The 271,013-nt window shown below is 36.4% G+C and overlaps 9 protein-coding genes across 12 annotated transcripts; 2 read left to right on the forward strand and 7 right to left on the reverse strand.

The window, feature by feature from the left end:
* Positions 1-6,207: 6,207 nt before the first annotated feature.
* On the forward strand, positions 6,208-101,620 carry LOC306856999 (voltage-dependent L-type calcium channel subunit alpha-1D-like; the record flags this gene model as incomplete). Its single annotated transcript, XM_079396606.1, has 48 exons — positions 6,208-6,440; positions 9,193-9,298; positions 31,093-31,232; positions 38,736-38,905; positions 40,036-40,188; positions 42,796-42,989; positions 43,990-44,093; positions 48,195-48,361; positions 51,963-52,037; positions 53,795-53,882; positions 54,009-54,035; positions 56,678-56,838; positions 56,948-57,173; positions 57,262-57,469; positions 57,555-57,675; positions 58,523-58,613; positions 58,720-58,753; positions 58,845-58,875; positions 58,960-59,086; positions 60,128-60,257; positions 60,768-60,827; positions 63,287-63,393; positions 64,679-64,766; positions 64,918-65,025; positions 65,741-65,793; positions 66,736-66,882; positions 67,887-68,088; positions 69,143-69,301; positions 69,914-70,024; positions 72,570-72,653; positions 80,391-80,423; positions 81,274-81,402; positions 82,151-82,216; positions 82,972-83,063; positions 83,264-83,423; positions 83,879-84,006; positions 84,369-84,465; positions 84,567-84,669; positions 85,566-85,667; positions 87,824-87,957; positions 89,008-89,124; positions 90,105-90,499; positions 92,097-92,123; positions 94,423-94,551; positions 94,652-94,791; positions 94,885-94,991; positions 95,979-96,293; positions 97,494-101,620. 48 exons carry the CDS (start codon positions 6,208-6,210, stop codon positions 97,791-97,793), a joined length of 6,279 nt encoding a protein of 2,092 aa, XP_079252732.1. The 3' UTR covers positions 97,794-101,620.
* A 121-nt stretch (positions 101,621-101,741) lies between these two features.
* LOC306856962 (parapinopsin-like) lies at positions 101,742-107,101 on the reverse strand. Its single transcript, XM_079396545.1, has 4 exons — positions 106,516-107,101; positions 103,848-104,176; positions 102,586-102,819; positions 101,742-102,435 (listed from the first exon to the last, which is right to left on the reverse strand). The coding sequence occupies exons 1-4, from the start codon at positions 106,847-106,849 to the stop codon at positions 102,316-102,318; spliced, it is 1,017 nt and encodes a 338-aa protein (XP_079252671.1). The 5' UTR covers positions 106,850-107,101; the 3' UTR covers positions 101,742-102,315.
* A 3,503-nt stretch (positions 107,102-110,604) lies between these two features.
* On the forward strand, positions 110,605-151,487 carry LOC306856710 (voltage-dependent calcium channel subunit alpha-2/delta-3-like; the record flags this gene model as incomplete). The annotated part of the gene is made up of 38 exons (XM_079396123.1): positions 110,605-110,714; positions 111,708-111,789; positions 117,554-117,670; positions 119,989-120,048; positions 122,386-122,548; positions 124,191-124,322; positions 124,698-124,758; positions 124,954-125,104; positions 126,180-126,254; positions 126,375-126,464; positions 128,469-128,582; positions 130,252-130,330; positions 131,343-131,476; positions 132,019-132,036; positions 134,815-134,889; positions 136,171-136,251; positions 136,389-136,463; positions 138,960-139,043; positions 139,238-139,309; positions 139,435-139,496; positions 139,596-139,663; positions 140,787-140,832; positions 140,941-141,038; positions 141,398-141,491; positions 142,095-142,190; positions 142,316-142,437; positions 143,931-144,008; positions 144,140-144,201; positions 144,470-144,514; positions 144,841-144,903; positions 145,036-145,106; positions 148,632-148,707; positions 148,802-148,842; positions 148,933-148,988; positions 149,333-149,447; positions 150,731-150,863; positions 150,947-151,021; positions 151,395-151,487. 38 exons carry the CDS (start codon positions 110,605-110,607, stop codon positions 151,485-151,487), a joined length of 3,267 nt encoding a protein of 1,088 aa, XP_079252249.1.
* Positions 151,488-155,689: 4,202 nt separating this feature from the next.
* On the reverse strand, positions 155,690-161,069 carry LOC306857158 (uncharacterized protein). Its single transcript, XM_079396899.1, has 9 exons — positions 160,972-161,069; positions 160,339-160,635; positions 159,956-160,255; positions 158,533-158,832; positions 158,371-158,421; positions 157,403-157,456; positions 157,205-157,237; positions 156,567-156,625; positions 155,690-156,483 (listed from the first exon to the last, which is right to left on the reverse strand). Exons 1-8 carry the CDS (start codon positions 161,024-161,026, stop codon positions 156,594-156,596), a joined length of 1,122 nt encoding a protein of 373 aa, XP_079253025.1. The 5' UTR covers positions 161,027-161,069; the 3' UTR covers positions 155,690-156,483; positions 156,567-156,593.
* A 3,189-nt stretch (positions 161,070-164,258) lies between these two features.
* LOC306856834 (uncharacterized protein) lies at positions 164,259-172,614 on the reverse strand. Of its 2 annotated transcripts, XM_079396321.1 has the most exons (16): positions 172,496-172,614; positions 171,911-172,207; positions 171,537-171,833; positions 170,242-170,541; positions 169,963-170,016; positions 169,775-169,822; positions 169,622-169,669; positions 169,472-169,525; positions 168,684-168,770; positions 168,475-168,531; positions 168,142-168,213; positions 168,011-168,029; positions 167,812-167,863; positions 167,636-167,708; positions 164,650-164,699; positions 164,269-164,550 (listed from the first exon to the last, which is right to left on the reverse strand). In XM_079396321.1, exons 1-16 carry the CDS (start codon positions 172,548-172,550, stop codon positions 164,461-164,463), a joined length of 1,653 nt encoding a protein of 550 aa, XP_079252447.1. In that variant the 5' UTR covers positions 172,551-172,614; the 3' UTR covers positions 164,269-164,460. The 2 variants fall into 2 exon arrangements, with proteins under 2 accessions (XP_079252448.1, XP_079252447.1); XM_079396322.1 differs by lacking the exon at positions 170,242-170,541 and having other exon boundaries at positions 164,259-164,550.
* Positions 172,615-179,083: 6,469 nt separating this feature from the next.
* Positions 179,084-188,336, reverse strand: LOC306856814 (uncharacterized protein). Its single transcript, XM_079396294.1, has 10 exons — positions 188,121-188,336; positions 187,792-187,839; positions 187,409-187,708; positions 183,001-183,057; positions 182,678-182,753; positions 182,369-182,434; positions 182,209-182,281; positions 179,849-179,950; positions 179,443-179,492; positions 179,084-179,284 (listed from the first exon to the last, which is right to left on the reverse strand). Exons 1-6 carry the CDS (start codon positions 188,173-188,175, stop codon positions 182,428-182,430), a joined length of 543 nt encoding a protein of 180 aa, XP_079252420.1. The 5' UTR covers positions 188,176-188,336; the 3' UTR covers positions 179,084-179,284; positions 179,443-179,492; positions 179,849-179,950; positions 182,209-182,281; positions 182,369-182,427.
* A 4,098-nt stretch (positions 188,337-192,434) lies between these two features.
* On the reverse strand, positions 192,435-198,025 carry LOC306856536 (uncharacterized protein). The gene is made up of 11 exons (XM_079395881.1): positions 197,937-198,025; positions 196,349-196,645; positions 195,630-195,680; positions 195,448-195,495; positions 195,293-195,346; positions 194,202-194,292; positions 193,877-193,928; positions 193,683-193,755; positions 193,204-193,290; positions 192,784-192,833; positions 192,435-192,682 (listed from the first exon to the last, which is right to left on the reverse strand). The coding sequence occupies exons 1-11, from the start codon at positions 197,989-197,991 to the stop codon at positions 192,644-192,646; spliced, it is 897 nt and encodes a 298-aa protein (XP_079252007.1). The 5' UTR covers positions 197,992-198,025; the 3' UTR covers positions 192,435-192,643.
* Positions 198,026-210,809: 12,784 nt separating this feature from the next.
* On the reverse strand, positions 210,810-235,956 carry LOC306857159 (uncharacterized protein). 3 transcript variants are annotated; one of them, XM_079396901.1, is made up of 11 exons: positions 235,870-235,956; positions 235,288-235,578; positions 230,524-230,574; positions 230,333-230,380; positions 220,418-220,504; positions 219,872-219,890; positions 219,649-219,688; positions 218,256-218,325; positions 214,647-214,742; positions 214,245-214,294; positions 210,810-214,141 (listed from the first exon to the last, which is right to left on the reverse strand). In XM_079396901.1, exons 1-11 carry the CDS (start codon positions 235,922-235,924, stop codon positions 214,052-214,054), a joined length of 897 nt encoding a protein of 298 aa, XP_079253027.1. In that variant the 5' UTR covers positions 235,925-235,956; the 3' UTR covers positions 210,810-214,051. The 3 variants fall into 3 exon arrangements, with proteins under 3 accessions (XP_079253027.1, XP_079253026.1, XP_079253028.1); XM_079396900.1 differs by lacking the exons at positions 219,872-219,890; positions 230,333-230,380; positions 230,524-230,574; positions 235,288-235,578; positions 235,870-235,956 and adding exons at positions 221,797-221,847; positions 221,956-222,003; positions 227,503-227,799; positions 228,091-228,229 and having other exon boundaries at positions 220,399-220,504; XM_079396902.1 differs by lacking the exons at positions 219,872-219,890; positions 230,333-230,380; positions 230,524-230,574; positions 235,288-235,578; positions 235,870-235,956 and adding exons at positions 221,956-222,003; positions 227,503-227,799; positions 228,091-228,237 and having other exon boundaries at positions 220,399-220,504.
* Positions 235,957-244,675: 8,719 nt separating this feature from the next.
* On the reverse strand, positions 244,676-250,487 carry LOC306856508 (uncharacterized protein). Its single transcript, XM_079395847.1, has 13 exons — positions 250,389-250,487; positions 249,311-249,421; positions 248,878-249,180; positions 248,742-248,792; positions 248,618-248,665; positions 248,478-248,534; positions 247,830-247,880; positions 246,985-247,035; positions 246,811-246,894; positions 246,695-246,716; positions 246,575-246,615; positions 246,407-246,447; positions 244,676-246,279 (listed from the first exon to the last, which is right to left on the reverse strand). The coding sequence occupies exons 1-13, from the start codon at positions 250,441-250,443 to the stop codon at positions 246,178-246,180; spliced, it is 1,017 nt and encodes a 338-aa protein (XP_079251973.1). The 5' UTR covers positions 250,444-250,487; the 3' UTR covers positions 244,676-246,177.
* Positions 250,488-271,013: the final 20,526 nt, after the last annotated feature.

Here is a 271,013-nt window from a genome sequence, read left to right on the forward strand (position 1 = left end):
GCTAATATTCACATGCTCCAACACATACAAATGCGGCTCAGCACTTAATAGAGTGCAAACAGACCGAAAGCAAATATGCAGACTCATGAATGTTTTCATGTAAGTGCATTCAGAATCATATGGGAGATTCAGGAAAAACATGCTTACTCTTCACTTCAGTCCCAAAATCAACTGGAACACACACACACACACACACACACAATCATATGAGAAATAAAAGCTTTTAAGGGCAACAACTGTGCAAAACCATGTAAATAATACAACAAAGTCTCATGTCAACCCCATCAAATTATGTATTAGTTAACCAGCAGACAAAACTGTAAGAAAACGTCCTGTATGTTATTTATTAATGTCAATATTCTTGAGCATCAAATCAGTATATTAGAATGATTTCTGCAGGATCATGTGACTGTGAAGACTGGAGTAATGATGATGAAAATTCAGCTTTGCATCACAGGAATAAATTACATTTTAAATGACAAAAACGGCACTTTGTAATAATTTTTCACAATATTATATTTTTTACTGTATTTTTGATCAAATAAAGGCAGCCTTGGTGAGACTTTCAAAAAACATTAAAAATCTCCAAACTATTGAATGGTGTTGTAAGTTTCATCACTTTGAAAAGCAAAAGCACACCTCTCCTCAACAAACCCAAACTCAACAACTTTTAACATCGCTGACTATAAATAAGTGTTAATTGTTTGAAGAGAAACACAGCATGCTATTGGTAGTGATAGTGATAAAGAACACCATGACACAAGCATGACTCTCCCTGCTGCCAACAGATACCTCTGCTGCTACACGAGCTTCACTTCTCCAGTCAGCAAAGCAAACAGGGACCAAATGCAGGTAGAAAGAGAAGGAGAGAGAAACGGTGAGCCAACTTAAATCAAAACCAAAAAGTTGAGGCAACTTAAAATTTGAAGGCAACCAGCTTCAGCAGATTTTTTGAGTTCTCTCAACTTATTTTTGTAGGAGATATAAACTTAAAACAACAAGCTGAGAAAGCTCAAAAATCTGCTGAAGCTGGTTGCCTTCAAATTTGAAGTTGCCTCAACCTTTTTTTTGTTTACAGTGTAAGGCTTATTTCATACCTAGCATCTTATGTATTTGAAATAAAAATCGTATTTTTATTCTTTTTCCATCATTTGTCAAATGTATAGCTTAACCTTTGACAAAGGGGAACATATTTATGAAAATGATGCCAGATTTATTCATACTTTGTTAAAAAATAACTTAAAAAAAATTATATTCACATATTAATAATTAGTGCTGTCAAACGATTAATCGCATGCAAAATAAAAGTTTTTGTTTACGTAATATGTGTGTGTACTGTGTATATTTATGTATATATAAATACACACATACATGTATATATTTAAGAAAAATTTTACGTTTATGTATTAAATATGAATATAAATATATACATGCATATACATATAAATATTTTCAAAATATATGCTGTATGTGTGTGTCTTTATATATATACATAATAAATATACATGCATATATTATGTAAACAAACACTTATTTTGGATGTGATTAATCGCGATTAATCTTATGACAGCACTATTAATAATTATTATTAGAAATTATTATGTTATTTTTTTTTCTGTAGTTCACATTGATAATTATAGTCTTGATAATTAAGATTATAAAAGATTTTTGTAATAGATTATGCTGAAAAAAAACACTGTTTGAAATCTTTTGACGCAAACTATAAAACAAATAATTACAAAGAAACAGCTAAAGTAAAGGGAAAGTAACACATTGAATTAAACGAGGAATTTAGAAAGACTGAACGAAACAATCTAGGCTCAAAACGTATTTTAAAATGACAAAAATAAATAATGAAGCTTTTAAGAAAATACTTATGTAGCGCTAAACATAAATGAAATCTGTTAGTTTCTATAAAAATCATCCCTGGGATTTTTCTTTTTTTTTACATTTCTGTGTTCTTCACTGTACAATACAGGCCCATGTCATGTGACAATGACAGGAAACATTGTGACTGCTGAATGGCTGAAATACCTAATAAGGCATTTAATTATTAAAGTTGCCTCGGGGAGAAACCATTATATCTGTTAGACAGGTAAGTAGACACCGGCCGTAAATCTATCCCGGTCTCACATTGAGCCGAGTCCTGCCTGAGCCTTTCACTGGTCACATCAGAAAAACACATGGACTTTAATTCATCATGGGTTTTATGACGACAGTTTATCAGATTCATAAAAGCAACCTTCCCAAAGGTGAGCTAACATTGATTCATGCTGTAATCGATCAAATTTCTATAGTATTTATTGCTCAAAGTTTATGGATTACTAAATTTAAGAATTCACCATAAACAACAATTTGTACATGTACATGTTTTTTTTAAAGAATACAGCTAAGTTGTATAGCAATCACATATAGAACTATATGTAGTGGTAGTAATACACAATTTCTGTCATTTTCTATAGAATGGATGCTGAAAATGTCCAAATTTGAGCTCAGGAATGTTATTGAACGTTCAGTTGTTTGCATGTGAGTGCAGAGAATATTCCAGACATGACTGGTAATGTGAGAGATGGGATGAGTTTCTGAGTAGAGCAGGTGGTGAGCAGCTGTTGTCTTTTCTAAAGATGGCTGAGAGTTTGAACTGTTGCATGAAAAGAAACATTACAGGATCATCCTTCTTCATTTAAAGTATTAATAAACATGCCTGAATAAATGATTATTGACTGCAGTGGAGCAGAATATATCACTGTCCTATTCTTGCTGTTTGTGAAGTGATAGATTCACCTCTCAACATGTGAAATGCTGCAAAAAAATATATTTGTTTTTCTTCAGATTACAAATTTTCTTGAAAATAATTACTCGAAGGAAGTCTTTATTCTCTCTGAGCTCTAATTGCATGTTTTAAAGGCTTTCGGTTTAATTGACTTCTTGTTTTATTACTGTATGGACATATTCATTTTCCTGTTTTATAATGATTTTTGAATTTTTTTTGTGTCATATAATCTTACTATGTAAGTATTAAGAGCAAAGTGCAAAGCAAAGAAAACCCTGGATGTAAATATGTTCACTGAAAATAACATTTATATTATTATTATTATTAGCAACTACATGTTGCTGCGTACAAACACCTGCCAGCAGTTTGTTCATTCTTACTGATTGCACTGAGTCTGATGTCCGATTCAACCAATTCTTATTGAACCGATTCGTAAGGACTGACTTTATGATCACGTGTTAACAAAATTAAGAATATCGGATACTAATATATTAATAATTATTTTTATCGTTGGAAAAATAGCCTAAACGGTATTCGTATAGTGGGTGAATCGAGAGGAACATCCCATCTAACATCTACTCACCTGTGCACATTCACTAATTTGTTTTTAATTTATATTCTGGCTAATTATTTTTTTTTTTAATTGAACTTACAAATTCAACAGCAATTTCTTCATATATTTCTCATATTTACACATTTTGTAAGCACAAATTGAGACAAATTTAATACAAAAAATAAATAAATAAATACAGGTTTACTGAAGCACTCCTGTAATTGGAAGCTGATTGGCTTAAATGGTTATCTTTTATCGTGATTGGTTATTGACTTGGACAGCCTATGCATATTCATTTTAATATATTGTGAACAGCAACTTTTGTTAACATCATTTTTGCTACCAATATTGTAGCGATAAAGAGGATTTATAACAAAAAAAAAAAAGAAAAGTAAAATTCAGCATTGGGCATTGAGTGATGGCTCAAGTGATCCTACGAAATGATCCATTTAAACGAACCGATTCTCTAAATGATTCAGAGCGCTCTTCATTAAAGTAAGCTCGGTTTGTGCGTGCACAGCCAGAGGGGGAGTTCAGCTCATTTCACCGTTCACCGACGCCGCGTGACGCTTATAACACGGGCAGCGCGCGCCGAACGCGAGGAAGCTCTCGCGCTCTCTCACGAGCAAAATAAGGAATGCATACTGATGCATTTGAATTTACCGTGTCAGATCGGACCTGAGCGTTTTAATCGATGTCGGAGTTTTATCTCTGGATATAAGCCGTATCACCATCCTCCCCAGCTGAAAGGAAAGACCTCATCAAAGGTAGGATGTTCACGCAGCGGCCTGGCGCGTTTCGAGTTAAAATGGATCTTTTTAAACAAATGATGGAGTGCAATGGTTTTGCGTCCGAGTCCGAGCTGAAAAGATGCTGATGCTGATGCAGAGGATTTTGCGCTCGTTTTGGTCCCGTTAGGTTAGACCTTTGATGCTGTCACTGCTTGTCATAATCAGGTGTTTTTTAAAGAAATGAACAGCCGGCGACTATAAAGACGCATCACAGCTGTTGCAACTGAGCATCATCTAAAGAAAGACACAGATTCGGCTGCTATATCAATATGCATTATTTAATTTGTGAGGAGAAGCGCTACAGTTATTGTCTTGGAGTCACGAGCATCTTTATGTATACGCATTAAACATCTATATATGTAATCAAAAATATGCATTATGCATCTAAACGCATTATTGCCGTGCGATGTTACAATGACAATATGTGTCATTGTCCTACAAAATAGTTTAAACGTCAACATTTAGTATGCGTTCAAGCACTGTTCGAATGAAATCATTAAGGAGCTATATTTCGTTATCAATTTACATCATGTATGAGGTTAGAATGATAAATATATCTAATATATGAGCCAGTATTTGACAAGGATGTCCTATATCATTAGTGTGAAGATTAACATTTATTGTATAGCCCATCCAATCACAGCAGAGTATAGGCTTGAATTTGTGACATATTTGGATGCCATGTCTTAGGTTTTCACGATCCGATGGCAGACAAATGCTTGAAGGGAAATGTATACAGGCGATATGACCTTTCCATGCATGTCTTCATTTCTTCTGCAGGGCCTAGTGGGTCAAGGACTCGGAGTGACATTTGTGGATCCCACGAACCTGGATGTGTGCTTTTTAGCATGTTTTTCTTGCTGTTGTTTGCTGATAATGTCTGTTTTTATGTGGGGATGGTGGTAGTGTGATTCTCTGCCACAATGCATCTGTTTGCAGGCTGGTTTTCATTGGGTCACACTACACGCATTGATTTTTCCACAGGCTGTAACTTTTTTTTGTGACTATCCTAATAATACCTCTGTCATTTAAGCAGCATGTTATGCATTTTCTTTTTGCTGCCCCGGTTTGTTGAGAAATCGTAGTACGGCACGTTGTTTGTACACCTCATAGTCATGTTGCACTACCTCAGACATTTCAGTATTCGATAATCCTGGTTTCATGGTTTTGATTTTAGATTTAAAGGAATGCACATTATATATACATTATGGGACAAGTTTTATGCCAAATATGTTCTTTTTTTTTTTTGTCATGACATGATGTAGCAGTTCACATATCTAGAATAAAAGGTAACACTTTATAATGACTGTTGATAAACATGAACTAGCTATGAAAAATGCTTCTGAAGCAATTATTTATCCTAATATTCATTTCAACATTTACTAATGCAAAATCAAAAGTTGTATCTGTTAATATTATTATATTATTATTTAAATACTCTAACAAATGCATTGATCATTGTTAATGCATTAACGTTAAGTAACGGGACCTTATTGTAAAGTGTTACTGATAAAAAAAACAAGATTTAAGTGCCTTTAATAATCAAATAACAGCCTAAATTTATGTCTAATGAACGCTTTTTACATGGGTTCTCAAAAGCAGAGGCTAAATATAGCACATGAGTCATATGGGCTAGTTTTATAGTGTTTCTGACATGAAAGTAAGTAAATAAGGGCCGAATTTTCATGTTTATATTAACTATTCCTTTAAATATATAGAGGTTCTTTTGGTGCCCACGTCTTTTACGTGTTGGATTGCTTGCAAACTTTGGTTGAGACACTGGCCTTTTAGACCCAAACACATACTGTATCCATCTTTTTGTCCTACGCCCACATTGTTGCATAATATAATGTAGCAGTGAAGGAAGTCACTGCACAGCCTCCCACTATATTCTCTGCGCTTTCTCGTTTTCTCTCTAACTCTCCTCTCTGTCTTTCACAGAGGCAAATTATGCCAGCAGTACCAGAGTTCCTGTCTCTGGTGACGTGCCAGCCTGTTGGTGAGACCCTCCGCTCCAGCGCCCACCCCTGTGCCCTCTCCCCTGGCAGGCCCATGCTGGTGGACGCCTCGCTCAGGCCCACGCCCGCACCATGAGCGCCAACTGCCCTGCTCCGCCTGCTGCGACTCCTGCCGTGCCCCCCACAGCCTCCGTGCCTGTATCATCAGTGGTACCGGTCGGCTCGCTGGCCCAGAAAAAGCGGCAGCAGTATGCCAAGAGCAAAAAACAGGGCAGTTCGGCCAACACGCGGCCGCAGAGAGCTCTCTTCTGCCTCAACCTCAACAACCCCATCCGCCGGGCCTGCATCAGCCTCGTGGAATGGAAGTATCCTTTTCTGTTTGTAAAACATTGGGACTGATTAATATCAAGACCCTTTGGGTGTTTAAAATGTTCTCATATCCAAGTTTAAGGAGTTTTTCCCCCCAAAATGACAATTTTGTCATCATTTATTCACCTTTGTGTCATTCCAAACTTGTATGACTACTTTTTTCCCTCTTTTTCCACACAATGGAGGTCAAAATTGTTTAGACCCCAACTTTTTTAAAATGCTTTGTCTTTTGCAGAAGAAAAAATGCACAACTTGATGGTAATTAAGCCATTTTTAGGTAGAGTCCACTGAAAATTGTGAGCGGTTTGGCTTTGTGGTGCTATCAGAACATTGCTGTTTGACTATATCCACCCAGTGGTGGCCCTTGTGAAAAGTTAACTGTGGTTTTACTACAAATAAAACCAAAAAAGCATGGTTAGGTAAACCATGGTAACCACAAATTAACTGTGGCTTTGCTACACTAACCATAGTTTAACAAAGGTATTTGTAGTAAAACTGGTTATACAAATGGAAATGAATACGGCAAAAACTATGGTTAGCACACTTTTACTATAATAAAGCCATAGTTAATTTTGTTAAGAGTTGAGGTCTATCAGGTAGGTTAGGTCTATCAGGTTGAATGCAGCTTTGCAGCAGAATTGCAACAGTGATGCATTTTTGTAGGCCAACTCAGAAGTTTGCATCACCCTGGTTCCCTCGACAAAAACGCAACAGGATTTTTCCATTTGCTTTTGGATTATGGCAGAATACAAGACCCGCGACCAACAAAAGTTGATGATTCTTAGACCTTTGGTTCATTATGATAATCTTCACAAATGAATTTTGAAGTCTGAATACAATCGCCAGAAGACGTAAATGTAGGCTATAAAACAAACAGACTTCGACATCATCACCAGTAAGCTTCTGACAACTCTTTCATGATTCTTGATTTTAAAAATATTTTCCCTAAAAGTTTGAGTTAGAATGGTTTGCAAGTGTGTGGTTACAAACACAACGAGGCTGTAAAAATAGACTAGTGAAGAACAGTTGACTCATATGTTTGTTTCATGGAGAAAAATGGTGGCTTACAGGTTTTCAGTATATTAATTTGAACACATAGAAAAACTATGTGGTCTTCTCTTCAAGTCCAAGTTTGTTGTTTGTAAATACGCTTTGGTTTCTTCTGCCATTATTTCTCTACAAAACTAACATATGGTGCGGTTTTCTTGTGGCCTGTGCTGAAAATAGGTGAAGGTGGGATGAAGTAATTGAGCGAATCATCAAGAGAACAGGTAAACAAATGGAAGTAGTCCACCTTTGTGTCTCTAGCAGACATTCCAGCTCGTGAGCTCTAGTAGAAGCTTGTCAGGTGGTCTTTATTAAAGAGAAGCTGTGTTCCCTGCAGTGAGAAACACCTTAATCTCAAATGCAAGTCAGCGTGTGTAGCTGAGCTTTGAAAAGAACATCTGTTCCCCGGCCCTACGGGAAAATAAAGGAGCTATGGATTCCAGGTTGAGCTATGGATTTCAGATTCATCTTCTCCAGAGAGGATGTATAGCCTAGAATGCCTTCTTTTTATTTTAAGCTGCATATTGTTGTTAAACAATATAATGTACAGTGAAACAAGCATTGCAGGTGTTAACATTTGTGTAGAAATGTGTTAACCTAACGCTAGCAGACTTGTCTTTCCTCAAGGGAATCATGGGAAAGTCAGAGAGAACTTCCCCTGAATGGTGCATAATCTAACATTTTAGTGTCCTAGCTATGGCCTAATAAGAGTATTTAGCACAACGTAAAATTAGAGCATTGCATTGTACTGGATTAAAAAAACGCATAAGTGTAATGTGTAATCCTTGACCCACAAAATTAGGCATTTTTGTGAAAGCAGAGGAGAGATTTATATGATTGACTGTCAAATATTTAATGTAGACTGCAGCATTGTCCAGTCCTCTGACTCACAGCAGTTTTATTTACATTTTGTTCGTCTCACTAGCAGGAAAGCAGAGCGGCTGAGTCAGTTCTGTTGTGATGCAATTTTTACTGTTAAACCGCATGCAAGTAGCTACTCACTGCTATTTACGTCTGACCCTTTTGAGCTATCACACGATGATATTTAGCTCCGTTGAATAATAAAGATGTACAGATGAACAGGGTCCGGTGTGACCGTTTCAGGCCAGCTGATGAACATAGTCCACAATCATTGAATAATGAGATGATATATGTTTTTATGCCTTGTAAACACACACATTGTGTTTTGAATATTGTTTTATGAATTATGTTGAATTTAATTCTAATTAAATATCACTAAGGAAATATAGGTACTTATAGGTTTTGTTGAAATTTCAAAAAATAAAAGCAAATCAGCAATCTTGTGCCATAATTAAAAAAATAAATAGGGCTTATAAAAAAAACATAAATGTGTAAATGAAATAAAAATGCTAGCAAGCCAGGTAACAAATCTGAATTTATGGCAAGGAAAAAAAGGAAACTTTTGAATAATAGGTCTGGAGTAATTCCATTTTAATCGAGCCAACTTGAGGGAGTTGAAAGTTGATTTGTTAATCACATTTCAACCTTGAATAAAAAATTTTCCCCTTCCCATGATTTTAAATATGTCCAATATATGCTAGATTTTTTTTCTTGTTTGATTGAGTCCATTAGCAAATTAAACCTTCACAAGAATGACTGGATGTATATATTAATTGCCTCTGACTTGAATTATTAATAATGATTAATTCTCATTGTTCTACTCCTTAACTCTCATCTCAGGCCATTTGATATCTTTATATTGATAGCGATTTTCGCCAACTGCATGGCCTTAGCTGTATACATCCCCTTTCCCGAGGATGATTCCAACTCAACCAACCACGACCTGGTGAGTAAATAGCTGCAACCTTTTGACCTTTTTAGCTTGTTCCAGTCTGACCCCTGCCATCTCCCCAAACCCCACACTCACATTAACTGTTGTTTGCATCTGAAGATGGGTCTCCGGTCAGAGAGCGCCTCCTAAGGGATGGGTATTTCATTGTTTAATGGAGACCAAGCTCCGCCTTTTTACATTTTTAATGGTGTGCAGTTGTCATGTCTGTCTGCTGTTTTTAATATGCTTAAAGAAAAACCATGTGCAAATTCATCAGTCAACACCATTGCTGAGCATTTTCTCCTTGAAATCCAGTGTAGCAAAGACGGTTTGAAATAACCCATGTTTCCTATGTCACATACATGTAACCAATCTTGTCAATTTGTGGGGCAGGACTTTTCATATCATTAGCAAAGTGTTTCTACATATGAGTTTTAGAAGGTAGCTCTCTGAGGTGGTGAACAGGAACATGGTTTGTTTAACATTTGTAGCACATTACTAGCTGTTTGATAATGCATGATCAATTACCATTACGTGTGTCCGACGTTGTAGAGAGCGATACATAAAATATATTACCATTATGATACATTGACTTGTATACGACCCTGTATAATTCACTCTTCCTCTTCTTCTTCAGAATCCGTTTCTACAGTAGTTCAAACATATACGGATAGGTTGATAGAATATTGCCACTTGCCATTGTGTAGCGTTAACTACTTCAGTTAACCGAGTGAAAGTGGAGCAGTTTTGAGCTGGTGCATTGAGTGGAGGCAGGGACTAATTAGCATATTCATGCGCTGCTGCGTATACTTAAAGAGTTAAAGGTTTAGTTCACCCAAATATGAAAATTACCCCATGATTTACTCACCCTCATACCATCCTAGGTATATATGACTTTCTTCTTTCAGACGAATACAATACGAGTTATATTTAAAAATGTCCTGGCTCTTCCAATCTGTATAATGGCAGTGAATGGGGGGTTAAGATTTTGAAGGCCAAAAAACTGCATCCATACATCATAAAAAGTGCTCCACATGGCACTCAGGCTTCTGAGGTGAATTGATGTGTTTGTGTAAGAAAAATACCTATGTTTAAAACTTTCTAAACTGTAGCTAATCTTTAGTTTCCGTTAACTGTCATACGCATGTTCACTAGAAAGTGGCATTGCAGCAGATGACGAATGCAAATTAGAAGTACAAAATGAGGATTTGTAAAGAAAAAGGTTGAAGGTATAAGGCAATTTAAAAAGGATTTCGATATAAGGCAAGAGGAGACTTAGTTCTTACGAGAGCTTGCGTTACGCAAACGTCCTACGTCATCTGCTTGACGCCTCTCTCTCGTGAACGCGCGTACAACAGTTAGCTGAAGCTAGAGATTACAGTTGAAGGGATACAAAAATGAAAATTCTGTCATTAATTAACTCATGTCGTTCCAAACCCGTAAGACCTCCGTTCATCTTCGGAACACAAATGAAGATATTTTTGATGCATCTTGTGAGCTCTCTGACCCTCCCATAGACACCAAGCAACCTTACACGATCAAGGTCCAGAAACATAGCAAGGACAGAATTGTAATTTTTGGGTGAACTAACCCTTTAAGGGTATAAAGTGTACATTAAAGCTATTTTGAGGCATGAAGAAATAATTTTCACTGGGCGAAAACGTTATAATTTTATATATATGCTATTTTTAATATATCATTTTGATTGTCAAAGATGAGTTATAAATTGAGACTGCAGGGAGACTTTAAGAATATACACTATATTATTAGTTAAGTTATAGCAAATGAGGACTTTATTTGTCAAGAATTTGCATAATAAAGACCAAATATTGTTAGGAAATCAGGCCGGATTTCAGTGGTTTCATAAATTTTCTTTTCAAACTTGCTTCGCTTCCTTTCGACTAACTGCTTCGCTTGTACAGTTCAATTGATCTGATCTTGAACTCTTCAGATAAATGATTTATATTTAGACAAGCGGAGCATTTGGATCGGGTTCGGAGGGGGCGGATGTTCGTCTCTGTGCTTTGGACCGAGAGGACGATTGTGAGTTGAGATAAGACAGCTGTTCGATCTTGTGGCGGAGCACGGCTCAGCACGAGGGCTTCGTGATTTGTGAATAGCTCTCATGGCTACTGGCACAGTTTAATTGAGTGATTTCAGCAACTCAGATAGGAAAGAGAAACGGCAGGCAGTGATGGTGATGGGTGAAATTTGACAGAGTGTATTTTTTTTTTGTCTGTAGAAACCTAGAGTCTGTATTTATTTAAATATTATATTTTTGCTGGACTTAATTTGTTAACTTACCATGCGACCAGTTCAGATTACCGTAAACCTCACAAGCAGGGCATTGTTCTTTTAATGCACACTTGGAACAGCAATACACATCAAACAAACAACCTTATCGGTTGTTTTCCTGTTGCTTTATTATTTTTTCATGTGCTTGCTGTGTTATCTCATCCATCTGCACTCCCATGTGTGTGTTAAACAGCAGGAGGTAATCGCACAGCAAAATTTAATCAGAATCCCAGCAGGTAAGATAACATACAATCCCGGGTTGTCTCACACGGATGAGCAGAGGTCATGCTGGAGAGCCTATAGATACATTATATGGGCAGCTGGAACATCTTTGACCCTCTAAAGGATCGATGAGGCTTTTATATGGTATATATTTTACTAGATGTTGTGATGTTGTTGTGTAAAGAATCACCATTAGTTTTGGTCATATTGAGCAAACCCTTTACCTTTAAATTTTGATGATTTTCTTCTGGCTGGTGATAAAATTGGATGAAAAATTCATACTGATAAATGGACTTAAATCATACAGTATATAGGCACCAAGGGCCAGATTAATAAAACTTTCTTAATTCTTTTTATCTGCTATTTATTATCTTATATTGTTCTTCTCTCTTTTTTTCTAGATTTTTCTAAAGACAAGACTTAAGAACTTGAGAATTTAAATTCCTAAAAAAATCATTTTCTTTAATGATCATAACCTCTTAAAGTTAGCACAACCTTGTCTAAATCTCCATAGGTAAGATGTTTAAGGAATGTGTTGGATTGTTTCAAATATTAAGCATTACAGCATTACAGCATTACACTAGCTACACAGAATGCATTAATATTACTAGGGATGTGTAATTATAATATATAATTATTACATAGTTATTACGCATATGAGAGCACCATAGAGTCAGATAACACCAAACTTGTCTTTTTCTTTTTAAGACAAATAAATAAATACATAAATACAAATATTGTTCTTAAGAATATATTAGAAAATGTCTCAAGAATATTTCAAGAACTACCTATAGGAACTTTCTTACAATCTTTATATTTCACCTTAAGACAATTTGGTCACATTTTAGTTAACTCTCTCTATTATCTATTAATTACAACTTTTGCTTATTAATAGTTTGTAAGGCAGTATGGCTTTAGGTATGGGATAGGATTAAGGGATCTAGAATATGGTCTTGCAGAATATGGCATTAATATGTGCTTTATAGATACTAATAAACAGCCAAAATGCTAGTAATATGCATGCTAATAAGCAGCTAGTTAATATTGAGAATTGGTCCTTTAAATAAAATGTTACTTAATTTCTTTGTGAATCTGGCCCCAGAATATCATGGACACTTTATTGTGGGTGTTTTTCTTCAGCCAGTATCTCATTTTATAATGTCTGTTTTTTTCCCACTTGCCTGCAGTTGTAAATGGCTTGCGAAGGTTTAGAAAGCTGTGATATCTAATAGAAAGCGAGGAATAGAAATGGATTGGTGCAACCTAGTCTCAGCCTCAGACGGTCACGGCCACGGAACCTTGTCTAAACGTCTGATGCATATGGCACACTTTTCTGGAAACACTTCAGGAATGTCGAAGTCGTCATCTGACTGGTTGATTTAAACCGGATTTCCAGGAGACACGAGTGTCGCGTTTATTTTCGGTCCGCCGGGAAACAAAGATGGCGTGGCGCCAAACCCCCTCACGAAAGAAGAAAGCCGCCTTGTTTACAAATGTGACGACGAACGCTTATCAGGGTCAACTAAACGCTGGATTTTCAAAAGTATGTGAAGTATTTAAAGTTCGCGTCATAGAAACTTTAAAGTCCATCCGAGAGTTTGTTATTGTGACGACATTTCCACGCCCCGAAACGTGATGCTGAACGAAACGAACTGTGATTGGCTGTTTGACATGTCGGTCAAAAGGCCTGATGGGCGGGCCTTGGCCAATGAAAGCTACCATACATTCCAGACCTTCAGCCATCAGTCTGAGGTCTGGCTAAGCAAGACTAGGTGCAACCTAGCAGCACATTGCTTCCTCATATAATACTATGCAAATTAATACAGAGGCTGTCTATCGCTGATTTTAGCACCACAGAGAACACCTCACACAGGACTGCATGAGGTTGTGCTGCTTGCAGAGCTCAGAGATAGCGTCTGTGGCACAGATCAAGCATTGTTACTGACTAAAAAGCAGGTTGGTAATTCTTCATTTCCTCAGCTGAGCTTCAGTTTTAATTGTGGTTATAGATGCAGCTCATGGGAGTTTTGTGTCGATCACAGACTCCAATTAGGGGGTCCAGTTCAGGATCAAACGTCTCTTAGATCCAACTAAATTTTTTAAGTGTTTTTCAAAGCATAACTTTATCACAGAGCACACACAGACCCCACACTTCCTCATGTGAACAAAATTCCCAGCTGATATTTTTCCAGGGAACTTTTAATGCTGATCTGTACGGACTCATCATCATGCTTAAAAGTGATCGTAAAGACATTAAGAAAGTTTCAAAAGTTTTCAGTTTTAAATCTTTGCTGTTCTTTTGAGCTTTCTATTCTTCAAAGAACTCTGGAAAAAAGATGTATTGTGTTTTTCCAAACATAAAATCAATTATTTTTTATAATAATTAAGCATCAAATCATCATATTAGAATAATTTCTGAAGGATATGTGACACTGAAGACTGGAATAACAATGCTGAAAATTCAGCTTTGCATCACAGGAATAAATTACATTTTACAAAATGTAATAATATTTCACAATATTACCGTTTCCACTGTATTTTGATCACATAAATGCAGCCTTGGTGAGCATAAACATTTGAAAATCTTACCAACCACAAATTTTCATACTGTCATAATCATCGAATAGTACAGTATGTGAAATAGGACAGTCCTCCAGTGATTGGGTAGTAACCACCTGTTTAACGCCATGCAGTTATGAATAATGTAATGCCTTTTCAGTGTATATTACAGGACCTTTTCATTTGTCATTCTGCCACTACAGAACAACGGTAACGTCTGTGCTGTGTTATGAGGTGTTTCTGTGCCTCTTTTTATGCATGAGTTCCTTGTGTATTAGCCTAGGTGTCCTATTTCTAAGGGACTTCATTACCCGAAGGTATCAGCTTTCATTTTGGGCGTTCCAGGTGATAAAGGGTTGAGTATTGGAGTATAGAAAGTGAAAACTCTCAAAGGAGTGTTCTGGGTTCAAAACAAGTCAAGCAACGACAGCGTCTGTGATGCACAATACACAGACGATCACTTTGACCTTCTCTCAGTTTACACTAATGCACTTGGAATGAAAGTCAATAGAACACGATATTCAGGAAGGTTAAAAACAGTGATGTGAAGTTCAAATTTATTTTCTGTTTTAGGTGGATGCATCGCACCAAATTACAGTGGATTTGGGCGTACGCCATGACACTTGCTGTGAGAAATGCCACAAGTGGAGTGATACAAATGGTTGCAGTTACACTCTAAAAAATGCTGAGTTGAATACAACCCAGTGCTGGGTAAAGTATGGACAAACTCAGCGATTGGGTTGTTTTTGACCCAGCGTTTAGGTTACTGCACAGAAGGTTGGGTTAAACATTTAACCCAACTGTTGGTTGAAAACAACCCAATCGCTGGGGTTGTCCATATTTTACCCAGCGACGAGCTGTATTTAACTCAGCATTTTTTAGAGTGTATCATTAGAATATTGCACTTCTCTTGGCTAATCAGATTCGAGGACAAGGAAGAACTGTTGTATAAATATATTTTTATATCCGGAAAGTATTCACAGCGTTTCACTTTTTCCACATTTTGTTATGTTACAGCCTTATTCCAAAATGGATTAAATTCATTATTTTCCTCAAAATTCTGCAAACTACACCCCACAATGACAACGTGAAAGTAGTTTTTTGAAATCTTGGCAAACTTGAAAAAAAAAAAAAAAACATGGTTTCTAAGGTTCAAGAAATAATCACATTTGTTTTCTTTTCAATTTTGACAGTAAACCTCTGTGCAGCATTTTGTTTGACAAAAAAAATTAAAGGGTTTAATTTTCATTTGATTAGGATAAATTAATGTTTTATGGCTTCATTTTATTACCAAAAAAAAATTAAATTATTTATAGAGTCCTATTATTGATTAAAAAAATAGGAGCCTATTAAAAAAAGAGAGAATAGGTTTACAATACAGGCCTGTGACTCTTAATTTGTTAATTCACCACTTGTAATCTGATGTTTAGTAGTCATTTTTTAGAAATATCAATTGCATTTGTATTAAAACTATATCCAATGAATGTAATAAAAAACTGAGAATTGAATCAGATCAGATTGAGAGCTTGTGCATTGGAATTGTGATGTAGCGCTAAATTTTTCCAAATCTGTGACCTGAATTCCTGGAATGTTGGGACGTTTTTTAAATTTGAATAAAATGAAAACTAAAAGAATTTCAAATCACACGAGCCAATATTTCATTCAGAATAGCACATGGATAACATAAAAGTTTAAATGGAGAAAGTTTACAATTTTATGCACAAAATCAGCTCATTTCAAATTTGATGCCTGCTACAGGTCTCAAAATATTTGGGACGGGGGCAGGTTTACCATGGTGTAGCATCTCCTCTTCTTTTCAAAACAGTTTGAAGACATCTGGGCATCAAGGTTATGAGTTTCTGTTCCTCAAAAACTCCCATTAATAACTGAAGTTGCTTACATTGTGAAATTAATATCTTGCTTACATCTTATGCACATTTGCACTTTGTTGTTTCTGATGAAAGAAATCGGCAGAGAGCAGAATTAATTCAGGGAGCGCTCACACTGAATAAAACACAGCTGTTTCAGCCACTAGCGTAGCCAGAAATGTTTAAGTGGGTGGGCCTACATAAAACTGGGTGGGCCAAGTGTGTAGCATAACTGCATGTCAAATTGCCAACAAAAAATACAGCACCAAGGTTCATTACACAGTACTTCTAAAGCATGCACTAGTAATTTATGTTAATGTTCACTTCAAAATGTACTAATTGGACATTATTCAAATTAAAAGTTGTATCTGTTAACATTTGCCTGAGCTAAGGTTAACAAAGACGAATAAACACGGTAACAAATGTATTGCTAATCTTAGTTAATGCATTAACTAACGTTAACAAAAGGAAGTTTATTGTAAAGTATTACCTCAATCTGAAACAACGGGGCTTCGCAGATGATATCATAATCAAGAGTCTCTCAGTCAGGGACGTGCGCAGACATTTTGAGGGGCAGGGGCTCAAGTGGAAAAAAGGGCACTTCTCATTAATTATTTTCTAAACAAAATAAATATATTAGGGGTGTGCGATATTGACAAAAAATATATCAAATTTTTTTTTTTTTTTTTTTTTTTCGATAATGATAATTAGACAATATTTTGCTGAGTGTGTTATTGTGCTGATATCTTAAGGACTACCGTGGACAGCTGACTCCTAAAGTTTTTGATATTCTGCATATTCTGTGGTGATCAGTTCACAGCAGTGGTAGAAATGAATCTTTTCCAATAAGTTTAAATTGATTTTTTTTACCTTTTATGGGCATTTTTACCTTTATAAAGCCCTGCATGAGTGCGCATCATATTTTCAGTCAATTAGAATAAGTCATTTAAGCTGTTACCAAGCAAATGAAATCAGTATTGACAAAATCTTTGCAATGCAGAGAAAACACAGAAGCTGCATTAGAAGTGGCATTTAGATGCATTTACACACGGTTTAATGCAGCACATGAATGCATTTAACCTGCAGTTACAAATGCATTAATACTGTTTTGATATTTTAAACATTGAATACTGATAAAAAAAAATGAATAGATACTTTAAATGTGAAATTAAAACTGCCAGTAGGTGGCAGCAAGTCACTGTTAATAAGTGAGTCATTGCAACTGAACCGAATCATTTAAACAGTTGATTCATTCAGGAACAATACAGCTGTTGCTCAGAGACGCAAATTTAAATTCTATTTGTTGGCGAAATAGAGCAAAAACAGTCAATATTGTGTCTAAAACATAAGTGTGTTAATATTAAATTCTCGTTTATTTAACTGCTTTATAAAATCAATATTGCATTTGCAATCATGTTGCTTTTTGGTGGGGGAAAAAACAAACAAACAAAAAAAGTCAGTCTTCGCATGATACTGATTAACTATATGAAATGATATAAATATATGCATTTCTGCTCCCATATCTTGAATTTTGTGATCATTCTTAATCTAAATGCATTTTAATAAACTGAATCATGCAGTGAAAGAACGCGCACTGGTCTATGGTAGCTGATGATAGGAAGACCAATTAACTATATTTGCCTTTTGTCTTTTGGATAATTAGCTGTAAATTCGAGGCACAGGTAGCTAGTCTTTTGTTTATTACCACTCACCTCCACACCAAGATAAACACAAGTGGAGAGGGAGGGAGGGAGGGCTTCACTTCTGCAGTTCTCTGCCTGTCTGTGATGTGCATGTGCCGATCAATGTGTGCTACACTGCTGTGCTGCGCGTGCCTGCGCCGAGACGCGGAGGGGAGAAAGGCATCTGAACAGACAGTGTCTCAACATTTTCCAACCCGACCGTATATATTTGGATTTTTTTATTTATTTGACAGGGAAAGCTGTGTGCAAACAGAAACACACACACATACATAGGCCTATATTCATTTATTTAAAAAAATAAATAAAATCCGATCGAAGTTTCCGATCGATAAATCCATCACCCGCAGGTGGTCTGGCGGGTTTCATTTATAGAGATGGTCTGGACTTATTGCTAAGATTTTACTTTTTAAAGAATTGATCTGATCTATGTTTGCTTCACTAGGCTATTTTCAAATTTAACTTCACAAACGCGCGCATTTTACTCTTATATCCTTACGTCGTAAACATAACATTAATTGTGGGTGGGACTAACAGAAACAGACGAATCATCACTTTGACCAGCGTGAAGAGGGACAACTGAAACGACCTGCAACTGACCATGAACACAAGCTTTTAATATTTTTTATAAATATTTAAAGTTACAGTGAAATAAGACGTTTATTATTATCGTTTAATAAATTACATCCATTTGGAAAATTACCAACTTCTCATTGGGTGGGCCACAGATGAAAGGCCCACCCGTAGCTACGCGACGTTGTTTCAGCGACGACTCATCTGAATGCTTCTTATTGGCCATTGTACTCCATAAGAAGCTCAACAGAATCATGTGTGTTTGGTTATAATGCGCAGTGCTGTAAAGCTAAAAACGCGGCTGTCTCTGGCTCCGTGCCAGCCAGTGAAGGTGAGTGAGCGCAGATTTGAATTTAGCAGCTGGTGATGTGCCGCACTGAACGATCTAATCACACCGGTGGGATCGTTTATCAAATATTAAAAAAAAAAATGTATTCGTCTATTTTGTCTTTTGGAAGCTTCATTCAAAATTCACTTGTCTCAAAAATCTGAGGGGGCACGGTTGAAATCGCGTTACGGGAGTAGCGGTATTTAAGCTGGGCCCCCCTCTGGTCCAGTGCCCTGGGCACGTGCCCGGTAGGGCCGTGCGTTAATCCGTCCCTGCTTGATACTGTATATTATTCCAAGCCTATTGAAGGATTGCCCAAAGATGATTCACACTGGTTGGACACTTCTTACAGACATCACGGTCCAATTCCTCCCATAGTAGCTCAATTGGGTTGAGGTCGGGTGATTGGGGAGGCCATTCCATGACAGACATGATGCCAGCTGACTGTTTCCTCTCCAAATAGGATTTGTACAGCTTGGAAGTGTGCTTGGGGTCATTGTCTTGTTGGAAGGTTTAGAAAGGTTGTTGGGGTGTTTCCAAACTTTTGGAGGGCAGTGTAGATGAGATTTGCAAAGCCTTTGCAATTTGATGTTGAGGAACGTTGTTTTTAAAGTATTCCACGATCTTTTTACGCACTATTTCACAGATTGCAGAGCCTCTGCCCATCTTTACTTCTCAGAGACTCTGCCTCTCTAAGACATCCCTTTTATAGCTAATCATGTTGCAGACCTCATATCAATTAACTTAATTGGTTGCTAGATGTTCTCCCAGCTGAATCTTTTCAAAATGTCTTGCTTTTTAAGCCCTTTGTTGCCCCCGTGCCAACTTTTTTGAAACCTGCAGCAGGCATCAAATTTGAAATGAGCTCATTTAGTGGCTAAAAGTGTAAAATTTCTTTTATGCTTTATTGTGAATGAAATATTGGCTCATGTGATTTGAAAGTCTTTTAGTTTTCATTTTATTCAAATTTAAAAAATGTCCCAACATTTCCAGAATTCGGCTTGTATATAGACAGCGGGTAAAATAAGTATTCAACACGTCACCATTTTTCCCAGTAAATATATTTCCGGTGGTGCTGTTTACATGAAATTTTCACCAAATGTCGGTAACAACCCAAGTAAGCCATACATACAAATAAAACAAAACCAAAATAAATTCAGAAATTAAGTTATGTGTAATAAAATGAAATGAGACCGTTGAAAAGTATTGAAACAGCTGATAAAAACATCACAGTAATCGTAACCCATTCGACTCTAGTCCATCAGTTAATGTCTTGTGAAATGAAAAGCTGCTTGTTTGTAAGAAAAGAATCCATCATTAAGGCGTTTTAAATTTAAATTGCTAATAATATTGCTTTCTCCATTGAAAAAGTAGTCTCATCTGAATCAGGAATATGCACAGATCAAGCACTGTTTGCAAGTGAAAACAGTCCAGAACAGTTCTGAACAAATAAGTCAGTGAACTGTGATGTGAGAGGACAACAGAGGATGGAATTTTTTCACTGGTGGAAGCATTATTATGATTATGGACTTCTGCATATTTTGGAAATATTTAATCCTTTAAATGTAATATTTAGCAAATCTCAAAATAAAAATCTATTTTATACTGCATAATTTCGCTGATGACAACATCTGTGACATACTTAATTTATTTTACTTGACGTATTGAACCCGGAACATTCTTTTAAGACATTTAGTTTCATTACTGGTTATTTAGTAAATGCTTCAAGAGACTTATGTGTACATTTTACAATGTCATATACTGTAATGTGTTGTGGCAATTTTAACTGACTCTCATCAGCATAAGAGACAAACTCACTCTTCGTCTTTAAAATGGTTTTATTCCTTGCAAAGAAGGTCAGACAGTCATACAGAAACACTCGCTGCAGAGTGTGACAAAGAAGGGAGGGTGTGCCTCCACCTTATATCCACACTCTAGGCACTCAAGGTTACAAGCTTGCAGCTGTACTTTTCCATACTTGGTGAGAAAACAAATAACATTCCACTGTATCATGCAGTAAAAACCTATTCCCCTTAGATTTAGGGCCCAAATTACCTTTCAGGTCACGAACATGCATCTCCCCCGTCTCCAATGGTCTGGATCTCCCGCCCAATATTCCCTTATGGACCCCCCGTCATCCATACATCTTAGGCTAAATGCCCCAGACCCATTTCTTCCTACACAGCCATACCAAAAAAGGTTTTGCACCACCACATGTTCCCATAAGCATATGAAAATTAACATAAAATGAATTTTCTTCAACAAATGCAAGCAGCCTTCATTGCTGCATATTAAAGCTTATCTATCACTAACCATAAGATTTCTGCTTCAAATAGATCATGCGTCAGTTTGCCAAAAAAGGAACATCTTCAGTTGAGTATATGGAAAGCAGTCAAATATGCTGAAGCCCCAAGCTCTTGGTCCACTAATGATGTACCTGTCTGAGTCAAACATTCCCTAGTCAAGTATTCTCTACAATACTTGCAGTTTGCGGTTACCGTTCTTTACATACAATATGCAGCTCAGAAATGTGGCTTGCAGCATTATTTGGTACCTTTAAGATGCACAAGGTGACACAGACTCTTTAGACAATCACATTTCTTCATCAGACACAAGCACAGACTCGGTGTCTGGTATAAGGTTATTCCTGACGGTTTCTTGCAGTAGATTGAAGGCTCCAGGCAGCTCCTGCTGTGTACAAGCGTGCCCTTTTCATGCCCAATAATATTCACATTCGCCAACCTTTCCCACACACACACACACACACACACACACACACGTGTCGTGTTCTTAAATGACTTCTGCTGTTCTTAAATTAAGCTAATTATTATTACTACACCAGCATGTTACCTCTTGCAGTCATATTTTGGGAATTACTACATGTAAAATAACACAGTAACATGGTACAGTGATTGTAATGGATGGGTGGTATGACATTTCAAGCTGTGACTGCATTGTCCTGCAGTGTGACTGTTTTAAAATGCACTTTTCTAATTAATTTATAATTATACATGCTGCTTTTGTTATCTCATATTGACTTCATGGAATATTTAGACATTTATAAATGCATTTGTCACATCACAGGCCGTTTTAGTGAACTGCAAAAAAGCTGTTTAAAATACACACGACTATAAAGAAATTGAACATTTTAACTTAAAATCGTTTCATAATTAGCATTTTCAGAATTTATGGATTGCATTTGAATAATTTAGGATTATTTCATAATTTGCATATTTTAAGTATTCCAATATAATTCTCCGAATAAAGATCATGGTTCTAGTGTCGGGAAATTTAAGTTTTATTTTATTTTATTTTATTCCCATTGGAGTGGATTTCATGGAAAGTAAAATTTTATTTATATATTTTTCTAACCATCTGAATTTTCTAACCAACACTCTGTCTGCGCCCCATTTATGTCAAATAGTTCAACTCAATTCATTTAAATAAGTTTTCAAACTGAACAATTAGAATGAATAAACTGGTTAAACTGTCAATATAAAACTAAAAGCAGAAGTTTTTATTCCACACAAGTGGAATTTTTGTAAACCCATTCATTTGTTTTATCCTGCATTTTAAAAAAGCATTACTTTGGTACTCTTTGATAACAGATTAGTCCCTTTATAAAGCTTGTTTCCATGAGGTTGGCCACAGTGTAGATTTTTCAGGTTTGAACAATTTTAGAACAAATTTATCCCTATACGAGAAAGAACAAATTAGAGCACAGCACATTCTGGCCTACGAAAGCTTTACACCATCATTTCAACACAGTTGTCAGGTCTAACCTATATTAGAGTCACAGTGAGATAAGACAAGCTTAAAATAGAGCAAACTTGGAATCAGTCCCAAGCACAAAACTGCACCATAAGAAGTATGAGGAAAAGACTGATGTTAAGCATAAACCTGTTTAGAAGGAGAAGCCGCTGATTTCTCTGAGGGGAATGAGACGTGTGTGTGTGTGTCTGGCTGTGTCTCCGGACCCCAGCGGTGATGAAGGCTGAAGTGTATGTTTAATCACTTAGCTAACTGCTTATTTTCATCAGATGCGCTGACTTCCTCTTGCTCTTTATCTTAGCGTGTGTGGGTTTGACTACTTTGGAAAGCCACTGTCCGTTCGTGTGTATATGCATGTGTAATACTGCAAGGAGTGTTTGATTTTGTGTGCTACACTGTGTGTATTTTATATGCATTTCGATTAGTGGGATTCTGTGTAATGGTGTGTGTGAGAGGAGAGAGAGAGAGACATGGAGTTTGTTCTAGTTTACATGCTCTCAATGCATTTACTAACATTTCAAATTGTATCTTTAATTCTCTTAGTTATAGTTAAAGCCATTTCATTTCTGAACCCACATATTGCACATATACCATTAAGTCGTTTTAGATAAAAGCATCAGTTAAATGAATAAATGTAAATGACAGCATGAAATGCAGTAGCATTCATAATCTTAAACATTTCTGAGCAAGTAATTTTAGTGAGGAAAAACTATTACCAGGGATTTGATGTTATCTACTATCAATTCATAAATTTTCTGAACTATTAGATATTTTTTATTATGCATATTTAATATTTTCTTTATTTAGTTTATTTGTCTTTAAGATAACATGCATTTACAGCATGAGGGAACATTTATTTTTCTTAAAATATAAATAAAAATAATATTAAAAAATAATAGTCATTTATTTTTTTTATTAAAACTAATTAAAAAATTAAATATATTTAGCTTATTTTAACTTTAATGATGCAAACCGCAATTTTGATTGCTCGGTTCTGTGAATTCCTATGGAGATTTGTGAAGTGTTGAAAAGCTCTTATCTTTCTCAGTATTTGTGACCAATATAGAAAATTACAAGTTTTTTAGATTTCTGTCTTTTTCTCAACCACTCAGATTCAGTGTTCAGTGGCTTCAGGTGTTCACGTGTATGTGCAGAAGCTGGTGGTCCACTGTGTGTGTGTGTGTGTGTGTGTGAGTGAGTGTCTGGCATTAGCACTCCGTCCTGGCGTTTTCCTCAGGTGATCTTGTGTTCAGGCATAAATAAGCAATCTTGCTGATGGGCATGGAGTCAAGTCATATTTCAGAATCACACTTACTAACATGCAGAGTCACTCACAGGCAAAATAGATGCAGATACAGCCATAATATACAAGCTAATTTATTTTTTGGCAGTGCCTGAAATGGCAAACAGGCTGTATTTGTAAAGGTGGTTGTAAATAACTGGACTAGTGTTCTAGAAAAAAAGGATGGGTGTGTTGTGGATGGGGTCTTTAAAACAGGTCGATTCATTTATACTGTTATCAGCACGTTGAAGTAGATTCGTCTCTTGTCGTCTCTGAGAGAATATGCGCTGTTAATACAGCGTTTTTTCTTTTTTTACTTTCACTTTCTGTATAACAGAAGTTAAGACGTTCACCGGCATAACTATTGCGCAAAGTTTCCACGTTGCTTGTGTGATTTAAAGGCTCGCCTTTATGGTTTAAAACAGAAATATTTCCAGTATTGCGACGTAAACGCCAACCCCCATGCATATGTATCTTAAACGCAAGGATACATGAAAGAGGAAACAAATTGGAATGCCACGCTGTCTGAAACATGTCTCTATTCTTGTGAGCGCTGGTCCTTATATCACGGATCAACTGCGATCCGTTTAAGCCCTAATAGCCTATATGACAGATCAGAGCAAACTTTTTACTAATTTAACATGAAATCGTCAAATTGCAACTCCATATCAATAGCATACAACGAAAATACAGAATAATTAGAGCAATCATTTACGCACAATAAATAACAGAGCGTCATATCTATACACATTTTCCCCTGAACGTTCTCGCGACCCGGTAGGAATTCTTCCACGGCCCGGTAGTGGGTCGCGACCCGGTGGTTGGGGACCTCTGGCTTAAGAGATGGTGGAAAGCATTTGTCAATGTTTGGTTAAATGGTTTCATTTTCTATTAGCTTACTTACAGTTGTACTTTGTTTTCGACATTACTTCATTTGAAAGTAGACACTTCAGGCTTTCTATAGAGATAACTCTCATGTTTCTGTGTTGAGTATTTGCTGAGTTACACTTCATTTTAGTGACGCGTTTCTATAAACAGACCGCGGAGACGGAGAAGACAGAGAGCGCACCCTGTTGGCTTTCTTTTTTTCCCCAAAACCACAAAGTTTTGTTGTAATCGTGAGTGTACACAAAAAAATAGACACTTAACAGTTTCGATTGATGTAAAGAAAGAAAGGAATCTGATCAAATCGTTAATCGGTTTCAATCAGAGGCCACATTTTCAGGAGAAATTGCTTTGCTCCAGAGGTCAGCGTGTGATAAATGAATATCTGAATGGAATTTGAGGAGTGTTGAATTGCAGTATAATGGAAGATGATGATGTTTTGAGGGAGGTCTTTGGTGCAGGAGATTTATCTCCTCATTAGTATTCAGTCATTTTTTGCATGTGCCTGTGCTTTCCGCTGCCGCCCCTACACACTGCCCCTCAGTGGTTAGGGGTGGAACAGCGCTCCATAGACAGCCGGATTCAGAGCAGCACTGCATCATGTGAAAGGATGCGGTTTGTTGCTGGGTTACTGAGCATGAGTTTGACGTTCAGGATTGCACGGTTGAGAGAGAGAGAGAGAGGAGGTGGAATAGATGCTGCAAGGTCATTGGAAATACCATCATATTTCTATAGCATGTTTGTGATCAGGATCTTTTCTCTTTCCTTTCTTTCTGGAGAAAAGTACTTCCTGTGCCAGTATGCGGTTGTTTGTCACTCTTGTTCAACAACCCACACACACACAACACACACCGTAGGAGGTAGAGGGGCAACTCTATGAAGTGGTCTTCATTCCCTCCAGCTTTGTTGGTGCAGACTGACGGCTCTATACAGACAAGAGAGAGAAAGATGGAAGTAGAGGAGGTAGAGAGATGGATTTGTCCTGTCTCTCAGAAATACCAAGCTGCATCTGTGTATCTCAATGTTCTACTGCTTTGAAACCTTAAAATCACTAGTCATATGACATCAAGAACTTGTATGCAAATTTATGTATTAAAACTAGGGCTCTCACTACCTTTATTTAAAGTGATTCATTCTATTTACGATAACAAATACATTATTCAATAATAGATAGTACATTTATTTTATGTTTATATGTAGTATAACAGCTTAATATCCATTGTTTTTAAATGCAATGCTTAAAAATGTGTGCAAACGACCAGTTTTCGTGACCACGTAGTACAGCAATGTCACAAGAGCGTGTAACCGCGATAACCGGAAAATCTGCAAAATCTCCACCGGTTGATAAATTTGTACTGGTTAATCATGTCTACCGGCATATTTCCCTGCCCTATATTGTTGTATGCAATTATTTTGAATAATTAATAATAGGTAGGTAATAAATGAATTATTAAAATGTGTAATCCATTCAAAGCCCTAATTGAAACTAAATTTGGTAAACTTGGTTTTGCTCATAATTTGCTTTTGGAATTTCTGATCAAATCGTTAACCCTAAATGTTAATGTGAACTTTTCAATTGTAACACACACAAATATTTGTGCTGAGGATGATTTCTCAGATCATACGGCTTGTTGATGTGAGGTGTGTTTTGTAATGTATTTTTTTGGACTATAAAATCATGTATAATAAAAAGTGCATGTGTTTATATGCACTGTAGCAGTGCGCTAGAAACCACTCAGCTTAGCAACCACATATGCATTTGTGCTGGCAACATTCTAGCATCATTATAGTGAAATTTGCATGGACAAATCCCACTCGTAAAATATTTAAAAAAAATAGTTTATGCCTTTAATCTTGTAAGCTGTATGAAATATATTTTCAAATGACTGATACAAGTCATAGTCGATTTATTGACAGTTTGTTGCCAGATGAACGTAGTGCATTTGCTGGTATGTGCTGTATATTCTGTTACTTTGAACAGAGGACATTGTGATGTTTCCGTGACATGATGTCACTCTGACTCATGTCACGGCAGCTATTCGCCACATGCACACATTTGCTTGTGTGTGTGTGTGTGTGTGTGCGCATGTGTTTATATGCTTCATTTCAAACCAATGGTTATGCTAAGTGACATGCTGTATTTACCAATTATCAAAACACTAAAAAGAACCAAATCGGAATCAGATTAGCCTTCTTGATGGATTTAGCATTCATGTATTGCATTTCTCTGCTCACAATTTTTTGCGAATCAGTTTATTATTAATAATTTTATCAAGCACTTACGGGATTTCATGGATTCGTCCTGAAAGATTCCTCATACACTGATTTAGTTTTGTGTTTCCACTTATCGTATTGATTTTACTGTAATATAGGCTTGATGTGGATTATGGTTGTGTCTCAAATTAGTCATTTATACTTGCAGGAGCTTCAAGTTGAAATAAATACGTTCCCCTAAAATGAGTCATTTAGACCTGTCAGTAACGGTTATTTTGGTAATTGAGAAATTGTTCGATTATTCTGACGAGTAATCGGATCATTTTTGTGGTGATTAAAGAGACTTGAGCGAACAATTAATTCATCATAACACTATGCTTTATAATGATTTTTAAAGTGTTTTAATATTTCATGCAGCCTTAGAAAATGGTCTAATAGGCTTATGCGTTTCATGGATTCTTGTGCGCCACTGTCAGTATTTTGCCGGTTAATCGCCACGGGCAAAATGCAATTGAGGAATTTTTATAATCAAGGACTCGAATTGAATTGATGAATTGTGACAGCCCTAGAACCATTTATAGTTTCTTTCTTCTGCAGAACACAATATAAGATATTTCATGCTGCTCTTGTCCATAAAAGTCATATAGACCACTTTTATAGTGATCTTGCGTCCTTTTTAGAGGTTGACAACCCAAAAGTCCGTGTTAAAGTCCGTGTTAAAGTCCGCATGAACCGGACGTTTGCGAACGTTTTTACTTCCGTATTGTGACGTACTTCCGAGAGAAACAGAATATTGAATGAGGAAAATAGAGGGCATGGCTTGTTTTTGTTCTACTGTGAATTGATTGATAGTATTATGGTATATTTTTTGTCTGGATATTTGTTAAGAGCAAAATAAAATCTTAGCAAACAATTAAAACAGACTTCATTAACATAAAAGGGATGTAGAGCTTTTGATGATTGATTGAAGGTGAAATATGCACGTGTTGAACACTAGGGCATGTTTTTGTTTTAGTAAACTAGCTAATGATGGTTTGTGTGTGTGTGTGTGTGTGTGTATGTATGTGTGTGTGAGAGAGAGTATGTACAGTTAGTCTTTAGAGCATAAATAAGCCGAGATGAGTCAGAGATATTTCTGGATTTCCCCACAGGCCTCTGTTTTCCTCTCTCTCTCTCTCTTTCTCTCTATTCTCACACTCTGCTGATGGATGAATAAAGTAGAGGGGTAATGGATTGGGAATGCTGTATCACCTCAACCGCATATCGCTTAATGAAGCTCTTCTGCTCCTGTTTGTTTATTTAATATGTAAATTTGCTTCAGTGTTGTTTATTTGCACAATATGACAAGTTAAAGGCTGTTTTGTTAGTTAGCAAAGCTCATCATTTTAAGTGGCCATATTTAAAATATGAAATTGAATCAGTGTTTCCTTGCTCTTTCACTGAATCTCACCGAATATGCCCAGGCCATATTTTGCCTTAAAGTCAGAAGACAAAAAAACATATTTCGCATAACGGTACATTTTAGCACCATTGCAACATTTTCATGATGTCACCACATTGCCCTCCAAATGCTCATTAATATGATGCAGCTAAACATTTTTATACAAAACGTTGCATCACAAACCTTGTATAAAGTAAAAGTGTGTTTATTTATACTTGTATACACTTATCTTTTATATATCTTCTATATTTTCTATATATATTAAACATTATCCTATTACATTTTTATATTCTACTATTATCAAAGGTGATTTTTATTTTATTATTTTTTATTTTTTTATTCCAACCATAATTGATTTAATTTACTATTTAAATCTGTATCGTTATTTTTATTTGATTTTTAGGTGGATACACTGTAAAAAAATTACCGTGATTTTAACAGTAAAAAACTGTGAAAATGCTACATTTAAAAACATGTTAAATGGTTAACGGTAAGTTCCTGTAAAATTTACAGGGAAAAACCGTAAACTGTCATTCCCAGAGTTCCCTGCGTTCCATTTCAAATTTAGTTTGAATTTGATGTTTTTTCTTTGAGAGAACTGTTTCTTCTTATTTCTTTTCTTATCAGTTATGTTTATTAGGGTTGTATGTTACATCTAATGTTGTTAAATTAATGTTTATTGCATATTTCAGTTTAATGAGTCACACCATGATGGTGTTTAGTGCTTGTGTGAATAACACTGTGTACCTTCTATATATGTTGTTATTTAAAAGCTGCTTGTGATGGGCTGCATTTGGTGGTTATAAGTGTATTTCAGAGGTACAAAACAGATTTCAGTACATTAATAGGTTGGTATATTAACATTATATAAGTTAATGAAATTACGGTACTTAACTGTAGAGTTAAGTTAAAACCGTAAAACCTAAAATGTTGTCACCATATTCATGTTATCACAGCTGCTGTTTTTTTACCGTAAATTTTACGATTTTTTTTTTTACAGTGTAGATAAATGCTATACTGTACTACAAAGTTAGAATTTTGGCAAGTGCATCCATTTGTTTCTGTTGTGTTTTTCTGTCATCTGTTTTTGATCGCCTCTTTGATATCCTGTAAATATCTCATTTTCAGTGTTGCGAATTCTTCTCTCCGGTGCTGTCACTCATATCTCTCTCTCTCTCTCTCTCTCTCTCTCTCTCTCTGTCTGTAGTAGCAGGATCAGTGAGCAGGGGTTACTCTTTTCCCGCAGTAACAAAAGGCTCTTTCTCTGATACACAGAGCTAAGTGCTCCATTTCAGTCGTCTGTAAAATGTTGGCAAAACGAGGCCCACAGCGTATAAAAGCTTCCTAAATGTCCTTACACTTAAACGCACACGCACGCATGCACGCCAACTAACCTCTTTCATTGTGCAACCTTTGCACAGCTGTCACACACACATAAAGGAGAAAGCTTGAGTGTGTGTGTTTGTATAAAGAGATGCTATTTGACAAGTTAAATGGCTGTGTCTAACACCATCAATGCACAGAAAACAACCCACTAGCCACTGCCATGACTGAGCCGCATGCTTTAATGCTTCAAAAACACTACGCTTTTAGTTTTAGTAATGTACTGTAGCACTATTGTTGAGGTGTTGCGGAGTAACTAAAAGACAAATCACATGGAACGATATTTTCCCTCATAACACGTACTCGGTGACAATTTCAGCTGCCATTGATCTGTTTATGCTTGTACAGTTTCTAAGACACGGACTTAAAAGGGTGATGATATATAGGATCATTTATATTATGTTCTGGATGTGCTGTGGAGATTGTAGCGTATGAAGTTTTTAGCATCAAAAAAAGTGAAAAAAAAGATCTTTTTTTATGTCAAACACTTTTTTTTTTTTTACATTTTTTTATTTTATTATAGTCATGGGATAAAGATAATTGTGACTTGGTGTCTCACAATTCAGATTTCTTATATTTCAGGTTATAGTCTCAGATTCAGAGTTTATATCTCACTTTTTTATAGTGTAAGTTCACATATTGCAATTGTGTTCTTATGTTTCCGCCATTTAAAAAAAATAAAAAAATAATACATTTAAAAAATTCAGAATACTGACTTTATCTCACAGTTCAGATTTGATACATTTTATCAAATCTTAAAATTCTAAAATGTATATCTCACAATTCAGAGTTTTTGTCGTATTTATTTATTTATAATTGCCAGATATAAACACAGAATTGTAAGGAAAGAAGTCCGAATTGTGAAGTAAAAAGTTGCAATTACCTTCCATATTATAAGCTTTCTTAAATATGTGTAAATATCAAGGACATTTAAATTTTTCTATTTCGTGACCCCTTTAAACTTAAAAACCAGCATTTCGTCTAATTAATTCACATTTAAATAACTTTTCACGCTCAAATTATTCATTTTGTTGTCACCTCTGACTTGTGTCCACCTAGATTGGAAAGACCTACGCTGACAATATCAGCTGCACAAAGTCATTCAGATGTCTTGTGGTTATTATTGTGTGATCAAACAAATCCAAAAAGTTAATGTGTGTATGTGTTTGATGGAAGATTGCATAGTTTGGGCAGTGAGCTGTAATGTGTCTTTGAATTTATTGTACACTCTCTGCAGTTGTTCATCTTATTGATTGGTTTCTCTCTCTCCCTCTCCCGTCTCCCACAGGAAACAGTCGAATATGCCTTCCTTATCATTTTCACTATCGAAACCTTCCTGAAGATCATAGCGTACGGCTTGGTGATGCATCAGAACGCGTATGTCCGAAACGGATGGAACATGCTGGATTTCGTCATTGTCGTCATAGGGTATGTTTTATCTGCTTATATTCCAAAGCGTAGCTACTGTTCAGTGAACTTTTTGCACATCACCTTGATTACAAACAGCACATATTTTTATTTTTTTCTCCTTGATTTCTTGACCCCCGCTTACAATTTATATTTATATTGCTAAAACATCTGGTAAAATCATCAGTAAAGTAATAATAGCAAATAAAATATTGATACATTTCAATAATAATGCATAAATGAATTAATTATAGATTTATTGATATATTCAATATGCATATTTATATATGTACGCAAGGGTTCAAAAAATCTACAGTTCACTATGGTTCTCACCAAGGCTGCATTTATTTAAGGAAAATATTGTAATATTATTACAATAAAATTAAAAATAATGTTTTAAAAATTCAAATATATCAAAATGTATATATTTTAAAATGTAATTTATTCCTGTGACGCAAAACTCAATTTTCAGCACATTACTCTCACCGTCACATGATCCTTCAGAAATCATTCTAATATGCTGATTTGCTGCTCAAGAAACATTTCTTATGATTATCAATGTTGATTTTTCTGAAAACCGTGATTTTATTCCGTATTTTGATTTATTAGACATTTCTATTTAAAATAAACTTTTTGTAACATTGTTATTATTATTTTTTTTTATTTAATGCATCCTTGCGTACTAAAAGTAAAAAAAAAATCGTATTGACCCCAAACTTTTGAATAATAGTCGATATACAGCGGTTAAAAAAAAGTAGAAACACCTACTGTTTTTTTCTGTTTAATATTAATAGTGCAAGCTTTTATGAATTTTTATTGATTTGTTTTCTGAAAAAGACATCTTGCTGGCCCCAAACATCTGAACAGCAGTATATATATATAGAAGAAATGCATTTAGAAAGATAAGGTATTTTCTCTTTCTGTTTCCTCTTATTTCAGCATCTTCTGGAATGTCACTTTCACAAATTTTCCTCCTTTCAAGCTCTTCACCTTCTCCTCAACTCCCAACACATGCATGCACGCGCACACAGGCACGCACATGCTCCTCATGCGGCTATATGACCCAGAAAAGACCTGAGCTGCTGTCTTGCTCTATACTGTCTCATTATACCAGCCTCTGTGGAGCATTTCCTGATTTTAGATTAGAGTTCATCATGGACTGTATTACTCGCTCTTTATTCTCAGATGAAATATATTCAAAAACCATGTTTGCAGACCTACTTTTCCATGTGTCCTTTTGCCAGAATTTGTTGCTTTATATCAACTGGTTATTTTATTTTTTGAAGATTTGGTAGATGAGGTAGAATTCTCAACCTCCTCTGGCTGTTTTGTGTAAAAATGTGTTAATTTCATGTCACTTTCTACTGTATCAGCCTAAAAAAGATACAGAGGCCCAGAGATAAAATGTTGAAGAAAAAAAGCTGCTCCTCTTTTGTCCGTGCCTCAGGCCTGTTTCATAGCGCATGCATAAGCAGTGTGTAAGCAAAAGCAAAAGCAGCGTAACTGCACCATCAGGATCACATGCTTTCACACCGACAGCGCCTGTGCTGCATAACACAACTGTGTCTCTATACAGAAAATAAAGGGTTCTCTGGGTGATTACATTGAGCATTTCCTTTAATAATTTTTGACACTTCTTACACTTTGACAATATGTCTGTCTTCAAAGTTCCAGTGGCCAAAAAATACACCTTTTTCTGTCTCCTTCAGTTTTTTCCCCCAAAATTATATTTGGTAAATTTTACATTTCACATACAGTATATTGTCAAATAGTTTGCATCAAATTATTTAGTCAAGTAATATTATCAGATAAAATATTGATATGTTTAAAAATGGAGCAACACTCAGAAACTGCTAGTGAATTTCACAATTAATTACAAAGAAATGGTTAGTAACACATTCAATTAAACATGAAATTTAGAAGTATGAAGTCTGAAATAGCATTTTCTTGTAAAACGTACTGCAATAATTTTTCTGTTATTTACTGTACAATTTTTTTTTTTTTGCAGTGTATCATTCAATAATAAATAATTTAGAAATGATTGCTTTTATTCTGCAAGGCCACGTTTATAATCTAACAAAATATTTATATTTCAAATAAATGCTGTTCTTACGCACTTTCTATCAAAGAATCACAAAAAACAGTTTCCACAAAAATATTAAGCAGAACAACCATTTTCAGCAATGCTTGTTATAAGAAATGTTTCTTAAGCAAATCAGCATATTAGAATGATTTCTGAAAGATCATGTGACTCTGCTGCTGAAAATTTAGCTTTGCATCACAGGAATAAATGACATTTTAAAATCTATTCAAATAGAAAAGAGTTGTTTTAAATTGTAATATTTCACAATATTACTGTTTTTACAATGTATCTTGGTAAGCAAAAGAGACTCCTTTCAAGAAACATTAAGACGTTTTACTGACCCCAACATTTATTATTTTTTTTATTCTGTTGATTTGATCTTAACTTGGATTGAAACCAGAATTTTCCTTTTAATTTAAACCAAACACCACACTCTAGCCATAAACTACTTAAATCATCTAGATTCTGTCTGTCATTTTACTGAATTGAAAGTGTTTGTGAGTCTGTACTGTAAATTCCTTATGTGTGTGATTATATAAAAAAGCCGTAACTGCTCCGTCCACTTTTACGTCTGTATTAGGGATGTTGATTTCAGTTATTTCTCCTAACCGATAGCCAACGCTTGTTAACCGATTATTAACCGTTAACCGACAAGATTATTTTAAATTAGAATTTAATTAAATTACAAAGGATAAGTGTCTTGAAAGCTTGAAAGCTGAAGCTCGCAATTATGGTAAGGGGCGATACATTTCCGACACGTGTTTGTGGTGTTCGGCCAATCACAATGCACTGGGTCAGTTGGCCAATCAGAGCAGACTGTGCTTGTCGGAAGGAGGGGCTTTGTAGAAAACGACACGTTTGAGAGAGGCGGGGCATAGAGGAACTACAATAATGTACAGTATTTGAAAAATGTGTTTTTTGAACATTAAAGCATGTCAACATATTCTGTTACACCAAATACACCAAATAATGATCTTTAAAATAGCATTATATGGAGTAGTTGTTTCCACTGTTAGAAGGAACAAATTCAAGTGATTGCACTGGCGCCACATGCGCGCACACGGTTAAGCTTTGCTACCTTGACAATAATGCAGCCTGTTCATTAAAATAAAAAAATACAGTCAGTCAAACATATGAAGAAAATAAAAAAACGCACTGCTCAGTTTAAATATGTAGTAAAATCTGTGCCTTTAAGCGTTATCACCGTATCGTGATGTTATCCAAAACATTTTGTTTTACGTGGATATTGGAACGCCAGTGAAGTAGCTGCATAATAAATAATATTTTGCCATTCAAATGTCTGCTTAATGACAAAAGTAAAAAATAAAGAGTGTAAAGACCATCAACTCTACCGTGCGACTCCACCAAGGGATATAAGTATCGCTTTTTATTTTAGTTTTTTCATTTGTATGTTTATTATTGAAATGTTGTTATATGCCATATGTCAATTTTATTTAATTTCTTTATTTTCTTAAATATGAGTTGTAACTTTTAGTTTTAGTTACTTTTTCTTATTTGTAAGTCGCTTTGGACAAAATATGGAAATATTTGATTTTGTCGAATGAGAGACCCAACTTTGGTTTCAGTTTAGTTTTAGCCTAAATTAATTCGTTTTGGCTTGTCGTTTATAGGCTGTAGCTTCTTATATTTTTAATTCAAATTTTCTAAATACTGTTAAATTGAAAGGATTTGTTGTGGAGTGAGGGGAACTAAAATAGCCTAGCTATGTTTACAGTGTTTATTATAATGTTTGTAACATTTTGCATCAGCGTTAGGACTATTTCTGAAAGAAATAATACAATGCGACTTATGTTTTTTCTCTAAAAACGCATTTTTTTATATACGCGTAGCATATTTTAACCATGCAGCAAACCTTTTAAAGTATTTTGAGAAATTAGGCCTACTGAAAAAATAAAAAAAAAACTTTTTAAACCGTTTAACTGATTGTAATAATCGGTCAAAATTCTATTCGCTCGGTTAACGGTTAACCAGTTAAAATGGACATCCCTAATCTTTATCTCTCACCGCTGATGTTTTTTTAGCCCACTGTCCTGTTGGCTTCTCTGTAGATCACTTCAAACTGTGTACACTCTCCTCTTCTTCCTCTGTATTTCCTCATCAGCGTCTCTATCTCACTCATACACGCACAGTCCACTGGGTAGCTAGGTCACATTTCGATCAGTTCACCTCATGCAGAAGAGCTGTCTCCCTCTCTCTCTTCACCTACCCGTCTCTCTGTTCACGGGGCTGTCGCTCTTGATCTTTAGCTCCCGCGCAGCAGCCCCTCTGTAGATGAAGATTAACCAAGAATGCTCACAGATAGGTGATTCATAGGCGATACTCAGATAGATGAATTCAAAGTACAATTTTTGTTACAAACACATTTTTTATTAGTGTTTTATCTGCTGTTGTTGAGGTCCTGTAAAACATCATTATTCAGATGTGCACCATGGTCAGTTCAGGTCATCGCATGCTGCTTTTTTATCATGTGTACAGCAGATGATGCCGCCTGATGTTGTTCAGATTGAATGTCTTGCTGTTTGTGTTTTGGCAAATTCATAAAAGGTCATGCAGACATGTGATGCTGAAAGTGGTTTCTCTGTTATAATCCAAAGATGTTTTGATATTTTGGCTATAATCTTGCTACTTTGGATTACAAGTAATTTTTGAAAGCATTTTTTTGTATTATTTTCAAAGCAGGTAACAGTTTTTTTTTATATTAGCTATTGTAACTCATAAAATAGAAGTTATTATTTTATTTTCTTCTGATTTGAATATAGTGAAGAATAAAAATTATATACTTATATACCATGTAAGATTTTATATACTAACCCCCGGTTTCACAGACAAGGCTTAAGCCTAGTCCCAGACTAAAAAGTCTAAAGCCCGGTACACACCAAGCCGACGAACTAGTGTCAAACTAGTGACGACAAAAGCAGATTGCGGGGCCAGCTCACGTCGGCAGCGTCTGGGCCCAAAGTTGCCCTGACACACCAAGCCGACGCTCGACGGCCAAGTAGCACGTCCGTTCTGCGCCTTTCTCACGCACTGGTTCGCCAGCTGAACAGCCAATCAGAATGATCAGATGGCCCGACTGACCGACGAGCTCCGACGCCGATTCAACATGTCGAATCGGCCCAAAATAAGCCGACGAGGACCAACTTCAGCCGACGGCGCAGAACACACTGAGAAAACTTAGTCGGCCGACGAACAAAAACTGCCTATATATATATAATATATATATATTATATAATAATTTTTGTATATATATATATATATATATATATATATATATATATATATATATATATATATATATATATATATATATATATATATATATATATATATATATATATATATATATATATATATACAAAAATTAGAAATGCTGCCTTGGAAACTATAACTGGAGGAAAAATCAAACAAACAAAAGTAGTTGAAGTAAAGCTAAACTAGTAAAAATGACTGAAACTATGAATTGAAAACTGAGAATATAAAAATAAAACAAATTTAAAATTTGTTCGCGATTAATCGCATCCAAAGTAAAAGTTTTTGTTTACATATTATATGTATGTGTACTGTGTATATTTATTATGTATATATTAATACACACACAATAAATATTTAGACAATATTGACATGTATTTACATGTATATATTTATATTCTTATATTTTATATTATATATATATATATATATATATATATATATATATATTTATTTAATATATAAACAGCCTATTTTTCTTAAATATACATGCATGTGTTTGTATTTATATATACATAATCAATATACACACACATATATTATGTAAACAAAACCTTTTATTTTGGATGCGATTAATCACGATTAATCGTTTGACAATACTAAAATAAATATTGTAATACTAGAGTGCATCCGGAAAGTATTCACAGCGCTTCACTTTTTCAACATTTTATGTTACATGCCTGATTCCAAAAGGGTTTAAATTAATTATTTTCCTCAAAATTCTACAAATACCCCATAATGACAACAAAGTTTGTTTGAAATCTTTGCAAATGTATTAAAAATAAAAAATGAAAAAAAAAATCACATGCACATAAGTATTCACAGCCTTTGCTCAATACTTTGTTGAAGCACCTTTGGCACAAATTACTGCCTCAAGTCTTTTTGGGTATGATGCGACAAGCTATGATCACCATCATCTGGCAATTATCTGCCATCCGTCCTTGCTGCCTCTTCACCTCTCAAGCTCTGTCATGTTGGTTAGTAAACGGAGTAAACGTTAGTTTGATGCATTTATATAGTTGGTTGGGAGCAGATGCACATTTTCAGGTTTCTCCAGAAATATTTGATTGTGTTCAATCCTAGGCTGTGGCTGGGCCACTCAAGGACATTCACAGAGTTGTCTATAAGCCACTCTTACTGAGTGCTTAGGATCATTGTCCTGTTAGAAGTTGAACCTTCTGCCCAGTCTGAGGTTCTGAATGCTCTGGACTGGGTTCATTAAGGCTATCTCTATATTTTGGTGCATTGAGCTTTTTTTCTACTCTGATGTGTCCCTCAGTCCCTGCTGCTGAAAAACAAACCCACAGCATGAGGCTGCTACCAGCACACTTTACTCTTGGGACGGTACTCTGCAGGTGATGAGCAGAGCTTGTTTCCTTGAGGTTCATCAGACCAGAGAATGTTGTTTCTCACAGTCTGAGGGATTTTTAGGTGCTTATTTTTATTTTTTATTTTTTTTTGCAAATTCCAAGTGTGTTTTCATGTGTCTTCACTGAGGAGAGGATTGAGTTTGGCCACACCAGCATAAAGCACAGATCAGTGGAGTGTTGCAGTGATGTTTGTCCTTCTGTAGGTTTCCCCTATCTCCACATATGATCATGGAGCTCAGCTAGCGTGACAATCAGGTTCTTAGTCACAACACTAACCAAAGCACTTCTCCATCGATTGCTCAGTTTGGCCAGGAGGCCAGCTTTAGGAAGAGTCCAAGAAGGTTCAATGCAACAGAATTTTTTCTGTACCCTTCCCCAGATTTGTGCCTCGATATATATATATATATATATATATATATATATATATATATATATATATATATATATATATATATATACACATACATGCATACATACATACATACATACATACATACATACATACATACATACATACATACATACATATACGACAGGTGTAACCATAGCAAAAATTATGCCTTTTAAAATAAAATGCACTAGTGTAAACGTAGCCTGAAGTCTTTGAATTTGATCTATATTTGAATCAGTCTAAAACAAAGCATTTGGTTTGGTTTGCTTGAGGTTTGTAAGATAGAAACAATCAGTAAATACATTTATTGAAAGATACCAAACCGTATATATTTCTTTATTTATATTTTATTGATGTTTTGTGGTATGAACGAGTTATTTGTCTGGTTCATTGTTATTTTTTCTCTCTAGATTGTTTAGTGTTGTCTTGGAAATTCTGACCAAAGATGGGGAGAAGGAATCTGTTGGAAGCCAGCCGCCCCCCGTTCACGGCCATGGAGGGAAATCGGGAGGTTTCGATGTCAAAGCCCTCAGAGCCTTTCGAGTGCTGCGACCGCTTCGCCTGGTCTCAGGAGTGCCCAGTGAGTTAAAAAAAACCTTCGTCATTAGCTGTTACTAATAATACATAATGGTAGTCCGTATTTGTTACAGTCTTCAATTATAATGAGTACACTGAAAATGTATTTAATTTAACTGGTTTTCTAGAAGTCAAAAATATTATTTAACTTCACTTAACCTACTAATATACAATAATCTACACAAACATAATGTTATGGGTTAAATCAGGTGGAAATGACTCTTTAAGGTAACAGTTGTAGGTTGCCACTTTTTACAGTAAATATACTGTAATTTTGCTAATATTGTGACATTGTTATTTTAGTATCTTTGATAACTATTTTTTTAAATTTTGTATTTTTTTTGTTTTTACTTTAGTTTTAGTCATTTGTGTTTGTTGTCATCATTTATGTATATAGTTTTTATTAATACGTTTTTAATAATTAATATTTTTATTATTACTTTTAGTTAAACCTAACAAAAAGAGAAACTGGCCTTTGTCGGATTCCTTGTGCATACAAATATCTCACTGGATTATTACAGTTATTTAGTTTAGTTAACATTTATTTTATTTCAAGTAACAAAAATGTTTTTATGGTTTTAGTTTTAGTTAATGAAAATAACTAAGAGATATAGATTTAGTGATACAGGTTTAGCAAGGTAAAAACCATTTTGTAGGGAAAAAAGAAGTTCAATAAAGGTCAGGAGAAGCTGATTACATATTCAGGGCTTCTAATTAAGACTGAGTAGTCGACTAGTCGTTCAGACAGCCCACGACTATTCGTTTTCTAGAAATATGTACAGTAGTTTTGCACAACACTTATCATGAGGCACTTGACAGCATCCCCTTCTGAGTCCCCAGAGCGCCGGACTCCCGCTGAGGGGTGGATGTTTGGTGAGAGATGATGGCGCATGATGTGGCCATATGGCAGGAAAAGCGCAGCATTCCTTACTGCATCCCCTCAGGGACGTTCTCTCAGAACAAGCTGTCAAACTTAATGCCCTAAAGACACTAGTGTGTGTCTGTGTGTATGCACTCTGAGTTAGATGTGAAAGTTTGGACTTAAATGCACCCATGCAAACACTCGGTCGATGGGAATAAGTGTCAATTTGTGTGCGTTTACTTGCATTTTTATGTAGTTTTGCATATCCCTAGGTTTACAAGTGGTGCTGAACTCCATCATTAAAGCCATGGTTCCTCTCCTCCACATCGCCCTGCTGGTTCTGTTCGTCATCATCATCTACGCCATCATCGGTTTGGAGCTTTTCATTGGAAAAATGCACGCTACCTGTTATTTTAAAGGGACAGGTGTGTTTAACCTCTATGGCAACATAAATGCTGATACACTACAAAGGTTTGGGGTCGGTAAGATAAAAAAAAAAATGCTGCATTTACTTGATAAAAATGTAGTAAAAACAGTAAAATTGTTCAATATTTTTAGTGTCTAAAATATCTGTTTGATATTTTAATATATTTTAAAATGTAATTTATTCCTGTGATGCAAAGCTGAATTTTCTGCATCATTACTCCAGTCTTCAGAGTCACATGATTCTTCAGAAATCATTCTAAAATGCTGATTTGCTTCTCAAGAAATGTCTTATTATTACCAATGTTGAAAACAGTTGTTCTGCCACTTTTGATCAATATAATGCGTCCTCCTTGCTGAATAAAGGTATTAATTTAATCTTAATCAATATTACCGATCCCAGTATTTTGAACGCTTAGTGTATAAAAAATGTTTAATCTAAAGGTGACACATCATCACAGAATATTGCTGTGACACTAGATTAGCATACATGTTTGTAAAAGGGTTACATGTCTGTCAGTCTCTAAAAATAATACAAATGTATCAAAAATAGTACATGTGGCTTGTGCAACGAAATTGGAATAAAGTAGCAATGCTAGCATTAGTGTTTGTTAACAACTGGATCTAATCTCTAGTGTGTGCATCATATGAACACTTCATTATGTGGTAGAGGTTATTGATTTCTGCCATAGTTTTGTTATTTTCCGAGCTGATTATCTTAATGTAGGATACATACACGGAAGAAAAAAATGTAGAAATAATTTTCCCTCAGATAGCCCAATTAGATTTCAGAATTATTTACAAAAAGTAATACACTGAATTAAACATGATATTTTTGAAGTACAACATCCAATAATCTTTTGTTTACAACTTCAAAAAAATCATTTTTTTCAAAAAAAATCAAACATTTTTACAGTGTAGATATTATATACATATGTTTTCAACACATTGAGATTCATATGAATTGTTGGAAAGTGTTCCCTAGCAAAAAATCAATTATTTAAAATTATTTAAAATCATTTATTTCATACTAAATATAGTTTGGGCTGGGTGATATGGCCAAAAAAAATCACAATAATTTTTGTTCATATGAGTTGATATCGATAATTATCACAATACATTTCAAATCTTTATTTCTTTCAAGCTTAAAGTCAGATTTTTGCTCCAAAGTGAAAGTTGTAGAAACCAGACCATTCTGCATGTTTTGCATGTGATATTGTTTCAAATCAAGAAACAGGTTTATGTTGCCTCATAATATTAATGATAATATTACATTTTTGTTTCTTAGATAGAAATGCACATTTGACAGTAGTAGCTTGAGATAAGATGCAGATGTAAATTTGTTCATTATCAAAATCAGTTATATCTGTAAAAATTACAGCAACTAAATTTTTATATGGTGAAATGTAATTATTATGAGTTTTTTGTTTTTTTTATCATTGGTCTTCCATAGTAACATGCATTTTAAGTCAAGATAAACAGTTAAAACCACACATATAGCACACCTCAATACCATGGCAAAAATATATGCTTTTTAGGTATTTGTATGAAAAACAGTAGTCTAAAAACATTTAGTATAGGCTAAATGCACACGTTAGGGTTAGCTACTGTAATTATATTCCATTACTCCTTTAATACATTTAATTCATGTCTACATTAATAATATAATATTTGATACAAATACCCACATTTCTGACACAATACCATGGTGCAGTTGGTGTTATAATGTGTAATAATGTGACCTTGTATATTGAAAAACCTTCTGACGGTCTCGTTGCACACAGTGTTTCTGCTGTTTTTCTGTGCATTCATCTGGCAGTCATTTGTGTTCTTTGCTGAGTTCAAGCGCTTCACACTGGATCTCACAGCGCTGCTTTCGTGTCGCGTGTCCGAGTAAACGTATCTGCTCTAGTGAGCTCACACTGCGAACCGAGCAGATAAACGGTCCATGTGTCGCACGGCAAATGAGTCGTGTTGTTTTGTTTCCGCTTTTGGCGCATAAACATTATATCGAGCATTTATCAAACTCTTTATATCGTTTTATCGAGGAAAATTATTTTGCGATAATTATCGTTATCGATTTATTTCCCAGCCCTAGTTCAAATCTATTAACATACTTACTCACATATCACTCAAAAAATTTAATTTAACTTTATTTGGAGTACTATTTTGTGCACAATGCACATTTCCTAATATTAAGCCTAAAATGTGTTTTAATGTCATTATTGATGAGGACTGTATGACCTTTGAATAATAACAGTCTTTAAATGCAAGATATTTAAAGTGTACCTAAAGTATGCTTGCAATAGTTCTTCTTTAGCACAATCAAATATACTTCAGTATTCAGTATGTAGTTGATCTTTGGCACTACTTTGCACAGTTAAAGTGCATCAAGTACAAAAATTTGTTGTTTCAATTTAGCAGACTTTAAGCATACTAGTTTAGTATACTAAAAGTACCAATGCAGGGTGTTTTTATTAAGTACATAAATATGTATTTGTAGTATACTTAGCATGAAATAAATGTATTTCAAATACATTTTAGTATATTTTAACTAGGGTTTATAGCTATTATGTGTGTTTAGGTTTGACATTCTCCCCTTTCTGCAGATATAATAGAGGATGAACCTGCGCCGTGTGCCATTAACGGTCATGGCCGCACATGCTCCATTAACGGCACCGCGTGTAAGGAGGGCTGGCACGGCCCCAACGGAGGCATCACAAACTTTGACAACTTCTTGTTTGCCATGCTTACCGTGTTCCAGTGCATCACCATGGAGGGCTGGACGGATGTGCTCTACTGGGTTAGTATTAGCTTGCTACTTCCTCTCGCATCTTAACTAGCATGTCGTCTTGTTGGTGTACTGTATAATGAACGTTAGTCAATAATTATATTTGGGTAGAGAGGATGAAGGGCTCGTACAGTCATTACTGCTTTGAGGGGAGTGTGAGAAGCTCAAACTAGCAGCCCACACACTGAAGCAGGAACTCAAGGGTCTGTGACTGACCAGTGTGCTCTGATGAGATCCACCCACCTTTTTCATTTACAGCAGCATAAACTTTAGATTTTCAGCATAGATCCTGTGAATCACCCCCAAAATTGTTAGTAACTGCTTATTTCACATGCACAAATTGAATATGTAAATGTGCATAATGCAGCAAGGTAGTGCAACTTGCCTCCTGAAAAAGTTTTTTATTGATTTAATATAGAGATTTATTTATTTAGATAGGTAGATAGATAGGAAAAAGTTTATGAATGACATATTTTCCTTCTTAATTTATTAAATTATTTACTTAATATTTATTTATTAAAGAATAAAATTAATAAAAAATATATATGTATGTTTTAATACATATGAATGTGTGTATGTATTATATATGTATATCATTTTTCTCATTAATTAGATATTTTCTTAAAGAAAATGCTTTGAAAAGGTTTATACATAAATGTATTTATTTAAAGAAAATGCCTGAGAAAGGTCTTTAAAACCTAACTTGTTCAGTGCTATTCGTTTTGCAAGCTTATGGCCAGTGTGTGGGACTTCTCCTTTATCTATCCTTTATATCGACTTCATCCTACACTCCAATTTTTTATTCAAAGTTGTACTTGTGAAAGCCTTCTGGTATTTATTCAAACCATCGAAATGTGTTAAAACTGAAATCCTGTTTGATTTTGAGCAGAACGTCTTCTCGAGGCCTATTTTTAACCTTCTCCTTACAGTTTCTGTTTCATACTTAATCTTTCATCCGTCTCTCTCTTTCTCTCCACCTCGTTTCTCCTTCCTCATTCCTCTCCTCTCTCAGATGAATGATGCTATGGGGTTGGAGCTGCCCTGGGTGTACTTTGTGAGCTTGGTCATCTTCGGCTCTTTCTTCGTCTTGAACCTGGTTCTGGGTGTGTTGAGCGGGTGAGCAGCTCCTCTTTTCTCTTCACTACGGCCCCTGATCTCCAGTTTCTTGTTCTTTCTCTCTCCCGAGACTAAACTCCATCCCTGGAGTTTCTCACAGCTAAATGTAGCCTCTCTCTGTGGGTTAACCGTCCTGTTTGGGCCCCTGTAGGTGAATGACGCCATCGGCTGGGAGACGCCGTGGATCTACTTTGTTAGTCTGATCATTCTGGGCTCGTTTTTTGTGTTGAATCTTGTGCTGGGTGTCCTCAGTGGGTAAGAGATTGTGTGCTGTGAAGACTCCTGTGCTTTTCTTCTGTCTGCTGGTCATTTTTCTAAGCATCTTATCTGAGGTTTTTCCTGCATGGGGTTCAGCATGAAGTTTGATGATATACCTGATTATGGATTGATACAGTCATGGACAAAAATTGCAAACTTATCTTGTTATTTTTCATTAAAACTAGGGTGAATTTGGTTAAATGGGCAACTTTTTGTCATGTAATGGAGTAATGCTAATAATCAGTAATAATAAAAAATAATAAACCAAGTGTTACATTCATTATTAGGTAGCAGTTTATTATTAGTAATATTAATAATATGCATGATTGATTATTGAAATAAATAATTTAATAAATTTAATTTTTTAATTATTTTTATTATTATTATTCTGTATAATTTTAGACAGGTGCCAACACAAAATATTTAAAAATGAACCAATGGTACGGCAGCAAAGTTCCTTGATTATTACGCTGGAATGAGAGTATAGTTCCTAGCCATATCGGTCTAGAAAAACTAGCAACTTTTAATTTTCCGTCGGTCTTGGTGCACAATGTAACTACAGAAGAGTCACGTTTTAAATAGGAAAAATATCGAAACTCTTTGGTCATTTTTGAGCGAGATGCTAACGGTCTAATCAGATTCAATGATCTATGCTAAAAGTGCTATACCGCAAGACCCGGAGATCGGCTGAATGGATTCGAAAATGGTAAAACTCAACTGTTTAACTCTTGGGGAGTTGGAAAATGAGCCTGTTTTCAAAAAAAGTGGAGTGTTCCTTTAATCCCATGTTGTAGTGCAAAAAAAAATATATATATATATTAATAAAAAATATAATAAAGAGTGGCCTGTGGGAAGAATGAGACGGGATCCCTGTAACAGATTTAGATTCATTGTAAATTGGTGAAATTACAGATTCGTCTGCTTTGGATGTCTGCAATCCTTTTTCCATGACTGTGTCTTTCTAGAGCTTTTTTTCAGGTTGCAGGTGTTTCTGACGTGTTGTGTGCTGTGAAATGATCCTCGCGTCTGCTGGGTTGAATTGTTCTGAACTGATGATATTATGAAGTAAAACGGTGTGAAGGACAGAATGAAATTTTATGAGAGAGGAAGTGATACAGACTCATGAAAGTCATGGAGGAGAAATGAAATAGTTTAGGACTAGGGCAAGCGGGTGAATGATGCTAATTCAGCAGAAACGTGATTTAATTCAGCAAAAACGTTAAGATGTTTTAGCAATTCAGCGCTTAAAAACACCGATCAAAAGTTTGAGGTCATTAAGATATTTTAAGTAAGGTAATATTTTGAAAGAAGAATATTTATATTCTCGGCACGGCTGCATTTATTTGATCAAAATATATTGTGAAATGCTATTATTATATTTAAAATAACTTTTTTCTGTTTTACTATATTTGAACATCCAGTCTTCAGTGTCACATGATTCTTCAGAAATCATGCTAATATTCTGATTTGAAGAAAGATTTTTTATTATCAGGATTGAAAACAGTTGTGAGGTTTAATATGTCTCTATTCATTGATGAGCAGCATTTATTTGAAATAGAAATCTTTTATAACATTTATAAATATCTGTCACATTTGATCAACCTTGCTGAATAAAAGTATTCATTTTACTGACCTCAAACTTCGATATAGGTTAGGAAACATGCACAGGTTTATCATAACTTTTGCGTTTTTTGCACGAATCTTAAAGAGAATATTAAGATTAGTTAAGACAGAAAGAACTTGAGGAGAATAAGCCAGGAAGTGCAGATGGAGGAGAGGAAGGAGACTTGAGCCAATCAGGTGACTCAATTCAATTCCGTTGTTTTGTTTTTTACATCAGAAAGACAACCCATGACTCTCATATTCTTCCTCTTCTCCTTCATCTCCCTCAGAGGGGGGCACAAATTGTGTATCCCCCTCCGGAAGGGTGAAATTAATCTCCTTCCTGTGTCCATAAGTCCTAAAGCCATTTCTTAGAGCTGCAGGGTTATTAATATTCCACCACGAGAGACGCAGACGCTGTGCCCATGGTGCAACATATACAATTTGCAGATTGAGCAATCTTTCGAAATTAGGTTTAGGTTCCATTTTTGTGCTTCTGCCATTTTATTAAGGACGCCACACACACGTCGTGTGATCTTTCCGAGCGTGTTTTTGTGTGATGTTTCTCTAGGTCCTTTGTGGACAAGCATGCACCCTGCTGGCAGCACACTGAAGCGTTTACATTTAGGTTTAGCTGTATGTCAGTATGGTCAGCATGTGCATTAGTTTGTCATTTGATCAAACCCCTAGCCTCTGGCATTATATTTGAAGTGGAACTCTAACAGTTTGTGTTACACACGTGAATAATGCATCATTTTTGCACATTGTTTGGAAAAGGAGTGTTATTACTTTTCTGAGTGAATATTAAACATTGTGGCATTAAAACTTTAATTAAACGAGTGACCTGAGCCAACAACCTCCTAGCAAATCCCTGAATCAAACCATTGTACCTTTTAGTGTACATGTAATACGTTTTTAAATGTTTTTATATTATTATAATGTAAATATAAAATACTTATATATATTTTATACATCAATATAAATAGTAAGAAATCTTCTGAAATAATGCAGAATAATAAAATAAATATATATTAATTTATAATTGGTTCAAAGACATTAAGATTGTCATTGTGTAACACAATATTTATGTAAAAATTAAAACTTATTCTGACTTATATTACATATATTTTTACTATTATTTTTAATATATTTACATATATTAATTTTACTGATTAATATTACATATTAAAATATATAAAAGAATAAGGGAGCATATTACGTTTTATTGTGTTTTAAATGAGTAAAAAATTGACAAATGGGCAAAACTTAGGATAGTGGCAAATTTAAAAAATGTAAAATTACAACTAAGTAGTATTTGTGGTGAAAGTAATTAGTCTTTTAATGTCCTAAATTGATTTTTGTTGTAAATATGCTTGACAAGATTGTTACACTGAATGACATTTTAGTGGGTGCCTTCTGTAAATCAGGGAGAAATGTATGATAATTATTTTTTGCTCAGAAAAACAAAAACAAAATTGCAATTAAATTAAACAGAAAACTTTTTATTTATTTATTTGTGTGTGTGTGTGGGGGGGGGGGGGCAACAACAATTTAAAGCAGTATTACACTTGTTTCGTCTTTGACCCAATTATACTTAATTAGAATTCATAATAATTCATAATTTATTAATTTTAAATGAATATTAAATCAATTTCTATTAATTTAGAATTATTTCAATTAATTTAAAATGATTTATTATTAATGAATACAAATTAATTTTATTATTCTGCATTATTTTAGAAGATTTCTTATTTTCTTATATATTTAATGTTAATACTTATGCCTAAAACTGATCAGCATTGTCATATTTTTAAGCTTTAATAATGATAACTATCTTGTATTTTATGATGGTCAAAACTAGTTTGAACTAGTTTAGCAGTGTGAAAAATAGTCGTGTCCATCACAATGAAAATGGGTTCTGAACAATATCAATGCCTATAAAACTATACATATGAAGGGATCCATTTCAAGAGAACTTGCAAAACTAAATAACCTGTCTAAAAACCTCTGTTCAGTATATACCTGTTGTTTTATTTAAACCTAACAAACGTCTTTTTGTGAAATGTTATGCTTGAAAAGTGCCATCTTTCTGAAATCCAGTGTTGCTTGGTTTGATATTTTACTTTGTAATAGCATTCAGACATTTTTTAAAGTGTGGTTTAGGTTAAATGTTAAAAACAATTGTGTGCCATTTGTATATTTTGTAGACTTGAGAGTAAAACTGTGTTTCCCTGAACCCAGGGAGTTCTCTAAAGAGCGTGAGAAGGCGAAGGCTCGTGGAGATTTCCAGAAGCTACGGGAGAAACAGCAGCTGGAGGAAGATCTGAAAGGTTATCTGGACTGGATCACGCAAGCCGAAGACATCGACCCTGAGAATGAGGAGGAAGAGGAGGAAAGCAAACGCAACCGTGAGTACCTGAGTGCTGCTCTCACAGCGCTGTGGGATTCGTATTTCAGTCAACTAATATAGGTTACTCTCACAAACCATCTGATCTCACTTCATGCTGGCATGTGACTGTTTATTAGCACATTTCTACATGACAGGAAATAATTGTAACCGGCATATTCCTCTCAACTAACTTAGAATGTATATCATTTCAATGCATACTAATAACTTGACAATTACTGAGCGCTCATTCAGTCTATATTCAGGCAAATGCAGAAGGTTATTGCATGTAAGTATTCAGAATTGAACTGAGAATGCTTTTTAAATGCCAGATTAGTTCAGGAATTTCAATGAAATTTGAAGGAGCAAACAGGATCAAATTGGTAAATTTGAATGCACATTATGGAAGTAGAATTAAAAATGTATATTACTGTTGTAGGTATGGTACGCCGTTTATTAAATAATACTTTCACTTTAAATATTAATGTAAAATAAATTGTAATTTATATGGAAAATCTATTTGTATGAAATTTATATAGCTATGCACTACTGTTCAAAAGTTTGGGATTCCTGAGCTGCATTTATTTGATTAAAAATACAATAAAACAGTAATATTTTAAATATTATTACAATTTGAAATAACTGTATTCTGTTGAAATATTTATTCAAATATTACTTCAATATTCACTGTCACATGAGGTTTCAAAAATGATCATTTATCAATACTGAAAACAGTTATGCTGCTTAATTTTTGTGGAAACTGATATTTGATTTTTTTTTTTTTTTTTTCAGGGTTCTTTAAGTAAAAACTTTAAATGAACAATTTATTTGAAATATTTTTTTTTTCATAATTTATAAATATCTTCACTGTCAATTTTGAATAATTTCTGCATCTTTGCTGAATAAAAGTATTCAATTCTTTTTTTCTTTTTTTAAAAAAAAAAAAGCATAAGGTCTCCAAACATTTGAAAGGTAGTGTAAAAAAGGTATTTAATTTTTAACGTTTGATATTAGAATTTTACTTTATGCAACAGTCCATTTGGCAGAATGCAGGATTAAAGAAGGATCTGAAACAGTGAGATTGCGGTGCTTAATAGCTGTGTTCATTATTTTTGCAGTATTTGTTTAGTTAATAAAACTGCTGAAAATTTCTAAATATTAATAGACCTAATTAGTCAAAATTAATTATTTGTATTTTGTATTGAACCAATGAAATTTGCTCAGTGAGCGTTGCAGTTTTCTGACTTTTAATAGCTAAGAATGACATTACGACCAAAGCTTTGCAACATTTTGTAGCAGCCACAGAGCCATCTTTAATTGGCCCGTCATCCCCATCAAACTGCAGCGTGACACAGAACAGACGTCAGCAAACCCAAAACAGCTGCCTCTGGTGTATCTTTGATTAAATAGTTGAGGAGCAGTCAACATGCGCTGACGCCATGATTAGCCGTTTCTCCTGCCGAAGCGCAGATTTGTCAAAGTCAAACGTCTCCAGGTCAGAGGGTTCAGCAGGGGCTGATTCTGGAAACTGGAGAACTAGGGTTCATCATACTTCCATCCACATTCTATTGCCTCATTTTGCAAACATTGTTTATAACGTTGAGAGAACCTTGACAGAACATTCTGAGAAGGTTTCTTGTTAGCTGGCTATCTGCTGAGGGAGAGGAGTCTGCTCAGAAGGGCATGAAGTGGAGAAACTGAGCAAAATAAGGACTAATCCTAATCCCTTTTATATAAGCAGCATGCATGATTCTGAGCGGTTCGAGCCGCTGCTACAGCTTCCACTGTCACCGGAGCTCTTTGACTGACCTCGGTTCTGTGAGAGGACGGTCGGGTTAGGTTAGCAGGCTGCTTTCTGAAAGCGTTTTTTTGCTTTAATTGATTGATGCAGACCCACAAAAGTCGCATGTCTGGTAGGCTTAGCATTTATGCAGAACTTATTCTGCAAATGGAAAAGCTAGCTGAATTCTGTTCCCGCTCGCACAAGTTCTCAAAATCTCTTAGAGGAGAATATATTTCCATTCTTAATCGCTATCTTTGTCTTGTTTATCTGTAAAAGCTGTTGGAAACAATAGCAAGCATAAACTTGAAAGAATAAGGGTGAAAAAAACCCTTCGTAAATTCGCTTTTATATGCAGTTTTATGTTTGGTGATGAGTTTTTGGCTCAAGGTCTGCATTTAAAGTCATAGCAGAGGTGTTCAGCTGGGATCAGGACTTGGCTTTCTGCAGACCAGTCAAGTTCTTCCACACTGACTCAATCAATCATGTCTTTTTGAAGCGTGCCTTATATACAGAGGCACTGTCATGTTAGAAAAGGCTCCTGTCCAAACTGTTGCTATAAAATTAGAAGCACATAATTCCCTAGAATATCAGTATATGCTTTAACATTAAGATTTGTACTCATAGAAATGACTAAAGTAGTCAAACATGTTCATTAGAAGAGGGTGACCCAATACTTTTGCCAATATAGTGTACATAAATTGTAATGTTCTATGCAATTTTGTTTCTTAATTTATCTTCGCCGTAAGAAAAAACATGCCTAATTTTCTGCCAGGACATTATCTTTCAAGTTTACAACACAATTCAAAGCACATTTGAAGCTGAAAAAACTATTCAGAAAATTCCTTCATTAACATAGTACCTAGTTTCAACATTTAGTTTATTTGATGATGATTTAATCATCATATTTGCAGTTATTTTGTGATTTGAACTTCGTGTTAATTTAGAATCACTATTAGAGATATTGTTATAGTTTTTAATTAATATTTTGAATTTGTTTTTATTTTAAATGTTGTTAATTGTTAGTTATTTTTTTAAGTATGTTTGTAATTTTTATTATTTTTATTTCCGTTTTAGTTTTAGTACATCAACTTAAACTAAATAAAAATAAATGTTGCATTGGCAACTAGCTGAAATAAAATAAACATGTTCTAATTTAATTTAATTGCAGGTCAGGCTAATTTTATCAGGAAATGCCTAAAATCACATTGAAAATAATTTTTTGATTATTGACCGCATTTCATTTAATTAGCCTGCTGCGTACACATTATATTCCTGATCATTTTAGATGTCACATTTCCAATCAAATATCAAACCGGCGTTTTCGTCTCTATTGACTCAACAATTTTTATTTGATTAATTGTGTAGACTCGGTATGAGAAATCACATTAAGATCTTCCAAGAAGCCTTTTTTAAATTTAAGTTATACACTGATTAACTTACTATGAATGTATGTGGGGGCCATCGGGGTCAAAGGTCAGCTTCATATCGTACACACATCCACGCTGATCTCTATCATCTGCACCATTGAATCTCAACACTTGGTCCCTCACAATGTTCCTATATGTTTTCACTGAATTCATTGCACTGTGATCCTAATAACCTGCTCTCACTCACTGTTAACTAACTACCCATCATCCTTTGCTCCCATCCAGCTGACCAGCTGCCTCAACGTTGATGTTGTTGTTGTTTATTGTTGTTAATTGTTGTGTCGGTGCTGTTCTTGTTCCTTTGCTTTAACCTGTGTCGATGTGGCCACTCGTTCTCGCCCCCCCATGACCGTGCGGCGGCTGTGCTGTGCTGTGTAAATCATGCATGGGCTTTGGGTGCATGGGAAATGAAGGGGTTACACTGGCCAGCCTGATGGAGAAGAAGAAGAAAGGGTTTAGCTGGTTCAGCCAGTCCTCTGATACTCATGGTAAATCTCCCTCCCACCCTTCTGTCCCTTTATGTGTGATAACTTGATGATATTTATTAATATTACCTGTTAGAAGCCTTGTACAGTGTTTAACAGGCATTATAAAGTGACTGGTTCTGCATTTAAAATCTGATTGGAAACCATTATTAAGTACCAGGTTACAAAATTGACTGATATTTCTAGTGGGATGAAGAATTAATTAATTGATTTTATTATTTTGCTTAATATTTTTGTGGAAACAGTGATACATTTATCAGGATTCTTTGATGAATATAAAGTAAAAGAAAAAAAAAAGAACATCATGCAGATTTTATAAATAGATTTTTTTGTAACATTCTAAATGCTTTTACTGTAATTTTGTATTAATTTGATGCATTCTTGTTAAATAGAAGTACCAATTTCTTCTTTAGAAAATAAAAATCAGATAGTGACCCCAAAATTTTGAATGGCAATGAAAACATATTTGTAGTAATCATTGATTTATGCACAAATTGCCCATTTTGGTCTGTACGGAAGTATTTAAGCTAATAATGTTCATGTGTGTGATGTTTATGTGGACGCTGTAGTGTGTGAATGCACTGCTAATTCCTAAATCGTGCTACTTGTGCTTTGCAAGTGTGAGTTTTCCTTCTCTATGCCCATCAGCGCTTATGCTCTTTGTCCCCATCAGTTTTTCCACAACATTAGTGATATCAAACTCCTCGCTTGCCCGTTTCCTCCTTCCTGTACTAATTTAGTACTCTCATTCTCATTTTCTCAAAATCAGAGTGAGTCAGAGATCAGATCCGGCAGGAGTGGGAGTGTAGCGTCTCTCCAACTTAAAAATCCCACTATAAAACAGTGACAGCGAGCTTCTAACATGGAAATGAGGTTAAACCCAGATCACCAGGCTCATGGTCAGCAGTTTATAGAGCAGTCACAAAAAGTCCGATCACACTCGCATATTACTGTCTTTGGATGTGTCAGAATTAATCTGTATATCCTGAGGGAATGCGAGGGCTAAGAAGAACAGATTTGTACTTTTTGCCTTTGTTTTACCATTACTGAACTCATGATAAAACTTTTGATCTTTTAATTAGATTTCTGTAAATTTCTTCTCAGAACAGTGATGCAAGTAGACTGTAGTTTAGATATCATATAAAAAAAATAACTTTACATAATGATTCTATGAATTAGTGAGCGGAACTGAAATGCGAATAGTGTATGTGGATACAGTATATATATATAATTTATAAATATTTATTGCATATTTTTACATAATGCATGTTAGCATGTATTATATTTTTTGCATTTTTAAATATTGTAATATAGGTAGAAATTAATATTAACAAAATGAATAAATGCTGTAAAAGTGTTGTTTATTGTCTGGTCATGTTAACTATTGCATTAACTAATTATAATGGACACACAAGTGTTACCACTTACCACATATACCAAGAAGTGTTGTTAAGTTCAAGATCAAATTGCATCATGTCAGAGCTTAGAAATTACATTTATGCGGAGTTATATTCATGCATTTTCTTTTTTTGCACATGCAATGCTCACTCTTTTAAGCCTTTCTCTTTCAAAACAGTGCGCATTATATTTATAATTGGAGCTTTTGACTGGAATTGGGTTTCACCAAGAATGTGTCTCAATCTCATTATCTTGTTGAATGGTTTTTCAAGTTTTTGTCCACTAATACTTTCTTGGCAGAGTGTGTGTGAATTATGTGTTTTAATGTGTGTATGATGAAACTTGTGTTTGTGACACAATAGCGAGTGTGCCGGCGAGTGAGACAGAATCCATGAATACAGAAAATGAGAAAGTGGAAGATGAGAAGGCAACATGTTGTGGCCCGACATGGTGAGAAAACTCACAAATACACATGAATGTATATTTCATCAGTAATGAATACCAATTGTAATATGCTGTATCAAGAACAAATGTGAATTTTCTGTTTTAACTTTACAATTTTGTTTTCATTTACAGTCAAAAAATTTCAAAATCAAAGTTCAGGTCAGTAAAGTTGAGATTAGCTCACGCTAATGTTCATTTACAGTATATTTACAGCTGCACGTTATTGCATGTATTACTGTGAGCTTTCGCTATGTCGCTAGCTAGCTAGCAACAGTGAGATAGAATGCTAGACAGATAGATCAAATGTTAGCTAGCTTGATAGCATTCTAGCATCTCACTAGCTAGCCTTTTGTCTATCTATTCTATGTGTTGTGCATTCTGTCTGTTTAGCTTGCTAGAGAATATTCTAGCTAGCATTCTGTCATCTCAGTCTTTATATGTAACTCTTTCACCCTGCTGAAAAAAACAATAGACACCATCACAAATGTGTATGGTTTTACTGGTTATAATAGGACTTATTGGTTTTAACGGGAACTGTAATGGACCCTGTGGGTTTCTACTGTTAAATGGTTGCCTTCTATAGAAGTCCCTGAGGTCCAAGTCAAGTCTCAAGTCTTTGTTCTATTTTTAGCAACAGCTCTTTCAGCTGGTTATTGAGGCAAAATCGGTTTTGAAATACTGATTTCACAATATGATTGTCCTTTTATTATTTCTCAGACAAAATGCTGCACGTTTCTTTGTAAAACTGAAATATGTCAAATAACAAAACTTAATTTAAAATTTAAAACAAAATCCAATCAATCAAATGAATAACACAAATTAAAGAAATCTCATAAACAAACTAAGGCTTTGTCTGTGCTTTTTCCATTTAAAATTAGAGGCAACCACAGTATTTTAAACACAGATATACCTTACAGTCTACCAACGATCCAGTGGTCCATGGATATTGATATGCAGCCAGGAATCATGTTTCCTGACATTTATATACTGTATGCCTAATTTCAACGTCGGGGCAGATTTGCCAGTGATCGCATTTTGTAAATACAAAATAGGTTGGTCTTAATTATCAATGATATATATCAATGATATGATTGTATCAATTATATATATATATATATATATATATATATATATATATATATATATATATATATATATATAGTACAATATAACAATACAATATATAGGGTATGATTTTACCACAAAATTCAACATATTAACATGAAATGATAACTGCAAATCCGTGTTTCGCTGCCTGGAGTCCATTTGTTTCTCTGAATTGCAGGGATCCATTTGCTTTTCTTTTCTGTAGCTTTCGGCAGTCTGTTATAATACACCTCAGATTTCTTGTCAAATCTATTTGTACAGTCACTCGCAAAGTTCTTTCTGGTTTTAGATGTGTTTTGTGTGTTCTGTCGCAGCATTCATGCTGCCATTCAGCGATGTCACGTGCCATACCCTCTATTGGTGGCTTTTTAAAACCACTAAATCCTAATGGACTATGTCCCAAAACACGCTATAGGAAACCATTTTTTAATGGTTACAAGTTGATGGTTTGTAATGGTATTTGTAGTGGAAACCATTAATATTTCTGTGATTGTTTCTATTGTTTTGTTTTGTTTTTTCAGCAGGGATGAATGCTTTTCTATGGCCACGTTCACACAGCAGCAGAATACGGTTGTCCCGTATTTGAGTCCTTAATACGGTTACGTTCACACACAGTACGGTTATTTATGGGTGTGACAACCACATTCTGTAACCGAACTCACACCCGTAAATTTTCAGGACTCACAACCGCATTCTCGGAACACACTCACTGTGTGAACGGAACAGGACTGGACAAGTTGTCTGCTACGTCATACAGCGCAAGAGAGAGCCGCTCTGCCACACAAATGCGCGTCTACCGCGTGTTTCATGTTTTCATGTGTTATCGGTAACTTACATTAATGGAGAAATGAGCTGCGTGTCATCTGAATTTTTTTAGATCCCATCAGTTTTCCACCAGCGGTGCTCCCGTAAGTTTTGTGTTCTGCACGTGTCCGTGAAATTCAAATGTTCTGCTCTCCACCCAAATTTAAAAGCTACCGTCGGTTAATGAAGATTTGACAAATGAACTCGCAGCTCGTTTGGACTCTTGTCGTGTCAGAAAGTGATAAGACTTTCAGTTTTATGGACTTCTCCATCTTTGATTTTACTTTGGTCACTGTCGCTATGGTTACTGGTAAAGAATACAGGCTTGACTCCCGTTGCAGGTTCATACAGACCGCATTCTAAACACAACTGAAAGCTGCTGTGTGAACGAGACATTGAGACTCACACCTGTAAAGAAAATGCGGTTGTCAATCCCAAACACTGACAGTGTGGACGTAGCCTATTGTTCAAAAAGCATATGAATAAAAAAAATCTAGCATTCAGTCTGTATACAGTAGTTAGCCACTTTTCTGTCTAGCATGCTATCATGGTATGCTAATGTACTAACATTGTAGTATCCTATCTATTGAGTGTTCTAGCAATTGGTCTGTCTAGTGTGCTGTCTGTAATTCTATCTGGCTGTCTGCCTATCTACTGTATTATTCTAGTGTTCTGTTTAGCATTCTAGCATCCTGTCTATCTACAGTAGCATTCTGTTGTTATTTTTAGAGTTCTGCCTAGTCTTCTAGTGTTTTGTTTAGCATTCTGTCTTTCTAGCATGCTGTCTCTTGCGTTCTAGTGATCTGTCTAGCATTTTATTTTTATCTCCTCCTTTCAATGTATAATTCTGTTGTCATTTTTCTCTGTGTGTCTGTGTTGTCTGACTTCAGTCGGCGCTGGCGTCGCTGGAACCGGATGTGTCGGAGAAATTGTCGTTTGGCTGTGAAATCTGTGCCGTTCTATTGGCTGGTGATCATCCTGGTGTTCCTCAACACTTTGACCATCTCTTCAGAACATTACAACCAGCCCTTGTGGCTCACGCAAGTCCAGGGTGAGCCCTGCATGTGTTTGTGCTCTCGCAATAAATGTAAAAGATCAAGACTGCTTCACATTCTCACTATGTCCTTTCGTCTTTCAACACGATTGGTTTTCTCCTGTAGATGTGGCCAATAAAGTGCTGCTGGCCCTGTTCACGTGTGAGATGTTGGTGAAGATGTACAGTCTGGGCCTGCAGGCTTATTTTGTGTCTCTATTTAATCGCTTTGACTGCTTCGTGGTGTGTGGAGGCATCACAGAGACCATCCTAGTCGAGTGTGAGATCATGTCACCTCTAGGCATCTCAGTGTTTCGATGTGTGCGACTTCTCAGGATCTTTAAAGTCACACGGTAAGGAATGGAAATTATGTTAATGGAATATGACAAATATTTGTAAAGAGCACAGGACAATTTTATATGGTTTGTTTTTTGCCTTTAGTCATTGGGCGTCTCTTAGTAACTTGGTGGCGTCTCTGCTGAACTCCATGAAGTCCATCGCTTCTCTACTGCTGCTGCTCTTCCTCTTCATCATTATCTTCAGCCTCCTCGGCATGCAGGTGTTCGGTGGCAAGTTTAACTTCGACGAGACACAAACGAAGAGGAGCACCTTTGACAACTTCCCTCAGGCCTTGCTCACTGTGTTTCAGGTCTGTCTGTGTGCATCTGTTAAGTCTTTAGATTTGATTTCGATGGGATATGTGTTTACTCTGTCATGTGATGTGTTGTTTTCAGATCCTGACTGGTGAAGACTGGAATGCCGTCATGTACGATGGAATTATGGCGTATGGTGGCCCATCGTCGTCAGGAATGATTGTGTGCATCTACTTTATCATTCTCTTCATCTGTGGAAACTGTATCCTCTTACTGCTGCTGACGTACTAACTAAATTAATTTAATTAAGGAGTCAGTTCATCTACTGGTGGTGAGTTAGTTGTTAACCATCTTGTTTTTTTTTATTAATATTAATATAATAATAATTTAATTAATATAAGATAATTTAATTAATAATAATAATAAATTAATATAAGAAATTAACACATTTTATTCAGCAAAGAAATATTTTGACAGAAATATTTTGTAACCTTTTGTAGTCTTTCAAATAAATTGTTCTTTTTATTTTTATGTAAATGCATATAACGTTTTAGTCACCCTGAAAAAATACTCTGCATCACTGTTTCCCCACAAATAATATGCAGCTATGCCATCACAGGAATCATTTTAAAATATATTCAAAATAGAAAATATACATATTTTTTTACAATGTAATAATTTTTCACAAAATTACTGTTTTTACTGTATTTTTTAGCTAATAAATGCAGCCTGGGTGTGCATAAGAAATTTCTTTAAAAATATCCGTGGACAATGTGCAATTTAAATGAATTTGGGAAATTGTTTTGATATAATCTGCACACAGGTATACAGTTATTTGCTCCAAAAAAAAAAAAAAAAAAATCAATACATATATTATACACACACACACACACACACACATATTTTATGTGTGTGTGTGTGTGTGTTTCTATTTCAGAGCAAATACATAAATCTCAAGACATACAGAATATTTTAAAAAGACAAAGTATTGCATTTTCACATTTTGCACTCAGAATTGCAAGTATTTCATTGCATTTTATTCCAGATAGACTGTTGTTTGCTTATGAGCGTCATAATATTGTTGGTTTTCTGAACACATTGACACCTAGACATTCTTCTGAATGTGTTCTTGGCTATCGCTGTCGACAACCTTGCTGACGCAGAGTCTCTGAACACAGACAACGATGATAAGAAGAAAGGGTAAATGATAAAAGCTTGTAGAGGTCATCTGACGTTGAGGGCCTGGATCTGGTTTCCATGCTTGTGTGCTGCATTTTTCAGTGTGTTTGTTTTCTTTTTTTCCAAGTGATGAAAACGATGAAAATGAAGATGATGCAAAGGTAATTAGTTGTTTTTTGTTTGTGTGTGTTTGTATTTTATATTTTTCTGTATTAGTAGTAGCATATAATAATGTTGGCTTCTCTCCTTCAGGCTGGAGAGGAAGATGAGAAGGACAATGCAGGTAAAGAACTACGTCTGCATGTATTTGCACATTGAAGACTATTTTTTAAATATGCTTGTCTTGATCATCATGTCCATGTAACAGAGGAGGATGAAGACGAGCCGGACGTTCCTGCGGGGCCCCGCCCACAGATCTCAGAGCTCATTAAGAAAGAGAAAATCACGCCAATCCCAGAGGGCAGTGCATTCTTCATCTTTAGCAGCACAAACCCGTATGTGTCACATGGAAGTCTGCTCAAACTTACACAGAACCAGACAGGAGCAAAGAGACGTAGATATTTACATATACTATACATATATATAAAATGAGTCACTCTCAGTTTATGTTGAATTACATTTACATTTTTCCAAAACTACTTGCATTGCATTCTAGGTATTCATATCTGTTTATACTTTCCCTAAGAACTGAACCCATTGCCTTGGTGTTGCGAGCACCATTGTCTACTATTTGAGTCAATGTTATTTTAGTATTATTTATATAGCATTGTAGCATTTATCAATATTTAGAGTTTTTATATCTTGAATTATATATTTTATTTATATATTGAATTTTCAAAAAAATATTTGTATTTATATTTTTGGTTTTCATTTTAATTTTTAAATTTTATATATTAGTGTTGTCAAACGATTAATCGCGATTAATCGCATCCAAAATAAAGGTTTTTGTTTACATAATATATGTGTTATGTGTATAAATACACACGCATGCATGTGTATATATAAGAAAAATGTTATGTTTATACATTTAAAATATTTGTATATAATATCAATTATATAAATATATACATGGAAATATTTTCAAAATATATTCTGTATTTGTGTGTATTTATATATACATAATAAATATACACAGTATACACCTATATATTATGTAAACAAAAAGTTTAATTTTGGATGCGATTAATCCGTTTGACACCTCTATTTAGCTTTAATTTATTTATATTTCAGTTTTAGTCATTTTAGTTCTTATTTCATTAAGTTTAAGTTTTTTAATCTATTATCAATATTGTATTTTATTATATATTTTAATTACTTTTTAAAATTCCTTATTTACATTAAATCTACGTTTCTGATTACTATTTTCTAATTCTAGTTTCTGATGTCACAAGGCAACGGAATTTTTGGTTTTAAATACTTAGAATAGAATAGCCTTTAAAAAAAAAAACATTTAAAGCTTCTGAACCCTTCAACGCGCACATAATGTTCAAAGTGTGTCTCAGTGTGTCTTTTTCTCTTTCTCTCTCTGTCTGTAGAATTCGTGTCGCATGCCACAAGCTGATAAACCACCACATCTTCACCAATCTCATCCTCGTTTTCATTATGTTAAGCTCCGCCTCCTTGGCAGCTGAGGACCCAATCAGAAACTTCTCTGCCCGGAATATTGTGAGTACAAATTGCACACACACACACAGACATACACACAAACAGTTTGTTTTGGTTACTTAATGTCCAAGACCGAGTCACATGCTCGATCAATTCAACTAAAACAACATGGTAAGTGATATTTAATTGTTATCAAGTAAACTTTTTATTTTCACATACGAATATTGTAAAAATGGTTAAGAACGACTCAATGTACTCAGATTGTGAATATAAAAAAATGTATGATTAAATAAGTTTTCCAAAGCATTTACAGATAATAAGATATCAGTAGAGTTGTAAATGACTAGTTGCTTTGTGCGTCTGTTATTCCTTCATCTCTTCGTGTTTGCTAACTCTTTTCCTTCAAACTAAGGAAGCTACCTTCACTGAAAACGTAATGTTTTTGGGGTGTTACCGTTACAGACACACTGGTACACCCGGAATAATGAACTGAACTAAATCTATTTCTATTCTGATAAGAAATGATGATTGCTGAATGTCCTTGTTAAACATGTACGTTGCTCTTTGCAGATACTTGGTTACTTTGACTATGCTTTCACGGCTATCTTTACTGTAGAGATCGTGTTAAAGGTAAATGTCCTGCCCTGTGCTGGTGTTGTGTGTGGTGTATGTGCAGTAACGCTGTAACCATCTGGTTTATTCCAGGTCCTAGGCTATGCAGATTATGTCTTCACTAGTATGTTTACATTTGAGATCGTGTTGAAGGTAACCTCTCGGCACACAGGCCTGGCTGCATTATCTCCATGTGTGTCACCTGCTACTTCAGTACTACCTGGCTTGATCAATCTCTTTTCTTTCTCTTTTTTTTAAACCATGGCACCTCTTTTACTAAAAGACTAAAAGAAAAGAAATGTCTTAGAACATGATAGCACATCTTCATCAAACAAAGCACAAGAGTTGTCAGGTTTTAAGCTTTCTTTTGGGGAGAAACGACAGGGCTTGAACTCAACCCTGATTGCTCAAAGTGGGGTTAAGGAAGTTTGGAGAAATCACACAGGATGTGTCTGTGAAACTAAAATGCTTTTTGTTGAGGAAAGAAACTAATTTCAAAAAGACGAAACTATGCAACTCTTTGTGATATGAGAACAACACTTGCTCTCTCATGCCTTCATAACCGATTGGCCCGTATCCAGTCCATAAAAGAGGGGGCAAATACAACCATGCTTGGACAGAACATGGTTCAAACCCCTTGACTGAGTGCATATCAATGCAATGTGACCTCCAGCGCTGAACGGGGCAGCACAGTTATTTAATGAAGCTGCAGTAATTATCTCTGGCTGTTCAGAAAATCATAATACAGTTCTGTTCCTATTGGTAGTATATATTTTTTTTATATTTACCTTTAATTTATTTTTATGTTTCAGTCATTTAAAATGATTTAAGTTAACTTCCAGTATAGCATTTCCATACATTTTTAAGTTTACATTTTATTTTTAGTTGATTTGAGCTACAGTAATACAATTTGAGAAATTATTAGTTGTTTAGCCAGTAGAAGAGAAAAACATTTTTAATTTGTTACTGACATGATTGTTTTAGTTGCCAAAAATGTGTCACCACATGTTTTAAGAAAGAGAAAAACTTTATAGAATGTCATTCTTGCATTTGATTAAATCTACTGTGTATATATACACATGTATTTATTTAATAACTTAAAATACAATTTTTTTATGCTTTTGGACCCTGAACACACACATATAGTATTCAAAATACAGAAAACTGTACCCACAATTCAGCGTGCATGACTCGACCTTCTATTTCTAGTGTAATGTATTAACCCAGAAATAACTCATATTTTTTCTTAATTATGTTTAACCTATTTTTGATCAGATTGCCAAAATGTGACATTTTCATACAAAATTGACATCAAAATGACATCATTTTCAAGATGCTAACTGGGCACCACTCACCTGCAGTGCGTTACAACACTATTAGCATACTAATATTTGAAACGTTTATCATGTAACAGTTTTACATACTCATTAAATAGAAGTTTTATTGCCTTGGCTATTAGCTATTATCAATTGGAAACATCGACATGCTGTAGAAAACAAGAAAACTGCACTTAAATGATTTTAATTGGGTCTTTTAAAGAACAGTAGGCAGTATACAGTGTGTACTGTGCATTATTTAGTAAATAGTATTCTAATATAATATTCAGAACTTGGCCCTATTGTTTTGTGGAGAGATTATTACGAGTGCTGATCTTGGACCAGCAACTACTACTACAATAAACTGTACAAAATTTTCCTGAAACATTTTTATGTAGTTACCCAAAATTGGTCTCTGATCAGCGGCCTAATGTAACCGTGACCCAGTGCTTGCCCTTCTACTGTGTGGTTGCATCAGTATTCATATACATTCAGCGAATGACTCCTTTGCATTCATGATTTTGGAGCGACTTGCTTTGGTTTTGGCTGGTCATTTCTCTGCCTGCTGAATATGAAGTTGCAATAGGAGCTTTTCCCCCCTCTTGTTTTCTTTACCGAATCTTGTCGAGGAAACAGGGATGTTCTCAAGGATTTAAAAAAAAAAAACGGCTCACATGAATGTGACAGTAAGGGAAGTTCTCATTTCAGATCGCCTAATAGATAGGTTGTTCCCTTTCTTTCTGACTCTTTCTGTCTTTTCTTGCTCTTTTGTCTTCTCCTGTATTCTTTCTGTCAATCCTCATTTCTTCTGTCATAATTTAGGCCCCTTCAAAGCTTGGCAACAAACAGCATGTTTTATTGCCGGGCCCACTAGTGGCGGATTGTGAAACAGAGCTTACTACTACATTCATGTTGACTCAGGCCGTGAGGGTTTGGCGGAGTTAGTGCTAGGATCTCGCCTTTAGTCCAACTCCGAGCACGCCACCCTTAAAAAAGAGTGATATTAAGGAGTGTTTATGTGTGTGTGTGTTTCTGTCTATACGGGTGTGTGTGTGTGTATGGGAGTGTGTTCTCTGTCTGAGAGTGTGATTTGCTGTTCCATATGTCTATGTCTTTCATTGCAGTGGAGCAAGTTTTGACCATCTATGCTTGTTTTGTCAGATGACCACGTATGGCGCGTTTCTCCACAAGGGGGCTTTCTGCAGGAACTACTTTAATCTTCTCGATCTGCTGGTGGTCGGCGTGTCACTGGTGTCCTTCGGAATTCAGTGAGTGATCGTTATATTTTAGGGCTGCGTGGTAAATTGATAGAAAACCGGAATCACAATGTTGTGTGATTATTAAAAGGTTGAAATGTACTTCATTTTTTTTACAAATGCATTGTGTATATTATTATTATTATTATTATTATTATTAATATTAATAATAAAAATAATTTTGCTATGAAATATTACAAAGGTAATATTTCTTATTTTAATATTTTGATTTTAAATGTAATATCAATAATACTTTTTTTACAGTGAAATTACAATAGTTGAGATTAATAGTACACTTTTACTCACAAACACTCAATGGTGGTTTAAAGTGAGTTCTAATAACTTCCTTTTGCGATCACATGTACTTTGGGCGGCCGCAGTACATTATAAAAGTAGCCCAAAAAACCACAACCCATGCCTCTGTCATTTTTCCCGTGACTATATTTTCAAAATAGCCCAATTGTGCAGGAAACCGGCGACCCTGGCAACACTGGTTCACTGTACCCTTATCACATATCTCTCTCTCTCTCTCTCTCTCTCTTTTTTTTTTTTTGTATTTAGTAGTAATTATATGTTTTCTTAAGGGCTGTAATTTCTACTTAATAGCAAAGTATTACAATATTATTTTTTTAATTTTATATTTATTTTATAGTCATTTTATAAATAATTACAAAACTTTTTTGCCAAATAATGCCACACTACAGTCAAATCTTTTTTTAAATTACATTTTAAATCACAATTGCAGTTTTTATCAGAAAAATCAGTTAGATTCAGTTAGACTGTAATTTCTACTTAATAGCAAGGTATTACAGTATTAATATTTCTAATTTTGTTTTTATTTATTTTATAGTCATTTTGATATGTAATTACAAAACTTTTTTTGCCAAATAATGCCACACTACAGTTAATCTTTTCTTTTTTTAAATTACATTTTAAGTCACAACTGAAATTTTTATCAGAAAAATCACAGTATCAATTTTTCCTCAGAACTTTTTTGGCAAAATACAGAGTTGTAAGAATTGTGTCATGAATGTGTCTAGCATATCTTAGATAAATTGGCCTAGTTGAGATGGGACAAGTTGGCCTGGTTTTGTGCTGGTCTAGCTGTTGGACTTCAGTATTCGCAGAAAAAAAAACTTTTCATGGCTCCATGAAGCTAGATGACGAAGAAAATCTTGTTAGTTAAGCTAGTTTAGAAACCTGTCGAAGACACCAGCATCATAAGGACTTTACAGCATGGATTTCTTTCTCTGTTTTGTATGTTTTTCGGTAACGTGTATGCTCCTGTCTCCTACAGATCGTCGGCCATCTCAGTGGTGAAGATTCTGCGGGTTCTGAGGGTGCTGCGTCCACTCAGGGCCATAAACAGAGCTAAAGGCCTGAAGGTTCTGCCCACTGCTTTGCTTTGTCTTCAGGAAATATGAATGTTAATGTGATTAATTGGAATAGGGCTTATGTGCCCTGCCAGCTGTTTAAGCAACTATAAATTTTACATTTGTCTGACAGCCTCTGAGCTTTATCCTTTGTTTTCTGCAGCATGTGGTCCAGTGTGTGTTTGTGGCCATCAGAACTATTGGAAACATCATGATTGTCACCACACTGCTACAGTTCATGTTTGCCTGCATTGGTGTACAGCTCTTCAAGGTAAACTACTTCATGGCGTGGGTTTTTTAACATTTTTGTTTTTAGTATTTATGAAGTAAGTGCTCACCAGGCTGCATTTATTTGTTTGATTAAAAAATACAGTAAAACCACTAATATTGTGAAATATTACTGTAGCTTAAAATAAGTCTAACTCTATTTGAATAATTTTTTAATGTAATTTATTTCTGTGATGGTAAAGCTGAATTTTCAGCATCATTACTCCAGTCTTCAGTGTCACATGATCCTTCAGAAATGTGACCCTGGACCACAAAACCAGTCTTGAGTGTCAATTTGTTTAAATTGATATTTACACATCATCTGAAAGCTGAATAAATAAGCTTTCCATTGATGTATGGTAATTAAATTGCCTTTAAATTTGTCCAAATTAAGTTCTTAGCAATGCATATTACTAATGAAAAATTAAGTTTTGATATATTTACAGTAAGAAATTTACAAAATATCTTCATGGAACATGATCTTTACTTAATATCCTAATGATTTTTGGCATAAAATAAAAATGGATAATTTTGACCCATACAATGTATTTTTGGCTATTGCTACAAATATACCCCAGCAACTTAAGACTGGTTTTGTGCTCAAGGGGCACAAATCATTCTGATACGCTGATTTGCTGTTCAAAAAAACATTTCTCATTATTATCAATGTTGAAAACAGTTGGGCTGCTTAATATTTAATATTTCTTCTTTTTATTCAGGGGAAGTTTTATCGTTGTACCGATGAAACCAAGTCCAGCCCAGATGAGTGCAAGTGAGTCTAAACTAAAGTCTTAACATTTTAATCATTGCTGATATTAACTGCTTAACATCATGCACTTCTTAAAGGAACTCTCCACTTTTTTTGGAAATAGGCTTATTTTACAACTCCCCTGGAGTTAAACAGTAGAGATTTACCGTTTTTGAATCCATTCAGCCGATCTCCGGGTCTTGCGGTAGCACTTTTAGCTTAGCTTAGCATAGATCATTGAATCTGATTAGACCATTAGCATCTCGCTCAGAAATGACCAAAGAGTTTCGATATATTCCTATTTAAAGCTCGACTCTTCTGTAGTTACATCGTGTACTAAGACCGACGGAAAATGAAAAGTTGCGATTTTCTAGGCCGATATAGCTAGGAACTATACTCTCGTTCCGGCGTAATAATCAAGGAACGCTTCTGCCGTACCCAGCTAGGTAACTAGTTATGATATAGCCGGGGACTACTTTCAGGCGCTGCGTAATATCATTGCGCCTGCTGCACCTATGGTACGGCAGAAAAGTTCCTTGATTATTACGCCGGAACAAGAGTGTAGTTCCTAGCCATATCAGCCTATAAAATCGCAACTTTTCATTTTCCGTTGGTCTTAGTACACGATGTAACTACAGAAGAGTCGAGCTTTAAATAGGAATATATCGAAACTCTTTGGTCAATTTTGATGACTAAATGCTAATGGTCTAATCCGATTCAATGATCTATGCTAAGCTAAGATAAAAGTGCTACCGCCAGACCCGGAGATCGGCTGAATGGATTCAAAAACGGTAAAACTCAACTGTTTAACTCTTGAGGAGTTGTACAATGAGCCTATTTCCAAAAAAAGTGGAGTGTTCCTTTAAATAAGCCTTTCTAATAAGACTACTTGCTTTCACAGCATTTACAATTATTGTAATGACATTCACAAAAGGACATGAAAATAACATGCTTTCTCTCTCTCAGGGGAATATATATCCTATATAAGGAAGGAGACGTGAACCAGCCAATCCTTCAGAAGCGCCATTGGCACAACAGCGATTTCAACTTTGATAACGTGCTCATGGCCATGATGGCTCTATTCACAGTGTCCACGTTTGAAGGCTGGCCAGCGTAAGCTTTACAACAATACAACATAATATACATCAGATATAGAATATTACCTTTATTTCATTTTATTTAATTTTTATCTTATTTTGCTATTTTGTTGTTTTATTTTGTGCACCTTAATATACATCAGATACAGAATAGCACCTTTATTTTAGTTTATTTTACGATTTTAATTATTTTGCTTTACCTTCAGATATAGAACAGCACTGTTTATTTTATTTTTAGGCACCTTATAAATCAAACAGAATGGCATGTTTTATTTATTTTTTATGGTAATATAAATCAGATATAGAATAGCACTATTTTATTTTATATTATGTTATTTAATTTAATTCACCTAATAGATAAAATAGCTAATTTTATTCTATTTTTTATAGAATTACTTATTTTTTATTTTATTTTAGTATGTTATTTTATTGTTATATTATGCATTTTATTATAGATCAGATATAGAATAAGCGTTGTGTAATTGTATCTCTGTAGACAGTAAATACTAACCACATATAAAACCTTATATTTATTACTCTTTATGCATCCATTTAAAATGGAACAAAAATTCCCATTCAGTAATATAATTATTTTCCAACCTATAGTTCTGTTTTTTTTGTGTGTCTTAACATTAGTCTGATTTTATTAGTGATTTTGAAAATGGCTCTATGTAATTGGATACTGTGAAATAGCTAATACTGGTTCTTGTATTGCACAGTCGAGTTTCCATTTTCAAAACCACAGGGGAAATGAACGTGTATTGTGTTTTTTGTGATTGTATGGGCGCTGATGGTAAGTGCCACTGTGAACTCAATGCCAACAGTAGCATGCTGTCCCTGTAATTACAACACCACACTGCTTCAAAGGTTTAGTTAGTTTGACGCGCAGTTAGTTTCACACACACACACACGGTGACAGAATAACACAATATAGCTGTTCTGTAACTGTGGGTGATGAAGTACACTTTTTCCTCGGCTCTCATTTCTTTTAGTTTACTTCTACATTTTGTCTGAACTAAGGTTGTTGTACAAGGCCATAGACTCCAACCGGGAGAACTTAGGTCCCATCTACAACTACCGTGTGGAGATTTCCATCTTCTTCATCATCTACATTATCATCATCGCCTTCTTCATGATGAACATCTTCGTGGGTTTCGTCATTGTGACCTTTCAGGAACAGGGAGAGAAAGAGTACAAGAACTGTGAGCTGGACAAGAACCAGGTAAGAGAAGACACAATAAGAGTATGTGGAACATGGGATGTGTCACAAACCAGTGTGCTGCTTATTTAGACTGTATTTTTAGGCAACAAAATGATGCTGGCTTATAAGGATCCTTCATTTTTAAATCTAAGTTAGTGTTGCATATATCCTTAACAGATAATGCAGTCCCAGAATGCACAGCATTCATATATGTGACCCTGGACCACAAAGCCATGGTTTGTTAGGATAGGACAATATTTGGCCGAGATACAACTGTTTGAACATCTGGAATCTGAAAAATCAAAATACAGAGAAAATTACCTTTAAAGTTGTCCAAATTAAGTTCTTAGCAATGCATATTACTAATGAAAAATTAAGTTTTCATATATTTACAGTAGGAAATATCTTCATGGAACATGATCTTTACTTAATATCCCAATGATTTTTGGCATAAAAGAAAAATTTATAATTTTGACAATTTGACCCATGCAATGTATTTTTGGCTATTGCTACAAATAAACCCCAGCGACTTAAGACTGGTATATATATGTGTATATATGTATTTTATTCAGTTAATTGTCAATGCAGTATTTCTAATTCTAAAAATCTTAAGTTTTTTAACTTCAGCTAAAGCTTTATTCCAACATGAATTTTATTATTTAAAAAGATTCAAAATGTCAATTTAAGATGGTGGATCAAATATAAATTTCATTCAGAACTGAAAAGTAATGGTAAATGAATTATTTTAGTCAGTATTTCTGACAGTTTTTTGTGTGCTTGTTGGCATTTTATTGCTAAGCATCTGCTAATATCAGCTGTGAATGTTAGTTGAGTTTCTAGTGCTCTTGGGTTCAATTTCAGTGCCACCTATATAGACAACTATTGAACTTAAGGTTCAGAACCAAGTCATTGAGTTTCTGCAGGTTCTTTGTTCTGTATTCAGTTTTTTCTGCATTATAAATTAATATGCATATGTGCTGACGTCCACTTAATTTCAAATTTAAGATAAAATCCAAAACCCTGTATGATAATTGACAGAATGAAAAGCATGGTTTCATCTGTGTGTGTTCCTCAGCGTCAGTGTGTGGAGTATGCGTTAAAAGCGCGTCCTCTCAGGAGGTACATCCCAAAGAACCCGTATCAGTATAAGTTCTGGTATGTGGTGAACTCCACCGGCTTCGAGTACATCATGTTTGTCCTGATCTTACTCAACACCATCTGTCTCGCCGTTCAGGTAACTTTCTTTATTCTTACATATTTACAAGTAGAGTTGGAGTTTAATGTTTAAATAATAACTGTTTGGGTTGAAATATTCAAACCCGCTTCTCATGCTCATTGTGTAATTTTATTTGGTGAGATATAAATATGTATATTAAGGACCTCACATTAATGTTTACCTATATATTTGATATGAATTACCTCTATGAAGTCCCCATGAAATCAAAATGTCTGTTAGCATTGAGATATTTGAAAAAATATACAGTAATATATATTTTGCATGTTGTAGTTACTAACTGCATATCTAGAGTATATATTTACAAATAGATATTTTTTACATATTTTGTGTATTTATTTATACAAGTCAAGCATTATTTACAGACTATTATAGTGTTTATTGATATTTTGATAGTTTTTATTTTATCATTTTAATTTAAGTATTTTTATGTGCTTTTGCCTTATTAGTTTTAAATATTTGTATTAACTTTATTTTTATTTATTTGAATTAGTTAACACTGTGTATAGTCATTTTTGTCCAATAAATTGCTGTTTCACATTTCTACAATTTTTCTACAATACATTCTATTAGCATTTCTACAATTTTTCTATCACACATTTCTCTGTCCAGCACTACGGTCAGTCCGAGCTGTTCAATTATGTTATGGACATCCTGAATATGGTCTTCACTGCTGTCTTCACTGTGGAGATGGTACTCAAACTGATCGCCTTCAAACCCCGGGTGAGTAACTCAAACACACAGATACAGCCGTCACACATTGTCACATCATTTCCCGTTTGGACATTCATAACAGCTCAGTATAAATACGCTTCCCTTCTCAATATGTTCCACTTATATCATCCCAGTTTTCTCATGTTAACATCCCTCTGCCCCACTGTCCACTTTGACACATGCAGATTTGTGTTGAGAAGAAGAACAGAATGCTAGTAAGCAGCTCAGTGTGATTTGCAGTGCTGTCGTTTTCAGCTTTTCTGTGTGGCGTGACTAGCAGTGTTTCTTTAACTCATTCAGTCTTTAAACTGACAACAGTAGAAGACAAATGCATGAAGTTCTTATAGTATAAAATACTGCAGTAAACTTTCTATTTAATATTAATAGTTTGTGTTGATTGATGCTGTAATAAATAACCCAGCTAACAAGGAATGTTCTCAGAACTAACAGGCTAACATTCTGGCAAACTTATGAAAAAAATATGAAAAGTTTGCTCAGAATTTTCCGGTCATTAATAACATTATCGGCACAAAAATGTTATTTATAAATTTTTCATGGAACGCTGAAACATTTTAGACATTTGTCTAATGTATTTTTATTTCTTTTTAAACATTACTACTATTGATTTTTACCATCTGAACATTCAAAAGTAACATTTCCATTTTTGTTTGCAAAATGACAATTTAACATTCCTTTGTAGTTTTTCTAACATTCAGGAAAAAAAATTGTATCATTGAGATGCTATTAATTATTCTTTTTTTATTTTTATTTTTTTTTTTAAAGCTGGAGTCCGTAACGTTTTTGGGTCAAAAATTATCCGAAATCAATATTTGAGCAAGTACATAGCCAGCCAGTGAACAAAACTATCACCTTACTTTAGCACGATTCACAACGGTTAGCTTATAGTAATGTTTTCTAATTTGAGTGGTACGGGTAGGTTTTCGCGGGAAATTCGAGCATGGCACTGCGTCATTACGTCACGTCTGTAAACAAAGAAGTTGTCCCAGCTAGCAGGCTACAGCATGTGAGGATCCTGCAGGTGGCGGATAATTGATATCCTTTTCTAACAGCAGCTAGAATAATTAAATTTATCATTTTGATGGCGGATTGTGATCCAGAAAGGATTATGTTTATGAAACACATGTGAATGAAATTAAATTATATTCCAGTTTAAATGTACTTCTGATTACAGATAGCCTGGGTTTACACAAGATTTGTATTTTAAAGAAAACCAGTTAGAGGGCAGCATAATTTGCTTTTTGGGTTAAAATTATTTCTTAATATGAAATTCGAATGGCATGGCAATTAGATTAGACTGTACAGAAATTGAAATCTACACGCTATACTCATTGTCACGCAATGCTGATGTTGTTAACATTAATAATTTGAGAATAAATTATAACAATAATAATAATTTGCATGGTTAGATGTGATATGAGCCAACCAATCGTTAGAGTAAATCACTATTGGTAGCGCGATTTATGGTAATGCTTTTTTCCTCAGTTGGTCAGAACAAACGTGGCAGACTTGTTACTTGTTCAGATGGCAATATACGGTGAAAATTCTTATTTGGGTCATATATTCCAAGACATAGGCTAGAAATTTGTGATTCCTATGTACAGTATCCACACCGGTGCGGTGACTGACAGACTGACACACATACTCCTCAAAACATTAGATTCATCCGCGCTGGAGCAGTGCTGGAACACAACCCCACGCAAGGAAGATAATTCCACACAGAGCTGCAATTCCAGGTTTTCAAACAGTGATGGCGACAAAGAGGCAAAACTTACCGACTGCAGCTTTAATTTTAGGATTTATTAACGTTTTACTGATTTTGTTTTGCTTTGTCACTTTTATTTCTTTTGTCAGCTCATAATTTTTAATTTTAATAAATTAAATTAAAGGAAAATTAGAAATGTGAAATAGAATAAATCTTAAATATCTTTACAGATTATTATTATTATTTATTTAATTTATTTTATTTTTTATTATTTTTCAAATATCGGAATTTTGTTGTTGTATGGTTTAACTTTTAGTTTTTTAAACAAACAATAAATAATGTTTTTAGAAAAAAAATAAAAATTTGGTTTCCTTAATTGATTCTTAAAATGCATTTTTTGTTAGCTGGGAAGCTAATATCAGTTTTTTTAAAGAATTTCTGCATAATCAGATATGTACAGCAACTAATTGCTAATCACACATATTTTCTGGCCGTCCACCCCTTTGCGTTTCTCAGGGGTATTTTGGGGACGCCTGGAACGTCTTTGACGCTTTGGTTGTGATCGGCAGCATTGTAGACATAGTACTGAGTGAGATTGATGTAAGTACAGCACAGTTGTAGGCCCTGTCCCCTCTAATATCTGCTCACCCGTCTCAGCCCTTTACTTCAGACAGACTCGCTTTCAGCTCAGGATGAGCTACTTTTCAACTGACAGCTGATTTCTTTGACTGCTGAGATCTAACATCTGTATTTCTTTCTTTTCACCCTCATTCTTTCTCCAATCATTTATTTCCCCCTCCTCCTTGTGTGTGGTGTATCTTTTATTAACAGCATTATTTCACTGACGCATGGAACACGTTTGACGCCTTAATTGTTGTCGGTAGCGTCGTAGATATTGCTATCACTGAAGTCAACGTAAGTACAACCGTCTTTGCCTTTCTAAGTTCAGAAGCCTTGCAAGAAAACCATGTCTGGTGCCCAACACAAATTATATCCAGAAGAGTATATGTTAACTAGATTAATGAATGAATTTTAGTATTTTTTTTTTAGTGCTTTTGCCATAATTCTATTTAAATTTATTTTTATTTCATTTAGTTTGTCAACGTTTAAAAAACAACATTTATATTAATTATATTTTATTTTATGTAAAATAAATCTCTTATGCTCATCAAGGCTGCACTGTTTTGATCAGAAGTACAGAAGAAGATCAGAAAAAAAATATTACAATTCAAAGAACTGTTTTCAATTGTAATAAATTTTCAAATGTAATTTATTCTTGTGATGCAAAGCTGAATTTTCAGCATCATTACTCCAGTCTTCAGTGTCACATGATCCATCAGAAATCATTCTAATATACTGATTTGCTTCCCAGTAAACATTTCTTATCAGTTGAGATTTGTATTTTTGTGTAAACGACATCATTTTATTCAGGATTCTTTGAGCAGGAAGTTTAAAAAACAGCATTTATATAAAATAGTAATTTTGTAACATTATAAATGTCTTTAGTGTCACATTTGATCAATTTAATGCATCTTTTATGATTAAAATAATTAGTTTCGTTCCCAAAAAAAAATCTTACTGACATATATGATACGATTATGACATTTCAAATAAGATGAAATCTTGTATGAAATGTACAGTATTAATATCAGCTGCATATACCAGAAATAGACTAAATTATTAACATCACATGACAGGAAAATTTTGTGAAAGCATAACAGCTAAGTCAATATTTTCCCAGTCAGTTTCATTTCTTGTAATGGCACTGATATTTTTTTTGCAAGGTTTCACTATATGTTGTTTTTGATGTGAACTAAGGTCGAACATCTAACCTTAATAACATTAACAGTCACACTTTCTGTTTCCCCTGCTGATCTGAAATAAATCCCTGAGGACTCTGCTGCTGAGAAAACAACCTTTTTGTTGTGTGTTTGTGTTGACCATCAATTTGTGGATCAAATGTGTGTAAATGCAGTCAGAGCTGCAGAAATCCATCAGCTGGTTTGTCTAATGCTTGTTCTTCCATTCTGTCTCCATAGAAACTTGTAGAGGCAAGTATGGCAAGATGTGATCTCCTGTTTGCTTGTGTTCTGCTTCGTAATGACTTGATTCCTTGAAGTGCTGTGAGGGCAAAAAACGTCCTTGTCAAAAGTTTAAGAGTTTTCATCAAGATCAGTTCAGAAAAAAAGAGCATATTTGTGCTTTGCTGATTTTGTGTAATGAAGTAAAGCTCCCACCGCCTTGGCTTTACTGATTACACGCCAAATCGGCATTAATGATTAGTTTTTGTGGGCAGGGAGGTTGACGACTTGTTAAAGGAGCAGACCATCACTTTTTGGCATCACACTTCAAATGTTCAGTAACAAACTGCGTTGATGTGGGAACTTCAACAGCTTAATTGTCTGCTTGTACAAATAGAACAGATTCTAGAGTTTTGTTAATAATAATAGTGATAATAATTTTGATACAAATATTGTTAATATGAGAATAGTTTCAGTTTTCATTTTAGTTAACATCTTAGTAATTTTGTTATGTTATGTACTGTCCTTTTATTATTAGTCATTTGTATTTAGTTTTATTAATTAGAATTATTTTTTTAATTTAAGCACCATTGCTGTTTTTTTTAAGTTTAAGTTTTTCTTATTTTATTATATAGTATATACGATATATGTATTTACACAGTGTATATATTACACACATTTATGTTTTTGATACATTTAATGTTGGGCATGAAGAGGGTGGTGCTGGGAAGTGATGGTGTTCTTTTAAGAGCAATGGTTGAGTTTCAGTGTGTGTTCAGTGTCTTAGGTGGTGCTACTTTAAATCCTGTATCTCACAAATACTGTCCCGTTTCAGACATATAACAGGGAATACGCACACACATGTATATTATCTCACACGGCTGTCACTCTGCTGTCTGAGCTACAGTGCTATTTTTCTGGTGTTTTTCATGTCCCAGCGTCCATATATAAATGTATATATGTGTGCATTGTATATGTCCATGTAGGTGTTGTATTGTGGCCATTTTCATTAGATGTGCTGTATTTGTGTTTGTGGAGTCTTTGGTGTCCTTGTATCATTTGAATGTGGACGTGATATGAATTAATGAGAGATTGTGGATGTTTGTGTGTATGTGTGTGAGAGAGAGAGAATTAGAGAGTGACTGTCTCATCTTTGTATGTTTCTTTTTTGTCTGTTTTCCTCTATATCTTTATTTTCCGCTGTCTTTGTGCTTTTCAGTGGTGATAAAATTATCAAGAGGTTTCACAAGGTCTTCTGTCAAATTTATTAAACTAGATTATTGCCATCAGCTAGCTGTTTCAGAAGAATTTTAAAGGGATAGTCACCCAAAAATGAAAATCGTCATCATTTACTCATTTTAATGTTTTTCTAAACCTTTTTTTCTTCTGAAATTTTGAATGATATATTGGTCCCTATTTTTCCATACAATTACAATGAATGGAAAAGCTCCATAAAAATATCATAAAAGTGGTCTGTATGATTATTCGTTATTTTTTTATAGTTTTCTGGACATATTATAATAGCTTTGGGTGAGAAACGTATTTAAATGTAGGTAATTATTCCTTAAACATTACAATTAGATCTTCTAGGCAGTGAGTTGAGAACTGGATCACTCTGGTTTGTGAATGAATCATTCAGACTGGTTTTGTGAACTAGATTCATTAAAAAGATTCAATTCACATGAATCCAAGTTTTTCAGTGAATAACAGCTTAAAATTCACTGTTCATTATACAAAGTTATTATATGGTTAAGGCCCGTTGACTGCTTTTAGGACACATTTATGGTGCTTTTTAAGTCATTTTTGGAGTGTCACAGTCCTTGTCAATCCGTTTCATGAAAATTCTTCAAAACAATGAGGTGATAAAATAATGACAGAATTGTCATTTTTTTGGTGAATTATCCCTTAAAATGTTACTTTATTTGTCAAATAATCATTCCATCATTTTAAAAGCCTTGTGAAACTCATCTGATCACATTGTTTTTAGTGGCTTTCAGGCTTGTTAAATTCTGCAATTATAGATATAAAGCATTAGATCAAAGACAGCAGATATTCTACATATCTCTTATTGTCGGATCTATCATGCTCATATCTATACACATCACTCCCCACTCAGGGGTATGTGTGACTTTCACCCAATCTTGCGGTGGTTGGAGTGACTGGTTTGCTCATCCCCTGTTGCATGCTGGGATATGTAGCTGCTAACATTAGCTTCATTTTGTGCAGATGGCGCTCGGCCACCCACTCCATTCTCCTCCGGTCAGTGCCCAAGCGGTGTAGTCCGTTTGAAGTTTAAACTTCCTCTCTTTCAGTTCCTCCTGTTCCCCTCCAGACAGAATGGCCCTGGAGCTCAGAGCTGATTTAAAATTGCTTAGAAATCAAGATATCAAAATATCAAAGCTGAGCGTCCAATCACTAGCAAACAAAGCACTATCATTCTAGTATGCAGAGATGTTCACAGAGAACGAAATAACACATGTATAATCACTGAGCTCAACAGTGACCACCCACGTTGTCAGTAGTCTGGATTCTGGGAGTATAATTCAAAAATGAATTCTGTGTGAGCATAAAAAGTTTTATTATTATTAAAACAATTTAACAAAGGAAGAATCTAGATCTAGATAGATGTGAAGGCAGCACAGGCTCTTTATGAGCGGCTGTTCAGTGTTCTCTCTGTAGTCTGTGTGTCTGCTGAGTGACTGTGTGTCTCTCTGTTCTGTCTTCCTCAGAGGAGAGAGCTTGAGTAGAGCAGGTGTGTAGACGTCAGACAGGCTGCATGACCTCCATTACTGCTTACTGCTCACTTCCTTCCTTCCTCCTTTTTTTTCTTTATCATTTCCTTGTTTTTCTTTTCTCACATACCTTCTCTCCTTCCTTTTTTATTTCCTTCCTTTTTTTCTCTTTCCCTCCCTCTCTGTCTCCCTCCTTCCTTCCTTCCTTATTTCCTTTCTTCCTTTTTTATATATTTCAGAAATTTCATTTCTGCCTTCCTTCCTTCTTTTTTTACTTTTTCATCTCTGCCTTCATTCTTTCTTTTTCTACTTCCTCCCTTCCTTATTTCCTTCCTTCTATTTTTAGAAATTTCATTTCTGCTTTCATTCTTTTTCCTGCTTTCTTTTTCTTACCTTCCTCCCTTCTTTTTATTTCTCTCCTCCCTCCCTCCTTTCTTCCTCGATTCCTTCCATTCTTCTTTCCTTCCATTTTAGTTTATTTTATCTCTGCCTTCTTTCTTTCCTGCTTTTTCTTACCATATTTCCTTCATTTTTTTATTTTTCCTTATTTAATTTCTGCTTTCTTTTTCTACTTCTTTTCCTTATTTCCTTCCTTCCTCCTTTTTTAAATTTATTTCAATTCTGCCTTCATTCTTTCCTCCTTGCTTTCTTTCTCACTTTTCTCGCTTCCATCATCCTTCTCTGAATTCTTTCCTTCCTTTTACTTAATTTGTCTTTGCTGCCATCTCTCCTTCCTTCCTTCCTTTATTAATTTTTCCTTCCTTTCTGCCTTTCTTCTTTCCTTCCATCATTCCTGAATCATTTATTTTCTTTCTTTTGCCATTTCATTGTTTCGTACCATTTTACCTCTTTCTTTCTTTCTTTCTTTCTTTCTTTCTTTCTGTCCTCTCTTGCATTGGACTGTTAGAGCGCCCTCGGGTGGTGTCTCTTTTGCAGGGCACATGCATGGAGATGCTGCGGTGCTACTTGAACACTGAGCTCCTTCAAGTCTTGTGTTGCTGTTATGGCGAGAGTGCGTTCGAGAAAGACATTGATTGTTTGTAAGCGTGTGCACATATGCCTGACTGCTTAACGCATGCACCCTAAATGCTACAGCCAGAAACTGCATCTTATAATTTCTGCTTCTCATGCAAATGTATTGATTATTAGCTATAGACGAGGGATGTCAGACTGTGTGACTGAAGCCATATCTGTCTGGAGTTGTTCTGTACAGATGAAGGATTAATCTTTTTTTCTGATTATATGCTGAATTTTCTTCCCACTGTGTGTGTGAGTGCTTTAATGTTGATGAATGTGGTTTTTTTTTTTGTTTTTTTTTGTTCTTTCAGAGTCAAGAACTGATCTGTTCTCCAAACCAAATGTGTGGATGGGGTTTATTTTGTGTGCATGTGAAAACATATTAATGCTAAATTTAAAGCTGTTTGACTTAGCAAATAATAAATTACATCAGTAGTGGACATTGATGGACACATTTATCTAGTGAAATGATTATGACAGGACATTTCATAAGCATGTTCTGTGCATACATTTTTAATTGTTATAAAAACAGTCATGTTTTCAATGTTTGGTATTGATTTGTTAGTTAACTGTTAGTGTCACACTATATGGTTAATTCACTGAATTTTATAATATATATACACATTATCTCACAGAAGTGAGTACACCCCTCACACTTTTGTAAATATTTTATTATATCTTTTCATGTGACAACACTGAAGAAATGACACTTTGCTACAATGTAAAGTAGTGAGTGTACATCTTGTATAACAGTGTAAATTTGCTGTCCCCTCAAAATAACTCAACACACAGCCATTAACGTCTAAACCGCTGGCCACAAAAGTGAGTACACCCCTAAGTGAAAATGTCCAAATTGGCCCAATTAGCTATTTTCTCTCCCTGGTGTCATGTGACTCGTTAGTGTTACAAGGTATCAGGTGTGAATGGGGATCAGGTGTGTTAAATTTGGTGTTATCGCTCTCACTCTCTCATGCTGGTCACTGGAAGTTCAACATGGCACCTTGGCAAAGAACTCTCTGAGGTTCTGAAAAAGACAATTGTTGCTCTACATAAAGATGGCGTAGGCTATAAGAAGATTGCCAAGACCCTGAAACTGAGCTGCAGCACGGTGGCCAAGACCATACAGAGGTTTAACAGGATAGGTTCCACTCAAAACAGGCCTCGCCATGGTCAACCAAAGCAGTTGAGTGCACGTACTCAGCGTCATATCCAGAGGTTGTGTTTGGGAATAGACGTATGAGTGCTGCCAGCATTGCTGCAGAGGTTGAAGGGGTGGAGGGTCAGCCTGTCAGTGCTCAGACCATACGCTGCACACTGCATCAAATTGGCCTGCATGGCTGTCGTCCCAGAAGGAAGCCTCGTCTAAAGATAATGCACAAGAAAACCCGCAAACAGTTTGCTGAAGACCAGCAGACTAAGGACATGGATTACTGGAACCATGTCCTGTGGTCTGATGAGACCAAGATAAACTTATTTGGTTCAGATGGTGTCAAGCGTGTGTGGCGGCAACCAGGTGAGGAGTACAAAGACAAGTGTGTCTTGCCTACAGTCAACCATGGTGGTGGGAGTGTCATGGTCTGGGGCTGCATGAATGCTGCCGGCACTGGGGAGCTACAGTTCATTGAGGGAACCATGAATGCCAACATGTACTGTGACATACTAAAGCAGAGACTGGGCCGCAGGGCAGTATTCCAACATGATAACGACCCCAAACATACCTCCAAGACAACCACTGCCTTGCTAAAGAAGCTGAGGGTAAAGGTGATGGACTGGCCAAGCATGTCTTCAGACCTAAACCCTATTGAGCATCTGTGGGGCATCCTCAAATGGAAGGTGGAGGAGTGCAAGGTCTCTAACATCCACCAGCTCTGTGATGTCGTCCAGTGAACGGCAGCCTGTGAAGCTCTGGTGAACTCCATGCCCAAGAAGGTTAAGGCAGTGCTGGAAAATAATGGTGGCCACACAAAATATTGACACTTTGGGCCCAATTTGGACATTTTCACTTAGGGGTGTACTCACTTTTGTGGCCAGCGGTTTAGACATTAATGACTGTGTGTTGAGTTATTTTGAGGGAACAGCAAATTTACACTTTTATACAAGCTGTACACTCACTACTTTACATTTTAGCAAAGTGTCATTTCTTCAGTGTTGTCACATGAAAAGATATAATAAAATATTTACAAAAATGTGAGGGGTGTACTCACTTCTGTGAGATACTGTGTGTATATATATATATATATATATATATATATATATATATATATATATATATATATATATACAAAAACATTATAGCATTCATGTATTTATAATACATGTCATTTGAATCACAGGGTTGACACTGTTCGTCAATGCACATGAATGTAGAAGAATGTAAATTTCATAATATGGCATTGTAGGTTTGTTATACTTGTGTCTTTTGCTGTTGCTTAGAGTTTTTTTTTTTTTTTTTTTTTTGGATACGCTCTTGTTTACAAAGTTATAATCGTTGCATAAGTGTGCACTAGTCCCAGACTGTCCTGTTAATGTGTGTGTGCGCGCTGTACTGTACGTCGGATGCTGTCTGCAGCTGCTTATGTAATCCACGAGATAGAAATAAGGTCACATGATGGATCTTCGTGTTATATAAGCCCCTTATGTGAGTCTGTTTGTCTCTGGTCACTGATCATTTTTCAGCCCTTATAAGCAGTTTTAAATGGAAGATTGTCTAATCTTGAGGTTGTTTGAGCAGGTTTACTGTCCTGATATCTGTCGGTTAGAAATGCTATTATAGAGTTTGTGATATTATGAGTGCCTGTGTATGTTGTGAATGCGTTTTAAAGCGTAAGTGGCTGTGCAAACGTTATGTGTGAGTGATTAATTCAGGTCTTTGATTTTTAAAGCCCACAGAGGCACCTCAGGTGGATGAGTCGGGGGTAAGAAATTCTGCCCCTCTTGGGCTTTTTGCCCAGTTTTACAGTTTGCATTCTTTTTCAGGTTTCCGTTTGAGTTCTGAAATCTTGATTAAACATTGTTACCTTTCATCTTAACCCACCCTGACTTCAATTTGTTGAGTTTTGGCTTTATATTTATGTTTGGTTTCTCTTCGTTTGCTTTGTTTGTCAAGATTTTGCTTTGGTTTTTACATCCTTTGACTATTGTCAATTAGGGGAGTGTCACCCAAACGTGACGAACTGTGTGAGTGTGTATGTGTGTGGGTGGGGTCGTCGGCCCCTCACGTTTGTAGCGCTGACACTGCTGCATGGTTAAGTGGCCCCTGAAGTCAGGTCAGATTAGGTCGGATCGGGTCAGGTAAGGTTGTGACCTCAAACTGACCATTAACCTATGAGGTTTGGGGGCCCACTGTAAGTTGGCATGAAGTAACTCTGGGTCAAGAGTGCCATGCTTGTGCTGATGTGTGCAGTCAAGTATGGCAAGGTATTTTAATTTATTTATTTTTTCTTCACCTAGCATGCACCCCTCTACCCCCTTCCTTTTCTCTCTAGGATAAGCATGAAACGCAGAGTCTCTGGTAGTGTTTATGGATCAGTCAAACCAGTCTAAATACTCTTTTAAAAAGCACTTGTTAAATTTAATTTTTCATTTTTTTTTTCATTTACAATTTAAATTTATTTGTAAAATTTGGCTGCGAATTTATCAACTCACCACGTGCTTTGAAACTACACTGTGGTTCCCTCTGCTGGTCAGACTGCCATAATACAGCCTGATGCCCTGTGTTATATCTTTCTCCTGATTGGTTCACTAATGCTGACTCCGCCCCCACAGAACACTGAGGACAGCGCTCGCATTTCAATCACCTTCTTCCGTCTTTTTCGAGTGATGCGATTGGTCAAACTGCTGAGCAGGGGGGAGGGTATTCGAACCCTTCTCTGGACCTTCATCAAGTCCTTCCAGGTCAGATGTTATTCTAACCTAATGAATGCCAGATATTATTGAAACTTTCTACCTTTGTTTTTTATCACAAAGCAGTTACTGTAAAACAGTTAAAGATGTCCATTATTGTTTAGCTACAGAGTAATTAGAGTTAATTTATTTTTGGGGTTAATTGAACCCAGCATAGCAAGTTTTATATTATTTTATTTTATTTAGAATGGAATTTGAAACTTAAAGGGATAGTTCACCCAAAAATGAAAAGTATGCCATTAATTACTCCTCATGCCATTAACCCTCATGTCCTTCCAAATCTGTAAGACATTCTTTCATCTTTGGAACACAAATTAAGATATTGTTGATGAATTCCAAGAGCTCTCTGACCCTCCCATAGACAGTAAGACCCTCCCATGAACTACTGATGTCACATAGATCATTTTAACGATCTCCTTGCTACGTTTCTGAGCCTTGATCGTGTAAGGATCCTTGCTGTCTATGTCTATGAAGATATCAGAAAAATCTTAATATGTGTTCCGAAGATGAACGAAGGTCTTACGGGTTTGGAATGACATGAGGGTTAGTAATTAATGACAGAATTGTCATTTTTGAGTGAACTATCCCTTTAATGGTAAAATATTACTATTAATAACTGGGGTTCTCAACTCAAGGTCCACTTTCCTGCAGATTTTAGGTAACAAGCTAATCAGGGAATTCCTGATTTATAAAAATATTATATAATAGTAATATATATTTTTTTATGCTCTTTTCTCAGGCCCTGCCATATGTCGCTTTGCTGATAGCCATGCTGTTCTTCATCTACGCTGTCATTGGCATGCAGGTTAGTTTCATAATAAGTTGTACCACAGCCACCAAAAATCAGTCAAATGCAATTCGAAAACTATATGTAAAGCAGATCTATTAGGGTTATTTATTTTATTGGATTGTCACTTTTATGCTTTGTTTTTATGGTTGTCTTATCTGTAATTAAAAATGACAGTTTTGCTAAAAAAGTATTTAAGTACTGTAATCATAGCTGATATCTTGACTAAAATGCAAATCACCCACATTCAGTGCAAAAAAATACACACTTGGGGCCAGATTTACTAACAGCTTGCACCAGCACAAACCATCTTTTGGCATTAAAATAGTACTGTCAGGATTTACTAAAGACACACAGTGAAGAATTAGCACAGAAAATGTGTGGACAGTTATTTGTGCGCTTGACCTTATTGAAAATGCATTTGTAGGAGTTTCCCTTTTAGACACAAAATTTATGGGAGGAGAGTATTAAAATGAATCACACAATGTGATTTACTAATGTTTGCGCTCGACAAATTACTGGTATTCGGCCATTATTTAACGGCCAAAAAAATCATGTCTTAAGGCAGGCGGTAAATTGCGGTCATTATGGAAATGAACTGGCTGCGTCTGTGTTCTTCAATGTGTGCATTGTCAGTAAATCACACACAGAATTTTCCCCTCCCATCGGCGCTTTATATGGATTTGCGCTCTAACGTTATTTTTACCTGTTTAGTAAATCTGGCCCTTGAACTTTTAATACAGCACAGTGCAACTTAGTTTACCATCTTTCAGGTGTTTGGGAAAATTGCCATGGTGGACCACACACAAATCAACAGGAACAACAACTTTCAGACGTTCCCTCAGGCCGTGCTTCTGCTCTTCAGGTCAGTGAATGGCACAGTGAGGATGTTAAAGATAAAAGTGCAGGGTTTTAAACCTTTGCAAAATAGTTTTTGCCTTTTAGTTCTTATTCTTTTCCCCATTAAATGCTACCACTTTATCTGTGTGTTTAAAAGAGTGTTTAACGTAAGATACAGTCTGCTTTATAGGATTACATTTCAAATGAATTATTGCTTGGGTATAGATGTGCAACAGGTGAGGCTTGGCAGGATATCATGTTGGCATGCATGCCAGGGAAGCTTTGTGACCCGGAGTCAGATTATAATCCTGGAGAAGAGATGACCTGCGGGAGCAACTTTGCCATCATCTACTTCATCACCTTCTACATGCTCTGCGCCTTCCTGGTACATACACATTAACTACATAGAGACTTCCTTTTGATTTATTCTCATTTTTATAATTACCTATTATAATATTATTGTTTAGAATATTACTTTAAATCTCCAAAAATATTTTGAATTTAGCATTTTAAGAATTTATTAAAGACATTACTTAACCGTTTTGTCATTTAGGAATCCCAAAAGGATTTATTTTGTTTGTTTTTTAGAGTTATTTTTTAAATGATCAACAATGTTGTTCTCAAAAGTTGTACATGAAGACTTCAGATGCAAAAGCCTCTAAATACCCTCTGAAATATTCTTCTTTTGTTCAGTTATTTCACTTTAATTGCATATAAAAGGACCTATGCATTGTCATTAGAGCAACATTACTGAACCTACACATAGCAGCCTGATAAAAATGCTCATTTTAGATGATTTCAGATGGCACTTAGATTAAATTAAATAATGTCTTGTTTTAGATCATTAACCTGTTTGTGGCTGTCATCATGGACAACTTTGACTATCTGACCCGTGATTGGTCGATTCTGGGGCCACATCATCTTGATGAATTTAAGAGGATTTGGTCAGAGTATGATCCAGAGGCCAAGTAAGGATTTGAAAATGTGTTTGCCAAGTCATTTTTATTTCTATCGCACTTTATACAATACAGATTGTTTCAAAGCAGCTTATAAACAGGAAAATAACAGAATCAGTGATGCACACCTCTTCAGATATGAGATTAATTCAAATTCTGCTGCAAAGCAGACAAAAAACAACAGTTGTGCCATTATTCAGCTTAAGTAAGTTCAGCTTTGGTTCAGTTCAATAGCAGTGTAAAGTTCATATAAGATATAAGACGGGAAAAAAGGTCAATTATGAAACGCATTCAGTTCAGCTCAGTTCTCAATATGGCAGTTGCTTGTCAATGATGGCAATGAGACGAAGAGTAAATCTCTTATTTTATTGCAGAGGCAGAATAAAACATCTTGATGTAGTGACATTGTTGCGCCGTATTCAGCCTCCTCTTGGCTTTGGGAAACTCTGTCCTCATAGAGTCGCCTGCAAGGTAAGACACACATTTATAAATAATTAGTTTGAACATTAGCAAACACACTCGAGCCACCTTCTCACTCTTTCTTTCTATCTGTTGTTGTGTCTCTATTCCAGAGGCTGGTGGCTATGAACATGCCTCTGAACAGTGACGGCACTGTCATGTTTAATGCTACACTATTTGCTCTTGTGAGAACTGCACTGAAGATCAAAACGGAAGGTAAGTGCAAGTATTGGTTTGCAAATTACTTCATACATTTTATATAAATAAATTAATTCAAAACAATTAATTTGCATCGGTCGCAAAATATGTTTTGGTGAAATATTAATATAGGTAAACATTTAATTTATGTAGTAACACTGTTTGGGGTTTTGAGTAAAAATTTTAAAGATTTCTGAAAAGAAAAAAAACTCTCTTCTGCTAACCAGGGCTGCATTTATTTAATCTAAAATATATTAATATTTTAAAATATCATTGCAGTATCAAATAACTGTTTTCTATTTTATTGTATTTTAAAATGTATTTTTTTTCCTGTGATGCAAAGCTGATTTTTCAGCATCATTACTCCAGTCTTCAGTGTCACATGATCCTTCAGAAATAATTCTGATATGCTGATTTGGTGTATCTTATAATTAACAGTGTTGAAAATAGTTGTGCTGCTTAATATTTGTGTGGAAACCATGATACATTTTTCAGGATTTTATTAATAACTAAATATTCTAGTATTAAGTATAAATGTATTTACTGTCACTTTTGATCAATTAAATGCATCTTTGCTAAATAAAAGTATTAATTCCCTTCTTTAAAAAAAAAAGTCTTATTGATCCCTTTTGAACAGTAGTGTATATGAGAATATTTAGGTATAATATCACTAAATGTTATTGCTTTTTGCGTTCATTTAGTGAAAAACGGACAGTGGAAAAGATTTTACTATACTTTGTGAATTAAACATTATATTAAAATTGTGGCTCCTCTGAAATCACCCATAAATCACCCAGATTAAATGCATAACTATAGCCATAAAAATATTGAAAATGTGCCTTTTTTCAGTCCTAGTTGACGATAGTTAATATAAAATACATTGTGTTGATAACATGGTGTGTGTTTTGGCCCAGGTAACCTAGAGCAGGCGAATGAAGAGCTCCGAGCCGTGATTAAGAAGATCTGGAAGAGAACAAGCATGAAACTTCTGGATCAAGTGGTGCCCCCTGCTGGTGGTCAGTTATAAAGCTCAGAGTTTGTCGCCACTAATGAGAATACGCATTCACAACATAGACGTATAATACTTCTGTGGCAACCATTTAGACAAAATTTGTTTTAGAAAAAATATCATTTTTGAACACCATTCAGTTTCCCAAATGTAGCATATACACACATACTGTACATTTGTGTCATGCACACACACACACCAGCTGTTGCACTAGCTTTTTCGTGCTGTTGTACTCTTAGTTTCTCCTGGTCGGGTCTCTGCGATGTTTGTTCTGTTCCGTATGTGTCGCGAATGCTCTCCTCTCCTGCTCGGTTCCACACTGGAACCTCAATGGTGTGTGTGTGTGTGTGTGAGTATATGGTTGGAGGATTTGGAGAAGGTGTGTGTGCGTGTGTAGGTGTTGAGCTTTGGGCTTGCATGGCAACTCAGGCATGCTGTGTCCTTCTAAAGATGTGTCTCTTTCTCTCTGTTTCTCTCTCTTTTCTACGCTGTCGCCCTCTCCTGTATCTGCTTGAGCTTTTCCGCAGCTTCCGTTCCTCATTAATTGTCTTTCTGTTCATGTAAAAGTTCAAATCTTCAGAATATTCTGAAGCAATTCTGTTTTAGGGTGGTGGCATGGAACTAATGTTGCCTCTTCTTTCCTGATCCGTCCCCAACGTGCTTGTTTAAAAAAAGTGACACAGACCCCTGCTTCAGAATGATTCTCATGCACACAATTGCACATTACAGCACAGTACACAACATGCAGATGAACACTTTATACTGTATACACAGATGATTGAAATGCATAGTCAAAAACAGGATATTAGACATGCACAAATACACCCACAGAAATGCAACGCTTTGTTCATTGTTCAGTGCTGCTTGCTTGCATGTTTCCAGTAGAACTTAAACACATTTAGGACTAAATTTTAGTGAAGTTAGATGGCTTAGCTGATGCAGGTTTGTTTTTTGTTTTTTTTCAAACCCCCGCCCTCCCTTCAAACTTTCAGTTCTCTCTCTCACAGCTGCTATGCTAATGCTAGCATGCTAATACTAATGTTTACACATGTCTGGTGACTCAAATTAGATGGGTGCCAAACCGTGAAAAGGAAATATTCTACAACTAACATTTACATTAAGCTGGTAGCTATATTTTGGAACAAGATGGCTAGTTTCTAGCTGGTCATTAGCTGTTTGACTAGCTGGTAGCTGGTTTGTTGCTGGTCCAAGGTGGCCTACCAGCTAAAAGCCTGCAAATTACTAGTTTAAACCAGCTAGAATCGAGCTAATGTGTTTCCAAACACAACTAGCAGCTTAAGTTGAATTTTCCACATATTATTGTAATTTGTCTTAGATTTAGTTTTTTACCATTTTTACAATAGCAATTTTTTTTTTTTTTTTTTTTTTTTACAATAGCATTGTGAATAAAATTTTTAAACCTAACAACTATTAATTGTAATTATCTATATTTCTAGCATGAATGGCTAGGTAGAAAATATGTATTGCATTTTATATATGTACATCATTTACCATTATTTATATACAAATAATTGTTTTAATACTTTTATTACTATTATTTAGCATAGATTCATTCAAATGATTCAACATTGATAATAGTAATGTTTTTGTGCAGCAAATCAGCATATAAGAATGATTTCTGAAGGATCATGTGACACTGAAGACTGGAGTAATGATGCTGAAAATTCAGCTTGGCATCATGTGAATTAATTACATTTTAAAATATATTTAAAATAGAAATCTGTTATTTTACACTGTAATAATATTTCACAATATTGCCATTGTTACTACATTTTTATCAAATAAATAGAGCCTAGTGTAGAGTACTGTATATATATGTTCAAGGTCACTAAAACAGCAAAAGGTATCGGTGTCTTGTGATGTACAGCATATTTTGCCCATGTATGTGGTGTTTGTTAAGACCATTTGTGTTTATTATGTAGACATAGGTCCTATTTTACGAGCCATTTGTGTAGAAATCCAGATAATTCTAAATGGGTTAACATTTGATTCACAAAGCTGTTTTAATAGTGCATAGTTAGAGCATAAAGCATCTCATTGCGTCAGTTTCTGTCTCTCACCGTGCGTCACCGCAGAGGTGTGTATGCGTGCGTTGGAACTACTTGCTGACAGCGAAGCCGTGTGTGTGGTCTGTTCACTCAGATGATGAGGTAACGGTGGGGAAGTTCTATGCCACTTTCCTGATACAGGACTACTTTAGGAAATTCAAGAAACGCAAAGAGGAAGGCCTGGTGGGCGTTCACCCAGCACAGAACAACACCGCCGTCGCCCTGCAGGTAAGCAGAATGTACTTGGAGATAGATTCTTTAGTGTTAAGTTGTATGTTCTTTTATGGTCATCATGCTGTTGGTTTTGCACTTATTGAATTATTGCACAAATTTTTGTTCTTTAGCTTTATTTATTTAAAGAACCCCCTGAAATTAATATTTCAATTATTAACAAATGTTCGTGACATGTAAGTAAAGAAAATATTTTTAGTGTTTTATTTGATGTGTTTTTAAAATTTTATACATGATCCTAAATAGGTGAAATTGATCACTTTACATTTTGATCAAAAAAGTGTGTTTTTTTTTATGCCAGAATAAGCTCCAATGATATGTGATAGTCAAAAGCAAATCCATGTCAGTGTAAACACCCTGAATAATAAAAAAAAATGACAAACTGTATTTCCTTTGCATGAGACCTTTACCTCAACTGTGTCTCTCTGTTTCTGGATGCGCTAATGCTCTTTTAGCTTGAATATGGATCCCTCAATGTGATCATGGTGATCTGTAAATGTATTTTTGTCTGTTATACATGTAGTTTGAAGTGTTTGTATTCGTTTACCATCACTTCAGAGTTATAATTCATGTATTATTGTTTTGTTGGTCACCATCCTCATAAATCAAACACTACTAATGTGTTTGATTTCTCTGCGAACATAATCCTTGTTTAGAGGTTTTTAGTGTGATTTAGAAATAGAAATGTTTTACACTTTTGAAATGTTATACACAAAAGTTAATGTTTCTAAATAGCACATGTGGCTAATATAGTATTTTTTTAGAAAGTCACAGTAAAGGCTAGCATCTTAGTTAAAGTGTATTGGTTGTAGTGTACAGTTACCGGAACGTTTTCGTGTGTTTTTCCTCTTTGTCTACTGTGATTTGTTGTCATCTCTCATGAATTTGTCCTGTCTGGAACTGTCTTCGTCAAGCTTGTGTGTCAATGTGTAAACTGCCCCCTGGTGGCATGTGTGTGTGAGGGTCTCCGTTTTCAACATGTCGCTGCTGTTCAAGGGCTTTCCATTCAAGAGCGGGTCCTTAGCTATCTTGTCGTCACGGTTTCAGGCTGGCCTTCGTACGCTGCATGACATTGGGCCAGAAATCCGCCGTGCGATATCATGTGACCTGCAGGATGATGAGCTAGTAGACTTTATACCAGAGGAGGACGAAGAAATTTATAGGGTAAATTATTCACCTTTTATGACCACTTTCTCCTTATAAAATCGATCTGTACCTTATTGTCTCACTTTAACTGCCTGGTACAATTGAATACAGTTGTTTTTAATAGTAACGATGCCTTAAGGGAATTGCGATGAATGGTTCGCCATCCCTGGAGGTCATACACACCTAGATTAAGACCTTGAACAGGGATAAAGTAGCAAAGTTGACAATCTTTATTGAAAAAAGGTTGACTTTATTGAAGAGTATACAATTTGTATCGCAGGTTTGTATTAATAACGTTAGCCTTAGCATAGCATATCTAATTCAGTGTATCTGCATTTCTCTTGATATCAAATTCAGTTCAGATTTAATCAGTTCATGAAATTCACTCACACCATACGCCATTTTACCTCCTTTCCAACTTCTTTTTCCCATGAGATCATTAAAAATGGCAATCAAATTGACTTGGCATTGGATAAATGGTCAGAGATGCCATATTTCATTTTTTGCAAAGGTTGTGTGGGATACATTTTTTGACCGCAAAAAATTGTTTATTGCATCAGCGAAAGAACGATATTACAATTGCAGCTTGTATATCTATTTGTTAAGGGTCGTTTACACCAAGGATGATAACTACAACAATAACAATTGTTCCAATTTAAAAAAAAATATTGAAGTCCACATCATGGCTATAACGATAACAACACTGAGGGATGATCTTGTTGGGATCACTTTTAGAACTCTTTTTTTCCAGCTGATGAACAACTAAAACATTGACAGCCAATCAGAATCCGCATTCAGGCAGCAGGCGACAAAATTGCAACGCGCAAGTAAAATAAACAGAACATTATCGCCTTTGGTGTGAATATAGTTATAGTTATCTTTTTAGCTATTGTTCTTACGTTTTCGCTTCATTTGCGAAAATGTAAATATGGCGTCAACCCTGACTAAAGTCCATCGCGTATTTCTTTAAACTTACAAACACAAGTATATCTTCACAGCGAAATGGAGGACTCTTTGGCAACCACATCAGTCACACAAATGGAGACACCCGGAGCAGCTCCGGCCATCAGACAAATGCCACACAGCGCCCCCTGCAGGTGCAGCCGCCTCCACATTACGCCCACATGGAACATCCCGTGGGGCGTCTGGGCCGCGCCAATGCCATGGCGCAGCAAAACCATCATCGCCACCACCACCACCATCATCACCATCATCATCATCACAACTCCTACAACAAGTCTCCCAAGTCTACCAACATCAACCTCAACAACGCCAATGTGTCCAGCTTACCCAACGGAGGACACAATCGTTACTATGAGCACATGCCCGCTAATGGTTACCCAGGATCGTACTACGGAGAATACGACAAGCCCAGGACCCCACACGGACAAAGGTGAATGCTTGTTTTGTACATCCAACATTTTGATTTGACTATTTTGGAATATTTATTTTTGTGTATTCAATGATTTGTCAGTGCTAGTAGATTATATTGTAATCTCATGTATGACACTGATTTAAACCAATTCCTTAAATCTATTCGGATTGACTGGAATTGCTTTAGGAAGGGTGTTTTTCAAGGTCTTAAGTAATTGACTTCTTTAGTAGATTATTGAAGAAAGTGACTTTAAACTCTGCATTCATTTCAATTTATGCTTTTAGATGATTATTCATCTGCATTATCTCGGTCAAATTTACCATCGTTTGCCAAATTTTCACAGGCAACATCCATTCATTTCAATTGGAATGGGTGTGAGTGAAATTTCCCCATGCAGTTTTTGCAACATGTCCCACAAATTCACAACAGAAATCTGCTTTGTTTTAAAATGACTTCTGTTTGAGCTGGGCTTCATTCATCGCAATATTATTAACAATAGACAACTGATCTTTTTGCCCTCAAAATTTGGCCGAAATTTGCCTAATGTGACCGTACCTTTAGATCATTAAATTTCAATTATTTTACATTTTAGAATTTATCCACCTTTGAATCAAACCACCTGGCCCTCGTCCCGCCCACTGTCCTCCTCTGACCTACACTGGTCCATTATCTGACCATGTTTTCTTCAAGGTGTTTTCACAAACCCGATCTCATGAGTAAACGTAACTATTTCACAAGGTGCTGACTTCGTTTGAATTCATAAATTATTTTGTATGGAAACAGATAATTTTTAGAGAAAAATTTAGTATGAAGGTTCACACCTAACACCACTCCTAAAGGTAACATCAATGAAGCTTAAGCAGACTGTACAACGTACAAATGAAATCATACATGAATTTACCACTAATTTGCCAAAGCATAAAATAGTTACAAATTTGAATGTGTGTTGCTTTACTCTAGCACATTTGGTGCAGACCCAAGTCCATTTGAGATGTTTGCCAACCTTGATATTGGACACCAAGATACAGTCTTACTTTACTGTCTCATCACTGTAATGAGGCCATTTCTGGATGAATGGCTTTAGAAACCAGACAAGATTAATAAGGCTTGATATGGTCATCTGAGCAAAATTTAGCAAACATTAGACAATATGTGTATAATTCACAAATACTTTGTTAAAATCCTTGTTAGATTAACCCAAAGAATCGGAGAGGAAATAGAATTATGTTGTAAAACCAATTGGTTCATTTACCAGAAAAAGATTTATCAAAATGAATCAAATGTTTAGACCTTCGATAATCAGTTTCTACCAACTTCAAAAAGTGAAGCCAAAATTTTCACCTTTTTGGTGCTTATTTAGTTAGTCAAACCACATAATGCAAAGTAAAATCATAGGTGAGGGACGGAGGACATGTTTTTCAACTCGGGTTTGGACAAAGCAACCGTGTGAAAACAGCCTCACATATATTAAAATGCTGTATATATCATGAATATACTGTATGATATATGTGTCCATCCATTCCTTTTTCCTATTCCTCTGCTTTTCTCCACCTTTCTCTCTTTCCTTCCTAACCGAAATGCTTTCTCTTAACCATCTCTCTGCTTTCTGGAACAGAAGGCGCTACTATGAGACGTATATTAGGTATGTTACATTAGGTATTATATGTTCACATAGCAGGTACTAATGCTTGTAGAGAAACAGATGGTGAATGATAAGCAGAACTATGTTCAGTGAATAACAGCGTTGGGATTTCCACCTCTGCCCTGTCCCATATGGTGCTTTAAGTTGACTTTACATGTTTGCGAGACTGGTGCTCTTGAAGGACTGAGAGTGCTATTTGGGACAGGGCTTTACACACACACACACAGACACACAGAGACAGACAGACAGACTGACTTTCTACAAAACTGGAACAGGTTGATGGGAACATCTAGTAAAGCATTCCCAAATCAGGATGCGTCTGAGTCTCTGTGTGTTGTGATTGGGTGATGAAGGGAAAGAGGAGGGGCTTGTTGCATGTGTCTGCTGGATAACTGGTGCTAACAAAATGAAATGCTTGCCTTAAAGGATGACTCATCAGATTAATACTTCATAGAAATGAAATAACACTTAAACGCAATGTTTATTTATTTTTCTAAAACAAGAGTTGTCCTTTAAGTTCACCTCAGCAAGGATGTTGAGATGTCTTATTTAATGGGCCAGTGGGGCTGTAAGTCTGTCTAGACTTTAGAGTAGATGCCATATCTTTCTTCTACAAAAGCATGGCTGTGAGTCATAGAAGTATAGTTTGCTCAACATCTTATTTATTTTGACATATTCAAATTAATGGAAGAATATGTTCTTTCTTTCAAGGTACATGCAGTGGTGGAAAAACTATTTTGAAGCAGTAATTTCCCAAGCAACAATATGCATGTCTTTAAATACATATATTACAATAATGCTACTATTATTATTCGTTTTGAAGCAGCTCTTCTTATATATATATATATATATATATATATATATATATATATATATATATATATATATATATATATATATATATATATATATAAACTAACAACATATACACTGCTCTAGAGTGCAAGCTTTTTTGAATTATACTGATTATATTAAAATACACAATGTAAAAATAATTAATTTATTTAAAATGTATTTTTCCAATTAGAGCAGTATTTATCTAGCAATGAATATGTAAAAAAAAAAAATACTCCAGTTTGTATAAAATTTGTAATCCTGTTATAAGCAAATGCATTGTCACAGAAAAGCACGATGTGTTGCAAAGTGTTATTTTAGTAATATTTATATACTAATATTATTATTATTAATTATATATTAAATATATAAATAATGTAAGTTATTGTTTATTTTATGTTTTCATTTTATTTTTTGTTAAATTTTTAGTCATTTTGTAGTGCTTTTGTCTTATAATAATATTAATATTTAGGTTTAATTCATCTTTATTTTAGTTCAGTTTTATTTAAGTCTAGTTAGTCATTTTAGTGCTTCAACAAACGTATTTCAGTTATATTTCTAATTTTCTTACTTCTTTTCTTAATTTTGAATGGGGAAAAAAAAATTAAAATGCAAATAATACAGAATTGACCAAGCTTTGACTAATGATCTGAAAAATTCAAATATAGTTCAGTTAACTATTACAAAGAATAACTGAACATTAATTCACAAATAAAATATATTGTGTAAACTGTTACTGCTTTGACGTATTATTTTGGAATAAATGTAAAAATATTTAAAAACACAAAATTGATGGAATTCATACTTTGCTTTAATAAATAGAATATTGATTACATTGTTAATGTAAAAATATAAAAAGTGTTGTTTTTTTGTTTTGTTTTTCTTTCTGATTGTGTAATGTTTATTTAACCAAGTAAATGTGACTGGAACATGAATTTATATTTGATTACATTTGCCGCCTCATTTCAAAACACCACCGCACACCACTGATGCATATATATAAGAGCTATACTATTTTAAAAACGGCTACTGTCAAAATAGAGTGACGTTAGTAGCACTTTTGGTTAGTGAATCTTTAACACAGTAGTATATATCGACCAGACTGTACTTCTTTCACAGCCTCATTTTTTTATGTCAGTAAAATAGAGAATTCACTCTAAGGTCTATGCTTCAGTCACTGAAGATATCTAGACTCGGTGCACTGAAAACTTCAAGTAGAATATCTCTGAGCTGAGACTAGATTTCTTAAGACTGTACAGCTTGTTACTAAAGACTATATGCAAAAGCTAGAAGGGCTATGACACTGCTGACAGCTGTCTTGATAAGATTTTGCTTGTTTTCAAATGAGGTCTAACTCCGTCACTGCACTCTGGAGCCGTACGTCTGCATGGTAGTGCATGGTTATCCGCTGACTCGTTGACCGCAATCTAACCGGCCTCTCACTGACCTCTTGACCTTCACGCAGGTCGCAGGGCAGTGACAGAAGACGACCCACTATACGCCGCGAAGAGGAGTATGAGGAAGACCGTTACTCTGGAGAGTACTACAGCGGAGAGGAGTTTTACGAAGATGACCGCATGCTCTCGGCTGACAGGTAAAAAACTGTTGCAACTGCTGCACTTCCCTAATTCAAATAAATCACATTTACAGCAGTTCATCCGATGGTATTTACCGTATTACACGTCCTTGTGCAGGTACCCCAACAGTGACCAGGAATACGAGACGCCACGCGGTTACCATCATCCTGACAGTTACTATGAGGATGACGAGCAGCCCCTTTATCATGATTCACATAGGTCACCGAAGAGAAGGCTGCTTCCTCCAACACCGCAAGGCAAGTCTTGGGGTTCCTTACTTGGCCCTCTGCTTAATGGTTCAGCTTTGTTCAGCATCAGTGTTGGAAAATATTAATCGCTCTCGTTTATAGGTAATCGGAGACCGTCATTTAATTTTGAGTGTCTGCGCAGACAGAGCAGTCAAGACGATCTTCCTCACCAGCACACCGCTCTTCCATTACATCTCATGCAACACCAGGTGACATTAAATATGACACTATGTTCTGTGACATTGGAGTATATGACATTATTATGTAAAGGCTGAATATGGTAACATTCTAAGTCATAAACCATATTTATTAAAATAGTATTCAAATTAATTCCATATATATGAATGTATAAATAATTTATATTCAACAATAATTCAAATCTGATATAATAAAAAAAATACACATATACACATATATATATATATATATATATATATATATATATATATATATATATGTATGTGTATATATATGTATATGTGTGTATATATATGTATATATTATAAATAGTGATTATTTATATTTTAATAACTAAAATTATATAATAATAACTTAAATATAGAATTATAAATGTATAGAATTTTAAATATTTACATTATTATTATTATTATTATTATATATAGCTTATAGATACAGAACCAATTTAAAACATAACTGACAACAATAAATGTCTGTATATAAAAAACATGTCATTTTAATATACATACATACATATATATATATACACACATATATATATATATATATATATATATACATATATATATATATATATATATATATATATATATATATATATGAAGCTAAATGAATAAATGTAAATGTGTATATATATATACACACACACACACTGATATTCTTTTACAATATATTGACATATGTCTTATGTTTAAAGTTGGTTCTTTGTTACTTTGACTGTCTTGAATAATTTTTTTAATCCATGTTTACTTCATTTAGAAAACTTTTCGTGACAGTGTTTTCATTTTATTTTTTATTTTTAATATTTACAACTATAAATAAAGAAGAGTAAAAATTAGCATGCAAGAAATTGATTTTGGCATCAATTAATGAAATATTCAGTTTTATTACAACCCTATATTCCAGCATACTGTTATGTATAGTATATTTGCTGTATTTATATCACATTGTATATTAAAACAATACATTTCTATTGGCCACTGTACTTGTTGGTCCAGGTGATGGCGGTAGCGGGTCTGGACTCCAGCAGGGCTCACAGGCTTTCACCTACTCAATCTACCAGATCATGGGCATCACCTCCTCCCACTCCTGCGAGTAAAGACCAAACACCGTACTACACGCCGCTTATCCGCGTGGACCGTCCTCTGAGGGACAGCGCCCACAGCAGCCACTTATCCATCAGGAAGAGCTCGTGGTATACAGACGACCCCGAGTACCAGAGGAACTACTCACCCGTTCACCTACAGGTTCCACCCGAGTACAGAAACCAGTACCACCAGAAGAGAGGCAGCGCTACCAGCCTGGTAGAGGCGGTGAGTCTCAGACCTCTTTTGCCATTTATAAGATGTAGCCTGGCAAACATTATGAAAATCAGTATTTTTTTAGGTTAATTTGTTTTTTTGTCTTGACGACTTTAAAGAAATGTCTCAGTATTTATGTATTTGCTATGAAACCCTTTCAAAGTTTATTTAAAATTGTATTAATTTAAATAGAGCTAAGTAGATACAAATTGGAATGCTAAATAAATATACAAGAAAAATATGTGTTTATGTATATTTTAGTGCTGTCAAAATTAGTGTTAACTCAGGCAATTAATTTTTTCAGTTTAACGGGTTAAAAATATTTAACGCAGGGGCAGACCGAGGGTTGGCCACTCCACGTCTCTTTTTTTTCTTGACAAGAAGCACATTTATTTAGTCGCAGAACATCTTTATGAGCACATCAAATAGTAGACTTTTCAGACGCGGCGCTCCAACTTCACTTTGGCACCAGGCACGAGTCAAACGAGCGTGGAAACGGTACTGTGCTCACAATGCGTGTTCTTCAGTTGCACATGCAAAGGCGCCAGCGTGCACATAGCTTGTATAATTTCATATCAAAGCATGAATGAAACTAAACATATCAAAGCCAAAACCTCATCACCAAACACCAATGACTTGTACATAAGGGTACTGTCATTTTAGACGCGTCCAAAACTGTTGCAACAGTGATGGAAATACAATTTTTAAATACATGAATTATGTTTCCATCTTTGTTGTCAGTTTTGTTAGTGCCTTTTTCTGTTGTAAAGAAGGGGGTGTCCCAACACTTTTGTCCTTATAGTGTCTATACAAGTCATTGGTGTTTTTGGCTCAAGGTCTGCATTTAAAGTCACACCAGAGGTGTTCAGCTGGGATCAGGACTTGGTTTTCTGCAGACCAGTCAAGTTCTTCCACACTGACTGAATCAATCATGTCTTTTTGAACCGTGCCTTATACACAGAGGCACTGTCATGTTAGAATAGAAAAGGCTCCTGTCCAAACTGTTGCTATAAAATTAGAAGCACACAATTCCCTAGAATATCATTATATGCTTTAACATTAAGATTTGTACTCATAGAAATTACTAAAGTAGTCAAACATGTTCATTAGAAGAGGGTGACCCAATACTTTTGGCAATATAGTGTATGTGTCAGTGAAGACAGAATCTATGCTTACAGAGCAAAGCATAATTTTCTCCTCATGTTTGAGCAGGTCTTGATATCAGAAGGACTGGGTCGCTTCGCCAAGGATCCGAAGTTCGTGGCCGCCACAAAGCACGAGATCGCGGACGCGTGCGAGATGACCATCGACGAAATGGAGAGCGCCGCCAGCCATCTCCTGAATGGTGGCATTACGCCGGCAGTCAACGGTGTCAACGTCTTTCCCATAATGGGCCCCAGAGACTACGAGATGCAGGATGTCTCGGCTAGCTACAGCGACGAGGAACCCGAACCCAGACTGCAGTACGAGGAGGATCTGGCGGACGAAATGATATGCATTACCACTTTATAGCACCTGATTAGCGGTTGCTGCTCTTCCTCAGAAACTGATCAGTGAAAAAAACAAATCTAGAGTAGATTTACTGGCTTACTACCTAAAGAAGTGCCTTCACAGCAGAGCAGAAAGGCACCACAAAATGGACGCATCGGTGCCGCTCGCTCACTTCCTGTTCACGCAGGAACTTGGCAGTCATGGCGCCGAGGAGGAGTTCATTCGAACTTTGGAGGTGAACTTTAATTGGCTGCTTGTACCGTCACTGCAGGAAATGGACCAATGAGCAGCGAGGGGCGGGGATGGGGGGGGAGTCTGTTTCCACGGTGATGACAATCAAAACCAATGTCATTACCTCAGTCACTTTATTAAGGGTTTTGCATATCAAGCACGTTGCACGCTCAATGCTAGCTAAGTACGGCTTATCCCTCAACAAAGGCTTTAGTTTTGACTCGCCCCGTACGACTATTTTAGTACCGCGTAAGGTCAAGTGCATATTTTAGAGAACAAACGCTAAATCTACAGCACTGGTTTACAATTAGGATATCATGCAGGTTTGTGGATTTGGAGAGGATTTCAGCATTTGTGTTAAATGCACTAGCAGACAGGTTATTTTTAACTGTTTGATATTTCATAATATGCTGTAAATGACTTGTAATATATAAAGCAAAAGAAAACTTTGTAAAGAGACATTTATATTTTGTAATTATGTACTGTACAAAAAAGAAAATCAGCAATATTAATCCTAATTGATGTTATTGCATTACAAAAAAGGCTAAATTTGGTGTTATTTTAATAGGTACTGTACTTTATTATTAAATTCTTTGCCTTTATTCTTTGCTCATATGCATTCTTACTCGTTTGTGAAAAGTATAGAACAAAAAAGCCAATTTTCTATGAGGTTACGTCTGTGACACACCCGCACAAGATATGCAAGTTGTTTTCTCAGTGTCCGTTTCATAAGCGTAACCGACGTAGTGTTCCTTTAAAATCTACGGCATACAGTATGGGGCATGAGGGTCGACCCCCTTTGAGGACTTTAGTAGGGCTTACAAAATTGTGTCTTAATCATGCTCTTGTTTGTGTAGATTGAACGAGTGTCGAATAGGACTTCCCGTTTTAAGACTTCGTGTTTCGTTGCATATTTTGTGCCGGGGAGGTGCACAGGAAGGTGCAATGGTAAATGCTTTGTGCATTAACAATGCTGCTTAATTAGTCTGCAATTAAACTGTACGACCCTCACCAGGAACATGCTGCCACTTGGAAAAGCCTGCTGCCGCTGGCTGATCTATGAATAGCTGATCTAGGAACAGCGCACTACCGCAAGGGGTTTCGGATTAGCGAATCATTTCTACCACTAACGTATTTAGGTGTGCTTTGAATACTGAAATCTTCCTTTAGTTTTATAATGATGTTGATGTTACGATGACAAAATGTGATGACGGGAGTTTTGGGTTGCTTGAAGTGCATGTTTGCATCATGAATCCTTAACGGAACAGTTCAGGCAAAAACAAAAAAATTCTGTCTTTATTCACTGACTGTCAAATTGTTTCTTCCTCAGTGGAAAAAGTTGGGTTTTGGAAGTAAAATTTCAGTTTATTTTCTCCATAAGGGAAATAGATTTTTAATTATAACTGTGAGCTACAAGGTTGTTAATGTTTTGCTGAATTTGTGTTGAAAACTACATTACCCATGATTCTATACAGAAAATTCAACCAATTACAGAGTCACATCTCCCATGAAATATTCATATGCATTATTTAGTGATAAACTGAAACTTAAAAATCCAGTAACTACACATATGATCCATAACTTAATAGTTTTATATTTCTCCATTGTTTTAATTTGACTGTCATTTGCAGTGCTTCATGGGACTGTAGTTCTTTCCCTCTTTTAAGACTTCAAATACTTTTTCTTTAAATAAAAGGTTGTAATGTGATTCACGTTGTAGCTGCTTGATTTGATTCATGGCTTATAATGCTTTAATGAAGCCCTCAACGGAATTTCTACAGGAAAAAAAATACTTCCAGAACCAATGCCACTGGAAAAAGTGGGCAGCCGCTAATGCACTCCATACATAGAGAATATTTGAAGAATTTTGCTGCTCAAAAGTTATTATACAGCATTCCTATATTTAAAACAGTAGAGGAAAAAAATATAAAATGCACACCTTAAAAATGCAATGTAAGTCGCTTTACATCAATGCATCTGGCAGATGTTTTAATTCAATGTAAATGTAATCATATGCCAAATTTACACTGCAAAGGTGGCACAGAAGCACTTCTAAAGTGGTATTTGCATTTACACAGATACAAATACAACTGTGTGCTTTGATACTAGGGGCTGAGGTGGGTCAGAGCAGGCTTACTTTACTCTAGCTTTTATGTAACATTAAAAAAAACATTTGTAAAGTTTAGAAATGCAAAAATTTGAAAGTTAAAGGGGGGTAAATGACAGAATTTATTTTTGGGTGCACTGTTCCTTTAAGCAGGACAAGAAACAGGTTAAGCAATACCCCCCTTATTTGTTTTATTTTACTCTTTCTTTGTTTCTTCCCACCTTTCACTTAAGCTCTGGCTTCTGGAAATACCTCTTTTAATGCAGGGGAAACATATCAGCATTTAAAGCGTCCTTTTTGTGAGTGTTCTTGCCTTTAAGGTGTTGTAAATCTGTCCTTAGTCCTCAACTTGGGATACATCAATTCAATTGACCTTTTGTCATTTCTAACAGGCAATTTAAAGCCGATTAATGCATTATGGGCAAAAAAAAGAAGTTTGACTGCAAAGGCCACTGCCTTGAAGTGTAAAGCTTCAATACAGCTTAAATAAAGGGAAATGAGGGGGTTGTTGGAATTCTTGTTCTTGAGTGTTATTGATCTCTTGTGTTTTGGAAGAGTACTGTGCTTTTCAGTCAACCGAATACTGTCATGATACACTGCGTGTGCACATCTGAAAGGGCTCTCTGAAATGATCCGTGCAGGGGAAAAAAAAAAACAAAAACATGATGTTGTGTTCTGGTCTTCATGTCAATTATACTGTATCTTGTAAACGGACCAATGCACATTCTTGGCACATTGTACTATTCGTAGCAATTACTGGTAAGGACAATAAAATATGCATTATTTTTAATAAACAAAGAAAAAAACTTGTTAAACGAAAGATTTATCTTTTACCTCGTGTCAGGGACTCCTGAAAAAAATTTGGTTTCTTAATATACCAATGGGATTTTAGTATTAGCACATTGCTGTTCGTCTTTGCACAAATTACTGTAACGTGCAAATTGTTTTCTCTGTTTTCTATTCATATGTTGTGTATCAAGGTGGGCGAATTTTGTACTATTTTCTGTGACTGTGCGTATGGTTTAGTGAAATCTATATTTGTCATTTACATTTCACCTTTCAGTGCTGGAGGGGAAGAAGGTGCACTCCTCTGTATTGTTAACATTAATGTTAACAAAAAAAAGGAAAAAAGTATTATACAATTTTCAGAGCCACATCTGTTGATTATCACATTTTCATCTAGCGTTGTTGCTACTACTATTATATACTTTTTCTTATTAATGCTGTAAGGAAACATAAGATTATACTGTAACATATGTACAGAAGTAACGGAAAGCTGCGTGGTGATGTTCTCCATTTGAAAGTCTTTATCTTTGCTTTGTTATGGTTTTTATTCCATGTAGAAAAAGGAAAAAAAGGTTTTCTCTTCGTAGCAGATGACTTATATCCCTCTAGGTTTTGTATTGATACTTTTTTTTTGTAATTTTCCTATTTATTTTGGCCTGGACTTGATTTTAATCAATATTGAAATTTTATTTTCTAATGATTAATACAGAATAAACTTAATGAATAAACTAATGACTGTGTCACTTATTTGTGCAAGAACATGGAACTGCAATTCATTACATTACAATAACACTTCAGTACAGCTACGGCTTAAATGCTAAAAAAAAGAGTTCCTCAGTAGATCTATGGGTCAAGGTGTCTTTAATTGGAAAGAAATGTGAAAAATTAATCTGATTATATTGCAAGATTCATCTGGGGCTCTGGGAGTAGGTGATGTAGCATTTAAGAGTTTTAGAATCGAGATTTCACCAAATTTGATGTCTTTATTGTCACTTTATTGCACTGTTGCTGTATAAAAGTATTGGCTTTAAATGTTGGCCTATCTGTAGTACATAAGCTACAATCTAAAAGTTGACATGAGCATAAAATGCTGTTGTTTTTTGCTTGTGAGAAATACTGGCTTGCTTGTCTTTCATTCAGGAAGGTACTGTATGCATATTTTTTTCCATTTAAATGCTGTTTAGAATGAGAATGTCCCTCTCTCAAAACCAGTTAGTTCTGAACAGCTTTAGCAAGCAGTGAAACAGATGTGATGTGAATGAAAGGTTGTTGGCCTTAAAAAGGCCACTCTATATGTCCCATCTCAACTTCAACAGGAAACATACAGCAAAGACATTTGCATTCATCAAACCATATCACTTTTAGCAGAAAAGCACGTTCATCATGCTATAACATGACTGTATTGAAACATACAGTAAGTCACTCTGGGCTGATTTTGTTGTTCAATGGTGACACAACGGTCTGAACATCAGATACATCTTCCTCTGAAGGCCAGGGATCCCTTCCACACATCAGAAGTTGTATTGCATGCTTCTGGAACTAGAAAAACAGACAATTTTTACTACATTATATTAATTTATACACATGGTGAGATTTCAAATCTTGTGTATGTTTGGTGTGAAAGTCATTATTGTGTTAAACTATGCAGATTATACCGATCCTCGTGATTTATCTGCTTGTTTCACTCACCTGTTTGTTCATGTATATGTAGATCAGGGGGTTGTAAACAGTGCTGCTCTTGGCCATGTATATGGGTACCACCTTCACAAGCACGGCCAACTGTACATCAGGGTTGAAGACGACCGTTAGAGCCAGAGTGGCATACGGCAGCCAGCTCACGAGGAACGCCAACACCATCATCACTACCATCCACGCCACCTTAGACTCTGCCCTTGCAGCCACACATCCACCTACCTTAGCTACCTGTCAATGAAAATATTCCTTCAAACTATCAGGGGTGGACTAAGTACTCAAATCAAATACTTTAATAAAAGTACAGCTACCCTAATAAAATATTACTACAGTAAAGTACTAATTTTCAAATTTAATTTAGTAGATGTACTAAAGTACTTAATTTATAAAGTAATCGATGCACCATGTTTATTATTTATAACATCCACCACTAGTCTGCATATTGATATGCAAGTAAATAATTGTACCAAAATTTGCTATACACTATCAAAACTTCAATGTTCTAAAAAAAAAAATTTAAGCTACTGATCATTTGTGTGCAAACTAAAAAAAAAAAAAAAAAAAATGCAAAATCCCTTAAATGAATGGTTCATCCAAAATGTGTCTTTGTTTCTTCCACAGAACAGATTTGGAGAAATTTAGCATTGCATCACTTATTCAGTCCACTAAGGGATCCTCTGCAGTGAATGGGTGCCGTCACAATAAGAGTCCAAACAGCAGATAAAACTATTATGGATGAAGGACTCGTATTTTAGCCAGAAGCAAACTTTGAAAACATCTTGATGTATTGTTTTTCTTACAAACATTCAACCTTCCACATCACAAGACATTAATTGATGGACTGGAGTCCTGTGGAGTACTTGTGGATTATTGTGTTGGTTTTATCAGCTGTTTGGACTCTCATTCTGACGGCACCCATTTACTGCAGAGGATACATTGGTGAGCAAGTGATGTAAATAATGCTAAATTTCCCCAATTTGTTCTGATGACACAAACTCATTTACATCTTGGATGGCATGAGAGTCCGAAATTGTCAGCAACTTTTAATTTTTCAATGAACTTTTCCTGTAACATTTCAAGTTTGAATTGGACATCCCTCTTGGATTTCATGAGTGAGGTTTTTATATCATGTTATCTAGTAAAAGTAAACATTTTACAATATAAAAATACTCTGGCAAAGAACAGGTACTTAACTGCAACTAAATTTCACCAGCTCATAAGATAACTTCAAAAACATAAGTAAACTGGAACTGTCCTACTTGTCTTAGCGTGTAGAGCAGCCATGAATATGACACCACAATGATGATGAATGGCACAGCGAAACAGAGAGAGAAGTAGCAGATGATGTAAGACACATTCTTGAGATCTCGACTCTGCCAGTCGGGTCCGCAGGATGTGCCGGCTCCCTCCAGTTGGTAGCTCCCCCAACCAAAGAGAGGCGGGGTATTCCAGACCAGAGACCAGAGCCAGGATAACAACAGCCCTCCTGCGGCGTGCTTGGTCTGGAATGTGATGCTGCCCAGAGGCTTGCACACTACAAACAACCGTTCCACAGCAATCAGGGCCACTGTGCACAGAGCTGTTATACCTGTGCAGTCAACAGAGGAAACAGAAGAATTCACAGTTAAGTCAGAGTTCACTCAATTTGTATTTTAAGGTTTAACACAGTTGATCAAATGAATGATGTTTAATTCCCAGTCATACACAATAATGTCACAGTAAGATTATTGCCTTGTACAATATATAAAACATGTTTGCTTGAGAAACAACTAGTTTTTAGGCAATATTTTCTGGGAAACGAATAGACTGATTGATTCACGAACAGGTAAATTGTTTGAGCCAAAGTGTCCTGACATTTTATCCTACCCATCAGATTGTCCTGTCAGGGTATGAGTGATAGAGGACTCAGATGCAGAGTAGAGAACGGAGAAACTTTTATTCTCGCCACAAAACACAAAATAACATAAACAATATTTAACAGCTGCTTAGGGAAGCGGAGATTCCAGAGCTGGCCGGCAGCATCTGCAGACCATACAAGCTGCTGGATCTCCGTGCTACGAGTCCTGCAGCACAAGGGAACAGAGGGACAGATAAAGAAGCGTGAATCTCACACAGAACACCAGCAAGGACAAAACAATCTACTCACAATGAGGAACAGGAAAGTAGGGACGTATAAGGGAGTGGGGGAATGAGCGACAGGTGGGGGAGAGTCAGCTCGTGATCCGTGCACTACCGCTGCACCATCAGCACTGATTGCCCAGACCACGAGCTGCCGAACCTGACAGGACAACACAGACAGCAAGAGGAGCCGGGAAAGCACCCTGAACCGTGGCATGTCCTTCCAGGGCATACTGCGCATGCACACATTTTTCTCATGCCGAACAACATTTACTGTAAGGGTATGTTTAGGGTTGGGGTAGGTGTAGACATGAATAAAACACAATCTAATAAGTAGAAAAGTTTATTTATTGTTGGTTTCCGGCCGTATCTGTATCCCTATATCCACAACTGTGAATAACACAATTACTGTATTTTCATTACTGTAAGAGTAGGTTTAGGGTTGGGGTAGGTGTAGACATTAATAAACTATAGCATTTTTCGTTGTCGAATTGTACTACCTACTGTTTTAAAGGGAGGTTGTAAGATCTGGCAAGGTAGCACAATAGACAGAATACAGTCTTTTTAGTGAATAAAAATAAAGTGCAGTGCAGTCTGTTTTACTAACAAATAGGCTACGAGAACGAACGAAAGAAAGAAAGAACAGAAGAAAGAAAGAAAGAAAGAAAGAAAGAAAGAAAGAAAGAACGAACGAAATAAAGAAAGAAAAAGAAAGGGGACTGGATGTCTTAATGAATCATTATATGATCATGAGGGAACGTTGCTGTTTGACTCACTCATCTAATGAAATTTTGAAGGAATTCCATCAAAGTCAGGCGGCTATCAAACTTTTTTAAGGTAGGCTTATTACTTTCAATGATAAGCAGGTTTCGTGTACCGGACACTTTCACCTCTAAATGGTAATTTTCAATAAGCAGAACACGATTCGTTAACGAATAACCGGTACTCAGTGTCAATCGGTCAGATGGGTTTGCTAAACGCCGAATCGGTTTGCGATTCAGTCTGAACCATTCGGACAGTTCCTATGCACTGATATGTTTGGACCGGTTTATGCAGTAAAAGACTATTTGTGACAATGGACCACAAAACCAGTCTTAAGTGTCAATTTTTTGAAATCGAGATGTATGCATCATCTGAAAGCTGAATAAATAATATTTCCATTGATGTATGGTTTGTTAGAATAAGACAATGTTTGGCCGAGATACAACTATTTGAAAATCTGGAATCTGAGGGTGCAAAAAAAATCTAAATATTGAGAAAATCGCCTATAAAGTTGTCCAAATGATTTTCTTATCGATGCATGTTACAAATCAAAAATTAAGTTTTGATATATTTACGGTAAGAAATTTACTAAATATCTTCATGGAACATGATCTTTACTTAATATCCTAATGATTTTTGGCATAAAAGAAAAATTGACAATTTTGACTCATACAATGTATTTTTGGCTATTGCTACAAATATACCCCACCGACTTAAAACAGAAAGCGAAAAGAGCACTGAATGAAGTGAATTTCAAAACCCTGGAAATGTCTCCTTTAATCTGGCAGCCTATACGAAGAAGCTCTTTTTAAGGATCGCCTGTAGGACCAGCTTGTGAACCAGCAGGTTTGTTGTTCAACAGTAGCTACAAAAAGTAGGCTATTATGATATTTCCATGTTTTTGAACAAATGCCTTTGCATGTATTACACTGTATGGTCCCACCACAGTTACTGAACATTTAAATGTAATTTACAAAAGAATACAACTCTAAATTATACTGTCTAAAATCATTATTTAGTGTTGGAACCAAACCAAAATAAACTTACCAAATAATGCAACGCAAAATCCCTCCAATACACAGCCGACCCGTCCCATAATGTAATAGCCCAAGGCATTGGTCACCACAGATGGCACACTTCCTGTTAATGTGATGCCCAGGTCGGCCACGGCGAGGTTGACCAGGGCAAAATTCAGTGGTTGCCGCAGCTGTTTGTGCCGGAGGGTGACGACTATCACTGTAGCATTCAACACGACAGCTGTGATGGAGAACACGGCCATGAGGAGGGACAGTGTGATGAATCCTGCCCAAGGCAGGGGCACCTTTGCACCAGAGCCATCGTGGATAGACGAGTCATTCAAGAATTCTGGGAAAGAGCCCATCCCCTCAGGTATTAACTAAAAATACAGATGTATAAAAAAAATCAGTTCCTCTAAACCGTTTCGTGTTCTGTAGTTTTGGTAGTTTTCCAGTCAGTTTCAATCTATATTCTTCTCTGCTGTGTAACTCGAGTTCATCAGACATGCACCTTCAAGTCGGCGACACACAAAAAAGGGTTCTTATTTAGATTAGGTGCTGTAAGAAGAAAAGTCCCAAAGATCCAGACTTAAGACACAATAAGTCCTCCTGGGTGTGAGCTCTGATCCAGCTCTTTCCTTGATTGCAGAAGAATGACTTGTCGAGTTTAGAATAATTAAAAAAATGTTATATGTTTTTTGAAGAAATCTCTTATGTTCACCAAAACTGTGCTTATTTTATAAGAAAATACAATTTAAAAGAACTGTTCTTTACTTAAAAATATTGTAAAAATAAGATAATAGTGAATGCTTCTTGAACAGCAAATCAGCTTATTCAAATGATTTTTGAAGGATTATGTGACCCTGAAGACTGAGTAGTAATCACAGGAATAAATTCAAAATATATCATTTGACATTTTAATAATATTTCACAATATTACTGTTTTTACTAAATATTTGATCAAATAAATGCAGCCTTGGTGAACATTAAGGACATAAAATTATTAACAATTGATTTATGAAAATATATTTTTTTTCCAAACTTTTGACCCTGTATTGATTGATTTTAATGAATAAAACAAACAAACAGCTACTTAAGTTTTTCATTGCTAATTATGATGCATTAGATAAATAACAGCAATAAAGTAACTTTATTTACTTTTTACAAGTTTATTCCTCAAAGTAGCTAATACACAGTATAATACTCTTGGAATTTCTTTTTTTTTTTTTCAGAGGCTGTACACTTTTGTACATCTTTTGTACTCTGAAAGTGCACGCTACGTTGCTCAAAAATGTTTACTTTCTCTCAGCACCAAAAGTTAGCACTGAATTTTGATATTTTGGAGTCATGGCTTTGAAAAGAATGGCAAAAGTGACCTGATTTACATCATTTCACTTTGCATCAATGCATTAAAGTTTAATAATGTTATATTGCTGTTTAAAAGATGCTCCCAGGAATCTGTATCCATTCATAAAGGCGTGTGAGTGCATGTGTTTATGACAGATTTAGTAAGAGGTTCTGTGATTAACTGTGCAGAGTAACTCTCAGCACCTTCAATGCCAGATGTCACATATGTCCAGTACTATATTTGACCCGCTAAGAGTTTTAACTTCCATTAAGACGAGACAGAGATTACTGTGTGTTTGGTGCCCTGCATTAAAATAGATGAGAGTGAACTCCAGCACAGACTAACCGGATTTGCTTCAAGAGTTGTTAAAACTATTGCTTCTGTCCCCGAAAGACCCATAATTTCTTAATCTTATTGTTGTCTTTGTCATTCTGATTTAAGAAGGACCACCAGGTCACCAGTGAATAAAGACTTCTATTTCTGGATGTGCATCTATATAGCTCCACTGGAAAGACTGTAAGTTAAGGTAAGGTAGGATATTTTAGACAAAAGCTGTTCAAGTGAACAAAAGGTTCATTTGAACCATTTTAATTTACATAGTTAAAAATATAGGACAAATTGAAGATAAGATTTTTAAAAGTTTTTGAAAGTCTCATATCCTTTGCTCAATAAATTTACAAAATAAAAAAATTCAAAAACCCTAATTTTTCAATGTGTGTGTGTGTGTGTGTGTGTGTGTGAGGATAGATAGATAGATAGATAGATAGATAGATAGATAGATAGATAGATAGATAGATAGATAGATAGATAGATAGATAGATAGATAGATAGATAGATAGATAGATAGATAGATAGATAGATAGATAGATAGATAGATAGATAGATAGATAGATAGATAGATAGATAGATAGAGCATTGCAATAGTACTTTATGGCAAGTGTTCTTCAGCTCCAGTCACTGCTGTTTCTAGCTGAGTCTGTGATGTATGATGCATTTACCAGCTAATCATGACTACACAGAGACGCAGGCTGTGTTCAGACAGATCCATCAGACCCCTTACCACACACACTCACGCAGATGCACCTCATCAGTTATGTGCTCGTGGTAATTAGATGAACAAAAAAAGAGAATGAGAGAATAGCAATTAACTCCTGGATGCCATTGTTAAACATCAGGCTCAAGAGGTCAGTACTGTAGTAGTGACTGGTCATAAATCTTATTCACTTACTTTCTTTGAGTACTATCTGCTCTTTAATGGCATCTATTGATGAGGAGCATCTATGCTACTGATTTATTCTGTATAACGGTGTGCATTGTGCTGAAGGAATAGTTCACCCGAAAATGAGAATTTGCAGAACATGTACTCACCCTCAGGCCATTTAAGATGTAGATGAGTTTGTGTCTTCATAAGAACAGATTTGGAGAAATTTAGCATTACATCACTTGTTTACCAATGGATCCTCTGCAGTGAATGGGTGCCGTCAGAATGAGACTCCAAACAGAGTTGCTAATACGTAAAAGGCAACTTTGTTTCACATAACATTAATTGAAGGGATATACAGTAGTTATGTCTTACTTGTGATGTTTTTATCAGCTGTTTGGACTTTCATTCTGACGGCACCCATTCACTGCAGAGGAACCTTTCGTGAGCAAGTGATGTAATGCTAAATTTCTCCAAATCTGTTCCCATGAAGAAATAAACTCATCTGCTGTGCATCTTGGATGACCTGAGGGTACATTTTCAGCAAATTTTAATTTCTGGGTTAACTATTCCTTTCATGTGCATCTCAATGAAAACTATTTGAAATATGCAGAATCATACAGGTATGTTTACGTATGACAACTCAGATGAGATTGTTTGGAGGGGAGAAATCATGAATATTATTCTAATTTTGACAGTTTTGAACTAGGTTTTCCAAACAATTATACAAAAAGTCTGATATTTGAAACATAATTGGGCATAATCTTACAGATATAGCCGTTTGTGACAACTGTGACAACTGGTTAAATAAAAAGTGTGACCTAAACTGTTGTAACCTCCAATATGCAGAATCATCCACTGCTGTTAGGCTATGGAAATTATTCTTATCTCATGATGATTAATAATGTTATGATGTTAATGTTATATGAAACTGTAATATTATTTTTTGAATGACTAATGAATAAATGATTCATGTAAAAGTAAAATATGTAATCTCGAAGCATGTGCCCCATCACTGCTTGATATGAGAGCAAAAGCATCCCCAAACGGAGGAATGCGCGTGGCCGAGGGAAAGTTTCGCATCAGCTTCTCTCGTGTGCGCGCTCGCATGGGGAAACCGCACTGAATCTCCTTGCCTAGGTTTACACACGAGCCTCACTTTCCAATCGCCTTTCCTCTCCCCAAACTTCTGCCTTTAGTACACGCACTGACCCGAAAGTGTCGTTCATCATAATATCAGCAGCGCAAGTAGTGAGAGCGCGCGCGCTAATTTCTCATAATCAGCTCCGAGAAGAAGGCTGCGTGCGCAAAATAATTTTAACCTGATTTTGTTCTTTTTATACTCCTAATGCAAGAATAAAAACAAGGATCGATGTCAAAGAGGTCGTGGGGTGTGTGACAGCTGGGCGGAGAGACTGAAACTCCGGAGGCAGCACGCGCGCTGGGGCGGCAGATGTGCGGCTGAATCTGCCGTTTTTGTTACCGAGGGGAAAGAGACCGAGAGGAGGGGGAGTTCTAAAGGGTGCCCGAGCCGCCGGCTCCGTTGCAGCGCAAGAAATTTTGGGGGAAGGATGCAGCGGAACCGGAGAATTCCTCTGATGCACCTCCTCTTGTGTGTGATGAGCGCGTGCTGGACGGCGCTGGAGGTGCGGGGGTCCCAACCGGAGATCCCCTTATCAGTGTGAGTAGAAGAGCATGCATGCACAATATTGAGAACAAGCCATAATAATTGCATTTAACCTGCATTTTATAGAAAAAAAGAGAGGATAAAACTGACAATTAGCTGTATTTTAAGAACCTAGAAATTTCTAGAGTACACATAATAGATGCATTTATATTTTATGCACATTGCATTGTATATAAATGCATGCAAAATATAGAGAAGCCTTAATCAAATGTAGGCTATTTAATCTATGCACATTTGTAGAGAAAGAGGCTACAATTATCATTTATGAGGACTTTGGTCATATTTAAATGGATTAGTTATAGCTAAAAAAGCTTCTTTTTTAAATTAACATGTATTTTATTATATTTAAAGATATGCAAAACAGAGAATTACTACATTTAATATATAAGCAAAAGTGTACTTAGAGAGAGGTTACAGCTATGCTTTGTGATGCTATTGCGCCATTGTAATATTCTATTATCCCTATAATGCAAATATGAGAGGCTTTTATTATTTATTCACATTTTTTTATATTTAAAGGTAAAAAGGCCCTAATAATTGCTGTTATATGTATACAGCACATACAAAAAATGTCAGGTGATATGCTTCATGTGATAAATCAACTGATTTGATTTGAGCCACAAATATAATTTACGGTAATATGATATAATCAACCTCACTACATTACATTACGCCAATAAAACTCATTTTTAAGAGTCAGACCATGTATGCAATTCATTTGATGTTTTCACTTTTACAGTGTATAAAGAAAATACAGTATATGCTTTTTTGTCATACAGTAAATGAGAAACACAAAGGAGAAACATGTGGATTTAACCTACAAACCTACATGCTCGTATATGGTCATATGCAGTAGAATACAATGATTACAAACAGTCACTGCTTAACTTTAACGGTTTTATTTCTAATCTATCATTATAGTATTGCTAATAATGGTGATATAATGGGTAATAATTTCAGTGATTGAATGGCTTCTTCCCCCAACAGGGTGAAACTCTGGGCTTCAGCGTTTGGTGGTGAAATAAAATCAATAGCTTCAAAATACTCAGGATCTCAGCTCTTACAGAAGGTATTTCCCCCCCTCTCTCTCTCTTGCTCGCACACACTTGCATTGGCACACACACCTCATAAGAATACAGATGGCTTTGGTTTACAACATCCAGGTGTATAATCTGAGATGTGTGAGAGAGAGAGAGCAGGAGAGGGAGTTTTTGGATAAGGCCCATTACACTTGGTTTCTTTCCCCCCGATCTGTCTTTTGCATCTAAACACCTGGTTAGGACTAGCTGGAATAGACAAACAGAATAATTGAATAAATGTGTGTCTCTTTATAAAGCATCTGATGATGCACTACACACTTTAGCCACATGGTGTAGCTGATATTATGAACTGAGTGCTTCAAATCTTTTCTGCACATCAGGTTCAAATTTGTGATATTTAAGGCATTTTGAGACACGTTGTATGCTTTTAAATTATTAATTAATCATAATGTTCTATCCAATATTAGAAGACATAAAAACAGGGAAATTATATGCATAAAGCAGACATTTGATGCCATAACAACCCCCTTTTGTTTTGTTTTTTATTTATTATTTATCCATTCGTATCCATTCATATTAGGGAGTCTTTTTGGTGTGACGTACTGTAGATGGTTTATATTTACGCATGAACAATTCAATATCGATAACAATGTCAAAAGAGGAAAAAAGGCACATTGCAATATTAATATTTTATTATTAAAGTTCCTATCTGTGCTGATATGTTGCAGATAAAGGTCTCCACCTGGTTTCTTTGTTCCACCATACCATGTTGTAGCTGTTACTGCTGTTTGAATGCACTATGCCGTGGCGTTATATACTACAGAACACACTTAATTTCCTCTCGGTTTCTACTGAAGGAAAAACAGTGAAGGATGTTTTGAGATAACCCTCTCTCTCTCTCTCTGAAGTATTAATAAGTCTCTCAGTGTTGGTGTGAGATAAGAGCACAGCTCTCACCATCAGTGCACATATTATCGTCGTAATTACCTCCTCACAGAATGTGTGTACGTGACTCTTTAACTGAACTAGCCTGGGTCTGTTTATAAAACAGCGGAAATGAATGAAACTCAGGCTTTGAGAATTACATCTGAGTTTTTAAATGCATGTCAGTGAGTTATAAGCGTCTGTAAAGGTGTCTGTCTCTGTGTGCGATACAATGAAAGAGATATTAAAGACAATTGAGTTCTTTTTGTCTACCTACAGTACACTGAATGTTTAACTAAAGCTGAGATTTGGGGTCTATATTTAGCTACAGGGCCCTCACTTACAGAAAAAATCTATAGTGTAGTCAGAGCCATTACCGGTGTTGTATTTATCCACTGATCCGAGACCAATGTGGCTGATTTACCTTGCATAATTGTTAACTGAATTATTCACCCAAAAATGAAAATTCTCTTTGTTTATGTTGATCCAAAAATCATTTGCTTTTATGTTTTTACTCGTCAGTTCACGGTAACCATGTCTGTGAAGCTCCAAAAAGGACAACATAAACTAGTCCATATGACCCATGTGCTAAATGCCAAGTCTTCTAAACTGATCATATGAGAAACAGACATAGAAATTTAAAGAGATACCAAAAAAATGAAAATTAATTTACTTACCTGCCTGTCTTTCCCATTTTATGACTTTCTTATGTGGAAAATAAAACAAGATATTTCGAAAAATGGATTTTCTTTGGGGTTTTTTTGTCCTACAATGGAAGTCAGTTGGCTTCAATAGTGTTTGGTTCCCAACATTCTTCAAAATATCTTGTGTTTCATGAAAGAAATGCAGGTTTGGAATTACATGAGGATGAATAAATGTTAACCAAAAAACGTATGTAAATTAAATTTCAGATCTTAGATGGAGACGATCAGATATCAACCTTGCTAAAAAATACTGTATGAAATATAGTGCATGAACTGTTTTGACGATTGCAGGATAAATTTGGCAGATGGGCAGCTGGGTAGATTACTTATAAATGCTAATCAAATTAATAAATGCAAATAAAATTATAATCTGTTACTGATTTCAAATTACACAAAGTGTAGTCAATCATTTTGGGTAAGACTGCTTATACGTTTTTGATTTCTTTCGACCTAATTTGTTTGTCACATGGAAGGATAATCTTGTGCCAATTTGATATAAAATTACAAAGAGGAATATATTCAATCCTTCATATAAGTATATAAGCAGTAGGCTTCAGAATGATGTAACTGAAGCAATGTAATTGAATTACAAGTGCTTAAGAGTCATTTCTGGATCCAAATTATATGTAATCAGTTACAGTAACACTGTTTATCTTTTCTTCAGTTTCCCATGGAAAAACACAGCATATGGGTTTAGAATGATGTAACAATGAGTAAATAATGACACAATTTTCGTTTTTGCGTGAACTGTGCCTTTAAGGTAAGTGTTTATGATTTCAGTCATAAGCTTCAATAAAGAACTTGTTCTACCATCCCACCCAAAATGATCTTCATCAACCTAAACGCACGCACACACACATTGTAAAATGTCCCAGCCAGTTGTGTTCTCTCTTCATTGCCGTTTCTGCGTATGTTTGCACTTTTCCCATCATCCTGCTCAGTGGGCGTGACCGATGGGTGGGGCTCAGCGCCAATAAACTGTCTGTCTGAAGAGCTGGAAGCAGAAAGGGAGGAATGAGGCAGCAGGCCGGTTCATTAAGGAGGATAGTTAAGAGTGATCATTAAGCTTGTTATGCAAAATTACCTGATTTTTACACAAAGGGGGAGAAAAACAGCCATACAGATGTCACCCTTTGTTGCTTTCAATCACTGAAATTTCCACATCGCCGCAGCAAAATAACAGATTGTACAAATACATTACCATTAAGCATCTTTACAGTCAGTAATTTTGTGGCATCTTGAGAATATGATGAGAAAAAAACCTTGTTAATGGTTAACGCTTTTGTCCAGTCACTCCCCAGGACTGTTTCGCTACAGCGTTTTGAATCAGTGGGGTGATCATCACTATTGATGAACACAGCATTAATGGCTTTGATTATGGCGTTTTTGGTGCCGGGACGGTGGGTGAGGGGTGGGGAGACAGGACAGGCGTGAAATGAACTGTTCCGCCTCAATAACCCTCCATGGTCTCTCTCTTAAAGGGGTAATTTGCGTCGTGGTGCTGCGATCTGTGTGTGTGGAGGGGGGTGTCGCTGTTAGAAACATGTCATGGGATCTGAGATGTGCCAGAGTGTGTGTTTTCATGCAATGTGATGTCCTGTTGTCTTTTTTTTAAAAAAAGGGGGGGGGGGGGTTGTTTCGCTTACAGGGTCTTTTTTATTTTTTATTTATGTCCTGTTGTTTTTAGAATAAAACTGAGAGATGTATGCTTGTTTCTTTTCTTTCTTTCTTTCTTTCTTTCTTTCTTTCTTTCTTTCTTTCTTTCTTTCTTTCTTTCAGAAGGGCATTTTTTTAAAGTTGAAGACTGTGTTGAACATGTTTTGGGATCTGAGATGTGCAAGAGTGTGTGTTTTCATGGGATTAATGTCGTGTGTCTTTAAAAAAGACATGAGAGAGATATGTATGCTTTTTCATTTTTCTTACTGGAAACGTATTATCAAATAGTCTTTTTTGAAGTTAAAAGGGCTCTCTGTGACACATTTTTGAATCTAAGATGTGCGAGTCTGTGTTTTCAGAGAATCTGTTTCCTGTTGTCTGGATAAAAGTAGATAAAAATTATATATATATGTTGTGTGCCTACTGGAAATAATATGTTTTTGTCTGAAAACTTTTTCAAGTAGAAAGGACTGTTATGTTTTAGGATTTAGTTATTTTGTGTGTGTGGTTGTGTGGGATTTGTGTAGACGAGAGAGAAATATTTTTGTCCATTTTTCTTGCTAGAAATTTTATCAGCTAGACCTTTTTTAAAGTTATAAGGAGTGTCTGGGACGTGTGTGCACAAAAACTGGTTACAATAAACTGATTTTGTATCAGAAAGGCCTGTTACAATTTAAACAGACCGTAAATAACAGGTATTGGGATTTGACATGTGCAAGAGTGTGTTTTCATGCAATTTATGTCCTGATGTCTTTGAAAAAACTGAGATATGAATGCTTATTAGACATAAAATACTTTTTTTTAAAGTTGAAAGGACTGTGTTAAACACGTTTTGGATTTAGTGATTTGTGTGTGTGTGTGTGTGTGTGTGTGTTTTCACGAAATCTCCTGTGTTCTTTAAAAAATACATTTTTTTATATATACAGCAAATCATTTTTTTTTTTTATCAGATAGGCCTTTTGTAAAGTGTAAAGGACTGTCTAAGACACATTTTTGGATCTAAGATGTGTAAGTGCGTCCTCAAAGAATGTATGTCCTGTTCTGTTGATAAAATCTGTTTTACTGATTTATTAGTTCTTCACAAAAAGGGTTTTTTACTAAGTTGAAAGGAGTGTGTTTCGTCACAAAATTTGCATCCATGTTTCGCTTAACCCAAACTTTTATCAGAAAGGTGGAATGGTGTAAGCCTGCAGGCGTCGATGCCTGAGTGTGTTTGAATAGTCTAATATCACAATGCCCGTTGAGTTCTGTTGCTTCAGGTGTCACTTGTACTGCAGACTCAGCATTGTCTGAAGTGTAGTTCATTATCCAGACTCGCCCAGGCTTGACAACTTATTATCTTTCTCCTGAATTCTGACTCCATTTCAATTACCCTCCAACAATGCGTGGCCCTTTCGACAAGTCCCGCCCATCCTCCCCAAAGCAGCCCACCCACAGCGCTCTGCCTCCACCAATAATACACACTGCACCAGCAATTCCACCAATTACGGCGACAAGATTGAGCTCGTTATCTAGAGAGGATTTGTCTTATCAGCCAATCAGAGCAGCCACTGTCAGAGAGCGGCGCACAACGGCATGCTTATCTGAAGTCTTGTGGCACTAACTCGAATGAGACAGACAGCTGTATTAACGCAGAGACAATGCAAACCGTAGGTCATGGAGACTTGTAGAGGCCTCTTCTTACCGTCCCCTGTCTCTCCATCAATGTCTCTCATCATTTTTTATCTCTGTTTGTCTCGTCCCTCTTCCACAGCCTCCTTCAGATTTGCATACGTCTAAAAGTCCCAGTTCATCACAGACAAATGAACTTGTCATGCTGGTCATTGATCTGTTGAACTCATGTTTGGAGGTATCACACTACCCATTAGACCAAAGGAATAGATGATTATTGGTCCCCCACTGTCATCATTACCACTACTTGTGCTAAATGTGTTGATTTAGTTAAGTTTAGTTTAAGTTATATGTCTGAATTTTTAAGATCTTTGAAGGAGATATTTGTTGTTTTAGGATTTTTTTATAGAGATTAACAAAGCAAAGATTTATAAGGTGTCCATTGAGATTATTTAAAATTCTTCAATGTGAAACACACACACACACACAAATAGCATCAATAGAAGTAAAGAATAAAATGATCTGTTGCATTAAAGAGTACAAATATGAATGCAATTAAATTAGTTATCTCATTTCTATTTGCTACTTTTTTGTTACAGCCTAATATTTCCAATGTCCTTGTCTGAGAGATTTTTATTTCTATTTTTTGTTGGCTAGTAATTATTCTAATAAATGCAATACTTAAACCATTACCAGACAAGCTGCATTAAAAAAAGATAGGCCTATTTCAAGTATTACTTTATAATTGTTAAATTACAGAAAACGTGTGCATTACATTTAAAAGATGTACAAAATGTCATTCAGTCTTGAACACACAGTCACACAAAAAAAAAAAAGTAGTAAAATGTATGTCGTGCGTAAATTCATTGCGCAATATGACCCGTTTATTTCTCTTTAGAAATACAAGGAGCATGAGAAGTCGGTGCGAATAGAGGAGATCGACGGCGCAAAATTGGTGAAAAATGTGGCGCAGAATATGGAGGAAATATTTCGGAAAAAAGCGGAGGCCACACGAGTAAGTAACTTAAGTGGAAAATAACTGAATATGTTCTGCTTGCGACTGTTTTATTTTTAAACTAATGGCCTTAGCGGACGCCTAATATTTTTGTTCATATAATTTGGAATGATTTCTATTATTATAAGATATTTTTTCAGTTATTTTACAATTTTTGCATGAATTCCTATTGTTTCAGTCAGCATTTTTCATCACTCATCTATTGTCTTGGATGCTATAGCCTCAACAGCTTTATTTATTACTATCGTATAAAAAGCCTCTAGATTAAAGCTTCTCCCTTCTATATGGAAGAACATATAGATTTTCCCGTTACATCCAGCTCATGCCGTTATTCTTCAGCGGGACACACGCGGTCCAGGCTTTAATTGCCTGTGTGTGTGGAGTGTGTGGAGGAGATATGCTTATCTAACTCCTGCAGATACACACTGTCACTTTATGATGCAATGGAGTCGGTTTGCCATGAAAGGTAAAACCTATGAAATACACCTCATGCATTTGTAGCTTTCAACTGCATACTGATTTTTATAAAATGCATGCGCGTATTTATGCGAAATAAATTTACACGTTTGTCAGATTTGAAGGGAGTTGATGCAATTTATACCACAGGAATCCAAGTTCATTGCAGCACATTTTATTTCGTTTGAAAATAATTCTACAAATATGGGAAAACATCACTTAAACGCTTTTGTTTCATGTTTGTATTCAGAGTGGTTTTATTTTTGAATGATTTCCTGCCTGCAATTTACGCCAAAATTTATTTATATGAATTGTTCTAATACATTATTAATTGGCTATTAATTGTTCTAATACATTATTAATTGGCTATTAATTGTTCTAATACATGCAATACTTTGACCATTACCAGACAAGCTGCATTAAAAAAAAAAAAAAAAAAAAAAATTATATATATATTATTTTTATTTATATATTTTTTGTCTTAAACCACTAATGTTTTCGCTATATAGCCTACTTGTGATATCTATAATAAATTGACAAGTGATGTCCTCTTCTTATGCTGACCTATAAGCGCGCGCATCTTCTGTTCACGAGCATATGACACAGAGGAAATCTGCGCACTGACTAACATATTTCACTAAAATATTGTTTGAAAGCTGTTTAAAAGTTGGCATGGCTAAAGAATTAACTAGGTAAAAAACTATAAGCTGTCTTTCAGGGCTGTCGATTTCTCTGAAGAACTCGTCGTTTGTGAATTTTTTTAGGGTGTAGGCTAATTTAGCACTTCAGCAGCAAACTAATAAGCCTAGTTAGACTTTTAAAACAAAATGTCTCAAATGTTAATGTTTTTAGAAAATATTTCTGAAGCATAAATGCTTACTGGTCATGTTTGTTAAAGTGCAGAGCGATTATAATAGTAAGGGAAACAAGCATCGTGTTGTTACTTCACCTCCTTCTCAGGTAAACGCGCTATAACGCGCTATAGCGCCGCCTGTTCGCCGAGAGGTGAAAATACTAGCTCTAACTAACTCCTGATTTAGATTTTGTGGTTAATGAGGCGTTTAAAAACACTATTGAAATGTATTTGTGTGTAAAAAGAACACACAAGCCACCTCCAGCCTTTTGTTTTGAATGTCTTTTGGGGTCAAAACAAAAAGACAGTCTCTAGGCTAATTCACACCCTGTTTGTGCCTAAAACATATTTAGAACTCAGCATATTGCTGACATGCATAAATCAAGACATTTTTTTTCAGGAACATAACCTCATTTTTTTATTATTATGTTTTACAGAGCAGCTTGGCTTATATTTCTAGAGGGTGTTTATAAATTGGCACAAAGCCTCATTTTGGTTATGTTGCTATAATTTCCTCGAAATAAGTATTAATTAATTTTCCTAAAGCGCTTTGTGGATTGGAAGCAATTATACCGGCATGTAACTAAAAATGCATGCCAGCAGTTTTCAATGACAACAAAACATACACTGTCCTTTACACACACACACACACACAACATTGTGTTTGCCGCAAGGCAACAAGCACATGATATACAACCTGTTTGCAAGCAGCAGGTAAACTAAACTGTTTAATTTTTACTTTAAAGAGGTCGCCTTATACTATTACTTTCATGAATAATTCAGTATGACTATTTAATTCAGAACTCTTTACTGTGGTTGTAAATATTAATTCTCTGGTAACTGTTTCTCAGGGTCAGTTTATATAGTTATAAAATGTGTTTTACATGTAGTTAAAGGCTCATCATCACAAATGTCTGCATTTTGAAAGCTCTCATAGCCCATCAAGATGAAATCTGTGTGTGTTGCCATCAGTCATCTAAGTTTCTGCTGTTTTCTCGGTCATCTGTAGAGGCTTGTAGAAGCGGCAGAAGAAGCTCATCTCCAGCATGAGGAGAACCCTGACCTACAGGTGAGAGAGTTTGTACACTTGTACACTGTGTTTTGCAGTATTCTATGTGATGATTTCAGAACCATGGACAGTTCTTTGTTCAGAAACAAAGAAAAACCCAGTTGTTCTAATGCTCTGATGCCGCTTTGTAGTGTCAGAAATATCCAAACCCATCTAAAATTACATGCATATTCATGCTCCTATTGTCATGGATGTTTCATGGGGTGAAATTTGAAATTGTATTGTGTTCTTTAGAATAGACTCTTAGAGGATGTTTTAACGGTATAGCCCCTCACACTCCTTGCTGTAATCTTGTGGCCCTGCTTTATGCAAATGTCCTGTACATGACCTCCAGCTTAGTTCTTGAAGTGAATTATTTATATATATATATTTGTGTGTTGGAAAGCCCTCCCCTCTCTCCGGCCTCCGCACTCCGACTAAGATAAATGACTCCACGTTGGCCACGCTATTCAGGGACAAATGGAAAATTCACTGAAGCAAAATACGTTTAAAATAATGGTATCCCCCCTCAGTAATGAATTCATGCACTCACTCTGTTATATGTAGGAATATATTTCCAATGATTCATAAATGTTTTTTTATTCAAGTAACTAATTATAGTGAAAGAGTCAGATTGCAGCCTCTATATTTCAGAATGTGGTTTTTGTAACAGAAAACATTTTGCTAAACAGAAGGATGCTAATTTTTTTTAATAATTTGCAGGCCTAACATTTCTCTGTGTATATATTCTACATGCATATAAGTATGTACATATCTATCACATACATATCTCACTGTATATTTATTATAGGAATAAATATAAGAAATTACTTTCTAAAATAATTTGTAGCGCTAATAGGTCTTTAGTCAGTATATATATAATTCTAATATTTCTGTGAAAGAATGATTTATTAAAAGAACAAATTTTTGTGAATGTTGTTACTGATTTTGATGATGATCAAAGACATCAAAATGCAATGGATATTTATAATAGGAATAAATAAAAGAATAAAAAAGAATCAATTACATAGGGTATAAAAAAAGCACCAAAAATATAGGATATGACATGAATTGTTGAATTTTTTTTCCCCGGCCCGGTGTAAGTATATACAAACCAGTCTGGCTGAGAGTGAATGTTTCTAAAGGTCTGGATGAAATGGTTCTGACCGTGACTCTTTGAATGAGGAGTTCTGACTCAGAACCCACTGAGACCGGGATTCGGACGGGTGTGCTGCACCTGCTCCTGCTGTTTGTTGATAACCCTCAAAAGCTTGTCGCAGTGCTGTCAGAAATGCTGAGTGTGGAGCGTTTCTCCTCTCGACTGCGCTTCCCCTCCGCCCCTCCAGGGGTGTATCATCGGAGCGCCCAGCCGTGGTATGAGCTGTCATTGCTGGGCTTTGTACTGATGCCCCCCTTTCCAACAGGAGCTGTAGTAAAGTGCATACACACACCGCGTAATGGTAAACACAAAGGTGTTACCAAGTACACTCACCTAACAGATAGATAGCCTCTTTTCACAAATGACCTCTGGTCCAGTAAAGTGAGAGGTAGTTTAATCACGCAAGGCCTCTGGACACAATCTAAATGTTCTTCATCCGTTATCCTTTATAGTTCAACTGGGGCAATGGTGAGAAATGTTTGTGTGTGTGCATGCTATTCGTAAACTAACATTTTCATGGTTTAGTTGCACCATTTTTTTTTATCTCACAGAAGTGTTTGAAACTGTGCCCATATATGACAAAGTCTACCTTCAAAAAGTCTGAAATTTCAATATGAACATTCTTAGAGAAACATCAGAGCCAAAGTTGATCTTTAAACATAGCAGATTTCTGTGAAGTCCCTGTTAGATTATATGTTTGTTTGCTCACCATTTATGTGATCAAAAATATGGTAAAAACAGTAATTTATTACATAAATTTATGTTTTAAAATGTAATTTATTCCTGTGATGCAAAGCTGAATTTTCAGCATAATTATTTCAATTTTTATTGTCACGTGATCCTTCAGAAATCATTATAATATGCTGACTTGCTGCTCAAGAAACATTTATTATTATTATTATTATAATTCAGAAAAAGTTGTGCTGCTCTAAAATTGTGATACATTTTTTTCTGAATTTTTTGCTGAAAATTCAAAATAACAGCATATATATGTAATAGAAAACTTTTGTTACATTAAAATTACTAAAAGAAAATATTTGTTGTATTAAAAAAAAAAAATCTTTTAAATGGCAGTGTACTGTAACATAATAAAATGAATGTTAATAATATTGCTAGCATTGTTGATTTTTTCATTTGCATTTTCTTTTTTCCAGCCTGACACTTTATATGTATTTGTTTTGCTCATTTTTTCCCTACAGTACGAGTATTTCAACGCAGTGCTTATAAATGAGGTGGATGAAGACGGGAACAGTGTAGAGCTGGGAGGAGAGTTTCTCCTGGAACCCAACGATCATTTTAATAACCTATCCGTCAACCTCAGCCTCAGTGTGGTGCAGGTGCCAACCAACATGTACAATAAAGGTAATGCATCCTGTTTTTACCTGAACATACAGGATATGAGGTGTGATTCAACCAAGAGGACACATTGATTGGTTGATGGCAGTACAAGAACACGCACAGTCCCAAAACGGGTTACTATCCCGAGTAGCAGAATGGGAAAAACATCAGTTCTTTCATGCTTTTAAGAGCCCTCTGAAAATTGAGAATTGGTAAAACATCTGCTATAATGTAATGAAATATTTTTGATTTATATGTTGCCAGCAAGAAGTGTATTTTGTCACCAGAACGGTTATCATTGGAGAAAGATGCTTTCTGCAACATGGTGCAGTTCCACCATCTACCAGCAGGGGCAAACTGCTTAAAGTTGTGATGAAATAGATGTAGCAGCAAATCTTTTCTTCCATATTATGACATATATCCAAGTGAAATGGAATATCTTATTAAAAAAGAAAGAAAAAATAAATGCATGCATGAATGAATTATTCACAGTGAAATCAATGGCATGCATTTAGAAAATAGATTTTTATAAAAAAAAAAGTTTGGAATCATTGAGTTTAAAAAAAAAAAAAATTAGAAATGTTATGAAATATTATTAGAATTTAAAATAACTTTTTATATATTAAAAATGTAATTAATTTGAGTAGTTAATAATAATTCTTATTACTTATCAGTATTGAAAACCATTTCTTTTTGTATTTAGTAGAAACTATGATTTTTCAAGATTCTATGGCGAATAAATTTTGCTTTTAAAAAGTTACATTATAAATGTTTTTACGGTCACTTTTGATCGATTTAATGTGTCCTTGCTGAATAAAAGTAATATATATATTTTTTACCCCCTTACTTTTGAATGGTGGTGTATCACTGTTCCTGTATCATAAAAATATTAAGCAGCAAAAACGTTTTTTAAAATGATTCCAAACCTTTAACTGGTAGTATAAAAACAAGTTTACAGTCTATGCTGTACATGTAAGGGGATAAATGTGGCCATTTAAGGGTCCTCTATGCAGATTAATCGAGAAACAGAGAGAGTAACTTCATTAACAGTTTAAACGTGCCGTTATATTTTGCAATAATAAAGCTCCTGGGTGTCCTAACAGAAACTGCCCCACATTGCGGAGTGAAAGATAGAGAGAGTTAAGTTAGTATGTCATAGAGCAGTGATAATAGCCAACCACCTCAGGTCATTCTGAAGTTACTGATCCAAGAACGAACTCCTCAGTGTCACTGCAGAACTACGGGTCAATAACTACCTGGGGACGACGCAATGAACAAAGCCAAGGGCTCGATGCCCCAGCGAAGAGTGCGGTGAGAACAGAGTAATCACTCTTAAAGTAGCTGTTCACTTTGTGATCTGTGGATGCCGCAGTGGGCGCTCACGCATGGTGGATGCGCCTCGTCCCTTTGTGTGCGCCCGTAATGGCCTTTCAATGGCGGCGCTTTGTGTGCTGGAGGACAAAGGCAAAGGGTTTTTTATGGAGTCAGGTTGGACTCGGAGCAGAAGGAGGGGTGGAACTGGATGAGGTGATTTAACCACTCTGCTTTTGGCTTGTACAACAAATGAAATAAGGGTTAAAGGTCAAATTAGAACTCTGTTCTTGAAGTGATTGCAAATGATGCTTCAAATAAACTTTTCTCACTCTTTCTCTCTCCGTCCTTTTAGACCCTGACATAGTTAATGGAGTCTATTGGTCAGAAGCCTTGAACAAAGTTTTTGTGGATAACTTCAAAAGGGACCCGACTCTTATTTGGCAATACTTTGGAAGCGCTAAAGGTTTTTTCCGACAATATCCAGGTGCGTAATGTTGCATTATGTCAGCGCAGGAATTGATGAAGATCAAACTGGCTGATTTCACTAATGTTTTAATTTTACAGACCATCAGAGAGGACATAAGAGAAAATTCATTCCATTAATCAAAGCCTGTGGCGGACTAAATCACATCTTACATCTTATAGCATTATGCCAAATTTACATATATTAGCGATTTGTGCTAAACAGATGTGGTTAAAGAGCTGAACTGGCAGAGATGTACCATCTCTTTGATTTCTAACTAAAGAGTCTGCAAACTATAAAACAGTACATGTGAAACATTGAATGAAGTTATTAAGAGCAGTTCTGAGATATGGATGTGTGTGTATGTATATATATTTACACTATGTGTTTTCTCAGGTGTGAAATGGCATCCTGATGAACATGGTGTAATTGCTTTTGACTGTAGGAACAGAAAATGGTATGTACAACTTTCCTGCTTTAAATGATTCTTGAAATGCTTTTTATTTGTTTCCTGGTGGTGAGTATGATCAGTAAGCTTTTGTTTTAAACAGTCCATTAAAGTCCATTAAAACCAAACCTTTTAGGTTGTTTCTTAATAATTTACGTGTGAATTCATCTATTTGCAATTCTGTCCCGCTGATTGATGTCTCAGGTATATCCAGGCGGCCACTTCTCCTAAAGATGTTGTGATTCTGGTGGATGTCAGTGGCAGTATGAAGGGTTTAAGACTGACTATAGCCAGACAGACGGTTGCTTCAATACTGGACACGCTCGGGGATGATGACTTCTTCAACATTATTGCAGTGAGTTCAAAAGAGAAAGCTTTCTCAAGCTTAGTCGTCTTCTTATCCATTTGTTTTCATGAATCTCATTCCAAATGCAGCTAATCAGTTTCCACAACCTCAATCCAAACCTGAATTATTAACAATAAAGTAAAAAAAAATGACTCTAGATCAGTGGCTGTGATCAAGAGAAAAGTTAAAATGTCAAAATTAAAATTAATTTAATTTAATATATTTTTAAAATGAATGTTATGTTTCATTAAATTTATTATTGTTATTATTATTATTATTATTAAAGAAATATGATAAACAAGTGTTTGGGGTCAGTAAGATTTTTTTGTTTTTAAGAAAGCAGGGATGCATTACATTTCTAAATAATGCTGTTCTTTTGAACTTCCTGTCATCAGAAAATTAGTATGGTTCATGCTTTTCATGTAGCATTTTTAGCATTAAAAATAACAATACATACTTCTTAGGCAGCAAATCAGTATATTTAGAATGATTTCTGAAGGATCATGTGGCACTGAAGACTAGAGTAATGATGCTGAAAATTCAGCTTTGATCACATTTTAAGGCCAATTCACACCAACAAACAAGTTGGCTCAAGTTGGCTGTTGGATTTAGAATCTTATGAAAAATAACTCATGTTCACACTGCACCAACAGACACCGACCGACTCTATATCTATGAGCATGTTCAGTCGGGTGAAAACAAACTCCAACCAACGCCAACAGGGGTAACACACTGATCCAACAAACTCCAACAGACTAGTTTGTTGGCGTTAACCGGTCTTTAAATGTATTAAAACGGTTATTTTAAATTGTAAAAGTATTTCACAATATTACTGTTTTTATGGTGTTTTGATCAAATAAATTCAGCTGTGGCGAGTATAAGAGACTGCTTTCAAAAACCTGACCAACCCCAAACTTGAATTTGTTTTGTTTTGAAAGTTACAAGTTGTTCATACACTAAACAAAACAAGGGAATTTGTTTAAAATCTATAAGTGAAATAATTAGTACCCTTTAGGATATCAATTAATTTAAAACCCCATTTTTAATTGACGCTCACTGTGTCTAATATTTCTTGTGTTTCCAGTACAACCAAGAGATCCATTATGTGGAGCCCTGTCTAAACGGCACACTCGTTCAAGCTGACAGTACTAATAAGGATGTATGTCTTTCTCTTATTAAACAATGGCACACACTTTCTGGCTATAATTACCTAATTTTCAGTGAAATTAGGACTCTTAAAACATATCTGAAAGCCATTCCACTTGTTCTTATTCATCAGCACTTTAAAGAGCATCTGGACAAGTTATTTGCCAAAGGAATCGGACTCCTGGGCAATGCACTGACTGAGGCTTTCACTATCTTAAATGAGGTGGGTGAAGATTACCAAAAGCGTGAGATCACAGAGGTCCGGTGTCATGACAGCTCTCCGTTCTGCTCCCGCACAAGTGTGTGTGTGTGTGTTGTCTCGCTGTTCCAGCCCCTCCTCGAGACACCTCTATCTCTCCCTGTGATTAATTGTGGTAATTGGCAGCACTGATTAATACGCTGATGAAAGAGAAAGCAATTGCAGACGAGATAGTGCTCAAAGTCGGTCCGGTTGCGCCCTTTATCTCTCTTTTCTCAGACCACTAGTCTCGCGGAAAGGACGAGGAGGGGAGAAACGCAGAGACAGAAAGGAGGATAGGGTTATATCTGTATTTGTCACATTCATTAGAGCCAGTCCATTAATATGGTAATCGTAAAAGCCTGAGTCCGGCCCCTTTAAAGGACCGCATACTGTGCTTGTGTCTGATTGGTTGAAAGTATAAAAAAGGAACGAAGTAGACGTAGCAGTCTTTGACTTTTCAAATGACATCATGCACTGCACCACAGTAAAGTTTGTTTGGTGGAAAAGACAATAGTAGAGAATCCAAAGCCTGATCGTCACCAATAATGCAGGTTTTTATTGTAGCAAAATGTATCCTTCTAAATACTATATTGCATTTTCTGCTCAGTCTATCTGTAAATATTATATTAAATATAGTTAAAATCCCTTTTATTTTGGAAGTAAACTCAAATAATGCCGGAAAACATAATTTGGAACATACGGTTTTGTTTATGTCAGTATAAATTAATATATTATACACTGCCTTCAAACAGGTGTCAGTTTTTTTAATTTTTTTATTATTGCTTTTATCTCTTTAGGACTCGTTTAATGACAGTAACAACATTTATAATAATACAAAGGATTTCTATTTCAAATAAATGCTTTACTTTTGAACTCTATATGCATCAAAGAATCCTAAAAGTGTATCACATTTTCCACCAAAAAATTTATATATTTCAACATTGATAACAATAAGAAATTATTTTAAGCACCAGATCATCAATACTTTATTAGAATGATTTCTGAAGTATCATATGACACTAACTGGAGTAGTCATGCTGAAAATTCAGTTTTGCAATCAAAGAAATAAACTACATTTAAAAATATATTAAAATAGAAAATAGCTATTTTAATACATACATACATACATACACATACATATACACACACACATATATATATACACACATATACATATACACACATATACATATATACACATATATATATATATATATACATACATACACACACATATAGCAATATTTTTGCTGTTTTTTTTAATAAATGCATCGGTGTCCATAAGAGCCCTCTTTCAAGAACAAATTATCAAAACAAATATATGTAAAAATATTACCAACTTACCTTTAAAAATACAATTTTAACTCACTTTTATATGACATTGTATAGTTTATTATCAATGTTTTTTTTTTTTATTACAAATTTCTAATAGATGACTTTTGAACCTGACTGCAATTATAACCTTATATTATCTTTTTGTTTGTACATTATCTTGTCTGTTGTCTGCATATTGCAAAGATTTGATAAAAACATGCAATACTTTGCAAATAATGTTGATGCATTGTTGCCTCTACAGTAATCACACACATACTGTATGCAACCAACATAATCATAACATAACTAAACAATTACATATTAAAAGGTTGTGCTATTCTGTGTCCAAAGTCAAAGCTACTGATACTGAATTTAGGGGCATTGCTACAGTACTTTAGCTAGTCACTCTTGATATTGACCAATCAGCATCCAGGATGTATCATGCAGCATAAACACAGTATCGGATATAGCTCTTTTTAGACTGGTAATGTAGATGCAGAAACCATTTCGAAGACAATTTCCTGTTTGATTCTGTTGTTAAATTTTAGCTTTATGTGTTAGTGAATCTCTCTAAGGCTGATAGTTTTAGTTTAATCTGTCGAGCTGAATTCTCATTCTCATAATGAAAAATCTCTCTCTCATGTCTCCTTATCGCTCCCTCTCACTGTGCAGATTAATCAGACCGGCCGAGGAAGTTCATGTAGTCAGGCGATCATGCTGATAACAGATGGAGCTACTCAAATGTACGATGATGTTTTCGCCAAATATAACTGGCCTGAGCGCAAGGTAAGATTGAGAAAATGATCAAAAGGAGGTTTTCTGCACATAAATCTCATTTTCAGTTTAAAAGCATCAAAATCATAAATGTATCATTAAATCTTACTTGAGATACATTATAAACTGCAGCATTATTTCTTTCAAGTATATTGGTTCGTTTCCTGCCTAAGTGCAGCGTTTTCTCTTACTTTATGGATTTAGTTAAGATTGCTTTTTTCACCTCAGCACAAGTGTAAAATTCCCTTTTGAGAGCATTTTGACATTTTGAAGAATTGTGTTTGGCTCCTGCGGTGGTTGTCTGAAAAAGTGTGTTAATGTATATTGAATTGCTGACAGCACCAGCTTATTTGACACACTCTTCAAACATGAGGGAATGTGTTGAATAAACTGATTTGGAGGGTTTGCTCATGTATCTGCCCTTGGCGGTGCTGAATCAGTCACTCGTTTGACCCTGTGAACCAGTGTTTGCCGACTACGGTGCAGTTTGCGCTACTAGACGTGTTCATAGAGCATTCTACAATCAGGTGAACATGTTAAGCGAACATTTCTGGCCTGTATTTGTCGCATGTGTAAGCCTGCGTCTCATATCCTAATCGGCGGGGGGAGAAATGCTTTTTTTACAGCCTGCAGAAGGAGTGTGTGTGTGTGTGTGTGTGAAGTGTCGCTGGCCCACTGCGGTGTAACTGCTCAGTATTGGTTGGAATCAAAAACCATTTATACATGGGAGACAGGAGCAATGTACTGAGAAATGGAGGGATGGAGAATGAAAAAGAGGAAGGGAGAGAGAGAAAAAATGAGTGCGCAGAGAAGAAACATTGAGAGGAATGGTTGCGTTTGCCGTGTCTTGAGACCACCTTCATGTGCACAAATTAATGAATAAAAGCAGGGTTGTTACTGTAAACTAATACTGTTAAAATAATTTTTACAATTGAAATAAAGCTGAACTAAAATTAAATATTAGATGAAAAACAAAAAAAAACTGAAATAAGTTTAAATGCTAAAATTACTAACTGTAAACAAACTGAACAGAAAATAAATTAAAGCTATTCAGAAATATAAAAACTAATAAAATGACAAAAGCACATAAGACAATTACTAAAACTGGAACAAAATATAAAAAAGCTAATTAAAAATATTAATAAAACTTTAATAGTATATAAATAATACTAAAACTACACTGGATTTATGGCCATATATTTTTAAACAATCTAAACTGATTTGAATTTTTAAAGAAAATAAAAGAAAAGAAAAAATGAATTGATCATCGCTGTCACTGAGTACTCATGCAGGGTCTCTGGTATCTTAAAACATATGGTGAACAATTTTCCTAGTTGGTTTGTTACACCAGTTGTGTAATTAAGTAAATGCGCCAAGGCAGTTGTTTTCCAATGAGTAATCAAGTAATCAGGATTTACCCTGACGTTGGTAAATTGCATTGTGGGATACAAGCCGATTCTTTGGTTTAAATTCAGAGATATGCAGCATGTGTGTTTTCAGCATGGAGAAACAAAGAGAAACAGAGAGATGAAAAGTAACCGACCAACGTTATTGCATTAATATTTGTGTGTACAAATTAAACTTATTTGAAACCATATCATGCCAAGCTAATAGCTACTTTGTTAAAGCTAATAGTTTACATTGTAGGAGTTAAAAGATACTCTTTTCTTTTTCTCCATAGGTTCGTATATTCCCCTACCTAATTGGCCGTGAATCTGCGTTTGCTGAGAACCTAAAATGGATAGCGTGTGCCAATAAAGGTTTGTGATTTTGTGTGTGTGTGTGTGGGGGGGGGGGGGGGGGGGTGTCTTCCAAATGATGAGCTGAATTAGATTTACATTCCATTTTAATTTTTGCTAATTAGTTAATTAATTATCCTGGCTGGGTTTTGCTGGTCACAGATGCTAAACCCAGCATTGTGGGTTTATTGGTGTGAAGGCTGGAGGAAATCACGCGGGTGTTGAGTGCTTGATGGGAGTGTGACGGAAACTGGCTCAGCCCGCAGAGCTGACATGCGGAGGTCAAGGGTCAACTGAGCCTAAATCACTCTTCCTGTCAGCTCGGCTCCCATGGCTGCACAGCGTTGATCACTCCCATGTGCCCACGCCACGGATGACTGGCTGCGGGATGAGGAACGCAGGCAGACACACACACACACACACACCGTGCTGAGAGTTTCTAGCTCTGCACCTGGAGCCTCTGCAGTAGCACATTCACATTTTCAACACTGCCAAATGGATGGAAAATACATCTGATAATCAGCCAGTATATTGTAATCATTTGTAATCATTTAGTATATACACCGTTAAAAAATTTGGGGGTCGATAACATTTTTTGATGTTTTTGAACAGAAACCTCACCAAAGCTGCTTTTATTTGTACAGTAAGCTGTAAAAACTATAATATTGTGAAATATTAGTACAATTGTGAAATATTAGTACAATTTAAAATAACTTTTCTATTTAAATATATTGTCAAATGTAAGTTTTACTGTTTTGTCACATGGTCCTATACAGAAATCCTTCTATTATGCTGATTTGTACATTTCTTAATATTAGCAATGTTGAAAACAGTTGTGTTGGTTAATATTTTGGTGGAATTTTCAGGATTCTTCAAAAGAGCAGCCTGTGTGTGAAATAGAAATAATTATTGTAACAATGTATATATATATATATATATATATATATATATATATATATATATATATATATATATATATATATATATATATATATATATATAGGTTAATCTGCAATGTTGCTGTGTTGTGCAGGTTACTTTAGTCAGATCTCCACGCTGGCTGACGTTCAGGAGAACGTGATGCGGTATTTGCACGTGATGAGCAGACCTAAAGTTATCGACCATGAACACGACACAGTGTGGACCGAAGCCTATGTGGACAGCGCAGTAAGTATAAATAATCACGCCGTATTGTATATGTATAGTATCCGTATCCCTTACAGAAACGTACAATATGAACCATAGTTTCTGCAAAAATACGATTGTTACTAAAATAAGATACCACACTTTTAGTTATAAATAATAAATAAAATAAAAAATTACAGAAAAGAAACTTCTTACACTGCATAATTATTTTATTCCTTATTTACAGTACCAATAACAGCTGTAGTAACTATGGTGTTTTGGTAGAAATCAATGCCATTATGGTACATTTTTGTAAAGGGTTTGCTAAGGGTTTGTCTAAAACATCCAAAGTATTTTCTCTACAAAGTCTATGTGTTTTCTACAGTCATTCACCTTCATAAAATGCAACTCAGTCCTCATTAGTAGCTCTGTTAACTCCCTGAAGGTCTCATCAAGACACTCTTCCATTCAGTGAGCACTACGAGAAGCAGATCAGGTCACACACCGTGCCGTGTGTCTCTTGTATGTGTGTAGACGTGAGCACGTCAATGACACATATTATTTTTCTCCCTGTGTCCCTATAGCTCGCACAGGCGCACAAGGTAACAGTCGTAACCGGTGTCTCTGTGGCTCTGTTCCCAAACCTAGTGAGCTGCCTACGGAGGCAGCATTTTAAGGGCGTGCACAACATGAAGGTTGTTCCTCCTAAGATGGCTAATAACAGCCAAATTTCCATGGCAGCACGTAGTGAACCAGGCAATCCCAGAATGCACTGCAACAAGTTTAAAGGGGGAAAAAGATTGTTGATAGACTTTCAGAAGGTGTCACTGGGGTGGTACTTTTTTTTTTTATAAAGCAAAAGGTACAGCGTTTTGCCTTATTTACCCCTAAAAGGTGCATATTAGTACCTTAAAAGTGTCAATTTTATTATTACCATTTAAAGCAACTGTTTTAATATGGTTTAAAATGTAATTTATTCCTGTGACGCAAAGCTAAATTTTCATTTTAATATGCTACATTGCTGCTCAAGAAACATTTCTTATTATTATCAGTGATTAATTGTTTAATTGTCATTTTTTTCTTGCTTAATATTTTTATGGAAATCATAATACCAAAAATGTCTGTTGTAAGCAAAAAAACTTTAAATGATTAACAAATTGACAAAAAATGTTCTTGTGAACTTTCTATTCATCAAAGATTTCTATTAAAAACTGTTCTTTAACATTGATAATAATAATAATAATCATTATTAATAAACGAACATAACCAGTAATAATAATAAAAAAGCAGCAAATCTGAAGGATCATGTGACATGTGATAATGTAATAATATTTCACAATATTACTGTTTTTACTGTGCATAAGAGCATAAAAGACTTATTTCAAAAATATAAAAAATCATAATTTTCATAATCAATCATAATCAATATTTGTACAAAAATTTTATATTTTATTCATTTTGAAAGAGTACCTTACTCAGTGACAGCTCAGAGTGTATAAATTGTAGATCGTATGAATATAGTTCATTCACTACTGAAAAATATAACTAAAATAGTTCTGATAAAAATGTGATTATTTTACCCAATAACTGTTGTATATTTATGCTTATTAGAGGTTTGTACCTGCGCTTTTTAGCACTACTTGTATGACAGACGACACAGAATGTTCTAAATCGTTCACATAGTTAGAATGCTGCCTATGTAGACTGTAGCCAGCAAGGCAGCTGACTAGGTTTTGGAACAGAGCCTGTTTGTGTCCATTCTGTCACTGGTGTCTTGCAGCATTTCCTCATTGTAATTTGCTTTCAGCATTCCGTTTCTGGAATCTGAAACGTTTTATTAGTTCTTGAACGTGGATGTGGTGCAAAGTGCTACAGGGAAGCGCAGAAAGCAGGCCGAGAGAGCGATAGATAAAAGCCAGAGAGGGCGAGATGTGGTCAGAGATAGGGTTTGGCTTCACTCTGCTGGGTATGTCGAGAACTGCAACACCGACCGCTGTGCCATTCCATTTCTGATAAGAGCGACTCATACACACACACACACAAACACACAAATGCAAGTGTTTGCACCCACCCGATGTCTTTGACACCCTCCTCTCTTACACACACACACACACACACAGGCGTAGGGTGTTGGGAATTGTTCTCCGGAGTGTGTGTTGCTATATCTTAGCCACTGAGACACCCCATTCATCATTTTGTGGATCATTGGCTTTTATCTCCTAAAGCCGTAATAAAACTGACATTGGAGCAGAGGGGGTGAGAGAGGCAGAGACTGGGAGAAAGAGAGAAAGGAAGAGGGGGGAAGGAGAGGAACGGGGAAGCACAAGGTTAATTCACAGATTTCAATTTGGCTCCTGCAGGATACACCTCTAGTGTTCTGCACGAAGCAACCAGACTGAACAAATGTTGGACCAGACTCAAACTGAGGTTGAGGTTTTTTTTGGCGCTCTTAAATGTGAGACAGAATAAGAGAGACTTTAAATCCCTCTTCAGTGGCACTGGAGGAGATTTTTGCTGTTGTTTTAGAAACAAACCTGTCAATCTGACAGTGGAACACAGCCAATGATGCTTATTGCTACACACTGAAAACACGATTTAAAGGGATAGTTCACCAAATTGTTCACAGCATTCATTTTCTGATTTTGTTCCAACTGTGTGTGTACTCATGCACGCATCCACATACACACGCACATTTCAGTCTTTCCAGACTTAATACAGGACACAAGCCATGTGGACCACTTTTATAATATTTTAATGCAGTTTTTTCATTGCATTTTATTGTTCCCCTTAAAATAAATAAATAGATAGACGGACAGACAGACGGAAATAAATCTCACAGGTTTGGAATGACATGAGGAAATTATGACAGAATTGAAATTTTTGTGTGAACTCACTCTTTAATATTTTAAGAGAATTGTTTTTGGTTGGTAATTATTTACTGGAATGGCATTTTTACAACGTTTCTTCATGTTTTCTTTGTTTTCCTGTTTTACAAACACAAACAACCGCATTCATGAATCCTCTCAAGGGCCACTGTAAAACATGCATAATGGACACACATACATAAGGGTGAGGTGAGGGAATAGCAGACCTAGTTTCAGTGTGCTCATGTGTTAAATCATGTCAGCCCTCATCGTGCCCGCAGCTGAGCTTACAGTTCAGCTACAGAGATGAACCATCTTCACCAGATCACCCTTCACTTGTCTACACCTCGCACGGCCATTAATCAAAACGTTGGTTTGAATATTTCATGTCGCAGCAACTTCCTTGATCTGAAGGCCGGTAGGACAACACAGTGTGAGCGTATGAACCGGCCCTGGCGATGTTTTCTCAGATGTTCATGTAAATTTAAATCTGAAAGTCTTCTGTTGATCTGTCAGCAGCTTGGACAGAATAAAGGCCCAAACCCGATAACCACGGTCGCCATGCCTGTGTTTAGCACCAAGAATGAAACGGTGAGGAGTGTGTGTGTGTGTGTGTGTGTGTGTGTGTGTGTCAGAACTAAACAGAGAAAAAACCCCACATATTTTTGTATAGATACATACAGTATTTGTATTAAAGTAGATTCTAAAGTGTATATATTTAGGTTTCCGTATGAAACTATAATTACAATATTCATATTATTAATATCAATATTAATACTAGTTTAATTTTTACATTTTGATATTAATAATTCATCTTAAATATGACTATCAATATGTCGATTATAAAATGTGTATTCTATTAAGTTTCCATGTGGAACTATAATAACAACTGTAATAATATATTTTACAGAGTTTTCATAAACTATAATAACAATATTCATACACATTTTAATTTGGATGTTGATCGTATTTAATAATTAATATTAAGTAAATATGACCATCAATATTAATGTATATTCTAAAATGTATATTCTACAATATGGAACTATAAAAAGAATATTAATAATAATTAGATAACTGAATATTAATGTATATTACTATTATATATTACATATGAATAGTTATAGTTTCCATATGGAACTATAAATAATAAACAAAATATAAATATTAATAACAGTATTAATATAATTTTAATGTTAAACATAACAGTCAATGTTAATGTATATTGTAAAACATCTATTCTAAAAAGTTTCCATATGGAACTAGAATAACAATTGTAATATTATTAATATTCATATTATTATTATTATTAGATTTGATATTATTATTAATAATTAATACTGTTATTCATGTATATTCTAAAATGTATATTTTAGACTTGTTCTGTGAACTGAATCAACTGATTCACTTAAAAGATTTGACTCAAAAGAATGGTTCATTCACAAATCTGTACTTCTTTCAGAGTGGATATAAAGATTTTTAGTGGTCTCTTTCTCGCACATATCTATCGTATGACTTTTAAAGTACCATTTTTAGACGGGAAGCATGAACATTTTATAACTGCATTGAAAAGTCATTATATTAATTATATTCTGTTTGATTTCTTAATCATACTCCTCAGAACGCTCGCATTAATAGTACACTATAATACTGACAGTGTTTCACTTATATTTCATTGTTAATGAGTTTCAATGATAGTTAATATCCACCACATAAAAACTTAAAATGACTTGCTAATCTCCCCATCTGTTTTCAAATCTGTCAGTCTGTTATTTGTACCAGTGTCTATCCAAAAATGTATGTGCACACTTTATATACGAATACACATATGTGTGAAAATAAAGTGATTTCACAGCATGTGTCCCTCCACAGAAAAACCAAGGCATCCTGCTAGGCGTCGCAGGCACTGACATCCCCATTCAGGAGTTAATGAAAACCATCCCGAAACACAAGGTAGGCTGTTACCACCAATAAATAGCCAGGATTCCAAAATCAATTTTAATCTGTTCAATGTTACACTCTCTGTATCTTAAAGCATGCAGGGGTGTATTAATGCTATCATTTTTAAAATCTTATATTCTTTTCTTCAGCTAGGAATACATGGATATGCGTTTGCCATTACCAATAACGGATATATCCTGACACATCCCGACCTGAGGCCCCTGGTAAGGACTGATATCTTTTGGGCCCATTTCCAGCCTTATATTAGGATTATGATTTCAAACACCAACTAAAATAGAGCTAAAATATGATACAATCAACTACATCCACACCCCAACAAGCTGGCTCAGGTAAAAATCTACCCACACATGCAGTGTGCTTGTGAGAGCGCTGGTGGGACGCTGAAGTGCATCATGGGAGATGTAGTTTTTGTAATCCCAACCCTTTTCCTCTGATATATTGCATGCAGGAATAAAAGCCCATTCATGTGCCTGCCAGGGCTGATCAGAGCACTGAGGTAACTCACCCTTCACAGGGACACCCCTCACTCCGCTCTAAGTCACCATGCGTGACTGCGTGTGTGTGTGTGTGTGTGTGTGTGCGCGTGTGTCTCTGTGTGTCGTGAACGTGTTGGTGTTCTCGTTGTAATGTGGCTCCAGTGCTGCTGTGTATTCGTTTGTGTTTGCGTAGCGGTGGTGTGCATCAGTCAAGGCTTCTGAGTGTGTATTTACAGACCGCACTGACTCTGAGTTGCTCAACAGGAACAATGTCATGAATGTGATATATGCTAAAATGTGTATTATTAGTGTAAGTAGCATTGAACTGGACTGGATTCAAGTGTGACACAAAGTAACATTCTTATTCAACTTTAGAGATATTTTAGGCTCTGTTCCAAACCTTAATAAACTGAACAGCTAGTCAAATTTTCAAGGCATTATAGGCAAACTCTAAATGTGAAAGCGGTTTCAAACAGTAGGCAGCATTATGCTGGATTTTAACATGATTTGACATTATGTGTGTATATCCTTCATGGATATCCCAGAATGCATTGTAATTTTACATGAATGTATATAAAGTATATTTTATTCACTGAAGTATATAAAATGAGAAAAAATAGGTCCGTCTAATTAAAATGAAATATTTTTTGCAATATTGTTATTGTTAACTAACACTACTATAATATTTTATTATTAATTAAACTAAACTAAAATGAATAAGATAAATAAAAAAAAATAGGTAAAAATTAAAACTTCAAAAATAAAATTAGGAATGGTGCCTTGGCAAGTAATTTAAATAAAATAATAATAAAAAAAATAAAGTTAAAAATAAATATTTAAAAAATGCAAAAAAAAGGAAACTAATAAAAAAGACAAAGCACATAATAAAATTACTATAACCTAAAATAAAAACTGAAAATATAAGAATAAAAGCTATATAAAGCTAAATATTTATAATATATTCTATAATTATCACTAAAATAACACTGTCAGTTTGTTATAGTTTTTAATCATTAGCTTAAAGCAACATATTAAAAGTCAAACGCTTTGGATTTCTGTTCCTGTTTGTCTTAAAATGTATTCATTTCTTATTAAAATTAAAACAAAATCTAAAGTACATCTATATGTATGTATGCATGTGTGTGTGTGTATATAAGTCGCAAACCCACGCATTTTTCATTACAATGTACCGTTCCCATTGAATAAAAAAAATTTAACATAAAAATAAAACTAAATATTAAAATGAAATAAAATAATAGGTGAAAAACTTAAACTAAAATAATGAAAATTAGAAATGTTGCCTTGGCAAGATAAAATAAGTTGCTTTTCAGTGGCTTCTCGTGTGCTCCATATGAAGAACACTATTTACATGGCACATGTGAGTAACTGTTAGTGTTGAGTTGCTATCTGCAGTGTTTGAATTCTGAATTGAAGTGTTTGAATTCAGTTACTTATGAGGTTCAGTTTTGTTTAGAATGCTGCCTGTGTATATAGCAGACAGCAAGACAACTCATTAGAGATTGGAACAGAGCCACTGACTGACTGAATTTCCAAAGCCAATCTGAGCAAAAAAGATTAGACCGATTATTCTGACACAGATCCCCATAAGCCGAATACTGGCTGCTCTGATAGTGTGTAAACAAAACTCATTTCCACAGTTTGTCGATCCTGCTCCTGGAGTCCCTCAGAGCTGCACATATTGGATGTTTCTCTTATGTAAAGGTGCTGTAAGCAACTTTTCGGAATTCAACACAAAATGTCCCAACTACTGACAGATACCAGTACAATAGCTGTCCTCAGAAATCAAACCTGTTTCAGTGACAGGACTAGATTCTGTAAACAGTAAATAAGAGTCAGAGAAACGGTCCACGCCTTAAAGCCAATCAGAAAACCAGTCAATCAGAATTGCTTTGTGCCTGTCAATCATACTCTGCGTTTGGGATTGCTTTGATCGTTTTGGAGAAAGTTAGCAAAACGGTGAAACTGAGCAAATTGTTTACAGCACCTTTAACACGCTTCATCATCTGATTAGACACCATAAATGCACAGTGCTAGTTGGAAACCCAAGGAGCAGGAGTGAAAAACGCCAGACTAATGGCCTCTCTCACCATGTACTGTATGTTTCTGTCTCCATTGTGTTACCCGTATGATCCCAGTTCCTAACTGTAACTGCACTGCTGTCCTCTAAAGCACTTCCTGTCCTCTTTGTGTCTCTTCTTGCAGTACCAGGAGGGCCAGAAGAGGAAGAAACCCAGTTACAGCAGTGTGGACCTGTCCGAGGTGGAATGGGAGGACACAGAGGATGTTGTATGGACCAGTTTTTAATGAGTGCACTCACTGCTGTACATTTAGACTAGAAACATACTTTATGCAAGTATGCAGATGCAAATGCTTTCCAGGCTCCCAGTCCTCTTATGCATTAGGTTCACATACTTGCATAAAGTGTCGAGATATAGTATTAAAGTGAATAAGTGCTGCTTCATAAATGTGTTTATTTGTAGTTACGCACAGCAATGGTGAACAGACGAACTGGCACTTTCTCCATGGAAGTAAAAAGAACAGTGGACAAAGGGGTAATGATTTTATCTTTGCATGCAAGAACTAGAATAATATAGGATATTAGTATCATAAAGCTATTAAAATAATAGCAAACTATCCTCACTGGACAGCTTTTATCTTTAAATTTGTTCCCCACCAGAAACGTGTCTTGACGATGCACAATGATTATTACTATACTGATATTAAAGGAACTCCATTTAGGTAGGTGATGTCTTGTATATGTAAATATTTTACATTTGAACAAACGTTGATTTGAATGTATGTGGATGACTTGAAATTATATTTTTGCATGCTTTGTAGTGTAGGTGTGGCGCTCTCTCGAGGACATGGGAAATACTTCTTCAAGGGGAATGTTTCACTAGAAGCCGGTGAGGATTTAAGTTCATTGCACACTGAGTCCAAAATTTTCGTATGCATTTTTTTTTCTTTTTTTTTTCGTATTCGTCATCCTTTCCTATCAAAATGCTTTCTACAGATGCAAAAACACAGAAAATCGAACCTGATGCAAATTTTTTATGATGACAAAAGTCTCGGAGGCAGTGTGTAAACGTGATTGACACAACGTGAGGTCATATTAATTTTTTAACGTGTGGAAATTTCGGACTCAGCGTGCAATGACCTTTACTTTATTACCAAAACGAGTTAATTTTTATGGTGCAAATGCTTGAATATATATTCTAATCTTATGGCTGTAGATTACATACATATTTTTTTATTATTTTTCTTTCTAAGAATTTCTCTAAATATTTCATAAGTTAGAATTCCTACCAAAAGTCTGGTGTTTTGGAGGTTATTTTTTACGTTTCATCATTGTTATACATTAATTGTTAATTTTCCTTTGTGGGAATTTGAAATATTTATAAGTTTTGGCATGGACATTTAAAATATTTCAGATTTTACTGGTGTTTTTATATTGCTGAATCATGAGTTTCTAATGAATTTTTTCCCCCTAATACATTCATAACCAAAATACCCTCTAAAGCCTGACATAGTAAATAAATAGTATGTAAATCATCAGAATTGTTTTTTTGTTTGTTTGTTTTTTCAAATGAAATAGTTTACTGACCTTTAGACAAAATATATATAAAAATGTATTAACCTTGATAGGGCCCAAACTGAGCAAAAAGTTTCAGATTGGTGCAGTTGCTTATATAAAAGTTGTTCTTACATTTACTTAATAAAAATATTTTTTCTGGAGGCTTTTTAGTGTTAAAACTCTCAGATAAATAATGTTTAAGACAGGTCCTTCATGGGTGAACAGATCTGTTTTTTTTTTAGATATTCCTCTCATTCAGCCTGAAAACACAAATATCATAATTCTGACAGATGAACTGCCAGTGCTCTTTTTTAACAGCACTGATATTAGATGTGCTCTTTTTCACATTCTCCCTCCCTTTTCTCTGATTTATCCATAAATATCTAGAAATGTTCCCAATTCCCCCATTTCATCTGTAATTCTCATCCACACCTTTTTTGTTTTTTGTTTTTTAGGTCTACATGATCTGGAGCAACCCGATGTTGCCCTGGCTGATGAATGGTAAAGACCTATATTTATACTCTACATAGGCTACAGTATAACATGTTCTGTTAGTTTTATTAATCACACAATTAATATATTGTGCCATTTTCTATGTTTTTGTTTCAGGACATACTGTAACACAGATGAGCATCATGAGCATCGTCACCTGACTCAAGTTCGGGCCATCAAACTCTACATGACCAGCCGTAAACAACATCTCAAATGTGAGCAGCGTTTCAGATGAACATCGACTTGAAGTCCAATTTGACCGTTTACTTTCTTAATACACGTTTCTGGTGTTATTATAATCGATTCATCAGTGCACATTCAAACTAATAAGTTGTTCCACCTCTCAAACGATTTTTATTTTCAGCTCAATCAGTATTCAGTTAAATGAGCTCAATTTCATACTGCAGTATACAGCACAGTAGCAGTTGCTCCTGCAAAGTTTTGCCACATTGTCCTTCATCTATCTTAAATCTTGCTTACACAATTACCTCAGTCGTTTAAACACTGTCCCCATTAAAGCTTGTGTCCGATGAGTGTTATGGAGTGTGTAAATGTCCTCTCGTGTGTGTTGTAGGTGACAGAGAGCTGATTCAGCAGGTTTTGTTTGACGCTGTAGTAACAGCTCCCTTAGAAGCGTACTGGACTGGACTGGCCCTTAATAAGTCTGAGTAAGTTTGGACATTTACTTGGTCGTATTGCTTTAAGATGCATCTTAGTTTAGTACATTTAGTCTTACATAATATTTTCCACCTTCTGTCTCTCATAACGGGATAGTTCACCCAAAAATTTTAATTTTTCATTAATTACTCACCCTCATGTCCTTCCAAACTCGTAAGACCTTCATTCATCTTCGGAACACAAATTGAGATATTTTTGATGAAATCCTAGAGCTTTTTGACCCTCCATAAACAGCAATGCAACTGACACAGGCTGTTTTAACGATATCTTTACTACCTTTCTGAACGTGGTAGTTGTGTTGCTGTCTATGGAAGGGTCAGAAAGCTCTCAGATATCATCAAAAATATCTTAATTTGTGTTCTGAAGATGAACGAAGGTCTTACGGGTTTGGCACGACATGAGGGTGAGTAATTAATGACAGAATTTTCAGTTTTTGGTGAACTATACCTTTAAATAGCCTAAACAGGCTGTTTTTGCAACTAGTTTTTAGCAAATTTTGTTGGTTGACTGGGTAGGAAAACAGAGAACATTCACACACCATCTTGCCACATACACAATCTTGCCTTCAGTTTTTTGTTTGCTTTTATCAACAGGAACTCTGATAAAGGTGTTGAGATCGCTTTTCTCGGCACTCGCACTGGCCTTTCCAGAACCAACCTGTTTGTGGTTCCCGAGCAGCTGACCAATCAGTGAGTGCTAATGCAAATTACCAGCTAATGACAGATTCTGAACTCATTACACTAGCCAATAAAAGGCCTCTAAGTGTAAATGATGAATGATGAAGTAAATCCTCCACGGCTGCATGTGTTTGCAGAGATTTCCTCACAGCTGAAGACAAGGAGGGCGTCTTTAATGCAGATCACTTTCCTCTGTGGTATAAGAGAGCCGCAGAGCAGGTGCCCGGCACTTTTGTGTACTCCATTCCCTTCAGCTCAGGTACGACGTTCAAACACATAAACACACATCCATGTCATGCAACATACTTCAACATTTATGTCATGTAGAAAAAAAAAAAACGTTAATGCATATTGAAATTATATTTAAGTTATCATTTAATTTATCACATTTCAGAAAATAAAGAAAAAAACTGAATAAAAATGACATGCATTATAATTGAATCTTAAATATATTTGTATTTAAATCTACTTAAATGATTATATAATATCTAAATATTATAATTATTATTTATTCATTTTTGGTCACTAGCAATTACCATGCATTGGAGTTTCCTGCTTGGGGTTTAGAGATTTTAATAGCTTAGATTGGGGTTTGAATAGCTATCAACATTAATCTGCAATGAACATAACATTAATGAAAAAAAAATTGGTCACTAATACTCCCCTATTGCTCCATCACACATCTTTAGCATATCACACAGCTTATTAGCTTTGCATAGATCATCATTTGACTCATATTTCAGGTGGATCTTCCAAATTACAGTTTTATGGCACACTAGTCAATGTCCATGTCCTGAAAGCTGCATACTGTTGATGTAATAGCGCGTCTGTGTGGTTTGTTACTCTAGCTGCACTGTACTGCTTTCCTCATGCAGACTGTCTGCTTATCTCTCTTTCCTTCGCCTGTAATTAATGTGCCCTACTTTTACGTTCACGCAGTGTGTGTGTGTGTGTGTGACAGATCAGGATCATTACATCCCACTCAACAGCTCTTGGGCTCCTTATCACACAGACAGCGCTGAACTCCTCTCTGATCAAACACTCTCCCTCATCTGCCTGTACCACTAGAAATGAGCTCTGTTTCATCAGTGTTTGTTTCAATCGATGCCGCTTTTGATCTGAATATGCAAACGAAGGAGTCTCTCTTAATAGATTTAAGCTTATAAATATTTATGTAAATAAATGTCGTCCCCTGGTGGTTATGACTTGCCATTTAGAGCAATGGCTTTGCAGACATCCAACCGATTTTATTTTATGAACATTAAATTGTATTTTATTTTATTTTAGTATTTTTTTAAAGAGAAATAGCATTTTATCCAGCCTGGGTCATATTTTCTTTTATCTTCTGTAGTTTTATTCATGATTTTTCGAATATTAGGGATGTCATCTGTCTAATGTAACCACTTTGTATCATGTGACAAATTTCTACTTAATAGTAGATTTTTATTTGACATGCAACCTTTGACGTCAACAATAATAGATATGCATACTATTTTTGCATCTCTTTCTAAATGGTCTGTTTATTTTGGTTTTATGCACAATTATATGCTTAGTTACCATTTTTCATTTTTTATCATTTGTATTTAGCATTGTATTTCCCTTCGGAACAGACTTGCAACTGCAAGCCATTTTTGGATTGTAAACCAGCGGTTTTAGCGGATCATTGAATAGTCCAGTTCTCGTGTTTATTGATGCTGCTGTTGTAAGTACTCTAAGAGGGCATGTGTGTTAATTTGTGATATTTTATTTAAGGGGGAGAAAATAAAAGTGTGGTTTTGGCGAGCACTGCTATCCAACTACTCGATGACAGGAAGTCTCCTATAGTGGCGGGTACTTGTCCTCATTTCAAAGCAAAATTAATGTATTATAAATTTCAAATAGTTTTTCAAATGTACAAATGTTTCCAAACACAACTAAATGTCATTTTATGAAATGTGCTTTTTTTTTTATGACACTCAAAGCTGTGGGAATTCAAATGAAGCTGGAATTTTTTCAGAGAAAATTTTGGACGGCCAGTCGACAGGTAAGCACAGAAATATATCTGCTCATGGGAATATAAATATATGTATTTATCAAACCAGACCTTCTACGACTGATGTGTTGAATTGTGTATTATTACCTGCTGCATAACAGCTCTGTTTGATGTGTTTGAGCAAAAATGTATAAAAGACCACGCTATATAATCATAGTGTTCGAAACTAATGTAACTCTTTATAAGCAAGGATCTATCTAGAAATGGCATTAATGTACACATTTGCTTCATGTTTTTACCTCTGCATGTGTCCACACAGTGCAATGCTCTGGATGGGAAATGTACCATCAGCTGTGATAATGAGGTAAATGTGTCTCTCTTTCTCTCCCTTTGGCCATATTTTCATGATGGAGCTCATAAAATGGCCTGTATTCATGACATGCTCATTATACAATGGACATTTCTGGGACATGACAGGCTTACTAGATCAGCCTGCACTTCTTTTATGATATGACATAAGCCTTGTAGCGTTTCTCATTTTAATTTTTCTTTTATTAATGGATTTGGTATAAAAAGCTATAAAATGCATATTATTTTACTGTTTTACTGTCTTGAAGTTTGATTTAAGATAATCACAACAGATCAAAGTTTGTTGAATCATATGAATATGAATGTTTCTGGTCCCATTAGGACATTAAATGTTATCTCATAGACAACAATGGCTTCATCCTGGTCTCCGAAGACACTTCTCAGGTATGACATACAGAGAATTATAGCACAAGGGTTGTACAAGAAGAGCATGTAGCATAAAACCATCCTGTGTCAATATGAAATTAAATGGATGCATTTCTATGACTATAACTATACATAATGTGTTTTCCACAGACAAACTTCTTCTTTGGAGAAGTGGAGGGAGCAGTCATGAACAAACTGCTTCTGATGGGCTCATTTAAAAAGTGAGAGAACACACACACACACACACACACACGTTTGTTTCTGTGAATTGTGGGGACTTTCCATAGACTGTTACATTTATACTGACCAAACAATATTTTCTATCCCCTAACAACCCAACCCTAACCCTAAACCTACCCCTTACAGAAAACCGTCTCAGGTTACGCATGTTCCCGAAGGGAACGAGACACTGCGTCGAAGAGCTATGGGAAAGCCTTCAGCGTGACCGCGCTCTGAATCACATGTGTAATCTGTCCAATGGATGGGTGAGACGTCACGGGCGGGTGACGTAATCGGCCAGGAAGCATAAAAGCACATGCGGTGAAACCGGTGTCAGCTTCAGGAAATGAAGCAACCGCTCGCAGGGATGTCGGAAGTATGGCCCCGAGACGCAGAGTCTCGTTCCCTTCGGGGAACCATGGTTACATGCGTAACCTGAGACGTTCCCCTTCAGGAACTCGAGCTGTGTCGAAGCACTATGGGAACGAGATGCCCACGCCTCCAGACTTCCAAGTCCCTGCCCTGTGTGTATCCCTCAGGAGTGTTTGAGTGCTTGGTCTTGAGCCACCACTGTGCTCATGTACAGCAGGCCAAAAGGTATCACGTTGGACGCAGCTGCCCTCAGACCCAGCAGTCTCTGAAACTGCTTGACAGTGAGCGACTGGCCTTCTTTCACTCTCTTGACTGCTGTGAGGATCGACTCGATCCGAGCAGGGGACATGCGTGCCTGCATCGTGGTCGAACCCCACACCATGCCTAGATAAGTGGTTCTCTGTACTGGAGAAAGCACAGTTTTCTTGGCGTTCAGTCTCAATCCCAGTTCTTTCATGTGCGCGAGAACTACATCTTTGATGTCGAATCGCCAGTTGCTCTGATTAAGTTAGAATCAACCAATCGTTGATGTAAAAGTGCGGGGTGAGTGCAAGGCCAAAGGGAAGAACCCGATATTGGTAAGCTTTGCCCCCAAAAGCAAACCTCAGGGACTTCCTGTGAGTGGGAAGGATGGAGGTGTGGAAGTGTGCATCTCAGCATCTCAGCTCCGCTACATTTCCGGGTGGAAGAAACTGAGATGTGTGCTCGCTGGAGATCGCTGCGCCCTGGAACACCGTACGTGGCAGGGTTGGCAGGCCGGTCTCCTGAGGGCACTGAGGAGAGACGGGCACCGTGTACCGCGGTGTACACTGCTCTTCCCCAGAGGGGCCGGCCCGCCGAAGTCCTGGGCAGCAGGATGTTATAGCCGAAGACCATCCAGCGAGAATGACGGTCCGCAGATCCGCCTTCTGCTAGAAGCCTTCGGCTCGGGAGCGCCACTCTGACTCCAATATTACGGGGAGTACTAGAAGTGACACCCAAATGAGGATATATATATTATATTATATATATATATATATATATATATATATATATATATACACACACACGTACTCATACATACATACACACACACACATACATACATACACACACACACACACATCTAACTTCTCCTAGTTAGGTGAAATAAATCATGTAATTCCTCAACATTAAATGCAGAAAGACAACCAGATGAGTAAACAAGGTTTGATATGAAAGGATTCATAATAAAAATGAGAATGAGGTAATGCACGTGTCGCCTCTGCAACGAGCTCTTACTCAAAGGGGGAAGAACCGCACCGCGGGCTTCCAGCACCGAGCGAGAGCGCTAAATCTGGGGAATGCAGGTGGAGATAGGGCGAACCCGTCTCCAACCCATCCGCCAGATCCACGTTGCTATCCCCGCGATCTCACTCGCCGCCGTGCCTCAGCAGTGGCGGACCGGAACCGCGAGATCGTACGGCGGGGAGAAGCACAATCAGCCACTTCTCTTTAGAGCTGACAGCGTGAACTCCATTCTAGCATTTCTATGCTGCTATAATGATGTCATCATTCATAGTATGCTTGTGCAAACACTGCAGCTTTACAAGCTCATCGACGTCCTTCACGTCCGTCCACCTCCTCGGAGGAAGACAGGCGGAGCGTCGAGCCCTCTCTCCGGGGGGAAGAAACCGCGGGGCGGGCTTCCGAACACAGAGAGCGGGCGCTGGATCTGATGGGAAAGGAAGAAGATAGGGGCTCGCCCGTCTTCATCCCCTCCACCTGATCCATCTGCGATTCCCACGAGCGCAGCCACCGCTCCGCCTTTTTTTCTCTTTCTTCGGCAGAAGCGGACCGGCACCGCGAGGAACGCTAGTGAAAGCTCGCTCCTCAAAGAGAGCCTTCCGAGAGCAAGCAGACGCAGTGACAAACGCTCACAGCTCCCTCGAGAGCTGACTCTGCGTGCTCTGCTCTCAAGCAGACCACACACAGCCTATAATGCGATTTGCTCTCGCCCAAGTGCACGTTTAGACATTGTAGCGCTTATTTCAAGTGATTGTGTAGGGACAGACAACACTAAATAAGACTCACAACACAGACTGACAGACACACACACACAGAGCAGCGGTTGCTGAATGACAAAAAGCTGACGCCGGTTCCACCGCACGTGCTTTTATGCTTCCTGGCCGATTACGTCACCCGCCCGTGACGTCTCGCCCATCCATTGGACAGATTACACACGTGATTCAGAGCGCGGTCACGCTGAAGGCGTTCCTTAAAGCGCTTCGACGCAGCTCGAGTTCCTGAAGGAGAACTGTTTGCATTGTTACACTTTCAGATAAACATCATTTACTATTTTTAATAAGTTCTATCCCTCGTGGGGACCGGCCAAAAATGTTATGTTTTCTATCCTTGTGGGGATATTTGGTTCCCACAATGTAGCATAAATAAGTACACACGCACACACACACACCAATTAACCTACATTGTCAAGTTTTAAGATTTTACATTGAACATCTGTAAATCCACTGTAAATGCTCTATTTTGGATATTTATGTTGTTACTAAAACTGACTGGATATGTATTAATAAAAATATAATATTATGAGAGCTTAAAATATTATCTGATGTTTTACCTCATGAATATTTAATGAGGCCTGCATTGTTTAGCTTGTAATTTGTTGTCTCTTTTGAAATCATGGTCAAATTTTATACTAAATTTATATTAGTTAACTTTGGGAAATTCATTAACATTAACAATGAGCTATACATTTGTTACAGTTTTTATTAATCTTTGTTAATGCTATAGCTAAAAAAATACAACTCTTAATTTTTAGTTCATGTTAGTACAGTTCCATTAGATATTATAAACAGATACAACAACTTTTGATTTGAATAATATAGTACTAAATGTTGAAATTAACAATAGCTAAGGTTAATAAAGCCTTTGGGATTATTTTTCATTGTTAGTTAACAAATGTAGCCTTATTGTAAAGTGTTGCCTTTTATTCTAGCACCATATGCGCTGCAATATGACTCCTAAAGCAGGCTCGAAAGTGGTTCTAAATTTATTTTTATAATGTATGAAACATTTCTTAACCCAGGGTTAAAAGTGGCTTTAACCTGGGGTTAAACAAGACATGAACCCAGGGCTGAGTTTAGTAGTGAATCTGCTTCTGCTTTTGTTTCTGCTAGGATTAATTTGTATGATTATCAGGCTCTCTGTAAAGAGTTCGCAGGCAGCAGTGACAGCGCACGCACTCTGCTGGATGTGAGTACGCTATCATCTGTGCTGTAGTGTTTGACTTCAGTGCCTCGCGATTCTATTTCCTGTCTCCACTGACACGCTGCACTCTTCCTTTCAGCCCTTCACCACTGTGAAATGGCTCTTGACAGAACTTGTCATGTGAGATAAAAAGCCTTTGCCTTATAATTATTATTGTCAGCTTGGGATTTTCAGTCTGTGTTTCTGAGTGGGAATGTGTGTTTTTCACAGATTTCTGCTGGAGTTTAACCTCTACAGCTGGTGGAACTGTGACTCGACAGTCAAAGGTATCACTCCATAGATGACAGGAACTCTTTTAGAAACATGTTAATGGGATTACATGCTCCTGTGAGCATGCCCTTGTTATTTTTCATTTCTTCCATATGATATATAATAGATATTAGAGTTTCATCTAATAAAGGACTAAAAAGCCTATAAATCTCAATTAAACTCTAAGGTGATGATGACACATGAATCACACATAACATAAAAACTATATTATCATGTTGGCTATCATGACCATAATGCAAACAAAAATGACATATATTTGAATATAAATAATTATATACTATTTTAGTTGTACAGTGCATTTTTAGCATATAGAAGCTGAATTTAGTGTTCATGTGTGCAGCCCAGAGAGCTCAGAGGACAATGATGGTGCCGTGTGATACTGAATACCCAGCTTTCGTCTCTGAGCGCACCATCAAAGAGACCACGGGGAACATTGACTGTGGTGGCTGTATACGGTGAGAACATCTGTTAATGTATATATGTGTGCATGCTTGTTTATAAAACAACAAAACACGGCAGAAAGAAGTAGAAATTGGTGGAAATTTTTGTTTTAAAACACAAATTACTTTAAAATGATTCTGATGCAACTCTAATGCACTTATGTGTTGCCATACTAGCATGAAAATGCACTTGAAGTGCCATGAAAAAACACTTGGTAATATATTTTACATTATATGATTTCAAAAACTTTATACTGGAATAAATTTACATGACCTTCATTTATAACATTTGAAACATAAGTTACTATATTAGTTATAGATTTGTTAGTTCCAATCTTGTATTAAGTGTTATGCCAATTATTTTCTCATTTATTCTCATTTATTTAATGCTAAGTAGACAACAGAAAGTAAAAATATTTAACATGCAACCGAAAGGCCTTAGATTTAGACATATGGCAGCGATGTAACACCTGACAGCCATCCTCACGCTTCACATATAACTGACACCCTTCTACAGAAAGCTGTTTTAGCCCATATGTGGTTATTTTGCTCTCAGTGCTCGCAGCGTACATCTATCTGAGAGAGTAAACATAGCATGATCTGACAACATTAAATATAGCTACGCTTCTCTGTCTCTCACATTTTCATTTCTGGCAAGTGCTATGTTGCTAAATGTCATGTAGACAATAATAATTGTTCCACAGTATTCTGGTATTATATTATACTTGTTTACATGCATCACAAAACATGTATTTTATAGATAGATTAGTAATAATGAGATATTTAGATTCTGTTTAAAATGTAGATTAGATAAAGATATTTAAAGGGATAGTTCGCCCAAAATTAAAGTTCTTTCAAACCTGTTCCAAACCTGCATGTGTTTCCTACTTCTGTTGAGCACAAAGGAAGATATTTTGAAAAATGTTGGTAACCAAACAGTTGACTGTAGCCATTGACTTCCCCATACTATGGAAGTCAATGGCTACCGTCAACTGTTTGGTTACCAACATCTTTATTTGAGCTCAACTGAACAAGTTTGGAGGGTGAGTAAATGTTGACAGAATTAAATTTTTTGGGGGATGAATTATCCCTTTAAATTATATATAGAGGTTTATATATTTTGAGAGATTTTATGATTTTCTTTGACAGAAATGTAGGGTGCATTTCTATGTGGTTTCTCTGGTTACTCTAGGCCTAAAGACCATTTAAAAAAAAAATTGTCATCAGGTGAATGGCGACCACTTCTACAGGTTTTGTGAACAAGAATCACATCTTTTTTTGTATTTTTTTCCACTCAGGACCTTTGTAATTCAGCAGATTCCCAGCAGTAACCTGTTCATGGTGGTTGTTGAGAATAAATGTGACTGTAGCTCCGCCCCTCCAGTTACTATGGAGCCCATTGAGATCATTTATATCCTTTTTATAAACCAACTAAAACATCTGCTTGTAGAATGTGTGGTTATTGCATGAGTAATTGTATAATTATCAGCCTTGACCTCTGAACACATAATGAGTCTCTGAAGTGCGACAGACTGAAGTTTCAAAAGGATCGCAGACGGCCACAGTCTTGTCATCCATTTCATCCAGAGGTACATAATGCATGAGGTTGTATTATTAAATATCTGCTTTTGATGACCAGCACGATACCAGATTTCAAACTACTGTAAAGTTTGTTCAATATTTTGAAACTTCATCAGCATATATTTTATTTTAAAGTACCCCATTCACTCTGTCTGTAAAATGCTCATCCACATCACAGCTGAAAGAAAGTACACTCAAAAACGTTTAGTGGACCATTCACTCTTCAATTTTATACCTCTTGTAGGGCTTTCAGCTCATTTGAAGTCATTCTGTCACTGAAAGTGTAGTTTTCAATGACTTTTGTGTGTAAATTCCTGACTCTACCAAACAAGTTTTGCTCTATGCACTTGCTAACCCTGTTTATATATATCTTTTTAACAGGAGAACGCGATGGAATGTGGATCAGCAAATGCTTTGAATTTTCCAGTGGTAGCCATTTTATTCCCAGTGTTGTCGCTCCTGATCAGCAGGTGACCTCTGACCCCTGCCTTGACCCGTTAGGCTTAATATACACTCAAATCAGAGAGCCTTGCTTCCACCAAACATGAGTTCACAGAGACAAAATCATCTTTGTGATGTCTGGATTACTGAAGATAGATGATATTTATAACCGTCAAAGACTGTGTTAGAATGTGCTGAGTGTTTTCTTTTTACATGTGGACCAGCGAACATGCCTGGATATCAGTGGCCGCCACGAGCCGTCACAGCTAAACGCAGTCCATGTAGCTGTTCTTCAAGGTTCATACACCTCAACTTTAGTCTTAATCTGTACTGTGTGAAGCGCAGACAAAAACTGAGCAGAAATGTCTTTTATGTCATTATTATTTGCCTGCTTTTCAGATTGATTCAGCATTTAATTTGGAGTCTTAAGATGCATGACGTGACAAAATAGGAATATATAAGCTGTTTGTAAGAATAGCATACATTGTCATCAAAAGATGAGATGTGGATTCTTCACAAACTTTATAAGTTTTGCCTGCTAAAAAAAGTACTTGGAAAATAACTTTTAATTGCCTAATCCCTTTACATCAAAGGAAAGCCATGTTATGTAAATAAAAACATATTTTCCATCATTTTTCTGGCATTCAATTCACTGAGTGAGCAATTTATAATCTTTGGGTTATAATAAGGCAAAGATCTCTAATATCTCTTGAAGTGTAACTTGATTTTTTGTCTACATAGGCACAAGTCATGAAAGTAATAAAATCTGTATCATAGACTTTATTTAAAAAAACTTCACTGTAAAAAATATCCTGAAAAATATTGTGTGTAAAATGTACATTATTGATGATAAAAATAAGTGATGTCACGCTGGGACTTCGGGGAATGTCCTTTTACTGTTTTCCCATAAATATGTATTTCTTTCAAAAACTATGTTAAAGTGGTCATGAAATGAGAAATCAAATTTCCCTTGATCGTTTATATAACTAAAATATCTCATTTGGATATTGTGGAATCGTCCTGATTCCAAATGCTGTAAAAGATGCGCTTCGATTAGGGTATTCAGAGGAGTGCCACAATGCATGAGTGTAGTGCTGCTTAATATTCTGGTTCAAATATGTAAGGCTAGGCAAAAAAATTGCAAGTCTTCCTCTCTATTTAAATCTTCAGACATGTTTATGAAGGCTGCTTTACAGTATGTACAGCGTGCATCTTCCACTGCTTGAAAACAAGGCACAGCGAATATGGGCTCCATTTCGTGGTACTCTCGTGAACGTGCATCAAAGACTGACATAGAAGAGAAGAAATTGTTGAATAAAGTCATTATTTTTGTTTTCTACAAAATGTATTCTCGTAGCTTCATAAAATTATGCTTGAACCACAGATGTCACGACTATTTTAACAACGTCCTTACTACCTTTCTGGGCCTTGAACGTGGTAGTTGCGTTGCTGTCTATGGAGGGTCAGAAAGCTCTTGGATTTCATCAAAAATATCTTAATTTGAGTTCCGAAAAGGTCTTATGGGTTTGGAATGACATGAGGGTGAGTAATTAATGACATAAATTTAATTTTAGTGTGAATTAACCCTTTAGCTAAGAACACTGCTGTTTATGAGAAATCTTAGTAGTAAAATCAAATGTTTTGTGAATACAGCCCCTGGTCACCTTCGCATTAATGGTATTGGTTGTAAATGCAATTCATCTATAGAGTAATTATGACCCTTTTGGCTTGCCATAGGGATAGCTTTGATGCATCCCTGGGGTTGCCAAGTCTGCGGTTTACTGCTTAATTGGGCTACGTTTATACTTTTGCCGCAGGTTGTTTTTGAAGTCTGCGGGTTAAAATGATCTCCCCGAAATGTAATTTCAAGAGAGGGAGACCTTCCCATGACGTTGGGGACAATCGAGGAAATATTACGATTAGGCTAGCTTTGGGCTAGTTTTGATTAGCAGTTGAGCTTGTTTTACAGACCTGGCAACCCTGTTTAAATGGCATTCAGAAGGACCCCAATATCAGAAAGTGATTGGATTGGATCGCGTAGAAGGATTGTACATTTGTTTGGAGAATTTTAGATTATATGTTTGTTCGGAGCATTTGAATGGGTTTTGTAAACGTGGCACAGTGTAATGGGAAGTCTGCAAAGAAACTTCTGTTGAAAGATGAAGCAACTAACTGTATTGGATCTGACAGCAGCTGCACTGCAAACTGTAAGTAAACAATTTCATAATGCTGTCTGTACACGACATCTGTTTTATATGGATGATGTTTTCAAAACAAGTACTCATGTGCATTAAAGTGGTGGTGCTGAAGCATATTCTTTGACAGAAAAAAAATTATATTTGTAAACAATGTATCAATCAAAATGGCAGATGGTTTAAAATGGACTCTTAAAATGTACTCCAGAAAAGGAATAAAACATTATTACATTTATTGGTTCAGCCTTAAATGCCTAAGATTCTTTGTGGACCTTGAAAAAAAAGATCCTCTGAGCATTGTCTGTGAAGCTCATGACCCTTTAGCTGGTTGTTCACTTAAGGTCACAATATATTCCACAACAATGAATAATGAAAATAAACACCTGTCTGCTAGTAAAGATATTTTATTTGTAGTGGCTGTCCCAGACCGCAAGCAGTGTCGGCCCAGATCCAGCCCATGGAATTCACACGGGCCAGATGTGGGCCGGATCTGGGCCAACAATGTTGCTGTCTGGGGTATATAATGAAACAAGATTTGAGATTCATCAGTGCATCTTCACCAAACTGTAGACATGATCTCGTTTGTTGGAGTGAATTGGTTTGTGAGGGATCGTGGAATACAGGTGATTAACATTCTTAAGAAAGAAGTTAAAAAAAAAGATAGAAAAGAAACACATGGAGTAAATGTGTTAGTATTCTGTTCATGATCAGTGTCTCATTTGGTTTGGTGGATAACAGTGTTCATACATACCACATTTTCCTCTGTATTTTCCCCGTTTCTGTTTTTTATTGACCAAAGCAACTGTAATGCAATTTAGAAGCATTTGAACCAGTCAAATCACTTTTAAAATGTTATTACCTTGATTAACAAACTCTCTACCATGAAGCTTTAGTGTATAAGCTTTGACACTTTGCACAGTATATCATCACAGACTAATTCTGTGCAACAGTGCTTTGACGAATTTAGTATTTGTCCTACTTCCTCCATATTAGCTCACTGGGATTGGCCGGCCAAGTTTTTCAGTGCCTAAATGTGGGAATGTAAAATCTAGGTTTTTGGCCATGCAGAGAGGAAGATTTGAGTTGTGAAACCACAGTGTATTAGGCCCAGACATTCGATTCCTCATGATATTACTACTGTAATGGACGAAACATTTCCTTTCCTGAGGGCTGGTAAATTCGATAGATGTAAAGAAAGAGCAAGTGTCTGTGGGATCTGTTGTGCTTTCCTGATGTGACTCTGGATGTTCGAAGCTTTTGAAAGAACAGCATGATGAAGAGGGTCAAACAAAGTCAATAGAAAACCATCCAAAACGAGGAAAAAATAAATATGGTGTCTGAAAGTTGCGGTTGGTTGTCAGTTTGTGTAAATGTATGTTTATGTCCAACTTTTTTCTCTTTTGATGTTATTTCTAGAGAGAAATTAATATTATATTACGTAAATATTTGCTTATTATCAACAAAGCTCACTCTATATTTTGTTGTAGATCATTAAACACTCCAGGTATAAAGCTGCAAATTTTAGAAGCTATTTTACTATTTTAGAAGCTCAACAGCCCTTCAAAACTGCTGCTTTCATTGTATTGACAGTGTAAATGTCCTGCAAAATAGCTCATTTTGTGACATGTATACATACTGCAGCTATTACAACAGCATGGCTTCATAGTAGAAGAGTCCAGGTGCTGAATTGACCTGCCTGCAGTCCAGATCTTTCATCTATAGAGAACATTTGGTGCATCATTAAACAAAAAATACATCAAAGACGACCACAAACTCTTCAGCAGCTGGAAACCTATAGCAGGCAAGAATGGGACCAAAATCCAACACCAAAACTCATAACCTCGATGCCCAGACATCTGTTTTGAAAAGAAGAGATGCTACACCATGGTAAACATGCCCCCATCCCAACTACTTTGAGACCTGTAGCAGGCATCAAATTTAAGATGAGCTCATTTTGTGCATAAAATTGTACAATTTCTCAATTTAAACATTTATGTTATCTACGTTCTATTGTGAATAAAATATTGGCTCATGTGATTTGAAAGTCTTTTAGTATTAATTTTATTCAAATTTTCAAAAACGTCCCAATTAACATTTCCAGAATTCGGGTTGTATGTCAGGTAGGTTCACATGTAGCCCTTTTAATACAATCAGATTTTGAGTTCACATAACTTTTTCAATCAAGTTGAAGTACATTGCATTTTCAGTAATATTTGAGTGAGATGAACTCATTTGATTTAAATAATTTAAACTTCAGTTTTACAGTGCAGAGTACTCCTCCCATCCTTGGCTGGAATAGGAATAATGAGTGAGGAGTTGAAGCAGAGGAGGGATGCTGGAAAACCTCTCGCATTGATTGGGTAGAGCAGTTGAACATGCTCGTCCAAAACTTTGTTAATAAAACAACATGAAATGTAATCAGGTAATGGAAGCAACTGCATGCAGACATAAACAAGCAGTTCAGATGGTCAATGATCATAAACTAAAATGATAATGATGATAATAAAAAAAGAAGAAAAGACAAAACCACTAGGCGACTATGATTATTTTATGAAATTGTTCCAGTTCAAATCTCCACTGTGAAATTTATTTTTGGGATTCATGTAACTGTTAAAAGCAACATAGCTGAATAAAGAAGTATATTCATAAAGACTAAATTACATTTAATATCTAATACTTCATTGATGGTACAACTGATGCAACAACTGAATTGAACAGAAACAGAAAGTAAACAGGTCATCCATGTTTTGAGGAGCACACAGAGGAAGTTAATAGAGATGTTGTTTCTAGCTGGCCAGAGGTGTAGTTCAGTTCTGTGAGAACATCAGCAGAACCTGCAGAGATACAGACTTTATTATCATGTTTCTATATCCTGGAGTTCAGTTTATGCACAACTAAACCTGTACATTGTACTTACTGGTAAAGCGGCACAGACACATGAATCCTATGAGTCCACACAGAAATAATGCCATGAGTCTGTCAGAAGAAAATCATTTTTAATAATTAATTTTTTAAATATAAATTTCATTATAATTACAATTATTTAAGCCATGTTTATATTGCAATAAGGGAACATACATGAATAATCGCACTAAATCAGGAAAATTATTTGCATTTTTTTTTTTTATTATCATATAGTGCTGTGAAAAGGTGTTTGCCCCATCCTCATTTCTTCTGTTTCAGAACTGAAAACAAAACAACAACAAAACAATTGCAACCTTAGAAAACATTTAATGCTGTGAAAGATTGATCTCTAGTTATCAGAAGTGTTTGGTTGCAGTTGTTGCCGTTAAAATTGTTGCTGTTTGCAGGTTTGTTTGTTTTTATGAATGCTTCAATAAAAATAAAAACTGTATAAGTTGCATTTAATTTGAAGATCTAAAACTACTTAGTATTAAAAATGCACAAAAAGAGAAAAAAATTATGATGGGGGAAATACATTTTCAAACCACTGTGTACCATATGATATGATCATGAAAGCAGGACATTTCAAGGTTTGTGTTAGATTTGACAAATATTCAGAATAGCACTTTGTGTTGTGAGTGAATGAACAACATTCAGAGTGAGTTTGAACAGTGTGAGGAACAGCTGCAACAGAAAAGATCTCAGATTAAATCATATTAGAGTAAAAACTGAACAACTACATAATGATTACAGACATCAGTGTTTCTATCTAGATCATATCACTGTAAATATAAATGTCTTATAATAATTTTTTATTTAACATTTAAAACACAGATTTAATGTTCTTACATGTTCCTGTCTCTCTGGTGGAATCAGGCGGAGTAGAGGCTGCTGTGAAAACAGCTGATATAACCAACAGTGTGTCAGATGTGATGTGATACGACAGACATGTAATTATACAGATACAGTATTTAGTGAATCAGTTGCCACTGACAATGGTCGGGTATACAGTTTAGTTGAACTTATATAACACTGTTTGTCTGCTAAATGCTTTGAGTGAACAGCTACAGTCACATTTCAAGAAAGCCATGAAATAAACAGATACACTCACTAAGAAAGGTTTGTTTGTTTGCTTTTCGAAAAAGCAGTTTAACATGAAATGCAAAATGCCTCTGTTTGCTTGCCTAATACGTTTCATTTTAAAAATGATATTCACTCACAAGCGTTTGTGGGAGCTGCTGCAGTTTTACCAGTAGAGATCATTATTGAGGCTGCAAAGAGATTTCAATAATGTTACAAGCTGCATTTAGTGTGCCAATAATTTTAGCAGCGTTATTAATACAGTATAACATGCAATAATAAAATATTAACATTAAAACATCATCCACCTAGTTGTTTTAAACAACTCATTCAAAATAAAAAGCAAATTAGTATTCAAACGTTTTTTATATACATTGTAAAATCTGTGATGGTGTACAGTGTAATAAATACTGGTATGTTGATAAGTAAGGTATATGTCACACATATGTTTATTTTAAAAATAAATGTCACCCATGAGTTTTTATGACCGTTTGTAAAGCTTTAACAGTAGAGGTCACTGTTCAGACAAAAACATAGGATGCAATGTTAACGTGTCCATTTAGTTTGGAAATAAAACTATAAATATCAGTGGTATTAATATTACAACACAAAATACAATAATATAATATAATATAATATAATATAATATAATATAATATAATATAATATAATATAATATAAGAAATGCTATACTATGAGAATCCTCTACAGATATATTGAGATGTAAAGTTACTCACTTGTTTTTGTGGCTGTTGTCAAAGTGTTACCAGTAGAGGTCGCTGTTGAGACTATCACATAAAGGACAAATACAAGTAGGTATATGGTCATTTGTTCCGTTTTATTGTTGTAAATAGATCAGTTATTTCAACATATTAAAATAATAATAATAAAAAACCTACTCTGGATTGTTACTGTCACTGGATCAGAATGAGGGGATTGTTTTAGAACTTGTCTCTTCTCCACAGTGAAGAAGCAGGTTATTCTCACTGATGAACTCTGACCTCCAGACCAAATACTGATCTGAGATCCAGTGAGTGAGAGCTGACATGATGAGCTCAGCTTTGAGTTACTTTCTCTTCCATTTATGATAAAGACACACGTCTCCATCTTCAGATCTTCAGTATTCTCACAGCTCAGCTCAACTGTGTCTGTTTCCAGAATAACCGAAGCAGACACTGACAACTTGGCCTGAGCAAGACCTTGACCAAATGAAGAAAAATAAAAGGTTCAGAGAGATCTCAGATTAGAAGCAGGTGATTCTTCACAAAGGTGCAAAAACCTTTACTTCCAGTCCCCTTTAATCCTGTCATTTTGGAGGGAAAACAACATCACAAACATCTAAAGTAGCATAGATTTGATGAATTCAGTGATGTTTTGTGGTATCAGTTGGTCTGACAAAATACAAACATCTGTATTATAATATCAACACTTCAAATGACATTCTATATTAACTACATTCGTTTGGTAGCACTTCACAATAAGGTGTCATTTGTTAACATAGTTAATGTATTAACTGACACGAACAAACAATGAACAATGCATTTATTACACTATAGTTATTAATCTTTGTTAATGGTAGTTAATGAAAATACAGTTGTTCTTTGTTTATTCGTGTTAGTTCACAGTGCATTATACGGTGGCCGAGAGAGCTCAACATGCTGCAAATAGATAAAAAAACACCTGCAAATTAAGAAAACAACTTCATCAATTTGACAACACATGCACTGCAAATGTTCACAACACAACCAAACAAAGAAACGTGTTGCAAATAAAACTCTTTATTTGGTTGTGTTGTGAACATTTGCAGTGCGTTTCTTTATTTGGTTGTGTTGTGAACATTTGAAGCGCATGTTCTGTCGAATTGATGAAGATGTTTCTTGATTTGCTGGTGCTTTTTCTATTTCTTGTGTTTTCTGAAGTTGCAGCGCGTTGAGCTCTCTCGACCACCGTAGTATTAACTAATGTTAACAAACAACTTGTGATCTTAATAAAGGCATTAGTAAATGCTGAAATTAACAATAAATAAGATTAATAAATGCTGTAGAAGTATTGTTCATTCGTAGTTCATGTCAACTAATGTTGTTAACTAAAATGAACTAATGAATGTAAAGTTAATGTAAAGTGTTACCATACATTTTTACTAATTTGCATTCATGACTTGCATGAATCATAATTTAAAAATTGCATTATATTACATTTGCCTTTTCCTGATATGTTAAAACTTATGAGTCACTAAAACATTTTACCTCTTTGTTTTACACATACAGTAACTATTTTACATTATAATATAAATAATGCTTGTAAAGTATGAAATGCTCTCACCTCTGATGGTGTATGTGTCACTGTGTGGTGATCTGATCTCAGGCTGAGTCTTGAGTGAATAAACACAGATCAGCTGTCTGCTGTTCACTGATCGTGGGAAGAGTTCACTATGACTTAAATAAAACATACAAAGACTCTCTCCAGACTGTCTCCTCTGAGAGACACCCTGATACAGAAGAACATCATCCTCAGTGTAGAGACTACAGATGAAATCAGCTCGGACTGAAAGTAGTATGTCACATGATATGATGAGCTGGACATCATCATCACTAACACTGATGAAGGGTTTCTGAAGTGAATCTGTTTGAAGAAAAATTATCCAGTCACTAAAAACACTGCAGTAACAGTTTCCAAACCAGAAGAACAGCAATGAAAAATCTCACCTAGAACCGTCACTGTGGCAGGAGGAGAGTGAGATGATGGTTTATGTATGCCTCCCTCATGTATTGCGTAGTAACAGTTAATGTAGATTAATCCAGGTGATTTTACAGCTGCCCATCTGAACACTTCAGCACCAGTGAGATCCAGATCACATGATGAACTGACTTTTATATTCTTCTCTTCTCTGTTTGTGTAGAAATAACACTGATTCACTGTAACATCTGCTGGCGTCTCACACCTGATCTTCACTGAGCTGGACTCTATTATGACATCTGAAGATACATTTACAGTAGGAGATTCTGAAACATCACAAAACAGATCAATTACTACATTACATCTAATCACCAACCGTGTTTACAAGCACAGCATTTTATGACGTCTACATTCTGGCTGAGACTTTAGTCATTCAAATTCAAAGTGCTTCAAGCTACTCAAATATTCCTGTATGAATATTAAACATTATTCATTATTAATTATCATTTAATAATTTTTAATCATCATCACTTTGTATGTTTCAATTTTCTATTTACAGATCAGACATGCAGAAATATTCTAGACAATGTAACTTCATCAAAGATGAGTCCAAATAAGAACATAATGATTTAAATATATATTAAACAACATAAATCACTTACTGTAAGACTGAACCTCCATCAGGAGCTGAAAAGCAATGAAGACAAACATCTCCATTACAGCAAGTGTGAGAAAAGAGACGGAATGAGACCTACACAACATGAGTGAATTAGGAAGTGGTACATCAGACCACAGGAAATCATATCTATACTGTGCATTTTTATGTAGATGGAATAGACAATAAGACTACACTTAAAGACACATGCAATGTAATGTGTATCATAGAGCATTAGCACTAGTGTTAATAACCCAGACATTTTGTATTATTTACTCTATTATTGATTATGGGGTTTAAATTAATTTTAAATGTCATAATTTAGATATAAATGGTAATTCTCTATCCTGACTTTAGCTCTCTGATTTGACCGCTCCATTAGAAGGGATGTGTCTGCTGTAAAACATCAATGTAAACAGCCACTGCTATGATTGGCTAACATCCTTGCATGTGAAATAATCTCTCTCAAAAACTTTTACTGTGTTTTTTACTGTAACAGGATTAACTAATTATAAAAAGTGTTGATTAAATAAGGAATAATTGATGATGGGTCATTGAATTATTACAAAAATAATGCACACCCAAGATAGTAATGCAGGTTGCAGCATTGCACTGGAGCCGAATAAAGTCATGTCTACTGAGCAGTTGGCACACAATGCAGTGAGCTCATTACTGCAATGCGATTTCTGCAAGCTCACAAACAGTTCCATCATACTAAAAAACAATGCAAATAAGAAACAATGTAAATAAGAGACTCATTGAGCAAGCTGTTGTTGACTATAACAGATTTTTATGGCGAAAATGCAGAAATCGAATCACCAATAGACTCATGTTTATCTCACAATAATGGTTTTAATGATGCTAACAGGAATAGTGTGAACTTCGTTTAATCGCTGTCTTGATTCACTATTGCATACAATGCAGTAAACCACTTTTTTTGATAGCTTTTCTCAATCATCTATATCAAGTAGCACCCAAACTTTCTTTCATGAACATGTGCAGATGAACAACTAAGTCTATTTCTAGCACGTCAAATTGGCTTCATCAGGTTATTGGAATTAAGTTACAGGTTTTTTTTCCCCCTCACTATTTTCACAAGATGTACATTTTCAAAACTCATAGTACAAAAATCCACACTGATCACACACAAGATAAGTTGTTCTGCATGTCTGTATGTATGAATGGAGCAGATGCATGTTTTTTTTTTTTTTTTTACAACATACACTGAAGCGTGCCTGACGCTTGCTGTGATTTCATTATCTGCCATCTCAATGAGGACATGAATACATAAACAACATCTCCAGAACTGCTCTGAGAGTTACTTCACAAGCATTTTACCGTTTCATTCGAGTAAAACCAGTGTCGTATCATATAGCTACACACACACAGAAATGTAAAGGTATTCAAGGCAACCCGTCAAAATGAAAAAGACATTATCTTAAAGACATTGTGCCAGAAATATATTATAATGTATGTGGTATTACTACTTTTGAAAAAAATAATAAATCTTTATTTTTAAAGAAATAATCACACAATATTTCTTCCACATTTTAATTGTAACAAAATAAAATGTTTAAATTTCATAAATTTAAAAGAAATTAAATTTGGGTGAAACTTGTATGCTGTTTTTCATACTTTATTACTTGCGAAAAAACTTGAAACACAATTTTAAATAAATATAAAGAATGGCATTGATTTTTGTACATTTTATTTTTGTTTGACTTTATTAATAAAAATAGTATGTTTTTTAATTAGCATGTTTTTGTGTTTTGCTTTGGTACTGAAATTGGTACCGAGAACCGTGGATTTTCACTGGTATCAGTTCTGTAGCTATAGGGATCAGGGCGTGGAGATGGGTAGGTTTAGGTAAATGTAAGGTGGGAGGAGTTGGATCTGGATCCAACCACGCCCCTGAATCTTGTGAAGTGAAGTGACATACGGCCAAGTATGGTGACCCATACTTGGAATTTGTGCTCTGCATTTAACCCATCCAACGTGCACACACACAGCAGTGAACACACACACACCGTGAACACACACCCAGAGCAGTGGGCAGCCATTTATGCTGCGGCGCCCGGGGAGCAGTTGGGGGTTCGGTGCCTTGCTCAAGGGCACTTCAGTCGTGGTATTGAGGGTGGAGAGAGCGCTGGAGATTCACTCCCCCCACCTACAATCCCTGCCGGCCCGAGACTCGAACCCGCAACCTTTGGATTACGAGTCCGACTCTCTAACCATTAGGCCACGACTTCCCTTGTGGGCTGCAGCGAGACGCTCCTCGACACTCTATCTCCGGCATTCGCCTCAACTCCATTTGAACTTGAATTTCATATAATGAAAAGTGCATTAAGTGCACACTGATCAGTAAAGTCTGATACAAAACCAACGCTGACGACGCAGGGTTGTTTAACTATTGATTTTTTTCCTATTGAGCCTTGCTGCAGAATAAAGCTCAGTCTAAGATCTTTGCTAAAAATACAAACAATCTAAATACATAAGTCCACTGTAGTCTGCAGACAAGTAAATAACAAACCTATACGTGACATACACACTTACCAGTCTAAATAAAGACACAACTGTTGCATTCTGCACAGGAATAAAACTTATATCTCGATTTTTCTATTTATTATAACAAACTTACCTCAGGCTGCCTCGAATGTCTTGCCGAGGAGGATGATGATGCTCTGTGAGCCTCCCTATTACTCATCTCGAATAACCCTATTCTTCTTCTTCTGATGTGGAAAATATCCGTGTTTTATAATTAATGTTCTTTAATATACTCTTATTACCATTAGTGTAGACTAATTACGGCTCCACAGTCCAGACATGTGCCCGCGCAACTGAAATACTACTTACGGTTCAATGAGCTGCCGATCAAAATCTCACGAGCCAATAAGAGCGAACCGCTGTTAAGCCCGCCCTCACGAGAGGTTTGTGCCAGAATGGCGAACGTAATTTTAGAAGCGCAAACAAAAACTTGGAGAGCGAAAACAAAAACGCTGGCAGCGCATCAAAAACAGCATTTAGCGAAAGTGAAGCTGAAAGTGAAGTCAACAAAGAATGCAGTTTGTTTGAAGATGTTACTTTTTTTTTGCTATGTAGTTGATTGTTTTTTTTATTTTCAGAGTGTTTTTCTCATCATTGTATATTTTTGTTCGATTTCGCAAAAGTTTCGTTCATTTTATTTGGCACAAAACTAATTCCATACTGATACTGTTAAAGAACTGACAGTCAAATCATAGATATCTGGAGTAATACAGAATAGTAAGGAGGGAAAAAAATTAGTTCAAAAGATTTACGATTTGTTCAGAAAGTTCAGCCTTTATTGAATGCTCAATTAGCATTTCTTACCAGGTGCTATTGGACTAGTGGGCCTTGCCACAGGTCACAGTATATTCCACAACAAACACTAAATGGTGAAAATAAACATCTACTTGTCTGTAGGTAATGATACTTTATTTACAGTGGCTGTACATAATAAACACAGACATGAGATTCATCAGTGCATCTTCACCAAACTGTAGACTTGATCTCCTGCATCTGAGTGAACTGGTTTGTCAGGAATTGTACAGTACAGGTGATAAACATTCTTAAGAAAGAAGAAAGAAAGACAGAAGAGGCATGCAGGATGAGTGTGTTAGTATTCTGGACGGTCATGTGTGTTTGGTGTGACAGTGTTCAAACATACCTCATTTTCCTCCAGATTTCCCTGTTTCTGTTGTTTATGGACCAAAACATCTGTAATGCAATGCAGAATCACTTTAGATCACTTAAAAAAATGCGTTGACCATCATACACTATGCAATTTTCTATGAAATCTGTTATGCTATCTGTTATTCTAGGAAATCTGTTATGTTTCTATGAAATCTGCATGAGGTAAGGAATTGTAGTGTGTTTGTTTTCACCGAAATATGGCTAAACGACAACATCCCGGACTCCGCAAACGCTAAGCGCTTCGTGAACTGTACAGCGCCATCAGTGAACAACAATCAAATTACCCCGACGGCTTTTTCATCATAGCCGGTGATTCACTCAAATTTAAAGACAGTTTTGCCAAAGTTCTACCAACATGTGAACTTTGCAACAAGGGGAAGAAACACACTGGACTTTGTTTACACAACAGTAAAGAGCTCTTACAAGGCTGAACCCCGCCCCCACCTCGGGTACTCGGACCACATCACTGTTATGCTAATCCCAGCATATAGACCACTTCTCAAACTCGCCAAACCAGTTCAAAAGCAGATCACAGTATGGCCAGACAATGCCACCTCAGCACTGCAGGACTGCTTCCAGGACACAGACTGGAACATGTTTAAAGAGGCAGCCACCTACAACAACCACACAGACCTGCATGAGTACACTGAAACTGTGACTGCTTACATCAAAAAGTGCACTGATGATGTGACAGTCACCAAGACCATGACCACACGTGCAAACCAGAAGCCATGGATGACAGCAGACTGTCTGGTACGGGAACTGCAGTGCTGCTGACCGCAAGACCCTCCAGCAGACAGTGAACACAGCTGCAAAGATCATCGGTGTCCCTCTCCCCTCATTACATGTTCCTCTCCCCACATTAACCTTACACGATGCTCCAGCAAAACCAACAGCATCGTGAAGGACTCCACCCATCCCTCACACAGTCTCTTCCAGCTCCTACCATCAGGAAGACGGTACCGGAGCATCAGAGCCCGCTCCGCCAGACTGCTCAACAGCTTTTTCCCCCAGGCTGTGAGAGCCCTGAACTCAAATCAACCCGCCCCCCTCTGAAACCCCATGCAAACCCCTACCTCCTGAAACATGGATATTAATACTTATATATAGTATACTTTTAGTTAAAAATCTGCCAGTAGGTTAGTTGTGTATAGGTTTATAGTGTTTTTTACTTCATTGTTGTATGTCTGTATTTATGTAGCACCGTGGTCCTGCGAGGCACGACATTTCGTTCCACTGTATGTCCCCACATGTAGCGGAATGACAATAAAGCTCAACTTGACTTGACTCAAATCTGCAGACTGGCTCTGACTTTCAACAACTAGCTTGGACGTCTCCAGACTGTAAACCGGTGGGCAAAAGTCATGTAGCGTATTCCAACCTTTAGCTTTGTTAGCATTTTAGCACTTCTGATTCTGCCATCCTGAAGTCAATGGGTTTTTTAAATGGCTTTTGGTAAATGCCTAAAATAAGATCTGTGTTTTTTCATGTTATTATTATATGACATAAAGTACGGCAGTAATATATTAAGTAGTATAATACCCCTTTGTGATTTTCATTGATTTTATAGCTTTTATGTGTCTTGAAAAAGGCACACCAGACACCAGACTCATCTACTCAATATTCTGCTTTTACACCCTCATTGTGTTTATAATCGTGCTTTTACAAACTATTCTAACTCATAATTTAAGGGAAAATAGTTTTTTTAAATAATGACTTGTCAGAAGCAGGACCATAGCCTTTTATCACTACTGGGGAAAAGGCCCCCATCAAAAAAGTGTGCCCATATTTTGATAGTTCTTTTTAATCCTGCTTTGGATATAAATGGACATAAATCATCTTTTCCATATAGGCAGAGGGTGAACCAACTCCAGGGTAAGGCTAAAAGTAGCCTAATGTTAGTGTAACCTGTTAACTACGCACATTATAAACCCGTCTTTTTAGTACCAGATATGGGTGTCATGCCATCCGATATTTTTAAGATGACTGTTGTTTATGATGAGATAATTTGTGAGAGAGCAGAATTCAGTCAGCAGGTGCGTGCACTGAACAAAACTCCATAAAGTGCAACACTATAAAAACCTGTAAAAAGAAATATGATGCAACATTAGCAGATCTAAATTTAATACTACAATCAACACTTTTCAATTAATTTTTCAATTTATTCGCAACATCCGTAATAGATATAATTTAATGTGTAAGGACATTTTGTCCCAAGCCCCCGTTAATTTCTGACCCGTGGCCAGGAGAAGGCTAAACTTTCCCAGCCTTACACGAGCTCCGCCTGTGGTCTTTATCTTTGGCACAGAGTTGTTTATAAGCTGCATGCACAATAAAGAGCTTCTTTGTCATTGACAAACGATAAAAGACATTTGCGGGTTTCTCCTGGCTGGAAGCTTAATGGTGGTGACGTTGAAGTCATGTGACCATTTTGGAACAAATCGTGTAATAGTGCGTTCACACCAGACTCGACTTGAATAAATTGCGCTATTCGCATGTAGTTGGACGCTTGAACATTTTAAGAATGAAACTTTTGTTGGTCATAGAGCTTATTTTCTGCAATAATCTAAAAGCCAATTGACATTTTTATTGGGTTTTTGTAGAGGGAATCAGGGAGATGCTTCTGGGCTGGCCTCTGAAAATATGTCATTGCAGCAAACTACACAACAATGGGGAAAGACTTTCATGTTAAATTAAATCGTATGGACTACTTTTATGAGAAGTTTATGGTAAATGATTTTCATTTTGATGTGAACTGTTCCTTTAAGAGAAAATGTGGCTAATAATACTGATCTTCTGATGACTTGAAAGAGGAAATGGGTGCAGTACCAGTTTCTGAGAAGCTATGCTCACAGAACAGTGTTTCTAACTATAAGATCAGACGGTGATATCGGCTAGCTGCTATGTTTTATCTGCTTTATTTTATCTGAGATCACTTCCTGAGAATGATGTTCTCTTACCTGCAGATATGGGCTGAGATGTGGCTGGTACAGAAGTGATCAGAGAATATGTCTCTGCAGATCCAGAACAACTCTAAATAACATAATCAGTAATTAAGGTAAAGTCCCTTAGAACAATTCATATGAATTATTGTTAAAATACAAGTATTTAGTGTCAATATTATGGTGATACTCACCATACCAATTCCTTGGCTGGGCACATCAGGTTTTACTGACCTCGTTTTATTGCTAAAAACGAAATATCAATCTTTATGGCTTCTTTTCATACATGCATATATCAGATAAGCAGCTAAACATTTACACATACAGCTCCTGGACTACAAAATAGATTACTAACAAACATAGACTACTGAGTTGAATGAATATAAAACTTACAGTTTTCTTCTTTTTTTACCTAGAAAACAATAAGCTTCAGTATTATATATTCAGTTTTTAATCCTGTATTTCACTTTGTTCGACTATCTGTTGTTTTAAAAATAAATTGGCATTGACATTGAAATGCTTACATGCAAATCGGCACAGACAGATGAGTCCCATGAGTCCAGATAAAATTACAGCAACACCAGTGGAAAGCAACACTATAAACCATATATGTGTGTCAAAACAAAACAAACACTTTAATCCACGTTTATGTGTATTATGATATATTTAATATGGTTACTGTAGATACATTAGTCAACCTGAAATTTTAAGTGATAAAAGAAGTGATACATGTAGTATTATTTATTGATTGATTGATTGTATGTATGCAAAGAAGTAAATGTTATGCAGAGTTTTGAAAAAAAAAATGCAATGGTCAAATCAATTTGAATATGAAAGAAAAAGATTTAGAATAATACCTTTGTACTGTAGTGTTGGTGGACCTTCAGTAAGAGGCACTGAAACACTAGAAAATTCTGCATCAGAAAAGACTTCAAATGAAATCACACTTGACTGATGCATGATGATGGTTTTATACAATAGTGTTTCAGTATTTGATGAAGTTGCATAAAAAGAAACATTTTCCTTATATATGGCATTGTACTTATTTTTAAAAACGATACAGTACCTGTTCTGCGGGACACTGGGGTTTCAGATGTAGAAATGATAGTGTCCATTTGTGAAGTTTTTTGTGTGGTTGTTGTTGTTGTTGAAACTGCAGCGAGAACATCTTAAGTTATATTTAGCAAAGACTGGCATATGTATATTTCTTTACATTCTACTGAACTCAGCATTGTAGCAATAACCATAACCATAATCAGATAACTGGACAGTTGTATATTGTATGATACAGAAGAAGCATTCATATGTATGATGAATGTATGTGTAAGTCTGTAAAAATGAAATGCATTATTCAAGAACAGCATAATCATGAACCACGTCATTATTGAATTCGATGCTAATGCTTCCCATGCTTTTGTATAAACTGAATCCCAGCTATATTTTTCAATATGACTTTAGAATCCAACATATTGAAGTGGACTGGGGAAAAAATACAAGGTCCTGAAACATTTTTAAGAGTTGAATTTTAACTTGAACTTCACATTTTTAGAAAGACGTGTCGTGCTCCAGATGTTGCAGAAGACATGACACACAATCTCAACGGTTGAGCACGTCTGTCTGGTGCATTTACATATAAAATGAGTAACGGAATAGAAAAAACATTCTGTGCCATAACCATGTTGAAAAAGCAGCATAATCATGAACCATGTCATTATTTAATTCTCTACTGCTTAGTGCTTACCATGTACAAATAAACTTTGAAAATGAATCCCAGCTGTATTTTTAATATGACCTTTGAATCCAACCAACATATCAATTTTACACAAGGGCAGAATTTTATCATTGATAACTTACACATTGTTTCCTTTGCTGTCTTGGTTGGTAGGTTTGTATTGGAATGAAGGTCTACTAATATAAAAATAACATATCACCAGGAAAATAAATGCTCAGAAGGTAATCATTTCTCAATGAATCTAGAATCATCAGAAAATTTCAGTAACTTACAAGTTTTACTGTACGTTGTGGTTTCAGAAGTCGACATTATAGTTAAAGCTGTTGAAAAAAACAGTGAAATAACACATCACCAGGAAAATAAATGCTCAGAAGGTAATCATTTCTCAATGAATCTAGAATCATCAGAAAATTTCAGTAACTTACAAGTTTTACTGTATGTTGTGGTTTCAGAAGTCGACATTATAGTTAAAGCTGTTGAAAAAAACAGTGAATTTTGCACTGACATATAAGTAAATGTTCAACAAATAATAATGAACCTGACAGAATGATTGTCATTTAGAAGACATTTGGAACAGAGTAAGAATAACTGATTTACAAACTCATTTACTCACAGGTTTTCATGGCTGTTGTAGTAGTTTGTTCAGTGGTGGTAGACGTAGAGACAACTGCAGAGACAATTTATCAGAATTACAGGGGGTCAATTCACATTATTTATTATATGTGTTGTATTATATTACATTATCTTGGTAAATGTACATTATTTGCAACCTTTAAAGCAAAGTTTGTTTCCTGAAAGTAAAGGTCCTTCAAATAAAAAAAATAGCACAGGTCACATACTTGTGATGTAACTTGACATCACCTCTACATGAGTATGAAAATAAAAACCTTACTCTGGATTGTTACTGTCACTGGATCAGAATGAGGGGATGGTTTTAGAACTTGTCTCTTCTCCACAGTGAAGAAGCAGGTTATTCTCACTGATGAATTCTGATCTCCAGACCAAATACTGATCTGAGATCCAGTGAGTGAGAGCTGACATGATGAGCTCAGCTTTGAGTTACTTTCTCTTCCATTTATGATAAAGACACACGTTTCCATCTTCAGATCTTCAGTATTCTCACAGCTCAGCTCAACTGTGTCTGTTTCCAGAATAACTGAAGCAGACACTGACAACTTGGCCTGAGCAAGATCTTGACCAAATGGAAAAAAAAATGGATGGTTGATATGGCGGAAAAATGGATGGTTCGAATGTTGGTTGATATTCTCAAGTAAACTAACTGTCAATTACGGAGCAATGGCTCTTTATTTGCATCATCTTCATTTTATTGCCGCTGTGTAAAAATCATCATCAAGTCATAATCAGTCAGACACATGATGAGCTCATATTGAGCATATTGCTAAAGGATACTTTAATTAAAATTCTTCAACACATATATTTTTGTAGTCACAAAGTTCAAAAGGTGCTGCAAAACATAATGTTAAGAGCTTATAAAGAACATTTTAAAATATTTAATATTTAATAAAAATCACTTTTTGTTAAATTTCTCCTCAATAATTGCAGAAATGAGATTCCATAGATTTGTCAGACATAGTCTGGCTCTCTGACATCTCAACTATAATCACATGATTAAATCAAACAGCTCTTCCTTCCTGTCTAAATGTATCAGACTGTTCACTTGTCAAAAGTCACACTGTGGTTAGTGTTTATCTGAAATGGACCTACAAGTTGTTCTGTGTAGGACTTCATAGATTACTGATTCAGTGCCTGACACACTGATCTATATAATGACTGGATTGCTCTAACTGATCAATAGTCCTCCAAAGATTTCATAGTATCCTACTGCCCTACATACTGGCTACAGAATTATACTGGCATCTCTAATCATGGAATGTGTTCATGTTTTTAAAAAATAAAATCATAATAGTGATAACTAACCTTTGATGTGTCACTGAATGTAAGTAATGAATGTAAAGTTAATGTAAAGTGTTACCATACATTTTTACTCATTTGCATTCATGGCTTGCATGAATCATAATTTAAAAATTGCATTATATTACATTTGCCTTTTCCTGATATGTTAAAACTTATGAGTCACTAAAACATTTTACCTCTTTGTTTTACACATACAGTAACTATTTTACATTATAATATAAATAATGCTTGTAAAGTATGAAATGCTCTCACCTCTGATGGTGTATGTGTCACTGTGTGGTGATCTGATCTCAGGTTGAGTCTTGAGTGAATAAACACAGATCAGCTGTCTGCTGTTCACTGATCGTGGGAAGAGTTCACTATGACTTAAATAAAACATACAATGACTCTCTCCAGACTGTCTCCTCTGAGAATCACGCCGATACAGAAGAACATCATCCTCAGTGTAGAGACTACAGATGAAATCAGCTCGGACTGAAAGTGGTATTTCACATGATATGATGAGCTGGACATCATCACTAACACTGATGAAGGGTTTCTGAAGTGAATCTGTTCGAAGAGAGATGATCCAGTCATTAAAAACATTGTAGTTTCCAAACCAGAAGAACAGCAGTGAAATATCTCACCTAGAACCGTCACTGTGGCAGGAGGAGAGTGAGATGATGGTTTATAAATGCCTCGCTCATGTATTGTGTAGTAACAGTTAATGTAAATTGATTCAGGTGATTTTACAGCTGCCCATATGAGCACTTCAGCACCAGTGAGATCCAGATCACATGATGAACTGACTTTTATATTCTTCTCTTCTCTGTTTATGTAGAAATAACACTGATTCACTATAATATCTGCTGGCGTCTCACAGCTGATCTTCACTGAGCTGGACTCTATTATGACATCTGAAGATACATTTACAGTAGGAGATTCTGAAACAGCACAAAACAGATCAATTACTACATTACATCTAATCACAGAAAATGTTTACAGGCACAATAATACTCCAATATTAATCACATATTTTTTGGTTCTAAAAAACAAAATAAGACAACTGCTGATTATATACAAAAATATTTTACAGCAAAACTAATATGTCAGGTAGGTCCACTTGTAGATCTACTAATCAGATGTTGAAATATTTTAGACAATGACACTTTGTTCACTACAAATGTGAACATACAGTATTTAATCGACATTAAACAATAGAGATCACTTACGGTAAGACTGAACCTCCTTCAGGAGCTGAAAAACTATGAAGACGATCAACTCCATTACAGCGAGTGTGAGTACAGAGACTCACACAATAGATGAATTAGGAAGTAACACATCAGACCACAGGAAATCATACGCTTTGTGGAGCGCGTTTTATGAAGATGAGAGTGATCATGATGTCACACTCACAGTTGTGTGCACTGTGAACATTTACTCTAGTATAGCACTTTTCAAACAGTGGGTCGCAAGTTTTAGGTGGACATAACTTTAATTTAAAGATTTCACCAGTATTCACCAGTTCATGTGCGTGTTAAAAGCAATGTGTATGTTCAAATAATCGAATAAAGAATTATATACATTTAGACTAAATTAGATCTAATATTTAATACTTTAGCTAAATGAACAGAAAGGACATCCATGTTTTGAGGAGCACACAGAGGAAGTTAATACAGATGTTGTTTCCAGCTGGCAGGAGGTGTAGTCACCTGCTTCGAATGATATCAGTCGATTGAATGGCCGTTATCAGTGGTTATCAGGTCACAGATATGGACCAGAAGGGATGTGCTGAGCCTACTGGTAGCTGAGAAGGCTGTTATCATCGATCAACATCCTTAATCACCGCACACATGTATGAACGTGAAGTTACCACTGGAGTACAAGCAGAGGCGATCATTTCCCCAACAACTGCACACGGACCAAAGACCAGTGAAATAGCGCATTAAACATGGATTTAGATGACTTCAGGACACATAGATACCGTCACGTAAAATACTCCATTGTTCCGTGTTTATGAAGTTATTCATTTAAAATTTGCCTAAAGGGATCGTGTAAAAAGTCCACATATTTACCATATGTTTACCATAGTAACTGTTGCTCGGCCATGTCATGTGTAGTCAATGCACTGTAATCATAAAATATACCATGCACCGTAACCATAGATTTACTGTGGAATTTGTAGTGAAAGCACAATAACCTCGATATTTACTATGAGTTTACCTCAGTAACTGTAGATTTACTGTGGTATTTGTTTGGGCTGTCGCGATTCGTCGATTCGTCGCGACTAGTCGATTTTTAAAAATCGTCGACTTCATTTTGCTCACGTCGACTAACCGGCAAAATACCGGAAGTGGCGCATTTCACAGACGAGAATCCATAAAACACATTATTAGACTATTTTCCAAGGCTGCATGATATATTAAACCCATTTAAAAATCATAATTAAGCATAATTGTGAATTCACAAACGCTATGATTTAATTAAATAATTGCATGCGATGCAGTTTTAACACAGTATATGCGCTTTAATTATTTCCATGCGTGTAAGGTTAAGCATGTGCGTCTCACAGCGGCTCCGTTCACAGTAGATCCACAGAAACTGTTATCATTTACATGTGGAGCGACTCATACTCATCTCTGCATGTTGTTGTGAGTTTGTGTTTATTATAACGTTCATCTGGGAACGCAACGTGCACCATTTCATCAGATTTGTGAGGTGAATCATTTATAATTGTTTGTGATTGGTTGTTTGACATGTCGGTCAAAATGCCTCATGGGTGGGGCTTGGCCAATGAAACCTGTCATGGATTCAGTTTGAAGGTCTGGCTACGCAAGACTAGCTGGGTGTAAACTCTTTACTGTTTGTATATTTTATTGTAAATATCTTTTAGTAAATACTGTTTTCTGTTGTTTTTTTATTGGTCAGGTAGGTATAGTAGTCAATATTGTTTTTATTTTTATTTGAGAGAGAATTTAGTTGTCCCTAGGAGTTTGTTGTCTTGGTCTTTGCCCACCACTGAAGTTACTTTCACTTGAGTCTTGTAAATTAAACTGTATAAAGGAGCTTGGTCTCTTTTCCAGTTTATGTTGTGACTACATCCTAGATGTAGCTGAACACCTACACAGGTGTTTGTCTTTTAATTTTTATTACCATCTGTACAAAAAGGGACAACTGAGGAATCATTTTGTACAAATCATGGACCGTGTAACATATTGCAGTGCATTCTAAACAGTATCACCCACAGTACTTTGCACAGAAAATAAATTCACAAACAGCTCATACAATTTCATTATTTAATGCAAGACTTAATTTAAACAACATGAAACAGCAGAGATCACTTGCTGTAAGACTGAACCTACATCAGGAGCTGAAAAACTATGAAGATGAACAACTCCATTACAGCAAGTGTGAGAAAAGAGACTGAATGAGACTCTCACAATGGGTGAATTAGGAAGTGGCACATCAGACCACAAACTATTTAATGCATTGTGTGGTCATTTCAATAAAGATTAATTTAGATCGTGTGACTATATGTACAGCTGTCTTCACTTTAACAGACAGAAAATCTGGGGCAAAGAATCACACTAAAAGAAGGAAGGTATAGTTTTGTAAAAGTAACATAGACACCTATGCCATAGTTATGCCTATAGTTCTTTTTGGGAACTATAGACCGGTTTCCCTTCTTCCTTTCATTGCAAAAACACTTGAACGAGTTGTGTTCAACCAAGTCTCTGTCTTTCTCACACAGAACAACCTCCTGGACAGTAACCAATCTGGCTTCAGAAGTGGACATTCGACCGAAACTGCCTTGCTTTCTGTTGTTGAAGCCCTAAGACTTGCAAGAGCGGCTGACAAATCTTCATTACTCATCTTGCTAGATTTGTCTGCTGCTTTTGATACAGTCAACCATCAGATCCTCTTGTCAACCCTATTGAGAAAGGGCTTCTCAGGAACCGCACTCCAGTGGTTTGAGTCTTACCTCTCTGATAGGTCCTTCAAAGTATCTTGGAGAGGTGAGGTATCCAAGTCGCAACATCTAGCTACTGGGGTGCCTCAGGGCTCAGTTCTTGGACCACTTCTCTTTTCTGTCTACATGGCATCACTAGGTTCTGTCATTCAGAAACATGGCTTTTCATATCACTGCTATGCTGATGACACTCAACTCTACCTCTCATTCCATCCTGATGATCCGACGATAGCTGCTCGCATCTCAGCGTGTCTATCAGACATTTCTTGCTGGATGATGGACCATCACCTTCAACTCAACCTAGCTAAGACAGAACTGCTTGTAATTTCAGCTAACCCATCGCTTCATCACAATCTCAGCTTCCAGTTAGGCTCATCTACCATAACTCCTTCAAAAACAGCCAGAAACCTTGGAGTTGTGATTGATGATAAGCTGAATTTCTCAGACCACATTGTTAAAACTGCCCGGTCCTGCAGATTTGCATTATATAATATTAAGAAGATCAGGCCCTTTCTCTCGGAACATGCAACGCAACTCCTTGTTCAGGCTCTTGTTCTGTCCAGACTTGACTATTGCAATGCTCTCTTGGCAGGTCTTCCAGCCAATTCTATTAAACCTCTACAATTAATCCAAAATGCCGCTGCAAGATTAATCTTTAATGAGCCGAAAAGAACGCACGTCACGCCTCTGTTCATCAATTTGCACTGGCTACCAATAGCTGCTCGCATTAAATTCAAGGCATTAATGTTTGCCTACAGAACCACCACTGGCTCTGCACCCCTTTACCTAAATTCTTTACTTCAGACTTATGTGCCCTCTAGAAGCTTGCGTTCTTCAAGTGAACAACGAATTATTGTACCATCCCAAAAACACAGAAAAACACTTTCAAGGACTTTTTCATTAACTGTTCCCATCTGGTGGAATGACCTGCCCAACTCGATCCGAGCAGCCGAATCCTTACCCATCTTCAAGAAACGGCTAAAAACTCATCTGTTCCATCTTTACTTGACCCTCTAACTCTAGCACTATCTATTCTAATTGTATTTTATCTATGTCTTTTTATTAAAAAATAACAACAATAATAATAATAATTATCTGTACTGCGTTAGGCTAACCAAGACTTGTAATAGCACTTGCACGTTGTTGCTCTTTTGTTGGTTTTGATTGCTTCTTATGTCCTCATTTGTAAGTCGCTTTGGATAAAAGCGTCTGCTAAATGACTAAATAAATAAAATAAATAAAATAAACACCTATACAATTAATACACTAGAAAAAGACTAGATCATAATATCAAACTTAAAAATGTGGAATACAATATTCATTTTATAGTGACTATTAAGTACACATATTTGGTTATTAAAAGTCTAACGGACATAGTTGCTCATTTGACAGAAAATAATACAAATTAAAGGTGCCATAGAATGGAAAACTATTTACCTTGGCATAGTTGAATAAGTTCTGTACATGAAAATAACATACTTTGAGCCTCAAACACCATTGTTTCCTCCTTCGTATGTAAATCTCATGAATGCAAAAAACCACTGAAAAATAGGCTAATCAGAACATGTCGGAATCACAAATATTTACGCCCCTAACATTTGCATATACCTGCCCATGTTCTAGGCCAGCCGCCAGCCGAACCATCAGAAGTTCTGCAGGTATTGTGAAGAAACAAGCGAGGACAACAAACGAAAATGGCAGATCATGGAAGTAAATGCTATGTTCCAGGCTGTGCAGGGGATGTGAAGTGCAGGGATGGGTTGGTGTCAGTATTCAGAAAGGCACGGAAAACAAATAACGCGTTCTAATAAAATAACACGAGCCACTAAAGGGACATGGTTAGCTCCTTGCTAGCGGTAGCCTAGCCTGTTACATTACAATACATACAATTTCACTTACCAAATAAACCAGTGGTCTCAAACTCAACCAGCTCTAAATCACACCTGCTTGGAAGTTTCTAGTAACCATGTCAATGTCAATTTATTTCAATTGACCATGTCAATTGGAGTACAGTTCATGCACAAAGCTTACTTCTAACAAGCAGATTATCTGTACACACAGTAGTGAACACACACCTGGAGCAGTGGGCAGCCAATGCTGCGGCGCCCGGGGAGCAGTTGGGGGTTCGGTGCCTTGCTCAAAGGTCTCACCTCAGTCGTGGTATTGAGGGTGGAGAGAGTGTTGGTTATTCACTCCCCCCACCTACAATCCCTGCCGAACCTAACGTGCCTGGGCTCTTTAGCAGGAAATTTTAGATGTGGGCAGTGTAAACATTGTGATAATATGGTGAGATCTAATAGTTTTACTGATGTGTCCTCTGGGAAAACATATCCAATTAAGTCTTTTATCAATTGCAATTCCTTGTACGTGGTCTATAGGTTAGAATGCGAGTGTGGGCATGTCTATATAGGTCAAACAAAGAGGAAATTGCATTTAAGAGTGGCTGAACACAAATATGCTATTCGTGTGAAAAATATGTTGTATCCAATGGCGAGGCATTACAATGAGGTGGGTCATGTCACTGAGAGTTCCCTTAAAGTGATTGGAATTGAATCTATCCCTTGTTCTATGAGAGGTGGAAATAGACAGAAACAGCTTCTACAACGAGAGACTTTTTGGATTCATACGCTCCGGGCGACTAAGTCCACAGGAGTTAATGAAGAAATTGATTTTTGACCATTTTTGTAATTTGCATCATTGATGTATAATGTTATTCCTATACTGTTGTATGTGTGTGGTGGTGGGTTTTTTTTCTCTCTCTCTCCTTTGTTTTTTTTTTTCTCTCCTTTTTAATTTTTTTTTTTTTTGTACTAAGAAGCTAGTCTTGGCCACACCCACATATTAACCAGCTGTCTTTGATGATTCATTAATTAACACCAGTTTAAGAATATCTGTTTGAGCAACTGTTGTGTGTCCTGAAGAAGGCTGTTTTTTTGCCGAAATGCGTAGATCTACTTTTAACCATTTTGTAATGATTTAAGCCCAGTACATTAAAGGCTTTTTATCTTACCACGTGAGTGCCTTGGAAGTATTTCATCTATATAATTAGATTTTTTACCTCCACCACATCCAATGAGCACCAGTGGCTTTATAATGAAACCCATGTAGCACGCTCTGCTTCAGTTTTTTGTAAGAGTTTGAGGATTTGTTCAATTTGAATGTTTTAGGCATACAAATTTGTTTATGCATTTAAAAAGTACTTTTTATTTAAGTTCAAAATGATTCATCGGGGATGAAGTGAGAAAAAAATCGAACAAATTTATTTTAATGTTTAATTATATATTTCAGGAAACAGAATAGGGCAATTACTAAAATTAAATTCTATACTGTTCCATACTGCAAAGGAACCCAACACCTCGCTAGGTGTGTGAAGAATTTCTATCAAATACTTCTCTACTTCCCATAACTGAAATACATTTATTTTGTACAAAATGGAAGAAAATCACACTTGTGGTGTTCATGGTCAAAAATGACCGGCCTACAAAAAAATAGCTTATATCCTGTATCATCATGAAATACTGGATTCAATCCTTTTGTCAGCTTCTTTTCTTTCTGTTGACAGACCAAGAGCTTGAAGGAGTTGTGTAGCATGTTCCGATAGAAAGGACTGATCTTCCTAATGCCGTATAAGGCAAATCTGCAGGACTGGGCAGTTCTAACAATGTGGTCTGTGAAATTCAGCTGATCATCAATCACAACTCTAAGGTTCCTGGCTGTCCTGGAAGGTGTTATGGTTGATGTGCCTATCTGGATGGACAAATTGTGAAGTGTTGGGTTGGCGTAAACCACAAGCAATTCTGTCTTGACAGACTAAGACTGACATATAAACTAAAGACATAACACAACAGTGACCTATTTAAAGACATCTTTAATTTTTTAATATTTGAAAGCTACATGCTGTGTGACATACAGTTTTAAGAAGACAATCAACAGCAGAGATCACTGTAGAACTGAACTTCCATCAATGCATCTTCACCAAACTGTAGACTTGATCTCCTGCATTCGAGTGAACTGGTTTGTGAGGGATCGTGGAGTACAGGTGATAAACATTCTTATGGAAGAAGAAAGAAAGACAGAAAATACACACATGAAGTAAATGTGTTAGTATTTGGTCCGTGTATCTTGGTATACGGACCAGTATTGTGTTCATGATGGATGTCTCATTTGGTTACGTGGGTTTGGGGTGTGACAATGTACAATCACACATACCTCATTTTCCTCTGGATTTCCCCTTTTCTGTTGTTTATTGACCAAAACATCTGTAATGCAATGCAGAACCTTTTAAACCAGTCATACCAATTCAAGTACTTGTGTTGGCCTTGATGAACAAGCTCTTCTCAACGCTGTAGTGTATTTTAAGCTTTGACACTTTTGACATTATCATCTCTTCTCAGACTCATTCTGTGCAACAGTATTGTGATAAATTTAATAGTTGTCCCAATTCCTCCAAATCAGCGCACTGATTTTGAACACGTAAATGTGTGAATAAAAAATGCTGTTTTGGATTGGAGAGTGTGTTTTTATAATAGGCCTGTATTAACAACTCTTATGTGAAAAGAACAAAGATTTGATTCCTCATGATATTACCACTTTAACGAAAGAAACATTTCATTACCTGAGGGCTGGTAAATTGGATTTATAGATGTAATGATAGAGCGGGTGTTTGTGTCTGTGGGATCTGCTGTGCTGTCCTGATGTGACTCTGGGTGTTCGAGGCCTTTGAAAGAATAGCATGATGAAGAAAGTAATAGTAAAAACAGTACAAAATAAGAGGGAAAAATGTCAAATGGCTTCACTTAAAGCTTGAAACTGGGTGTGTTAAGATGCATCACATTAGACATCCATGACACAAAACGCAATCAATGCATGTCTTGATACCAAACATGATGGACAATGATTGGATCAGTGCATTTGCAAAATAGATGTGAGAGGTATGGAGTGCTGGAGGGATGACATTTTCATAGATAGACCAACACCCAGAAATAAGTTTGCATTTCCAGTTCCACTGTCCTCAAGTCAATGAGGAATGGGTTTTTGGGTTAAATGCCTGAAATAAGGTTGTGGTTTATGACACCATATTTTAGCAAAAATTCACCACATATTAAGTACATTTAAACAGCTGAATATTAGCATAAAAATCACATTTTTAAAATGTCACCAGAAAGACTGCAATCCAAAATCAAAATATTTCTTGTAAGATATACATTTAGAAAATGTCCTGAATTTCCTGAAAAGACAAAGTGTTTCATTCACATGTGGAAATAAAGTATCAGTAATAAACATCTCATCTGAAATATTTTTTAATAATTCTGTAATTCTATCTTAACTATATTATATCCCATTATTAATTTCCCATAACTTAAAGTTTAAAACATGTCATGTCAATAAAGCATTTGTTTACATAATGATAGGGTAAGGTTTACTAAATTCATATTTGTGCACTGAAAAGGCATTAAAATTGTGATATTTTTGTTAGAATGCCAAGTAAACTTAATAATTGAATACATGCTTGGACTTGTTTTATTATAACTATTGTTCATTTATTGTTCATTTAAAGGGGTCATGAACTGAGAAACCAAAATTCCCTTGATCTTATGACATGTAAGGGGTCTTTGTACTATAAAAACATCCTGTAAGTATCAGAACTCAAAACTTTCTCGTTAGTCTAAATACAGCTTGTACTGAAGGCAGTCTGCCAAAAAGACAGCTTGTGGAATATTCGACTCTATGATGTAATAGTGTGGATAAACACCGCCTCCGAAGAAGATCCGCCACGCCTATTCAAACAAAGCGTTCTGATGAAGTGGGTCAAAAACAGGACAGAAAATAGCTTATTACTTCTAAATGATGATGCTTTTGATGTACAAATCTTGATAACAAAAAATAACTTCATAAGTGGACCTCAGAGAACAGTACAAAATAATAAACAGAGGCAGTTCATGACCCCTTTAATACATTTTTTGTCTAGATATTGGTGTTATAAAAAAAACAATTATATATATATATATATTATATTATATATTATTATTATTTTTTTTTTTTTTTTTTTGGTAACATGGAATAAATGTTTTATTTTATTAGTGATCGGGAAATGAGGCAATAGTGTGGAGAAAATAGAAATAAACTGGAAACAAATGAATTTACAACTAATGTTTTAGATTTGGATACTGTGTAGTTGAAATCTGTGAACATTTCATTGCTAAATAACTCGATACGCTGAACCACTGTGCTTACTATGATGACAAATATGAATGACAACTGCAGTGTGGAATTAAATCATAATGTACATAAGATGAGGGATAATTTCAAAGCTTATTAAAAGAACGTATTTATATAATTTGTAAAATTATAATTATTAAATTATAATCAAATCAAACATATTAGCTGAGTGTTTAATTTGTGAGGAGGGAAGGCATGGGATCTTGCTTAGGACACAAAATGGTCAGAAACAGCCCTTGGTTCACACAAGCTCTTTTTTTTTTTTTTTTTTTTTTTTTTTAGGCTTTAAAATTGATACAAGTTGTTCATTTGTGGAGATTATTATGGTGAACAAAATGTGTTAGAAAAATAAGATTTTTGTTCACAGAGCTTATTTTCTTCAGTAATCCAAAATTTGAGGGGATCAAAAAAGGTGATTCTGACTTCTAGATTGGCCTACAAAAATACCTCATCACTGCAACAATCTACACGATGAAGGGAAAAGATCTTCATATGACTTCTGAATATAAAGCTTAAGTTGTTTGTTGTCGTTTATGAGACGTTTATGGTAAATGATTTTCATTTTGGTGTGAAATGTTCCTTTTAAGAGAAGATGTGGTTAATAATACTGATCTGCTGAAGACTTGTGAAGTACCCATTTCTGAAAAGCTGAATCAGTGAATTCTGTTTCTAACTTTAAGCTCACATGGGGAGATCTGTTAGCTACTACACTTTTAGGTTATCTGAGATCATTTCCTGAGAATGATGTTCTCTTACCTGCAGATATGGGCTGAGATGTGGCTGGTGCAGAAGTGATTAGAGAATGTGTCTCTGCAGATCCAGAACAACTCTAAACAACATAAGTCAAGTCTCTTATGAAAGTTGATATTAATTATAGTTTAATATGTATTATTGTAAATATTTTAGTGATACTCACCATACCAATTCCTTGACCGGTCACACCAGGTTTTATTGATCTTGTTTTATTTCTAAGAGTCAAATACTGATCTTTATGGCATGTTTTCATACATGCATATATCAGATAAGAAGCTAAACATTTACAGCTCCTATAGACTACAAAAATATTTTTTATGAAAAAAAAAAAAAAAGGTACATATCACTGACTACTAAATTGAATGCATTAAAAGAAACTTACAGTTTTCTTCTTATTTTACCTAGAAAACAATGATACTGCATTATATAATCAACTTTTGTTCCTTTAAAATTGACATCGGCATTAAAATACTTACTTGCAAACTGGCACACACAGAAGAGTCCCATGAGTCCAGTCACAATTACAGCAGCACCAGTGGAAACCAGCACTATAAACAATGTGTCAAAACAAAATAAACACTTTAATCTATGTGTATTGTGTATTTATTTTATTTAATTTGGTCATTTTAGATACGTTGGTCCATTTGACTACTGATAGTGATACACAAAAGAATATTGAAAAGGAATGTACATGTAGATTGGTTTTGTTTTTTGTGTGTGCATGAAAGAAGTAGGCCTAAATGTTTTACAGAGATCAAGAATCAATTCAAATATGGATGAAAATGACTATAATACCTTTGTACTGTGGAGTGTGTGGACCTTCAGTATGAGCCATAGTATGAGCAAGAGTATCTGCAACAGAAAAGACCTCAAGTGAAATCACGATGATTATACATAGCAGTATACACATACAAACATATACACACATATATATACAGACGTGTTCAGAATTGTTGGCACCCTTGGTAAATATGATCAAAGAAGGCTCTGAAAATAAACCTGCATTATTAATCCTTTTGATCTTTTATTAAAAAAAACAAAAAAAACAAACATCTAACCTTTCATTGAACTAAAACAATTAAAAATGGGGGAAAATCTCATTATGAAATAAATGTTTTTCTCGAATACATGTTGGACACAATTGTTACCCCTAGAAATTCTTCTGAGTAAAATATCTCTGAAGTATATTCCCATCCATATTTACAATTTTGAGCACTCCAGGGTGATTATGAACATGAAATTATCCAGCCGTGGCTTCCTGTTTCACAGAAATATAAATAGGAGGAAAAACTAAGTCCAAATTCCCTTAATCATCCATCACAATGAGAAAAGCCAAAGAATATATTTCTGATGTGCAGCAAAAGATAATTGAGCTTCACAAATTAGTGAAGTGGCTTTCAGAAAAGAGCTAGAGCAGTGAAAATTCCCATTTTCACCATCAGGGCAATAATTAAGAATTTCCAATCAACAGAAAATGCTATGAATCTGCCTGGAAGAGGACATGTGTCTATATCGTCCTAATGCACGGTGAGAAGGAGAGTTTGAGTGGCTAAAGACTCTTCAAGGATCACAGCTGGAGAATTGCAGAAAGTAGTTGAGTCTCGGGGTCAGAAAACCTTAAAAAAATTGTCAAACAGCCCCTACATCATCACATGTTGTTTGGGAGGATTTCAAGAAAAATTCTCCTAGCTCATCCAAAAACAAACTCCAGCATATTCAGTTATCAGACACGGCTGGAACTTCAAATGGGACTGGCTTCTATGGTCAGGTGAAACAAAAAAATGAGCTTTTTAGCAGCAAACACTCAAGATGGGTTTGGTGAACACAGGGATAAAAAGTACCCCATGCATATTACAATGAAATATACTGCTGTATATTTGATGTTGTGGGCCTATATTTCTGCTGGAGGTGCTGGGCATCTTGTTTAGACACATGGCATCATGGATTCTATCAAATACCAACAGATAAAAAATTAACAAGTGACTGACTCTGTTAGAAATCTTACAATGGGCCATGTTTGGATCTTCCAACCGTACAATAATCCAAACACAAACCTCAAAAACAACACAAAAATGGGTCACTGAGCACAAAACCAAGCTTCTGCTGGCCATTCCAGTCCTCTGACCTGAACCCTGTAGAAAATGAGTGAGGTGAACTGAAGAGAAGAAGCACCGTCATGGAGCTGTGAATCTGAAGGATCTGGAGTGATTCTGGATGAAGGAATGGTCTCTGATCTCTTGTCAGGTGTTCTCTAAACTCATCAGGCATTATAGGAGAAAATTTAGAGCTGTTAAACTGGCAAATGGAGGTTTCAAAATGTTTTGAATAATACATTTTGATGTACCGTTAATGAAAAAAAAAAAAAAATGAAGTGACATTCAGCCAAGTATGGTGACCCATACTCGGAATTCGTGCTCTGCATTTAACCCATCCAACGTGCACACACACAGCAGTGAACACACACACCGTGAACATACACCCAGAGCAGTGGGCAGCCATTTATGCTGCGGCACCCGGGGAGCAGTTGGGGGTTCGGTGCCTTGCTCAAGGGCACCTCAGTCGTGGTATTGAGGGTGGAGAGAGCGCTGGACATTCACTCTCCCCACCTACAATCCCTGCCGGCCGGGGACTCGAACCCGCAACCTTTTGATTACAAGGCCGACTCTCTAACCATTAGGCCACGACTTCCCCTAATTGTGTCCAATGTGTATTAGAGAAAAACACTTATTTCATAATGATATTTCCTCCCATTTTAAATTCTAATTCTCCAATGAATGGTTAGATTTTTGTGATTTTTTTTCAATAAAAGATCAAAAGGATTAACAATGCAGATTAATTTTCACAGCCTTCTTTGATCATATTTACATTACCAACAATTCTGACTATGTATGTATCAGATTATTCACCTCAAAGTTACACACACACTATTTTTTTTCTGAAAAGGATTTACATTTTCAGCATAAGAATCAAGAGTTCACAACATATTACTATGCTGATTCAGTGTCTGACAACATCACACAACTGCTAGAATCATTGTCAATATGTTGCGCCCCAGGGATTATGATCAACAACACTCAACTCTTTCCTATATTTTGTATATTTGTCCTTTTTGGTGTTGTACAACCTATTGAAAAGGTCTTTATAAAAAAATGTCCATCCAGACTTATTACACATATTATCTTTCCATTTTTGTCATATTAATTTTTTTGTTTTGGATATACTGACTTGACTTTTTTTATTGACCAATCTTCCTTCGTGATTTCAAATTAATTAATAATATTGGATAATTAGAGTTAAAGTAAGAATTATATAGTATATAGTACCTACTCCGCGCATGCGCAATGCATGAGTGGCGGCACGCTAGCGACATCTGCTGGTCAAAGCCATGCAGGAACACTGCAAACATCGCTTGTTCTGTAATCTAAAACTGTATAATCTATCATTAAATAACGATTTCAGATCAATTATCTGCATGTAGTCTTGTTAATTTGTAGCACGTACCAGCAAGTTACTCTGCCAGATAGTTACGGCTTCAAACATTCCAGACTAATATTTCAGTTAAAAAAAACAGGCATTTTATGAAGAAATTAAAGCCATTATGTATATAAACTTAATTTATAGATGTCTATTTCATTGATCTATTAGTTTTATTAGCTGTCCCTTTCACGCATCACATGCTTCATACAGTAAGCCATCTCATTTCAAAAACACAAAGCATCATTGTTCGTTACCAGGGCAACCGCTTGGTCTTCAGCATCCCACACTCTTCTTGCAGGACAGAAGCTTAACGTGAAAAATGCTTAACGTGGCTTGAAGTACAAAGACAGATTGAGCCAAATTCAGTACATAACTTAATTATTATGCATACTGTATGTGGAGGCTATCCTATAAGCCTCGGCATGGATGGGATGGTGTTCTTAACACGTAGCAGAAAGATCCTAAATCCAGTCATTAGCTCTCTTTGGGTGATGTTCCCGTTTATTATAAAAGTAGAAAAAGGGTATTTTACATAAAATGGTACTTCACCCAGTGTTAATAAAATGCTGTTGTGCTGTTGGTGGAATGGGTGCTCACGGCTACGGTAAGAACCGTGTGTTCCCCACCATACACACCTTTCCCTAACTAATTGCCACACCTGTAAATATACCCAACTCCCAGTGACGTGCCACTCAGTGCAATACTCCCCCAAGTGGCTAAAATGAGTAATAGCTAAATTAACCCATCTAAAAGGTGAATATAAATGGCTCCTACACTGTATATACAGGCATTCAGGTGGACCCAAAATACGAATGCAACGCAAAACAGCAACTCTTATGCAGCATTTTCTATAACGGTTTTCTATAGGAAAACACTTAACATGCAACTTTGGGTGTTGTGTTCAAATTCTGAGTTCTTATGCTTGCCTGTATGCATGATCAATAATACTGTATCCTGAATTAGTCATTGTACTTTAAGCCACATTAAGTATTTTTCACGTTCACATGTCCTGCAAGAAGCGGTGTGGGATGCTGAAGACCAAGCGGTTGCTATGGTAACGAACAATGATGCTTTGTGCTAGGGAGACGAGATTGGGCTACTGTATAAACATTGTGGGCTTATGCATGTGATGCATGAAAGTGACAGCTAATAAAAACTAACAAATCATCGAAATGAACATCTATTCGTTAAGTTTGTGTAATGGCTTTCATTTCTTCATAAAATGCGTGTGATTTTTGTTGGAATATAGTCCTCTATATCTGAAGCCATGAACTTCATTGTCTGGCAGAGTAACAAAAGACTACATGCAGATAATTGATCTGAAATCGTTATGTAATGATAGATTATACAGCTTTAGATTACAGAACAAGCGACGTTTGCGGTGTTCCTGCATGGCTTTGACCAGCAGATGTCGCTAGCGTGCCGCCACTCATGCTTTGCGCATGCGCAGAGTAAGTCTTTATTTATTTTTTTAGGAGCAAGTCATTATTACGAGAAAGTTTCTCATTATAACGAGAAAATAAGTAATTATTACGAGAAACTAAGTCATTATTACGAGAAAGTTAATCAATATAACGAGATACTAAGTCATAATTATGAGAAAGTATCTCATTATTATGATTTACAGAATTATATATTTTTTTAAGGTGGCAGGAACGGGCTTCCATATATAGGTGTCATGTGCTAATATTTATTTATTTTTTTAATGATAACAGTGATAACTAACCTCTGATGGTGTATGTGTCACTGTGTGGTGATCTGATCTCAGGTTGAGTTTTGAGTGAATAAACACAGATCAGCTGTCTGCTGTTCACTGATCGTGTGAAGAGTTCACTATGACTTAAATAAAACATACAAAGACTCTCTCCAGACTGTCTCCTCTGAGAGACACGCTGATACAGAAGAACATCATCCTCAGTGTAGAGACTACAGATGAAATCAGCTCGGACTGAAAGTGGTATTTCACATGATATGATGAGCTGGACTTCATCATCACTAACACTGATGAAGGGTTTCTGAAGTGAATCTGTTTGAAGAAAAATGATCCAGTTACTAAAAACACTTCAGAAACAGTTTCCAAACCAGAAGAACAGCAGTGAAATATCTCACCTAGAACCGTCACTGTGGCAGGAGGAGAGTGAGATGGTGTATTGATGCCTATTGAAACAACACAAAACAGATCAATCACTACATTACATCTCCTCGTGGTCAATGTTTCACAGGCACAAGAATACTCTGATATGTATCACATATATTAGCGTTCTAAAACCCAAATAAGACAACTGCTGAATATACAAAATATTTGCCAACAAAACGGAAATGTCAGGTTAATTCACATATGGCCTACTGATCAACATGTTAAAAATATTTTATACTTTCTTCACTTCAAATGTGAACATACAGTATTTAATCAACTTTAAAAAATAGAGATCACTTACGGTAAGACTGAACCTCCATCAGGAGCTGAAACACTATAATGACGATCAACTTCATTACAGCGAGTGTGAGAAAAGAGACGAGACTCACACAATATGTGAATTAGGAAGTAACACATCAAAACACAGGAAACCATCCACTTTGTACAGTCATTTTATGAAGATGACAGTGTTCATGAGACTCTGCACTACAAACCTTAGTATAGCGGTTTTGTTTGCTCATTGTCAGAGTTACCGGTGTTGTTGTCAGACTTGTGTTTGTTGTGTCTTGTGGTTTGTTCCCCACATGCCCATATTTGGTCCTTCCTGTTTCCTGTCTTCGTTTTGTTTGATTATCAGTTAATTTGGTTCCAAGTGTGTCTAGTCTTCCCCTCGTTATGTTTAGTATTTATAGTGTGTTCTGCCCTGTGTTTCCTGTCTGGTATTGAATTGTCTACACCCTGCGCTGCCTGTGTGTTACTGGCTATCTTGTCGAATGTGAATCTCCCACGTCTCAGCGCTCCTTCGTCTCCTTGTTCACGCACTGTAGCAACCCACATAGTAAATGTTTTCTGGCCCAGCTCCGGGCCAGACAATCACTTTTCCCTCGGCCCAAGTACCGCAAAGAATGACGGCCCTGAAGTGGTCCAGAACTGGATTAAAGACAAGGGCCACACGTGGGCCATAACCGGCCTGAATCTCAGTCAGTAATCACCCTTAACAAAACAGGTTTTATTATTGGTACCTCAGCCTTAAGTAAACCAGAATCCCCAAATCTGAGCCACACCTGAGCCTCATATAGCCCAGATCCAATACAGAATATTAATATTTGATATTATTGCATTTACTATAATTGCCATTATTCCTTTTGTGAAATGTTTTGGTAATGTGTACACAAATTTCAAAAAATCAAAAAAAAATCTGCTCTCCTCTGTTTTACTCAAGATTCAAGAGTTTTATTTGTCACATACACAATTATACAGAGTATAACCAGCAGTGAAATGTAGGTCAGGTCCGCTCCAAGGACAGTGCAATTATAAAGAATACAAATATTAAGAAGAAGTACAAACATAAAATAAAATAAAAGATAAGATAAAATAAGATAAAAAAATATATAAATATAAATGTGCAGGTCAGTATGTTGTTGACAAATAGTAATGAGAGGAATGTGCAAAAAATAATGTGCAAAAAGTTGTACAGGGTATTTGAATAGCAGCAATATGAGGTAGAGAAAAATTATGAATAGCTTATTGATATGATATTTACATGGAGAAAAATTATGAATAACTTATTGATATGGTGATATTACATGGAGTCAAGTGATGTTATGACACAGAGTTAGAGTTTAGGAGCCTGGTGGCCTGGGGGAAGAAGCTCCTCCTAAGTCTCTCAGTTTTTGCCATCAGGCTACGGAAGCGCTTACCAGATGGAAGCAAAGTGAATAGACGGTTACCAGGGTGATTTGAGTCCTTGAAGATTTTAACAGCTCTGTTTTTGCAGCGTTTGAGGTAGATGTCCTGCAGAGAGGGGAGAGCAGACCCTGAGATGCGCTCAGCTAAGCGCACAACTCTCTGTAGAGCTTTGCAGTCCTGATTGGAGCTGTTTCCATACCACACTGAGATGCACTGAGTCAATACACTTTCTATGGTCCCTGAATAGAAAGTTTTCAGGATTGCTGGTGAGACCCTGAATTTCCTCAGCTGTCGCAGATGGTACAGTCTTTGCCTGGCTTTCTTAACCTGTGTTTGGATGTGTGTAGTCCAAGTCAGGTTCTCGGAGATGTTTACACCGAGGTACTTGAAGCTACTCACCCTCTCCACAGGGGTCCCACTGATCCTGAGAGGAGAGTAGGGCTGCTGCTGTCTCTTCCTAAAGTCCATGATCAGCTCTTTAGTTTTCCCCACATTCAGAGAGAGACAGTTGTCCTGGCACCATGATGTGAGTCTCCCTACCTCCTCCAAGTATGCGGTCTCATCGTTGTTGGAGATGAGGCCCAGAACCACAGTGTCATCAGCGAATTTGACAATAGATGTGGAGCTATGAGAGGACACGCAGTCATGCGTGTAGAGAGAGTAAAGCAGGGGACTCAGGACACAGCCCTGTGGGGCTCCTATGTTCAGGGTGATGGAGTTTGAGGTGAACTGGCCAACTTTCACCACTTGAGGTCTGCCGGTGAGGAAGTCTTGAATCCAGTCACAGAGTGAGGAGTTTAGGCCGAGGTCTGTGAGTTTAGATGCCAGCTTGATGGGGACTATAGTGTTGAAAGCTGAGCTATAGTCAATGAATAGCAGCCTTACATAATTCCCATTGTTGCTGTCCAAGTGTGTGAGGGAAGAGTGGAGAACGTGAGAAATGGCATCGTCCGTGGATCTATTTGGGCGATAGGCAAACTGAAGAGGGTCCAAAGTATCAGGGATGGAGGAGCAGATGTGGCTCTTTACAAGTCTCTCAAAAACCTTCATGACTATAGATGTGAGGGCAACTGGGCGATAATCATTCAGGCAAGAGGGTTTATTGTTCTTTGGCACAGGGATAATAATGGATTTTTTGAATGAAGTGGGAACCACGGAGGTAGCAAGGGACTCATTAAAAATGGAAGTGAACAAACCAGCGAGCTGATCGGCGCAGGACCTCAGAACACGGCCGGTTATCCCATCAGGACCGGCTGCTTTCCTGACGTTCACTCTCACTTTATTATGCCAATAAAGTACATTAAACTGAATAGAAAATCAGCCTTAGAATTCACAGGCCATGTAACTGTGCAATAAAAAACGAATTGCATTGAAAATGTTTTATTTTTTACGAAGAACAAGTGTATAAAGTATACAGTCTATAAGAAAAACATAACAGACAGACACTTGTAATCACAAGAATTTATTGCAGAAATGTCAAAGAGCAGTACTACAGTAGTCCAAATGACGATGCGTTGCAGTCGCGGTCCTCTCTGGCGGATTATAATCATTTAGTGTGTGGAGCAGGGCATAATTTAAGTTGTTAAACGCTGAAAATACTTACCCGATCAACTCCGTGAGGGCACGCGTTTCTTATTCAAAACACGCATCACCGGAAACACCCCAGATAGCAAGGTGACATTGATTCAATGTTGAAATTCCATCAGAATCATCATTTTGGTTGAGGTTGAAAATTCAATGCTAAATAATATTGGAACAATGTTGATAATTCAATGCTTTTCAGTGTTGAAAAGACAAATATTGAATCAACGTTGATTTTTGGTCAGCAGAACTGTGACCATTAGAAAGATAAACCAGCAGGATATTATTATTATTATTAGCATCAGTAGTAGTAGTAATGTTTTTACATTAGTAATTAATTTTTGTAATTCACGTTTTTGGCTAGATAAATGGTCTTAAATATGAATTCAACGTTTTAGCTTGAATGTAAACTTAAAATGTCCAAATACTTAGGACCCACCTTCTTTCAGTTATACACTACTACTAATCAAATGTTTTACAACATTGTGCAGTTTTAACATCCTGCTTGGTTTTATACTTTAGAGGCCTAACAACAACAACAAGTGAAAGCTGAGAAAAAGGTGGCGTCAGAGATCATCTTTGCTGTGACGGTGCAAAAATGGCTCCGTTGTGGTCCTAAACGGCTTGTGGTGGAAAGCCCTGAGTTCATCAGACTATCCGTTTAAAGAAGAGCAAAGAATCAGAAAAGTAGCTTCAATCCGTGAAAAGCATCAAGTCCTGCTTGACTTACAAACTGGTAATGTTTCAGTCTGTAGTACTTTAGTGTTTCTGCCTGTTCTGATGGTGAGTTTTCATTTGTATTTACTTCCATTTTGCAGATGCAGTTTGCACTTGTTAGCCTATATGTCGTCACTCCTGGCATATCAATTCAGAATTAACTGTTCCATGTAATTAAGTCACTTTGTCATTCATTTTATCATATTCTGTAATCTGTATGTAAACTGTATTTTAAGCTCTGTCTCCCAGTTTCACAAGGCTAGTCCCAGACTAAAATGCATGTTTGAGCTGTCGTAACTGAAAATAACTTGCTCTGACAGATCTTAATGTCATTGCCATTGCCTGTCTCAAGATGCACACCAGTAATGTGTGTTATATATTTATTGCATTTTTATAAAAACTGTTTAAGTATCCTAATTTAAACAAATAATGACATGGTGTGATATGTCATGTGACGTTGTTCATCTGAGTTGTTTCCAAATTTTAAGACTTTCCAAGGACCAGATAATTTTTTATTATATCCTGATACAGAAAACCATGAAATTCAATAGGGAGTCCTAACTTTTTCACATGGCTGTATATTGAAATTATGTTTGTGCAAAAAAAAAAAAAAAAAAAAATCAATTTAACTTAACATTTTTATTTCAGCCTTTATTGTATAGTAAGCTCTTCTTACAAGGCAGTAATAGGCAAGTGGGCCCTGCCACAGAAGAGGTCACAGTGCATAAATGATGAAAATTAAAATCTGTTTGTCTGCAAGTAAAGACACTTTAATGGATATAAATCATGAAACAAGACTTGACTCATCAGTGCATTTTCACCAAACTGTTGAGAGTACTAGTTTTCAGGGATCGTGCTGTACAGGTGATAAACATTCTTAAGAAAGAAGAAAGAAAGTAAATGTGTTAGTATTTTATTCAAGATGAACAGTTATGTGTTTGTGTGTTTGGTGTGTGAAAGTGTTCGTACATACATACCTCCTTTTCTTCTGGATTTCCCTGTTTCTGTTGTTTATCGATCAAACCATCTGTAATGCAATGCAGAACCATTTAAACCAGTCATATCAATTTAACAAATATGTGTTGGCCTGGTTGAACAAGGTCTCTGTCCGAAAACTTCATGACATATATATTTAAAACTTTGACACTTTGCACAGTGGAATAATCTATTCTCAGACTCATTCTGTGCAACAGTGTTGTGATGAATTTAATATTTGTCCCACTTCCTCCATACTAGCTCACTGTGTTTGGGCAGCTGAGTTTCTCAACACCTAAAGGTGGGCATGTAGCTTTTGTGCTAGTGATGAAGTTTTGAGTTGTGAAACCACTCTTAAGTGAAAGAAATAGACTGATTCTTGATTTGATTCCTCATGATATGACAATTAAATATTTCCTTACCCGAGGGCTGGTAAATTAAATTTACAGGCATAATGTGTAATGTGGGATCTGGTGTGCGGTCCTGATGCGGCTCTGGGTGTTCGAGGCCTTTGAAAGAACAGCATGATGGAGAGGAAAATTAAAAACAAATATGTATATGCTGACTTCTGGATTGGCCTGCAAAAATACATCATCACTGCAGCAGTCTGCACGATGAAAGGAAAAGAGCTTTGTATGACTTCTGAAGACTTGGAATATTAAACTTAAGTTGTTTGCACTATTTGTATGAGACTTCTATGTAAATGATTTTCAATTTTGTGTGAACTGTTCCTTTAAGAGAAGACGCGTAATAATACTGATCTGCAGAAGGCTTGAAGGGGAAATGGCTCTGAGAAGCTGTGGTCACTGAACAATGTTTCTAACTATAAGTATCAGTTGGTGATGAGCTACTTTGTTTTTAATTTATCTGAGATCATTTCTTGAGAATGATGTTCTCTTACCTCCAGATATGGGCTGAGATGCTTCTGGTACAGAAGTGATCAGAGAATGTGTCTCTCCAGGCCCAGAACAACTCTAAATAACATAACCAGTAATTTAGGTCAAGTTCCTTTCAGCCATTCTTACTCGCTATGATATATTAGAAATATATATGTTAATTCATGATTTTAAAGATTTTAAATGCACAGATACTCACTATACCAGTTTCTTGAATGGGTGCATCTGGTTTTATTGATCTCATTTTATTGCTAAGAATTAAATATTGTTATATATGAGACCTTTTCATGTATGCATATACCAGATAGGAAGCTAAACATCTACAGATACAGATACTGGATTAAAAAAATATGTTTTGCTAAAAAGATAAACAAAATATCACAGACTACTGAATTGAATGCATGAAAAATACTTACTGTTTTCTTCTTTTTTTACCTAGAAAATGTTGAGCTGCATTATATTGCTGTGTATCACTTTGGTTGAATTTCAGTTGTGTGTTATTAAATAAATTGACATTAAAATACTTACATGAAAACCAGCACAGACAGATGAGTCCCACGAGTCCAGACAAAATTACAGTGATACCAATGGAGACCACCACTATTAACAATGTATCTGTGTCAAAACAAAACAAACACTTTAATACATGTTTATGTGTATTATCATATTGAATATGGACGCTGTAGATACATCAGTCCACCTGATAATTGAAGTGACACAAAAAAATGAGAAAGATTTGTTTTATTTTTGTTGTGTGTAATGATCAAATAATTTATTCTGTGTTAGTTTGTGTTTAAATCAGGACTGGTAAGAGAACATTTTCCAACTTCAAACCAGACATCTGAATTCAGTCTGCAAAGTTTAAATCCCATCTGTTCGTACTTCAACAACACATCCTCTAATGTTTAAGACTTAGATCAGTAGGCAGAAAGGAGGCGGTCTTTAGTTGTTGTTTGCATTTGACCACGTGAGCGTTACACTATAAAAGCAATCCGGTCAAAAACATTTTCAACTACATCTGAAAGTAGATCAAAACATTTCAGACCCCATTCACACCTGTATTTACTTCGTAGGCTAGACAGTCCGATCTAACAACACTCTGCCTGACACAGCCTTTTAAGACATGACCTTTGTCTTCACAACTTTTGAAGACATGACTTTAAATTATGTGTCCTTCGAAGGATGCAGCCTCTGAATTGGGACAGCTCTAAAATCAGCACAAAAATATCAAACATGTTTGATATCCTCAGACTGAAAAAAAGTGACCATCATACACTACACGATTTCCTATGAAATCTGTCAAAACAAATGTGCTCTGACTTTAACCAACTATAGCATCATTGTATCCAGAGTGTAATTCTGGGCAAAAATCATGTAATGCATTCTGGCCCTCGCCATTTTCTGACATTCGGACATTCTAGTGTTAAGCAGCATAATCATGAGAGTCTTTGTTGAATTCTCGGTGTTTACTGCTTATATTCAGGAACTACCACTATGAGTTACTGATGTACCAATAAACTTTGAAAATAATTCCCAGCTATATTTGAACTTTTGAATCCAACATATTCATTCTACATAGTGACTTTTACCATAGAGAAAGAGTGGATGAACTTACACAATATTTTCTTTGCTGTACTGGTTGGCGTGTTTGTCTTGGATTGGAGGTCTGCTAATATAAAAATAACATCTCAAGGGCAATCAGTTTTCAAAAGGAAATCATTTCTCAGATTTATTCTAGTATAACCAGAAAAGCTATTATTAGCAACTTACTAGTTTTCCGGTATGTTGTAGTCTCAGAAGTGGACATTACAGTTAATGCTGATGAAAAGACATTGTGAATTGTGTGGTGGTGTACCGTATAGTAAATGCTTGAATGAGCTTAAAAGAATGATTGTCATTTTCAGGACTTTCAGAATGGAGTAAGAATAACTGATTTAAACTCAATTACTCACAGGTTTTCATGGCTGTTGTAGGAGTTTGTTCAGTGGTGGTCGATGTTGAAACTACAGAGAGAATTTCCCAGCGTTATAGAGAGTAATTTTTTATTATTATCAAACTTTAAAGCAAAGCTTGCATATAATAATATTTTATATATATATATATATATATTTGTCCTTTAGTAATGTATGGTTTTGGAGGGAAAACAACAACACAAACATTAATATTAACAATTGATTTGATGAATTTAGTGATGTAGCTTTAGGGGTACAACAGCTAATACAGCCTGACTTACAACTGAATTACAAACTCAATTACTCAACTGCGCAATTAAAATTTTATTTGATGAATTTAGTGATGTTTCATGGTGTTAATTGGTTCAATAATATACACTGCCAGAACAAATGTACAAAACATGTACCTTTAGGGCTACAACAGCTTGTCACTGGGACAGTAACCTCAAAGGGAGACCTTTATACCTTCTTCACTCCATAAAGGACATTATATGCATATTAATACCTAAGAGTAGTAATATTTACCCTTACACTCTATTAAAAGGATCTTTACAAATAATATCCAACCCGTCCAGAAGTGCCCTATAGGTGTAACATCATCATCACTAATTGATGATGGATTTCTCAAGTGAATCTGTTTAAAGTAAAATAACCCATGGTTAGTAAAAACACTGGAATAAAAGTTTCTAATACAGAAGAACAGCAGTGAAATAGCTCACCTAGAACCATCACTGTGGCAGGATCAGAATCAGATGATGGTATGGATGAGCCAAGCTCATTTGTTGTGTAGTAACAGTAAATGTTGAGTGATTCAGGTGATTTTACAGCTGCCCATCTGAGCACTTCAGCACCAGTGAGATCCAGCTCACATTTCCAACTGTTTTTTATATTCTTCTCTTCTCTGTTTATGTAGAAATAACACTGATTCACAGGAGCACCTGTTGGCGTCTCACAGCTGATCTTCACTGAGCTGGACTCTCTTATGACATCTGGAGATACTTTTACACGAGGAAATTCTGCAACAAAACAGATCAATCAGTCATTAAATCTCTTTATAGACCATGTTTACATGCATAAAAACTATGGTCCATGTTTTGGTTTAAATTTTGGACATGAGGGATTTGAAAATATGAATTTGTTAATTTATTTTCATGTATGGAAACAATTATTTATTTATTAATTCATTACTTTAAAGGCATCATGACATGAGAAATCTAATTTTCTCTTGATCTTTTTACATGTAGTCTTTGTAAAACATCATATTTCATTACTTGCATGTCCTACATATTATAAAATGAGTAGCAGACTGTCAGTCCTCTGTCGTGTGTCATGTGTTCCCGCCTCATGTTTCCTTATTTGGTTTGTTTCCTGTCCTTGTTAAATGTAATCATTAGTTAATTCTTGTCCATCCTTGTTTGTCTCATTATCTATGATTTACCTGTGTATTTATAGTCCTGTCTATTCAGTTTGATTTCGTCTGATCTACTTGTTACCCCCCCCCCCCCCCCCCCCCCCCCCTCCCTCGGTGTTTCCTGTCTGTAAGCCTTGTCTTGCCCTTCCTTGATGTGTTCAGTAAAGGCTATTATTTGAGTTACGTCCTCGTCTACGCGGCCCTTGTACCTCCCTGCTGTGTGCACCTTGACACAGACAAAGAAGACATGCAAAATGTGCAGCGTTTGACACTGAATCATAGACTGTGATCGTGACGCATGTAAACGAATGGGACATTTTTAGTTCGAGCCAAAATAAAAATTACACTTCAAATAAATTTTTACCAATGACGGTTTCTGTCATTTAGATTCTGTATTTAATTGATTTTTCTAACAAGTTTTGTTTTAGTTATTTGATGCTATAAAACCAGCATGCACAAAACCTTATTAACATTATAAGTGAGCCTCAAGGAACATATTAAAATAATTTTTAAAATCCAATGTCTGGACCCCTAAAAATGTGTATTTTCAATATCTGCACTTTTCTCAATTTCTCAATCAAATCACCTGGAATTACTTTCATATGAACATGTGCAGACGTAAATGAATACTACAGTGGATATTGCAAGGGTGTTTACACGACCAAATCCAGTTAATATAAGCTTCTTATTTCTAGGAACTCAAATGTTTAATCGGGTTATTTCAGTCAGGTAATGACTATTCATGACATGGCTAATGTAAAACTAATACGCCTATAATAAGCAGAGAAGTTGTAGGTTCAAGTGTGTGCAGTATTACTAAAACGTACTGAAGACAAATGCTGAAATATGTTGGACATACAGTATTTAATCAAAATTAAACAATATACATTACTTACTGTAAGACTGAAACTCCATCAGGAGCTGAAAAACTATGAAGATGAACAACTCCATAACTGCGAGTGTGAGAAAAGAGACTGAATGAGACTCTCACAATGGGTGAATTAGGAAGCGGTACATCAGACCACAAACTATTTAATGCATTGTGTGATCATTTCAATGAAGATGAACATGGGTCGTGAGATCACATGTACAGCTATATTCACTTTAACAAGTGACAGATCTGGGGTAAAGAATCACACTAAAAGAAGGAAGGTAGTTTTGTAAAAGTAACATTTAAATGTGCCAAAAACACCTGTACCATTAATACTCTTAAAAAGCACTAGATCATAATATCAAAATTAAGAATGTGGAATACATTATTCACTTTATAGTCTCTTTATTAGGTATATGTTTGCTCATTAATGCATAAAACAAGCAGACAACGTCAAGCAATCAGTTGCTCTTTGATCAGACAACTTAAAGTGAAAATAACACAAATTAAACAAGTAAGGCACTATGCTAATTTTATGAAATTGATTATACCATGCTGCAACTTTGTTAAAAACTCTTGTACTTGTAAATTAGATTTTATATTTCTTAAGCCTCAGATCTATACCAATCACTGATCTTGTGGGTGTATCTGCATCATTTAACTCCACAGACGACTTTCATTTAACAAATTTTATCAATTTAAAATATCAATTGACAAAATCAATGTGTGGGGGGGTGCTCCACAGATTCTGTCTATGTATATGAATTCAGTAGTATATACAGTACTGTATTATTTTTCTGTACATATCATTTTTTGTCTTTAGAGGCAACAAGTGAAGAAAGTAAACAGGTCATCCATGATTTAAACACACAGAAGAAGTTAAAAGAGATGTTGTTTCTAGCTGGCCAGAGGTGTAGTTCAGTTCTGTGAGAACATCAGCAGAACCTGCAGAGATACAGACTTTATTATCATGTTTCTATATCCTGGAGTTCAGTTTATGCACAACTAAACCTGTACATTGTACTTACTGGTAAAGCGGCACAGACAGATGAATCCTATGAATCCACACAGAAATAAACCAATACCACTGAAAACCAGCACTACTGAAAGCCACGAGTCTGTCAGAAGGAAAAATAATTATTTAGTCCATGTTTATCTTACAGTTGTCACAGACTTTCAGTTATTTTACCTTAGTTTCAGTTTTCGTGGACTTTCGGTTGTTCCTTGTTTCTTGACATACTGTTGCATTTGGATCTTTCCATGTGGATTATCTTATTAAATTTACTTTTGTATTTGAAATCTGAGACATGTCATCCTCTTTGAACCTTTAAGTGTGGCAGAACAACTGACCTTAAAAATGGACTATGCAGTAATTTTTGCTGCTGTGGCCCAGAGGGGCCCTGATTTTGTGGATTACTGTATATGGTGGAGGTTTGTTGTCTCCCTGTCAGCACTCCTTTGGATGACGAGACCCTCCAATCCCTGTTCTGGAATGGGGGCAAATACGACCATCCTGTAGATCTCCCAGACAACTCAGGATTAGACTAAAGGCCCCGATATACTTCAAACGAATTTCGTTTTCGTTCTTCATTTGGGGGCAAAAAAGAAGTTTGAAAAGGCTGAACGACGGTATACTGTTTTCGAACATTTCAACACCCCTGCGCTGCTGGAGGCGGGTTGTGGATTAATGTAAATATGTGTCACGACGCTCGCGCTTATGCCTTAAACACAACAACAATGCAGTGATGGTGTATCTAGGCCTTTTATTAAACTGGATAAATTATTACACGTTTTTATATTTTGTGGTGTCATGATTTGATACAAACAAAGGTTTATTATTGTATGTTCTTTTGGCATTTCATTTATTGTATACCTTTTAAATTCGCTAATTGAAAGAACAACAACAGCAGCAGCAGTATGGTGTAACATATATTTGAAACACGTGTGTGGTACTTGCTACCCTATATCTTTACTCTTTCCTTTAATTCTTTTCATGGCTTTGGAAAACTTGCATCTCATGTTTCTCTATGTAGCTTTTTGCATAACATTTTTGGCAGATATATTTGTGGCAGATCAGCTATTTGAAACAGTGTATTTATGTTGCTAGTAACGTGGAGATGTTGTTCTTCTGCCTGACCTCTGTCGAATGAGAAACGAACCGAGAAAAAATAAATAAATAAATCGCACGTCAAAGAAGGTGGAGTTCCAGAACACACCCACCGATTGCGTAATCGGCACGGACCAATGGTAGCTCAGAGGTGTTTAGGAGCCAAAACGAACTTCCCCAGAAAGTTTGCTTTGGTGAGCTGTTTCGAACTGCCGAAACGAACTCAAAATGAACTTCGTTTTGGCCTGATTTTGTTCAAAATGACATCATATCAGTTCTTTCTTCTATTTCGTTTGAGTATATCGGGGCCTTTAAGTGAGGCCATCATCCGGTGTCTACAGAGTGTCTACTCCCGATCCAGACTGCAGCCAGACCCAAAGCCCAGCTCATCAAAACCTTGAACCGCAGAAACTTTGAGAGTCCTTTCGCCAGGATGAGTGAGCCAGAGCCGGGTGAAGAGAGGACTGCACTGACCATCTCCATGGAGCTGGAGCCCCAGAGTGAGTCTGACCAGGGATGTGAGCCAGCGACAGCAGCAGCAAAGGGAATACTGGTGGAATTGGACATGGAGTACTGGCTGATGTGATGGGACATTGAGGTATTACCTCCCACCCTTAATTTATTGTTTCTTCTTCATCATTGCTGTTTCAAAACTGCATTGACAACCTGCGTAGACTTTGAATTACTGTCGACAGACTTTGTACAACTTGTTGGCTCAGCCTTGGCTCCTCCCATCCTCAGCTCCACCAGAGACCCTTGTCCCTCCGGCTCCACCTTGGTCAGTCGTAACTCTACTTACACCACGGACTGCACCCTGGGATCAATTGGCTCCTTCTGTGTCAGCCATCCCCCCTGGATGTCATTGGGTATACAGGTATCAATATCTTGGCTCCTCTCTCCGTCGACTCTGCCATGGGCATCCCCATTGTGCTCTGGGTCTCAACCTCCTGGCTATGCTGTCCATCAGAACAACTTTAGCTGCTTCCACCATCAACACCAGGGTCTTTTCTGCCTGCTGTCATCACCCCTTTGCCATCTTCTATCACCGTCCCTTCACTATCTCCTTGTCGTCCTCCTAAGCCATGTCCCTCATCTTTGCTATCACTGCACAAGGTTGCACCTTCCATGAGGGTGCATAATGTCACAGACTTTGTTATTTTATCTTAGTTTCAGTTTTCATGGACATTTACTTTGTATTCTTTAGTTCATATGTTCCTTTGCTTTGATTCTTGAATTTTCAGTTGTCAGTTGTCACTTGTGTTTTATATACTGTTGCATTTGTTGGACCTTTCTGTGTTGATTATCTTGTTAAATTTAATTGGTATTTGAAACCTGGGGCTTATCATCATCTTTAAACCTTTTAAGTGTGACAGCAATAAGGGAATGGATATGGCACTAAAGCAGAAGTTATTTGTAGATTTATTATTAAATTAATTTTACATTAATTTACTGCATGATATGATCACAAAAGGAGGTAAACATTTTAAGGTTTTAGCTTATACAAATATTCAGTTGCAAGTAAATGAACAACCTTCAAATTTGTTTCTCAAATTTAATGTCGAATAATCAGAAAATGTGTTCTTTTTAAATTACCAGTTTTACTGTATGTGATGGTTTCAGTAGTGGGCTTTGCAATTAAAGCTGTTGAAAAGACGGTGTGGACACTATAGTAAATGTTTGACAAATAATCATGAATTTGAAAGAATGATTGTCATTTTGAGGATATTCAGAATGGAGTAAGAATAAGTGAATTACAAACTCAGTTACTCACAGGTTTTCATGTCTGTTGTAGGAGTTTGTTCAGTGGTGGTAGATGTTGAAACTGTGAATTTACAAGTATTAAAGAGAGTCATTTTACATTATTTATCAACTTTAAAGCAAAGCTTGTGTTGTCCTCGTTGCTGTTATTCGTGTTCCTTGGCATGTTGTAGTCACAACTGTCTACTGCTTATTTTCAGCACACTTCCAACCCTAGATTTTCGCTAGTTCACTGCGTGGCCTCCTTGTGGAGTCAGCTGGAACCTCGTCGCGGCCTCAGTGTAAACGATCCTCCGCTTCAGAATTTGCGGCCTCCTCGTGGAGTTAGCAGGAACCTCGTTGCGACCTCGGTGCAAACAGTCCTCCGCCTCAGAGTTTACGGCCTCCTCGCAGAGTTAGCTGGAACCTCGTCGCGGCCTCCTCGCGGAGTTAGCTGGAACCTCGTCACAGCCTCGGTGCAAACGATCCTCCACTTCAGAATTTGCGGCCTCCTCGCGGAGTTAGCAGGAACCTTGTCGATCCTCCGCCTCAGAATGTTTCAAAGCAGTTTCAGACACCTGGAAAACTCGCTGCCGCCCGCAGGTTCACGCTGGTGATGGAACCAATATTAATGTTGAGCTCTGATTGGCTGTTTCACAGTGCGGCAATGTTGAGCTCTGCTCTGATTGGCTGTTTCACAGTGCCTCATTTCAGTAGCTCACAGGAAGGAAACAGTGAAAATATATATTTCAATACTTTCTCGCGCAGTTATATCGTTGGGTAATTATACTGTAAATAAAATGCGGGCATCAGGGAGCCGCTATTAATATGCTGGGCACTGAAACTGTTTTCAAATGCACGATCGCATTTTACTTTCACTTTCGAGATTCGCGATCGCATGTACTCTGTTTATACTATGGAGCAGCAGTACTTACCCCACATTTTACAAGATCAGATGCTTGTCATGGTGCTCAGGATCTGTAACTCATTTGCCATCTTCCTCCGTCATCTCTCCTTACTTTGTTTATGTGGTAAGTTAAATCTTATGTACTGTAACAGGCTACAGCTAGCAACGAGCTAACCATGTCCCTTTAGTGGCTCGCGTTATTTTATTAGAATGCGTTATTTGCTTTCCGTGCCTTTCTGAATACAGACACCAACCCATCCCTGCACATCACATCCCCTGCACAGCCTGGAACATTACATTTATTGCCATTTTCGCTGTTGTCCTCTCTTGTTTCTTCACGGCTGGCGGCTGGCCTAGAACATGGGCGGGTATATTCAAATGTTGGAGGCGTAACTATTAGTCAAGTCGAGTCAAGTCACCTTTATTTATATAGCACTTTTAACAATGTAAATTGTGTCAAAGCCACTGCACAGTATCAAAAAAGGAAAATAGTGTGTCAATAATGTAAAATGAAAAGATTAAAAAAGATTTTCAGTTAAAGGCATTTCATTATTGAATTCAGTGATGTCATCATCCAGCTCAGTTCAGTTTAAATAGTGTCTTTGCAATCAGGTCGACGATAACGCTGGAAATGAAGTGTCCCCAACTAAGCAAGCCAGAGGCGACAGCGGCAAGGAACCAAAACTCCATCGGTGACAGAATGGAGAAAAAAAAACCTTGGGAGAAACCAGGCTCAGTCGGGGGGCCAGTTCTCCTCTGGCCAAACGAACCAGCAGTTCAATTCCAACTGCAGCAAAGTCAGATTGTAAGGGCTCAACTGGATCCAGTGGTCTTTCCCGATGGCTGTCTAAGGGGCGGGGTCCTCACTGGGGATCTGTCTCTGGCGTTCATCTTGGTGTCCTGGTCTCCGCTGGTGTTCAGAGCTGTAGAGGTTGTCTCTGGTTGCTGATCCACCATCTGGCTGGATACGGACCGGATCGGTGGCTACGGTGACTGGGGATATGTCCCCGGGGCTCATCCAGGTGTCCGGCCTCCGCCAACGATCAGGGCCACATACATCATCTCCTGGCGCCGATCCACCATCTGATCCGGACACGGACTGAGAATGTCATAAGAGCTCGCTCAAGTACTGAGGAGCTAAGCCATTCAGGGCTTTATAAGTAATTAACAAGTTTTTAAAATCTATACGATGTTTGATGGGGAGCCAATGCAGTGTTGACAGAACCGGGCTAATATGGTCGTACTTCCTGGTTCTAGTAAGGACTCTAGCTGCTGCATTTTGTGCTGGTGCTATTAGTGATCCCGACTGTTACGTAACAGTCAGTGTTTTACAAATAATATCCAACCCGTCCAGAAGTGCCCTATAGGTGTAACATCATCATCACTAACTGATTTTTAAAATAAAATAATCCATGCTTAGTAAAAACACTGTCATAAAAGTTTCTAATAAAGAAGAACAGCAGTAAAATATCTCACCTAGAACCATCACTGTGGCAGGATCAGAATCAGATGATTCTCTCTTATGACATCTGAAGATACTTTTACATGAGGAAATTCTGCAACAAAACAGATCAATCAGTCATTAAATCTCTTTATAGACCATGTTTACATGCATAATTTTCCAACTACGGTCCATGTTTTGGTTTAACCTTTAAACAAACTCATAAATGTCTTTGCAACAGCACCCAAATAAACAATGAATAGTAAAATGTTGGACATGAGAGATTTGAAAATATTAGTGTTAATTAATTTATTTATTTAAAGGCGCCATGTCATGAGAAATCAAATTTGCCTTGATCCTTTCACATATAGGATGTCTTTGTAAAACATCATGTTTCATTGGTTACATGTCCTGTATTATAAAATGAGTAGCAGACAAAGAGGACATGCACAATGTGCAGTGTTTGAGGCTCTAGAAATCTGCTTGAGAACTACTAGTATAGGTTATAAACCCTGCCCCTACCATGCTGTCAGGATCCCTGTCTGTGTTTCTTATGTCTCTGTTCATGGGCTGTTCTGTTCATAGACTCACGTTCATAGGATATTCCAAGGATGTTAAAGTGACCAAATCCAATAAATAAAACCTTCTTATTTCTAGGAACTGAAATGTTTAATCAGATTATTGCAATCAGGTAATGAATTTTCATGACATGGCTAAAACTATTTAATGCATTGTGTGACCATTTCAATGAAGATGAACGTAGATTGAGAGACCACAAGTACAGCTATAATCATTTTAACAGGCAACAGATCTGGGGCAAAGACTCACACTAAAAGAAGGAAGGTAGTTTTGTAAAAGTACAAATATTCAGAATAGCAGTTTTGTGTTGTGAGTGAATGAACAACCTTCAGAGTGAGTGTGAACAGTGTGAGGGATATCTGCAACAGAAAAGATCCCAGATTAAATCATATTAGAGTAAAAACTGAACTACAGTAGGCCTATAATGATAAAACAGCTGATAGAATTTAACAATGTTTCAGGCAAGATTTCACCAGTAGAGGTCGCTGTTGAACACATTGGACGAATATACTGTAAGTTTAGTCATTTTGTTCTTGTGATTAATTTTACTTTTACATATAGATCAGCGATTTAAAAATATGAATATAAAAATAACATACTCTGGACTTTTGAACTTGTCTCTTTTTCAAAGTGTAGAAGTAGGTTATTCTGACAGATGACTGATCTGAGATCCAGTGAGTGAGAGCTGACATGATTAGCTCTGTTTTGAGTTTTATTTATGACTTTATCAGTCTCTCACATCGTTCTGGAGGAGTTTTGGCTCACTCTTCTTTACAATGTTGCTCCAGTTTATTGAGGTGTGTGGGCATTTGTGTATACATATGCAGCTCTCACCACATAATTTCAGGATGACGTCTGGACTATGACTAGGCTATTGAAGAACCTTGATTCTCTTATTTTCAGCCGTTCTGTTGTAGATTTGCTGGTGTTCTTGGGATCATTGCCCAATTTTGGCCCAACTTTAGGTGTCAGACGGATGTCCTCATCTAGAAGACTTTGGTATAAGAGTTCACGATCGATTCAGTGACTATGAGGTGCCCAGAACCTGTGGCTACAAAACAAGTCCAAAATCATCAGCCCTCCACCAGCATGTGTGACATTTGGTATGAGGTGTTTGTGATTGCTGATGTCTTACCTCCTTGGCATTGTGTTAACATACACCTGAAGGCTCCAGACCAGCAAACTGCCAACACTTCTGCTTTTGAGGTGCTCAAACTTGCTGATGAACATTTAATCAAAGGTATTTGATTAGCAGTGCCTGACACTTCCGTGAAGCTGGCACCTGATAAAAAGAAATAATCACCAAAACTATGCCAGTCGTTTGTGCTACGTTTGTGCTGATTTGTGCCGCAAAAACGAATGTTTTAAAAACAAAGAATTCAAAGAAATCTTAAAAGACTTGGCTCTCAAAAGAAAGGACCAAACTTCTACAGTCAGTCATTCAAAACCATTTACACAAAGCATGGAAAAGGAATTACAACAAAGAAGCAACCAGAACAAGATCCTACTGGGTAAGCAAAACCTAAATGTTGCAGACTTGGAAATGGCAGAGCAGTCTATTATTCAGTACATTGAAGCAAACATTTTGCAGAAGAAATTTCCAAGAAGATATCAGGAAATGTCAAAAAGGCGAGTTCAATTTATAGGCTTGATCCAATGTTAAAAGATGGAATTCTTTGTATAGGAGGACGTCTAGAGCTGCTCTTCCAGAAAAGGTAAAGCATTCTGCCATTTTGCCCAAACATACCTATATATCCATCTTAATTCTCAGACATATACATGAAAAAATGGGACATGCAGGAAGAAGTTTCATGCTCTCAGAACTTCGTAAAAGATTTTGGATCATCAATGCCAATTCTGCAGCAGGTAAAATTATAACCAGTTGCATTGTGTGCTGAAGAAATAGAGCCAAAACAGGACAACAAAAGATGGCTGATTTACCACAAGAAAGATTGGTTGCTGTTTTGCCCCCTTTTAGTAATGTGGGTGTAGATTATTTTGGACCCATAGAAATTAAAAAAGGACGAACCACAATGAAACGTTATGGAGTATTATTTACATGTATGACTAGCAGAGCTGTTCATATTGAAGTTGCTCATTCGCTTGACACAGACTCCTGTATCCAAGCCATTAGGCGTTTCATTTGTAATAGTTTCAATTGCCCTGGAGCATCTCACCGTGGAGGAGTGTGGGAGCGTCTGATCAGGTCTACAAAACAAGTGCTTCGCTCTATCTTAAAACAACAAAATTTGACTGAAGAAGGATTGCATACTGTATTATGTAAAGTAGAGGCTATTTTAAATAGTCGCCCAATATCGACAGTATCTGGGGATCCACAAGATTTAGAGCCTCTCACTCCAAACCACATTCTGCTCTTGAAATCTGATCCCATCTTTCCTCCTGGATTATTTCACAAAACAGACCTGTATGCAAGACGCCGTTGGAGGCAAGTCCAGTACATAGCGGACATATTTTAGAAACGGTGGATTCATGAGTTCTTGCCTCTTATGCAAGAAGAACAAAAATGGAATAAAACAAGGAAAAACTTTGTGATTGGTGATATAGTTTTAGTGGTAGATTCTGCCGCCCCTCATGGTTCTTGGATTCTGGGAAGAATCCAAGAGGTCATGCCTGACAGATATGGGCTTGTTAGAACTGTCAAAGTAAGAACCCAAACTAACATCCTAGAAAGACCCGTAACAAAGATATGTTTGCTATTAGAAAGCCAAGATTAACTTCTCCTCAATTAACAAGCAAAGATAAGAATTGTTTTTTTATTATTATGTACTTAAATGCATATAATGTGTATATAGCATGGCCCCTTTGTAGAAGCTTAAAGGCCTGGGTGTGGCTTACTGGAGTGTGGCCTGCTGGGAGCACATGGTCTTTAGACCTTACCTTCTGTTTGGTGGCGCGGAAAAAACTTGTTGGATTTCATTAAGCTTGTATTACCTCTATTTCTTTAGTTTGTTTTTATCAAGTTTACAATAAACAACAAGAATGGCACATGCAACCTGGTTTTCCGTGGAATTTCAGACATAGTAAGCGTCTAAACGCTCAGCAGACCCAAGATGTGGCTAATGTGACAATGGATTAAGGATAGTCACAACAGAAGTGATCAGAGAATATGTCTCTGCAGATCCAGAACAACTCTAAATTATATAAACAATAATTAAGGTCAAGTCCCTTAAGACAGTTCTTATTAATTATGGTTTAAAATAAATATTTATTATTGTAAATATTATAGTGACACTCACCATACCAATTCCTTGAGTGGTCACATAAGTTTTTATTGGTCTTGTTTTAGTTTTAAGAATCAAACATTTATCTTTACAGCATATCTTCATATATGTTTATATCTGAGAAGCTAATCATTTACAGCTCATGGATGTGATTTTTTTTTTAACAAAAAAGAAACAATAAATAAATAATTAAAAAACTACATATCACAGACTACTGATTTGAATGAATTAAAATACTTAGTTTTCTTCTTTTTTTTTTTACCTAAAACGCAATGAGCTAATGTATTACATGCTCAGTTTTTATTCCTGTACATATAAATAAATTAAAATTGTCATTAAAATACTTACATGTAAACCGGCATAGACAGATGAGTCCAGACAAAATTACAGTAACACCAATAGAAACCAGTACTATCAACCAGATATTTGTATCAAAATAAAACCAACACTTTAATACATGTTGTATTATGTTGTTTAAAATTGTTTAAGTCCACCTTACAACTGAAGCAATACATAAATTAATTGAGAAAATGTATGTAGATTGGTTTTATTTTTGGTGCATGGTAAGAAATAAACATACAGAGATTTGAAAGAGAATGCAATGATCAAATAAATTCACATATGGAAGAAAAAGACTCAAAATAACACCTTTGTATCGTGAAGTGGGTGGACCTTCAGTATGAGCCACTGGGATATTAGCAGTTAACAGCAGTAAAAAAGAATAAAATTAAAAAAAGAAGTGAAAAAAGTATATGCGTATATGTTCTCTCTTTCTTTCACACGTGTGTGTGTGTGTGTGTGTGTGAGAGAGAGAGAGAGCGTTACCTGTTCTGTGAGACACTGGGGTGTCAGATGTAGACATGACAATGTCAGTTTGTAGAGTTTTTTGAATGGTCGCTGCTGTTGAAACAGTAAGAACAGCTTAAGTTGTATTTACTGGTATATGTATGTTTCTTTACTTTGTACTGAACTAAACACTGGAGAAATAGCCATAATAATAAGCAGATAACTGGACAGTGGACGATAGATTCAAAATGACCTGCATATATCAGAGTGGCATTCTCAATAAAATAAATAAACAAGCAAACAAAAATGAAACACTCAATGTTCATCAGTCGCTTAACATTTTGTTTAGATATCATTTTGAAGCAAAACAATTTGCTTGCTAACTTGGCTTCTACAGTACTTAATATCTTCTGACATTCTACTGTTACCAGGCAGAGTAGAGGTGCCATGGAAACTAACAGTGCCACAGCATGTAGTTATAGTATTAAAGCAAAATTGTTAAGGGAAAAACGTAATTCAAGTAGCAACCATGTTGAAAAAACTTCTGCTTACCATGTACAATTAAACTTTGAAAATGGATCCCAGTTGTATTTTTGAATTTGTCTTTTGAACCCAATATATTAATTCTAGAATGTTTGAACTTACTGAAGGTTTCCTTTGCTGTGTGAGGCAGGCAGAGATGGGCACTAATACATCAAAATGTATGTACATTTATTTGAAATTAATACATTCACACAGAACTTGTTTTTACTTTGAAAATTTTGAAAAATGTTTTTTAAAAGTTGAATTTTAAATTGAGCGTCATGTTTTTACAACACTGTGCCATACACAAGACACTACAAAAGATGCAAGACCCAAGCGCAATGGTCAAGCACGTCTGCCTAGTGCATTTACATATAAAAACAACAGAGAAGTATCGCAATGGAATGGAAAAACATGTTCTGTGCAATATTGAAAAAAGCAGCTTAATCATGAACCACGTCATTGTTAAATACTCTACTACTCTACTGCTACAGATTACTTACCAATACATTTTGAAACAAGATCCTAGCTGTTTTTCTCTCTCATATCTATACTGGTTCACATGAGTATATTAATAAAGAAAAAAAACTCACTCTGTTTTATTGCAAAAACCTTAACTTTCAGTCCTTTTTAGTCCTTTTGTAATATGATTTTGGAAGGAAAACAATAGCACAAATATCTGTATTGGCAACTGATTTCATTTCAAGTTTCCATATTTGTCAGATAGTCTGGCTCTCTGACCTCTAAACTTTGACTAGCTCAAGCGACTCTTCCTTTCTGCCTAAATGTATTCAATTATTCAGTTTCCAAGTCACCCTGTGGTTTTAGTGTTTGTCTGAAAAGAACTTAAAAAGGAAGTTTCAAGAATCAAGACTTCAGAAATGACTGAGTCTGTAGTGCCCCAGTGATTTTGATCAATAACACTCAACTTTTAACTATACTTTGTATATTTGTCCTTTAAGTGTTGTAAAGCCTATATCCATACAGACTTATTACACAAATATTATCTTTCAATTAATTTTTCTCGTATTAATTTGTTTGTTGAAGATACTGACTTCCCATTTGGTATTAGTCAATCCTCATTCATGATTTAGTAATATCCTTTTGGACTATACAATAAATCATACTGGCTAATTAGAATTATAATATGTGTGCTTTTTTTTTTTTTTTTTAATGATAACAGTGATAACTAACCTCTGATGGTGTATGTGTCACTGTGTGGTGATCTGATCTCAGGTTGAGTCTTGAGTGAATAAACACAGATCAGCTGTCTGCTGTTCACTGATCGTGGGAAGAGTTCACTATGACTTAAATAAAACATACAATGACTCTCTCCAGACTGTCTCCTCTGAGAGACACCCTGATACAGAAGAACATCATCCTCAGTGTAGAGACTACAGATGAAATCAGCTCGGACTGAAAGTGGTATTTCACATGATACGATGAGCTGGACATCATCATCACTAACAGTGATGAAGGGTTTCTGAAGTGAATCTGTTCGAAGAGAGATGATTCAGTCACTAAAAACACTGCAGTAACAGTTTCCAAACCAGAAGAACAGCAGTGAAATATCTCACCTAGAACCGTCACTGTGGCAGGAGGAGAGTGAGATGATGGTTTATTGAAGCCTCCCTCATGTATTGCGTAGTAACAGTAAATGTTGAATGATTCAGGTGATTTTACAGCTGCCCATATGAGCACTTCAGCACCAGTGAGATCCAGCGCACATGATGAACTGGCTTTTATATTCTTCTCTTCTCTGTTTATGTAGAAATAACACTGATTCACTGTAACATCTGCTGGCATCTCACAGCTGATCTTCACTGAGCTGGACTCTATTATGACATCTGGAGACACTTTTACAGTAGGAGATTCTGAAACAGCACAAAACAGATCACTACATTACATCTTGACAATGTTTACAAGAACAATAAGACTATATTATTCACGTTTTGTGTTTTTAAAAACAATCTAAAAAAGCTGTTGATGCATACACTCAAGTCGAAACAACACAAACCTTCAAATTCCTGGGCCTGCACATAGTCACTTCTCCTCTTTATTGAAGATAGCCCAACAGCGCATGTATTTTATAAAGCAGCTAACAAGAGCAGGCATACCCTCTCTATCCTCACTGGTTTCTACAGATGTGTTATTGAGAGTGTACTAACCAGCTGTCACTGTCCAACCCAGGTCCTTTAGAAAAACATTTTTCTAAAGATAACATTTTTGCAAAACTCCCAAAAAACGATCTATACATAGGCCTACATTTTTATCTCACTTTGTTTTTCTTTAAAACTATCTGTCAGGTTTAGAGTTTGGTTTAGTGTAGGTGGTACATTATTTTCAAATGTGATAGAGCGATAAACTTTCCGCCATTGCCGTGATATGTGCATAAACCAGCATAACAAAATGTTTGCACAGTTATTTGTTTCAGAGAAAACTGAAAATGTTTTTTAGCGCCACTCACTGGACATATCAATTTGAAACAAAATTGTTGCCACAGGCCCCTGTTTTCACAAGCCTGTGTTGCAGCTGTCTGCTATAGAAACTGTTCAGCAACTGACAATAAAGCTGAGCTGTGGTTGGTGAAGATTGCACAGTATCACTGTTACCAACCTCCTTGAAGACTTTTATATCGCTTGGTGTGTGAGGAAGGTGTGTGTGTCTCCATCAAGAAAGACTTTCCCACGAATTGTTAAAGCCTCTCCCTTCTGGGAGCATGCAGACCAGAACATACAGACTCAAAAACCTGTTTGTGGTTTCCACAAGCAGTCAGGTTTCTGAACTGCTGGTCTAATTGTGTCCAACTGTGGACCCCCTCCACTGAAAGGATTGTGTTGTGACCATCATCATTTTAATAGTGCACTACCATAGACCAAGACTGACCCTACAACAAAAGATGTAACAATGGCCTCGTAATATTCTATTACATAGCTTATATGCAATTACTTAATATTAATTACTGTATATCTATTCACTTTCAAATCAGTCAAATCACACTGCCACTACACTTTGTGACCTATAAATATGGGCATTATTTAAAAAGAAAATAAACAGCAGAGATCCCTTACTGTGAAGTGAAGTGAAGTGAAGTGAAGTGAAGTGAAGTGAAGTGAAGTGACATACTGCCAAGTATGGTGACCCATACTCGGAATTCGTGCTCTGCATTTAACCCATCCAACGTGCACACACACAGCAGTGAACACACACACACCGTGAACACACACCCGGAGCAGTGGGCAGCCATTTATGCTGCGGCGCCCAGGGAGCAGTTGGGGGTTCGGTGCCTTGCTCAAGGGCACCTCAGTCGTGGTATTGAGGGTGGAGAGAGCGCTGTAAGACAGAACATCCACAAAGAGTAGAAAAACTATGAAGATGAACAACTCCATTACAGAGAGAAAAGAGACAGAATGAAACTTACACAATGGGTGAATTAGAAAGTATTGCATCAGACCACAGAAACCTTACCACATACTTTGCATTTTCAAGTATAGATGTAAGTGTCATGATTCACATTTACAGCCATATGCTATGTAACACTTACATATGTGTGTATCATAGCGCATGAACCATCATGATATAACAGATTATGATTATGATATAATCATGATCTGATATAACAGTTTTAGAGGCCTGAAAATTTTAAAATAAAATACAGTTTAAAAGATGAATGTTTAAATTCTACTTTAAGTTTGAGGATGATTCTTAAAACACATACTATACAAATTACAGACCCATTCAGAATTATTAACACACCAAAATACACATTAAAATAAATAAATACTGTAAATGAGCTTTCCTATAGCTCATATAGTAGAGCAGGGGTGCCCAACCCTGTTCCTGGCGATCGACTGTCCTGCAAAGTTTAGCTCCAACTCTAATCAAACACAACTGAAGCAACTAATTAAGGTCTTCATGATCGCGTGAAAATTAAAGGCAGATGTGTTTGATTAGATTTGGAGCTAAAATTTGCAGGACAGTTGATCGCCAGGAACAGGGTTGGACACCCCTGTAGAAGAGCATGCCGCTAGCAACGCCAAGTTCATGGGTTCGATTCCCAGGGAAAGCAAGAGCTGATAAAATGTAAAAACTGTAACTTGAATGCAATGTAAGTCGCTTTGGATAAAAGCATCAGCTAAATGCGTAAATATAAATGTGCAGAAACTCAGCAGCAGCATCAGTGATATCAGTGAGTGCTTGTGTCTTCTGCTTAGAGGTTCTTATGCCCAAATGTGCATAAGTGCATAAGATTACAAAACTTTAGTGAGACACCTCATTGAACCAAGAGTTGTAGTTTGCTATTATAATGTCAAGCCCCATTGGATGTTTTGACCTGCCGTTCAGTCTTTATTGCATATAGCGTCAAGTAGGAAGGATGATGCTTCTTGGAAACAATTATAACATAAAAAGGCAATTTTTAAAGCTAAATACACCGGAATTAATGACTCACTAAAAACAGGATGTAAATCATCTTCCATCTCTGATGTAAGTGGGTTGATTTTGTGAGAGGAGAAGCTAATGTCACATGATGGTTCTTGAAAAACTGATTTAAGCATCTTTTAAATACAGATACAATTTCATCAGAAAAGTTCATTTATCATTACAGTTTTAGTTCAGCTCTTATTGATTCCCAAGCTCCACTAGTGGTATTGTACTAGTGGGTTTGCCAGAGAAGATGCTGAATATTCACTGAGGACACAGTATATTCCACACCAAACACAGAATAAAAAAAAAATAAAAAAACACTACTATTTTTGTCTGCAAGTAAAGACACTTTATTTATAGTCGCTGTACATAAGGAACACAGATATGAGATTCATCAGTCCATCTTCAACAAACTGTACATGTGATCTTCTGTGTTTGAGTGAACTGGTTTTTCTGGGATCGTGCAGTACAGGTGATAAACATTCTTAAGGGAGAAGAAATATTATTAAGGCACAAGTAAATGTGTTTGTATTCTGTTCACGATGGACAGTTATGTATGTCTGGTGTGTGACAGTATTCAAACATACCTCATTTTCCTCTGCATTTCCCCTTTTCTGTTGTTTATTGACCAAAACATCTGTAATGCAATGTTGACCTTGATGAACAAGCTCTTTGTCATAAAATTTTAATGCATGTTAAGCTTTGACACAGCAGAATCATCTCTCAGAATAATTCTGTGCATCTGTGTTGTAATGAATTTAGTATTTGTCCAACTTCCTCCATATTAGCTCAGCATGATTGGGAGGCTAAGTATCTGACCTTCTAAATGGAGGCACCAAAAATGTAGTTTTTGTAATAAAGAGGAAGTCTTGAGTTGTGAAACCACAGTTTGTTTTCATAGTAGGTCTATATTAACAGCTCTTATGTGAACAGAACAAAATTTGATTCTTCATAATATGACCACTTTAATGAGAGAAACATTGCATTACCTGATGGCTGGTAAATTGAATTTACAGACATAATGAAAGAGTGAGGGTCTGTGGGATCTGCTGTGCTGTCCTGATGTGACTCTGGGTGTTCGAGGCCTTTGAAAGAACAACATGATGAAGAGGGTCAAACAGAGTCAATAGTCAAAACTATACAAAACAAGAGGACAAATGGCTTCACCGAAAAAGCTTCAAATTGAATGCATCACATTAGATTTGATTACAGTGACACCAAACACATAAATGCATGTCTTGATACCAAACACTATGACTGAATGAGAGCATTTGCAAAATAAATTGAGAGCTTTACGACAAATGGGAAGATCTCCGTATAATCATACTTGGAATATAGAATTTAAGTCTTAATGTAAGTCTGATGTATGTATAAGTGACCACAAGCTCCTCACGTTCAATTTGATTCCTTCTTCTTTGCAGACTGTGAAAGAACGTGTTATCCGTTTTAGGAAAATTAGTGCTATTGATCTTGACCATCTTAGTCATACTATTGGTGACTTACCGGTTGTGGCTTCTATTGACCAATATGGACATCTCCATGGTATACATGTGAGTTATGCCAAATTAGTTATGAAAGCTATAGGCAGGCAGTTAGAGCAGAAATACAAAAAATCTTGCCTAACATTTCATAGATCAATGTTTGAACAGAATTAGATTGAGTATCACAATGCTCTCAAAGCTGCAAAAATGGCTTATTATTCTACAATTATTAGTAGTGACATCTCTAATCCACAATAAAGTTGTGTTTAGAACAGTCAAACAATCTTATTAAACCTCCTAGTAACATTAACTGTTCCACTACTGAGCAGTGTAACAAGTTTCTCAATTATTTTACATCTAAAATTGAGAATATCTATAATTATATTGCCTGTGATCATGCCTCTGAATTTGTTGAGTTGCATCCTCCAAATTTACCTGATTTTGTTTTCTCAAGTTTCAGTGCTGTTGATTCTGATTTCATTTCTAAACTTTTGTCAACTACTTGTATACTTGATCCTTTCCCTACTACTGTGTTGAAAAACTGTTTGTCTGTTATTGTACCCCACATCACTACTATTGTCAAAGCCTCACGCAGTGTAGGGACTGCGTCTCTTGCTTTAAAAATGGCAGCAGTTACACCAGTTATTAAAAAGCCTGGGAGTGATATTTCTGGGATGTCCAATTATCGGCCAGTTTCCAATTTACCATTCCAGACAAAAGTCCTTGAGCATGTGGTTGTTAGCCAACTCCAAACTCATCTTTATACGAATAGCCTACTAGAGACTTTTCAATATGGGTTTAGGTCTGGACACAGTACGGATACTGATTTAGTTAGGGTCTTGAACAACCTTCTTGTTATAGCTGATTCTAGGACTTGTGGCATTTTGGTTCTGTAAGATCTTAGTGCTGCATTCGATTTGAAATGTCACAGCATATTACAGACTACATACTATAGGTGGATTGGTCTGTGTTGAACTGGTTTAAATCTTACCTTTCAGATTGCTCTTGGTTTGTTTACCTGGGTACTAATAGATCTCAGACTGTGCCTTTGTGTCAGGGTGTTCATCAGGGGTCAGTTCTGGGTCCTGTTTTATTTAGTATTTATATGCTGTGCGTGTTTTGACTTACACATCCTCACGTCACATTACCCCAGTGCTCCAGCAACTTCATTGGCTCTCGGTTAAATCATGTATTGATTTTAAAATTCAGATTTTTTTCCCAACCTTTTTTTCAGGGGACCCCTATTTTATATACATACATTTATATACATTATATTTTTTCACCTAATAAAGAAGATTAAAGATACATATTACAAATACATATAATATATAAATAAAACAAACAGTGCTTTATTTTCAGGTACAATAGGTGTATTTAGCAGGAGCATTCAAGAAATTGAATGAACAAATATAAAAATAAACTATAAAGACTGATTCCTAAAGCAACTGTATTCAAGTTTTTCAGTCAAGAGTAGTGAGTGATTTTTCTCTTTGCATTTTGTTGTTTTATTAACGTTAAAGGAATAGTTCCCCAAAATAAAAATAAAAATTCTGTCATCTGTCTGTCAATTCTGTCATGATGTTTTATTTTTATACCATTATTTACTCAAAAGTTGCTGGTCCACAGTGACTTCCATATGATTTTTTCCTACTATCAAATTCAATGTGGACCAGCAACTGTTTGGTTACCCTTATTCTTCAAAATATCTTCTTTTGTGTTCAGCACACAAAATAAATTAATACTGGTTTGAGACAACATGTGAGTGAGTAAATAATGACAGAATTAAATTGTAGGGTTAACGATCTCTTTAATGACATTCGGCAGCATGTTTAGTACTGACCCTTTAAGACCTGCACGCATCTACAGACACCTATCCATTTTTCTCTCAACAGTTTACTTTCATTTTCGACATAACCGAGTCTATATGTAAACCTTGTGTGTTTTGACAGTATCAGCGCAAAAGATAACTTAGCTCAGTAATCAGGCGCTGTTTGAAAGGGTTTTAGCGAATGAAACATTTAACCGGCAAGGCTTGTATGCAAATAATGTACTTTTGCTATTGCGAATAAGTGCAGTGTCCTGTCAGAGTAACTCTACCGCTGTATGTCATGTTGTACAGAATATAGAGACGGCGGCGCCAGAACTGTATTTGATAGAATATTTTCTGTGGCACGATACTATGATATTTCTTCAAAAGCAGATTGTGGAGAGATTTTATCGTCCACAATCAAAAATCGTAATATTACACACCCCTAATTCATTCATATTTTAATTCATATAATTTCCCTCTGTAAAAGCTTTCACTGCTTTCCACCATATTTTCAAACAAAACGAAACCTAAGCTGCATGCTGCGACTGTATGAGATTGTTTCTACCTTTGCTTTATGATTGACAGTATTTAGGTGAGTTTTTATAATCCTGGAAAACAAATGGTTTTAATCATAATACAGAATATTAAACGGTAGGCACTAACTGTCGGGAATTTCATCTTGTGGTGAGCCCTACTTGGGTGAGCTTGGCGACCCCTTGTAAATCTTTAGCGACCCCCAGGTTGGGAACCAGTCTATAAAGCAGTGTATGAGTTGGCTCCAGATTACATTTGTGACTTGGTTACTCTTTCCACTCGCTCTCTCTACTCTGCTGGTTGTCTCTCTCTCTTTAGTTATGGAACGCATTATCTGCGTTTATTAGGGATGCTACTGCCTTGAGTTGTTTTAAGAAACTTCTTAAGATGCATCTTTTTAGTAACGTTTTTAATTTATGATTTATTACTGTGGTTCTATTTTTGATATTATGTATTTTTGGTTTGATTTGTTATTTTGTTTTGTACATGTTGTAGCGCTTTGAGTTTGAGAAAGGCGCATTACAAATAAAATGTATTATTAGTGTTATAAGTTGTACGATTTTATGGTGAGGTGTTTTCCTTATGGCCTGAACTCTTCTTTTAAAAGAAGATGTGGTTAATAATGCTGATCTGTTGATGACCTGAAAGAGGAAATGGTACCAGACACCGCAGCCCGCAGACACGCACACTGTTTAGGCTCACATGGTGACATCTGTTAGCAACTATGCTTTTAATTTATCTGAGATCATTTCTTGAGAATGATGTTCTCTTACCAGATATGTGCGGAGATGTTTCTGGTACAGAAGTGATCAGAGAATATATCTCTACAGATCCAGAACAACTCTAAACAACATAATCAATAATCAACAAATAAGTCCCATTCTTACTTATTATGGTATATATATATATATTAGTGCTGTCAAAATTAGTGCATTAACGCAGGCGATTCATTTTTTCACTTTACAGTTAACGCAGGAGCGGGGCCTAGGGTTGGCCATCCCACTCATAACTGCTCATTCTTTCTCTTTTTTCTTGACAAGACGTGCATTTATTCAGTCGCAGAACGTCTTTACAAGCACATCAAATAGGAGACGTTTCAGACACGCGCTTCAACTTCATTTCAGTGTCAGGCGCGAGTCAAACGAGCGTGCGCGTGCTCTTCAATACATGCACAAAGGTGCAGGCGCGTGCACAGACTGTATCATTTCATATTAAATCGCGAAAGAAACTACGAGCATGCAATGTCATGATCAGTTAAGTCATAAAGTTACCAAAAAGGCGATTAAAGCTGCCATAAAACTGTACATGCATGCAATATGAGTTACATTAAGAGCATGTCTCTGAAATGGTTTTCAAAACTGTCCTGGAGCAGCCCATGACTGTCTCCCTCATCTAACACACTCGATTCAACTCGTCAGCTCATTAGAAGAGACTGAAATGGGTTAGAGTTGAGAAAATACTATGCGTGTCAGATCCGCGTCTTATTCGGTAGCAGCAGCTCTTTAAGAAACAGCAGCCAAAACAACCTAATAACCAGCGGCTATGATGTCTGTTCATCAAGAACAAATGAAAAAATTAGGAAATCAATAACTTTTAGAGTTTTAAGGATTCGTTTGTATTTAGTTTAGAATTTAGTGTTTGATAACTTTAGTCAATTTCTGTACGTTTCTGCTGAGGGGCACAGGTAGATAAATATGACATTCATTATAATGGGTTTATGTGAAGATTGTTTTAAGTTCACTTAAATTAGAAATTATTTTTAAAGTCTAATAAATGTTAAAATTGATAGCTCTTAATTATAATGTAAAGTTAAATGGCTATAGTAAATGGTCATATGTTAGGGTGAAACATTTTAATAGGGAAATATTAATTGGTATCAGTGATACTGGCCTTCAGTCATAAAAATAAAGATGCCATTAAACAAATATTAAAAATATACTGTCTTTATGTTTGCACATTAATTTGAAGATTGAATGTGAAATTATTGCAATATAAAAGTATATTTTAAAACTTTAATGTTAGGTGGGATTAATCACAATTTATTTCAGAAAAATGTGCGATTAATTAGTTAATTTTTTTAATCGATTGACAGCACTAATATATATATATATAAAGTTGTAAATATTATATTAATATATATAAAGTTGTAAATGCACAGATACTCACCATACCAATTCCTTGACTGGGCACTTCCGTTTTTATTAGTCTAATTTTGCAAAGAATCAAATATTGCTCTTTATAGCATCTTTTCATACATGTATAAGCCAAAGAAGCTAAACATTCACACATTTAGCTCCTGGACTACAAAAGTAGTTTTTATGAAAAATAAATATTTACAACAATATATATCACAGACTACTGAAGTAAACGCATGAAAAAAAAAACTTACTGTTTTCTTCTTTTTTTACCTAGAAAACAATGACTTACATCATTATATGTTTAATTCTAGCTTGCATTATTAATTCTATATTGAACAGTATTAAGCTCAGTATATATCCAACAGAATGTACAATGAGCCTCATTCATGACTTATTTTCGTATTCATAAAAGTGTTTGGTGACATTTTGATAACACCATACAGTATGTACTATAATGATTTTTCACAAGTTTGTTTGCCCGTATAGCCAAGTAATCTTTAAGCTATTAAAGGTTAAACTTGTTTGGCTTGTTGTCTGCAGTGAAGAAGCTTGAGGATAAAAAGATCACATAACATTCTGTACACAATTCAAATAGTTGTAATTCATGGGCGGGGATTATGATGTGAATGAGTGTGCATGCACACACTATTTACAAGTGATTCGAATTCATTTAGATATACACATTTGTGAATCCAGAGGAATTTTTTTTACACACCAGTTACTCTGAATGTACTTATGTGTTTATGAAAGATTGATGAATGAGGCCCAAAGAATGTACGTTTGTAAACTTGACTTACTTGCAGACCGGCACAGACAGATGAATCCTGTGAGTCCAGACAAAATTACAGCAACACCAGCGGAAACCAGCACTGTAAACCATGTGTCTGTGTAAAAACAAAACCAACACTTTAGTCCATATTTATGTGTATTATGATGTTTAATATGTGCTTTAGACACATCAGTCCACCTGACAATAGAAGTGATACACAAAATAACTCAGAAATGTATACTTGTTTTACATTTGTTCTGTGCATGGAAAGAAGTAAACGTTTTACAGAGATTTGAAATGGAATGAAATCATCAAATTAATTAAAATATGGAAGCAAAGTACTCCGAAATAATATTAAAACCTCTGTGTGGCTCTGGATGAGCCATTGACGTATGAACACTACAGCTGCAACAGAAGAAAAAAAAAACCTCACATGAAATCATCTAGCGTCAGCGTTAGTTCTGGCAGGTCACGTTAGTCAAGCTTGCATCAGCTGACTCTCATATATAGACACCACCCCTCACAATGTAGAGCGCTTTGAGTGCTTAGAAAAGCAGAAAAGCGCTATATAAATGTAATGAATTATTATTATTATTATTATCCACATCTACCTATAGGGATGCAACACCTATCACAGCACTCATATATAAGGTCCATCAGTATTCTCACTAGCTTCGCGTTCCTTAATAGCTAAATACCCACCTCCATCCCCAACTCCTCCTCTGTCAGTCAGGATTCATATTCATATCTCCTTTGAATCAGACTAGAGAATCAGTGTGTGTGTGTGTGTGTGTGTGTGTGTGGAAACTGCAGTGAGAGCATCTTAAGTTATATTGAACATGGAAACAACAAACATTTTATGTCTGCAAGCCATAAAAAGTACTAACATTTTATTAAATCAATGTAACTTCCCCAAAAAATTTAAATAAGCAAATATATTGAGTGAAACACAGAATGTTCCAGTGTGATTTAACATTTTGTTCAGATATATTTTTGCAGCACTCGACTCAAAAGTCTGGTAGTGTGTGATCCTCAGTCATTTAGTGTATGTTTTCCTCTGTAACTATTTACAAAGTCGGCAAGTGTATGATGTCTGGTGTTTAAAAATCTGTTCAGATTTTGAACGTTGTGTAGTGTATTCCAGCCTTAAGTACTGACTATGTTCTGATATTCTACTGTTACCAGGCAAAGTGGAGTTTGTAATGGAAGCTGCAGAAAAAAAACCTGCATATAGTTATAGTATTAAAACAAAATATTAATAAAAAATATACATAATTCATAAACAAATATTAACCATGTTGAAAACACCATAATCATGAGTCTCCAACATCCATGAATCCAATGGACGAATCCAACATTAATTTCACACAGTGATTTTTATCATTGAGGAAGAGTGGATGAACTTACTCGTGATTTCCTCTGTAATACTTGTTGACAGGTTTGTCTTGGAATGGAGGTCTAATAATAAAAATTAAAATCGCAAGGGGAATCACTTTTCAGAAGGGAATAGTTTTTTTCTGAATTTAAGCAAAATAGAATAATAGAAATGTGTTATTAGCCACTTACCAGTCATACGGTATGTTATGGTTTCAGAAGTGGACATTACAGGTACTGCTGTTGAAAAGACATTGTGAAATGTGTGATGATGCACAGTCTATAAATATTCAATAAACAATCATGAACCTAAAAGAATAATTGTATTTTGAGGAAATTCAAATTGGAGTAAGAATAACTGATTTCCAAACAAAAAGGTTTTCATGGCTGTTGTTGTAGTTTGTTTAGTGGCGGTTGATGTTGAAACTGCAGAGATAATTTATCAGCATTACAGGGAGTCCATTTACATATTTTGCCAACTTTAAGTAAGGTTTTTGTTGTTGTTGTTAAAGTTACAGGTCAGTGCAGACTTTAAGCTTTAAATCAAGGTGTTAAAGAAAAATGTAACATAAAATGCTTAGGAATTACAACCATTTTTATAAACAGACCCCCATTTTCAGGGGCTCAAATGTAATAGGACAAACAAATATAATCATAAATTAAATGTTCTTTTTTTTTTTTTGCTGATAATCTTTTGCAGGCAATAGCTGCCTTAAGTCTGGAACTCAGTGACATCACCAGAGACTGGGTTTCCTCCTTTGTGATGCTTTGCCAGGCCTTCACTGCAGCTGAATACAGATGTTTGTTTGTGGGTCTTTCTGGTTTTAGTTTTGTCTTCAGCAAGTGAAATGCATGCTCAGTCAGGTTGAGATCAAGAGATTGACTTGGCCATTGCAAAATATTCCACTTTTTTGCCTTCAAAAACTTTTGCTTTTGCTGTATATTTTGGGTCATTGTCCATTTGTATCAAGAAGCGCCGCCCAGTCAGCTTTGCTGCTTTTGACTGAATCTGGGCAGCGAGTATATCTCTATACACTTCAGAATTCATCCGGCTGCTTCTGTCTTCTGTCACATCATCACTAAACACCAGTAACCCAGTGCCACTGGAAGCCATGCATGCTCATGCCATAACACTGCTCCACCATGTTTCACAGATGATGTTTTATACTTTGGATCATGAGCTGTTCTGAGCCTTCTCCATACTTTTTTCTTCCCGTCATTCTGGTACAGGTTGATCTTAATTTCAGCCATCCAAAGAATGCTTTTCCAGAAGTGGTCTTGCTTTTTTAGATGTTTTTTGGCAAAGTCTAATCTGGCCTTGTTTGCACCTTGTGGTGAACCCTCTGTATTTGCTCTCGTGAAGTCTTCTCTTGATTTTGGACTTTGACAGTAACACGACTACCTCCTGGAGAGTGTTCTTCTCTTGGCTGGATGTTGTGAAAGGGTTTTTCTTTACCTTGGAGAGGATCCTCCGATCATCCACCACTGCTGTCCTCCTTGGACGTCCTGGCCTTTTTGTTACTTTTTTTCTCAGAATGTGCCAAACTGTTGATTTGGCCACTCCTAATGTTCCTGCCATCTCTCTGATGGATTTGTTTTGTTTTTGAACCCTAACAATTGTCTGTTTGGAGATTTGTTTGGAGAGATCCTTTGAATGCATGATGTGGGTTCACAGCAACAGCTTTCAAATGCAAACGGAAAACTTAGAATCAACTCCAGACCTTTAACCTGCTTAATTAATGTATAAATAATGAAGGAATTGCCCACATCTGTCCATGAAATGGCTTTTGAGTCAATTGTCCAATTACTTATGGTCCCTTAGAAAAGGGAAGAGGTGCAAATTAAAAAGCTGGAATTCCTTAACCTTTCCTACAATTTTGATGAGAATACCCTCAAATAAAGCTCAGAGAGTGCACTTTAAGCCCATAATCATTATATAACTGTAACTTGAATATGTTTTGGTCAACAGCTAAAATAACAAAAATCGTGCCTTTGTCCAAATATATTTGGACCTAACTGTGTATATACATGTATTGAGAGAGAGAGAGATCTCAAATTACATGATGGTGAGCAACAGAAAAAGTATTAGCAGTATTAGCAGTTAATTTGAATTCAACAGTGTTTTGTGGTGTTAGGTTTGGCAAAATACATCTGAAATACATTTATATATCTGTAATACATTTAAAATTTCCTACCGTAAATATATCAAAAATTCATTTTTGATTAGTAATATGCATTGCTAAGAACTTCATTTGGACAAATTTAAAGGGGATTTTCTCAATATTTAGATTTTTTTTTTTGCACCCTCAGATTCCAGATTTTCAAATAGTTGTATCTCAGCCAAATATTGTCCTTTCCTAACAAACCATATGGAAAGCTTATTTACGATGTATACATTTTATCATAAAGTACTTAAAGTGCTATATTTGATATATTTTAATGTGGAAAAAAGTGCTATTTAAAGACACCATTAACACGTAGTATATCATATAAAGGGAATATCAGCATAGTTACAATACATTTAAAATTAATTATTTAATGTATATTTAATGGGCAATACATTATAAATACATTCTGTATATATTTACTACATATTATTCTTATATTTTAAATAATTTATTTTAAAAAGCACATTTCAGTTCATATTCATGGAGTCTCAAAATAGCACAGTTGAATACACTTAGATGTTCTTAAGATTATCTTAAGAAGGACTGAAGAATAATTTCTAAGTTCAAAATTAGTTAGAGCAGTTTAAGTATATTATGGAAGTGTACTAAGTGTACTGAAATAAAATATATTTTAGTATATTTTTTCACCTGGGTACAGTGCGTTAAGACTTTTCCTGACACTGCCGGTTATGAACTGACAGGGAGAGCGCTCATTTTCCAAAATGCCTCGAGTTAAAACTGAACTGAGAACAAGAATGTGCCAAGAACGTCTCAACACTCTTATTGCTTATAGCCATCGAGTCGATGAAGTGGTAGGGTACATAACTTCACAGACAGGAAGATGAGAAAGAAACTCATGTAAAGTAAGAAATTGTTTTGTTAACCATATGCTAGGTTGGATAATTGTCAGGGCCAACAAAAAAGTATTTGTAATTGTGCTTTTTCTTAATTAACTGTCAAATATACATGTATTTAATGGATCACATGAATAAAAATTATTTGTCTCCATAATCCAATGTGTGACACATACCTTGAAAACATCAAATAATCAAGCAAAATTCAGAAAATGCAATTTAAAGATGTGTAATTCATATGCTTTAATTTGCCTCATTGTTGTTTTTTTATTGTGTAGCAAATATTAGACTTGTGAGAGAAAAAAATTGGTTAAATTTACATTAAGGTTCCCTTTATGTTCCCTTTAAAGAGTTTATAAAGGTGTTCATAAATGACTAATAACTCCTTTATAAATGCATTATAAATGACTGATAATCAGTAATAAATGCATGAATAAAAAGGTGATTTTAATGTAATACCTGCCAAATAGTGAGCCATTTTAAATATAAAGTTTATAGCTCATTAATAAATGGTTCACAGGTGTAAACTTTACATTAAGGTTCATTTTCACAGGTTATTAATGTTTACAACTCATTAATAAATGGTTCTTTACATTAAGGTTCACATGAAACTAATAAAGGAATTACATTTTCATAAAACTTTCATTTAAATTTTTCATTCAAACAGAGTTTGAGAATTTAATCTTGATTAAAAATATATATGTTTCTAATATATTTTAGTATACTTTTTTCACCTGGGTACAGTGCGTTAAGATTTTTCCTGACACTGCCGGTTATGAACTGACAGGGAGAACGCTCATTTTCCAAAATGCCTCGAGTTAAAACTGAACTGAGAACAAGAATGTGCCAAGAACGTCTCAACACTGTCGCTTATAACCATCGAGTCGATGAAGTGGTAGGGTACATAACTTCACAGACAGGAAGATGAGAAAGAAACTCATGTAAAGTAAGAAATTGTTTTGTTAACCATATGCTGGATTGGATAATTGTCAGGGCCAACAAAAAAGTATTTGTAATTGTGCTTTTCTTAATTAACTGTCAAATATACATGTATTTAACGGATCACATGAATAAAAATTATTTGTCTCCATAAAACCAACGTGTGACACATACCTTGAAAACATCAAATAATCAAGCAAAATTCAGAAAATGCAATTTAAAGACGTGTAATTCAAACGCCTTAATTTGCCTCATTGTTGTTTTTTTATTGTGTAGCAAATATTAGAAAAAAATGGGTTAAATTTACATTAAGGTTCCCTTTATGTTCCCTTTAAAGAGTTTATAAAGGTGTTCATAAATGACTAATAACTCCTTTATAAATGCATTATAAATGACTGATAATCAGTAATAAATGCATGAATAAAAAGGTGATTTTAATACCTGCCAAATAGTGAGCCATTTTAAATATAAAGTTTATAGCTCATTAATAAATGGTTCACAGGTGTAAACTTTACATTAAGGTTCATTTTCACAGGTTATTAATGTTTACAACTCATTAATAAATGGTTCTTTACATTAAGGTTCACAGGAAACTAATAATTTTCATAAAACTTTCATTTAAATTTTTCATTCAAACAGAGTTTGAGAATTTCATCTTGATTAAAAAAAATATATGTTTCTAATCACTGATGTGGACAGGCATCGTGAACCTTTGCAGAGAATCATGGGTAAAATACAGAGTAGTTTTGGTAAGAAAAATCATAAGAAAAGTGGCTCGCTATAATAGTCTATTTTTGCTGCATCATGAAATAAATCAGGAATCTGTTTTTGAGTAACAAATGTGAATAAATATATTTATTAAGCATTTATAACAAATGAGTTCAAATGGCTCACTATTTGGCAGGTATTGCAAAAATCTTTTTATTAATGAATTTAATTTAGAACTGCTTATTAATGATTGATAATGCATTTGTACTTGAGTTATTAGTCATTTATGAACACCTTTATACCCTTTATAAAGGGAACCTTAATGTAAAGTGTTATCAAAAAATATATATCAGAAGAAATGAGTGCATTTGGCTCAGAGTGAGACGATGGTTTGAATATTCATGATCATCTTGAATTTCACTTTCTATTACTGTGAATGAGCAAAGGGAAAGAACAGGAATGGTGAAAAAAATGGTGGGGCCCTTGGAGGTAACTGGCCCCAGGGGTTTTGGAAGTCATAATCCATCCCCGGGGGAGAGAGACTGAATCCAGGTTTTCTCTACTTGTATCGCCAAACTACTCACTGTTGATTGCCCAGCTTGCAGTCCTTTGTAAATACTTTTTGGGGGTTGAACATTAAGCCGAGCCTCGGGTTCGAGCATCCGTCGAGGACAGCAAGCCAAGTTCGCTTACCATTAACCGAAACTGTCATTGTAGGCCTACATTTCTGTCCATGACATTTAGATATCTGTTCTTTTTATATTCTGTATATGAAATGGTTATGGTTAGGTTTTAAGGTAGGGTTAAGGGATCTAAAATGGTTAAAATCTATAAAATGGTTAAAATGCAACAATACAAATATTTTTATGATATAAAAGGTTTGCAAATATTTTGTTACTTTAGCTGTAAATATTTCATTTTCATATTTTAGATGGTGTCAATACATACTGTACATTTGAGCATTTATCCAAATGTACAAAAAAAAGTATGTTTTTTTTTTGTTTGTTTGTTTTTACCTGTAAATGTTATGTACTAAATATAAACAATGAGACCAGGCTGGAATTTCTCACCTTGAACCGTCACTGTGGCAGGAGAAGAATGAGGTGATGGTTTCTCAATGCCTCGCTCATGTATTGTGTAGTAACAGTAAATGTTGATTAATCCAGGTGATTTTACAGCTGCCCATCTGAACACTTCAGCACAAGTGAGATGCAGCTCACATTTATAACTGGTTTTTATATTCTTCTCTTCTCCGTTTGTGTAGAAATAACACTGATTCACAGGAAGACCTGCTGGCATCTCACAGCTGATCTTCACTGAGCTGGACTCTTTTATGACATCTGGAGACACTTTTACATGAGGAGATTCTGAAACAACACAAAACAGATCAATTACATCTCATTGACAATCTTTACAAGTACAATAATATTCCAATCACATATTTGAAGTTCTAAAATGTGAATAAGACAGCTGCTAATAAACAGTACAATATACAGGAACATTATATAGTACAAAGAATATCTCAGGTAGGTCGATTAAAACTTCAAACGTCAACTGAGAAAAATATTGCTGAAATATTATAGACAATGAAAACTTGTTCACTACAAATGTGACAGACTTCAGAATTTAAGTGACATTTAACAACAGAGATCACTTACCGTAAGACTGAACCTCCATCAGGAGCAGAAAAGCAATGAAAACGATCAACTCCATTACAGCGAGTGTGAGAAAAGAGACGAGACTTTTACAATAGAATTAGGAAGTAACACATCAGACAACAGGAAACCATTTTAATCCATTGTGCCATCAGTTCTGTGAGCGTAGATCATGTGAACACATGTACTGTTCAACTCAAATGTTAACAGAAGACAGATCTGGGGCAGATGTTGTGGTCAAACTCATATTAAAGACAGAGGGTAGTTTTGTAAACTACTATGCGAAAGTTCAAATATGCCAAAAATAACAATTAATAGACTTAGATATCAAGAATAATAATAATAATGTGGAAATTATTCACTTAGGGGTTACCTTTATTAAGTAAGTTTACTCCTTGATGCATAAAAGCACACAAACAATTAATTTGTTCATTGATCAGACTACTATCTGACAAAGAAAATAATGCAAACAAAACTGACAACGGCAGTGAAATGTATATTGTTAGAACCTGTGTTCATCTGTATATTAAAAGAGCTGATTAAAAAGTGTAAACACTATAGAAATTAAATTTAATGTGCAACAAGTGAAGAAAGTAAACAGGTCATCCATGTTTTGAGGAGCACACAGAGGAAGTTAAAAGAGATGTTGTTTCCAGCTGGCAGGAGGTGTAGTTCAGTTCTGTGAGAACATCAGCGGAACCTGCAGAGATACAGACTTTATTATCATGTTTCTATATCCTGGAGTTCAGTTTATGAACAACTAAACCTGGACATTGTACTTACTGGTAAAGCGGCACAGACACATGAATCCTATGAATCCACACAGAAATAGACCAATACCACTGAAAACCAGCACTACTGAAAGCCATGAGTCTGTCAGAAGAAAAAAATAATGATTTAATCCATGTGTATATTACAAAAAGTTAATTTAACTGCACTAAATCAGATTAATTATGTGTTTTTTATTATCAAATTCATTTTAAATTAATATACATTGTGATGTGATCATAAAGGTATTAGGGCATTTCAAGGTTTGTTTCAGTTTGTAGAAATATGCATAATAAGCAGTTTTTTGTTGTGAGTGAATGAACAACCTTCAGAGTGAGTGTGAACAGTGAGAGGAACAGCTGAAACAGAAAAGAGATTAAATCATATTAGAGTAAAAACTGAACTACTGCACAATATTACAGACATCAGTGTTTCTAGATTACATCTGTCAAGAAAAGGATACTTCTTATTTAACATTTGACACAGATTTAATATTATTTCATAAGCAAAGCAAAAATATACTAAGCCTACATGTTTCTGTCTCTCTGGTTGAATCATGCAGAACAGAGGCTGCTGGGAAAACAAATAAAAATCAACAGTGTGTGATGTGATTTTTACTCTGAATCAGCTTAATGAGTGAAATGTGCAAAATGTCTCTGTGTGCTTGTCAAGTATGTTTTATTTTAAATACAAACTTTTACATACAAAGTTTTTATGGTTGTTGTCAATGCTTCACCAGTAGATGTCACTGTTATGATGTAAAATAGTATTCAACAAGGTTGCAGTGTTCATTTAGTTTGGTAATAAAATTCTGTGTAGTACTGCTGTTGCTGCTGAAACTTCATGGAAACATGCAAACATGGAAAACAATAACCATGATAAGCAGATAACTGAAAAGTGGAGGATAGATTCCAAAAGAACTCATTTATTTTATTTTTTTATTAATATTATTATTTTATTTTTTTGTATTGTGGAACATTAAAGAAGCATTCACAGATAATGTACAATGTATGTGTGCTTATGTAAGCCAGAGTTAAGAATGCAGTCACATCTAAGTGAATAAATGTGGTTGGGGATGCTACAGCGCTTTACCATGTACAAATAAACTTTGAAAGTGAATCCCTGCTATATTTTGGAATATGACTTTTGAATCCAACTAATTAATTTTACACAGTTATTTTCACCATTGAGGAAGAGTGGATGAACTTACTCATGGTTTCCTTGCTTGCTTGGCCACTTTGTCTTGGATTATTAATTGTGTTTTTATTATCAAATTCATTTTAAATGAATATACATCGTGATGTGATCATAAAGATAGGGTATTTCAAGGTTTGTACTTGTTGACAGGTTTGTCTTGGAATGGAATTTGTCTAATAATAAAAATAAAAATCGCAAGGGGAATCACTTTTCAGAAGGGAATTGTTTTTCTGAATTTAAGCAAAATAGAATGACCAGAAATGTGTTATTAGCAACTTACCAGTCGTACGGTATGTTATGGTTTCAGAAGTGGACATTACAGGTACTGCTGTTGAAAAGACATTGTGAAATGTGTGATGATGCACAGTCTATAAATATTCAATAAACAATCATGAACCTAAAAGAATAATTGTATTTTGAGGAAATTCAAATTGGAGTAAGAATAACTGATTTCCAAACAAAATCACTCACAGGTTTTCATGGCTGTTGTTGTAGTTTGTTTAGTGGCGGTTGATGTTGAAACTGCAGAGATAATTTATCAGCATTACAGGGAGTCCATTTACATATTTTGCCAACTTTAAGTAAGGTTTTTGTTGTTGCTGTTGTTGTTAAAGTTACAGGTCAGTGCAGACTTTAAGCTTTAAATCAAGGTGTTAAAGAAAAATGTAACATAAAATGCTTAGGAATTACAACCATTTTTATAAACACACCCCCATTTTCAGGGGCTCAAATGTAATAGGACAAACAAATATAATCATAAATAAAATGTTCATTTTAAATTTTTTGCTGATAATCTTTTGCAGGCAATAGCTGCCTTAAGTCTGGAACTCAGTGACATCACCAGAGACTGGGTTTCCTCCTTTGTGATGCTTTGCCAGGCCTTCACTGCAGCTGAATACAGATGTTTGTTTGTGGGTCTTTCTGGTTTTAGTTTTGTCTTCAGCAAGTGAAATGCATGCTCAGTCAGGTTGAGATCAAGAGATTGACTTGGCCATTGCAAAATATTCCACTTTTTTGTCTTCAAAAACTTTTGCTTTTGCTTTTGCTGTACAGGTCCTTCTCAAAAAATTAGCATATTGTGATAAAGTTAATTATTTTCTGTAATGTACTGATAAACATTAGACTTTCATATATTTTAGATTCATTACAACACAACTGAAGTAGTTCAAGCCTTTTATTGTTTTAATATTGATGATTTTGGCATACAGCTCATGAAAACCCAAAATTCCTATCTCAAAAAATTAGCATATTTCATCCGACCAATAAAAGAATGGCCATTATGTTCATTTATGCACTCAATACTTGGTCGGGAATCCTTTTGCAGAAATGACTGCTTCAATGCGGCGTGGCATGGAGGCAATCAGCCTGTGGCACTGCTGAGGTGTTATGGAGGCCCAGGATGCTTCGATAGCGGCCTTAAGCTCATCCAGAGTGTTGGGTCTTGCGTCTCTCAACTTTCTCTTCACAATATCCCACAGATTCTCTTTGGGGTTCAGGTCAGGAGAGTTGGCAGGCCAATTGAGCACAGTAATACCATGGTCAGTAAACCATTTAACAGTGGTTTTGGCACTGTGAGCAGGTGCCAGGTCGTGCTGAAAAATGAAATCTTCATCTCTATAAAGCTTTTCAGCAGATGGAAGCATGAAGTGCTCCAAAATCTCCTGATAGCTAGCTGCATTGACCCTGCCCTTGATAAAACACAGTGGACCAACACCAGCATCACTGACTGTGGGTACTTGACACTGGACTTCAGGCATTTTGGCATTTCCCTCTCCCCAGTCTTCCTCCAGACTCTGGCACCTTGATTTCCGAATGACATGCAAAATTTGCTTTCATCCGAAAAAAGTACTTTGGACCACTGAGCAACAGTCCAGTGCTGCTTCTCTGTAGCCCAGGTCAGGCGCTTCTGCCGCTGTTTCTGGTTCAAAAGTGGCTTGACCTGGGGAATGCGGCACCTGTAGCCCATTTCCTGCACACGCCTGTACACGGTGGCTCTGGATGTTTCTACTCCAGACTCAGTCCACTGCTTCCGCAGGTCCCCCAAGGTCTGGAATCGGTCCTTCTCCACAATCTTCCTCAGGGTCCGGTCACCTCTTCTCGTTGTGCTGCGTTTTCTGCCACACTTTTTCCTTCCCACAGACTTCCCACTGAGGTGCCTTGATACAGCACTCTGGGAACAGCCTATTCGTTCAGAAATTTCTTTCTGTGTCTTACCCTCTTGCTTGAGGGTGTCAATGATGGCCTTCTGGACAGCAGTCAGGTCGGCAGTCTTACCCATGATTGCGGTTTTGAGTAATGAACCAGGCTGGGAGTTTTTAAAAGCCTCAGGAATCTTTTGCAGGTGTTTAGAGTTAATTAGTTGATTCAGATGATTAGGTTAATAGCTCGTTTAGAGAACCTTTTCATGATATGCTAATTTTTTGAGATTTTTTGAGCTGTATGCCAAAATCATCAATATTAAAACAATAAAAGGCTTGAACTACTTCAGTTGTGTTGTAATGAATCTAAAATATATGAAAGTCTAATGTTTATCAGTACATTACAGAAAATAATGAACTTTATCACAATATGCAAATTTTTTGAGAAGGACCTGTATGTTTTGGGTCATTGTCCATTTGTACCAAGAAGCGCCGCCCAGTCAGCTTTGCTGCTTTTGACTGAATCTGGGCAGCGAGTATATCTCTATACACTTCAGAATTCATCCGGCTGCTTCTGTCTTCTGTCACATCATCACTAAACACCAGTAACCCAGTGCCACTGGAAGCCATGCATGCTCATGCCATAACACTGCTCCACCATGTTTCACAGATGATGTTTTATACTTTGGATCATGAGCTGTTCTGAGCCTTCTCCATACTTTTTTCTTCCCGTCATTCTGGTACAGGTTGATCTTAATTTCAGCCGTCCAAAGAATGCTTTTCCAGAAGTGGTCTTGCTTTTTTAGATGTTTTTTGGCAAAGTCTAATCTAGCCTTGTTTGCACCTTGTGGTGAACCCTCTGTATTTGCTCTCGTGAAGTCTTCTCTTGATTTTGGACTTTGACAGTAACATGACTACCTCCTGGAGAGTGTTCTTCTCTTGGCTGGATGTTGTGAAAGGGTTTTTCTTTACCTTGGAGAGGATCCTCCGATCATCCACCACTGCTGTCCTCCTTGGACGTCCAGGCCTTTTTATGTTACTTTTTTTTCTCAGAATGTGCCAAACTGTTGATTTGGCCACTCCTAATGTTCCTGCCATCTCGCTGATGGATTTGTTTTGTTTTTGAATCCTAACAATTGTCTGTTTGGAGAGATCCTTTGAATGCATGATGTGGGTTCACAGCAACAGCTTTCAAATGCAAATGGAAAACTTAGAACAATTCCAGACCTTTAACCTGCTTAATTAATGTATAAATAATGAAGGAATTCCCCACATCTGTCCATGAAATGGCTTTTGAGTCAATTGTCCAATTACTTATGGTCCCATAGAAAAGGGAGGAGGTGCATATTAAAGAGCTGGAATTCCTTAACCTTTCCTCCAATTTTGATGAGAATACCCTCAAATAAAGCTCAGAGTGTGCACTTTAAGCCCATATTCATTATATAACATTATACATAATAATTCATTATGTAACTTGAATATGTTTAGGTCAACAGCTAAAATAACAAAAATCGTGCCTTTATCCAAATATATATGGACCTAACTGTGTATATACATGTATAGAGAGAGAGAGAGAGAGAGAGAAAGAGAGAGAGATCTCAAATTACATGTTGGTGAACAACAGAAAAAGTATTAGCAGTATTAGCAATTAATTTGAATTCAACAGTGTTTTGTGGTGTTAGGTTTGACAAAATACATCTGTAATACATTTATATATCTGTAATACATTTAAAATTTCCTACTGTAAATATATCAAAACTTCATTTTTGATTAGTAATATGCATTGCTAAGAACTTCATTTGAACAATTTTAAAGGGGATTTTCTCAATATTTAGATTTTTTATTTTTTTTGCACCCTCAGATTCCAGATTTTCAATTAGTTGTATCTCAGCCAAATATTGTCCTATCCTAATAAACCATACATCAATGGAAAGCTTATTTACGATGTATACATTTTATCATAAAGTACTTAAAGTGCTATATTTTCATGTGAAAAAAGTGCTATTTAAAGACACAATTAACGTAGTATATCATATAAAGGGAATATCAACATAGTTACAATACATTTAAAATTAATTATTTAATGTATATTTAATGGGCAATACATTATAAATACATTTTGTATAAATTTACTACATATTATTCTTATATTTTAAATAATTTATTTTAAAAAGCACATTTCAGTTCATATTCATGGAGTCTCAAAATAGCACAGTTGGATACACTTAGATGTTCTTAAGATTATCTTAAGAAGGACTAAAGAATAATTTCTAAGTTCAAAATTAGTTCTTGAAAATAGAGCAGTTTAAGTATATTATGGAAGTGTACTAAGTGTACTGAAATAAAATATATTTTAGTATCCTTTTGTTTCACCTGGGTACAGTGCGCTAAGGCTTTTCCTGACACTGCCGGTTATGAACTGACAGGGAGAGCGCTCATTTTCCAAAATGCCTCGAGTTAAAACTGAACTGAGAACAAGAATGTGCCAAGAACGTCTCAACACTCTGTCGCTTATGGCCATCGAAGTCGAGTCGATGAAGTGGTAGGGTACATAACTTCACAGACAGGAAGACGAGAAAGAAACTCATGTAAAGTAAGAAATTGTTTTGTTAACCATATGCTGGGTTGGATAATTGTCAGGGCCAACAAAAAAGTATTTGTAATTGTGCTTTTTCTTAATTAACTGTCAAATATATATGTATTTAATGGATCATATGAATAAAAATTATTTGTCTGCATAAAACCAACGTGTGACACATATCTTGAAAACATCAAAAAATCAAGCAAAATTCAGAAAATGCAATTTAAAGATGTGTAATTCATACGCCTTCATTTGCCTCATTGTTGTTTTTTTATTGTGTAGCAAATATTAGACTTGTGAGAGAATAAAATTGGTTAAATTTACATTAAGGTTCCCTTTATGTTCCCTTTAAAGAATTTATAAAGGTGTTCAGAAATGACTAATAACTCCTTTATAAATGCATTATAAATCACTGATAATCAGTAATAAATGCATGAATAAAAACATTTCCTGTAAATTTTCCTGTAAATGTTATGTACTAAATATAAACAATGAGACCAGGCTGTAATTTCTCACCTCGAACCGTCACTGTGGCAGGAGAAGAATGAGGTGATGGTTTCTCAATCCCATGCATTGTGTAGTAACAGTAAATGTTGAGTGATCCAGGTGATTTTACAGCTGCCCATCTGAACACTTCAGCACCAGTGAGATCCAGCTTACATTTATAACTGTTTTTTATATTCTTCTCTTCTCTGTTTGTGTAGAAATAACACTGATTCACTGGAGGACCTACTGGCGTCTCACAGCTGATCTTCACTGAGCTGGACTCTCTTATGACATCTGGAGACACTTTTACACGAGGAAATTCTGAAACAACACAAAAAAGATCAATTACATCTCATTGACAATCTTTACAAGTACAATAATATTCCAATCACATATTTGAAGTTCTAAAATGTGAATAAGACAGCTGCTAATAAACAGTACAATATACAGGAACATTCAATAGTACAAAGAATATCTCAGGTAGGTCGATTAAAACTTCAAACGTCAACTGAGAAAAATATTGATGAAATATTATAGACAATGAAAACTTGTTCACTACAAATGTGACAGACTACAGAATTTAAGTGACATTTAACAACAGAGATCACTTACCGTAAGACTGAACCTCCATCAGGAGCAGAAAAGCAATGAAAACGATCAACTCCATTACAGCGAGTGAGAGAAAAGAGACGAGACTTTTACAATAGAATTAGGAAGTAACACATCAGACAACAGGAAACCATTTTAATCCATTGTGCAATCAGTTCTGTGAGCGTAGATCATGTGACCACATGTACTGTTCAACTCAAATGTTAACAGAAGGCAGATCTGGGGCAGATGTTGTGGTCAAACTCATATTAAAGACAGAGGGTAGTTTTGTCAAAAGTTACTATGCGAAAGTTCAAATATGCCAAAAATAACAATTAATAGACTTAGAATACATTTTGATATCAATAATAATAATAATGTGGAAATTATTCACTTAGGGGTTACCTTTATTAAGTTTAATCCTTGATGCATAAAAGCACACAAACAATTAATTTGTTCATTGATCAGACTACTATCTGACAAAGAAAATAATGCAAACAAAACTGACAACGGCAGTGAAATGTTTATTGTTAGAACCGTACTCGGTTACTATCGTAACCTCGGTTCCCTGAGATACGGAACGAGTACTGCGTCTTGCTAAAGACGCTATGGGAAAAAGCCTTTTTTCTCCTTTACTGAAGCCTTATTCAATCACGCAGTGAAACTGCACGATCATTGGTTTGTGCAGTGTGATAAAACGAACCAATGTGTCGGCAGCGGAGCTGCACGAGCCTATGGCGACGGAGCCCGCCAGATCCCGCCAGAATGGGCGGGGTTATCTGGCTATATAATCAGCCGTCTCGCCATAGGATCCTCAGGTTTACTTCGACTGAAGCGACGACTGAGTCGTGCAGCTACCTGACACGGCAAAGTACGCAGTACTCGTTCCGTATCTCAGGGAACCGAGGTTACGATAGTAACCGAGTACGTTCCCTATCGATACTCCACTCGTACTGCGTCTTGCTAAAGACGCTATGGGAACACAATTCAATCACGCCGTGCTATGGTAGAGGAACGACTGTGTAAAATATCTCCATAAGCATTACATGCTCAGAGGGAAGTATAATAGTATACTCGGGCTAAAGCGAGCTGAGCTCATAGAGGTCACGCTCGGCCCGGGTCATTCCATGTATTCCTCGCATACTCAGCACTTTCAGGGCTGAGATATGTAAGGAACCCATCAGAGAGCTTGAGTGCCCATGCAGTCAAGAGATCTCCGTTAGGGATGTTCCCACAACATAAGTCATACTCATCTAAGCAGATAGGACCTTGGCCTGTAAGGTCGGTACATCCAACTTATAAAACTTTGCAAATGTGGACGGCGAGGCCCAGCCGGCCGCCACACAAATGTCTGTAATGGACACACCGCTAGACCAGGCCCACGACGAGGCAATGCCTCTAGTCGAATGGGCTCGTACTCCAATGGGGCATTGAAGGCCCAAGGAAGAGTAAGCCAGCGTAACGGCATCCACTATCCACTTAGAGAGTCTCTGCTTCGTGACCGGAAGCCCCTTGGCGCGGTTACCGAAGCTAACAAAGAGCTGTTCCGTGCGCCTGAAGGAGGCGGAACGCTCAAAGTAGATCCGTAGGGCTCTAACAGGGCATAACAGAATGAACTCCCGGTCCTCCTCAGAGGGAGGAAGCGCGGAGAGTGTGATGACCTGAGCTCTGAACGGAGTGGAAAGTACCTTAGGTACGTATCCATGCCTTGGTTTTAGGACGACCTTGGAGTCGTTTGGCCCAAATTCCAGGTAGGCAGGGCTCACAGAGAGCGCCTGCAGGTCTCCTACTCGCTTGACTGACGCTAGTGCTAGTAGCAAAGCAGTCTTCAGCGACAGCGACCGAAGGTTCGTAGACTGGAGCGGCTCAAAAGGAGTGGGTAAGTCCCACGTAGGGACAGTAAGGGGCCGAGACGGATTCAGCCTCTTGGCACCCCTTAGAAAGCGGACGATAACATTGTCCCTGCCCACTGATTGGCCCGCGATAGGGGCGTGGAAGGCCGCTATAGCCGATACGAACACCCTGAGTGTGGAGGGAGAGCGTCCTTTATCCAGCAGCTCCTGCAGGAAGGACAGAATCACCGCCAACTCAGATGTAGGGGGGTCCTCACCGCGGTTTAGACACCATTCGGAGAAAACCGCCCATTTAAGGGCATAGAGGCGTCTCGTAGACGGGGCTCTAGCCTCAGAAATGGTATTTAGCACTCGCTCTGGGAGGCTGGTAGGCTCCCGTTGAGCGGCCAGAGGTGAAGCGCCCACAGTTCGGGACGAGGGTGCCACAATAAACCGTTCGCCTGAGAGAGGAGGTCTCGTCTCAGGGGCACGGGCCAGGGGGCTGCGGTTAGCAGCTGGGTCAGCTCTGACATCCAAGGCTGGTTCTCCCACAGGGGGGCCACCAACAAGACCTTGTGTCGTTGTTCCCTGATTCGCCTGATGACCTGAGGAATCAGAGCGATCGGAGGGAATGCATAGAGGAGGAGGTTGGGCCAGTCGTGGGCCAACACGTCCTTGACCTTCGAATAATAGGCTGGGCAGTGAGAGTTGTCTTTGGAGGCGAAAAGGTCTACCTCGGCCTTGCCAAAGATTCTCCAGATCATTCGAACCGTCTGCGGGTGGAGCATCCACTCTTCTGAGGGGACGTTGCTCCGTGATAACATATCCGCTCCTTGGTTCAATCTGCCCGGCAAATGTGCTGCTCTCAGCGAGCGCAAGTTGAGCTGAGCCCACTCCAGAAGTCGCTCTACCATAAGGAAGAGGCGCTTCGAGGAGAGACCTCCCTGGTGATTTACGTAGGACACCACTGACATGTTGTCTGAGCGGATCAGCACATGTCGTCCCCTTAGCTCTGGCAGGAAAAACTGGCAGGCTCGACACACTGCTAGCATTTCTAAGCAGTTGATGTGGAGGTTCTGCTCCGCCTTCGACCAAAGGTCGGTTTGCCTTCGCACAGCGCCCCCAACCCATGTTGGAGGCGTCTGTTGTGACAACTTTCCTGCTGCAGACCATCCCTATGGCCACACCCTTTCTGAACCATCGTGGGTTCTTCCAGGGGACCAGGGCTGTTACACAGGCCTGACTCACCCTGAAATGTAGGCGATCATGTCGCCATGCGTGGGGTGGAACCCGTGGTTTCAACCAGCGCTGAAGGGGCCGCATGCGAAGCAGGCCCAACTGTAGCACCGGCGATGCTGTGGCCATGAGGCCCAGCATCCTCTGAAACGCTTTGACGGGGCGAGCGGTGCCGCTCTGGAAGGAGGCTGCGAGCTTTTAAATGGCCAGAGCGCGTTCCGGCGCTAGCACAGCTCTCATCTGAGCTGAGTCCAAAACTGTTCCCAGAAACGACACCCGTCGGCTGGGAAACAGCGCGCTCTTGGCAAAATTGACCCTGAGCCCCAGGCATTCTAGGTGGCTGAGGAGGAGGGCTCTGTGTGAGAGTAGTTGTACCTCTGACTGGGCCAGAATGAGCCAGTCGTCGAGGTAATTGAGAATGCGGATTCCCATCTGCCTGAGAGGGGAAAGAGCCGCGTCCATGCACTTCGTAAAAGTGCGTGGGGCCAGGGACAGTCCAAAGGAAAGGACCGTGTACTGATAAGCCACTCCCTCAAAGGCGAATCTCAAGAATCGTCTGTGATGGGGGGGCTATCTGGACGTGAAAGTATGCGTCTTTCAGGTCCAGGGAACAGAACCAGTCCTCTGAGCGAATTTGCGAGAGGATCTGCTTCAGTGTGATCATCCTGAACGACCTCCTCACGAGGGCGCGATTCAGGCGTCTGAGATCGAGGATGGGCCGGAGGCCGCCATCCTTCTTGGGAACGAGGAAGTAATGGCTGTAAAAGCCTGATTCGCTCTGAGCTGGAGGAACCATTTCTATGGCTCCTTTTTTCAACAGCATCATCATTTCTGAACGTAGAACGTGAGCGTTCTAGCCGTCTACAGAAGAGGAGACCACGCCGCTGAAGCGCGGGGGTCTGCGAGCGAATTGGAGTGAGTAACCTCGTTCTATTATCCGTATAACCCATTCTGACACTCCGGGGATGGCCCTCCAGGCCTTGGCCCGCGTGGCAAGGGGCTGGATAAACTCGAGTGGCAGGCCGCCAAGCGGGGACCTGAAGCTCGTGATAAGAGGGAGAGGAATGTGCTCCCTTTTGAAAATGTTTGTGTCTTATTTCCTTGCTATAACAGCGATCAGTTGTGTGGGCACTTTTTGAAAGGGCCCAGTGTTCACAACAGTATTTACCACAAACTCATTGCCATCGGCACCCGGAGCTAAACGGGGTGTTTGGAGGCATGACAGAGGCCATTTGGGCCGTGGGCACAGCCCAGAAGCGTCAGGAGTCTGAAGCTGTCAGTTATAATCATAGTGACAACTTGCTTTCGATCTGCCTAAAAGGATCAACCACTCTTAGAAGAGGGGTATTAATTACCATTGTGTAAACACACCAGCAGATCAAAAGTGCCGCGCGCATCCTCTCAGATCCGCTCGTAGCGGACGAGGGGAGGGGCCATCTTCACTGAAGAAGGCGAGCCGAGATCAAAGAGTGAAACGCGGGGCTGCCCTGGCGTAAATTCACTCAAGCTTGATCGCGCGAACCCTGGAGCTTGCAGTTTCTTCCCCGAGATAACTGGGAGAGTAGAAACACTAGAGCAGGGGAGGCGTGGCCACCTTCATTGAAGAAAGGGACCGTGAGCGCGGCAGGGACAGACTGAAGCTTTCATAATGAAAGTAGCGCTGGCAGATCAAAGAGCTGCAAGAGGCGCTAATACTTAGTGTAAACACACTGGCAGATCAAAGACTGTATGCAGAGTGAAAAACGCGGGGCTATGCCGGCGCGAAAAATCACTCAAGCCTTTTTTTTTTTTTTTTTTTATCCGTCTCCTTCTCCGAGGTGACTGGGAGAAGAGAAACGCGAGAGTCGGGGCCGCCCAGTGCAGCATGTTACGATGTGCACAGAAGGATTGAGCCACTCAATGTAATGAGGCGCGCTAATCCACACGCGCTGGCAGATCAAAGCGCTGTATGCAGAGTGAAACACACGGGGCTATGCCGGCGCGAAAAATCACTCAAGCCTGAACGCCCAGCCATGCGATTTTACCGTCTTTTTCTCCGAGGTGACTGGGAGAAAATAAACGTGAGTGGGTGGCCGCCCAGCGCAGCATTTTACAATGCGCGCAGAAGGATTGAGCCACTCAATGTAATGAGGCGCGCTAATCCACACGCGCTGGCAGATCAAAGCGCTGTATGCAGAGTGAAACACACGGGGCTAAGCCGGCGCGAAAAATCACTCAACCTGATTGCTCAGCCTCACTCGCTGTTCCTGTCTCCGAGGTGACTGGGAGAAGAGAAGGGGGGAGGCGGGGCCTGCTACATAGAGGACCGCGAGCAAATCAGAGTAAAGCCCGGCTTTCGGTGAAAGCAGGCTGCCTGTGTGAGCGCAGTCTCAGTGACGCACACACATAACTTTCCACTCCGGTCCGCCAAAGAGAATAGAGCCGCCCAATGAAGGAGGAGCTCTGATTCTCACGTGTGAACACCGGCGGATCCGAGCGCTGCAGGAAGCTCCGTGGCTCTGACGTTTCATTCTCCGAGCTTTGCTGAGAGAGGGGAAACGGGAGAGCGGAGCTGCCTCCACAGAGACGGACAGCGAGCGGGAAGAGCGAGACTCATACTCGAACGAGCTGTCTCAGTAAGCGCGCAGTCAGTGCGTGGGCGAGACCCAGACAGGCGGCACGCGCTCACTGCTCTTTTGCATCGTGCAGGATCCCCTGCACGAGCCACACTCGCTGTTGCGGCATTTGCAACAACGCCGATAAATATGCATTTTTATAGCACTCACCGGATGGCGGCAGCGAACAGACCGGGGCTTCTGCGGGGCTGGAGCGCGGTGAAAGCGGCGTCTCAGCTGGCAGGAGGTCTCTGGCTCAGCTGCGAGGCGTGTCAACGGCGAGGCGGCTTCTTGGGATCAGCGAAGGCGAGATGTCGTCGCTGAAGGAGAAGAAATCTGAGGATCCTATGGCGAGACGGCTGATTATATAGCCAGATAACCCCGCCCATTCTGGCGGGATCTGGCGGGCTCCGTCGCCATAGGCTCGTGCAGCTCCGCTGCCGACACATTGGTTCGTTTTATCACACTGCACAAACCAATGATCGTGCAGTTTCACTGCGTGATTGAATAAGGCTTCAGTAAAGGAGAAAAAAGGCTTTTTCCCATAGCGTCTTTAGCAAGACGCAGTACGAGTGGAGTATCGATAGGGAACTGTGTTCATCTGTATATTAAAAGAGCTGATTAAAAAGTGTAAACACTATAGAAATGAGATTTAATGTGCAAGTGAAGAAAGTAAATCAGATTAATTATCTGTTTTTTATTATCAAATTCATTTTAAATTAATATACATTGTGATGTGATCATAAAGGTATTAGGGCATTTCAAGGTTTGTTTTAGTTTGTAGAAATATGCATAATAAGCAGTTTTGTGTTGTGAGTGAATGAACAACCTTCAGAGTGAGTGTGAACAGTGTGAGGAACAGCTGCAACAGATCTCAGATTAAATCATATTAGAGTAAAAACTGAACTACTGCACAATATTACAGACATCAGTGTTTCTAGATTACATCTGTCAAGAAAAGGATACTTCTTATTAACTCAATTACTCACAGGTTTTCATTGCTGTTGTAGTTTGTTCAGTGGTGGTTGATGGTGGTGATGAAACTGCTGAGACAAATGATCAGAATTGTAACAAATTTACAGTGTAGAAGCAGGTTATTCTCACAGATAAACTCTGACCTCCAGACCAAATACTGATCTGAGATCCAGTGACTGAGAGCTGACATGATGAGCTCAGCTTTGAGTTACTTTTACAACTAGACAACTAGAATATATATATATATATATTCACTAAATACATTTTACTAATTTGCATGAATTTTCAAGGCCTAAAAAATTGTGATTTTAAAATTGCCTGATACTTACAGGTTTTCCATTGCCTGATATGTTAAACCTTATGGGTCACTTGGACATTTTTTACCTCTTTATTTTACGCATACAGTAATATCACAGTATTTTGTTTTCTATTTTACATTATAATATGAATGATGCTTATGATCTGTGACAAGGTCAATTCTGGTTGAGACTTTTATTCATACAAATAAGAGTTTTACATGCTTCATAGCTATTCAAATATTCCTGTATACATATTAAACAAAGACATGCAGTTTTCATCATTTGTAATAATTTTGTACTTTGTGTGATTAAATCTTCTATTTACCAATCAAACGCGGACATATTCGAGACAATGAAACTTTATCAAAACATGAATACAAATGTGAATATTAGTTTTTTACAGTAAGTTATGATAAATAACTTACTGTAAAACTGAACCTGAGGAGGAGGGGAAAAATTAAGGTAAACAACTCCATTATAGCCAGTGTGAGAAAAGAGACAGAACGAGACTCACACAACTCAAACAATGGTGAATGGTGAATTAGGAAGTGGTACATCAGACCACAGGAAACCTTATTATATATACTGTATACTTCTTAAATAGGTGAAAGTGTATAATAAGTCTAAACTTAATAACATAATTATGCAATATGACATTCTATTATCAGTGTAATTATATATATTATATATTATATTATATAACAGATTGGATCTGAAAATTTCCTGAAAATGTACTCACCCTCGGTCCATCCAAAATGTAGATGAATTAGTTTCTTCATGGGAAAAGATTTGGATAAATTTAGCACTACATCGCTTGCTCACTAATGGATCCTCTGGAGTGAATGGGTGCCGTCAGAATGAGATTCCAAAAGTTGATAAAAAGATCACAAGAAATCCACATGACTCCAGTCCATCAATTAATGCCTTATGGAGTGGAATGCTGCCTGTTTGTTGTAAATCATTAAGAAGGTTTTAATTTCAAAGCATTGTTTCTGGCCTCCATTCTCCGTTCATTATATTCCTCTCTGCAGTGAAAATCCCCTGCTGGTGTCATGATGAGACACGTTTCTTTCTGCCACCAAGAAATCAGATCAGTTGATCACCATATGCAAAGTTTTCCGTTATTAACTGATTAATTTCATATCATTGGTAATGCTAACTTGATTTTGGTCTTCCAATAACAGCAGTTTCACCAGGAATTGTAGCACTGAAAAGTACAAAGTGGAAATGAGGAAAATAATTTTGGAACCACTCGTCCTTTAACAACAGTAGATGCTATGACATGAACCTTTACTGAACTTGAATTGCTTCGGTGTAATTCAGGTATGTTTTAGTATAAAATTAAAGGTCAACTCACACAGTCCTGTGGCAGTTGTCAAAGCTTCAACAGTAGAGGTCACAGTTGAAACAGCAAAAGGTCTATTTAAGATAATACATTACCTCATTCCCAGTCTTAGATATCACAATTTTAAATCAACTACTCAAGTAAAGCTACCAGAATATACTAAAAGTTGGGAAATACAACAACAAAATAACCTGTTCACATGCAGGTCATTTCCATTGTATATAGGCTACAGTTTTAAAATGTATTTTATTTCATTGACTCAGCTAACCAGTGTCACTATTTCAGTTTTGTCTTTTAGAGATTCATTTGAATAATTGTACAAGAAACAGATAACACAGTGGGAAATTTGTGCTTTTAATTCATGCAACATTTGGCTGTCAAAAAAATAGTCTTGTGAGCTGTGGGTCTGCATTTAAATAGCAGTTTAAAGGCATCACATCTATCTATATATGTCTATGGCATTCTACAGTCTACACTACATGTCACCACAAACAAGTTAGTAACTCATTGTTAGCCGTGTTCATTTTCCTGGTAGTTCCATTAGTTTTTCAATCAAAAGCTGTTTATTTTTTCATGTTGTATTGTTCACACAACTTCGCAGAAGCTAAATCCTCTTTTGCAGAGTTTTGCAGAGTAAAGTCAGAATGCATTTAGTGAATTAGTACTCAATTATGCTGTTGCACTGCAATTCTAGGCCTTATGTATAATGGTCAAAGAAAAACATACACTTACAATTTATTAAAATTTGAAAGGAGACAGAAAAGAGGTCTACCTTGTTTCATGGTGAAATTTCACATATATTGATCAGACATGATAAAATAAAACTTTTCACAATATATGTAAACATACAGTGTTTAAAAATATATATAAAACAACAGAGCTAACTTACCGTAAGACTGAATATTTTAGAAATGTGACCCTCGACCACAAAACCAGTCATAAGGGTAATTTTTTTTTAAATTGAGATTCATACGTCATCTGAAAGCTGAATAAACAAGGATGATATTTAGCTGAGATACAGCTATTTGAAAATCTGGAATATGAGGGAGCAAAACAAAAAAATCTAAATAATGAGAAAATCACCTTTAAAGTTGTCCAAGTCAAGTCCTTAGCAATGCATATTACTAATCAAAAATGAAGTTTTGATATATTTACAGTAGAAAATTTACAAAATATCTTCATGAAACATGATCTTCACTTAATATCCTAATGGATTTTGGCATAAAAGAAAAATTCATCATTTTGACCCATACAGTGTAATTTTGGCTATTGCTACAAATATACCCGTGTTACTTATTATGACTGGTTTTGTGGTCCAGGGTCACAAATATATAAATATAAACGCAGTCTCCTGAAGTGGAGTGATAGAAAGGGTGAATATATAATACTACTATATCTTATTTTTATTTATTTTTTTATTTATTTTGGGGGGGGGGGGGGATTTTTATTCTAATAATGTGGTATGTTGTATGATTAAATGCAAATGTAAAGATTTTGTAAAAAGTCCGTGTTTCAGTTTGAATCGTTATATTGTTCATTGACCAGCAGCTTCACTTTGAGGAGGGGGGGGGGGGGGGGGGGGCAGCTTCTTTGTAATGTTCGAGTAATGAAATAATGTTTGATGTTCTTTGGCTTTAACAAAGAGCAACAATACACAAATTCAAGTATGTAATGACTAAAACCATGCATGTGGTTAAAATGTTCATTTTAAATGACAGATTCTCACTGGTCTGAGATGCAAAGAAAAGTTTAAGGGAGAAGTGAGAGGTGAGAGGCTGGGTATGTATATCCTATATACTGACCACAAACATGAGTCACACAGAAGTGTGTGTGTGTGTGTGTGTGTGTGTGTGTGTGTGTGTGAGTGTAATGTACAGCAGTGATGAAGTTAAAACATCAATGCTATTAATGGACCAACAATATCTGACATTACTTTTTCTGGCATTGCTTTTTGTTTTTGATTATTAGAAAAACAAAATAGTTTGACTGAAACATCCACATTCTCTTTTAATGTCAATTAGTTTAACTATTATAATACAATGAAAGAACATTTAAACTGGCAGAGGATGGTTTGGCATTTGTGCCAGACTGTATAACGCATGAGTGTCTGCAGCGACATCAGGGATGGTGCAGTACACGTGGTTCAGTTTCATCTGTAGAGCAAAGAATGTAGATAAATATACAATATGTGAAGAAATGAAAGAGAAGCAAAACAATAAATACATAAGGTAGTGGATGTAAACATTGGAAGGTGTCTGTCACAGGCCTTTATATACTCACCCAATTTTCTTCAGAATGTTCCTCGCTGGCATCAATATCATCTGATACATTAGAAATACATTTTATAATTATATACTACCACAATATTTAATTTTTCCTCATTAAACTTATGAACATAATCTGCTCATATGCATGACATAATAATTAGTATAAATGATTATGATTTACCTGGGGTCTGGGAAATGGCTGCTACAGAAGTATTCACAGGGCTTAAAATAATAAGAAACAAAAATTATTTATATTTTTATGGTTTTAACACTAACAGCATGTGCACAAAAAAAGTCTCACCTCTTCTTCCTTGGTTGCAGTCCTAGTAAAATAAATCATACCAGTGTATTAATGTGCTGCTCTGCAAGCTGGATATTAAAAAAGGCAGTCTATATTCACATGTGTAGGTAACATACTCATGCAGCACAGACAGATGCCCATGAGTCCGGTCAGAAAAATCCCTGCACTTGTGGCTGCCAGTGTCAGGATGAGCCATGATTCTTTGTGTCACCAAGAAATCAGATTGATTACCATTTGCAAAGTTTTCAGTTTCGGTGATTATTTGATTTATACTGATTGTTAATACTTACTTGTTCTTGATGTATGGACAGCATTTTCACCAGGAGCTGAAACTTTGAGAGCTAAAAGGTTGAAATGAAGGAAGAGACACTTGAACACTGACATCTCTTAAAGAAAAAGAAAGGAATAGTTCACCCCAAAATGAAAATTTGCTGAAAATGTACTCAGCCTCAGGCCATCCAATATGTAGATGAGTTTGTTTCTTCAATGGAACAGATTTGCTGAAATTAGCATTACATAATTTGCTCACCACTGGATCCTCTGCCATGTGAATGGGTGCCGTCAGCTTTTCACGTCATAAGACATTAATTGATGCTCTGGAGTTGTGTGTATCATTGTGAGGCTTTATCAGCTGTTTGGACTCTCATTCTGATGGCACCCATTCACTGCAGAGGATCTATTGGTGAACAAGTGATGTAATGCTAGATTTCTCCAAATCTCTATAAAGACAAAACAAACTAATCTACATTTTAGATGACTTGAGTGTGAGTACATTTTCAGCAAAATTTCATTTGAACAATTCCTTTAAAAGTACAATATGTAACTTTTGGCATTCTAGCAGTGAATAAACAAGACTGCATGCATCCTGCGGAAGAACATTGTAGCCAGAGCTACTTCATTCTGGTAATGGGCTTCTCTGCCACAGTCGGCCTCTAAAACAGTCCAAATATAAACACTTATTATAGGTGTACCATAGTGATTCAGGATAAGACAAAAGCGTGTTTTGGAAGATGGATTCATGATGTACTTGCTCATTATATCAATTTTGTACATTTTGAGCAAAAAAGTTACATAGTGTACCTTTAAAAACAGCATCTGCTCCAACAACAAACTTCACTGTAGTGCAGTAACTCACCCGCTGTCGTGTTCCATGTGACACTGAGAGGTTGCGAAGTATGAGTAGTTTCTACAATGTAGAATTATTAAATACAAATATTTCTTATTTTCTCACTGATTTAGTTCATATTGACTTTAAACATCTCCAAGTAATTATATTTTTCCTGAATAATCATACATTTCTTGCTAACTTTAATAATAAACCGATTGTGTGATATTTCACAGTTTTGAGAACAATATGAGTCATATCAGAAAACGTCACCTCAGAATGACCAAATAATGATCTACTTCCTTAAAGTTTACATCGTCAAATCTATTTAATATTTATTTGTTTTACCTCTTGATCTGTGTTTACTTATTCTAAACCAGAATATTATATTACCTTATTTATCGATTTTTTTTTAAGTGCTATAATACACAATGAAGTCTTTAATGTTATTAGGACTGTGGCTGAATCTACAAACTGTTCCTCAATTCTGAGGGCAACTACAGAATGAAACTTAGTGTTTCAGATCCTCATTACTGCAGGGAAAAACATCTTATCAGACCTCCAACACCATCAGAACTTACCTTGAGAACGAATTTGTCATAATCCCTTTAAATGCTACTTAGTTATTACAGAATTCATAATCATAAAATTCAATCTTAATATTAAAAACATGCTCACCTGTTGTAGGGTTTATTGTGGTCTTATAAAAAGAACTGGATTCTGTAGTCAGAGTTGCTGAAATATTAAGAACTTACTATTCATTAAGTTGTTGGCAAAGAAGAAATCATCCCAATTGTTTTCACATTTAGTTCTCTCACCTTTTGGCTCTGTTGTTGTAGCATTTATAAAGAAAGTTGGAGTTGAATCTGCAAAGAAGATTTTGCCATGTTAAAAAATAATCATCACAAAAAATTAACAATCATAAATATCAGATGAACTTACATAATGTTCTCTTTGTTGTTGGTGGTGACTGAATTTTCACAGGAAAAAAAGCTATAGAGGAAAAAAACTACATTAAAAACATTGAATTAATTAGCATTTATTGTGAAAATGTGAAGATAACACTAACATTACAAACCTGTAAGGTTGAACTTGTCACTATATGATCGTTTAAATGGTGCAGTTTTTGTAGAATAACTGCAGCTCACTACCTTATTCTCGACTGACTTCAGATTATTTGAAAATTCATATTCCAAGACTGTAAAAAGACACTGTGTTTTTCCAGAGAGTTCATGAGATTGTATCTTTTTAAATTGTGGATATTCATCTCCAAGAGAAAGAAAACAAGTATAACCACCATTATCTGATCCAGGTATTTCACAAAGAATTCTAAATTCACCTTTTTCAGAGTCATGGCTGACGCTAATGTCCGGCTGCTCATCTACAAACACACAGGCATGTGATAGTAGAGCATTAGATTATTATCATGCTTAATAGAATAGTTAAATGATACTCAGTGCTAAATAGTGAGATTTTACTGTAAACTTTACAGTACCAAAATAATCCCTTACACTGGCTTGAACCAGATGGTGCGTCTCGTGCATCATGTCTCATCTGTGCTGTGCTTGAGTCTTTCTGAACTGATGCTGGAGATGCTGTCAGCCAAAACTGATCAGAGGACACTGTAGCAGAAATACAGTAAATCTTCAGATAACAATACATCAAATATAAATTGTAAATATAAGCTGCTGAACACAAGGACAATTCCTTGGTCAGAATCAAACTGTAAAATATTACATTATAAAGGCTCATATTTTAAAACAAGATGCCCATTGACATCACTGAACTAATGTGAACAAAAGTAACTTGCTTTGACCATAATAGAGAAGTGATTTCAACCAGGGGCCTACTTGGGGCTTCCACAAGCTTCCAAAAAAAGCCAACAGATTACTTAAAATTATTTAAAAAATAATGAATGTACTAAAAACACAATTAAATCATGAAGTGTTAATGAATAATAACAAACAAAACAAAACTTGAATCTTATCGCAAAATTAACCGTATAGCTAATTATTTCTGTTAAACTTGTTAAAAACAAGCAACACTGTCATGCATAAAACCAAATACCAGAGAAAATAGCCAGTAATAGGGCCCTTGAATGTTGTGTTGGACAATGGGTGGCCTTCAAGTCAAAGGTTGAGAACCACTGGTTGATAAGAACAAGGCAGAGGTTCAGAGGAAATCCAAAATCTACTGCTGTGGCATATCACCTTTTACAAGGTATTTCTGACTACGTGCATCTAATTCATGCATGCAGCTAGAAGAAAGCTGCAACCTACAAAGAAAGTCATCCACCTAAAAATAACACTGGCTTTTGCTTTTGTGTTTACTCACAGCTTAAACAACTAAAACAACTGTAACATACCAACTGAGCAACATACAGCATACACTGTTTAGATACACTGTAACACAAAACATTTGGGCTTTAAATATTGAATGCACTATTTTGTAAATGTTGGTCGTACCTAAAATAAGCACATCTGACAGATAATGGAGCAAATATTAAAGACAAAAATGTGTCTAAAGCCGAGGAGAACAGACACTTGATATGAGATCAAAGTTAATTTAAAAATTGATATTGTGACTTACCTTGAGGTTTTACCTCCAGAAAGAGTGTAAAGATGAGGGGGATGAGCAGCACCATGTCAGCGTCACATGAAAGAGTGATTAACTAACATACAGACACACACGCCACATCAGTAAATACATGAGGAAGTAGGAAGCAATGAAAGGAAACCTATTTTAAAAAATGGCACAATATATATCGGCAACATTAAACACGAAATAAGATATAATATAAAGATCAGTTACTTCAATCAAACCAAATAAATGAGAACACAAACATTATATTTTTTCTGATGCTAAGGGAAGTTCTGAATATAAATTTCATTTTTAAGTCTTATTTTCTCAGTACAGCTTTTGTTATAGTATTTGTCTGAAGTGTTGAGGTCTTTCAAAGCCACAGGACACAATTGTGGTCGAGCTGGAGCTGCAAAAACAAGACATCTTCAAATTAAAGGCTTGTCTGCCTGTGCACAGGAGGACTTGTGGCTTTGGAGAGTGATTTGCAGGGAGAGTGGGATCTTATGCTTTTAAAGCTAGCTTGCTATTGTTTGCCTCTCCGCCTACACCATCTTTACTAGCTTTAACTGTTTGAACAGCTGTGTTCCTCTTCAGGAACTCGAGCTGCGTCCTGAGAACGCTTCGGGGAACGCCTCCAGCGTGAGCGGCTCTGAATATCGTGTGCAATCTATCCAAAGGATGGGCGAGACGTCACGGACGGGGTGACGTAATGACCAGCTGGTATAAAAGCATGTGCAGTGAAACCGGCATCAACTTTTTGTCATTCAGCAAGCGCTCTGTGTGTGTATTGTCTATCAATCTGTTGTGAGTCTTATTTGGTGTTGTTTGTCCATCTTAAAAGCTCCATAAATTTCAATGAGACATTATAAGGGCGAGAGCAGTGTGCAGTACAAGCTGTGTGTGCTCCGCCCCCTCAGTCACCCCAGTATGAGGAGCTGTTGGAGGTGATGACTCATGCTGTGGCCAAGTTAAAAGATCGACTGGCCGGCCGAGGAGCAAGCTGAGCCGCAGACAAGCAGACTGGATGAACGCTTTCTGTGAGCGAAGCGTTCACCTCCAACACGGAGCCTGCCATTCTTCCCCGATCTCCACACCGAGGTGTCGAGATCATGGGCAAGACTCTTTTCGGCCCGCATCTTCATCCCCTCTTCAGAAGACATCCCCTTGACGTCGTCTCTAAAGGCTCCGTCCTTGCCTTCCAAGCCGTTGCGTACAACCTCAACGCTGGTAGGCAAGGGGTACGCAGCGGCAGGTCAGGCTGGCATGTGCCTGCACACTATGTCGGTGTTGCAGGCATACCAGGCTGACCTGCTTAAAGAGCTGGTTGAGCGCGAGGCCATGAGCTCCGATGACATCACGGAGCTTAGGAGAACCACTGATTTGGCTCTCCGCACCACCATGGAGACCGCCCGTGCTATTGGGCGGTCTATGGCAGCCATGGTGGCAGCAGAGAGGCATCTGTGGTTGACCCTGTCTGACATTAAAGATAAAGACAGGGCATTCCTATTAGACGCCCCGCTTACGCCTTCTGGCCTGTTCGGCGACACAGGTACCAGGAGGCCCGTAAACAAGCGGCGGAGTTAAGCGGTTCCTGCCTCGCCGCTCTTCAGCTCAGGCGGCTGCTGGACACGAGCAGCCCCAACTGCGTGCCAGCTCCTCGTACAGGGAGGCACAGAGACGGAGCGTCTCCACTCGCGCTCCTCTGAGTTGGGACCAAGGTGCTCTGCGCCGAGGACTTCTAAGCTGAAGACGGACCTCCGGGCCGTGCTTCAGGCCAAGAAGGCTTCGAAGAAGCCCTGATGCCCAGGTCTTATGAGGGTAGTCCCCGCTGGAGGGGAACGGTTTTCACTGCGGTTCCTGGTGCCCGTTCCTCGCTAGTGCCCTTAGGAGGTCGGTCGGCCAAACCTGGTGCTTCAGGGCGCAGCGATCTCCAGCGAGAATACATCTCAGTTTCTTCCACCCGGAAGCGCGGGACTGAGATGCTCGCTACCCCTTCAGGGGTCTCTAGAGCAGCTAGTTCGGTCGTCCCTTGCCGGTGGGCCGTTCCAGGGCACCGAATTAGCTGCTCTGATTACACCAGAGGCCAGTCTCGAGAGATTGGTTCCCTTAGTAGACTTTTTGGCAGCATGGAAACTTCTGCCAAATGTGTCTTGGTGGGTCCTGCATACTGTAGAGAGAGGCTACAGAATCCAGTTCGCTTCTCCACCGCCTCGATTCAACGGGGTAAATCCCACTCTGGTGGGCCCCGAGCAGGCTCTGGTAATGGAACGAGAAGTAGATACTCTCTTGAGGAAGGAGGCCATCGAGGTGGTCCCTCCTCACGAAAGAGAGTCCGGGTTCTACAGCCGGTACTTCATAGTTCCCAAGAAGGATCGAGGGTTGCGTCCGATTTTAGATCTGCGTCATTTGAACAGCTCAGTCATGCGACTGAAGTTCAAGATGCTTACTCTCAGACAGGTCATGTCTCAGATCAGGTCCAATGACTTATTTGTCACGATCGATCTAAAAGACGCATACTTCCATATCTCCATCCTTCCCATTCACAGGATGTTCCTGAGGTTTGCTTTCGGGGGTGAAAAGCTTTCCTGAGGTTAGCTTACCAATATCGGGTTCTTCCCTTCGGCCTAGCACTCTCACCAGACACTTTCACAAAGTGTGTGGATACTGCGTTAGCTCCGTAGCGGCTACAGGGCATCCGCATACTCAATTACATCGACGATTGGTTGATTTAGAGATGTCGTTCTCGCTCATATGGAAGTGCTGGGGCTAAGACTGAACACCAAGAAAAGTGTGCTTTCCCCGGCTCAGAGAACCACTTATCTGGGCATGGTGTGGGATTCGCTCACGATGCAGGCTCGTATGACACCTGCTCGGATCGAGTCGATCCTCACCGCGGTCGCGAGGGTGAAAGTAAGCCGGTGACTCACTGTGAAGCAGTTTCAGAGACTGCTGGATCTGATGGCAGCTGCGTCCAACGTGATAACTATTGGCCTGCTGTACATGAGACCCATACAGTGGTGGCTCAAGACCAAGGGGTTCTCCCCGAGAGGAAACCCACTTTGCATGATCAAGGTCATGTGGCGATGCCTACGTGCCTTAGACATGTGGAGACGTCTTTGGTTCTTGTCTCAGGGCCCGGTGTTGGCAGCTCCTTGTCGCCGCGTAACGCTAGCGACGGACGCATCCCTCACCGGTTGGGGAGCGGTCATGGATGGCCACCCTGCCCGCGGTCTGTGGAGTGGTCGCCATCTCACCTGGCATATCAATCGCCAAGAGATGTTGGCCGTGCTGCGTGCACTGAAGTATTTCCTCACAGACCTGAGAGATCGCAATGTGTTGGTGCGCACGGACAACACAACGGTGGTTTCTTATATCAACCACCAAGGAGGTCTGTGTTCGCGCCCCCTGTACAGGCTGGCGCACTAGATCCTTGTGTGGGCCCAAGGGAAGTTCCGCTCGCTAAGGGCAGTTCACATCCCTGGGCATCTCAATATGGGGGCAGACGTCCTGTCGAGACAGGGGCAGAGGCCCGGGGAATGGATGCTTCACCCAGATGTGGTGAAGGAAATCTGGAGAGTGTTTGGCCAGGCTCAGGTGGACCTCTTCGCTACACAGGAGACAGCGCAGTGTCCCCTCTGGTACTCTCTAGTTCATCCAGCTCCACTGGGTCTGGATGCTATGGTACAGACATGGCCGAGGCTTCGTCTGTACGCCTTTCCCCCGATCGCTCTGCTCCCGGGAGTTCTGGCAAGAGTGCGCCGGGATGAGGTCAGTCTACTTCTGGTAGCACTGTTCTGGCCAGACCAAGTATGGTTCTCGGACCTGATTTCTTTCCTCAATGGCTCTCCATGGGAGATTCCCGTCAGGAGGTCTCCGCACCATGCAGGTTCCTGCAGGCCCGTCTCTCCACAGGCTTGACCCACTCTACCTTGAAGGTTTACGTGGCAGCAATTTCGGCCTACCACGCCTCTCTTGGTGGGCAGTCAGTGGGCAGAAACCCCCTAGTTACACGTTTCCTCCGCGGTGCGCTGAGGCTGAGGCCTCTAGTACGGTCCCGTGTTCCACCTTGGGACCTGGCTGTAGTGCTAGAATCTCACTGTAGACCTCCCTTTGAGCCTATTGAGGAGATTTATGATCGCCATCTCACTCTGAAGGTAACTTTCCTTCTGGCGATATCTTCTCTAAAGAGAGTGGGGGACCTTCAGGCCCTCTCAGTGGCCCCTACTCATTTGTACTTTGCGCCCGGCATGGCCAAAGCCTTTCTATACCCTAGAACAGGGTATGTTCCGAAGGTCCCCTCCTCAGCACCACAGCCTATAGTACTGCAGACTTTCTGTCCTCCTCCCTTTCAGGATCCTGACCAGCAAAAGCACAATTGTATGTGCCACTGAGCACTGGACGCATATGTCTACAGAGCTGCCATGTGGAGAAAGGCGGACCAATTGCGGACCAATTGCTAGTATGCTACGGTCCCCCTAAGAGGGGTCTGCCTGCTACAAAGCAGACCCTCAGTCGGTGGATTGTGGATGCTATCAACACTGCTTATGAGTCCTCTCAGCTCCCCTCGCCGATGGGAGTCAGAGCTCATTCAACTTGGAGTGTGGCGGAGTGTCCAAGGCCTTTCTCGCAGGTGTCCCAATACAGGACATCTGCAATGCTGCGGGTTGGTCCACGCCCCTGACCTTCGTCAGGTTTTATGGCCTCGATATGCGGGCCACTCCAGGCTCTTCCGTCCTCTCGCCCCAGATGTGCTCTGCAGGGATACACACTGGGCAGGGACTCTTTCCCCTAGCGTTCTCAGGACGCAGCTCGAATTCCTGAAGAGAAAAGTCTCAGGTTACGTATGTAACTGTAGTTCCTCGAGGGAACGAGACACTGCGTCTCGAGGCCATAGTTCCAGCATCCCTGTCAGCGCTTGCTTCATTCCTGAAGCTGATGCCGGTTTCACCACACGTGCTTTTATACCAGCTGGTCATTACGTCACCCTGTCCGCGACATCTCACCCATCCTTTGGATAGATTGCACACGGTGGAGGCGTTCCCCTAGCGTTCTCAGGACGTAGCGTCTCGTTCCTTCGAGGAACTAGGGTTATATATCAAATGTTGTGTAATTCCATTTTTATTGTGAGCACATAGTTTAGTGGTAAGAAGGGGGCTATAATCTCACAGACATCTTTGTAAATTCATGTTTTAGATAGCAGAGGGAGCTGTCAGCTTAAATATTTCTATGATGTTTACACAATTTTCGTTCCTCACCAGTAAATTTGAAGCATTGCAGTTTTTGCAGTTGATTACATATTTTCCCTAGTAGGTATCAAGAAATATATATATATATATGGAACATGCAACACATCTCCTTGTTCAGGCTCTTGTTCTGTCCAGACTTGACTATTGCAATGCTCTCTTGGCAGGTCTTCCAGACAATTCTATTAAACCTCTACAATTAATCCAAAATGCCGCTGCAAGATTAATCTTTAATGAGCCGAAAAGAACGCATGTCACGCCTCTGTTCATCAATTTGCACTGGCTACCAATAGCTGCTCGCATTAAATTCAAGGCATTAATGTTTGCCTACAGAACCACCACTGGCTCTACACTCATTTACCTAAATTCAATACTTCAGACTTATGTGCCCTCTAGAAGCTTGCGTTCTTCAAGTGAACGACCCATTATTGTGTCATCCCAAAGACGCACAAAAACACTTTTCAGCAGCCGAATCCTTAACCATCTTCAAGAAACGGCTAAAAACTCATCTGTTCCATCTTTACTTGACCCTCTAACTCTAGCGCTCTCTATTCTAATTTTATTTTATCTATGTCTTTTTATTTAAAAAAAATAATAATAATTATCTGTACTGTGTTAGGCTAACCAAGACTGAAGCATTGCAGAAGTAATAGCACTTGCACGTTGCACGTTGTTGCTCTTTTGTTGGTTTTGATTACTTCTTATGTCCTCATTTGTAAGTCGCTTTGGATAAAAGTGTCTGCTAAATGACTAAATAAATATATATATATATATATATATATATATATATATATATATATAAATGTTCCATTGTTTATTTTTATTTATTCATTCATTTTACAGAACATATTATTGTAGAATTCTGTCTGTATGCCACACTGTAAAATGATTTTTCGAGGTTGTAAATAAAGAAAATTTTAAAAAGTACATTTTACAAGAAAATATTATTTCAGTCTTTCAGCTTTAAAATAATGAAATTTGAATGTGTTAACTGTGGGTTCTTTGTAATTATTTGTGAAATTTACTAGCAATTTTTGAGTGAAAACTTTCTATCTATTTTTTTTTCAATACACATGAGAAACATTTTAGCACAAAAATTAGGAAAGGCCACCATTTTTATTCACATTTAAAAAAATAATAATAATAATTCAGCAGACATAGCATACCCTATTAACAAAAAGCATACCCTATTAACAAAGAATTTCTCCAAAAAAAAACACATACAACAGTTTTGTTATTGTCACACACTTTACCGTATGTAAACACTTATTTGATGTTTAAACTATCTTTCCATAAAGAAGAGGCATGGAACTGAAAGAGAAGAAAAATTAAAGTATTTTAAAAACAAATGAATTTGGCAGAAGATCTTTATATTTATATATATATATATGCCCATTACTTCAATTTATACATCAAATTGATTTAACTGATTTCAACTTCATTTTTTAATACAAAATCCAACTCAATTTTTATAGTCAGTTTAATCTAATTTAAATTGTAATAGCTACAACTAGTTTGATTATACTTTAAAAAATAAATAAATAAAGCAGCAACTGAGCTTAAGTTTTTAAGTTGAAGTTGGTGGATTTTTTTTTTTCACACATCAGGGATGGTGGTATACATTGTTGGCGTGGACCAACCCGCAGCATTGCAGATGTCCTGTATTGGGACACCTGCGAGAAAGGCCTTGGACACTCCGCCACACTCCAAGTTGAAACAGATATTAAATTAACAAGATGAGAAGAAGAAAAAAAGATGTAATCAATGGGGTTAAACGTGTTGTTTAGGGTTCAGTTTGTGCTCTCTTTAGTTCATTCCCAAGATTAATCCGTCTTTAAGCGTGGCATAAAAATACATAGGCAAAGTAAAGCTCATTTGAATTTGAGATACTGTTGACATTTATTTCCAACTTACGGACCCCAACCTCCATTTAACCCTCTATATAAACCCTGGATTGACATTATAAAACATGTGAAAGATTTACAGAGAAAGAAAATGTATAGTGTTCAGTTTACTTATGTTTAAATACTGAAATACTTAGGGAGGGACCAAAACATCTGATAAGACAACATTTGCATCAGATTTTTAAGTTTCAGTTGTTTTGTTTGTTTTTATTTATTTATATGTACTTGTATTTATGCATGTCTTACCTTGATGCTGATTAGCTGAGCTGTCCTTGATTCTGCTAAAATGACAATAATATATTTTCAGCAAACTAACTTGTATAGTTTGGATATACTGTTTAAATTAAATACTCACATTTCTACATACTGCACTTCAGAATATTCAAACCTCCCCAGATTCTCTGCTAGAAAAATCATATACATTGTTTAAAATGTTTTGTTTTACAAACAAAATGTGGACATCTCACAAATGTTTTGTCTATGAGTGTGTCGTATGTTGAACTTACTGCTGAAGCAGCACAAGCAGATGCCCGTGAGTCCGGCCAGAACAATGACCCCGCTGACCATGATTAACCATATGCCTTTGAGTCTCCAAGAAATCAGATTTCAACATTTGCAAAATATTCTGTTTTAGAAAAATATGGTGGTGAAAAAGACATGTATTACACCAACACACTTGTTATGGTGTTCCTTGAGATTCTAAGGTGTTGTGAAGGCTGAGAAGTTTCTAGAACAGGAGTAAGATATAACAATTCAGTGAAAATGTTCATGAAATGTCAATATTGCATGTTTTTAGTCACATTTCAGTGTTTAGAAATGTGATCAGCTACCCACCAAGAACAGTTTATATTGTAAACAAAAGACTCTGCTACTCACCAGCAGTGAGCTTTGTTGTGGACTTAAAATAAGTACTGGATTTTCTAGTCAGAGATACTGGAATAAATAATAAAATGTTATTGTTGAGATGTAGAGACAGTAAACCATTAAAACACTAATTTCTAAACCGTCAAGTACAATCAGTGGTCTGAATGGACTAAATAAATGACCTAACAAAAGGATTATCTTCTTCCCATTATAATAGAATTATTATTATTTTATGCCTTTGTGAAAGTGTATTTTGGGTTATAGCATATGATCTTTTTGTATGTTTTTCATAGCACGCATCTCTTTGAGCATTGCAAACCACACCAGCACCCTACAACAGCTCATGACTTGCGGTGAAAGAGCACAAGTGATCATGGCATAGGTCTGTCTCAGAGTAAACAGCATTTCTATCTGTAGCATAGACTGTGGTTTTGTGACATCTATTGAAAAAGAGCAGAGGTTATGAAAGCTCTTCTAAGTATATATTATGTAAAGATTTTTATTGTTGTACCCTTGTTCCAGACCAGGCTTTCAATCTCGCAATATTAAGAACTGTTCAAAGTTGTTGGTAAAGAAGAAATCACATTTATTTTATTCACTTTTTGGCTCTATTGTTGTTGCACGTGTAGAGAAGGTTGGTGTTAAATTCGCAGAGATAATTTTGCCATGTTACAAAATAATCATCCCAAAAATTAATAATCATAAATATCAGATTAACTTACAGAATATTCCCTTTGTTGTTGGTGACTGAATTTGCACAAGAAAAAAAGCTACAGAGAAAAAAACCTATATTAAAAAATGAAAACATTGTACAAACTTGAATTAATTAGCATTTAATGTGAAAAACTGAATATTACTAACAGTACAAACCTGTGAGGTTGAACTTGTCACTGAATGATCGTTTAAACGGTGCAGTTTTTGTAGAATAACTGCAGCTCACTACCTTATTCTCGACTGACTTCAGATTATTTGAAAATTCATATTCCAAGACTGTAAAAAGACACTGTGTTTTCCCAGAGAGTTCATGAGATTGTATCTTTTTAAATTGTAGATATTCATCTCCAAGAGAAAGAAAACAAGTATAACCACCATTATCTGATCCAGGTATTTCACAAAGAATTCTAAATTCACCTTTTTCAGAGTCATGGCTGACTCTAATGTTCGGCTGCTCATCTGCAAACACACAGGCATGTGATAGTAGAGCATTAGATTATTATCATGCTTAATAGAAGAGTTAAATGATACTCAGTGCTAAATAGTGAGATTTTACTGTAAACTTTACAGTACCAAAATAATCCCTTACACTGGCTTGAACCAGATGGTGCGTCTCGTGCATCATGTCTCATCTGTGCTGTGCTTGAGTCTTTCTGAACTGATGCTGGAGATGCTGTCAGCCAAAACTGATCAGAGGACACTGTAGCAGAAATACAGTAAATCTTCAGATAACAATACATCAAATATAAAGTGTAAATATAAGATGCTGAACACAAGGACAATTCCTTGGTCAGAATCAAACTGTAAAATATTACATTATAAAGGCTCATATTTTAAAACAAGATGCCCATTGACATCACTGAACTAATGTGAACAAAAGTAACTTGCTTTGACCATAATAGAGAAGTGGTTTTCAACCAGGGGCCTACTTGGGGCTTCCTCAAGCTTCCAAAAAAAGCCAACAGATTACTTAAAATTATTTAAAAACAAATTCATGTACTAAAAACACAATTAAATCATGAAGTGTTAATGAATAATAACAAACAAAACAAAACTTGAATCTTATCGCAAAATTAAGCGTATAGCTAATTATTTCTGTTAAACTTGTTAAAAACAAGCAACACTGTCATGCATAAAACCAAATACCAGAGAAAATAGCCAGTAATAGGGCCCTTGAATGTTGTGTTGGACAATGGGTGGCCTTCAAGTCAAAGGTTGAGAACCACTGGTTGATAAGAACAAGGCAGAGGTTCAGAGGAAATCCAAAATCTACTGCTGTGGCATATCACCTTTTACAAGGTATTTCTGACTACGTGCATCTAATTCATGCATGCAGCTAGAAGAAAGCTGCAACCTACAAAGAAAGTCATCCACCTAAAAATAACACTGGCTTTTGCTTTTGTGTTTACTCACAGCTTAAACAACTAAAACAACTGTAACATACCAACTGAGCAACATAAAGCATACACTGTTTAGATACACTGTAACACAAATACACATGTATGCATTTTAAAATAATGTAAATGCATAAGCACTGAAATATAGCTTTCTTCCCATCTCATTTTTTTTTCCAATCATCAAATTGCTTGATATGCCATAGCTGTGCATATTTTGTCTATAACTGTTAAATGTTTTGCACTTGTTATTTGGGCTTTAAATATTGAATTTAGATTAGATTAGATTAGATTCAACTTTATTGTCATTTATGCAGAGTACAAGTACAGAGCTAATGAAATGCAGTATTCATTAGTGCACTATTTTGTAAATGTTGGTCGTACCTAAAATAAGCACATCTGACAGATAATGGAGCAAATATTAAAGACAAAAATGTGTCTAAAGCCGAGGAGAACAGACACTTGATATGAGATCAAAGTTAATTTAAAAACTGATATTGTGACTTACCTTGAGGTTTTACCTCCAGAAAGAGTGTAAAGATGAGGGGGATGAGCAGCACCATGTCAGCGTCACATGAAAGAGTGATTAACTAACATACAGACACACACGCCACATCAGTAAATACATGAGGAAGTAGGAAGCAATGAAAGGAAACCTATTTAAAAAAATGGCATGATATTAAACGCGATATAAGATGATATAATGATCAGTTACTTCAAGGATATCAAACCAAATAAATGAGAACACAAACATTATATTTTTTCTGATGCTAAGGGAAATTCTGAACATAAATTTCATATTTAAGTCTTATTTTCTCACTATAGCTTTTGTTATAGTATTTGTCTGAAGTGTTGAGGTCTTTCAAAGCCACAGGACACAATTGTGGTCGAGCTGGAGCTGCAAAAACAAGACATCTTCAATTTAAAGGCTTGTCTGCCTGTGCACAGGAGGACTTGTGGCTTTGGAGAGTGATTTGCAGGGAGGGTGGGATCTTGTGCTTTTAAAGCTAGCTTGCTATTGTTTGCCTCTCCGCCTACACCATCTTTACTAGCTTTAACTGTTTGAACAGCTCTGTTTTCTGTCATTGACATAAGCAATGATTAAAAAAATACAAAAAAGAAAGAACTTACTAAAAAAATAAAGATTTTAAAATATACTAAAAAAGTACTAAAAGTTAGAACAGTACAGTATTAAGAAAATAGGTAAAATGTTGTGTAATTAAATTTTTATTGTGAATACATAGTTTAGTGGTGAGAAGGGGGCTATAATATCACAGACATCTTTGTAAATTCCTGTTTTAGATAGCAGAGGGCGATGTCATCTTAAATATTTCTATATTTACACAATTTTCGTATATATATATATCCTTTGTATGTTTTTATTTATTCATTCATTTTAAAAAAGTAACATTTTTAAAAAGTACATTTTACAAGAAAATATTGTTTCAGTCTTTCAGCTTTAAAATAATAAAATTTGAATGTGTTAACTGTGGGTTCTTTTATAAGTATTTGTGAAATTTACAACCAATTTTTGAGTGAAAACTTTTTATCTATTTTTTTTTCAATGCACATGAAAAACATTTTAGCACAACAATTAGGAAAGGCCACCATTTTTATTCACATTTAAAACAAAAAACAAAAAAAGCGCATTCAGCAGACAGAGCAAACAAGCATACCCTATTAACAAAGAATTTCTCAAAAAAAAAAAAAAAAGTACCAAATACAACAGTTTTGTTATTGTTACACGCTGGATCCTTTACCGTATGTAAACACTTATTTGATTTTTAAATGATCTTTCCATAAAGAAGAGGCATGGAACTGAAAGAGAAGAAAAATAAAAGTATTTTAAAAACAAATTAGGCAGAAGATCTTATATATATAAGATATATTATAATCTAAAGTATTATTATATTATTATTAGACTATTATCTATCTATATATCTATCTATCTATCTATCTATCTATCTATCTATCTATCTATATATATATATATATATATATATATATAGATCTATTACAGTCTAATAATAATACATTAGATTATAATCAAAAAGTCACTCATAAATGACAATGTAAACAGTGAGATTTTACTTCAAAAAAGCCAAAATGGCGCGGCTGTGTTCGGACGCCGTTCAGGCCGCTCCGCTGAGATTTGCTTTAACTTATTTGTATACTTTATAATTGCACTGTCCTTGGAGCGGACCTGACCTATATTTCACTGCTGGTTATACTCTGTATAATTGTGTATGTGACAAATAAAAAATATTGAATCTTGAATCTCTTTAATATTTTACAGTGCTATAATAAACCCCCTTTTATTATATAAAAAAATAACTAATTTAATTCTAATACTAAAAACACAAATAAATCAAGTTGTATTGTATAAATGAAAACTGGTTGATTTTGCAAGTGCAGCTCTGCATATTTTGTCATTTCTGAATGATTTAGGCCTACTTTTTTTTGGCTGTACATTTTTAAAATCAACAGTTGTGACAGTTAAAAATATTAAAGATAAAAAGGGGTGGTGATGGCGCAGTGGATAAGACACATGCCTTTGGTGTGAGAGACCCGGGTTCGAATCCACTGTGAGACACCAATGTGTCCCTGAGCAAGACACTTAACCCCTAGTTGCTCCAGAGGCGTGCGACCTCTGACATATATAGCAATTGTAAGTCGCTTTGGATAAAAGCGTCAGCTAAATGAATAAATGTAAATGTAAAATAATGCGTACTATCCTAAAGCAGAGGACAGCAGACACTTGATGTGTGATTAAATTTTATTGAAAATTTCAAATGCCACTTACGTTGAGGTTGAACCTCAAGAAGGAAGGGAGGGTGTAAAGATGAGGGAGATGAGCAGCACCATGTCAGCGACACATGAAAGAGTGATTAACTAACATACAGACACACACGCCACATCAGTAAATACATGAGGAAGTAGGAAGCAATGAAACGTATGACACAGAAGTATAATGATAAGCAACATTTTATTTTTCTGATGCTAAAGGGAATATAATTTTAATATTAAAGTCAATTTATCAATTTTATCACAATTGATTGTGTTTGTCTAAAGTCTTAAGCCACAGGACACCATTGTGGTTGAGCAGACATAGAGATGCAAAACAAGACATCTGCTGTTTTATAATTTTAACTATTTAAATTCTGATGTAAGTCTGTTTTCAGTCATTTAAAAAAAAATATATATATATATATATATATATATATATATATATAAAATAAAATTAATTTCTTACAGTACCCTAAACCACCATTCAACAGGTTGGACTTGGAAAGATTTTTTTAACGTTTTTGAAAAAAGTCTCTCTTGCACACTAAAGTTGCATTTATTTAATCCAAATCCATAACCAGCAGCATTGTGAAATATTATTCCAATTTAAAATGAATCTTAAAGTTCATATTTTGGTTTTTGGGAGTACCCAACAACAGGTTGACATGCATGCAAGGTCAAAAACACTTTGAATGTCTTATAATATGCATTTATTTTTACCTTGTTTGCTCAACGAGAAGCGTCTCGCTGCAGCCTACAAGATCCAGGGGGCGTGGTTGGATGTCTCCCAACTCCTCCCACCCGCCTATACCTAAACCTACCAATCTCCACCCCCGATCCCTAAACCCACCCCATCTCCACCCCTAAACCTACCAATCTCCACCCCCCAGATGTGGATCCAACCACACCCCCTGCATTTTGTGGACTGCAGCGAGCCCTACTTGCAATGACCCCCTAACGATTTGTTCAAAGATTCATTTTTCCAAACCCCTAATCTGCGGTGATTGGTCCGATTGGTCTCATTTTAATTTCATCATGCCTGTAATGCCTGATAAAGAAGTGTTTGTGAGTGCAGTGATGCTTTGTGTACAGCGTTACTGGGGAAACTGCTATTTTAACGCTCCAAAAGCGGCACCTAGTGGCAAAGAATGCATTTGCATTTTCTTTCAGACCAACTCGAAAAGACCAACAAGTGGGCGGACAATATGCTAATGTTGACATCAACATGAATCGTCTTGGGATTAGTCTTAAAAACGACTCCTTTCAATGATTCAGAGTCGACTCTTTCTTTTGAGAGACAATAACTTTATACACCTGCACTTTCAGATTTAAAACTTTTTTCAGGACGTTTTCATTCACTTTGAGCTGTGTTACTCACTGTATGAAAGGTCATTTTCAAAAATCCATAATAGGGGCACTTTAATATATTGTATTCCTGATGGCAAAGCTGAATTTTCAGCTGCCATTACTCCAGTCTTCAAAGAGATTTCAGACATAACTTTGAGGAACAGGGAACAGGTGCTTTAAATAATGAACATCAGGTAAAATATTCACACAAAGCAACAGGACAAAATATGAGTGCCTCTATGTTCATCAATACAACTGCCATTCACAATAACACAGTGTAACAATGGTTAGGTAATTATTATTGCTTAAAAGTATGCATCTTAATGTTGTGTGCCTTCTGATGTGGTTATACTGTATGTGTGAAACTACAGAAAATACAAGTAAAGCGAAATCAGACAGACGTTTATGACAGTTTTGAAAGGTTAATATAATAAAATTAAGAAGCAGAAGACATTTATACACAATAACATTTACAATAAAAGGCATTTGCTATAGAGGATTAAATCCTGTTTAAAATGAAGATTGATCAGTTCTGGCCTGCATTAAAACAGTAGCAGGAAGAGTTGTTTTCTTTCAGTGAACCTTCGGCTGACTGTAAACACTCTTGCTGTCACTGGAGGTTTGGTGAGGATGGTGCAATACAAATGATTCAGTTCAACCTGGAGGAATATTAAATCTTAAAATGAAGTCTAAATAACAAAGAGAGGAAATATTAAAATGATCCAATTAGTTGCTCTAACAAACGTAACTGATAATGGCGTACTTACTGTTTCTGAACTGGCCGCTGGTAAAGAAAGTCCTACAATGCAGACTGACATTTCAGCAAACCTTGGCCATTTCTTTTTGAGTAAGAAATGGCTTAAATTGGGGGGTGGGGTGGGGGTGGGGGGGTTAAAGTTCAAGTTTATTTGTATAGCGCTTTTTACGATACAAATCGTTGCAAAGCAGCTCTTGGAAAATAAGTAGAGGAAAATTACAAGAAGGAAAGAAACACTTACTGGTTATTGAATCTGGATGTTACAGCCAAAGCTATTGAACCCACAGAACAAGAGTAACACTACACGTTAAACAAATTATTAATGGGCAAATTATTGTTAAATGGACATTATAATACAGATTAAATAATAATACAAAGCATGTGTACAAAATGAAAAAGAATTATGTTGGTTGAGAGGATATAGTTGTCAAGTAATAACAATCAATCGAGGCAACTCACATGTTGCTGTGTTCGATGTTGACAGAGTGGACAAATTCACTGAAATTAATGTTTAAATGATTATGAAATTGCATCAGATTAGATTAGAGAGAGCTAGAATAAGAAACTGGCCTTACAAAGCCTTTAAACCCCATTTAATGGGTTAATTTAGCTATTAGATTTGAGGCTGTCTATTAAAAGCTTGTATAATTATATTTTAGCAGATATAACAATCTTTATGACTCTTAAGGGTGTATATAAATTTATTTTCAATGAAAATACAAGGCTCATGCTTATGACATCAATATAATCTTATTGGCTGTTTAAAAAGGGGGGTGGCGACAACCTCCTCTGCACCAATTTACCATTTCAACTGGAAATACATCATCAACTCATGCAACCGAAATTCTAGTATTTTCTTACATGCCAAGAATATGACTTAATTACTTAAATGAGTTATTTAAATGAGAAAATCTGGAAATGTCATGATAATTCCAATTTTGAGAGGTTCCTTTGGGGGTCATTCTAGTTGGGCTGCCCTCTGTGATTGGTGGAAAAGATGACATGGCGGCCAAACCTTACAAGAAACAAAAACATCTGCTTTGAAAAACAAACAAAGCACTTTATCTGTCTATTACAAATAGTTTGTGATTAAACAGCTTACCTCTGACTCTCATTTTCATGTTAGTTCATTGTGCATTAACTAATGCATTACAAACAATGATATCAATATTAGCTAATATTCATAAAGGCTGTAGAGGTATTGTTCATTCTTAGTTCATGTTAACTAATGTATAATTAATGTTAGCAAATGAAACCTTATTGTAAAGTGTTACCAACATTTGTACAAGTCAGGTCTAGAGCTCTAAAATTTGTATATTTTATTATAAAAACAAAACTGCAATGTTTAAGGGGGAAGATGGATGGAAATCACTGTATTATTATCATTATAAAGCATGAGAGATCACTTACCTTGCGATTTAACCTCCAGTAAAAGATGAAAGATTATAAAGATGAACAGGGCCATCTCACAATGTCTGTAGGCACTGTGAGCAAACTTAAGGTTACAACTGAACAATAGACAGTACTCTGAAAGTGTCTGAGAGGGACGTAGGTAATGAGACTTACCTTAAAATGGTTAAAATGTGCTATATGAAAAAATATCCGATTTCCATGTATCAATTTGAGAATGAGAGCAAAACTGAAAAAGTGACCACACAAGTAAGAAAACTAAATGTAAAAATCAACCTCCAGAAACAGGTAATTCGCATGGGTGATGAAGACATTTAAAAGGGAAGTTTACAGAATCACTTTCACTTAATGTATTTTTGTTAACTGAAACAAGAAGTACAATGGTCCTTAAAGTTAGAATATGAATCAGGCTAAGATTAAATGTCACCTTTTATGCAATACATAATGTCTGGATAGCAAATTGTTGGGTTAAGCAAAATGCTGAATAATCAGGCCTATTTGAACAGAGACATTATGTTATGCAATTCTAAAAAAAAAAAAAAACAGGAGCAAAATAGTGGACAAAAAAAAAACATTTTTTTTTTGTCTCATCTGATGTCAGTAAGGGATGCCTTTGTCCTTTTTTGAGGAAACAGTGTCATTAATAAACCCCAGCAAATATTGGCCAACAGCATTGTTTAGCAGATGGAAAATGTATATTTTTAGCCATTAAAGAATTCTGTCTGTTTTAGCTGATATTTACACATCCCCTCATTAATTTTATGGACACACTGAAGACCAAACAATTTAGGCATGTTGTGCGAGGTCACCAATGACGCTTGCAACCGCTTGTGTCAGAGAGATACCACAGGAACAATGCAGTGCCGTTAATTTAAAGCATCTACGGATGGTCTTAATGGGGTCAGTGTAACAACAATCCACACCCATCGCTGTGGCCTTCAAGGCTTGAAAAGGATCTACTGCCTGGGTTCAGAGAAAAAAAATCGAGGTCACCTTAATGTCAGATATTAAACGTCTAGCGCCTGTTTGAACAGGGGGTTTGGTGATTATATAAATCGGTCAAACAGAGAAAAGGAAATTCTTCTTTGAGCAAAGAGGATCTGCTCTGAAAGGTTGCTAGGAGTGACAAATGCAACAGACGCCATCTGAAATGGAAGCGCTTGCCAGACTTTCTCTCTCTTTTGTAAACAATCCCAAGGAGGATCTGATACATTCATTACATTAAAATTGTTTTTAATGGCTGAATTTGTCTATTTACAGCTTTACTGGTATCTAAACTGTCTGTCAAGTCTTCAATCCTGGTAAGAAGAATAAGAGACATAACATACAGACTACCTTTGTCAACATCAGTGACGTACATTGAAGTGAAATATCAGAACAATGCATTTGAATATGCATGAAATACAACCCGAATTACAGAAATGTTGTGACATTTTTAAAATTTGAATAAAATGAAAACTAAAAGACTTTCAAATCACATGAGCCAATACTTTATTCACAATAGAACATAGATAACATAACAAATGTTTAAACAGAGAAATTTTACACTTTTATCCACTAAATGAGCTCATTTCAAATTTGATGCCTGCTACAGGTCTCAAAAAAGTTGTCACGGGGGCAACAAAGGACTGAAAAAGCAAGAAATGTTTTAAAGACTCAGCTGAGAGAACATCTAGCAACTAATTAAGTTAATGGACATCAGGTCTGTAACATGAAAGGGATGTCTTAGAGAGGCAGAGTCTCTCCAATCTGTGAAAGAGTGTGTAAAAAGATTGTAGAATACTTTAAAAACAACATTCCTCAATGTCAAATTGCAAAGGCTTTGCAAATCTCATCATCTACAGTGCATAACATCATCAAAAGTTTCAGAGAAACTGGAGAAATCTCTGTGTGTAAGGAATAAGGCCGAAGACCTTTGTTGGATGCACGTGATCTTCCGGCCCTCAGACAACACTGCATCGCTCATCAGCATGATTCTGTCATTGACATTACTAAATGGGCCCAGGAATACTTCCAGAAACCACTGTCGGTAAACACAATCCGCCGTGCCATCTGCAGATGCCAACTAAAGCTCTATCATGCAAAAAGGAAGCCATATGTGAACATGGTCCAGAAGCTCTGTCGTGTCCTGTGAGCCAAGGCTCATTTAAAATGGACTGTTTCAAAGTGGAAAAGTGTTCTATGGTCAGATGAGTCCAAATTTGACATTCTTGTTGGAAATCATGGAAGCCGTGTCCTCCGGGCTAAAGAGGAGGGAGACCTTCCAGCGTGTTATCAGTGTTCAGTTCAAAAGCCAGCATCTCTAATGGTATGGGGGTGCATAAGTGAATATGGTATGGGCAGCTTACATATTTTGGAAGGCACTATGAATGCTGAAAAGTATATAAAGATTTTAGAGCAACATATGCTCCCCTCCATATGACGTATATTTCTGCAGGACAATGCAAAACCACATACTGCAGCTATTACAACAGCATGGCTTCATAGTAGAAGAGTCCGCGTGCTGAATTGGCCTGCCTGCAGACCATTATTATTAAAGACAACAGCAAACTCTTCAGCAGCTGGAGACCCATATCAAGCAAGAATGGGACCAAATTCCAACACCAGAGCTCCAGAAACTCATAACCTCGATGCCCAGACATTTTCAAACTGTTTTGAAAAGAAGAGGAGATTCTACACCATGGTAAACATGCCCCCGTCCCAACTATTTTGAGACCTGTAGCAGGCATCAAATTTGAAATGAGCTCATTTTGTGCATAAAATTGTAAGAGTTTTCAGTTTAAACATTTATTATGTTATATATGTTCTATTGTGAATAAAATATTGGCTCAAGTGATTTGAAAGTCTTTTAGTTTTCATTTTATTCAAACTGAAAAAACGTCCCAACATTTCCGGAATTCGGGTTGTAATCCAGTAACAAATGCTTCTAATTTACAAAATGTTTGTTTTAATTTGGGAATAGTGTTTTTGGTGCATGATGAAAAAAAAAAAAAAACCTAATAAAAAAGTAATTTTTAAATATTCAGGGTGTAATGTTAAATCCAAACCACCATGAGTGATGACCTTTGACCCTTTCTCATTATTCCATATGACTACCTTGTTTATATATTATTGTTATTTTATTTATATCAACACAAATTGAAAATGCCTGACAAAAGTTGTGATACATGTCATAATATCTTCTATTGCAGTGGACAAATACTTAAAAAAAAAACACACACACAAACCTCAAAATAAATTTTTGGGGAAAAAAGGAGGGAAATGGTTAAACTGGAATACCCAAGAAAACAAAATGTTCTCACCTTCAGATGTAGATGAGTTTGTTTCTTCATCGAAACAGATTTGATGAAGCACTAGTGGAATCATTATTATGGATTATGGACTGGTATTTTGGCCAGAAGCGATGGTTTGAAGTTAAAAAATATCTTGATGGATTTGTTTCTTACAAACACGCAGCTTTTCATTTCACAAGATGTCAATTGATAGACTGGGTCATGTGTGGATTACTTGTAAATTATTGTGATGTTTTTATCAGCTGTTTGGACTCTCAATCTAACGGCACCCATTCACTACAGAGGATCCATTAGGGAGCAAGACGTTACACTAAATTTCTCCAAATCTGATTGATGAAGAAACAAACTCTTCTAGAGTTCTATATACAGTTCATCTACATCTATAGTACATTTTAAGCAAATTTGAATTTTTGTGTGAACTATTCCTTTAAGAATTTGTGTATCAGATTGATAAACAAACCCCCCAACAAATCCACTTTGTACTTTCTCTAATCATATTTACTAGTTCTGCCTAAAAAATTGTGTGAATTTAAGTTTTTTTATGTACATCACACTAGTTATCTTAAGCATTACATTTGCTTAAACACAGTGGCATCAATAGGTTTCTAAGCTTTTACATCAGTGAAAACGTAAGATTTGGTTTTAAGGAAATACTTTCCAGAACAAAGCTTACGAGTATTAGCACTTTTTTGGCATAACCCTCAATCTAGTTTTTATAAGCAATCCAATAGTTTATTAAGACAAAGAGTCACGACTGCACATGTTCAGGAAGCAGACTGGTCCAAAAACTTCACAATATCATCAAGTGGAGGAGAGTATAGTGACCTGTAACTCCAATAAAATGCAGCTATAATAATGCTCTCTGGTAGCTTTACGAGCATTTTATTGAAATTTTCAACAATAAAACATTCTTTGTAG

Source organism: Barbus barbus (genome assembly GCF_936440315.1).
Source record: "Barbus barbus genome assembly, chromosome: 37".
Taxonomy (NCBI): domain Eukaryota; kingdom Metazoa; phylum Chordata; class Actinopteri; order Cypriniformes; family Cyprinidae; genus Barbus; species Barbus barbus.

Coding starts and splice junctions, on each gene's coding strand:
- LOC306857159 (XM_079396900.1), bottom strand. CDS start 228,145: ATGGAGTTGATCGTTTTCATTGCTTTTCTGCTCCTGATGGAGGTTCAG. Junction 220,505..221,796: donor TATTACAGAGGAAATCACGA/GTAAGTTCATCC, acceptor GTTTTTACACAG/ACACATGGTTTACAGTGCTG. Junction 214,743..218,255: donor AACATCTCCGCACATATCTG/GTAAGAGAACAT, acceptor GTTCTTTCAAAG/GCCTCGAACACCCAGAGTCA.
- LOC306856834 (XM_079396321.1), bottom strand. CDS start 172,550: ATGGAGTTGATCGTCTTCATAGTTTTTCAGCTCCTGAAGGAGGTTCAG. Junction 172,208..172,495: donor GAAGGAGGTTCAGTCTTACC/GTAAGTGATCTC, acceptor GTGCTGTTTCAG/AATCTCCTACTGTAAATGTA. Junction 168,214..168,474: donor ACCAACACTACAGTACAAAG/GTATTATTCTAA, acceptor TATGGTTTATAG/TGTTGCTTTCCACTGGTGTT.
- LOC306856962 (XM_079396545.1), bottom strand. CDS start 106,849: ATGGGCTCTTTCCCAGAATTCTTGAATGACTCGTCTATCCACGATGGC. Junction 104,177..106,515: donor ATTTTGCGTTGCATTATTTG/GTAAGTTTATTT, acceptor TTGACTGCACAG/GTATAACAGCTCTGTGCACA. Junction 102,436..102,585: donor ACATATACATGAACAAACAG/GTGAGTGAAACA, acceptor CTGTTTTTCTAG/TTCCAGAAGCATGCAATACA.
- LOC306857158 (XM_079396899.1), bottom strand. CDS start 161,026: ATGGAGATGTTTGTCTTCATTGCTTTTCAGCTCCTGATGGAGGTTCAG. Junction 158,833..159,955: donor TGACACATACACCATCAGAG/GTGAGAGCATTT, acceptor CATTTGGTCAAG/GTCTTGCTCAGGCCAAGTTG. Junction 157,238..157,402: donor CACCAGAGAGACAGGAACAT/GTAAGAACATTA, acceptor TTTCTGTTGCAG/CTGTTCCTCACACTGTTCAA.
- LOC306856814 (XM_079396294.1), bottom strand. CDS start 188,175: ATGAAGTTGATCGTCATTATAGTGTTTCAGCTCCTGATGGAGGTTCAG. Junction 187,709..187,791: donor TGCCACAGTGACGGTTCTAG/GTGAGATATTTC, acceptor TTCTTCAAACAG/ATTCACTTCAGAAACCCTTC. Junction 183,058..187,408: donor TGACACATACACCATCAGAG/GTTAGTTATCAC, acceptor TTTCTGTTGCAG/ATACTCTTGCTCATACTATG.
- LOC306856508 (XM_079395847.1), bottom strand. CDS start 250,443: ATGGTGCTGCTCATCCCCCTCATCTTTACACTCTTTCTGGAGGTAAAA. Junction 246,616..246,694: donor CTGCAACCAAGGAAGAAGAG/GTGAGACTTTTT, acceptor TATTATTTTAAG/CCCTGTGAATACTTCTGTAG. Junction 246,448..246,574: donor AGCCATTTCCCAGACCCCAG/GTAAATCATAAT, acceptor CTAATGTATCAG/ATGATATTGATGCCAGCGAG.
- LOC306856536 (XM_079395881.1), bottom strand. CDS start 197,991: ATGGAGTTGTTCATCTTCATAGTTTTTCAGCTCCTGATGGAGTTTCAG. Junction 196,646..197,936: donor GATGGAGTTTCAGTCTTACA/GTAAGTAATGTA, acceptor GTTTTGTTGCAG/AATTTCCTCGTGTAAAAGTA. Junction 195,681..196,348: donor TGCCACAGTGATGGTTCTAG/GTGAGCTATTTC, acceptor TTCTCTCTGTAG/TTTCAACATCGACCACCACT.